At 41.7% G+C, this 288,358-nt stretch overlaps 2 protein-coding genes across 4 annotated transcripts; one reads left to right on the forward strand and one right to left on the reverse strand.

Moving 5' to 3' along the window:
- Positions 1-21,550: 21,550 nt before the first annotated feature.
- On the forward strand, positions 21,551-23,354 carry Kcns2 (potassium voltage-gated channel modifier subfamily S member 2). The gene has a single exon (XM_051202618.1). It carries the CDS (start codon positions 21,551-21,553, stop codon positions 22,982-22,984), a length of 1,434 nt encoding a protein of 477 aa, XP_051058575.1. The 3' UTR covers positions 22,985-23,354.
- An 18,684-nt stretch (positions 23,355-42,038) lies between these two features.
- On the reverse strand, positions 42,039-223,533 carry Stk3 (serine/threonine kinase 3). Of its 3 annotated transcripts, XM_051202616.1 has the most exons (13): positions 223,267-223,533; positions 203,665-203,745; positions 200,329-200,349; positions 199,926-200,054; positions 193,551-193,665; positions 188,464-188,512; positions 174,584-174,748; positions 173,941-174,108; positions 121,711-121,848; positions 120,593-120,718; positions 103,083-103,275; positions 93,549-93,724; positions 42,039-42,606 (listed from the first exon to the last, which is right to left on the reverse strand). In XM_051202616.1, the coding sequence occupies exons 5-13, from the start codon at positions 193,643-193,645 to the stop codon at positions 42,448-42,450; spliced, it is 1,269 nt and encodes a 422-aa protein (XP_051058573.1). In that variant the 5' UTR covers positions 193,646-193,665; positions 199,926-200,054; positions 200,329-200,349; positions 203,665-203,745; positions 223,267-223,533; the 3' UTR covers positions 42,039-42,447. The 3 variants fall into 3 exon arrangements, with proteins under 3 accessions (XP_051058573.1, XP_051058574.1, XP_051058572.1); XM_051202617.1 differs by lacking the exon at positions 188,464-188,512 and having other exon boundaries at positions 223,267-223,532; XM_051202615.1 differs by lacking the exons at positions 188,464-188,512; positions 200,329-200,349.
- Positions 223,534-288,358: the final 64,825 nt, after the last annotated feature.

Consider the following 288,358-nt stretch of genomic DNA (forward strand, 5'->3'; position numbering starts at 1 on the left):
TGGCAAGCTATTTTAAGTAAGATTAATACCATTCAGATCCAAAATAATACAAGCGCTGAACCTTGGCACAGTGCCCTGAGGCGTGTCAGAAAGAAGACGTCAAGCGTCTGTAGATGTTCCATGTGGTGACTGGAAAGTGGGGGTGAAAGTCGGGGAGTTGCATCCTGATGGAATCTAAGATGGTGATCTTGGAACCTGTCCCCCCCTGGGGAAGGCAAGCTCTCTTGCAGCACATCGAGCTAACCAACCAGGAGAGGCTCCGGAACACACATTTACCTCTGATAGCCTTCCATTTCTGTGTCTGGAAGCCTGTGGCCACTGGTTTTTTTTTCCGACCCTTTGTCAACCCACATCTTCAGCAAAAAGCATCAATCTCCATGGTCCATACGTAAGTCCAAATTCACAGCAGCTTGCCCAGAGAATTCTGGAAGCCAGTGACTGACTCCATGGAGGGACAGAATGAAAGCGAGGTGTGGAAAGAAAAGCTAGCAGAGATGACAGCAGCCATGCCATGGAGGGAAGCAGTTGCAGAAGCCAGCCAGACCTGTAGCAGGCACTTACACAAAAGTGCAATCAGACCTATTGTACCAACCCCTGAGATCTGGGTACTGCCCGTCATTGTAACGTGCCTTAGCTCACCTACTTCCACGGCAGAACTTCCCTCTGCTGTGCGGCTCTGATGGCAACAGGGTAGCTTTGCACACTGCTACACAAAATAATTTAGCAGGCTTAACCCTGCCATCTCTCTTGGATGTATTGTGTACCTAGTGTTATTCTGAGTTCTTTGTGATTAACTAACTCAATTCTGCATCTAACCTTGCCATTGTTCCCCATCTTACACATTAGGAAACTAAGGTCCAAAGAGGCTACACTAATTGTCAAGGTCAAATTAAGTGTCAGATTCCAGGCTCCAGAGCCCCAACTTTAAATTAAAATAAAGTAGAATCTGGGTACTATCCTTAGTCCCTAAGGGCTTACTGTAGTGAGTTCTAAATTTTATTATTTAAACAAAAAACATACACATGCACACATGGAGAGAGGGAGAGAGAGAGAGAGAGAAAATGCTCCCCTCTCCAGAGACTGAGCATAGACAGAGCCTGCCAATGCTCACACTGGCAGGAAAGGCAGCTGTCCCCCTTAGCAGAGGTCTAAGGGCGTGTGCCAGAGAGAATGATGGGTAAATCGGCACTGGAGGGAGAGAGGAGCAGGTTTATGTCTTAGTCCATTTTCTTTTATAACAGAATACCACAGATTAGGAAAATTAGAAATTGGATTAATTTCTTTAGTTGATGAGGCTTGGAAACCAAGCTCATGGCACAATTCCTGCGCTGTGTCTTTGCCTGATGGAGGCTGAAGGGCAAGCAGGTGCCTAGAAAAGGGAATCTGAGAGACAGGACTTACTTATGAGGGGCTGTCACAGTAACTAGCCTCCACTGGTAGACTATTGATACCTTAATCCATTCATGACCCCCTCTTAAAGGCCCCATATCTTAATGCTGTTACAATGTCAATTACATCTTAACATGAGTTTTAGAGCAGTCAGAGATGGAAACTGAAGCAGTTAACTTTCTTCCCAGAAAGAGGCCAGGCAGTGGCTGTTCGTGGAGACAGTGGCCTTCCCATTCCCAACCCAAAGCTCTGGCTAAATCTAAAGGCTGCCAAAATCAAGGGACATTAAAGTTAGAGTAACCAACTTGTCCTGTTTTGCCCAGAACTTTCTACATTTTGGCTCTGAAAGTCCTACACCCTTGGGAAACTTGTGAACTCCAGGAAAACTGGGACAGCCAGCACCATGATCAAAGGAGAAGTCATGGAAAACTCCCTCACCCCTGTCCCAAACCCACAGGCCACATTTCTCTCATTCCTGTAACAGCAGAAGGTCCCCAAGCCCTCACTGTTAAGCATAGACTAGTCCTCCCTATTCTTAGCCCAAGAACAGCGAGGCCTATGTCAAGTCCCTAGATTCCATCTGCACAGTCCCATCATCTCCCTAGGGGACAAACTTGGTGGCTGGAGTCACTCTCAGCCTTGGGCAAAATGTCCAGGCCTTTTTCATCTTCTGTGAGATGGCAATATTTTCTGTTCATTCCAGACCTACTGGCTATGGGCTTAGAGATGCAGGGGGTCAAAAAGGCCTTTGCTGTAAAAAATGACACAGAGTTAAGTCTTCCAGTTAACAGACATGCAAAGCATTGTACATGATTCAGTTTGGGAGGAAAAGAAGCTGTAACACCTCTCAGGTATCCCCTGTCCCTGGATGGCTCTTCAGAGGAGTCCTAGGTCTTAGTGTGGCTGCAGACTTTTCACTATATGTGGTCCAGACCCATTTAATGATATGAGAAAATAAACTCTGAGCATTCAGAGGAAACATATCACCACTCCATCAGGATACTTGAGATAAATTAGTTCAGCAAACTGGACCAGAGACGTACCCCATGACTCACCCTCACCCAGAGTAAATAAGGGAAGATTAAGTACAACTTGATTGAATCACATTGAAGCTTGGCATAGTGCAACAAACACATCAGCTTGAAATCTCACATTAGGAACACATAATCTCATAAAATTTATGACTGTTATTGCTCACCACATATGTTTCTGAGTTACTGTGTGCTAGGCTTTGGGCAAACCACATTGCTGGGGTCTTGAGGGGGCCTGTCTGTTGATCCAGAATGTATTTCAAGAAGGAAGATGGGTGTGTTCCTGTCTGACATCGCTTGGCATGATCTCTAGTGTGGCCTGCCCATTGCAAGGAAGAGCGCTGCAGAGCAATCAGGCGTGTGCCACACCCCAGGCGAGCCTCTCTGCAAGTCCTAGTAAAGGCGCTGATCGAGAGACCGGCAGGCACATCTTCTCCCCTTCTCTGGGCCTTCGTTTCCCAACCTGTGAATCTCATTGGCAAAATGAGAGGCATCTTGGAGACTTAGGTCTTTGCAGGCCTTGCATTCTAGCAGTCTGTGAGAGCATCACGGACTGTGTATTTAAACAGAAATCGGGGAGCACGAACCCACTGCCCTCCAAACCCAAAGAATCCAGAATAGGAAGTGGCCAAATCATCGCCTGTGAGATGAGTAGTCAACTGGGGTGTGGGAGACGGTGGCGTGGAAGGGCAGGCGAGTCCCAGAGGCCACAGAGTGTCAACCATGAGGATCAGGGAGGACAGGGGACATAGCTGGGTGCTGGGACAAGTGTTCTCCCAGTCTTCCTGCTCAGGCAGCTAACACGGAACCAGGATAGGTTTACAAAGGGACACAGCCCGGGCCTCCACTCCCTTTAACCAAAGTTTTCTTCCTCTCTGAGCCCAAATGCAATCTCATGATTTCTCTCGACGGGAAGGCCACGCCCCTGCTCCAACCCTGAGACTGTGGATGGTATGGTGATGTAGGGCGCGTTCTCCAGATCCCTCGTCAGGGACTACTGGTCTGATGGCAGGGACTCATTGGAAAGCCAGAGCACAGAGGACAGGAGTGAAGGCCTGGTGTGGGGGACCCTTCCTTTGTAGGAGATGGTCTCTGGGGCCAGAGGCCAAGGCAGAGGCCAGGGTCTGTAAGCCCTCGTCTTGCTGAAGCACCAAATGGAATAGGAGATTCCCAAGCTCTCAAGTCCATGCCCCAAGATGTCACTATTGAGAGAACACACATGTAGAAGCATGTGATGTGTAGAAGAATGTGCAGCAAGCAGCTTGTCCTTTCCACTCTAGCCCAGATCTGCCCTGACCACCTCCTCTCAACAGGTCTCACCCATGCAGTCCGCACCAACAGCCAAGGCCTGACCTTCTGACGTCGTCAGGGCCCTCTGCCAGCACTGCTGGCCTCATCCAGGGAACTTTGAACAAGAGATAAACATTTTTCATACGGCTTGTTCATTTTCATCATGATTTTCACAGCCAAATTCTGGGAAATCTGCTATAATAAAGTCTCTATTCGTTATCCGTGTTCTTTCAAATGATCTTGGTTGATTTGAAGTCTAGTTCTGTTAATATTTTTGTCTTAAAAAATAGTAGTGCTTTTTTTTTTTTAACTGATTGCAACTCAGATATCAGCCGAGGACCATCCTGCCCCTCAGCATCTGCGAAATGTCTGATGGCAGATTGTATTTTCCAAAAATGTCCACAAACAGTATTTTCAACCCCACATGCTCATTCTAGAGCACTGTGACTCTTCCATCAGGAGATGAGGGCTGGCTCTTCTCCCCTTGCGCCTGGGTGGGCCTTTTGACTGCTTTAACAAACAAGGTGCACTAGAAATGACTGTGCAGGGTTTCTAAGAAGCTGGATCAAGAAGGCAGGGCAGTATCCACTTGATGGCCTCTCACGATGCGTGCCTCCGGAGCCATGCACAGCTGCACAAGCAGCCAGTCCCTCCGAAGGTTCTCTGTTGGATATATCCCAAGGAGAGGCCCTGTAGAGATAGGAAGGGCTTTTCTCAGGAGCTCCAGCTATTCCAGCTTAGACATGTGGGTGGAAAGGACTGTGGCTGGGCCCAACTGTAGATGACAGCTGTCTGTGTTGCCTCAAAAGTCTCCCCGTCATATTTGCTTATTCCCAGAGGAGGATGGATGCTTCTCTCGCATATTGTGTTCTCACATGGTGCCTTTGTCCTACCTCACATCAATTCTTCCATGACATTGGATCCTGGTTTTAGGTCTCCACAAACATCTGGAAACAAGCATTTGGGTGAGTAGTGCAAAACTTAAGGTCATGCTGCTAAACACAAGGGGTCTTGTCACTGTGCTCTCTTTTCCCGCCTCTGCTGACTCTCCTGTTCTTCTCAGGTTGCTCAGGGAACCCACACTCTTTACTTTCTATGATGAAGAGAACTTATCTCGCTCTAGATGCCTAGTCTGAAACTTCCATACTCAACCGCACCAAGAGTCCAGCCTTTGCTGGAATGGCTTGAGTTCATAGGCAAGCAGCGTCCCTTATTTTACAAGTTGTAAAAGGAATTCAAAAAAGGAACGAGAGAAGGGGGTCAGAATTGCCCCAAGCTTAACTGCTATGAACGTTTGATCATTGTCCTACTGGTACACCACAGTTTTGCATAGAATGACATCACACTATCCTTGCTGTTCAAGCCTTTCCCAAGGCACCATCAGCATGAATGCAGCTTTGTATTTGCGTAACAGTTGCATCATCTAATCCTACTGCACCCATGAGGTGTCCATGGTTTGTTATAACTTTCTTTTATATAGGGATGTTGATGAGAAGAAAAACATGGATGTGAACCTAGACGCCCCCAACTCTCTGAAGCATTGGGTATAACCGAATCCTTTGTCCAAACTGACATCTCTCTGCGAAGAGGCTCTCTGGGACCTGCATGCTTGTGCCAACCCAGTGACTGACAGACTGATCACTCATCTTCTTTAGCTTTCTGGTGATTAGTTTGTTTGCCTGGTGGGCATGGGTTCTGTGAGGAAGGCAAAGTTCTCTGTCCCCAGAGGGTAGAGAAAAGCCATAAAGGGGGGGGGGCTCTACCAGTCTGTAGATCAAGAGAACTTTGCTTTCCAGCCACCCTGGGGATAGCCAGCTTCTGGTGAGTTCAGCATGAGTCATCTGCTTCCCCTGGAGTATTTATCCCAAGTCATGATTGCTATATTTTCTGGGGCCATCTGGGGAAGGAGGATGTACTTGGGAGCTGCCTGTCTGTCCTATGAACCTGGAGGGACTTCATCAGGTGGAAAGTCACTCTCTTCCTAGGAGGGAACATGAAGGTAGTTCTCATCTGTAGTGTTCACTGATGAGCAATTCTCCAAGCATCTGCTCTGGCTGCTTCCCAAGCTGAGGTGGAAGACCCCACACTGGGTAGATGACACCAGGGAGGCATTGACCTTTCTTTTGATGACATCCTTGGGCCTTGAGCTAATTGTGAAGGAGAATTCACAACTGAGTTATCAATCTGTCACTCAGCTGCTCCCACAGCTGCTCGTTCCTGAGAGAGGCCAAGAGCAGCCAAATCCTCCCTTCCCATACAACCATACTAACATCCACCCACCCCTGTCTTCGTGACTGCCCTTGACTCCAAGGGCTCAGGAAAAGTCCAGGATAGGAGGGGGAAGACTGAGCTTTGAATGCATCAGCCCAGAGTCCAGTCCAGTTACCTGGCAACCCTAGACATCATGCTTTCTTTATTATCTGAGCCTAGCGCACCTCAGCATCTTAGGGAAAGCATCCCTTGAGATTAGAGGCAAGCAGTTTCAAGGTGGCCTTAGGAGATGCTATCGGGGGAGCATGTGTGGCAGAAGAGAGAGAAACTGGTGAAAGGCAGACGCCAAAAGAAGCTGATCCTACTGGGAAGCTTCACCAAGAACCAGCTGCCTCTCCTTCCCTCCTTTGGAATGATGAGACTATTCACAGTTGTTATTGGCTGGGGACCCCTACTCCTAGTGATATGTGTCGTGGAGGGGGGGGATCACAGTAGTGTCCCTCTGGCCTGCTTCATGCACAAACAGAACAGGTTTCTGTAGGCAGAGCTGCTGTACACACTACAGCATATGAGCAAATAGAAGAACCAGAGGACATATCCTGGCACCCAGGGTCTCAGCCATAAATGCCCACAAAGTGATGGGAATGGCCCTTTTCATCCAGAGTGGCTGTGGGGATATACGCGGATTTTCTTTTTTTTTTATTAGTATTATTATTATTATTTTTCTCAGCAGGCAGTGAACTTGGTTGAGCAGAGACCTTACGGCCAGCTGCTTGGGTGGCAGCTCAGATATCTGAATGTGCACTGTTGAGGGGTCAGATGAATTCTTGGGCAAGGGTTAGAGACTGAACTTGGTGGTGGTGGGGCTCCTTTCAGATGTATCCCCTCTGTTTACAGTGACCACAACTGCCAAAAGCTCCTCCGTCATCCTCTTGCTAGAACCACCTTGGGTTTTCTCTCTGAGGCCTTGCTGCTCTGCTACACACCAAAGCCACCCAAGCTATCCTCCTGCGGCCTCTTTGAAACTTGACTGTAGGTTCTCATGCACTCAGATGACAGGCTGGATACAAGAGCCACACACAATAGAATTTAGCAAGCAGGCCACATAAAAGCTACGGTCAAGTCAAGGACAAGTTCTGAATTCAGGCAGGCTGACCCTTTGCCCAGCCACTCTTCAATCACCTCCATGTCCTGCTGTGGCCTTTCATTGTGTGTGGTAGTGCAGCCTTTCAGTTTAACCCAGGTATGATAGTCATCCGATGTCCCTGTTCTTGGCCTTCTGTCCTTGAAAAATCTGAGAATCTTCATAATTTTATTCCACCTTCTACTTGGCCAAGACATCCAAAGAACCCACCGCTGATGTTCCTTAGGAGGACAGTAATATTTCCGATCGGGAAGATGCCATTCAAGGGTTGAGATTTTTTTTTTCCATCTAGTCTCAATCTCACCAGACAGGTTTCTCTCCACCCAATTGGCTCCCTGCAGCCACTATGAATTAACCACTCTGAGACTTAATCTCTATTTATAATTGTTTGTTCTTTGGCTTAGGCTTCTTACTGGCCAGCTCTTTCTTAATTATTAACCCATTTCTATTATAGTCTTGGCTTACTGCTGATGCCCAGATCTCAGCAGCTACATGGTACCTCCTTGACTCTGCCTTCTACCTTTCTCTACTTCTGTTTGGATTTCCTACCTGGCTAAGCCCTGCCTTTCCATTGGCTGAAACAGTTTTATTCATCAACCAGTAACAGAAACATATATTTACAGCATACAGAAAGGACATCCCTCATCATTCAAGAGTGTCCAGTTAGAGTCCTTAGAACTCAATGGGGTATGGTGAGCCTGTGCTAAGCGGTGCTGATGTAGTGACAACTCTACCACTGTGTGGAATTTATTTCCATTTGAAAGATGTCATTGGGTGTAACTTAAAAGACAAATACCCCATAGCCTAGAAACCATGGCTGGGAATTACTGCTTATGTGATGTACAAGAGGGTGACTCGGCTCAGTGTCACCGCCTCAAGGAAAGCTTCCTTTTTGGCATCTTCCTATTGCTTGCTCCTGATCCAGGATAACCTCTGCACAGCCATGGACAGGGGGCGCTCATTCTCTAACCACGGCACCTGACAAGTGTCTGCTGAATGGATATTTATTTCTATATCTGTCCATGCATGTTAATGTTTCCTGTGGTAGGTACCTGGCCTTTGGGAGAGACTCAAGGCCTTAGGTGTATGAAGGACACAGAGTTCCTGTATCTGATTAAGTCAACCCTCAATTCTTGTCCCCCTCTCTTTTATTGTCAACTGTAGGGACTTGGAAAGATTAGAGAATGCTCTCCCTCATCCCAACAACTACTGCCGTTAGAAGTAGGCATACGACACAGTATTAACCAGTTCCCTTCCTCAGACATAGCATAGAGGTAGGAGAACACGAGGTAGTGGTTTGAAGAAAGGACTGAGATCCAGCAGCCGGCTTCACTCTTCCTCAACTTGAACCAGACATTTGTCTCCGGCTAATGGTTACAGGCTCCAAGTAAGTCTTCAGATTTTTTGTTTGTTTGTTTTTGTGGTGCCATGCCTCCAGAGAGCTGGTGGGATACTTCTGATTCTTTTCAGAGTTGTCTGTCATCAATATTCCAGGCATGTTTGGTCAAGTCACCCTACCACACACAAACAGAAACATCCCCTCTGTGGCAGGAAGTCAGACCAGGCATCAGCAGAGGTGAGTCTCGGCAGTACAGTGTGGCAGAAGAGGCCATGCCACTGATATCTGGCAGTCCTATGCTACCACTCATGCTGAGCTTGCTAAGGCAGCATGAGAGCCAAATAGAAACAGTCCTAGGGCATTGTTAATATCTTCTGGGCAAAAAGATCAGTCAAGTGGGAAGAGGTGAGGACATGGCAAGCAGAGGCTCAGGGGCTGAAGGAGACCAAATGCTGTGGACAAAGCAACCAGCGAGGGCAAACTGCCTGGGAATGAAAGTCCAGGGCTCGGGCACTGCAAGGTTTAGATGGGCTTGTGGCACTGGCTGATTTTAGAGCCCAGAATAGCCACTGATGGCAAAGAGGCATTTTCCTCTTAGCCTGCTACTGATTCAGAATTTAAAGGAGCTAGCATCTGCCAGCACATATGAATGTGTTCACGTATGTGCATTTGTCTGTATGCATTTGTACATGTGGTGTGACTTGAGGCCCGGAGCTCCAGGCTGGTTGAAGGAAAAGCTTGTTCAGTCAGAGTCTAGCCCTACTGGGACTTCAAGATCCCAAATAGAATCTATATCACCTAGGGGTGAGAGGAGAGGAGGGCCACATAGGTACCACCTCTCTGCCTGGCATTGTGCCTGCATACATTATTCTCAGAGGAAGCTGTAGGATGGAGATGACTGAACCCAGCTTGAAGACCCTGAAAGGGGGCTAGATAAGGCCAGACCTTGGGATGGGTAGAGCAACTTCCCATGACTAACTTGGCTAGAGAATGTCACTTAAGCTTTGAGAGTCTTAATTGACTATCTGGTTTTGGGATCGGAGGCTGGGGTGATAACCGGATTCTGCTTAGTCCTCGGTGTTAGAGTAAAGAAGGAACTAAGGAAGACTGTTAAGGCTGCTGATTTTTTTTTTTTTCATTTTCAAATACCGTGACAATTAAAGGGTTATAATTATTTTCCACGACAATAATAATAAGCTAAATTTGATCCTGGCATAAAGATGCAAATAGCTGAAACTCGGTGATGTAGAACAGATCAATTTGGGGAAATTACACTTCATCTGCATCTTGCAAAGCTCACAGCAGTGCATGTTGCCATGATTCTGAGAAGGACCAGAAGAAAAGAAAAGTTCATTAATTCAGCGAGTCCACCCAATTTCTGTCGAATCAAAGGCACAACAATTTATTCATGAGTATGATGCTGAGCTTGGGGGAAGACTCAATGATTAAAATATATCCTCAAAGCCTTTAAGACACTTTAAGCAATCATTTGCATCCTAAACAGACCTCTGTGACCCAGCCTCCTCAAAACCTTAGATCACAGTATAATGCAAAGCCAGCAGCTGGCTGGCAAGGCTCCTGCTGCTATTATAAAGCTGTCTGTGGGTTCCTGTTTTGCTTAGACAATAGGCTGGAAAAACAAGTGTGCATAGCCAGGGATCTCACCAAGCGAGACATTCAATCAGGCTCTGCTTTGGCAATTCTTTCTAGGTCAGTCCTGAATTTAGATACACTATCCTATTATCCAACCATGTCACCTACCATATGACCCAATTTTAAGTCTGAAAGAAAATGTCTCTGTTGCTATGCAGATGCCTATTTTTTTTCTCTTTAACTTGGTTTCCCTTGTTGAGACTACAAAAGCACCAGTAACCTACAATTCCTCTGATTGTCCTTCCCCCACAGGGCCCATTGTCCTTAGACTGTTGACCAAGTCCCATGGCCTGGGGACACTCAGACAATGCTCTGGAAACCCACTGCCAACTATGTCCCTTGCAGAAAGTCAATTATTTTTGGTGAAGAGGAAGTGTCCAGGGGCACCAATTTGTGATATGCAAGAGCTGTGTTGGGCTCCATGCAGAGAGAGGAGGTTAGGGTATCCCACGATTTTCCATTAGCTCCAAGGCAGCCTTCACGTACCCAGAGTGTCATCAACTTTTTGGCTTTCTGTATAAGCTCTCTGCCTGTGTGGTAGGCCAAGAGAAACTGGCTCTCTATTATTCCCTAACCTTATAGCCTTCTATACTCCTCTTTGCCAAGACAACTCTACCACCAATTCCTTTCATGGCCCAGTAAAGCAGTATACCCACACTACATACAAACAGGTGCTCAGAGCTCCACAGACCAGGATGACCAATAGCCAACTTCCAAATTCCACTTGGAACTCAGCTACAGCATTCTGCAAATTGAATCTTTAACCCCAGATTCTCTGTCCTATGGCTACCCATGTGCCAAACCACGTGTTTCAAATTTGAGGCTTAAAAAAACATGACCTTTGGTTCTTTGTCATTCCCAGCTGTCCTTGAGCTCAGAGAAATCTCCTACACCTCTTCTGCCAAATGCTTTCTGGGCCAAGCTGGGTGACAGAGAAAGTTCTCGTGTCCCTCAAACACAGCAGTCCCCTCCTCAGCTCTAGAGTACCACTTACCCACCCACGCCAGAGGCCCATGTAGATGGAAGTTTCTGACCCACCCAGTCCCACAGCCAATTAGTCTCAAATAAGCACGAAGAAGCTTATATTAATTATGAACTGTTTGGCCAATGGCTCGGGATTCTTACTGGTAGGTCTCTCTAAATTATCAACCCATTTCTATTACTCCACATGGTTTTGGCTTACCCGTGATGCCTGGACCTCTTCCCTTCTCAGCAGATAGATGGTGTCTCTCTGACAATTCATTCCCTGAGTTCCTTTTCCAAGAATTCTCCTAGTCTAGTCACCCCGCCCATACTTCCTGCCTGGCTACATCCCGCATGCTCATTGCCTGAAACAGCTTTATTCATCAAACAATAAGAGAAACATATGTCCACAGCATACAGAAGGACATCCCCCATCAGGCCCAGGGGTCAGATTTCACTTATGTTTAAGCCCTTGAATCAGTCTAGTTTATTTTCTCTGCATTTGTGTTTCTGAAGTTTTCCCCACATTGTTTCTTATTTGTGATGTCAGAAAGAAGAGAAATTAAAAAAAAAAAAAAAAAAAAAAAAAAAAAAAACCAAAAAACCCTGATCTAGAGATAATGGAATATCATGGTGGTTGTTACACTAAAAACCGTTGAGAAGGGTTTGGAAAATCTTAGAAGGCCATTGGAGTCAGCTTTGTACAGTCCAAAACTGGGAAAAGTTCAGAGCCAAGAAGCCCCAAGACACTGAGAGTGAGTTCAGCTCTCCTCCCTGTGAAAACACATGAGGCTGTGTGCACACTGGCCCTTCAGACTGGGGGTCTCCAGACACTCCACTCCCTATGAGTGCTCAGAGTTATAGCTATTCCTCAATATTTGCAGGGCAGCTTGATCTGTGCTATCTAACCTTGCTCACAGGGATGCCTAACAGAAGAGTGGAAATCTCTTCCGATGTAGTCAGGTAAGATTCATCAAGCGGGATCCTCCTCCCTTGGCATTCCCACCCTCCTCATTAATTAGAAGTGGTCATGTGACTGAGTTCTGGTCAGTGAAATGCCAGTGGATGTGTTTTGCATCACTCTGTAGACGTGAACTATGAGAGCATCCCACATTATTTCTTCCTCGTCTGGCTTGATGTTAAGGAATTCTGAGCTGGTGGAGGGTGTGTTAATGAAATAGCAGCTCACTGTGGAAGAGCTGCTCACCACGCAGAACAAATATTCAGTGCCCTCTGTAAACTCCAATGCCTTCTATCACGTTGTGTCTGTTTGTTATATCAGTTGGAATTATTGTAACCTCAACGTCGTCGCAATGAGGACATTCTTGATGTGGAACGTCACACAGGAAAAACTTCTGCTTTGTTTGGTGTGGAGTCAGGGACTCAGTCCTGGGCTCCCAGTATGCTAGTCCGCACTCATGCTGGAATCACATCCTAACCCCAGAGAAACTAATGTTTCTTTTTCAGACACATTTTCACTTCCTTCTTCCCATCCACAGTAACCCTCCCTCCCGGGGAGTCTGTGCTTCCCAGCCCTGAATCTGTCTGTGATTCTCTTAGAAGCATGGCCTGCTCCCCTCGCCTTTCAGGGGATGCTGTTCTTTCTGCCCTGATATTTTGGTAAGTTTCAAAGTCTGGTTGCTGGCATGCAAGTTATGACTTAATAGGCTATATACACACTCCCCGCCAGTTTTACTTGGCCCCCAAATGAAAGCAAGCTTCCCCCTGTTCTAGTCTAAACTGGACAGATACATTTTTGAAATTCAAAAGACAATCATATGTAACATGATTAAAATAAGGCAGTCACATTGTACAACATTCAAGCAAACAGCATCACACATTGTATTGTCAAGAGAAGAGAGCCTGGTGAATGGAATCACCAACCAGCTCTCAGTCTCAGTGATAGAACCCACCCCTAGCTTTTCTTTCGAGCCTGCTACTTATCTCCTTCCAGGCTGCTGGGCTCTGCGGGCAGCCCAGGGATCCAGCTGCTCTATTGTAGGGGAATTCCACTGCAGATCAAGGAACTATCTCTGACAGTGAAATGTGCCAGCCCATACGTGAAACGACATATCACTTCCCGTCACAAGTCATTTTCCATAGTGAGTCACACAGTCCCTACAAATTTAGAGGAAAAAAAGAGAAGGCAACCTTGCCACTGGTCCTGGAGAGAGAGGAAGCCTGGATGTGGCCAAGTCCTCAGTGCTGGGACATGAGATCCCTTCTGACCATTCTGGGGTTATTTTCTTAATGCTTATGCTATGAACTTCCGGTAAGTTCTTTATTTTTTTTTTCTTAAAATGCAAACCTTTTTATTTCCGGCAAGTCATTTTGGCTTTCTTTTTCTGGCCTCAACTACTTAGAAAGAGCACAGTGTCCTTTAAGACTCAGCAGAGCTAAGACAATAAGATTGACCTTCTCTTGGGAGTTGACCTGGGAGGCCCATTCGAGTTGAGGTGTGTGTTTTTAGCATCATGTTCCCTACCTCTCTCTATCCCAAATCAGACAACTTCCCACTACGATAAAAATATCCAAGCCTCTGTCATTTTAGCAAAATTTAATTAAAACTGTCCTAAATTAAGAAAATCCAGTCATTGTTTGCATTCCTAGATGCCTATGTTTAGTAGAGTCGCACGTAAGCAGAGAAAGGAAAAATTAGCTTAATCTTTTGGCTGCAGGGAAGAGTGTGAATTGGTTTTCTGTCACTCCTCGTAGGAACATCTTGTGTCTTCCCTCAGCTGGGTATCTGATGGGATTCTTCCCACCCCCCTGAAGGCCTCCGAGGACAAGTTGCTGTTTGTCTCTGCCCTGGAGAAACCTCGAGAGTCCAGACAGACCCGCTCGGGGTCCCAGGGGCAAGATGCTCCTCCCCAGAACAGCTGCAGCCCACCCAAGCTTTCGAGCTGCTGACAGCTGTTCCCAAGGGGCTTAGATTAGAAAAGGGTACTCTTAACATACGGTACTTGTCACCCTCAGAGCAGAGCAGTGTTCCGGGGAGGTCAGTGTTCAGGAACCTCCTGTCTTGGAAGAGAGAGAGAGAGAAAAAAAAAAAAAAGACTCGGGGAAACTTCCAGAATCCCTGTGTGGGAGGAATGGCAATAGGAAGGCTGTGAGCATGGTGTTTAAGACATGGTGTCCAGGAGTGAGTCTGCTTGATTCTCAACCCCAGCAGCAGCACAGGATAGCTCTGTATTCTTAACCATGGCCCTCAAACGTCCTGTGTCTCTCTCCCCTTCAGATAATCAGCACGCTCCCCACAGGTCTGCCATATGAATTAACCTCAATCCTAGATGTTAATCCTTAGGACAACGTCTGTCTTGCAGTATCCAATACACACTAGCTTTCATAATTATTGCAAGGGGTCCTCCCTTTCAAGTTTCCCTCTACCTCTGAGAACCCCACTTGGCTCCCAATGGCTGTCTCTCAGACAGGCTCACTGGCAAACACTGACGAACTTTGGGGTTTATTTTTAGCCCAAGAAACTGTTCACCTTGAGAGATGTGTGAGCAATGTTGATGGGGGTGAGGGTCTCCAAGCAGGGTGGGACCTTAGCGGTGAGCTAGAGTTTGGGTCCGGCAGGAAAACTGTCATGAGGGACAGCTTGGAGCTAGGGAATCATTTAGCAAATCCAGAGCAGACTCAGGCCCTGAAAGTAACCATGGAAACAGGAGCCCACAGAGGCATCCAGGGTGTGGGATGGGTAGGTGGGCGGATGGATCGATGGGCGATGGATGGGTAGAAGGGTGGGTGGAAGTTGCTTTCACAGCAGAAGGGTAAGGGCTTGGGGCAGCAGCTGTAAGCACCTTGGAGCTGAGGTTTGGGGAGCTGGGAGGGTGTCCTAGGCAGAAAACTGGGCATGGTGAAGGACAAATGGGTCGGAGTGGAAAGTGAATCCTTCCTGAAATTTATTCCAAGTTCCTAGTGGGGATGGGGTCCAGATCAAGGCTAGAGGAAGGGAGAAATCTTAGATTGGGCTCTTGTGTTTTCTCCCCTGACACAGATTCCTGCATGTGAGCCTCACTCTGCATGGACATTGTTGGGGTCTCCCCAGACTTTTCAGGACTCCCCTCAGCTGTTACTTAAAGACACAGAAATGCAGCCAGTGCAGTAAGAACTAGTCCAATCAAGCACCTTCCCCCACCATTGATGTTATCCTTGCAGTCAGCCTGGGTCGTGGTGAACCTGGGCATCTTGTACCGTGTGTGTGTGAGTGTGTGTGTGTGTGTGTGTGTGTGTGTGTGTGTGTGTGTGTGTGTGTGTGTCCTGGTTTTGTAGCTTCCAAGTCTGGCTGCCAGACTGTGATATCTTCCATTGTGCTCCTTCTGTCTGATTTCCTACTGCTTGTTTAGCCCAGAATCCATACCAGTCCCTTCACATGCACACCATGGAAAAGGTCAGGGTGGGAAAAGAAAGTTCTAGCCCAAGACTGAGACCATTCCTCTGAGCTAGCTCAGGGATGGGGGGGGGAGCACCCTGGCCATGACGCCCTTCCAGGTAAGGCTGGTGAACAGGGGCTCTGTGATTCCCCCTTCCCATCTGGGAAGAAAAGGGTACAGGATGTCTATTCATCTGTAGCATGCTGTTGCCCCCAATTTCTTTGTCTCTCATATCATTACCACCCACCTATGGTCACATGTGGCAAGTGATTGAAGTCTGGCCAAGAGATATGGACAGAATAGAACCTTCCACTTCTAGACCTGGCCTCAAAAACAACTAAACATCTTGCACCACATGTATATATTATTTCTCAGCTTAATGCAGATGGTCCTCGGAAAGGACTTACAGGCATTGGGAGCTGGGCCCAGGGAGCACTTATGGAAGGCTATGCCCCAACACCTATAAAGGAGCGAGAAACAACCTATTCATTCTGTTAAACCTCTGGGACAAGGGGCCCTTGCTATAGTAGTCAGCCCACCATCCTTTGGACAGTTAAGAGGCAGATTTTGGAACCAGATAGGCATGTTTGGGTCTAAACAGCCCTTATTCAGTGGACACCAATAAAAGAAAGCAATAACAGTATCCAGGCTAATATGGGAAGCAAGCTGTGCCCCACTGGGGCAGAACACACCAGAAAAGCTCACAATCAACATTAGCTATGGTTGGTGTTCTCAGTGCTGTAACACACCAGCCTTGGTTTCTTTAATGTTCACAATAATCACAAATTAGAGGCTGGCATAGGTTTAAAGATGAAAGACCTAAACCATAGAAGAACTGGGAGTTCAGGCACCCTCGCTGGAAAAGTTGGAGAGGACTAGAGTAGGCATTTGAGCCAGTTGCCTAGATTTTCTCTACTGCTATGTTCACCATGACCACCACAACCACCATGACTACCACAGCCACCATGACCATCACAACCACCATGACCTCCACAACCACCATGGCCATCATAACCACCATGACCACCACAACCACCATGACTATCATAACCACCATGACCACGACAACCACCATGACCACCACAACCACCATGAACATCATAACCACCATGACCACCACAACCACCATGACCATCATAACCACCATGACTAGCATGACCAGCTTGACCACCATGATCACCATGACCATCATGACCACCATGATTACCATCACCACTAACACCATGTACAGCTAGCTCATCTCCACTCTCTTATTCTTCACCAGTTACCCACCACAGGAGATTGTATGGACCTGCCACCTGTGTTTGCATTTACAAGAGAGCCTAATGGTAGGTTGTCCTGATCTAGGCTTCTCTCGGCTGGCTGAGAGAGTGGGGCCAATAGAGGCTTCAGTTATTTGTTAATTACCTGTGGGAGAACAGAGGGAAAAGAGGGAAGCAGACAGAGAGGAACCATACTGAGTGTCTATTGTGGCCTCTGAGGAGGACCAGGAAAGAAGAGAGAGGTAAGGGAGGGCAAGGCCAGCAGCCATATTATTCTCATGTTAATTTGTCCTTGTGGTAACCTTAAGTCTGAGCTTAACTCAAGCTCCACTTAATTATTCTATCCCAAGGGTGTTCTGGAAAATTCATTGAAGTGCACAAGGAAGCCAAGCAATGGGGGCTGATAGAGAGAGCTCCAGGAAGAAGGGGCTTGGAATAGGAGGCAAAAGACAAGACCCTGGCCCTCAAGGTTCAGTGTGGAGGGGCCTCCCCTTTTTGTTAAGAGCTCTTTGATGACAGCCTCTGCCTATCAGCCTGGAGGGAATGCCGCTGGGGAGAAGGCAGACTGCAGGGGCTGTTGGGAGAGGGGGTTCCCTTGGGGGATAATTTCAAATGGCTAGGCAAGGACTCTCATAAGAAAGTTTTGTGCTTCTGGAGAAGCAACCCAAAAGCCACAGAAGTATTTGCTGCTATCTCCTGAGAAAACACTTAATGAGCAATTGCATTCATAACATGCAGCAAAATTTCACAGAATCCATTTCCCCCAACTTTTCTCCTCATCACACCCATCTCCTACACACTTGCTTGTGTTCCTTCCCTCCCTAGCATTGGCCTTCTTAAGGCCTGAGGCCAGGGAGTTTTCCAGCTCTGTGGTCTCTACTGCCTGTTCCCTCCATCTCTCCCAGACCAGACCTGCCTCCAGCCCAGGAGCTCCCATGGTAAATCCACCTGAAAGGCTGCCTGCCTTCTCCTTAGTCCTTTTTTTGAAAGTTTTTAAAAATTTTATTTTATATGCCTGAGTGTTTTATCCATGTGCATGTATGTGTACCATGTACATGAATGGTGCCTGCAGAGGCCAGAAGAGGTCAGATCTCCTGGGACTGGAGTTTGCTAACTGAATCTGGATCCTCTGCAAGAACAATAGTGCTCTTAACTGCTGAGTCATGTCTCCAGCCCCCTAGTCCTTCTTTTTATTTTATTTTTATATGTGCACACGTGTCTACACATGTTCATAAGGGGAGGCGTGTGAGTCTCCATGTGAACATACATACACATGTATGCAAAGAGCAGATGTCAGCCTTGGGTGTTGTTCCTCAGGTTTTTGAGACCAGGTCTTTTATTGGCTTGAAGTCACTGATTAGCCTAAACTGGCTGGCCAGCAAGCCCGGGAAACCCCCTCTCTTTCTACCTCCCCAGGGATGGGATTATAATTCGGGGCACCCATGCCTGGATTGTCACATGGGTTCTGGGGATGGGACTGAATGCAGGTCTTCATGTTTACCCAGCAAGCACATTACCCAAGTTACCTCCTCAGTCCTCTTGATCACTCTTAGCATTACAAGGGCCTAAGGAGCTGGCCCTTGTCTATGGAGAAAAGGAAAGTGTAATTACTTCTAATTGCAAATGAATTTTCTCCAAGGTAAAGGATTCCTACATCAGCAGGAGCCCTTCAGCAAAGACAGAAAAAAAGAAAAAAAGGCATAGGGCTTCCTGCACAGGCAGGCACAGCTAGGTGCTGGCCTCAGGGTGCAGGCTCATGGTACAGTTCTGTGGATGTCTTCACTAATGCTGGCAATCTTGCTCCACTTAAGGATCAAAAGGGGGACTTCTGGAAAAAGCTAGGGATTCTGGGTCAATTGGTGTGGTCCAAGGCTCAAGGCATCATGGGAGCGTCGACTAGCTATGGGATCTACTGAATTGCTAGATCCAATCAGTTGTATCTTCAGTCACAGCATCTCTCCTTTTCCTTCAAGAGGAGTTGAAGTGAAGATTTTTGTCATGGAACAATCTCATCTAGCAACTGGAGCCCTGGTCACTCACCCTTAATTGTTACTCAACAGATGTTTAGTATATGCATGGTGAAGGTACACACAGAAGAACCTCTTGGAGGGGGGTCATGCCTTGGAGGAGCTGACATTTAAACAGGTCCTGAATGACAAGAAAAAAAAAATCTGTTGTGTGATGCTGTCATGATAATAGATATAAAGGTCACAGGGGCAAAGGGGACATATGGTCAGGGCACAACAGACAGCAAAGAGATGAAATTTGAGAGGTGGCCAGAGATATATCATTGAGAGTCTTCGAGCAGTGACAGCCAAGTGACTTTCCGTTTCCTGTATTATGAAGCCCCTGGAAGGTTTTAGGGGTAAGGCATGGCCCTCTTGTGTTTGTATGGGACACTTGGCCTGCAGTGGGAGGCAAGGTAGTGGGCAGCAGGGTAGGTGTGGGTGATAGCAGTCCACTCCGCCAGGGTCAAGGGTCAGAGCCCAAGGGAAGGGTGGGGCCTGGCTCTTCTGCAGAGTGGGGAATGTAGGTCAGGCAGCCCAGCTCACTCAACAGGGCCTCTGAAGCATCCCCCTCGCCTGTCAGGGGAAAGCTGAGTCTGGGCTGTGTGGGCTCAGCTGAGATCTGCACTGGCAAGGGAAGCAGAGAGACAGTCACCCAGGTGCAAGGATCTGGGTCACCACCCAGGATCCCCTCATCCCCCTTCCCAGGATGCCTTTCCCACTTCTCCACTCCCTCACTATCTCCCCCCAGGCAAGCTAGACATACTCCACCAGTGAAGCAGGCAGCTATATTTTAAAATCAGGGCTCAGACCTCTAAATAAACCATAAACAAAACCAGTTCCTCCGCTACAGAAGCGGGAGATGACTCCATTTCTCTTCAGTGCATTGACTGTCACATACATTTAACCCTCTGCAGAGGCATCCATCCACCAGGTCCAGGAGTTTCTGCTTGGCCTGTCCAAGAAATAGCTGATATGCCCCAATCTCAGCCTCTCCCTGCAGGCTCCAAATTCACTTTGATACTCAGGGAAAGGTGGGTGTGGGTTTTGTCCCTCACAAGAAAAGCTAGCTAATCAAAGGCTCCAATGCAGCCTGGGCTATGGAAGAGGATAAGGGTCAATAGGAGGACCCGAAGCCTTGCAAATAGGCACACCGGTGCTGAGGTCACACTGTTTAGATAGAACACAGACCCGCGTCATATACGCATACTACACTGATGCATGTCCAATTCCCCCGCCCCCATATGGCAGCACACTGCATGCCATCCATCAGAAGCCTTATTTGTCAGTGTTGTTCACAGACGTTGGGAAGTCTCAGGCCACACACTTGTACTGAACTTCTAGCACCCACCTTGCAGCCCACACACCACACTGGCCCGAACATACACAGTACCCACCCATGACTCCTTCCCAAGCCAATAGGACTTGTGCACACCTCCCCAAACCCCTGCTCCACCCACATCCCTGCCACAGCTCAGCATGTTTTCTCCGACAGCTCCTGTTTTCCAATAACCTGGAAACGTCCAGGTGTGGGAAAGTTTTCCTCAGGTTTCTAAAAGAGGAAGCCCCATAGATCCTATCTGCCCTACACACCGAAGTCATTCCGCATTCCCTACCCTGTCTCTTATAGACCCAGAGAGGGAGAAAGTCATCGTAGGCAACCGTCTGCCTGAGCCCTGGGGGTGCTGGCAATAACAGCTGTCCCCGGAGGATGCGGAGGGAGGGGGAAAAGGTGTCAGCTCCGTGCAGAGCTGGGGGGCGCCCGGGGAACAGAATGACGCCCCAGAACATTTTCGGAGTCTGGGGCGGCGGCTGAGCCCCAGGCTGAAGCGCGCGGAGCTGTCCGTTCAGCACCATCGTACGGCTCCTGGCTCTGGGCCCTCCGCAGGGCGCACAGACTCGGTTCCCACCCCCGCGGGCGCCTGCGGCGTGGGCTCCTGCCTTTCTTGGCGGGTGAGGGGCGCATGGATCGGAAGAGGGGGGCTTCATGAGCATCGGGGCCACGCAGCCACCTGTGAGCCTCTGGCGGCTGCAGGCGGCGGCGTGTGGGGCCCGAGACTGAAGGAGGCGCACGGCGGACCCCGCCTGCCCGGTGGCGGGGCACACACACAGGCGCACACATCCACATCCTCGCACCCGCGCGCACTCGCGCAGCCAGCCGGCGGCCACCGAGGTAATGCTCGCCAGCAGGTCCGGGAAGTTTCCCGCCGGCCTCGGCCGCGGGCGCCGGTGCACCCAGGTAAGCGCTTCCAGAACGCGCAAGGCGAGCCTGGGGAAGGCGCAGCGCACGCGGCTGGGGGACACAGCGCCAGAAGGGCGGGGATGGGGGTGGGGAGGGGCCTGGGAAGGGGGTCAGTCCTTGGAGGCTGGAGACCTGGGACTCCGAGTTGACCCTCTTCCTCCTGGGCCCAGATTTACGGACTGGAGCGGTGAATTTCCCCGCCCCCCCAAATCTCCGCGCCCCCTTGGCCCAGCCCTGCCGGTGCGCATCTCAGCTTGGGTCCCGCCTGTCTGCGGCGAGAGGGCGGGGGCGTCTCCTTGGTTTGCTCACAGGCAAGGTCAGCATGCAGCACCCCCCTCACCCCCCCATCCCCTGGGCTCTCAGAGCCATTGGGTGCTACTCCGGGGAGGAGGTGGAGGCCCGGCTGTACTCATTGAAACATACACCCTTGCCTTGGGAAGGGTAACCCCATAGAACCATTCGTGCACCCCAGTGCCTGAAGGCACACAGAGACCCCGCTGGAGAGGACTGAGCCCGCCAGAGGAGGGTGGGGAGAAAGAAAAAGAGAAGCTGGGGTGGGGAGTGCTGGAGCTCACACAGATGCTGTTCCTTCTGCTTTCAGGTGTAGCGCCCCCGCGCGGCGCGGGCGCCTGGGCATTTCCAGCATGACCCGCCAGAGCCTGTGGGAAGTGTCCGAGGCCGACATCGAGGATGGGGAGATTCGCATCAATGTGGGCGGCTTCAAGAGACGGCTGCGTTCCCACACGCTGCTGCGCTTCCCCGAGACGCGCCTGGGCCGTCTACTCCTCTGCCACTCGCGAGAGGCCATTCTGGAACTCTGCGACGACTACGACGACGTCCAGCACGAGTTCTACTTCGACCGCAACCCGGAGCTCTTCCCCTACGTCTTGCATTTCTACCACACCGGCAAGCTTCACGTCATGGCTGAGCTGTGCGTCTTCTCCTTCAGCCAGGAGATCGAGTATTGGGGTATCAATGAGTTCTTCATCGACTCCTGCTGCAGTTACAGCTATCATGGCCGCAAAGTGGAACCTGAGCAGGAGAAGTGGGACGAACAGAGTGACCAGGAGAGCACCACGTCCTCCTTTGACGAGATCTTGGCCTTCTATAATGATGCTTCCAAGTTCGACGGGCAACCCCTGGGCAACTTCCGCAGGCAGCTCTGGCTGGCATTGGACAACCCGGGCTACTCAGTCCTAAGCAGGGTCTTCAGTGTCCTGTCCATCCTGGTGGTGTTGGGATCTATCATCACCATGTGCCTCAATAGCCTGCCCGATTTCCAAATCCCTGATAGCCAGGGCAACCCCGGTGAAGACCCCAGGTTCGAAATCGTGGAACATTTCGGCATCGCCTGGTTCACATTTGAGTTGGTGGCCAGGTTTGCTGTGGCCCCTGACTTCCTCAAGTTCTTCAAGAACGCTCTCAACCTTATTGATCTCATGTCCATCGTCCCCTTTTACATAACTCTAGTGGTGAACCTGGTGGTGGAGAGCTCCCCTACCTTGGCTAACTTGGGCAGGGTGGCTCAGGTCCTCAGGCTGATGAGGATCTTCCGAATTCTCAAGCTGGCCAGACACTCCACGGGCCTCCGCTCCTTGGGAGCCACCCTGAAATACAGCTACAAGGAAGTGGGGCTGCTCTTGCTCTACCTCTCAGTGGGGATTTCCATCTTCTCGGTGGTGGCCTATACCATCGAAAAGGAGGAGAACGAGAGCCTGGCTACCATCCCTGCCTGCTGGTGGTGGGCTACTGTCAGTATGACCACTGTTGGCTATGGAGATGTGGTCCCAGGGACCACAGCCGGGAAGCTGACTGCCTCAGCCTGCATCTTGGCAGGCATCCTGGTGGTGGTCTTGCCGATCACCTTGATCTTCAATAAGTTCTCCCACTTTTACCGGCGCCAAAAGCAACTTGAGAGTGCTATGCGCAGCTGTGACTTTGGAGATGGGATGAAGGAGGTCCCTTCAGTCAATTTAAGGGACTATTATGCCCATAAAGTTAAATCTCTCATGGCAAGCCTGACTAACATGAGCAGGAGTTCACCCAGTGAACTGAGCTTGGATGATTCTCTACATTAGCTGGGAGGGGTTGTTATCCCCTGGCGTGCATTGCTGACCTGCCTCTTGTGCCGTTGGCACAATCCAGGCACCGTGGGGTTCTGGCATAAGAAGCCAACCCTACCCTAGAGGGAGAGCTGCATGGGATATGAGCCCTAGGTTGTTTTTGCGATGTTTAGAGTCGTTTTTTTAAAAAGAGGATGGTGTATCTAACGCCATGCCTTTGCAGCCTCCAATGAAATGGCCCTCGCTGGTCTTTGCATCATGGGCGCAAAATGTTCATCTTTCTGTCAGATAAGTGTCTAGAATGCCAGTTTCTCTGTCCACTGTGTACACTATTCTAGTGTTTATGCCCCAGTACTAACTGTGAGTAGAGCTGTCTGTGCTTCTATTTCTGAGGTTGTTGTGTGACCTCTGTACAAAAAGCCCCCGTAAGTCTGTTCCATGGAAACACATCTGTCTGTGAGGTCAGCAAGGATATCATGAGATTTGGATCACAACCTTGTGAAAACAGAATCTCAGTTTAATTTTAACACCAAAATGGGAAGATTGCAAAGCTAAGCACACTTAACCAATGCAAGTTTTTGGTCCTGTCCTAGCGAAGTGCATGGGTAAGCCCGTCAGTTTTTAGAAAGATGTGTGTTGATTTGTATCTCCTAAGTGTCAGTGTAAGAGAATGTTATTTAGTCAACACGTAGTAGAGACTGAATGTTTTTACTTAAACCAATAGATTAGGGACAGGGGCTTTAGCTAAACATGAACCAAACCCCATGATGCTATAAACAGAGTTCATGTAGGCTAATCCCTTTCATTGACAGTCAGGCCTCTATTTTTCCTGGAGGAATCATAGAGACATTTATTTCTGGCTGAGATTCCTAATCCAGGCCATTTTGACCAAAGTTTGCTGTGTCTTGGTATTAGCATGTTTTTCAAGTATTTTTTTTTTAAAGATGTTTAGGAATAAGGTTGTGTGTCTTTCTCAACTAGAAGAGGTTAGTGTTGCATTGTCATTGTGAGGTGAGCGTTGTTAGGTTGCTAGCAAGGGCAGTAACTTAAATATTCTCTTGCCTGCTCTGAAAGCCCATAAAATGACAGCCCTTTTTATTTCTAAGCAGAATTCTCTTTAGGTAATCTTGCTTCTAGGATACAGAATAGTATGTACAATGTTTTGATTGCCTTGAGTTCCTGCGGTGACATGGAAACCTGGTAGGATAGAAGTGTATTCGAAATATAGATGTGCATGAAGGCAGTGTGGCTTACCTAAGGTGGAAACCTTGTAGTTCTTATTTCCATTACAATTGCAGGGGTTTTCTTTGGGGAGGGGATGCGAGCAAGGATAGAGGCCAGAAAAAAAGAGTTATAAAGCCAAAAACTATTTCATAAAACAAAAATAACTGTGAGTTTCTTTGAAAGCTTAAAGCTAGTCAAGAAACCCTTTCGATCATTAAGCTTTGTTGAAGGGTCACCACTAATTCCTTTCCCCACACACCCTTATCCTTCCCTGCAGTTAGTCAGCATAATACAGTATGAAGGGGAAGCTGGGCCCCTTTTAAGATAATTCTTTCCCATCATCCTCTACATAATCTAATGGTTTTCCAGTGGCTTTCATTATTGTTAAGTCTTTGGCAAGGCTATAGGATTTAGGGATGCAAATATGGTGATAAACAGGCTTTTTATCCAAAGTTTGGACCTACTCTTAATTGGTCCATTTTGTGTTTTAGTTGGGTAGGGATAATCCACACCTCACAGGAGTACAAAGTGGATCTTCTCAGAGGGCTTTGTGTACTAGTAGTTGTCATGGCTACTACAGTGTGGGCGATTTGTTGGGTGAATGCACTGGCCACTTAATGTCCTTGAGCCTCCAGTTCAAATTTTTCTTCAGACTGGAGTCTCAAGAAGGGCAGAGGGTGGCAATCTCCTAGTGCCTCCATGCGGACACACCTATGTGTGTTATTCCAAAGCAGCAGGGGTGTGAAGTAACTTAGAGGAACCTGCCGAGGAGTCAGAAGAACAGGCCTGTTTTCTGGAGTTTGCACATGGGACTCTTGCTGTTGGCTAGTGCCTTCAGCCCTGGAAGACAGAACGATCACAAAACTGTCCCCAGATGCACTGCAGGCAGGTGACAGCATCCACCTGTGAGGACTGCTCTGTCTGCTGGGGCTGATGGTGCAAGGTAACAGCATGACATCCATGGTCAGTGACCTGAAGCTGATGCAAAGGAGGACGGAGGCAGGAGACAGACTAACTTAGCCACTCCCATAAGGCTTTTATAATGAGTGAGCGGGCTTACCACCAAACAAGTGATACCCGTAGTGGGTACCTACAAGCGGATGTAAGGAAGCTGGAAAACTTGACTTTCCTTTTTTGGTAATGACTTGCTTTTACCTGGTGCCTTTCTTTGGGGGAACCCCAAAGTGCTTTAGAGACTGTCTTTTTAACATTTCTTGTACATATATGTATAATTGTAAAAGAATATTTCTTTGCCCACCAAGACCTTTAGTCACTTCCAAACAAGGAAAGGTCCCAGTAGCATGGAGTTCTCCAAGCAGTGGTTTCAGAGACCTCGAGGGAGAGCATTGCAGATGGCTGGGATGCTGCCGTGACTTCCCATAGAAGGTGAAGAAGGTTGTGTGTGACTCTGGGAACACTCCCCTCACCACCAAAGCCACACCAAGGTAGGACGTTCACAAGTGCTGGCTCAGAAGCAAAGCCTCTGACTGGCCACATTAGATAATGCACCACTACAGCAGTTTTTCCTGGTAACCAGAAAAGGGTAGCTTAGCTTTCTGTCATGCTCTCGGGAGTAAAAGCTACAAAGATTAAGTGACCCCCATCAGACTGTCAATGTGACCCATAACCAATCCTTCCTTGGTGGGACACACACACACACACACACACACACACACACACACACACACACACACACACGACACAGGTTCACTTGCGTCCTGCTGGTGGCTGAAGAGCAACTTTACTCCTGGTGTTCGATCTGTTCAATGTCACTGGGACAAATAGATGGGCAGAGCTTTCCTCACAGCAAGTGCGATGGACATTTTGGAAGTGACACGTGTTCGTTGAACAGATGCACAGGTCTTAGGCTGTGTTCCCCACAAGACACCCTCATTTGCCAGGTTTTGCTGCTGAGGAGGGGCATGTTGAGTGCCAAGCTTATGCCTCGCTCATCAGGTAGTAATTGGTGTTTAATATTTGAATTTGTTATTTCTACTTATCGTAGCACTCAACTCACTGAGCTACCTGTTAATTATCGCTTCATTTCAATGAAAATGATTCGTTCTGCACTTTGGGACATAGCTGCGATCTGTATGGGATGTGTGGTCTCTACTTGAAGACTTAACTGGTATTTCTTGTATGTTTTAACAGCATGACTTGTGCCAGGGTTGTAATTTTAAACATCAAGAACGCTGTATTTGCAATGTCAATTTTAACACTCATTAACACACTACTGTGCAAGCATTCTGGCGGCTCCACTATGCTGTGATGTCTGAGTCCTGTCCTCGAATCTCCTGTGCCTCCACTCTGGAATGAGGCGCATGACGGGCATACTCAAATGTGCAGATTAAACAGAAAACAATCATTTAACTCCCTTAAGGCCCCTCAACTGCACGTGGAATGGCAGAGGCAAGGACACCAGGAAGCAGGGGACGGAACTGACTGAGAAAAGGGTTAATTGCTTCTCACTGGTTTCTGTTTTTCCCCCTCATGTTTATGAGTGTGTGCATGTGTGCATTCATGTTCACATGCATGTGGAAGCTAGAGGTTAAAGTGGGCTATTTTCCTCAATTACTATGCACCTCATACATTGTGGCAGGGTCTCTCACGTGAACCCAGAGAGCACCAGTTTTGCTGGTCTCACTAGTTAGCCTGCTTTGGGAATATTTGTCTCTGCTTCTCATGTGTTAGTATTATAGGTAGAAGACCATCCTGCCTCCCCACATTTCCATGTTTTTTTTTGTTTGTTTGTTTTTTGTTTTGTTTTTAGATCTAAATTATGGTCTCCCCAGACCCAAGGCTGACATCTCTTCTTGTCAAGCAGCAGGGGGAAGGAGCTTTTGCTAAGATCTGGAGCTGCTGGATGCTTGGTAGGAGGCTTATTACATTTTCTTGGGTCCCCAGTGGGCCAGAGGCTCCTGAAGGATTTCCTTCCAACTTGGTGGCCTACTTAGAGCCTCCACAGCCTGCTCTGACAGGCCTACCTGTCCCAGAATGCCAATCTTTTTTGCAACTCAAGTGGTTACTGACAGTACCAGGTAGGGAGTAACTCAGCATGCCCAGGGTGGTTGGGTGGGAATGTTGTTGGAGGATTCTTGAAGCTGGCTCTAGCTCTCTCTACCTGAAACCGAGAGTCTAAGGCTACCTGAGTGTCTAAGTGTTCAGGATTCTCTTCTGCTCCCATCACTTTGGGGAACTGCCCTTTCCTAACTCCTAATGGGAGGGCTCTTCTCCCGTTGATTATTTGACCCCATAGAAAAACCTCCAACTTCTTTGCACTCCTCTTATCCAATTCTTGGATGCTGCATGTTGTTGGCTGGGCAAGTTCTGCAGCCTCCCTTTCCCCTTCTCCAAAGGGAGGAACTCTTGCAGCCTCAACCAGCATGCGTGGCTCCCATGTCTCTAGCCTCACTCCAGCTTAGTTTCAAGCCCCAGTTCACATTATGCAACCACATTGAGAAGTCATCCTCTCTAATGTGGATTTACCCCTTCGTTTCAATGTCCTCCTGTCTTCCTCATTTCTGTTCCTAGAATCTCGGAGCTTCTGGTCCATTGGGGGGGACCGTCAATCATCTTGACTCCTCCCCACTTATTTATCTATTTAAGCTCCATAGCAATCATTTATCAGCAGCTGAGTCATTGTCAAGAACCATACTCAATTCAGGAGTGATAAATAGAAAGGATGTCACAGGACTGGAGAGATGGCTCAGTGGTTAAGAGTACTGCCTTCTCTTCCAGAGGACCCAGGTTCAACTCCCAGCATCCACATGGTAGCTCACAACTGTCTGTAACTTCAGATTCAGGGGATCAGACACACAGACACACATGTAGGCAAAACACCAATGCACATAAAATAAAAATAAATCTTAAAAAAAGAGAACGTTATTGTAGTAAGCAGTACAAACTGCAGAGCTACTTCACATTAGGTTCATCTGGGGAGAGTTTAGCCAAGAAGCAGGAGAGACCTCTGTGAGTCATTCATTTACAAAACCAGACTTGTGAGATAGGACCAGGCATCTGCAGATACAACTGGCCAGAGAGAAAAACAGGAAGAGAGAGAGAGAGAGAGAGAGAGAGAGAGAGAGAGAGAGAGAGAGAGAAAGAGAGAAAGAGAGAGAGAGATCCAGGACCTTGCATATTTTAGGCAAGTGCTCTAGTACTGAGCTCTAGTACCAGCCCTCCAGGTGGTTTTGACATGGGTAGGTTTTAGTCTGCTGGTGAAGATGCAATATCCAGGGACATCCCTAACACTCAGTCTCATTCCTGCACTCAACTGCACACCAGGCTTCACTAATGTTTGTTTCACAGCACAGCTGTGTTAAAGGCTCTCAGCCCCTCTTCAGACCTCACAAACTCTCATGTTGATAATTACCAGTCAACCCCCAATCAAGGCTGGCCAGCTGACCTCTTCTTTCCTGCAGGCCCTTCAAGGCTCACCTTTGACCTTCTGATATCTTAGTGTCTGAGACCCACTAGTGACTTCCCTGGCCACTGCTGGAGCTGTGTTAAGTCCAAGGGCACATAGGAGGGGTCACGGCACAAGAGGGAGAAAATTTTGCATGGGCCCTTTAAGCTCTAAGAGGGAAAACAGGTCCTTTCAAAAAGTGTTGCCCGTCAGTGGGGCAAGGTCAGGCAACAGGGACGGGGGGGGGGGGGGGGGGGGGGGGGACTTGTAGCAAGGGACACACAGAGTTGATAGCACAAAGGGCCCTGTGAGCTGCATGTTGGATCAGCATTCTCATTCCAAGGCCCAGAAAAATGGTCCTCCAAAGAGCTGTGGGGTGCCTAACTGTGCCTGGCTTCCAGGCAGCCTGTGGGGGAATATAACAAGGACAGAATTGGGGTTCTTGGGAGGTGTGGGTTTTTTCCCCCCACTAAACTCTTCATCGCCCACATCGCCAGACATTTAAAGAACTCTGAGCTATTTTCAGACCTACTATGAAAAGAACTGAGGTGTCTGCAGTCAGGCACCAGGCTAACTGTTTCCCAAGAGGAGCGCTGGCAAGACTCATGGCTTGATCTGTCAGCATTCTATGGACTTTTCTGGCAAACCTTTTGTGTCCCCCATGGCTGACTCTGTGGGGAGCATCTGAACGGCAGCCCACTGTGCCCTGCTCAGGCTTGCTCATGACAAAGGCTACCCTCACTGGGTTGTATTCTGCATTTCTTTTTGTGGAAAGTGTGGGAGGAGAGGAGGGAACCACAATGCACAGAGCCCTGGGCTTCCCCACCGACTGCTGGAGAGAAGCCAGACAGCTTGCTTCATGCTTTTCCTGGATTCCATGTTTGAAAACTGCTTTTGGAAAGAGGAGCCGGTGGGAGCTCAGAGAGCCTCAGTGTAAACTGATTATTCAGTAGTTTGCCCATTTTTTTTTTTTTTTGTTTTAAAAAGAGCCTCCGTGTGTGTGTGTGTGTGTGTGTGTGTGTGTGTGTGTGTGTGTGTGTGTTCTACTTTACCAGAGGTCCTCACCTTGAAAAGAATTGTGCAACTGTGTATCAGATCGCAGAGCACTTAAGACCCTATGGAGTGGAAGGGAATCATTTGTCTTGATGTGCTAGGGAAAGTTGCTGACTGGAGACCAGAACATACAGATGTCACCAGTTTGGTGCCACTAAAATGCTTACCTCACATAATGCCAGAAGGGTGCCAGAGGCAGATACACAGCAGGCAGGGTTTAGCGGGGCTGCAGAGCCCTAGCCAATTTCTGGAAGCCAGGAAAAGCCTTGTCCTCAGCTCTGGGGCCTCAGGGAATCCAAACCCTTTGGGAAAGAAGGCAGAAAACATGGCGCTTCACAGACTGGCTCTCTGCACAGCTTCTAACGGAAATCTCGTTCCCTACACCTGACGTCTCTGCCTTGTGCCATCTCACAACACCCGGCCGTTTCCCCTCCAAGCTGTTATATTGTCATCTGGCTGACATTGCCTCAGGATGATCAGGAAACTCTGAGGGCCGACATGTTTATCTCTAGTGTCCAGTACAGAGCATGACAACAATTAAACGCTGACAGGTCATAAGCAAACAAGAGAGGGGGTCCCTCAAACTCCCTGCTGCTGGCATCCATCGTAAGTTTCTGGGAAGGCGGTTTGGCTGAATGGAGGACTTGGGCCTCAATGTTGGGCTCACTGCCTGCACTGACCTCTTTAATACCCTTCGAGGTCAGACACTTGAGGTGAGCTTTTCAGGCAAAGCCACCAAAATGGAGATTTCAAGAGAGGATCCCTGCTACAGTTCATGTCAGAAGGGGGGCTTGGAGGGTGCTCCCACTGGGTGACGGCTGACAAGCAGGCCCGCAGAGAGGTGAACAACAAACCCCTAACTCCTCAGGGCAAGGCAGAGCCCACAGCACCCTACTGCGGGGCTGTCAGACAGAGGCCATTAACACAGCCACAGCTGGAATGGCAAGTGTCACTTTGTGCTAGCGACAGAGACTGTTCTGACACCAGCATTTCATTGCTCGTCCACTGGCAAAACACAATAGACAGAACTCAAACCCAGGCCCTCACTTCCACATGTCTGTCCCCTTTGCAGTGCGCTGAGCAGGTGACCTCCACACTGAATCCGTCCTGCAGCTCCCTGGCTGGAAACGTGACTTCAGCGTGCTTCAGTCCTCTGTCACACTTTGGCTGGGAGCTGCTGGGCCAGGTAGGATGTGAGAAGAGGCAACACCCAGTTAGGACTCAAAGAGGAATACCAGAGGGGCCAGGGCCAGTTGCCCGCTTCAAATCTGATCCACCAGGACAGGCTAGACCTAGACCAAGAAGGCTGAGGATGAAGACAGGAGACTGCTCAGCGGCACAAAGCAGCCAGGACCCTGACAGTGAGTGCCCAGCCAGGGCCAGAAGCCACAGCCTGGACACAGGTGTGGGCCACACATTCCCTTCCAGCTCCCAGACTGGCAGCCTTAAGGCAAATTCACTCCACATCAGTCATGTTATTTGCTTTCTTTGTTCCTTTCTATCACTGTTTCTTTTTGGTGTGTGTCCATGTGTGTGGCATACATGCATATTTGTAGGGGGTACACAGGCATGTTGCTTGGAGGATGGAGGATGATGTCAAGCGTCTTCGTGATGGCTTTCTGTCTTGTGTTTCAAGGCAGAGTCTCTTTCTGGCTCTGGAGCTGGCTGGCTGAAGAGCGTCAGTGACATACCTCTCTTGCTCACCTCACCCAGCCTCGGTGCTGGAATCACAGGTGTGCACGGCCTCCCCCAGCCTTTTTCCCACATTAATCTTCTCAGCTCAAGTGCGTGCACCATGAGAATGACCACAGTTAACATTCACCACACACGGCTCTAATTGCTTTACCTGTCTCCTCCATTTGATTTTCTCAGTAGCCCTACGAGCCAGCGTCTGTGATTTCCCCTTGGTTGGTGAGAGGCGTGGAGCTGGGGCTTGGCTCCAGGGCTCTCATAGTCCTTCTTGGGAGCCTTTGCTAGGTACAGTGTTTGGAGTTCACTGACCACTCTTCATGCTGAGTGACGGAATTGTTTTATTCTCCCTTTGTCACATCGTTAGGAAATAGGAACATTCAGTTTTCTTCTTCAGGTGTGCACGTGGGTGCCCATGCTTGTGAGGGATGATGAGAGAAGTTTTCTGTGGTTCTTTTTGTGGTCTGGTCTCTCAGTGAAACTCTGAGCTCACCACTCTGCCTAGTCTCCCAGCCAGCTTGTATTGCGGTTTAATAAGGATCAGGATAAACAAATGGGCCGAATAGATGTTTACTCAGGGAGAAATAACTTACAACCTAGACAGATGAACACCAGCAAGTTCCACCGGATGCTCTCCTCTCCTCTCCGAGACCGCCAGCAAGAGAACGTTCCCCAGCTCCTCCTCAGCCCTCCTTCCACAGGTCACTTCCGCCCTTGGCTCCACCCCCAATGGGCGTGGTCAGTGCCTCAGAAGGAGACAAAGTGAATATCCCACTGTAAGCTTGCTCTTGGAGTCCTGAAGCTAGGATTGCAGGCAGGCCTCCGGGCCAACTTAGCATGTACATGGGTTCTGGGGATCTGAACTCTGGTCCTCATGCCTGTATACAGATTGAATGCTTTAATGGGTTCATCCTCCCAGATAGTTTTAAGGTGTATTAAATTGTAATCACACTAGTAATAGTTGAATAGATTTGTGACAAACAAAACAAAACAAATCTCTGCCGGCGAGAAGACTCCATTTAAAGACACGTGTGGCTAAGCTTGACATCTGAGTTCAGTCCCCAGAGCCCACACGGCAGCGGGGAGAACCAGTTCCTGCACGTGGCTGTCTGAGCTCCACACGTCCGGTGGCATGCACGGGGTGACACAACATGTGCAAAATGAAGGTACTGAATTCAAGCAAACAAATAAAGCCTAAGGCTAAGAGAAACAAACAAACCCCAAACCCCACATTTCCCTTCCCCCGAGTGCTGAACTGGTGAGTTTCCATTTCTCAGCAATTCCTGTATAAAAATTTATTCCTGGAGAGAGAAAAAGTAGTTTTATAGATGGTTCCAGTCTGCAAACTCCTAAATGTCACTTGGGCATTTTTTTTCCCTGTGACTGTTTATAACGATCAACATTAAAAATAAATGTGTATGAGTGTTTGTCTGCATGTATGTCTGTACAGCATGTGCGTGCCTGGTGCCCACGGAAGCCAGAAGAAGGTAGGGGATGCCCTGGGTCTGGAGTTACACACAGTTGTAAGCCATCACATGGCTGGTGGGTCTCAGAGCCAACCTGGATGCTCTGGAAGAGCAGAAAGCACTCTTAACCATCCCTCCAGCCCAATTTCATTCAAATAACCCAAGTCCATCCATCACTCTCCTGTGAAGGTCAGTTAGTAAGGTAGATGATAGCGTCATTTGGAGCCTGGGCACCTTGTTTCTAGAGCCACCCCACAGAGAATGGCAAATGTGGGGTCTACTTCTCACTGGCTGCAACACTCATCGTCGTTGTGCTACAGATTAACCGAGCTCCGAGGAGAGCCTTTCCAGGCAGGTAGAGACCCATTGGTCACCCTAGACTGCTTTGCTTTGTTTGACCCACACTCTTGAGCATCTCCCAGGTGTACCCAGCGTGTGTGTAGTGGTGGCTCCTGTGTCTGCCTCAGACCTCCTGATCTGTTGTCATATTTGTCAGCCAAACCTCTTGCTATTCTTAGGCCCCTGTGTTTTATCCTTGGTGTTTTCTTCCCGACATAACACAGTTCCCATGGCCCTTTTCGGCTATCCCGTTACGGAGCACCAGGAGGAGTGGAGCGTCTGAGATTCCAAGGTCATCTGAAGCTCAGCGCATCCAGCTCAGAGCTTAGTAACCTGTGCTTACACACACCTCCACCCCTTCAACTCAGTCCTCTCCTTCCTTCCTTCCTTCCTTCCTTCCTTCCTTCCTTCCTTCCTTCCTTCCTTTCTTTCTTTCTTTCTTTCTTTTTCTTTCTTATTTCCATGTATCAAGATGGTTCAGCTCCCATTTGGAAGCCTGCATTTGGTGATAGGCTATGGGATTAAAAGGCAATGAAGGCTTAAGGAGGAACGCTGTGTTCAAGTCCAGGTCAGTGGGTGGAACATGGTGGCCGGGGAAGAGGGATTGGATATACGGAAGTTGAGGCACATCTAGGGAATGAGAAGAGCTTGGCTAAGCAATTTTAAGGAGCAGTCTAAGTTGACAGAGGAATTGGGGAGCCATTCGTGGATGCAGGTGTTCACTGAATCAAGTGTTACACTGTTGGTAAATATAGCAGAGACATCACAAGAGACAAAAGTCCTGCGTTTACTCTGAATATTGATTAAATGTTGACATTGCATTGAATCTTGTGTCATAACCAAGGGGTTTCCTTCAGGAGACACTTCATGTCTCAGTGTTTACAGTTGTATGCTTTTTTCCATTTCCTGAAGTTTGGAAGCGTTAGCTTTATGTTATAACATATCTGCAAATGTTTTATGTTTATAATTTAGTGCCCTTTCATCCATTTGTAGTTGTATCGTATTCAACGTAATCAGTTTTAGACGTTCCCACCACCACCCCACATTCCTATACCTGTTATCTTACTGTTGAGTCACATTCTCTGGTGTCGCCAATCTATTCATCAGCTGATAAAGATTATCTGAAAGACTGTCGCTGTCCAACAGAAATATAATCTGTAGGACCAATGTGTGCTCCACATGGATTCCAAATTTGATAGTAGCCACATTTTAAATAGTAAAAGAAGATCAAAATAATTATTTTAAACTAGCACATCTACAATATTCAAAAAGGAATGTTTCACAATTGGTTGTTTCTGCACAAAGTGTTTGGAATGCAATGTGTGTTTTGTGTGGGACAGTACATTTGAGTTTGGAGTATCCAAAGATCAAATGCCAGTGGCTGCCATGCTGGCACTGTCGAGTCATGCCAGCTTCCTTTACTTTGGTGTCTGGGAAGCTTTATTTACACCAAATTCCCGGCAAACCATTTTACATTACTATGTGACCCAGATGACATTTCTACTTTTGTTTTTATTTATCTTCATCCTGGTTGTTTGGCTGTACTTCACTCATCTTTTGTGAATGGCCTGAATTAAAGGGACTGGAGCAGGGCTGTAGCTCAGTGGCAGAGCGCTTGCCTGGTGTGCTCAAGGCCCTGGTGTGATCTCCAAGCGGGACCACGCTGAACGGGCTGCTGAAGAGAGGAGAGCTGTTCCCACAGTGCAGTGAGCAGAGGGCTGGGGAAGCTGGGCACAGCTGTCCCTCAGGGCCTCCCCTACTCTGCCAACCTCTTGGCCCCATTCCTGAGTGTCCAGCCTCAGCAAGCCCCACAAGACAGCCCTGGGTCTAGATATCTAACAAAAGAGAGAGCAGACATGAGTGAGCAAGTGTGGCTGGCGGATCTTGGCACCACAAAGCAAGCCAGATATTATTTGGATTTATCTTATCTAGAAAACATTTAATGAAACAGAAACAGAAGCCGACTACAGGGTCCCATGGCTTCTCCTAAATCACAGAACTGAGACAGACAGATTAGCTACACGATACATTATTGTATCAGGAACTTAGCTTCTGAGGTCTGCTAGTCTTTCTTATTTCTGTATTTTGTGTGTTTCATCTTCCCTAAATTCTCTTTTTCTTGCCTTCCCGAGCACTGAGGCCAGTGTGCTGACATCATTACCGAAGCTGTCTCCACCTCTCTTTCCTTCCTTTTCCTCTTGTATTTTATTTATTGAAAGTATGTTCTTCCCTCATATAATATATCCCAACCAGTTTGCCTCCCTCCACTTCCCCCCACCTCCCCTCTCCCTCAGAACCACTCTCCCTTCTGAAAAGCTAACTCCGCATTATCTTAAGGCCACACTCCAGACTGTAAGCACCATGGCGGCCTTGTTTCCTTAGCCAGTTAGTAGAGAAGCTGGTACCTAGCTGATACTTACTAATGTTTGTTCACCGTTAATGGAGGGGACAATGGATGCCAGGTGATACCCTGTGGTCTCCTTAACTTTTCATAACCCAATGAGGTCATTTTCTGCTCTTGATGAAGATGATGACTCTTACAGGGTGTGTGTGTGTGTGGGGGCACTGAGTAAAATGTCCTGTGATGATATCTTGCTTGTTCAAATAAAGCTTGTCTCAAGATCAGAGGATGGGGCTTGCCACTAGCTAATCATAGGGGCCTGGAGGTCTAGACAGACAGACAGGAAGTGAGATGGCTGGGCGGAGAGAAGATATAAGCAGGAAGAAGTAGGAACACTCTTTTCTGTTGGGAAGCTAATGAGGTTAAAGGTGGCTTTGGCTTGCTCCTTCTCTCTGATCACTCTGATCATACCTCTGGGTTTTTATTATGTAGACCAATTAGGAACTCCATTTACATTTCCCACTAATGGTTTGCTTCAAAGTTACTTCCCAATCTGTAACAGAGACACTTTCTTGTGTGTTAAATACAACCCTGAGACTTAAGAAATGAATTTGCTTCCAGATGGACAGGTGAGGGTGGACCTTTCCTGCCTGGAGAAACCGTTGTTTCTTCTCAACAATGCTAGAACTATGCACTGTGGACAAGCGGTGCTCACTGCTGTACACGGAGCGGAGTGCACACGGCACACGATACTTTGCTTTGACTTAGTGCCAAGGGCCTGGGTGACACAGTCAGGGTTCACTTGCTGTAAAGAGACATCATGACCAAGGCCACTTATAGACGAGAGCGGTCAACTGGAGGCTGGCTTACGGCTTCAGAGGGTTAGTCCATGGCCATCATGGCAGGGAATGTGGCAGCACACAGGTGGGCCAGGTGCTGGATCGGTAGTTGACAGCTGTACACCCCGATCTCCAGGCAGCAGGATGAAAGAGAGAAACACTGGGCCTGCTGTGGGCTTGTGAAACCTAAAAGGCTACCCCAAGAGACGCATCTCCTCCAACGAGGCCACCCCCCCCTCGAGCAGTTCACCAGCTGGGGACTAAGCATTCAAACATATGACCCTATGGGGTCTCTCATTCAAACTAGCACACAGGGCAAAGCATCAAGATCTACCAGACAAGAATAAAAAACCCCACAAACCTAGGGACTAAGTGGTTAAGAATGCAGGCTGCTCTTGCTGAGGACCTGGGTTCACTTCCCAGAACCTATATCCTATAGCTCACAATCACCTATAACTTCAGTTCCAGGGGCTCTGACATACTCTTCTGGCTTCCATCGGCACTTGCATGTACACAGGTCGCGCGTGCACGTGCGCGCGCGCGCGCACACACACACATACACAGATATTAAAAAAACCTAGCAACCTTTTATATTTGTGTGGAATTGAAATAGTTTTAGAGTACGACCTTTTTTTTTTCCTTTAACAATCCAAATCACCATTTGCTTTAGCAATTAATTGCCCTCAAAATTGAAAAGCCTTACAACAACATTTAATGGCAGAAGCTCAGCAGCCCATTAATGTCGAGCTCACTACCGAAGATCACGTCCTAGGCATGTGAAGTGGTTATGGCCATCAGCTAATGTTTTAAAAATAAACCCTGAAGTACTTTCTAAAAGGTCAACAGGGAATGCACCCATGGGTTTGCTCTTTGATTCATTAATAATAAACCCTTCTGTGCATCCAAGTCTTCTGTTACAAGCCCCGTGATGTCTTCTCATTTGAACATTCTTGCAAGGTATATCTTCTTTTTCAACAGGAAAGAAAGCTGTTATGGAATCAGTGGAAAGGCTAAAACCGAGAAGCCGCAGGATTCCCCCTCTGGAATGTTCTCTGCACATTGGAACATCTCAAATATCAGAGCCTATTGAAAGCCCGAGAGTGCTAGCCTGAGGTTTTGTCTGGCATCTTAGTTATTGTTCTATTGCTGTGAAGAGACACCATGGCCAAGGCAACTTTTATAAAGGAAAGTGTTTAATTGGGGGCTGGCCTACAGTTTCTATGTGTTAATCCATTATCATAGTGGCGGGGAGTATGGTGGCATGCAGGCTAGCTTGGTACTGGAGCTAAGAGCTTTACATTCTGATCTGAAGATGGCGGGCAGAGAGAGAGAGAGAGAGAGAGAGACACAGAGAGAGAGGGAGGGAGGGAGGGGAGGGAGAGAGACAGAGAGACAGAGAGTCAGAGACAGAAGAGACAGACACACAGAGTCTAGGCCTGGTATAGGCTTCTGAAACCTCAAAGCCCACCCCCAGTGGCACACCTACCCCAAAAAGGCCACACACACCTCTTTATCCTTCCTAAATAGTTCACCAACTGGGGACTAAACATGCAAATGCATGAGCTTTTGGGGCCATTCTCATTGAAACCACCACCCTTGGTAAAGTCTACCAAAATGTAAGAAACCAGTTGGTAGATTTAAACGTGGGAAGGCACTAGGGCATTTTACAACTTGTTGGCTTTGGAGCTTTCTAGTAGAAAGGTGATGTGGGGTATGTTTGACTGACTGTCATTTGTACCAGCCTGGAAAGAGCATTTCCTTTCAGCTTCCTCTTTTTTATTCCTTATATCCCTCTATTTCCATTAAGAATATGAAATGGATTAGGAGCAGGTGTGTGAAGGGGAAACAGGGGCTTGTAATATAGAGATGGGTTAAGAGTGTTTGCCTCGAGTATGTGAAGCCCTAGGTCCTATCCTTAGTACTAAAAATACTGTCTGTCTGACTGCCTGTCATCTATCACATATTATCTATTTACTATCTCTCATCTAATATCTATCTCCTATTATTTACTATATATCATCCATCTCTTACCTACCTACCTACCTACCTACCTACCTACCTACCTACCTACCTACCATCTATCTATCTACCTATCTAAACAAGCTTTAAGAGAGTCTGACCTCTTAGCTGGACTGGGCTCAAGGTGCCTGTCTGCCTTAGCAGCCTGAGTGAGTTCTTGTGTAATTGTGATGTGAGTAGGTCACAAGGACAAGGTACGAGGCCAAGTGCACTATGGCATTCCTTCCAGAAGGGGAAGCCCAAGAGTTACCTACCTGTCTCTGGTATCTTACACGCTAGCATTCTCCTTCCCCAGATGTCACGCCCAAACATAGAGAACAGGTAGTGTTTTAGGTCCAGGACCTGAACACACCACCTAATACCAAATTTGATATCCTCAAGAATCCTATAAAAATATGGAGATCACACACAACGTAGAGCCAAATCCTTCTAAGTATAAAACGTAACAAATACTTCCAGATATTTCCTCTAAAAAGTATTTTTCATTTCCATAAATATAATCAGGGAAATGTAGCTATGCAGATCATAGGCCCTCAAGATACAAACTTGATTTTCAGCTTCCTAGAACTGGAGTAAACTGAGAGCAAATCAATTACATGTGTCGTATCTGTAAGAACCTAAGGAAGCCAAGACTTGCCAAGAAAAAACTTTTAGGGACACAAATGAGAAATTTCCAGATGGGTCTATGCAAATCAGGCTACAGAAGCTGCCTTAACAATAATCCCTACAATAGAAAGCTAGTCCTAGAGTATATGAGCTTTAAGCTTAGCTGAAGACAATCCTTCATGTGTAAAGAAAATGCTTTTAATAAAAGAATGATAGTTTTTCCTCACACAAATTCCTACTCAAGAGTACAGCCAGCTCTTAAGAGAAGGCCTACCTGGGTTCTAGGAGAGTCTAATTCATTTTGGAAGACAACACATTTGATTTTCAGTGAACAGACTTCTCTTTTATTTCTGCAAAACAATGCATGAAAATGAAACTGAAAAGGGCTGGAAGTTGATTCTAAACTAATATCCATTTATATTATGCCAGGGATTTTGCTAAACGTTTTATAGGTATTGGAACATTTGCTCATTGAAACTGCTGAGTTATTACAAACTGATTTCTTTTTGAGATTTTTATTTTATGTGTTCTTCAGGTGTTTGGCCTGCATGTGTGTCTGTGCACCACACGTGTTCAGTGCTCATGGAGGCCAGAAGAGGGTTTTGGATCCCTCATAATTGGAGTTACACCGTTGTTAGCTAGGATGTGGGTGCTGGGAATTGAACCTGGGTCCCCTGGAAGAGCAGCACATACTCTTAACCACCAAGCTGCCTCTCCAGCTACAAATGCATTTAAGCACTGTGGTTGGATGGTTATTTTTGCCTAGGACAACAAAAGAATACCTGGGATTTGAACCCAGATCATTCAACATCTGATACCATGCTCCTTTTACTATCTTAATGCCTCTCCAAAGTGCTGTCAAAGGGAAGCTGGTAAGTGAGAGATTAGGACACATTACCACTTACAAAATGGCATGGCGACCAAGGCAAACAGCAGCTACCTGCATCCTAGTAACTGAAAGATGTCTTCTTTGTGACACAGCTTGGTCCCCACAATCCCACTCCCCATACAGAAAGGATGCCATTTCGGAAAATGAAGGTTTCCTTTCAATAGGAAAGGCAAAAAAAGTAGTAACCAGTTCACACTGATCCTAATTTTAAGGCTTGGTGACACCATTAGCACTCTAGAGCCAGGAAGTCTGTGTGGCCCAGTGAGAAGGCAGCTGGGGGATGACCCATCGAAATTAAGAGCCCACACTGGTATTAATCAGCCATGACTTCGCTTAATCTCTCCACACTTCTTCCAGTCTTCCTTTGCTTTTCCAATAGGAAGAATATACATCTTGCTGTGAAGTGCCAAACTAACACATGGAAAGGACAGGTCTTAATAGAGCTTGAACATGGCTGACATTTGGTTCCTGGAGAATCAACCTATAAATGATGAGTACCGCATACAACAAAACCCTTATATCTAATGTCCAGTGCTTCCTATCCAGTCCACCAAGAAACACCACAGGGAGGCAGGGCCAACAAATGCCTGTGCTTCAAAAAACTTTACAACCCAACCTGAAGGTAAAGGAGATAATTATGATTAACAAATAAAGCAATAATGAAAGATGAAGTCACAGATGTCAGCTGAGCCATGCCATAGGCCTAGATGCCAGGAAGCCAAGTTCACTCAACTTGGTAGTCAATATTCTGTGGCAGAGTCGTGGGGAGTTTAATCAAGTGGCAAGAACAGTGATGTGGAGAAGGTTGTGATGTGGTCCACTGTGATGGAAGGAATGAGTTGGTACTGTGGCTTCTCTTTAGAGTCTCTGGGGGAGGGATGCTGAAGTCAAGTGTTACTGTGGATGTGGAAGGGGGAAGTGGACTCACTCCTCAGGGCCCAAGACACCCCGACACACACCAGAGTTCCTGACTAAGACATGTAAGTTTTCCTTGGGCCTGGATTTCATCATACCAAAGAGCAAAGAAACGTGATACTCATTAGACTTGATTCCTAGTCTCCTGTGCCAAATGAAAGAATACCTGATGCTTCAAAATAGCATTCTGATGAACTGTCTAATGAAGCGCCTATGCCTCATAGTAACTGTTCAGTAATTGCAAGTAGTTAAAGAAGTCTATTTAGGATAGCAGTATTTTTTGGAATTTAATCATCAATCTTTAACATTAAAATAGGAAAGACACAAAAATAGCATTTCTACTGAACATAAATGTGTCAGCGATTTGGGAAGATTTCCTGTGACTCAGTAGAAAACACCCCATTAATGTATTACGTAACGTTTGTTGAGAATGGACATGGCTGGCAGCGGGTAGAGCACGGCTTCAAACCCCGGGATGTGGTTCAGTGAATGTGCAGGGGACACAGGAAAGCACACAGGCGACACTGTCCAACACAGCATCAAACAAAGATGCAAAGTGGTGGTGGCACAGTGGAATTTATTTGTCTTCATGATGTACACATAGTAATTAACACATAAAAGAGCACACACTCAAAATGGCCATGTGTAGTGCAGGAAAGGACTGGTCCCAGTTCAATTACACAAATGGTAATTCTGCCCAGAAATGAATTTCTTTCTAGCTTAAATCTGTTTTGTTTTTTTCAGGCCCCAAGGATGCACAGTTTAGTACAAATGTTTTTACTGTTTTGTTATTGTCAGATACATGATGCTTATCAATTCCTAGGACATAAATGAAATCGACAAAAAGTCCTGTGACTATTTCTGCAGAATAAATTTGATGAGATTACTGCGGACCAACACAGGAAATGTTAACAATTACATTGTCTTCTCAAGTTTTCTTTCTTTAAAAATATTTCCCACACTTTTTTTGTGCAAGGATTCATTGATTTCTTTGGTTTTACATGGTATAAATCTGTTTGACCTATGTATATATAGCCTTACTTGTACCAATATTAAACCGAGAATTAACACTTCAAAAGGTAGACATGGAATTAAGTCTTCAGTATAAAGATGCCTGGTCCATCTGGACGTTATTGCTCTTGCTGCTCTGTTTCCATTGGAGATGAAGGAATGCACCCATAGCTCCCTGCTCAATGTACAATTTAGTTGTGTGTTATCATCTGTCAATGTGTCTGAACATTTACCCAAACTATCCTGATCTTGTTTTTTTAAAAAAAAGAAAGAAAAAAGTGAAACTGCATAAATAAATAAGTCTACCTAGGGGTTCAATAAATAGGCTTCTCCACAGGAATAAAGGATATTGTAACACAAAGCCCCTCTGGTACTGTGCAATTAAGCGACAGCTTTGGATTTCCAAAGTCTCCAAATAGAGCTTTAATTTAGATTGGTTTGGTTGCTGGCGTAGCAGCTGTCAGAAAGAGCACATTTCTACTGTTCTTATCCTTTCTAACCGAAGCCAGAGTGGACACAACTCAAAGTCTGACTTTGGGAATTTACCTGGCTGTGTACCATCATTAGTTTTTGACTTTTGCAAAATTGTAGAACGTACATTTCAGGGATTAAAAAAGCAGCACAGTGCCTTCAGTTCTTGTGGTTGCCTGGTCTCCGGTCACGCTGAGGCAGAGGGTGTCGGTCAGAAATTCTGCTGTCTCCTCTTCTTCGCATCCATGGCATCCAGGATGGGCTGCCTCTTCGCACTGTACCTCTGGTGCAGTTCCTCTATCTCCCGCTCCATCATGGGGTCCAGTGCCTTTAAACGCATCTGTAGCTCTTCTAAACTTAGATTTTTTAACTAGATGCAGAAAAAGAAAATTAATACTGTAAAATCATCCAAAATGTACTTAAATCTAAAGAATAAATATTTCAGAAAGTTCTTTATACCCCTTAGAAGTACGGTCAACGATTACAGCAGGAATTCTTTCCCTGAAGAAGCCACAAGCTACAGGAACCTCGAGTTAATCCACAGCAAAGCAATCAAGGCCTCACTGTTAGGGATGACCGAATGATAAAAAAGTAAGATGAAGAAACATGCTTGAAAAAGGCCCAGAGACAAATGTGCCATGTCACAAGCAGCTGTACTGGAGGTGCTCTGGGGACCACTACAGGGTGCTGTAGAACCCAGGACCAACAGACCAAGAACAGGGCCAGACTGTTCAGTCAACAGGTCTCTCCTTTATTTTACCAAATGCTGACAATTTCAGCTCATAAATAGAAAATTACATTATCCAGAATACTTTTTCTCTGAGTGTTTTGACAAAAGGGTATCGTGATACAAACAAACAAACCAACCAACCAGCAAACCCCAAGCTGATTCAAGCTGCACTGTATGAGCTCTGCTGAATGTGGCCAAGCTGAGAAGGAAATGGCAGTGAGATGTGACGGGCTACACGACAGTATGATTATGTTGGCTTCAGCGACAGCAGCACATTCCTAACCGCTCTTCACTGTAACATCAGGACAGGACACCTGCCGTACCATACACTGTATCAACCTCTTTGTCAAAGCAGGGAGCTACGTGTCATCTCCTGAGAAGCACCGTCAGGAATGTCACCAGGGGCTACAGAATGCTGATGGGGGATGTCCTTCGGTATGCTGTGAGTATGTTTCTCTTACTGGTTGATGAATAAAGCTGTTTTGGACAATGGACAGGCAGGATGCAGCCAGGCAGGAAGTACAGGTGGAGCTACCAGAGTAGAAGGCTGGGAAGAGGAAGGCAGGGAATGAGTCGTGAGGGAGAGATGCCATGTAGCTGCAGAGCAAGAGAGAGAACTGGGCATCACTAGTAAGCCAAGACCATGTGGAGATACACAGATTAATAGAAAAGGGGTTAAGCTAGCTAGTAAGAAGCCTGAGTCAGTGGCCATACAGTTTATAATTAGTACTGGCCTCTGTGTTTATTTGGTAATAAACGGCCACAGGAGTGGGCAAGACAGAAACTCCAGTCAACAGGATGCTCTATACTAGACATCCACATGGTCAGCTTTTACCCTGTCATCATTCAAAACAAACTTGTAAGTGGGTAAAGGCACTTGATGCCAAGCCTGATGGTGTGAGTTTGATTCCTGGAACCCATGTGGTGGAAGGAGAAAACGAAATCTTCTGTAGCTCTCTGATTCCCACATAAGTGCTGTGGCATGCATATGCTTCCCAACTCCCAAACAATGTAAAAACCCCTAGAACTATGTCCTTCCTTATTATACTAATAGTGGAGGGTAGGTAGTTTTTAACAAAGAAGAAAAACCCATGTTAAACACAATCAGATTGCTATCATCATGTCCTCCACACCGTGGTGGGAAAGTAAGGAAGAACTGTTTCACTACCCTAGAGATGAGGAGGAAGGGCGAGCGCCGAAGGGCTGATGGGATCCGGCCAGCACAGTGTCACTGCATGACAAAGATTACAGTGAGGTGCCTACGCAGTCCCCATGGGATTTTTATGTGTGTCTCGTGGGAAGCATCTATTGCTTTCAGAACAGATCTGCCCCAGAAAGGAAGGAGTCCCACCATGAACTCCAGGCAGGCAGGGAACAGACTCTCACAGGAGTAAGGGCCACACTGGTCCTTGATCGGGAACGAATCTCAGTAATGCTGAGCCCTAGGGAAGAGGAGGCCTTGCCTCACTGAACTGAGGAAATGCCATACTCCAGGGGCTCTGCATAAGAGGGCTGTGTGGTGGGTGCAGGGGAGGGCTGTGTGGTGGGTGCAGGGGTTGCGGAAGGGCAGGTGTGGGTGGCCCAAGAACCAGGCAAAGCAGGTTTGAAATTGAGGAGGCTAATATTCTGGAGCAGAAACCTTATATGAGAGCTTGAAGACTTAGTTTGAAAATGATAAAACCCGAAGCTCATTTTCTTTTTAAAGATGACAACTCTCTAGTTGTTTTATGAGTCAAAGCTAGAAAACACTCCTGTTACTGACTCACCCAAAATAGTAGGCTGAGAGCATTTCTCACCAATCCTCCACTTTACCCATCGTACCTGGCCCTGAGTGACTTCTGCTTCCCCAAGTCTAATTCACTCTCAGCCAAAAAAAGGTTCTGAGGATACCGGGAATGAGTCACAAGAGAAAGTTCCAAAAATACACTGGGGAAGAGCAATGTTGAAGGAGCATGCTCAGCTCAAGCTGATCACCTTGCCCTGTGGTGTGAGCAGCACTAGCCAGTGTGAAACCAGCCCTGCTCTGCTGCTCTGGACAGCACAAAATAACCTTCCTGGTTTTATTACTTTTTATTCTTTAACAGGAAGAGTCTTTCTGTACCAGGCTGGCCTTGTATACCTTAGACTAGCCTCAAGCTGAAGATGCTCCTGCCTATCTCCTGAGCACCTCGCTTTTAAACTATGTTACAACTTAATTTGCATACCATTCACAGTAGTATATAGATCATTAAGTACACATTTGTTCCATGATTAGTTCTATTAAATCACCGTGGGCATAAGATGTTAAGGAAGCTGAGAACTCTCTGAACTATCGAAACACGTGACGTTCTGAAGAGCCAGCATGGACAAGGAGTCACATTTCTCAACACAGATGTACCCAGGAACATCTGTGGAGTCCAATTCTACTTCAGTCTTCTCTACTGAGATCCACAGACTATTAAGTAACCTTACAAAGCATTATACCATGATGCTGATGAAAGCCTGATGTAGGGTTAGGAAGAAGGGCGTGGGTAGTGGCAAGGTACAGCCTGCTCATTTTTATTCTTTGTTTTTTTTTCAAATCTGAGTTTTGGGTTGGAGCTGTTTACGGCTGGGGTTCTAGAAAATGACTTCTGCATAATTTACAGTTTGCTATGTCCTGAGGTAAGGCTGCCAGGCAACTTTAGAGAAGTCCTTTATTAAAATATTTAGATTTCCTATATACTAAGCATAACCAGTCATGACCATTTAATTTTGGAGAGAGGATTACTCTCTACAGTCTCAGGTATATATTTTGGACTCCCCAGATCTCAAACATTTCAAGTAACATTTTGTACTTTTCATTAAAACCTAACAGATTTTCTTGGGTGGTTTTACAGTGGGAGACACATGAGGAGAAGGCAGAATAGAGTAGAAACACGCTGGTGGCTTCCATTAAAGGTCAAACACCTTCATCCTACAGGTGTAAATTAAGTATCTGATACATACTTTCATTGGATATTTGGTTGTTTCCAAGTAGCAAAAGTTTTCCAAACAGGCCCATCAGGTAGTTAAAGCCAGGACAACATTGCTACTGGGAAATTCTCAGGGCCTTCAAGCCAAGCTGAACTGTCCGGGGATTTCTACCGAGGAGAACCTTGTACAGAACATCTGAAATGGGTAAACAGTGGCAGAACTGTCCTTTTCTTCAGCTTTTGGTTGGTTGGCTAATTTGCTTCTGTTTTAAACAAGACTTTCAGGAAAAGCCCAAGACTTTTGACAACAGAAAGGAATATAGACACTTCTCATAAATGAAATAAAAATGTCAAAAGTACTTTCCAATAGAAGGGTCATTCTGTTTGAAAATTGGTGGTTTGATGTACGACTTCTAGGTCCCATGATGTGACCTAGGTTCTCACATCTCATGCAGGAGATGATCTGCACATGGAAATCCAAAGGGCTCCATTTCCCAGTATCTTAAAGAGAAAACCTAAGTATGCTATGCAGGCTAATGGCTTTGGTTGTTGACACTTCATAAATTAGCAGCACAAACAACTCAGTGATGTCAAAGCTGAGATGAAAACTCAGGCTAAGTCAACCTACTGATAATTCTGACAGTTTAAAATTTTAGCCATCAGGGTTAGTCCTGAATGAGAAACCCTGAACGATTACTGGCTGCGGTTACACAGTTATTTTACTATTCAGTCGAAAACATCACATTTAAGTAGCAAGACTGAATTACTTTTTAAAATAGTTTTAACCCTCTCAGACAGGAAAGTCCTTGGGTTTTTACATTGTGTTTTGTCAAATATACTTCTTTTCTTTTTCTTTCTTTCTTTCTTTTCTTTTTTTTTTTTTTTTTTGGTTTTTCAAGACAGTGTTTCTTTGTGTAGTTTTGGAGCCTGTCCTAGAACTCACTCTGTAGACCAGACTGGTCTCGAACTCACAGAGATCCGCCTGCCTCTGCTTCTCAATTGCTGGGACTAAAGGTGCACTCTACCACTTGGGGCTGTGAAACACATTTCTAATTACTGGAGATATTCTTAAAAGTCTTAATCAAAAACAAGCAACAGAGGGAGGGAGAGGCAACTGGAATCGACATGTAAAATAAAAAACAAAACAAAACCAAGCAACAGATACAGAAGTATAAGGATTTCAAAAACATATTCACTTATTTATTGGCATTATGTATGAGTGTGTGGCAGTCAGAGGACACCTTGCTAGAGTCAGTCTCTCCTTCTACCGTTCTGGTACTGCAACCTAAACTCAGGCAGTGAGGCTTGGTGGCACGGGCCACTGAGCCTCCACCTTGCTAGCTCAATTATAAAGCTTTTACATGTATAAGTGTGGTAACATTTCAAGCTTAATGGGTTTACGAGTTGTTGGCATAATCATTATGTCAGAATAAATGAGACACTACTACAATGAAGCAAACAGTTTTGCATGTAAATAAATGTTAACACGTTTAGTCAAACAGTCCATCAAGAAAATCCTGTATGAGGTTTATTGTGTTTACTAGGAAACAAACCCTTCCTAGCAACTGTTTAAATGAATCTCACAGATGCTGCAGACATTATTAGTGGCCTGTGATTAAAAAAACATGGATTGCTAATACTGTATCCTGACTCATCTATTTTCCCATCTGCTAGCAATTCTACGGATATGAACGACCAACAGAATGGCAGACAACAATAATTTCCTATGGCAATTTCAATGCAGAATTGCCTATAGCGCTTTGTAAGATTTACCCACGCATGCCTCAGACTGTTCCGAGTTGTTTGTGGCCTGGAGCATTATGCTCTTTTTCACCTTACTGTTCCACTTTAGCTGAAATTCTTCTTTCACTGCAGGGAAACTGGTTTGGTTTTACAAATACTGTACACACAGTCTGCCACATGTATTTTCTCAAAGGAAACACAGGTGAGCCCACCCATCAGCTTAGGCACGTAAGGGGAGAGAACAAATCTGCAAGGACACTGGGGAGTGTAGCAAGTGGTACTAAAGGTCAGGAATTTGAAGCATCAGTATACTTTTTGGTTTTTTTTTTTTAATAGCTTATTTTCTAGCATTGAGAACAAAGGGAATTCCACATCAATGTGACTTGACAGCCAGGTATATAGTGGGGTACACCTTTAATTCCAGTACTCTGGAAGCAGAGGCTGTTGGATCTCTGTGTTTAAGGCCAGTCTGGTCTACAGTGCAAGTTTCAGGACAGCTGAGCTTACGCAGTGAAGGAAACCATTGAAAACGGGAAGCTGGTGAAGATGTAATTGAACAAGGGGCCATGTTCCAGCCACAGCAGGACTTGGCAGTTTCAGCCACATGGTTCTGGCTTTAGAGTCAAGGATAGAAGAAAGGGGTTATGGAATCTCCTTCCGCAGTTAAGAAAAGCCACTGAGGCCAGACATGTGTCAGGGGTGTCCCTGAAAGGAGGCCTAGAGAGGCTGCAAAGGAGAAGGCTGAATTGCCTTGGAGACCCCAAGATGTTAGATATGCCAGAGCCGTGGGACTCCTGCTGAGGAGGGCTACTAACAGGGAATGGGACCAGCCCAATAGAAAGAAGTCTATAGCAGTCAGCAAAGCTGAAAAGAGCTGAGATCTGCAGAGCACTTTGACATCAGGCTCAGTGATGCAGTGTTTAGAGCTTGCCTAGCTGGTTTCTGGTCTTGCTCTGGTCCAGTATTACCTCACTTATTTTTTTTTTCCTCCCTTTTAGAATGGTAATGTATATCCTCTGTCATTGTATGTTGGAGGTATGTGATCTGCTTTCTGATTTTGATTTTATAGGGGATTGCAGTTAAGAGACTGCATGAATCTGAGAAGACACTTTGAACTTTTAGACATTGCTGAAACTGTGACAGACTATGGGGACTTTTAAAGTTGGATTAAGTGCATTTCTGCATTATGATATGGCTACAAGTCTATGGGGCCCAGGGACTGGAATGTGGTGATTTGAAAGAAAAATGGCCCCCAAAGGGAGATGCACTACTAGCAGGTGTGGCCTTGTTGGAGTAGGCGTGGCACTGCTGGAGGAAGTGTGTCACTGGGGGTGGGCTTTGAGCCTCAGGTGCTCAAGCCAGGCCCAGTGTCATCTCACTCTCTTCCTGATGCCTGCTGATCTGGATATAGAACTCCCAGCTCCTCTCCAGCACCATGTCTGCCTGCACACCACCATGATGACAATGAACTAAACCTGTGAACTGTAAGCCAGCCCCCAGTTACATGTTATTTTCTTTATAGGAGTTGCCATAGTCCTTCACAGCAATAGAAACCCTAAGACATAGGATGACATTTCTTTAAAAACAAAACAAACAACAAAACCCTCCCCTTTCTTCCCAGGTTATACCTAGAGAAATATTTTTCTTAATTAATGTATTCTAGTCACAAGTGGTCTAATAAATAGCTATGTATGCTTTCCACCTGACAAATACTTCTCTACATAGCCCTGTGAGACAGGTTCCATATTTTACCAATAGAAATATGATCAGAGAACATTTGTAATAGGAAATGTCTCCTTCACATAGCAGGGCTTTGTTCGGATGCCCATGGATTGGTCTGGTGCTATGTGGAGCCTGGACAAAACAGATGAATTACAGACTGGTGAGTAGTGTTATACTGCCTTGTTCTGGAATGATCTTGGCCACACATTTAAGAAAGGGACGACGGAATTGTAGCCACATTCTTTAGTTGCAGTTGACACCATTTCCTGTTCTGCTTTTCAGTTTCTGGTGAGTAGTTCTATCTGCTAAGAATAATCGAGAACATGATTCAAGTACAATTGTGCTCTTACAATATGCAGTAAAAACCTTCAACGCTCCAGGTAGAGGAGAATAAAGGCTGATTAATTAAAAACCAAATGGTAAATAAAATTTCCTGGACATATATGGGCAGATGGAAAAAAAATATTATCTTTGATTGATGTCATATCTCAGTAATTTTGATTCTCACTTTCAAAAGTTTACAACACAAAGGTATAATAAATAGGTGATTACCAAGTAAGTGATCCGATCATATATTCCAATTAAACATTTACCAATATTAAGGTTACTTGTTATGAAAGACTACAACTAACATCAGAAAAGCAGCATGCAGGTGGGTGAGATGGCCCTTAAAGTAATTAAGCTTTTACATATTTTGTTGTAATTTCACTTTGTTTTTTGAGATAGAGTTCTTCTGTGTAGCTATCCTGGAACAGTCCTGGAACTCTCTTTGTAGACCAAACCAATCTCAAACTCAGAGATCCACCAGCATCTGCCTCCCAAGTGTTGAAACTAAAGGTGTGTGCCACCATGCCTGATAGTTTTTAAATTTTAACTGTTTTGTTTAAGCTTTTAATATCCCTAACTGATTCTGTGGTCACATGACACAGTTCCTGCCCACTGAGAAAGGCAATTCCCGAGGGAAATGACTCAAATAGGGCTATTGGTCCTGGAAAAGGCAAGGGTCCGGCCATCCTGTACCAAGTAGTGTTTTGATTGGTATAATTAGAGGTATTGGGATATCTTCATCAGTAAAAACCCAAAAATCATCTTATTATTTGCCTCCCTCCAGCACCCAGTCCTCCTTCCTCCTTTATTCCCAAAACATCAATTAGCAAAGGGACATTTACTACAGGCTAGCTCTAGAAAACCCACCCTGTAGCCATGAGTGTGTAGCATTGGGACTGCAGCCTAGAACACTGTCTTTCTTTAGTAGGTCTTTTGAACACACAAAAGTGTTGTGTTCTTACACACAAAGTCTACTAAGAGGAGGTGTTTGACCACAATAGGAGGCAGCTTTCTTTAAAAGTTGGGGACCCCTGCTGTAGATACTAGTGACAATTCCACAGCAACAGAAAGTCCTCTGTGGCATTGTGTTATACATGAATTAGTTAAAAAAGGTTTGTGTTATACATGAATTAGTTAAAAAAAGGTACATGTGTGGCATCAGGAAGGTGAATTTGGGCACAGCTGGCAGTTTACCAACTGAGCCATCTTCCCAGACCTGACGGGTGGGGATGGGGTTGAAGGAAAACAGAAAGATTATCTTGGGGAAATCAGGGCATTTTGAGCACACTTCATGACTTTCATCTTGGACAGCTCACACACTTACTATACATTTTATTCTGTCCATCTGACAGGACATTCATGTTGCTAATAAAGAACATCATTGTTTTACACGCATGGCTGCTGCCAAGTGTACTACACAACGCTAACAGTACCATCACTTAACAGCCCTCAGCAAGCAGACGTGGAAGGAAGCACAGTGGGCATGGCTCTTACTCAGATGGCCAAGTGGGGCCATTAGTGGAGTTCCCTGCTGCAGTGACACCACAGTATGGATTACCATTATTTAAGCATCTCCATAGCATAAATACAGAAAAGTTCACTTTACAATTAAAAAGACAGAAATCAGGAAACTGAGATTGTAATGGATAATTTTTTTTGGATACTGTTTTAACCATGAAGCAACACGTAGAGATAAATAGGACCCTAATATACTAGTTATGGAGTACCAAAACATACAGCTCTTTTAAATCACAATTTATATGATTAAAAACATGAAACAAATAAAAACAATCAAAGATCAGCATTATTATTTGCCACATAAGTTTAGAAAATAAAATTTCCCAGGAAGGAATTATTTTAGCATTCTTCATCTTAGAATGTCATAGTACTTTAGATTCCCAGCTATTAGCAGACAATGTGGATTCTATTAAAACTTCAAGAAGATACCCAGGCATGGATAGGAGGGCTCTTATGAAAGTGTTCAATACATGAAATCCATGCCTAGTCAGTATAACAAGTCTTAGGAGACCTAGCCCTGACTGACCAGCACTGCAGGCAACAGCACCCTCCCTTGCTCCTTTACCAACATTTAACTAAGCACAGGGTCAGGACTGGAAGATGGCTCAGTGGGAAGATGCCACGCCAGCATGAGGGCGAGTTCAGAACCTCATCATCTGTGTTCAAGCTGGGTGCTGAAATCGCAGCACTGGGGGCAGACGTGGAACTTACAAATGGGCTAATCTGTGGAGCTGAGTGGCCGCTTTCACTACACATGCAGAGCTTGGAGTATGCATTCATGGCACATTTCCTGCTTAGCTCACCATGGTAAGTGAGCAGGCTGCAAAGACTTTACTGGTTTTCAATGTAAAAAGTATGGTGAGAAGGCCAGACTGAAACATTGTAATTTAAAATGTCAATCCCCTCAGTAGAGCACACAGCACTGAAGAATTCACCTCCAGGGTTACCCTGTAAAACGAGGGCCTCCCTCCCTCCCTCCCCCATGTTCCCAGGAGCTGCTGCACTTTCCAAGGAAGCCAGGCTCTGGCCAGATCTGCCCTTGAGCCAGGCACCTGCTTTCTGAGTGCCCTCACTAAGGTGACAGATGGCACAGGCAGGGCCTAGCTGGGGGCTTCACACGGAATATCTAATCTCACTCTGCATCTACACACCGGACAGACGCCAGGAGGCTATGGTTGTGCGTGGAAACTCAGGGGATCAGAATCTAAGGTCTGGCTTGAATAATGCACATTAATATGAAGTAGTCTTGCTAGTAAATCTCTACATTTTATTTTACAGGATAAAATTTCAGCTCACTCTTTAAAAAGCCCATTCAAATAAGGATTAGAGGGGAAAATGCATCTTTAATTACTAAGCAAATGAAAGCCATGCTGTTGGTTTACCTCCGGTGGAAAAAATAATAAAATAGCTATGCAACTGTTAAATTCAATGTATTCTTGAGGAACTTTCCATATATTGTTGCAAGTGGCTGATATATGCTGTTGCTACGGATAATTATTCTGAAACCATTTGGTATTCTCTGACAATATCATGCTATTACCAATCCCTAGGCCTAGTGGTAAGCACCTGGCACCTGGCTAGATTAACAACAGAAACACGTTCAGCAAGGATACCATGAAGAACGTGTTCCATGCCTTTCTAGTTCAGAAGAGGCACAAAACCAAAACAGATACATCAAGTCTGCAGAGAACTGATCGCTAGACAGAATCATATTCCTCAAGCTGGTCCACACACACTGCCCTTGCAGATGCCAGCATTTTACCGTTTCCTATCAGGGACACTCACATGACCAACTGTTTGAGCTACTGCTCTTCTTGGCAGGACACATGATCTATGGAAGCCCCTTCACACCAGCCCACCATGGCCAGCCACAGCACTCCCAGCTGCAGGAAGCAAACATGACCTTGGCTGTTGCTTTCATCCGTCTCACAGATGTGTTAACTATCCCACCTCCCAGTGCTCACTGCAAGGCCTGTTGGTAGGCTGCCCTCACCCACTCCCACAGTCCACAGTCACTGTGTTGCCCAGCAGCTGCACTAGGCTGGGAAAAAAAGGAAGGGCTCGTAAACATGGGGACATCGATGGGTTCTGTTGGCTGCCTTCTGATTCCTCAGTCACCCACAATAGATTTTCAATGGTCTTAGTGTCATTCTGCATTATAACAGGTAATACTGAAGAGGGTGTGTAACACTGCTGGGGTGATGGCAGTGTGTTTCCCTTGCCCTGGCAAATCTCGGCTCTGAGCATGGCTCCTAAGAAGGTAGTTGGCTTCTTACCCACCTCAGAGAATGGGTAAATGGTGGCAGCTGGCAACTATTTTGTAAAAGGTTGTAAATCCCATTAAGAAAGTAGCCATTAGGAACCAGTCAAAAGGGGTAAAATTAAACACCGCAACATCAGCTCATTGTCCTGACAGGGCAGCGGTCAGGTAGACAGGTTAGCTCAGGTTAGTTCAGGAGGTACAGGCATTTGTGAAGGATGCAATACTTCCAGCTGATCAGTAGCCCTTGAGAAGCCAGGAAGATGGGCACCTTTAGATCAATAGTTTGTGCAGCTGAGACCATGGAGACCCATGGACAGGAACAGTGTCAGTTACTGAAGCCCCTCTCACAAGGACAAGATTTCATTCTGCCTCCATGAGAGCATTAGGTCTTTGGCTACCCAGCACCCTCTGGTGGCCATATTTGGTGCTGCACATTTTTCTACTTTTTAGAGAAGTCTGCTTTTCTCTCCTTCCTTCCTTCCTTCCTTCCTTCCTTCCTTCCTTCCTTTCTCTCTTTCCTTCCTTTCTTCCTCTTTAAAATGTCACCCTTAACTTTTTATTTGGCATTGAGTGTTTTAAAAATCTTTTGTAGACAAGGAAGTAAACTATGGATGGGTCAACTTGGCAACTAGAGAAGGGAAAGCAGCTTCAACACTTCACAGGGAAAGTGTTCCTTAGAATGTGTTAAACATCCCACTAGGAAACAAGTGAATGAAAAGACCTGGTCAGCATGCAGCCACTTAACATGCCAGGCTAACTCTACAGAAAGTATTCCCTCATATGGGTTCACACTATTATGCGTATGTGCATGTAACACAGTAGCTCCATGTATCAACTGCTTCCCTCCAGCAGACACCGTGTGTCATCTCATGTGCGAGGCCACACTTCTGTGAGGAGGTAAAAGACCATCAGTGTCTCAGAGTTTAACTTTCAGGGTCCCGGAGGTGGCTCAGCAGTCAAGAACACTGGCTGCTCTTCCAGGGACCCAGGTTCCATTCCCAGCACCCATAGGACAGCTTACAGCCTGTAAAACTTCAGTCCCAGAGGATCCCAGACCCCCTTCTGGCCTAGATAGGCACTGCACACAAGGGATGCACAGACAGACATGCAGGCCAATCAAGTTTGTGCATAAAATAGTCTTTAGAAATGTAAATTACCCAAGAACTTTAGTTATTAAAAGGTAAAGCCAGCATCTGAACGTAAGGTAAGCTTAAAAACTTGGATACATTGTTTACTGACAATAAGTTTTTCCAGAAATAGAGGGTTTCATAAAGACCATAAGTTAGATTGACCTTATTCAGAATGTCAATGACTCCTAAAAATGACACGAAATGAAGCCACCTGTGGATAGCTCACATCCCACCCACCCATAGATCGCTCACATCCCAGCATTTATTTCCACAAACCCACAGGAAGGAGAGGAGCTTAACTGGCCATAAATGTCTTAGGTCTCATGCTTCTTGGACTGTGATATCTTCATAATTCTTTACAACATTACTAGCATGTTCATATACATCCTATCAGATGACAATCTACAGATAATGTTAATGAAGATTAGAATGGTTAAGTAGCTTCCAGAGTAATAACTCAATATGCTCAAATGCTCAACTAGCTTGGGTCTACGGTCTTTCCGAGGTGGGGACAGGGTCTCACTAGATAGCCCAGCCTGACCTTGAACTTGCAGCAATCCTCCTGTCTCGACCTCTGACTGCTAGAATTAAGGCAGAAGACACCATGCCTAGTTAGGACTACAGTCATTATGCTCTGTTCTACAAAGAATGGCTTTTTTTTTTTTTTAAATAAACCCAAAGAATTTTACTTATGCTAGAAAATTCAGTTTTACTTTATTTTTGCTTTAACTACAATAAATAATTTTAAATTAATCACTATTGCTGAACTAGCAAAAACACACATAAGGAGGCAATAAAGTTCAGAAAGTGAAAACTCACAGAAAACAGAGTAAGAACAAGTATGTATTATAAAATCCACATTGAGTTGGCAAAATGGTCTAAACATTATAAGATTAAATCAATGACCACATAAAGCACTTAACATTTTTATAATTCTTTAATTTTGTAAAGTGCTTTCAAAACTTTATTATTCTTTTATAATTCCTAAGAGACTACAGGGTGATACAGCCTTTTGCATGACTGAGAACATTCCAAAACGACGATGAAAATAACCTACTGCCCGGCACAAAGGGAGACATCGCGTGCCTCTCATCATAACACAAAGCTCCAATTCCTTCTAAGTATGAAGTGATGTCACTTGCATGTGGGCCCCATCCACGTGCTACGCTGGCTCCAGGTGAGACCTCCAGCCTTCCTGGTTTTCCTGAGCACTGCCTTACGGTGGAACCCTTCTCTAGAGCAGAAACCTAACTGTGGTCTTTTCTGTGCACCATCCAGCTCTCTATTTCATCTTTTACATCAACAAAATACACCTTTTAATATTCCACTTTAAATAAACATGTCAAGAAAACAGGGGCTGGAGAGAAGGCTTGGAGGTTGAGAGCACTGGGTGAACTTCCAGAGGACTTGGGTTCCATCCCAGCACCCACATGGTGGCTCACAAATGTCAGTAAGTCATGTTCCAGGGAATCCCATGCCCTTTTTGGGCTTCCGTAGGCACTGAACATAATGGTGTGCAGGTATACACACAAGCAAAAACATTTGTACATTTAAAATAATAAAATAATTTTAAAAATTTAAAAAGAAAACTGGGTGTGGCTAGTACACACCTATAACTCTGGCACACAAGAGACTTGAGACACAAGTGCACATTAAAAGTAGTCTGAGCCGGGCCTTAGTGTCAGGAGCCTTTAATCCCAGCACTCGGGAGGCAGAGGCAGGTGGATCTCTGTGAGTTTGAGGCCAGCCTGGTCTACAGAGCTACACAGAGAAACCCGGTCTCGAAAAACCTTTAAAAAAGAAAGAAAGAAAGTCAGTCTGTGCTACTTTCTGAGACCCTGTACCGCAGTCAGTCAGTCAGTCAGCCAGTCAAGTAACTCTGCCTTGGCTCCCACCTACTACTCTGATTGCCATAATGCTGTCTTTTTGAAAGTCAAGTTTCTCAGTTTGGGCGAAACTGTCTCTACCTCTAAACCAGTAATTGCCTTTTTTTTTTTTTTTTTTTTTTTTTTTTGTTTCCCTGCTGGTTCCTGTCCCTCCTTGCTTGAGATCCTTCTGGGTTTTCATCTTACTTGACCTGAAAGCTGAACTTAGACTTGTCTGCTCATCCTTTTTAAAAAAAACTCCTGACTCCCACAATCCTTGCTTGGCCTTTGGCCAGTCCACAGTCTCATTTCCTGGCTACTGCTTCTCAACTGCTTAGTGCTGGAACTAGTTAAAGTGCTCTGAGCATTTACTGACCCTCACTTCCTAGGTATACTCATGCACACCCTTAGCTAAGTACTATTTCTCTGACAACTCACATCTGAGTTCTGGAGCTTAGCAATTCTGTTCAGATGTTTCTCAGGCTACAGCACTCAGCAGGCCCCAGACCTTCCAACCACTCATCTCTGAGGCTTTCCTATTTTCTAAGTGGTTCCTTGACCATCATTTTAAAAAAGATTTATTTTTACTATTTAAAATTGTGAGAGTGTATGTACACATGCTCGCACATGTGTATGTGTGTAGCACAGATGGTCACCAGGCCACAGAGATAAGAGCCCCATAGAACTAAACTCTCGGAAGAGCAGTGAGAGCTTAAACTGTCCAGACCCCCCCCCCCCTTCCTCAGACTCTTGAGCACTCATCTCTTTGCCAAGAACCTACCCTATTAAAAACTGCAATGCTTACCCGTGTTACCCGTGTTACCCGTGTTACTGATGGATCCCAGTGTGCGCGCCTCTTTTTATCTCCTTTGCCACTTCCCTGGTCCGGGCACTCTTGGCTTAAGCAGCCTATTTCCGTAGCTTGCTAGCTTCCTTCCCTCCAGTTCATTCTCTAAACAGTAGCTAGCCAGAATTATTACTTTAAAAAAAACCATGCTGAATCCCCTACCGTGCCCCTTCAGTAGCCCTGCACTGCCTGTAAAACCCTAACATGGCCTTGCACGCATGCCTACCTGCTTAGGTCTGCAGCTTTGGCTCATGCTCTCACACCAACATGCCATATTTTATTATTTGGTTACTTCTTAGATATCTTTTTAAAACATTTATGTGTATGGGTTTGTGCTTTTGTGTGCAGGAGTCTCCAGAGGCCAGAAGAGGGCATCAACCGCCCCCAGAGCTGGAGTCACAGGTGGCTGTGAGCTGTACAATGAGCACTCAGAACCAAAGTAGAGTCTTCTGCAGAACCAGTCATTCTATTAACTGCTGAACTATACCTCTAGCCTCCATCTTATTTATTTTAAAGAGTTAACTATAAATGGAAAAACAGAAGTTATTGGTGTAGTAATAATAGTGGATGCTACCTGGTACAACACCATCCAACTGTGACATCAATAATCCCTTCATTTATTAGTTCTATTACCTTACAAACATGCTTCTTTTGATCAACTTATTAGCACTGATCACCATTACCATGCATTTAAAGACATTAAGAAGCAATCCCATATTAATCATTAAAGGTCTTACTTGGGAGTTTTCTAAAAGTCTAGGTGTACTTATAGAAATGCCTCACTCAATGTCAGCACAATTTTAAAGCTTTACTAAGAACCACTATTTATGTGGTTGATGTCAATGCTGGGTAGACACCAGAAACTTCACAGGCTCTCAGGTTCATGTGCCTGGAAGGTTTGTGCCTAAATGATGTAGGACCTTGGCCAGAGGCATCAAGAACAGAAGACAGAACACAGCATCCGCAAGGAAATGGGCAGAAGCAACAGTGGCAGCAGACGTGCCTTATTCTCAACCCTACCCCCAGCTTAGGTCTTCAGCACAATTCCAGAAGTTAGGAGCAAACACAAAAGATACTCACCAGACTGTTGTAAAGGCTACTGTGGACTCTGTTACAGAATTTTGTTCTTTAAGGACAGTCTCACAGAGGCCAGGATGGATTTTGTACCCAAGTATGACCTTGAGTTCTTGATCTCCCTGCCCCCACTCACTGTGTGCCGAGAGTACAAGCGTGAGCCACTATGCCTTGTCTTACTGTGATACAAATGTTTCAGGGGACAGTATTTTTCTATGTGTCTTAGTCAGTTTTCTATTGCTGTGAAAGACACCATGATATGGCAACTCTGATAAAAGAAGACATTCAATCAGTGCTCGCTTATACTTTCAGATGTTTAGTCCACTTTTTCCCAGTGGGGAACATGGCAGCTCAGAGTTCTACAGCCGGATAAGCAGGCAACAGGAGGAGAAAGTCGCTGCAGCTGGCTAAACCCAAAGCCCACGCTGCAGTGAGGCACTTCCTCCAGCGAGGCCACACTTTCAATCCCTTCAAATAGAGCCACTCCCTGTGACTAAGCATTCAAGTATTTGAGCCCATGGGGCCACTCATATTCAAACTATACACCCCAGGCTGGCCTTGAACTCAGTCTCCCATGTTCTGGGCTCCCTCCCAGGTGTGCACCACTATGTCCTACTAGAAATACAAGTCTACAATAAGATTGGGTACCACTTGTTACAGAACTGACTTCACGCAGTAACACAAAAATAAGTCAGAGCTGAAGCACCGTGAATCTGAAGTTTGAAAATCTTTTTATTCTTAGGTGTATGCGTGTTTGTTTACATGGATGTAGAGGGTGTCAGATCCCCTGGGTCTGGAGTTACGAACAGTTGTGGGAAGCCATGTGGATGCTTGGAATTGAACCCTGGCCCTCTAGAAGAACAGCCAGTGCTCTTAACTTTTGAGCTGGCTCTTCAGCCCAAAATCTGGTAATTTTAGAAGTGAAAATAGAAAATCTTCTTAAGGATGTCTTGTAAAGCAATGTCTGGCATCAACACTACGATAAACTTAGCGTCAAGTTTAAAGAGAAGTAAACACTTTTCCTATGTGGTATAAAGGGCAAGAATGTCCTGAGCAGTAGATCTGGTGACAGCTAATGTGCTCTGCATGACTCCGCCCCCACAAATTTGAGAAATTTGAGGCCCCCACAAATTTGAGGCCCTTCTCTGCTGACTCCCAAGTGGTACCACATAAACAGCTCCTACTTAACTGTGATTTCATCAGGTAACTTCATTATGATTAAATACAGTAAACAGAGCTGCTCTAGTTCACTTTAACATGAATCATTTAGTACTATAAGGCTTATTTAACTTTAAATATACTTCAGGACAAAGGTAGATATACGCGGCAGAAAAAACAGCAGGACTTGACTTCTAATACAACATATATTAGTACTGAAGTATAAATTAAAAGTTTTTATTCAAGCCAATGGGGAAAAAGCCTAATGTCCTACACATATTCAACACAATAATGCCCTCTGTTTTACCCAGATCATGTGTTTAAAGCAGGGTGTGGAGGGAAGGTGAGAATCGTGTAGTGATTTTCTCACAGGAATGGAAACCTGGGAGCGCCTCAGTCTAGCACAGGGGGCTTTATTGGCCTGCAGACCCTAATATTGGGCAGGCTTGGGTCTGAGTGTAAACGAAGCAGTAGGGTAGGCGATGAAAGGTCCAAGGTAATTAGTAGGTGCTATCAGAACTGTAAAGGGCACTGACATGAGGTCATTGCAACAGAGTTATACTTTATACTTATCAGCAGTTTTAAAGGACTATGGGTTAATGTTCTGGTTGTGTGGCCCTGTTGTAACTAGGACTCTCATTCAAATAGAAAAGGGAAAATCGATTCCAGGTGGAAGCAATGTTGCCTGACCCCCCACCCCAAGCTGAGAACTGACAATCACGTTACCAGCAAACAAGAGGCAAACACATGAGCAGATTTTAATGTTGCAATAAAACAAATGTACCACAAAACTGAGGCATTTTTAATGACATGAATAATAGATACCAGACAAGTGATAATTATTTATAATTAACTTTATCTTAAAAATAATCATAGGCAAAATTATTTTTATAGTCAACCCAAAATGTTTTCATATTCTCATTTACAAATTAAATCACCCTCAATGATTTTCTCTACAACTCCCATACCACAAACTTTAGAGCTTACCGTTCCCACATTTACCACTCTGGCACACTGCTTTGAGCTAAGGACACGTGACAACAGGAAGTACAAGATCAATCTGGCCTTCCTTCTTAGGAAGGAAGGACAACTTCCTGAGTGAAAAGTAACCCCCTTCCCCTTACCAGAAGGAGAGCATCATTCTTGGGATAGAAGAAAGTCTACATAAAGCAACTACACTGACCTACTTCAGCACAGTAGTTCTCTTCATTCTTGAGCTAGAGGGATGTCTACATAAAGGGACTCTGGTGCCTACTTCAGCAGGTAGTTTTCTGCCCATCCCCCTCGCTACTCAGATGCCAACAGTGCCTTAAATCCATTTGCCTTGTGCTGTTTCCATACTCCTTTCCCAATTCCATCTGTATTTTGGGGACTTCTGCTCTTCATGAAGGCTCATGTGTCATGCAGAACCTATGTTAAATCAACTGCATGCTCTCTCCTTGATCTATCTATGGCAATGCAATTCTTAGCTGAAAAGTCCCAATGGGGCCAAGTTTTGTCTCTTGTACAACACAAACCAATCCTTTAACAGATAAGCATCTTAACCCCACTCTCTAGAAATCAGTGCTCTTCCCAAGGCTGCGCTGAGGACAAGTTTTCGGAGACCTCTTTTCCATCAACCTCGTCCCGGGTTCCTCACCACCAGCAGTCCCTTCAGCTACTTCTATGTCTGCTACCTCTGTAAGAAACTAACCGTGGTGTAAAGCTTAACACAACCACACCAGAGTGACCCTAATGAAAGCAAGGAATGGGGTTGGGGTGGACGGATGGACGGATGGATGGATGGATGGCCGGACTCAAAGAAAAGGCTCCAGAAGTCTGTGTCAGGGTTTTGTAATCTTGGCTGTGGTGACATTTGGGACTGGGTAACCCTTTGCCAAGGGTTGCAATGCTATGGGAAATACAGGTTATGCTCAGTGTCCAGGCTTATACTCACAAGATGCCAGTAGCAGCCCCCAAGTTGAGATAATCAAAAATGTGTTGAGACATTTTACCAAATGGACTTGGGAAAACAAAATTATTCCCAGTTGAAGGACATATGGTGTTCTTTAGGGTCTTGTGTATAAAAAGGGGAAAAAGAAATTAAAGGGAGCCAAAATCTTGAATTTGGTCATGCGGAGAAGCAGTTGGGGCTCTGGGCTACTACAGTTTTCAATCAAACATCAGTCAATAAATGGAGTTTCAGAGTGAGCATGGGCACAAGATCACTGGAGTCAGGGATGAGAGAGAAACCCACAAAGGCCTCTTGCTGAAGAGCACTAGTCTTCCGGACACACACCCAAGGTTCCACCTTTACATCTCCGTGAGCAGCTCTGAACTGAGACAAGGGTAGAAACGCTTCCCACTGAAGAACACTTCTCAGGGCTACAGTCAGCCTCTCCTCTCAAGAAGCAGACTAGAGCTGGGGTTAGGGTAGCGCCAGGGAAAGACCACGGTTAAGATCTGACCAAGTGCAAGGGACCTGAATCCATGCAAGTGTTGCAGTGTGGCCTTTACCCACCTTTTCCCATGCCAGATGGCTAGGGTTTTCATGGGTGGGGGCTGTAGCAGAGCCCAGGAAGACACTTAACACTCACCAGAGTCCCCAGTGTCCCCAGAGCTTCTTGAAGAGGGCATTTCCCCTGGCCTAGTCACTTACAAAGCTGTGTGTGTGGTGGTGATACATGGGTGTTCTTTCAGTTTCTGAGACACAAACACACTGGAAATGCAATTCATTTCAGAGCTGTTCCGCACTTACAGACCACAGAGGTTAATGGTCTGGTACAAGGTGAGCAGAGCCAGCTCCCTGGCCTCCTGGGTCTCCCACCTGTGTGCACATGCTGTGGAGGCCAGAGGTCAGTCTCGATGTTAGTTCTCAGGTACCATCCACTTTGTCTTTTGAGACAAGATCTCTCCCTGGCTTGAAACCAACCAAGGAGAGGCAGGCTGGCCACCAAGTGCCATATCACCATGCTTGTTTTTACATGGTTACCAGGGGTTAAACCCCCATGCTTGTCACAGCCTTCCTACACATACTATAGTATGTATATAACACATACCATAGTTATTTACCAGCATCTGCCCTCATCTTGTTCTGAGGCTTTCCTCTTCCCTTCCTAATGAGGTGGCAGGGGCACTTGTCACCACATTTACCTAAACTGCTGATAAAAGAATGTGTGTCACAAACAGCAGTGGGGACATGCAGGGAGAAAGACACGAACAGGATAAACTTCATCCTTTCACTCTGCGACAGCACAGGGAGCTCAGAAGCATAGGGGATAAAGGAGCCACACTTCTGCTGGTTCAGAGAACACTGTTAGCAGAATGACTCATCGACATAATCTTGAGCTGTGGACTAAACTGGAGGCCCAGAAACAACGGAAACACACCCCCTTTACAGGAAGCATTTACAATTTCTGGGAGGGAATCCAGAGTTATTTCCTATAAGAAGAATCAGGAAATGTGATCTACTCCTGAAGACATCCAGTGCCCAGTCTTGATATGACCCAGATATAAGAGTAGAAATCAGCTACAAGACATTCAGCAAGGGGAGAAAAACATGCTCACAATAAATGAAAATATGGGAAACCTCAGCATGGAAACTAAGTTTAGAACTGAAAAATTGACCATCATAATTAAAAACTTACTAAATAACCTTAATAGCAGAAAAGAATAGATAAAAATAATCTATTAGAAAAAGATAAACAGAATTGTGCAATCTGAAGATGAGAAAATCCTGAAGAAGAAGAAAAAGAAAGAGTTTCTGAGACTTGTACAACACAGGGTCCCAGAGGGCAAGGAAGGAATGTGACAAGAAAACAATATCTGAACAAATGAGAACAGAAAGAAAAGTCTAGATCAGCAGAAGGTACACATCTACAAAAGCAAGATGTGTCGACTGTAAAATAGTATCAATTACAAAAATAGATGGCTACATTTGATTAAAAACCAAAGGGTAAAGAAAAAAATGTAAATACGTCAGAGAAGAAGAAGAAAAAGATACCACAGATGGGGACAATAATACAAATCAGCAGATTTTTATCTAAAAATAGTTAAGTCCAGAAGACTAAATGGGACAAAACACTTCATACACTTGGGGTGGGGTGGAGTGGGGCAGAGCCCGCACTTTGCTCTAGACACAAAGGCAGAGAAAATGAAAGCAAACGAATGTACAAAGACAGCGTGCCAGAGTAAGCAGGCTGCAGCCACTGCAAGGGAGGATACATATTTCTTCTACCCATTTGCCACAATATCATTTTTTTTTTAAAACACAAAACTTAATACTCATCACTGACAAAAGCCCCTTTTAAAAAGAAACATGGTACGGAATTCAAACTGTATCATCTAGTGATAGACAACAGCTTGTTTCTGGAACAGCTTGACCAGCAGATACCCCAATCACTAGAGTCTACCTACCAAGATGAATCTGACCATGGACTACCTCACTATGTCTTCTACCCCTTCCAGGATAAACTCAGGACATGTTCTTTCTATCAAAAACTGCCCGGGGGAAAGAACACACACAGACATACAACAGATATGAAAAATACTAATATTTGTTGAGTCTAGGTGGTAAAATTTCAGTCTTCATTATACTGTTTTTTGTTTGTTTGTTTGTTTTTTTCCTGAGACAGTGTTTTTCTGTGTAACCCTGGCTGTCTTGGAACTCTTTCTGTAGACAAGGGTAGCCTCAAAACTCAGAACTCAAGAGATACAGCTGCCTCTGCCTCCAGAGTGCTGGGATTAAACGTGTACACCACCACGTGTACTGGCTATTTTTCAAGTTTTTAAATTATATAAGTTTTCATAATGAAAATAAGTTGAAGAAAAATTAGCTGGGATGCTTTATTCAGAATATCCTTCTACTTCTCCCAAATTTTGGTATAGTCTTGTTTGGGAAGGTTGTCACGGTATTAGCTGTGTATTTTGAAAAGAATGTCACATGATTCTGACATGTATAAACACTGGAATGAGAACAGGCTTCCGTAGTTTGCTAAGTATGGTATCTGACGCATAGCTGTCCTCCCAGGAGGATTTTTTGAATGGATGGATGCAGAAATGAAGTGAAAACCAGCAGCCGGCGTGTGTGTGTGTGTGTGTGTGTGTGTGTGTGTGTGTGTGTGTGTGTGTGTGCTGGACAAATTGCTGGTGTGAATACTTGTGGCAGTTTTTCAATGGCATAATAGAATTTGGATACTTAAGTTTCTCTTATATCCACTTAGTAATTTTATATCCTAAAGGAAATTTCACATTACCAGAGAGGATACTGACCAAACGAAACCAGCTCCAATCCTTGCACCGAAGATTAACTTAAAATGTCCAAGGGTTCAAACCTCAGGTCTTCCCTGTTTATGCTACCACAACATTCCGAAATACATGCAAGCACACGTTAATGTTACATCAGCTGCAGCAGCTTCAACATTCTGAAGTACACGAAGTAGACGCTGATGTTATGTCATCCGCATCAGCACTCGACTGTCCAAAGAGTCAGAGGAAGATAGCCTGCACAGTTTCAGCATGTGACTCCTGTAGCTATGCAACATTCTTCTAGATGAATCACACATTTTAAAAAAATACCCTCTCAGGCTGGAGGGGATAGCTCAGCCATTAAAGGCTAGACTCACAACCAAAAAAAAAAAGCTTTCTTGCTTCATAAAAATAAACCCAAAGGTTTGAATTCTAACAGCAATTTAGTTCAAGTTCCAATGCTGTCAAGTGATTTTATACAGCTTTTTCCCTAAGTTTTAAAATGAAAATCCAGACAAACAAAATAATAAAATGTTTTTATAAAGACACATATATACACACAGAGTATAACATAATTTGTAAATGACGGCAGAGATTAATAATTTGTAAATGACGGCAGAGATTAGCAATGTCTACAAAGTGTGAGGACTCATTTTCCAGCACTCAGGTCACATTGTCCTCTCCAAGATGGCCCTCAAGAGTTAAGTCTCAATATTTATCCAACAACTATTAGATTCAATAACCGATATCCAAACAGTATTTCCCCCGGGGATGCTGCACATGACCTCTTAACTGCTTGGTGCCTAACTCTACACATATGTCAAACAGAAAGAAGAATAATTGCTAGCTACCTCCCAGCAATTCTAGAAGATTTAATGAGACAGGGAGCCAGACCTCCATGGTGAGTCAATCATTCCCTGGGCAGAAGTTATGTTATTTGTGAGGTGCTACATACTAAGGGTAATAAAGTATTGTATAGGCATTACAAATAGCTTGGCTTTTATTTCCTAAAGTATTTACATTTAATCCTTCAGATAAACAATGCCAACCTTGTAACAAAGGGCCAACTATCTTAAAGAGAGAAAAAGAGAAAGGGGGGGGGATTTGACAGGGTGAAATTATCATGAAGTTTTAAAAACTACTGCTTCTTTCTTGATGGGAGCAAGTCTTTTAGGACAAATTGGTTTAAAGGATTAAGAAGGAAGCTCATCGGAACCTAGATATATCAGAATGGCCTGGTACCATAAAACTATTTCATGGATCCAAGTCCAGAGTCCACTAGTTTCAGCTTGCCAGAGCAAGTTTAGGATGTTGTTCTGCTAAGAAAAGATATGGACCTGTGAATACAATTCCACTTAAAAAAAACATGTGGCCCAACTTCAATTTATATCATTAACACAACATACACAAATAAGACATTTAATTTTGGATCGGTGAAGTCACAGGCTATTTAAATAGTTCACACAGGATGGTCATGCTCTTATGAGTAAAAATGGATAAAATTGATTTTTTATGCTAGATTAGCCACACTATATTAATCATATAAAATATTTCCTTGAAAGTCTTGGCACAAAAAAAAAAAAAAAATAGGCCAATGTGTTCTGTTTTGGCTCTTTTTTTTTTTTCCAGTGTAAATTTAGATGGGGAAGAAAACTTTAGAAAGGAATCACAAATTTCAAAATCAATAAATTCAAATTGTTTTCAAGGCAGTAAATACTCAGGCCTGCCAAGTGCTGCAGGAAATTGATGTACAATCTGTCTGGCAGCTGGACCATGTGAAAAAAAAAAAATCGGGGAAGACCTTAAAGTAACAGAGACTCTGAAGGGTCAACAGATCTTGTTTCAGGGGACCATTTGTTTAGTGCATAGAAGGACAAAGAATCGAGCGAGGGCCGGCAGCCAACTGGAGTAAGGTGTGGCCAGTTATCTTAAAGGGCGCTTCACTGCACTGAGGGTTAGAAGTGATTGTGATTAAAACCAGCTAGTAGGTGGCAGGAGTATACCTATGGAGGAAAACTTAGGGGTGTTTAAGGACAGGGAGTCTGAAAGACTCAAGAGGGTTAATTAAGACTTAGCTCCAGTTCAGGAAAACCCACCAGTTCTACCACTTCTAAAGACCCGCCTCTTATGATTTGGCTTTTGATGTTAACGACAAAGCGAGATTTTACTTTCTAACATATGTGCTACCATGGCCTAAAAGGCAACCCAATTCACTTTATCCCAAGTGCTGCACAACTTTTTAAGAATAAGAAGCCATTTGCACAAGAGAATGATTTCTGTCCTGTGAATAGAGAAAATGCCAAGCTCTGCCATTAACAATAGTAGCGATTTAATACCAAAGAATCATTATTAGTACTTTGACAAAAAATACTATTTTATCATTAACTCAAAAATGACAGAAAAAGTAGCTCAGTTGTTAATAGTGCCTGCTGCCCAATGATGCAAGCCCGATGACTTGAGTTAAATTTCTAGAATCCAAGTGAGAGTGGATGGAGAGGAGCTACATTACAAAGTTGTCCTCTGACCTCTACATGTAAGCATGGCACACATGCGGACGAATGCAGATATGGACACACATACTAATAATAGTACATTTAAGAATTATAAAAGTAGTACACACAATGAATCAACAATGGACCAAATCCCCAGAACACCATTGGGATCTAATGTGCAATTTCACATTTTTTTTTTAAAACAAAGATGCAAGCTTTTCTTTTGTCCTGAAGTGCTATTTTATTTCAGTAGATAGTATATCATGGGTGAATTGAAAATGTTGAATGGAAGAGATATTTTTAAGCAGCTGGATATCAGGCGGCACCATAAAAACATCAAGCACTCTAAAACCGCATTCATACATAAGTAGGTAGAGTTGCGAAGGCCTGGAAGCTGAGTGCCACGTAGAGGATGGTGTAGTTCCAGGGAGAGACTGAGCTCAGGGTACCAGAGCAGGAAGGAATGCCAATGCAAGGCTGAGTGTCAGGACAGCAGCCACCGGCATGGGAGGACTTGAGGAAGAGGTACTGTGGAGGCAAAATCACACAAGACAAAGAACCTGGATCCCAGGAAGCCCTGAATTTGAATTCTAACCCTCCAACTGTTTGTTTTCTGACTTTGGGCAGTTTCACTCCTTTAAACTGTAGGGGCCTTATCTATAAACAGGAGCAGTACACCTGTGTGTGGGGAAAAGCCATGAGAAAAACACGAGAAGTGGTCTAAGTAAATCATGTCTACACGCTTATTTATTCAACACCATAAAATGATAAAAGATAAAATATGGTCCCTACCTGGCTAGGGAAACAAATATAAACAAACGACTCAAGTGACAATGACATTATATAATCAGACTCACCCTAGGTCAAACACAGAAACCCAGAGGAGAGTGTGTGTGTGAAGGTCCTGAGACTATGAAGGTGACAAAGGTCAATGAAGCCTTCACAGAGTGGCATGGAGCCAGGCTGCTCCCAATGGGGAGGCATTTCCTTCCACCTTGAGTCACCAGGCTCCCCATTTACCAGACAGACCCAAGCACACAAACCTTAGGACGGTGTGTTGTTGGAACTGAAGGCATGGGGAAGTCCAGAGGAAACGGGAAAAGTGGCATAAAGGGGGAGGGGGAAAGAGCTGAGAAATAAGAGTGAATTATAGGAAAATACATCCTCCGCTAGGTAATATTTATACAAGACAGCAAAACTCAAATATGAGAATCTAACAAGTTCCAGGAGCTGCTACATTACTAAGATACTGATGTGCGATAGCTACCTTCATGAGTGCGTTCGTCAGTACCCTGTCTGACAAGTTTAAAGTTAACTTCACTTCAAGCATCAAAGGTCCAGGGTCTTGCTTAGACTGCTTGCATGCAGTTGTCTACTGTTGGGCCAAATAACCTCTTTCTTAGAAAAATGAGTGAAAAAATTAATGCAAAATGTCCATTTTTCAATCCTTTCATGCATCACATAACTTTAACTTACCAACAAATATTTATTAAAATGTTTACTCCGTAGCACAAGAGAGAATTACTTAGAGCTGGGAAGATCGGGGGGGGGGGGGACGGGGGGGGCGAGGGATTAGGTTGTACTATTCACTTGACAAAACTTTACTGAAGAAATGACAGAGAGAGAGACAGACAGACAGATAGAGAGAGAGACAGAGAGAGGAAATGCTCAAGCCATTTACCTGATTGCAGTAAGTCTGTGAGGTGACAGTCCTGTTCTTTAGACTCACTAGAAGTCAATATTCAGAGACTTAATAGCCGGTTCAGGTGAAATAACACTTCACAGGCAGAGATGAAATCTGAACAGTTATCTTTAGATGGTAACCCAGGATGTCTTAGTACTTCGGCTTCCAATCTCAGGTTGCTGTCTAAGGCACAGTGCTTAAGTCAAGAGGTGTCCCATTCCACTCCATTTTTTTTCTCCAAAAGAATTAACTGAACTTACATAGTCTGTTTCCAGTTAGAGACTGGGGCTGTTCTGGACCTCCATGCCTTCAACTCAGTGCCACGGCTAAGCACTGTGCCTGAGTACTAGAAGACCTTTTGGTGTAACGACCAGGGCACCAAAGTCTCTCTATGCCATAAGCTGCCACTGGATCTAACAGACTAAAGTTGCAAATCTGAAAAAGCCAGCAGTGGCTGTCTGCCTCTCTCCGGACTCTTCTCCCTCTCTGGCACAGATCAGCCAACAAGTGACAGTTGTGAAACAGGGACACTAACTAAAGTTGTATGGTTTTATTAGACAGTCTATGCATGGCAGGGAAGCAGTTTTACCAAATGACCTATGCTGGCAAAGCCACAATCATTTTATTGAGATACAATACTGAAAATAATTTTCTATATATAAGGCACAAATCTGTTTTTCTTTAACTAGAAGGAAATATACTGGAAGGTGCGACTCAGATAGTTTTATAACTTGTAGAATGTCTTAAATGTATTAAATGACAGAAATCCCCTCCATACTCCCACATTACCCCAAACAGTATAGCACAAAATGATGATTTCTTAGTTACTGGGGTAGGGGTGGGAAGGAAGACTAGAAGACTGAGGGCTAGATTTTTTGCTACTTCCAAATGCTACGAGCCAGCTGGTAATGCTTTGTCACAATAACCTCATCTGCTAGGCACTGCAACTAATTCTCCATATTTGGGTAGGAAAAATACATCATGTGTCAAAGAATGGCATATTGACAGGGAGTGCAGTGGCTGGCACTAACAACAGATATGTGGCTTCAGAGGCAGGGAGAGCAGTCAATGATTTACCTAGAGGATGACTGGTAGAAACAAAGACAGAACTGAGAATTGGGAAATGAATGCAAAATCAGTATGACACATGGCGCTAGCTACACCACCCTGTGCCTTCACCCACAGAAACACTGCAGCTGGGTATGTAGTTGTTGAGAATAAGGACAATTTGATGTGGTTGTTCTTGCAGCAAGATGTATCTAAGAGACCAGCATCTGGCCAACATATATGGCAGCTTCTTGTTTTAAAATATGCTGATGCATGCCTCCATCTATCCCTCCCTTCAACCTGCTGCCTGGAAGTGGGTGCTACCACCCTTGACCATGGAAATGAGAGCGGTATCCTGGGTAATGGAAGTAGCAAGCTGGAAGGAATTGGTCTCTAGAGCAGTTTACCTTTTTAATTTCTGTTACAGAATGCTGTTAAAAATGTCCTTAAATGATTTTTGTAAATATCTATTTTTTTTTAAAGATTACATTCTTAGGAGTAAAAAGACAAGAAAACATTCTCAAACCTAGGATAATACATCCAAACTATTGAGAAAGTTTACATGGATACATGTGCTCTCTTATCTTTCTACCCAATATTAGAAACAACTTTATCACTAATTGGTATAACTCTTATAATATTAAGGGGGTAGATACCATGTTATAAATATATTAAGGATATGAACATCTCCACAATCTGTCTTTCAATTGACTTTGTCAGGTTGAAAACATACAATCTTTACACAGCCTGATCAGATTCTTTCAAAAGGCAATTGCTGCTTTTAATACTATATAGTAAAATGCTTTCTTCATAGCAAGACTACATACAAATGCACACATATTTTATATAGTTTTTAAATGTCATTAAGTTTTCATGTACATGGACATCTACTTCCCTACACATTTAGCTCATTATACCCACGCCAGGCCAACACACATCCATGGAGAGACGTTACTGAGTATCTTTTTTCTAACACTTAAAAGTTTTCACTTCCAACTCTTCTGCTTCATGACCTAGTTTTGATGACTGCAACCTTAAAAAATGTTCTCTAATACCCGTGTATTCAAATAACTCACATTACTTCTTTGTTTTCCATATTGTTTGGCCTATTGCCCTCAAATAAACATCAGAAATACGGTGTCAGAATAGGAGAGGAAAAAAAAAAAAAAAAAAAAAAAAAAAAAAAAGAAACAGAGGCAAACTTTATTTTAGTTGTATTAAATGATGGGATGCAAGGAGTGGGGTAGGATGCATAACATCTAAAATATTCAGGCCAGCTCACTAATCACCCAAATATGGGATGTTCCTGTATTTGCTGCTCATGTCGCTTAGCTGAGTCCTACAGTCGGTCCTCTGCTACAGTTAGTTGTAGAGCTTAGGGTGGTTATGGTGCTATGGTGGATCTTTACCCACGCCTGTGCCATGGTAAGGTCTGTGCTGTTACTTGGACAAATGTTTTATTATTTTTATAACGGACCCTTTTATTGTTATACTTGTCACAACACCCATAAATATCAGTGGATATTACTTCAGTTTTTGTAACTAGACAATATTTTCAATTTCAAATAATGTTAGTATTTCTCCTCTCCTCTGCAATGTTTATACTTCATTTTCTTATTTTGCTAAATGATATTAAGTAACAGAAATACCGATACACCCTGCTTTAGTTGGGGGAGGCACTTTCCTCTTTAACACATTACACAACTGCGATGTATCTGGTCATCTTTAAGACAACTGGTGCCATCCTTGGCCCCAAATAACTGTCAGCTCCTGAAAGCAGAGTCATCGCTACTCAGTTCTCAAGCCTGTGGAGTCACTGCGCCCTTTCACACACCACAGACTTCCTGTTCCGGGTGGGACTCTGGAGGTGTTCCAGGTGAGCCCGTTAGGTGAGCCTGCCCACCCAAGAGGTTAAGACCCACCTGCTTTTCACCTTTATCGCTGCTGTGGACGGTGTCGGATGGTGTCAAAGCAAGGCCTGCACGGCACTGTCCTCTTACAGCAAGCACACAGGCAGGTCTGGAAACTACTCACTCAGAGAGTAAATCAAATAGGGAGCAAAATCTCATTTATTTACTTCTCTTTTGTTTATATTTTTCAGGTATAAAAGAGAATACTAGCAATCTATATCAAATAAAAGTTGTACACCCCTACCAGTCTACATGAGGAAGCATCATCGATAACTGTCAAGCTGTCCCTCCGCACCTCTCCTTACCCGTGCAAAAACAACAGCATGCACACAATGCTCTCTTCATTTTTACCAAAATAAAATAAAAAAAATATTTTGTAACTTGTACTATGTTGGACCCTTTAGCATGCTCATTAATAAATGAAAACAAATCTGTTTTTTTCCATCAGAGTTAGAGTTATCATTAATAATAGTAAGTATAAAATGGTTTTTTTAATTTCTAATTCTTTAGCATTTACAAGAGCAATTTTAGGGAACTCAACTAGGAAATACAGCTAATATAGCAGAGCATATAAGTTATAGGTCAAACACCTACTGGCCAAGAGGCCAATGCTATCTGAATGGGAAAATGGCAACACAATGGATAAAGCAATGAAAAGCTACAAATGAAATCCTGCTACAAATCCTTTGCTCTTACTCATCTTTCAGATGAAACCATCAACTCACTGCTATTTAGACACTTGAACAAAACAAAAGGTAGCATTCAAATGCATGCCTTCAGAAGAAAAAAATTCAAAGTGAAACTGCTTATGGGAGAAATATAAATTATGGGCCTGTGATGGTGGCACACACCTTTAATCCCAGCACTTGGGAGGTATAGGAAGACGAATCTCTGTGAGTTCGAGGCCAGCCTGGTCTACAAAGCAAGTTCCAGGACAGCCTCCAAAGCAATACAGAGAAACCCTGTCTTGAAAAACCAAACCAAACAAAACAAAAAACTCAGCAAGTCCTAAATTTGGTGAAATCACAACATTATTCATTTGTTACTAGTCAATTTTCGTAAAGCTTCTCCAGAAAGTTCAATGCAACACATCATTGTCAAACAGTGAAAATGGGTGTTCCTAAGATCCCCAATACTGGGAACCCAGAAGACTGTGTGAGTGTGGCAGAAAAGAGTGAACAAAACACACCAAAAGGCAACGAGTGAGGAGAGACACCGAGTGAGTCGCAGCAGCCACTTTGGAAGACTCTTTCTGAACAAAGTGGATTTGAGGGTTTAAAAAAGCGATTTCTTCTTGACTGAGAAGATGGAACAGCAGTTAAAAGGACACCTGCCATCAAGCTTGACAGAGTCCGATGGCCAGTACTGGGTATGTGGGACAGTCGTGTAAGAAGAGAAATGACTCCTGCAAGTTGTCCTCTGACCTCCACACATGCAATGGGGCAAGTGCCTATGTGCAGACACATCCATAAAATAAGCTAAACACAATAAAAACTTCATTTGAGAAAACTTTAAAGTGATACTTTCTTACCCTATTAGAAATTTGTCAGAGGAGTATTTGATTCTATGAAGTTGAAGACCAAAGAAAATCTACATGAGGTGTCGAACAGAAACCCAAAAATGAAATCTGAATATGCAAGTGATCCTAAAAATAGCATTTTACTTTTTTGGGAGGAGGAGGAATGAACTTAGAGAGACCCACAATATCAGCTCTGATGTGAATTTGCTAAAAGAGTTATAGCAGCATCCAAACACCCATGGCTGCATCCATCAGTATCTCTAAGTCCTCTGGCCAACAGTGGCCATTTTCATAGACAACTTTCTACCCATGTTCTCTGTCCCATCTCCTCCATTCACAGATTCTACTTCCCAAAAGTCAGACAATGCCCATTTCATGGTCTCATGTGATTGAATCTTGCTAAAACTTTTTTATACATCTGCTTCCTCTTTCTTGAATATTCTCCCCCTCAACATTTAAACCACCACATATCTTCCTCTGTTGTTGCCTTCCAGGGACCTGTCTCCATTTTTCTACCCCTCCTCTACATTCATGACTTGATTCCCGATCTCTAGCTCAGATGGGTAGCTCCGTAGAGGTCAACTCAGGGTAGTCTAGGGAGTAGCTCTCTGAATATCTGACAGGATTTGTATAGCTAGAGCTGATTCATTGTGTTCCACTTGAAGAAGTCACCATTCCTTTACAGGGATGACTCAGAACTCCTCCTTTCCTGCTCCCCAAGTTATTCAATAAAAACACCTGGGGATCACATGAGACTCTTTCCTGGTCCTTAATTCTCAGATATGATCATGGGAATGGCACATTCTCTCTGAACTGCCCCTCCTACCAGTTCCACGGCCTTCATTCACATCTACATGAACTGTGTAATACTGCAACAGACTCTCCCAAGACTTCTCTATTTCTACTCCCAACTCCTTGTCACCAAGCTTGTTGAGATGAGCATCTCACTGTAAGTCTACAATCAAGTGTCTACATCTAAACTCCCGATTTCTTCATATGGCAGTAATGTACCTACCTATTCTCCACCCTGCTTTCCACCATGTCCAATTCAAGTCCATGCTTTCCAAGCTTAGCTCTGTGCATACTCAGCACCATCTCCCCACGTGCCCATCTGTGTATTAGTACTCATTCTTAGGACTCTGTCTAAATGCCAACTTCTCTAACAAGATCACATCACCAGGTAAGTGTTTGTCATTGCTTACAGAGTTCTGATGACTCTTCATTGCATTGTAATTGGCTGTATCAGCACCTATAACTGGCTCAAACTGGAAAGTTAAATGCTGTATCCTAGATTGGCAGCCATCAAATATTTTCCATATTCAAAAAGTCTATGAAACATATGCCCAGAAAAAATGGTCTCCTAAATAAGTTTAAGATGAGATTACAGAATAAGACATCACTTATTATTGTTTTACTATTGCCTACTACAATACACAGTATTTGTTTTACCATATTGCATTGCTTTTGACTTAAATGCTATATAAATGAAAAGATGTGTTATATTTAACCAACAAGTTCTTGATGGAGCAAATGCTGTTTGGTCAACTATCAGCTGTCAGAAACCATCTTGGTGCTAGGCAAGAGTGCTGAATGAAGCATCATGCTTTCTATTCTGGAGGTGTTTTAAGTGTGGGGACAGTTAGAAAAGACTCCTGAAGTGTACAGTGAAAGCCTGAAAAGAGAACAAGCAATTACTGGGAGATCTACCTCTTCCTAGGGACAGGGGACACCGGGAAAACTAACCTCAAATGGTGTCTAGAAGGCTGGCAAACGCCAGGCAGACAGCAGTAGGGCAGTGATGCTAAACACACAGCAAGCATAACTCAGAAGCAGGCAGGAAAAAATGGGTGCATCAGCAGCCAAATTGTGATGGGGTTTCTAAGGGAAGTTCCAGCCTGGTCTCCCAGGTACAGATTTTAAATCAAGCAACTTAGACGCGGTTTTTTTTTTTTTTTCATTTTTTTGTTTTGTTTTTAAAGTTTTCTATACATTAGAATGTAAGAATAAACAGTGCTTCAAATAAAATACTCCTCAGAAGAGACATCTATCTCATAGCACCCACTGTGACTAAGCACGGAAGAGCACAGTACACCAGGGGGCTGTGGCTGCACAGCTCTGGCTCTAGGAAATGAAGACAGCAGAGAGTCTGAATTCTCCAGACCACTGAGTGAGCTCTTCACTGCGGAACCACAATGCCAAGGAACACGTTAAGCATCCAGTTTGAAGCAGGAGGGAAACGTTTTACCTTTTTTTTTTTGCGATAGAAGATTAGATTCTAATCTTTTGCTTTTCCTTCAGATGAGCACTACAGGTATATATATATATATATATATTTTTTTTTTTGCAAGTCTGTGAATACTTGAATTTAAAAGCCATGGACAGGAACCTCAAGGAACCCTGACCATGCAAAATGTTTTATAAATAGTTCCATGTGCACTGTTCATCTGGAACCCCACTAGAGATGGATAATGACCTTGTATTTTGTACTCATTTATTCAGAATTAGCCAGACCTTCTGTTTTTAATTACATACTTAATTCACCTAGCATGGTCTAATTACAGAAAACAAAACATCATTTAAACAAAAGGTGGCCTTGAACTTAATCTATCAAAACACCAGTTAGTTTTAAAAGTTTTCAGTTCTTAACAAACTGCCAAGACATGCAACAGCAATTTTCCAAATGTGATCATACGCTTTTATAGCAACAGATTTACTACATAATCAAACATCTGCATATACTTTAAAAATTCAACATGTTGTTTCACTATTAATACAAATCTCCTTAAATTTTGATAGACTTTAAAAATCTTAAAGATGAAGTTCATACTACAGGATAATTTTTAAATACCCAAGGTCAGTTTGACCTTGAAATGTCAAATTATCCTAACCATGGCTACTTAGTTGACAAAATGGTCTAGGTCTGTATGTAAGCTCCTATGTGGGACTTCCCTTAGCATCCCATCTCTGTGGTAATGTAGCATCACATGTATCTCTCAAACAGTTTCCAATGCTGAGCTGTTAGTACTGGCTGAAGAATCTGTCTTTGACTGCACATCCCAACATGGAGCAAAGGCCTCAATGCACACATGCTGAGTTACTGTATGCAAATATAATGCTATAAGAAACTATCTCCAGAAGCAGGTTACAGGATCTTACATATAGAGAATCCTAAGAAAGTGACCAGCAGCATTGAAACCAACAAATGAGTTCTAAGAGTTTCAGAGTTTGAGATACAAAACTATGTTTCTACACAGTGGCAATGAGCAAAACTGAGAAAAATAACTATTAATAGTATCAAAAGCAATACAACATTTAGGAATAAGTTTAAACTTCTACTCTTTAAACTAGAAATTAGAAAACATTACTGAAAAAAAAAACAAAGAAAAACAAAACGCATAGGAAAACAACACAAATTCAAGATTGAAAGATGTCAATATTCCCCAAACTAATCTACAAAATCAACAGGACAGACACGGAAAGGAAAATCCTGCACGTTCACACATACACGAGGTATCTAAGGGAAACTCAGAGACACTGGGGCAGAATGGCAGCTACCAGTGCTGGATCGAGGGAGGGGGGCTGTTCAATGGGCATAAGGTTTCAGATTTGTAAGAGGAAAGAATTCTAGAGATATGAATACATATAAATGTAATACTACTGAACTATACATGTGATGTGCAAATTGTTAAAATGGCAAATACTATGGTAACCAAAAAAGTTTAAAAAGATTTAAAGAAAACCTGGCAAAACAATATTTTTAAAGAACAAAATTAGAACACACACACACATGCACATATATATATATACTTATATATATATATATTAAAATATATACATATTTTAAAACTTTCTATTCTATAGTTACAATAACCAAGATAGTACAGGCCATTGGGACAAATCTGAAAAAACCTGGGCATGATCAGTTGATTTCAGTGGAGAAGGACTAGTCTTTTCAATAAATAGTTCAGTATGCAAAAGAATGAAGTTGGATACTGACTTTGTATCATGTACAAAACAGGTCAGACACCTAAATAAAGTAACAGCAGACAGAGAGCATGACTATAAAAGTCTGTGATCTTGTAGAAGGCAACAGTCTCTTACCTTTGGCACCAAAAGCACAAACCAAAAGAAAAAGGAAAATTTAACTCCAATGAAAATTTAAACCCAATTTAAAAATGGGCAAAGGATGAGGCGGGAGAGATGGCTCAGCAGTTAAGAGCACCCATTGCTCTTCTGGAGGACCTGGGTTCCATTCCAAGCACCCACGACAGGTGCCTTCACTGTTACGCCATGCCTGTTCTACCACTGTATTGGGAGTAGGGGGGGGGGGATGAACTATAAGACAGTCAGCTTCTCATGTTTCAATACACTAACCGTGTGGTAATTTGTTATAGCAGCTGTTGGAAACTGATATAGACCTTCACCTACTTTACAAATACTCATTACTTCAGAGAATCCTTCGAAGATTCATTTGGTCTCCTAAATATCAACCTACTAATGATAAAATTATAGCCTAGACTCCTCTCCTGAATTCTCTCTCCCACACACCTGCTTTGCTTTGTTTTGACTTTTGAGACAGGGTCTTGTTATATAAGTCAGGTTGGCCTGAAATCTGCTGTGTGGTGCAGAGTGGGTGGAACTTATGGCCCTCCCACCTCTGCTTCCCAAGTGCTGGGATGAAAGAGGTCTGTCATCAGGACTGACCCAAATGGACTTCGTGCTCACACTTAAAACCTGAACTGATCTTTTCCCATCCAACAAGTTCCATTCACCACTCTGGAGCTGTCTTGAGTCTCCTAGTATTTTAATTTTCACATTAAATGATCACACAATCTAATTGCCTTGTATCTTTGAAATCAGGAGAAAGCAGGCTGATTCTTACCACCTGCACTGCTGTTGCCTGAACAACTGCTTTCCCTGCACTTCACCAGACACACTCTCAAATGTGGCCAGCGTAAACTTACTGTCTGTTACAGACCAGGTCATTTCTCTGTGCCAGCAGCTTCTTTTCAAGAGTCTACTTCTTGTCCAGACAAACATTTCTCCACCCTGTGGTCTGAGTTTTGCCCTCTTACGATTTGGCTTTCATCCATTCAGCAACCACAAAGAAATGCATTGCTTAGCTGTTCTCTGAACACATCATAGAAGCTTCCAACTCAGTCTTTGCAATGGGTGTCCTCCCTCTTCCCATGTGCCCCTAAGGTCACTCTGCTTGATTCTGTACCTCCTACAAGTCCTGTAGTCAAGTGTCACTTTCTCGGAGAAGCTGCTCTCCATTCTATCGCTCTGCAATCCCTTCTCCCTAAACACTGGCTGTTTTCTTTCTTGGGTTTTTTTTTCTTCAACAGTATTTAACATCTCATCACATGCTCTCACTTATTAGTTTATCATCTTTATTATTTCCTTAGACTGTATATGTCACAGTTAAAATCTGAACTCTTGATCCTTTCCCATCCAGTGAGCACCACCCACTGCCTTCCTCAGCCCAGTTGAGACTTTAGTCTGGTTTGTTTACTGATTTGTCACAGATTTTCTGTTCCTTGGGGTTCTTGTCTTGTGACCATGATAAATGAGGTTTATTGACAGCCAACAGGGAACAAAGGAAGGGATATTTTATTAAGTGAAAGGTGAAGTTCTCAGAGGCTGAGGGGGAGCCCAAAATGTACTGCTGACAAAGAAGCCATGTCTAGGGATTTTTTAATGCATTAAATGAAAAAGTAACTCTGACTGGATCACTGTATATGCAAATTAGACCAAAGATGGGGGCTAATCAAAGAGGATTCTGCCAAAGACTGCCTTGGCCTCTGCTCCTCTGAGCAGGACAGAACAGCACATTCCCTGGGGTTTTATCAGGAATCAGCATGTACAATGTACCTGGCTGCATGCCTATGCCGTAGGGGAGTTACAGTCATGGCCAGACAGGGGCCTCCAGTCCCAATTGGCCTCATTTTACCTCCTGCTTCTAACAGTACCTAAAACAGGGTCTGGTCTATATTAGCCATTTTTTGGCTATTCTCGAATCCCTGCAATCACATATATAATTTACAATGAATATATCAAGTTCTACAAGTCATTAAGCTACCATTAAATGAACTTAATAACTTAATCACCCTGACCCCCCCATATCAAGGTAGCTACCTATATTACAAGTGTGGTTGTTTTCAGAAGCCTCTTCAAGCATGAAATTACAGAAGGACACATAAGATACAATTCATTCTATATACAATCTAAACCAGCAAGGCCGGAAAAAAAATGCTTATGCACAAGAGTATGACCTGACTCTAAATCTGTGGCATCCACATCCAAGGCTATGTGTGTGTATATGTGTGTATGTGTGTGTGTGAGAGAGAGAGTGTATATGTCAGAGAGAGAGTGTGTGTGTGTGAGTGAGAGAGAGTGTGTATATGTCAGAGAGAGAGAGAGTGTGTGTGTGTGTGAGTGTGTGTGTGTGTGAGTGTGTGTGTGTGTGTGTGTGTGACTCCTGTGTTATGGGGTGCAGAAACAGAAGGACTACTGAAGCTTGCTGGCTGCCAGCCCATTTCTGAGTTCAGTAATAGACTCTGCCTGTTATACAGAGAGAGTTACACAGCAGGGTACTTAGCATCCTTCTCAGGTCTCCAAGGTACATGTTTGGGCAATTGCATATGTGCGCACACTCCACACATACCCATCACATACAGAGAAGCAGCAAGATTAACAGTGTATGGTTCAGAAATGTATTCCAGGGAGCTGATGAGATGGCCCAGTAGACACAGTGCTGTCTGCCAAGCCTGACCAGCAGAGTCCAATCCCTGGAACCCACGTGATAATAGAGGCAAATTGATTCTCACAAGTTGTTCTCTGACCTCAGCATGTACACCATTTTGTGGGCATCCCCACACATAACACACCACTACAAAAGGACAAGTAAATACATGGTGTTTTAAATTTAAAAAGAATGTATACCTAGAACAGGCAAGATGGTTGATATACAAACCAGGTTCCCCAGGACCCAAAGTAGAAGGAGATAAAGTTGTTTTTTAAAAGAAACACGAAGTTACTGTTCAATGGATGCAGAGTTTCTTTTGGGGATAAGAATAAAATATTCTAAAACCGAGAGCTAGGAAAATAGCTTAATTGGAAAGTGCTGCCCATGTAAACATTTAATTCTCTAAACCACACAGAAAGCCTGGCATGGTGGCGTGGATTTGTGACACCAGCGGTATGGAAGCAGAGACAGAGGGGATCCCTGTGACTGGCTGGGCAGCTGCATAGCAGAACCCGTGAGCCTGGTCCCAGGGTGGGCGGTACCCAAGAGTCCACACCTCATGCGGATCTCTGGGTTCCAGATGCATATGGATTCATGTGCAAACACAAGAACACAGCACAACCCTGCATATAATCCCACCCAAATACTCTAATTGTGGGGTTAGCTGTACAACTGTGCACGTATGAAACCCAGGCTTGATTGTATAGTATAAGTGGCTGCACTAGAGAAGGCAGAACACTGATCAATAAAGCTGTTAAAAATGTTTACAAACAGCTGTGGTTGGTTTTATGACAGATTCATTTATCAAAAAAAAAAAAAAAAAAAAAAAAAAAAAAAAAGGAAAAAAATAACTATGGGAAAGTAGTCTAAAATAAGTTTTTGACAATTTGACAGAAAAGAAGTAAACAAAATGATTGGCATATACATATTCTAAAATACGTTCAAATAAATATTTTAACCGTGTGGTCTTGATTGCTTCTAACACACAGAACAAAGGCAGGAAATTCCAATGCAAAGACTCGTAGGCACTTCTCACACACATGAGTACAGAACAGCAGGAAAGCTGGCGTATGGGAATGAAAAGGCTTTCCAAAATGGTGGCCAAGTTTGTCCAATCAGTGCCCATCTTTTCCCTGCTTGTCTCCTACAGACTTCTAAATCTGAAAATTATTTTAGCTCTTACCTGCTAGAGATTTAATAGATGCTGAAAGGGAATTTGCAGAATTACAGGACTAAATGACTTTCACTTCTTGGAACGATGCATATATAAAAGTTAATTGGCAACTTTCTAGTCAGTTAAGATTTTTCTAAGTTCATCAATTTTATTTTACTTTTCAATACTGTGACAATTACAAACAGGGTTCAGGATCAGACCTTTTAATAAATGCTAACAGGATAAACTGAGAAGAAAAGTTAGAAAGAATTTACTTCAAAGCAGTGCTTTGAAATGAATTCTGTTGATACTGGTGTCCAGGTTACTCACAAACAGGAATCACAATAAAACCTGACAAAACAAAACAAAAAAAAAAAAAAGGCTTTTCCTACTTATTATTCCAGTATGTAACTACTTGTAATAAAGAAAGTATTATTACTAGGGAGGGCATGGATCCACTTTAAGTCACTACTAAGCACCATTTAACAGCCAAGTGCAATTACTGCCCATGTCCTATTTTTGTCTACGTCACAAGATGTAGACAAGACACAAGCTATCCACGCAGTTTTTCTTCCTCTAGCTTCTTAATCAGTTTTGCAAACAGTTACATTTCACCAGGTCCAACAGTCCCATTCTCCTACTCCAGCCACAGGCATCTCTTCTTTCTTTAGCCTCTGTAACATCAGAGCATTTTAAGACTAAATAGATCTTAACTATATATTTAGCTATATCTTATTCACAGCTATTCTCAATGAATACAAAGTAATATTATTTTGAACTATTAATACATTAAAAAAAACCCCAACAACTTAGGTTTATTACAACTGAAAAACAAGAAAATGCTCAAGAACAGAAGGTAAATGTAACAAATCAAAAATCCTTCTGAGTAACTCTGTTTAATGAAGTGGCCAGCAGCAATGGGTGGAGGAAATACTATTTGTTTCTATTTTGATTGGGTAGCAAACTAGATGTGTTAAACATCAGAAACCAACAGCTACATTAACTAGATAAAATGGTATGTTAGGAAGGACAAGAGAAAAGGTAAGGCTAGTTTCCAAGCAAATTCTTTTGGAAAAAGGAAACAAACAAACAAAAACCCTCAAAATGTTGTTTGTATGTTATTCTAGAAAAATACTTCTAAAAGTAGAATGTGAAATACTATTTTACACTTACATCATGTAATTTCAAGAAAATATGAAAAATGTAACTTATTCTAACTCAGTGTTGACCATATTAACAGTTCCTATTGTTCTGGGAAATAAATTAATTAAGAAAAATAGTTTCTGTTATATGAATAACATCTAGTAAGACAACAGTCTGTTCACACGAGGGTTTTAGCTATTTTGAATGCAATGCCTAAAAATTCAATGTGTATGCAACTTTTTATGTATGCAATCTTCTTAGTGCATATATTGTATATTTGTGATCCTTCTTAGTAAATATGTAAAAAAAGTAAATAAAATGTATTTGTATTCTAAGACAAATATAGTCTCACTGAGCTATCTGAGAATGCCCTCCTCCACAGGGATGCTATGGTGTGGCCTACACCCCAGGCCCTAAGTGCATTGCTAAGAGCATCCACAGAGAACCCAGAGAAGGGAGGAACTGATGCCTCTTGAGAGCTCGCTCCTCTGCCTTTGTGAAATTTCTGCTGTTTTAGTATAAATTCTTAAAACTGACTTTCAGAAATACACCAGCACGTGGATCCCACCTATTTTCCCCTGAAATATGCTGTCTGTCCATCTGCACAAAACATGAAATCTGGACAGAAGTCCTCAGGGACAGAGCCCTTCTACTCAAAGGAGCCAGTTTCATTATTTCATGTTTCCTTAAGATACTAACACAGGCCAAGATCTTCCCAAATTATAAAGCCAACTAACGAAATAGTCAGTTGGCTTAGAGAATATGTGTTTACTTGTCAATAGCTAAATTGATATGCATGATCCAGTTATACTATTTTAGTTATAAAGCAGAGATGGAAATGAACAAATCCCATATGCACCCTATTTTAAAAGTTGTAGTTCGTTATAAGCAATGTGGTCATTTTTGAAATCCCAGAGTAATAAACTACAAATGGAGAGAAGAGCATGTAACTAGCCGAATATTTTCTGAGCTTCTCATTATGGATTCACCTTCAGTCCAGAGTTACACTTTCACAGTCAACGTTTTTAAGGCAAATAGACATGTTAAGAAATATTCCTTGGTAATACAAAGTAAGTTCTACTTTTTAAGAAGCCTCATTATAGAATTCTTGATGCCACAAATTAAAAACTGAATAAATGTATAAATAATAGGTGTCACATTCAGTATTTTCACAGCATAACACTAGACCCGGAGAACAGTTAATTTATCCTGTCCATTATAAATCTGGATAAATGCTAAAACTTTTTGGGTGTTTTGGTTAAGTAAAAATCCAACTACTTAAAGATGTTAAATCTCAAATCTGACTCAAACCTCCCCTGGTTCAATTCTCTGGTTTAAACTCAGGTTTAAATCCCTGGTTTAAATCTCAGGACAAAATACCAAGGCCTAAGTCAGTTAATGTGCTGGCTCCCGTCCTAGTTCTGGCTCATAAGGGGGCGAGGGAGCACTGGAGCAAACAGAGGTCATTGCCAAGCCTGGCGGTCTCAAGACAGCAGGTCCTACTGTGGCACAGCCTGGTTCTGCTGAGAACTTCTCACAATGCCGTGGCATGGGGAAGCATGGTTTTGTTGGTTTTACTGGGTTCCCTTTATAAGCAAAGCCTTCTTCAGGAAGGGTCAGCTCTTTCCCTCTGGTGGCATCAGTTCAAATCCCCAGCCCTCCACAGGCAAGGCACGGGTGCTAAGCAGAAACCTTTATCTTTTCCTTCATCTGTATTGCTTCACGTAAGCTATGGGAAGCAGTGATATTCTATTCTAGGGGCTCAAATAGACTGGGTACGAGGGAAATGTGAATTAGTCCCTATTCTCTCTGAGGGTCTGCTGTTTCTACGGCTCTTCCAGCTTCTTCCAGTAAGCCTTTATCTTCAGAACATAGGAACTGAAATGTTATCACACTGGTGATTCCAGGACAGGTTTGCAGGCTCCACCTAGGAGGCAGGATGCCAGTCGTCCTTCCTAGTAAGGGTATTATCTATGATGTATCTTGGTGCTTCCAGCTTGACTTGAATGAGGAAGCTGTTAGGAGAAACACTGGACCTCAAGAGTCCCAACTCACCTTACCCTCTTACACAGGTTTGGGACTGCTGGAAATTATTCCGAAACCTCATGGTAAACTCGGGGTCAGCAGTACTGCCCTATTTGATTGGTGGCTTTCTCTCAGGTAGGGGAGGAGGGGCTTTTGCATAACTTTGGCCTTGGTTGTGAGCCTTAGTCTTCAATCTAGAACCAGCCAGAAGTATCCACTCAGCATTAGAAATGAAAACTGATGACTGAAAAATACATTTTTAAGCATTTCATGTGTTTTATATTTTATTCCTTCATCATATGTCTAGTGTGTGTGTGTGTGTGTGTGTGTGTGTGTGTGTGTGTGTGTGTGTATAACTACACACAGTTAACTGAAATAAGCTCCTGTCCTTAAAAAAGCACTGATGGGCTCAGGCTCAGACATGTACTTACTCCATTCACAATTGGATGGATCAGACACTGCCAGACAGAAAAGTCAGACTGTGATGGAATAATATAGTTAAAAATAATAACATGTCAGTGAGACCGCTGGATTCTGAGGTCAGTGTTGTCGACTCTGCAGTAGTGTGGCCTATGTCAGTCATCCCAACAAGGGCAGTTAGCAACAATTTAGTCTTAAGCTTCTTCCACAGTCAGAATGTAAGATAAGTCAGTATCTACTTCTGGAAACTGTTTTCTGTGACTGTTTACCTTCATGCTAATAAAAATACTAATACAGGCCACATATGGCACTTATAATTCACATTCATTCAACTTTTCTTTGTGCCATAAAGAATTCCACAATGAGACATTTTTTAAAAAAGTACATACTTTGTATCTCCAAAGAAGTGTTTCTTAACTTGTCTATTTCCCTTATAAAAATTGATTCTAAAATTGTAACCCTGAATTGAAAGTGACTTGGAAAGTTTCATGCTAATTCATGTTTTGAAATATATGTGCATCAGGGGTTGATTTAAGTATATACCTAGTTAGTTACAACTGTCTAAAAGGTGCTTTTATAGCAACTGCAGCCTGGGACTGTTAAAGAACTGTTAAGAAAAGACCCAATAGCTGGAAAATTTTATCGAGGCAAATAATCTCCCCATCCAAACCCAAAGAGCACCACTTCAACCCTGAGAAACATTCAGAGGCAGCTCTGTTTACTATTTAATTCATAAAGAGAATGAAGGACTCTTTCTGTGACCTCTGAAGTAAATCAGTGTCATCAATATATCACCTCAATATGCTCATCTCAACAGTACAGACTATCCCTCTGTCACCCCTCAGAAACTGCCATAAATCTATCTGTCTATGGTTATGCTGCGAAAATGTCTCTCACAGTTGTGAAGTCAGGGACTTTGGGTTTGAGCCAAGACACTTGGACTTCAGACTTATGTTGTTAAAAGAAATGAGACTCCCTACATAGCTCAGGCTGGCCTTGAACTCACAGTTCTCCAGAGTGGGAGAGAGAACATGGGGAAGTCAGCTAATCTAATATCAGAATGTGAAGGAAGAACAAGCCAGTACCAGTTCAACCAGGCCAGTAAGCAGACAGGCTCCAGAGAACCAAAAGCTACACAGCAGTAAGCCAGTTAGAGAAAGGCCTTGGATACTCAACTCTGTGTACTCTCCAGATCTGCAGTAATTGTGAAGGCATAATGCTAAGTTTTCATTTAAATGATTTTTTGTTTATTCCAATTCAAGTAAAAACTACCCCATTCCCATACACATTCAAGTAATTTTATATGGCCTGGACAGGTTGTATTTCTACATTTAGTAATATATGTGTATATATGTAACAACAATTAAAAAAAAAAAAAAAGAGGCCATGAATTTGAGAAACAGCAAGGTGGGGGGTATGTAGGAGAAGTGGAGGGAAGAAAGGAAGCTAGCAAATGATGTAATTATAACCTCAAAAAGTTAAAAAAAAAAAAAAAAACAATTCCATCTCAAGACACAAATTGATATACTCCTGGTGTCCTCAATCAATTCTAAAACTTAGTTTAAATCTCATGGTTTATTTCAAGAGGTAAATGTTAGCGGACACCAGTTTTAAATTAAAAGATGATGAATTAGATCGTCTAGCCCTTTGATCCTAAAATTCGATGTTGATTAACATCTTTCGATGCACTCACTCTAGCAGTCCTTATGCTTACTGACTAAATATTCAAAATACGTTTCTGAACAGAAAGCCCTCAGAGGCAAGATGACTGCTCCAGACATAAACACTAACCCAAACATATGTTTGGAGAACAATGCATTTGTTGTTAATGTGAAGTAGCCAATTTCTCCAACGCAATCTTCTAAGTAAATTACACTCAAGAAGGACAGGCTACTGTGAGGAAAGGCTTTGTTTCCTAGAACTTTTTTTGGTGGGACATTTTTCTTTTTACCATATGCTTTAAACATCTTAATAAATTCCAATATGGTGACAAGAAACCACAGACTGCACCTGTGCCTTCTATCTTAATTAATCCAATAAGCACAGGCCTGCTCACTTTAATTTGTAAAGGAAATGATGCCATATTGACTTCTAACTTAAGGATTAATTACCTAAATATGCAGAATTAGCTTAATGTTTCAGTTGATTTTGCCTAGACACAACTATCAAATAAAAATTTCAGAAACTGTGCTTTAAATACCACATGTAGAACTAAGAAAGCAGAAACTTTCCCTTAGGTGGCTAAATGGTTTAAATTATACCCCAGAAACCAAGCATCTCACCTTTAACTCCTCTAGCTCTGCTGCCTACTATTCTCATTATTTTCTGTGCTACATGAACACTTATCTTTGAGTGGACTCTGATTCCCTTAAATGTCTTGTAGGTGTCCAGTCAAAACTTTACTCAGATCCTACAGAGCTAGACAATCACATGACACAGTTCTGCACATACCACTCCATCTGTTGGACATGATTGCCAACACAGTTTCGTGAGCTGGCAAAGAATAGGCAAGAATTCTGCAAGGATTTTGAAGTGCAGGCTTCTCATTAATTTTAATTTCCTGTTGGCTCTCCAAGGAACGAGTGGGGAGTGAAAGCACGATGTACCACGTCCACTGAGCTCATGCCACACGTACACCTGTAATCATAAACTCACCCAGGCCATCCGCCCAACCTTGGAGATTTTATGAGTTTATTTCTTCTGTACCCCATAAAAAATAAAATAAATAAATCTAAAGCACCCACAGCTATCTTTTCATATTCTGTTAATACTCTTGCACACATCTGGAAATAGTTGGCAATGATTATTTAATTAATGCAAAGCTAATTGATGACAATGTGCTTAAATACCCAATTAAGATGACTTCCTCAGTCCACAGAAGAACTGAAAAGAACAGCCCTTCCAGTGTAAGAACAGCTTTTAGCCACAATCTCTTTAAAACGTGAAGAAGCATCTACACTTCAACAGAGAAAGCACTAAAAGCCTGCCCAAGGCTGGCTCTGGTTTTCTCCTCACGCTTTCTATGAGGCGGGCTCTGCTACTGGCTTCTCTTGGGCTTTTAATGTCCACCAATGTCTCTTAACCACCCTTTCACACACTGAAAAAGGGGAAGGACCCTGCAAAAACACAGGAAGACGCCTCAAAGGCCCAGGGTGGCTGCAGGGCTCATTCTTTTTCTGGGTTTGCCATTTTCTGAGTTTTTTCAGAAATGACTTAATTTGTTTGGTTTTCCTTCAGCCCAGTGGTTCTCAATCTTCCTAATGCTGTGATCTTTAACATAGTTCCTCGTTGTGGTGACCCCGACCATAAAATTATCTTTGTTGCTACTTCATAACTGTAATTTTGCTACTGTTATGAATCTCAATGTAAACATTTTTTAGAGACAGAGGTTTGGCAAAGGGGTTGTGACCCACAGGTTGAGAACCACTGCTGTAACCAAACTGACTTGTAAACCCGAGAATCAGAGGTAGGACTGCAGAAGGCCTAGGCCAGTTCACAGTCGGAGGAGAGGGTTTGCTTGTTTTCTACCATAATTACTGCAGATTTTAGTTCTGCAGTGCTGCCCTGGAGGGGTTCTTAGAGGCCTTAGCTCAAAAGAACCACACAGACCAAGTAAATAAGAATCACAGTAATCAGGAAATGCTAACTTACAATCAGTTTGTGCTAAAACAAAAAACTAGTTGACTAACTAATTCCTCTTACACTAGTAAATAATTTTCAACCCATTTTCTTCCTTTAAAAATACTGGAACTAACAGATGGCTTCTAAATATTTGCTGGTATTCCAAAGTCTTTACATTATCAAAAGCATGTCTATATAAATATGATACTGTAACTTTTGAAAAACAAGATCTACATGCACTCTATTCAAACAATCTGGATGCTAAGGATGTTTTGGAAATAATTTGAACAAACCCCAAACATCAGACTGGTGCTAGAATAAGCAGACCTGCCTTTTGTATATGTTTTGGGCATCTTCATGAACACACTCCAAACAGAACCCCTGCCCCCTTTTAACCGAGGAACAGTAATGAGCTAACTAGTACAAATACATTTTATCTCCTATCTTTATATAACTTTCCAATTGGTCATGCCATAAATTCTGTTGCTATCTTATTACATCTAAGAACATAATGAAATAGATCACAAAAAAATCCAAAAGACAAATACTAAAAACTTAAAAGAATATACACAAATCACATTGCAAATAGACTTTAAGATTTAAAAAAAGCATCCTAGTCCTAGAACATCTGGGCAGCAGGTGCCTCTGAGAACAAGCTCCACCCTTCAGGGATTCACTCTGAAAATCAAGATGGTTAAGTGTTCTCTCATTTCTTGAAAAGGCAGAAAGACAACTTCCATATCTTGAAAAACTGGACAAAACAACCTTGGCTTGCTTAAAGCAACTTCTATTAAGCAGACAAAGGAACCTACATAATTCAGTTCTCTTTTGGAAAGCAGCCTTGAAATACACCATATAGAGAGGACACACTTCACACTGCAAATGAGTCACACACTTGAGCATTCTGTATGAGACAGACAGAGAACAAGTATGACCAGATTTCCCTTGTGGTACACAGCAGGTATCAGGTGGAAACCTATCTCACCTTCTGTTTACTCCCTTACCCTGTGAGCAAATTACTGTACCCAATCACACACAATGTGCACCTATGCTTTTGCCACGCTTTGCCATCTTCCAAACTCACTGTGGTTCTTAGTTCTTTACTCATCTCTAGGCAGCCCTTCTTTTTTTTTTTTTTAGCCCCGCTTATGTACTCTTCTGCGGCTGCTACAGATATTTTCTATTCCTCAAAGTGTTGAGAGGGTGGAGTGGTTCCAGGTGACAGGTGCGGTGAAGGCTGCTGTGGGCAGACTGTTCTGGTCACTCACTCCTCTTCAAGGCTACCAAGTCTGTGCAAGTGAGTGAAGAAATTATTCTGCAAAAATGGGGTCTAGTTTTATAATCCTTAAAGTCTCTGTATGGCTGAAGACACATCTCCCCTCTTGAATCTTTTCATTTTCTACTCTCACCAAAATACCATTCATCAATCTAGCAGGCCAATCATTTCTGCTGAATCATCTTTCCTAATGTCTCCTACACTGATGCACGTCGCTTTATTTGTTACCTTTAATTACTATTTTACTCCAAGTCCACACCTTATAACTTACTTTCTTGTCTTTTCCTATCAATCAATCCTACACATAATCATAAGAAAGTTCTATTACTATGACTCAAAATAATACAATGTGTATAAACCAGATGAACATCAGGGCAGATGTAAGATCAGAGATCTATAAGAGTTAGAAAAGGTAAATGTCCATGGTTTGAATTTTAATAAAGCAGCTGGAAAAAATATGAACAGAAAATAAATTTACCAGTATCTCTCACTGATTTACTTTATAATATCCTAACTGAAAACTCATCAAAACTTGGTTGTTTTCTGCACTCGGTCTGAGCCAGAAGGCTGAGAATACACACACACTCTCACACCCCCCCACTCACTCACACACACACACACACACAAAAGCACGTGCACTCACACATAACCACACATACACAGGCCCACACACCTATCAATTTCTGTGTCCAGAGTTTTGCTGTTGTTAAAGGGGTTCTAAAGTTCACTATTTCTTTATGTTTAGTTCTTTAATGACTAGTGACACTGAGCACCTTTTGGTGTATTTATAAGTACATTACCTTCATTGGAGAAATTGCTATACAGCTCCTCTGTTCATTTTTAGATAATTATGTCCTTTAGCTGTTTAGCTGTTCATTAAACACTTCAGATATCAACTCATCAGCAAATATGTAATATGAATTTCCCTAGTGTTGTGGGTCACTCTTGACTGCAGAGCTAACATCCTTTAGTGTACATGTCGTTAGGGATGATGTAGTCTGGTCTACCTATTTATTGTTCTATTGCTTGTTCTTTTGCTGTCACATCCAAAAGAAAAAAGAAGGAACCCAGCATCAGAAATCTTCCTGCTTCTCCAGTTTCTAGATTTATACCTTTCATGGACTTGGGTTAACATAAGTGTCAGGCTTTATTCCCTTCTTGGGCATATCCAGCTTTTCTGGAACCATCTGTCAAGGCCAGCCTGGTCTACAGAGCGAGTGCCAGGATATGCTCCAAAGCTACACAGAGAAACCTTGTCCTAAAAAAAAAAAAAAAAAAAACCTAAAACCACTTCCACTGCTGTCCAAACCATCAAAGGGTATTAAACAGAGAACCTGCCTCCTGACTGCCTAAGGGTATTGGATGGAATCATGAATTGCAGCCATGTCTAACATATCTGCCAGAAATCTAAACAGATAAATTCAGAGGCCATTTGGCTGCTTTGGTCACAATGATAAATTCCTGAAGCCACTTGAGAAACCCTAGGTGAGACCCACAGATAAACCACTTAATGAATCCAGCCACACTGCTATTCCACAAAATGACTAGCAAATAAAATATTTATCTAAAGCCAGGCCTGGTGAAATGTTCAATCCGTGGGACTTATATTGTAGAAAGAGCGAACTGACTATTATAGATTGTCCTCTGATATCCAAATGTGTGCTGTGGCACATGCATGCCCATACAAACACTCAAACATAAAAAATAAATAAATGTGATCTTAAAGCATTTAAAGCCATTAAGTCGGAGGATGGTTCCAAAGACTACTGAAGCACAGTTAATCCATCTCACTCACTACTTCTTATCTGTAGTGTTTTATCCACCACTCATTGTATGCTCATTTTAAACCACCCAAGAGGTTAAGATTTACTCTGAAACAAGACAGAAATCTTTGATGCTAAATATTCTACATTATTCATCAAGTTCATGAATGATTTACAGTTAGAATGTCAGCATTCTAAATAATTTATGTATTTCTTAAGTAGATGGATTAAAATGAAATCTTACCAGAATAAAAGAAATACAGATTTTGTTTTTCTAATTTCTTCAATATTGAAAAAAATGGTAAACAGATACTGCAATTGCTTTCATGCTCACCCATGGAACACAATGCTAACATCTACTAGTGACTATTACTAAATTTACTGAGGACAGATTTTAATTCTTAATGCTACATTATGAAAAAAACTCAAGTAATGAAGACATTTAGGAGAAAAGCATTGAAACATAAAAATATTTATAATCTCAGGCCAGCAAAATGGCTCAGTGGGTAAAGACACATGACCCCCCCCCACACACACACCCAGCTGCCCAAGTACCTGGGAATCACATGGTGGAAGTGAGAACCAACTTCTGGCTTCTAGTTTCTAAACGCACACACACACAGCCCATATACACACATATGTAGCACAAGAAAGATAAAAGACCCAGAGACAGATACTGGGGTTCAAGCTGCAAGCTGAAGATCAGAGAAGTAAAATAGCCAGCCACTAGCTCTTACCTCTACCTCAGCTCAGATTAAAGGGGGCGATCCTCAGGCTGCTCCCGACTTCACTGCTCCTGAGATTCACTCAGACTGTTATGCTCTACTCAACATGGCTAGAGACTCTATGCCTTCCTATCTTCAGTGTGGCTGGAGAATGAATGTCAGTTCTGACACCCTGTTCTTGAATTAAATACCTCTCATGAGTCCTGAGACTAAAGGTATGTGAACCCTCGTGCTGAGATCATCTTTGTGTGAGCTTTTTCTCGTGTCTGTCAGTGTGACCTTGAATTAACAGAGATCTGTCTACCTCTACCTCCCAAGTGGTGGGATTAAAGATGTCTACCACCACCTGATCTCTATAGCTTGAGGCTGGCTTTGCTTTCTTAATCTTCAGATAAGCTTTATAAATCATAAATAATATATCACCACACATATACATAAGATACAGACAAATACACACATACACAAAAATAAAGGTGATTTTAAAAGTCACTACTTTAAATTAATTATAATCCCAAATTATTTATCATGACATCTAAAAAATGGGTTAATACTACTTAAAAATTTAAGATGTGTTTCTATTACATTTTATTTGCTTATAAATACCATGTCTGCTAATAAATATAATTATAAATGATTATAACTTTATTTGGAAAATTGCTATTCCTTAATACTTTGCAAAAGTAAAAAAGTATTTAAAGGTTGCTGAAAAAAATTTTACTGCATTTTTTCCATCAAAGAATTCATCGTGAGAACTTAAAAGTTTTCAAGTTCTCTAAACAAATGCATTATGATTTATATGTATTCTTTGCATTCTTTAAAGAAACAAATAATAATGAACCAAGTAGAAAAAATAAAGGAAATGAAACAAAACACACACTATGGTACAGTTTTATACTGAAGCTCCATGTTACTTAGACAGAAGCTCCATGTTACCTAGACACAGTTTTAATGAGGAAACCACTCAGAGTTAACACTCCCATTAGTCATTTAGCGTGCCGTGTCACAGTATATCTGACTCTGCATGTTTTTTGTTTTGTTTTGCTTTGATATCTGAAATGGTTACCATGTATAGTATTTTGGAGGGTCTACAAATTTTGCTGTTAGTATAGTTCCGTAAGTAAGCTACAATTATAGCCCCTGTCATAGTCGTACTTAATATAGTCTATAACTTACAGACACATCGTTCATATTTATGAATTATGTCCCTCAATGTGATGAAAGTCTAGAAAAAAGAAGGAAAATGTACTTACAAAGTCAAAGTCTCCATCTTGAGGGACTCTCCAGTCATCAGGAAAAACCCTTTGTGACACAGGGCAGGACTCTCGCACACTCTGATTACAGTTTTCATGACTCTTGTTCTTGAAGCCCTGCTTATCAAAGTAGTCCATGAAAGACGGTCTTTGTCCTTGCGGTGACGTGGCATTTCCTTAAGCAAACAGATACAGTGTAAGCCTGACACTTAAAGATGGCAATATTAAAGGGGGAATTACTTTTAGTGAGCCATATAGTAAAACACAGTCAGTTCATAGAAGTGAAATGGATAAGTACCCAGGCCAAATAAACATGAGACAAATACATAAAGAGCTCAAATACTTTTGACTATAAAAAAACACTTCATTACTTTAATGGAATCTTTATCATAATTCTATTAAGAATAGTACCAGTGTCAAGGATAGTATATTTTAAACATTTCTGTTCTTTTATGTTTATGTCTGTTCTGATTATAATGGCAGACTTTAGGCTGTTGAGAAATTGGAGGGACTGATGACATTTTCCCTTCATCTGACTTGTAAGTCTTCTAGCTGGTTCCCCTGCTCCTTGGGCTCTTATGGCTTTGCCTGTCTTATTTATATTTTGGTCTCCTGAAGCCATTTCTTCGGCTCAAACTGTCTTAAGCTCCATTCCCAAGTTTACAGCTGCTTGTTATTATACCACTTAGTGGAGATGTATCTGAATTAGCAGTTAAGTTCTGAGGTGAAATGCAAGGTTGTTCCCAGCAAACCTGTGGCTCTTCCCCTCACTCCATCTCCGCCAAGGCCAATGTTATCCACTCAATCCTCACAGCAATAAGGTTGAGAATGAATTCAGACTCTCCTTTCCCCAAAACAGACCCAAAAGTGGATTAAACAGAAGTGTTTCAATGTCTAAGCAATTTTGGTTTTGGTTTTGCCTATGCCCTAAGAAAGGGGACCGATGGTACTGTGGCCTCCAAAGACTTGGTTTTGAGGAACCCGATGTTGCCTGTACTGTCAACACAATGACTTTCAAAATACAATCAAACCATGCCACTCTGCTACTCAGAATCTTTTGATGGCTTATTTTTTCTATTGAATGATTATAGTAAAAAATAAACATTTAAAATATTTTTTTTTTAAGTCTTGTGGTTAAGGTCTTGATCAGTAGTTTCCAAATTGGATTCCTTAAAGCCCCAGGGCTTTAAAAACTGTCCCAGAGACCACCAAGAAGGCATTCTCATTTAACTCTGCAGCTAGAAAGTGAGCTCCTTCCTTTTAAAGAAGTGTTTCCTGGAGGGGGTGGTGGGCAATGACAAGAGACTCAACTTGTCCTGTCACTTGTGCTCAGGCTCCAAGTAAGCTCCTTTCACATACTTGTCACTCAGATATAAGACAAAGGTGACTACTCCGTCTTTGCTGTATTCTCAGATGAAATAGTCCCAGTACTGTTCATGTTCCTCAGACTCTCACCGTCCTGTTTACTTCCCTATGGGGACACAGCAGACTTGCAATGCTGTGAGCTAAGACAATGGTCGTAACAGTGACCTGGCCAGCTTAGAATGCACTTGCAATAGTACATGCAGCTTTACAATGGCAGCTAAGGAACACCACTGGCCGAAGATGAGATATGGAACAAAAATGAGATTTTCAACAAAAGAATGCAATGCTAAAAGGTCCACTGTCAGTCTCCAACGGAGGATGAATCAGAGGCTACTTTCTGTCATAAATTCAAGAGTCAGGAATTTTTAACTTTAAAAAAAAAAGAGTAACAATGTCCAACTCCAATGTGATAGTTTTTGTTTTATCTTACTGTATTTTATTAGGTTTTATTATTATCCCTTAGAAGCCTGTTTGTTTTCTAAAGAGAGATAGAAAAGGAATGGATTTGAATGGGAGGGGAGGAGGGGAGGAAGCAGGAGGAGTAGAGGGAGGGAAACCATAATTAGGAAAAAAAATCCAATTTCAATAAAAGGGGAGAGAGTAGGTTAGAGAGCGGGAGCCATGACACAGGCATCCATCTTCTCCTTCCTGTCCCTACCCCATCAGTCCCTCTGTGTATTTATTTGGCACATTTGGACTGTAGATAAGTTTGCTCAGGTAAGAATATGAAACAGGAGTTACACTGCATGGATTTGTCTAAAATGTCTCATTACTTTTAAATGATATGATTTTCTCCTAACACTATACATTGTTTACTGGTTTCATACTGGGTAAGTAGATTATTTTAAATGGTAAACCACACATAGCATACTATTTACACCTCATTTCTAGTATACATCTAAAAAGCTAAAAGCAGGGTCATGTAGACATATTTGTATATGTTCATCCATGTTCACGGCCAAAAGTTGCATTTTAGACATGTGTTGACTCTGTAAGAGTTACTGGAAAACATTAATCTTTTGTGAAAAGAAAAAAGTCTTCAAAACTAAAAGTGGGATACTTCAGGAGGGTTTCCTTCCTCAGAAGAGTGGAGGAAGGGCCAAGTGAGAGCCAGCACTTTCTTCTGTACTGAGTCGGAGAACTACAAGTACACTCAAATATAAGCAGTGGAAAGAGAAAGGGTAAGGGCAGATGGGTCCCCAGGGCCCAATAACAAGAGGGGAGGGACTCCTCAGAACTGTCTGCAGCCACAGAACCACCATCCCTGTCAGGGGCTCTCCCGCCCCGCCCCGACAGCTTCTCTCTAGTCTGCAGCCCTTCCTTCCTGTCAGGATGGGACCTCTTCTGGCAGAGTGGCCAGGTGACATAATTCTGACATGAAATTATGAGTTTCCAAAACCTAGAGAGGTCACGCTGATGCCTGCATGGTGCCTTCACCCCTACGGTTTAGTCTCTTTGATGTGGCAAGGTACTCTACAGGCTATGGAAAGAGAAACCAACCCAGCCACAAAATCCTCAACCTGCCCTGCCTACAAGATGTGCTGGGGCAAAGGTGAACAGAACTGTGAGAGTGGTCAATTAATGTCTGGTTTACCTCGAGGCCCACGCCGCAAGAGGGAGCCCATGCTCTGGATAGCCAGGGACAGGACATTGGCTAGCCCAGAGACCCAGGGTAGCATGGAACATGATGGGAGGAGGAGGAGGAAGAAGAGGAGGAGGAAGAGAAAGAGGGAGAAGAGGAAGAGGAAGAAGAAGAGGAAGAAGAAGAAAAAAAAATCAACGATTCCTAATGATATTCTACTATATTCAAAGATGTGTGCCTTGTCTAGTTGTCTATCATCAGAGACGTGTCCTCTGGCAGCAGATGGCAGCGGGTGCAGAGACCCACGGTCAGGCATTATGAAAACAGAGTCTAAAATGGAGGTCTTCATTTGTGTCCCTCCCATCTGAGCTTGGGGAACCCTAAAGAAGAGCAGAGAAGAGTGTGAGAGTCAGAGGGGACAGAGGATGCCAGTAGAACACAACCCACAGAATCAACTAAGCAGGACTCACTCTTAGGGGCTCACAGAGACAGAGGCAGCAGTCATGATGGAGCCTGCATGAATCTGCCCTAGGTCTTCTGCATATGTGATGTGGTTGTGTATCTTGGGACTGTTGTGGGACTCCTAACAATGGGAGTGGGGACCTGCTCTTGGGACCCTTTTCCTCTTACTGGGTTGCCTAGTACATCTTGATGTGAATGTTTGTGCCTAGTCTTATTACATCTTGTAATGCGATGTTTGGTTGATATCCCTGGAGGAGGAGTGGATCTGAGGGAGAAGGGAGGTATGTGGGAGGGGCAGTGGGGGAGGAAGGAGTGGATGGAGGAGAGGCTATGATTAGGATGTATTGTATAGAAGAATAAATAAAAAATGAGACCAGTGGTGGTGGTGCGTGCCTTTAATCCCAGCACTTGGGATTAACAACAAACAACAAAACAAAACAAAAAAAACAAAAAAACAAAAACAACAACAACAAAAAAAAAAAAAAAAGGAAGGGAAAGAAACGAAAAAAAAAATGGCTGAACACTATTGTCCCTTAAAATTTCTATTTAGCTGAGGCCATAGAATTTCTGCAAGCTGAAATGCCATAACCAGTAGGGGACATGGGGCTAGAGAGATGGCTCAGTGATTAAGAGCATTTGCTGATACTGCATAGGAACATAGTCCCAGCACTTATATGGTGCCTCAACCATCAAACTCTAGTTCTGGAGTCTCCAGAGTCATCTACTGACCTCCTCACATAGTAGGCACAGACGGTACACATACAGACATGTGAGTAAAGTCAAACACAGACAAGAATAATTCTTAAAGAATAGAAATGATGCAGACAAAAACTTAAAAGACATTAAATGCACATATTAAATAAATGCTATCACCTATTCCTATTTAAAAAGGAGTGTGGACAATAATCCACTAAGTCAGAAATTTAGCATTCATATGGAGAGTTAGAAAATCTAAAAATCAAAAACAAAAGAAGGCAGCATGCTCCATTAGATTTTTCTTTTTGGATGACTTCATAACCAGATTTCTATTCAAATGCATGTGCTTGCATATCTAAATATTTTCTAGTCTTACTTTATAACTCACTATTGACATTTAGACTGTGCCTTGTGATACACATGCATACACACAAACATTATTTTTTTTAACTTTCTAAAGAGTAAAGTAAACTAAGTTTGTTTTGAAGTTAACGGGAGAGGCAGCTGCAACTGTCTAGTTACTATTTTACTGTACAATACGAAACACATGCCACAGTGTACAGCTGAGTCTCCAGGGGGCAAAGAGGATGATGTTTCTCACTTGCAACTGAGGGAGGAGTGGACATGAGAACTCTGGGACCTTCCAATGAGGATGAAGGAGGCAGTCATATGTGATTGTGGTTGCTATGGCAAGCGCAGTTTTACAACACTGTGAGAATAACAACAGAAACTGACATCAGGTTCTCCAGCTGCAGTTAAATTTCAACTCTAGCTTATTAAAATTCACTTTATTGTAATAATAAACTTAATATTTGAAATTACTTAGTTCCTCAACTTTGGCTCAATTCTTTCAACGCTCTTGCTTATATAACCAAAAACCCATTAGCAACAAAGGAAAAAATAACCGCCACTCATTTCCCTCTGTGCCTGTGAAACTTTAAACAGAAAGCTGTTTTCTATCTTAATCATTCCTTTAAACATTTACAAGGATACTAAATTATGTGGAAAATAATTTTGTAAAATATGTCAATCTACCATAATTATTCATTAATGGTCCTAGTTTGCATATGTCTTCTAAGAAAGCACATCTTCATGAAAAGATATATGAAATTTAAAAATAATTTAACAAAATGCAGTTTACTTGATTTTGTCATTTCTTAGAATGGTGTGACAAAGATACTCAAGTATAAAGAATGAAATAACAACTCATAGATGCAGCACAGTATATGTCAGCATCAAAGGTATTCATGGATATTAATTACCTCACTGTGTTTTTCCAAGTACTTTAAAATGTGGGTGCTTTATCTGATTAATAATTGCCAAGAATATAGTCAACACATACAGAATCAGGATGGCATAGAAACTACTAACACCATTTCCCCATAACTTTACCACAGTGTTTTTTAAAATAAAAGAGGACCCACCCAATGCAGGGAAGGTTCAGGGCCTAGTTATGAGGAAGGTGAGAAGTTCAGACAGAACAGCTGCTCAGAGGCCAGCAGGACCCAACTGTCCAGCAGAGGGTCTGGGAACAGTCAAGACGGACCCGGGTGTGCATGAGGCACTTGTGCAGAGAACCCTGGCCAGCTGTTTTCCATCTCCAATGAAGGCACAATAGGAGGAAACAAACTGAAGCCCAAGCTTTTGGTTAGATAAAAAGAATAGAGTAATAAACATGGCAATTGTGTGTCCATGGAAATCTTTCTTTGGAGGCTTTCAGCAGATACTCACTGCCCAGGGAAGACCAGCATTTCTGTGTTTAGCTTGTGCTTTGCAGCAGTAAAACAGATTCCATACAACCAAGATATACTGTCTAATAGTCTTGAGCTAGTTCATACTACATCAAAACACCCCCAGGCCCAGGGCACACAGTCAAGTAGAGCATGTTCAGTGCCCACAGGAAGCTTCAGACTACTGTAACCACACCATACACAGCTGGATACCTACCACCTTTAGAGTAAAATGAAGGGTTCCTAATAGCCCAGTAATATTCTGGGTATTTGCAATAAATTGCACAAGAGGGAGGGTTTATGTTGTCATATTTACTGCCATTTCTTGGCAAAATTGACCTTATAAGTTAAAGACACATATATTGTTTTGTTTGTTTGTTTTTCAAAGTTATTTTCTCCCTCCTCCTTGTCCTCCCTCCCTTCCCAGTCCTTCCTGAGTATCTGTGTATGCCACAATTGTACTTCTGGAGTCAAAGGTGGATGCCTTCTTTAAATCACTTTCCACCTTAATTTTGAAACTTGGGTTCTTTTATTATTTTTTTTTGTATTTATTTATTTTTGTTTTGTTTTGATATGTCAACCACAGTTTCCCTTCCCTCCTCTCCTCCCAGTCAATGGCCACTGTATATCAAGTTTCAGTGAGACTAGGCCCCTCCTCTCCTATTAAGGCTGGATGAGAAAACCTAGTAGGAGGAAAGAGTCCCAGAAACAGGCAGCAGAGTCAGAGACAGCTTCTGCTCCCACTGTTAGGAGTCCCACAAGAAGATCAAGCTACACAACTGTCACATATATACGCAGGGCATAAATTAGTCCCACTCAAGCTCCCTGGTTGTCAATTCAGTCTCTGTGAGCCCCTATGAGCCTGGGTTAGTTGATTAGAACTAGAGAGATGGCTCAGCCATTAAAGGGTAGGCTCACAACCAAAACAGAAGAGATAGGGTTTTTTTGAGTCTAAAGGTCAATAACAGGATAGAATGACTGATCAGCAATAGGATGCTCCTGTCTCCACCTCCCTCAAGCTAGGATTTTGGGTACACCATGGCCAGCTTTCAAAGTAGGTGTTAGGAATCAAAGTCAGGTCCTCAGGCTTGCAGAGCATGCTCTTTACTAAGCCACCTCCCCAGTCCTAGTTAATCACTTCTTAGTGATTCATTCCTTTGGCTCAAGACTTTGTAATTATGGGGGAAATCACTTCACAAGCATTAAATAGTGCTAGGTATTTATACCTTTGTATCTGATCCTTCTGTAAGACAGATATTTAAGAACTGGGGCAGAAGAGAAAGTGGATGCTCAGGCAGGCCACCTTTCACAGTGCTCCTGACGACAACAGAGTGTGCTGGGGTAGAGTCGGCTAATGCTCAGGCTTCCCTTCTTGGTCTTTCTTATAAACCTTTCTGAATCAATGTTATCTTTTCACAGGATGACCTTCCCCAAATGTAAAGCATAACTGCATATGCTTTCTTTCATTAATTAGATAAAACTGTGCATGAATGGATGTGGGTGTGGGAGAGTATATAAAATACATCTTTAAATATATATCACTTAAAATTATTTAACTCAGAATTTAGTAACTGATAAACAGTCATGAAATCTTAATGTAAATAAGTGCTATGAAATCTAAACTGATCAGATATTTCTCCACCTGTTCCTAATGCACAATCTAGTGCCTCTACTCGGTGAGTGCTGCGAGCTCTCGTTCTTGTCAAATATTCCAGCTATATGCTAAGCATAACAGTCCAGATGAGTCCCACCACCTGAGATACAGAGAAGCTATTATTTCCTCCTTCTAAAAAGGATTATGAGTCCTGACTGCATCTCAGGCATGCTTATAATAAGCATTGGTGGTTTTTGTTGTTTTCCTTTCTTTCTCTCCTTCCTTTATTTTTATTTTTTCCTTTTTTGTGTTAAACAGAAATGCCCAGGCCTTGCTTCATCCCATAGAAACAGCAGCATCTCTGAAGGGCAATTGCTATGGTGCACATTTGTGAGGTTGGGGGTTTGGACAAAGAGAAAAGGTTACCTTGAAAATCAACTTAACTGCTCCAATCCATGGATTCTATTTTGGGATTGTGTGTGTGTGTATTTGTGTGGCATTTGCAATTTTCATAAACTTCCATCTTAAAATTAAAAGCTACAGCTAACTAAAGATGTTGAGCAGGCCAAGGCTGAGGCCCAGGCTCTATAACACACAATAAGGAACCCCTGGATAAGAGGGAATTTATTCTTTAGCTCTGTGGTTGAGTGAAACTAAAAACCATTGCCATCAGCCTCTGGGGCTGTCAGACAAACACTGTATTTCCTAGGATTCCTTGCAACTAGAATTCTGTGAAACTGTATCATTTCACAAAAGGGCAAGTAAAAGAATAATCAGAGGCTCTATCCTTCAGCTAATTTTTTTCTAGCAAGCATGGTCCAGGGGCTCTCAGGGTCTTTACAGCCACATCCTGGCATCAAGTCACCAGCTTCACAGGTAATTAAAATGAATGCAATAGTGCACTAGTAAGCGTCCGTCTGTGTTAGTGGCAGCAGCAGCACGAGTCTGGAACATCAGTAGCACAGTTCCTACACAGGGGCACTCCCGGGTCTAGTCTTCTCTTCCAACCTGACCCTGGTTTTGGTAGCATCCACACTTTTTAAAGTGTCTAGACTTGGGGCTGGAGAGGAGGCCCAGCAGTTAGGAGCATGTGCTGCTTTTGCAGAAGGCATGGGTTCAGTTCCCAGCACCCACATGGAGGAGGCTCAGAACCAGCCATGACTTCAGTTCCAGGGATCAGACATCTTCTGACTTCTACAGGCATCTGCAGACACACAGTACACAAACACCCTCATAAATGATAAAATAAATCTTAAAATGTCTAGAGACACCTTCTATTTCTTCCAATACAGTGCAGTTGATTTAAACACATTGCGATATAATTCTCACCTTAAATTAACTCAACATAGCCCCAGCCAGGAGACACAACATCACCTGGGTACTCTCCTACCATTTCATCATCTCAACAGAAGTCTGTCAGTCTCTGGCTCTCTGTCACTTACAAACAGTGGTACGCAGTGGAATGTAACCCACATAGAAGGGAGAAATGCGGAAGAATAAGCAATAGCCACAGAGATGCCCTGTACTGCTTGCTGATTGTAGGTCTGACTGGGGCAGGCAGTCCACGAAAGGATTTACAACTTCTGTGTTCCTCACTGCAGAAGCAGCTGTAAGCACAAGGAACTGAGCCTTCTCTGTGAGCATCTCCTCCGAGTAAGCCTTCCTTCCTAGGGTTTCATCTCCAGCTTGCACTTCCGTCTCTTTGTTTAACTGATAATTTAGACAGTGCGCAATAATATTATGTTATATTTATTGGAACAAATTTTTAAGTTTTCTTTTTTAATTGGAAAAGTAAATGTTAGAAACACTATCCTCTCCTTAAAATATTTCACAAATTAAATTATGGGTTTGTAGCTTGTAACAGGAAAAAAAAGTTCCATAACTCTTAAGTTAAAGATATGTGTGTGTATACGTGTGTGTGTGTACATGTGTACACTTTAATATATACAATATATACATTAAAGCTTTTTTCAAGGCTGACTTTTGCAAGCTCAAAACCAAAATTTCCCATAACTTTCTAAAATGAAAACAGAACTTATCCTGATTTCACTGTGGGTACCCTTTCAAAAGAGACTAGCATCATTCGGTGAGAAGCAGTCACATACTTTTCATAGTTCCATCTTCCTCGTCCTCGTCCTCACTGTTTATGACCATGGTCCCCAGGTCCGACTCTAACACCGTGCTGCTATGTTCAATCATCGTCTGGGCCCCTTCGCTCATCGTACTGGTGGCCCGCATTGTACCCACACTCTCTGAACTAGTCTTCACCATAGTGTGGGAATCCAGCTCATCTTCATCCTGTAGGCAAAATACCATAGTGAACAAATGCCTCTCAAGATAGATGGGTCTCTTCACTCTGAGTAAGAACACACATATGCTATTTCTAATGACAAAGTGCCACTGCTATTATAATATGCAACAGTGCTAAAGGCAGGGATTCAATAGATACCGGCATACCAGTGTCCACAGCAGCATTATTTACAGCAGTTAAAAAGTAGGAAAAAAACCTAAGTATTTACCTTCAAATGAACGCAATGAGGAAGACGTGTTATATACATATAACAAGTATCATTCAGCCTTAAAAGGGACTGAAATTTCAACACACACTGTGCTGCAATATGGATAATCTTGTGTGTGAGAGAGAGAAAGAGAGAGAAGGCAAGCTGACTCGACTCTGTTTAGCTGATGAACCACTAAACTGGTCTCTACAGTAGCTATATCATTTTATATTACCAACAGCAGTGCCATGGGCTCTAATTTCTCTATTTCTTCATCAATATTTATTATTTTCAATTTTTAAAAATGGTTATATTAATGGATAGCAGTGATATTAAGCAATCATTCACATATTAACTAGCTCATTTGTAGATCTTCTTTGGAAAAGTGTTTACTGAAGCCCTTTGCCTCTTTCTTCTATGGATTTTGAGGCACAGTGTCACTGTGTAACCAGGCTAGACTTGAACTGGTAGTTCCTGGCCCCTCCCTACCTCCTAAGTGCTGGGATTACAGCTTTGTGCTGCCATGTCTAGCCTCCTTTGCACAGTTTGAATCAGACTGCTTGCTGTTGCAGAGCTGTCAACATTCTAGACTTATATGATTTACAAATATCATTTCTTTTCCTGCGAGTTGCCCTTTCACTCTCTAGATGGTACCTTTTGACATGCAATGTTTCCATCTTAAAGAAATCCAATTTAGCTTTATTCCTTTTCTGCTTTTGTTGTCCTATTCTAGCCAATAGCTTTCAGAGTTTCTCAGGAGAAGTAAGGCAGGCATGTAAGTGTGAAGGCACACACTTCATGCACAGATGCACATGCAGGCAAAATGCCCACCATCACAAAATATTTAAAACAGAAAACTTAAAAGTTAAAATACAGCTCTTGCACAGGTTTAAAAAATGCAGATGTGGAGAACAGAAACCCCAATATCGCATTCTCAACAAGTTGGGTGACCTGAAGTGACAGTAGACTCACAGCTGTTTAATACCCTCCTCTGCCCGAGCCTTACGGCTAAGTCTGGCCATTGTGTCTCAAGCCTGAGCTCTTCCTCACAGCCCCAGTACTCACTCTCATGCTTTCGCTGGCTGACACATCATTATTTACTACTCAGATGTCTAAAGACGTCTAAAACTTGGGATTTCCAAATCAGACATATTTGCATTTGTCTCGCTAGTGTTTCTACTGTCTCTTGTTTGTCCGAGACCCCAGCAACCCACACCACATAGCTCTCGATCTTCTCCAGGTACCCAGGAACAGCACTTGGATGCCGAATGTATTCATTCTTTCACTCTCTATAAGCAACCAGCAGTGCTTTAGGGAAAACCAAATTTCTCCCCATTGAAGCCTTTTTCCTGTGGCTACTGATCCTGCTGCCCATTTGCTACCTTGGTTAGCTCGTGCAACAACATCTCCTGATTGAAAGCTCTGACTTCCCAAAATGACACAGATGTTAGTTCAATTCCTGTCTCAAATGGCTTAGCAGGCAAAGATTCCCACAGACATTTAAACCCTGAACTCTAGTTTTTGTCACTGTAGCACTGGTGTTATGTTGACAAAATGAAGAAGTTGTGAAAGCTGCCTGCCTGCTACATGAAACAAGGGGATTTCTCTCTGTACTAGTCATGCTTGAATATTATTTGTACCATAATACTCTACCGATGGAACTTCAATGGGCCCTGGTTCTTGCCTGCATTTTAATCTGCCCTCTGCTCTTACCTTGCCATGACTATTTTGTCACTGTTCATATATCCTCCAACACAGGCAAGCCAATCTTACCTGAACGTTCACCATAATCCCCAGTGCTGCTTTGCTATTAACACTCCTACTCTGTTCGTGCCTTCCCTACACTCAACACCCTCCCTCCCCGGTGGTTTTGACAGGATCCGGATTCACCCTAGGAAACACACCTGTGAGAGATTATATTAGCTGAGTCTTTGGCCAGGCCTATGAGGGATGACTTTGATTAGATTAATTGGAGTGGGCCGCACCACTCTCTGGATGTGGAGCCTGGACTGCATATAAAGTTGGGAGCTGGCTGAGCACCAGCATCATTCTGTATGACCAGCTGCCTCAAGTTCCTGCTGCCTTGACCCCCAGTCTGGTGGACTATCCCTTGAATTCTAAGCTAAAATAACCCTGTCATTCCTTAAAGTACCTTTGCCAAAAATGGGAAAAGGAACTAATATATACATTCTCTATACATTTAACTAAGTTCAAGTTAATTTAACTACGTCCATAGTTAATCAGCTTTTCCTGTTTTATTTTCCAAACCAGTAATATTTATAACAGTCAGCACACATCTTTGCATGTAAACTAATGATGTCTTAATTTAAGCCCTTATCCCATAAAAGTTTGTACAAATAAAGGTGACTTATGGATAAGAATAGACAAGAAGGCTGTGTGCTGCTGAATTCATTTGTTTCACTTTGCATAAAAATGCAGGAGGAATTTAATATTTTCTGTTTCACAAAATTATAAAAATCAATGGATTTTACAATAAGAAAGAAAATATTTTAATCCCTAATTTTATATCTGAAAAAACAAAATCAAACCAAAAACAACTAGTTCCATTGAAAGGAAGATTTCCCCAAGTTTACACACCCATTTAATGCAGAACTAGAACTACGGAATGCATTCTACTTGAATGCTTAGGTCAGAGACACGGGCTTGCAATCATTAACAGTTTATTCATACAATTCCTTTGACAAATTACGTTTGTTTTGTCTGTATATGTGATTGCATGTGCACACGTCTATGTGTGCACACTCCCCTGTGTGTGTGTAAGTCAGAGGGCCACTTGCAGGATTTGGTTCCCTCCCTCTACTATATGGGTCCTGCTGAGGATCAAACTGAGGTCATCAGGCAAGTGCTCCCCTCACTGAGCTATCTCATCAACCTTATTTCCCAACCCTTACTCTCAGGATTCAACAAATTATCCCATTTACATTGGTCTGAACGGCATCTCCTCCTGAAACTACAGGTGTGGCCTCGTGTGTGCTGTTTCATTCTTGCCCTTTTCAGTCTCTCAAACAACTGGGAGACTGAGTCTTTCAAAAGATCCCATCTCACTATTACACTGCTGTAAACTGTCCATCTGACTTTTCTTATGAAATCTTTATCATGGTGAAATGCGATCTGGCCTTGTAACATGTGTCAGCTCCATCTTCTGTCACATTCCTTCTCGCTCACCACACTCCAGCCATGCTGGCTTCCTTTGCTGTTTCTCAAGAACTCTACAGATGTTGCTCTGTACGTCTTTAAGCTGGCTGAGCGTCCAGACTGGAATGCTCTTCTATAAGACAGTGCGATCATTTATTTCGCTGACGACTCCACTCAGATGTAACTTCTCAGAGAGGCTTTCTATGACACCAACTGAACTGACACTTCACCACTGTATAAGCTGACCCTCTGTTCTCCACAGGTGGTAACTGCTCTGCTACCACAATGCAAGTTTGAGGACAACAAGTCACGTTTTTTTCAACTTCCAAATCTTCGCTGTTATAATTATCTAACACTTAGTTGGAGCATGAGATTATTCACAAACAAAACCATTTATATTTCACTTACTAATTCATCCACGAGCACTTACTATACATCTGTAATGTTATCAAGTAGTTCAGCAGTATTGGAGATACAGAGATGAGTAAGACAGTTTTGTTTCATTTGCTTTTCTAAGGAAATGGGGAGAAATCTTCTGACACGTGAGCAATAAATTATGAGACAATCTCTTAAATGCTGTAAGAGAGTGCTGACAGTAAATGAGAACACAAGGGCAGGGCCTCTAAGTTTGCTTTAATAAGTGAAGAATATGCCTCGCAGAAGAAGCCATCCTGACATCAGATCTTTTCCCCCTAAAATATTAAACTTTTAACAACATACAGTAATTATACAGACTTACAGGACACAGCAGAATATTTTAATGCATATATGTAAAACACGTGATACCATCAGGGGTTTATTGCTTCCATTACTTAAGTGTTTGGGACTGCTGAGATTCTGTCTTCAATAAGTCTTAGAGGAGCAGAAGGTTATGAACAAACACAAATGTAAACGTGGGTGGAATGTTCTGTATTACACCTTTTCCCATGTGAGCTGCTCTTGGACATATCCTTTCTTGGCACACAAACTTCAGGACTGAATTTGGTACAACTTTTCCCAAGACACCTTGTTGCTATGCTGACTATACGCTTCCTATAACATGCTTTCACTGTCTGTATGCATGACTCACCTGAGTCCCCCATTACACTCTGAAATCTGAGAGCAGTGCTACAATGCAACAGTTACATTCTTGATGTCCAGTATAAAGCATTGTTCTTTAAATGTCACCAAATGAAATGCTAACACCCTCATTTGGAGACAATGACAAAGCATATAATTAGGGGACAATGCAACATAAAGTTATAGAGATACAAAATTTTATTTAAAATATCTTTGTGTGAATGGGTGAGTCTGCTCCAATGTTGTGAGCATGGGAAAGCTGTCCTCACTACTGAGTTAACAGATGAGGAAGATGGCAATAAGCAGACTGACTCATGCTTGAGTCTTTTATTATTTTTAGAAATCAGGGTTTATGCTTTGGTATGTCTCACTGAGAATATAGGAAGTTCCTTTCCATCAGCTTCATTTTAATGATAACATCTTGTCATCGTTGTCATTGTTACAACCAGATTATTCCCCAAACATTAAAACTATTCTAATGTGTTGAACCATTTGTCTCTTTTCTTCATGTCCAGCAATGTCGTGACCATTATGGTCAATGAGAACCGTAACTTCCTGTTGGTACAAAACAGGTTCCTACCCTCTGTATCATCTGTGCTGGTGCTGAGTCCGCAAAAGGACAGGGACAGTCTGCACCTTCAAATTCACAAATTAGATATAAAATTACAAACTACTAAGTTTAGAAAGAAAGGCTCTGTGACATTTTATATGTAGTCACTTTGCTAAAAGTAATTTGCAAATACAAAGCAAAAAAAGGGGGGAGTAATTAAAAGTAACACAAATGTTCAATTCACAGACATTAAGTGGGACATAAATGGTGATCAATGAAATGCAGATGGGAAGGTAGTTATTTTATGTGAAATTAGAAAACCAAAACTCTAATAAATTGGGTGATGGTATTGAAAACTTTACACCAACACTTTCTGTTTTTAACTTAAACCTTGTTCACTCTGAATGTAATCTTTTGTATTTTAGATTACTGTTAATTTGGGATGGCACTTAGCACTTTTAGAATACAGCAGCTACGAATGCTCCTTTGTGTCATACTTTCTTTACTTGTAGACAAAGGTCTGCAGAGCAGATGTTCCCAGCTCCATCCAGTAAGGGACACAACAGCACTTTCAATCGGAGACCATCATGTGCCAGGAATGCAAAACAGAGCACGGACCATAATCCAGCCTGTGAATCGTAAGGCCCACGTGGAATACAAATATTTGAAAACATTATTAGGAAATCCTACTCCACTGCTGGGGCAGGCATGTGCTATAACAGCCTAAGGCGAGGGGCGGGGGAGAGATAGATTCTTTGTATGAGGTATCTCTATATCTGTGGTATTTACTACTTTAACATTTTCTAAATATCCTATCATAATTCACTAATGTCGAAGGTATTCACACAAAGACCTCATGAAGAATTTGCAACACTAATGAGAAAATTACTCCTTTAGTAGATAATCTGTTTAAAATATTCTAACCTTTTCAATTTCTCATAAGTGCCAGGAAACTCCTTCCAAGAAGCCTCCCTTTTCAACTGGCATCCACTTGTTTTGCCTCCTGTCTGACACAGCATCCTACTTGTTCTAGAGTCATCTGAGACAAATCTAGCTAAAGGCGCACTGTCACAAAGATAACACCTGAATGCATATACTACTGGGGACAGTGAGAAATAAAGGTGTCTGCTGCTCAGGGTTAAACATCAAGAATAGTTAGTAGCCTTTTAGTCTGAGGAGGTGTGAAGGCAGAAACATTCTGCCTAGAATGGAAATTAAAGTGAATATGATACCATTAGGAAATAGGTCATAGCAATTTGGAGTTGGTATGAACTGCGTGACCAAAGAGTGATAGGAACCTTGGAAATGAAGGATAAGTTCAAGAACAAGACTGAAGAGGAGCCTGGAATAGGTCATAATTGAGATCCAGCTGTCATGGCAATTACAGACCATGCTAAAGGGTGGTGAGTACTGGCAGAAATTTTATAAGCCAAGTTTGAAAGAAATTGTGAAGGGAAATCAGTATTCTAAAAGCCTTTTATGCAAATATAATGGTTCAAAAATAACCTCAATATGCTGGACCTAAAGAGAGCAAACCGACTCTAAAAGTGTGTGTGTGTGTGTGTGTGTGTCAGAAAAAATAGTATATAACACTAGTTATTTATAAGCAAAAGTGATGTAATGGAGTTTGCCACTTTAGCACCAGTGAAAGAATCAAAAATGGACTCTTTGTGGTGAAAGAGCAGAGAAGTCAACTAGACATGGACGGCTTAAGGTCACTGAGATGGAGTAGACAAGGGATGGGGATCTCCTTCCTCTCTCTGCACTAACTCTAAGTCCTGGAGGCTGGCGGCTGTGATGGTTAGAGTGAGAAATGGCCCCCATTGTTCACACTCAGTTCCCAGCTGGAAGCACTGTTTGGGAAGAATATGGATCTCTAAACACAGAGCCTTGCTTAAATGAGAATGTCACTTGGGGTGGGCTCTGAGAGTTTTATAGCCTCACTCCACTACCAGTATTGTCTCGGCTTCCTGAGTGATGAAATGTGAGCAACCACCTTACTGTGCTGGCTGCCACTGCCATGCATCTCTTCATTTCATTCCGCACTCTCCTTCTGCAGCCATAAGCACAGTAAACTTCCCGTCTACAGTCCCTTTTTAGGTCATGGTATTTTATTCTAACAGAGAAGTAACTAACTCAGTGAATCATTGATGTTAATATACTAACCCTCGGTCAAAAAATATATAAAATTAGTTCATCCAGAAAAGTCGAAAATCAAATGGTAACACTGTAGATTTGTTTAAATGTCCCCAGTTACGAAAGGAAACCCCCTAATTACTCCTAGAGCAAGGGGAGGCTGCTGAAGTGACCCTATGGAACAAACCAGTGAACCCCACTTACTCATGTAGGAAGGACAGCCCTGCCATTTGCTCCTGTTACACAGAGCCCCGGCTGCTGAGTCTGTGCACAATATGGCCATTAAAAGCTGCTTAAGTCTGGCCTCACTAGTACCAAATTCAACCAACCTGTGATAAATACCACTGAAAAAACACCAGAAAATTCTCCTTAACGAGCAGTCCTTAAGCACTAGCTTTGTTTTTGTTTTTTTCCCGAGTCAGGGTTTCTCTGTGTAGCCCTGGCTGTCCTGGAACTAAAGAGAGCAAACCGACTCTAAAAGTAAGTGTGTGTGTGTGTGTGTGTGTGTGTGTGTGTGTGTGTGTGTGTGTGTCTGGCCACAAACTCAGAGATCCGTCTGCCTCTGCCTCCCCAGTGCTGGGATTAAAGGCGTGTGCCACCACCCACCTTAAGCACTTTTTCTATATCAACTTGCAAAACAGTACAACTTGGTATTCAGTTACTATATTATAGAGACTTGTGGTTCCGAGAATCTACACAAAGAATGAACTCTCTTCCCATTGCTATTAGTAGGTGGTCCTTCTACTTCAGTGCAAAACCAGCCCAGCAGCACAGACAGCTGCAGTCTTTAACAAACAGAAACTTGATAGAACTTTTGCACATTCACAGGCGTGTCTTAAATGACACCCAAGCTTTCAGAAACTCCAGGAGTCATGAAAGACTTGTTCATCAGTGAGACAGAGAGCGAGTGGGCAGGACGGAAGAGGTTCACGGTGCAAGACTGCACAAGCTCTTGGCACTGTATGAAAAGTTTCCAAATGAGAGATTATTTCCCACCCCCTGTGTATAATGCTGATGCACAGCACAATACATTAAGTGGTAAAAGTAAGTAGAACTTTTACTTTTTTCTACCAGAGCCAAAAATCTGTCAAAAGATCCTCAAAATATAAAAGGAACTTATAAGATCAGATGTTTCATAACAATTTGAAGATTACTGTACTGCTATAAGCAATTAATAAAATGTCCACAAGAGGGCACCACAGACAAAAGACTAAAATTTCATTAAGAAGAGGTTCAATCAAAGGGTTATTATTACATTAACTCAGTATCTTTATCAGAAATAGATTGGTAGCCATTGATAGTTTTTAACCAAGATATCTGAGACTACTATAATGACTATGATGTCATTGTAAAAACACTGTTTGGGGATGGGAGGGGAAGGTGGTGGAGGGGCATGAGAGGGTGTGAGGGAGGGAGGGAGGGACGGGGAACTGGGACCGATATGTAAAATAAATAAATAAAAACACTGTTTACAGATGTTCCCAGAGTAACTTACAAGTTATAGATGAAGGTCAAAGAATATGTACTAACTCCTAAAAACCAATAAAATCCAACAATGGTGAATATTCATATTACTGTACTCTAAATTGATCTTATATGAAGATTAAGATATATCTTATGTTCCTAGAACACACATTAAAGGCTAATTTGTCATGAAAAAATATTTTCTCTTACATTTGTTTGTGAAATTTTAACACATACTTCACAGAAGAAATATTACTTAAGTACATTTAAAGTTGCAGCTACTAAATAATTTTAACTAATCAACTTCAGAAATATATAATGCAAAAGAAGGCAGCTTGAAATTCTAGGACAAAGGTTAGTCAGGGTAGCAAAAAGTAACCTTCTTCCAACCCAAATAGTCACATTTCACTTAAGCCCTGACAAAGAAAGATTTAAGTATTAGTGTGTGACTTATGGGTCTGTAAATGAAGACTCGGGTTGAGAATCCTTATACCAGATGTTCCAGATCTCACTAGAGTTTGTAATATTTATCTAGATATTTTATATTTTAGGAGGCCCAAATCTAACATGAAATTCATCTATATGCAACCTATGTACAAGACTAAGGATAATTTCACACAAGATTCAGACTTGTATTTTCTATTGTGGTGTATGCCAATACTCAAACTTTCAAATTCTGGAACACTTTATAGAGTTCAGAATCTTTTTCCTTAGGAATGTTGTGGTGATGGTCATTTTGTAGAACTATCCTAAACAAGGAGTGAAATGCAGGTAAAATTATTATAAAGTACTCATAGACAGTGATTAAAAAATATTTACACAGTTAACTCTGTGTGTCAGTCAGTGTGCTAAGACACATCTTTATCATTGAGAAAGTTAGAAATTAGACAGTTGTGGTCAGAGAAATACTCCCATGGAAAGAAAGGCAATGTGGTATGGGGCATGCAACAGCACGTGACCAGTTGAATGAAGCCAGAGGAGAAAACAGTTTTTAGAGGGAACAATGGCTAAGGCGTAGGCTAAAGCAGCAAGTCAGGCCTGGCTTTCTTTAAACACGTGGAACAATCCCCGGGGTCACTACCAACTGCAGAAAACACTCAGGCTTAAGGGCTTTCTTGATACATAAATGTGTAGATGCGTAATCATCTGTCTATTATATAATGACCTGGATACTTGATACTTGAAATTAACTACACATTAAGGCAGTGAATTACCCAGAAAGGCATCTAGAGTGCACTTCAATTACAGGGTCAAAATACAGTCACAGTGAAAGAATAAAGGTTCCAGCTATTCTTTAAAAAACAAAAAAACTGATTGTGATATATAAAAGAGTCCAAAGATAACTAGTCTTACTCTGAGGAGGAAAGTCCCAGAAGGCGGCGTGGGCAAAGGGACTAACTGAGGAGGCAAACAGAAAAGGAGTGTTTTGAGGGAAGTGCTTTTTCTGACTAAGCAACAGAGGCAACCTGTATTCCTTATGTACATGCCTAACCTGTGGGCTCCTGTCTAACTCCATCATGGCTGTGTCTGCATCATGACATTGTCTCCATTATGGCTATTATCAGCATCATGGCCGCTGTCCCCATCATGGCTGCTATCAGCAATATGGCTGCTATCTGCATCAAGACTGCTTTCAATTTATTTATCCTACTCACCAGCTATCAGCAGCCTGCAGGCTAACAGTCTTACCTTTCTTCTATACCAGTATTTACAAGTGGAGAAAAGAGATAACTCTAAAACTGGAAAAAGATAGCTCTAAAACTGGAAAAGTAAATGATATAGACATAGAATTAGAGGAAAATGAGGCCTGGCTAATGCAACAAGAAAAAAATTAAAGTTATACAGATTGCTGGGAAGAAATAAAACTATTCACAGATGACATAATTACCTGTTTAAATTTTCTATAAATCTTACATAACCACCTTCTGAAGTAAATGGGTATGGAAAAGGTACAGAACACAAAGGCACCATGCAAAACTTAGTTACTTTGCTGTGGGCCAGTAGTAAGTAACTGAAACTTGGGATTAAAATTATTTTCAGTAATGTGAGAAATGATGAAATACTTGGTATAATATATAAAAGTTACATATATTTTATGTGTTGCACTGGGTGCAATGAATAAAGGAAGAGCTAAGAAAATTGGGAGTCATTCTGTGTTGATGGAGTAGAAAAGTAAATATTTTCACATTTATTTCTAGTTTTCTGTGCTTTGCTTATTTTGTTTTGAGACAGGGTTTTGCTAGAGTTTTCTAAATAGGCTGGTCTTCAAGTCATGATCCACTTCTGTGTCAGTTAAGAGTTTTGTTTTGTTTGCTTTTGCCATGAAGAGATACCATTTTCATGTTGGAGCATGGCACTGGCAGGCAAACACAGTACTAAAGGAGCTGAGAATTCTGTATCTGGGTCAGCAGGCAGCAGAAGAGAGTGTGAGCCACTGGGCCTGGCCCGAGCTCCTGAAACCTCAGAGCCCACGCCCTGTAACACACCAATTTTTTTTTGTTTTGTTTTTGTTTTTTTTTGTTGTTGTTGTGTTTTGCTATACAGGGTTTCTCTGTATAACTTTAGAGCCTGTCCTGGAAGTCACTCTGTAGATCAGGCTGGCCTTGAACTCACAGAGATCTGCCTGACTCTGCCTCCTGAGTGCTGAGATGAAAGGCATGTACCACCACAACCCAGCTAACATACCAAATTGTTAACCCTGCTAGGAAATAAATAAATAAATAAATAAATAAATAAATAAATAAATAAATTGTATTTGTCATTAAGTATTAATGATGTTCTAACACACACAGAGGTGATGATGGGATAAGTATACATTGCAGACAGTTATGTTTATAATCTGATTAATTTAAAAAAAAATCTGTGCAATCACTCCAGTACCTCTCAAGACAAGCTGTTTCCAGAACACATGTGAGTCATGTTCACTACATGCTCTCCTTTACATGATCCTAGTCAAGAAGTTTAGAGCACTGTGCTCCACATTGTGAGCTGGTAAAAGCCAGAATGACCGTTTGGCTGTTAGGAGGAGCAGGGGATAGTAGAACATGGAAAGTAGAGGGGGAGGGGCACCAGGGATGGAAAGATCTGAACAGGGAAGGGGTGTGTGAAAAAGAGAGGACAAGCAAAACGAAGGATACACAAAAAAGCCACATGGAAACTTACTGTGCCCTGATGAGCTTATTAAAAATATGACCCTAAAAAAGAATTTGAATGGTGGTACTCTCCGAGAACAAATGGATAATGCTCCTCCTGGAAGCCATGGGATCTTGAACAAACTCCCAGTGCAGATGTGGGATGTCTCACTATGGCTACTGGCCAGGGAGGCCCCAAAGTTCCCCAAACAAAACAGGCTATTGCTATTGCTCTGCTGAAGAAAGCACACACTACGGTCACAGGTCCAACAGGAACCAAGCTGTGGCTGAGCTGGGAGTTTTCTCTGCACTGACTCGTCTTTGTGGTCTAGAAAGGTGCTATGCAGGCTGCTTGGGAAAAGCCATCCACAGGCTCACTCAGATGCAAAGCCTATGGGCTGCAATGGTGACCTACCAAGTAAGGTGTGCCCTACAGTGAAAACAGCAGGGTTTGTTAGAGTAACCAAGGACTCCATGGGAAAGAGAGAGCATGACAGCTCTCCAGAGGCTCCGCAGGTACCCTCGACTAAGGAGGTCACAGGCCCCAGGGACTAACTTGTGTTTTGATAAATAGTCATGCTGTCAGTGTCTTCTAAATACTCATGCTTATACCCATAGATTACTTATCTGTCCAGTTTTCATCAGAGAAGCTTCTTACTGACGCTCAAAACTAGCCAAAGTGATGCTGGAGAGAGTGCTGAACCCCAAAGGAGTGATGCACAGCCTTGGAGGCTCAGGGAACACGACACAAGGAGGCGAAAATAATGTAAGAGCCAAGGAGAGGAAATACACAACACAAAGATGTGTGCTGAGCATCGCACGGTCACTGCACTCAGGGACTCACTGTAGCCGTGGCTATTTACGGAAGATCTGCCAATTACCATCTCATCAGAGATGAGGACAGGGCCCATGAGATCTTCCTCTTCCAGGAAGACTATCAGCAGTTTGTGCTTTTGAGGGAGGGTACTACACTCTTCAGTTGTGTAGCCACAGATGAGTCATCCCTGCTCCAGTGAGAAATTTCCTGCCCAAGACTCAGGCAAGTGATTCTAATGGAACTCGGAGGGGCACACAAAGTCATGGCAGCAGGAGAAGGGTCTCAAGAAGGAGGTGTTACTGGGGGAAGTCGATAGGAGAGGTGATTGGAGGTATGTGAAAAGTGACTAAAACCCACTACACAAATGTATGAAACTTTCACTAAAAAGGGGGGGATGAACCATATCCATGAGGCACAATTTCGCATATTCTGTAATTATCAGGAATAAAAAAAATAAAGGGTAAGTAGACAGTCACAGGTATACATAGCTCTGAATTTTTAATAACATATTTGAAGTGATTATCAAATATTATATTGTCCAAAAGTCATATTAAAAATTGATGGAAAAATAAAGTTAATTTTAGGTTACTATAGTGGTAGAATACTACTTTAAGGTGTGTGACTTTTCTGCATTTATTTAACTTGGTGATTCTTTGCCTGTCCAAAACGCCCCCCAAAAAAGCCAAAAGAATAAAAAACATTTAACACAACACATTATTTTCTACATCTACAGTAAGCTGAACTATATAAGAAAATTAAATTTGAAAAAAAAATAATTTGCTATTATTTCTATAACTCATAAATTCTCTGAAAATTGTATTCACTCATAGTAGAAAAGCAAGAGATACATTTGGCCTAAGTATGAACAGTGAATATAAAATATAAATATCTCTTAAAGCAACTCAATATAATAAATTTCAAAGTTCCAGAAATTTGAAACCAGCAAAATTTTGATTTTTTTAAAAAATTTATCTTTACAAAAAGTTTCAGTGATCAAATGTCAAACTTGTAGTATGTCCTAATAGCTAATGAAGAGATAAGGACTGAGCCAGCATCCAGACTAGAAACAGCAAGGTCAGCAAGTACAGGTCCTCTAATATAAAGCAAAACCTGGCAACACAGATCTGTCCCCATGTTGAAAAAACTTTTAATCTTTGAAATAATAAAAGGAGGCGTCATGAGGAAAGATATCACTGAAAATCCATGGGTCACCAAAACATCTAATCAAAACTTGCTACCACATCCTAAAAGTCAATCCTCGGTGCCTTGCCTCAGTAATTTCATCCAAAGAACCCCCCAAAGCATAACAAATCCAAAATAATCCACAACTGTCATGAGGCAAAGGAAACAAGGTAAGCTGTGACTCACAGTAAGAGGTTGCAAACAACCTTGACTCTACAAATACAGACTTTAAGGTAAGCACAGTCCTGATTAGCATGGCCGTTATCCTATAGCTGTCCTGCTCTGAGAGAACAGGGCAAGCTAAGACAATGCTACTCTATAACCTAGAGCAAGTAGTTTTGTAACAGAATTGCCGCTCATTCAAAGACAGTACCATTTTTTTTTCTCCTGTAGCACTAAAATCTTGGTATAAATGCCTTTCTTGCTTCCCACCCTGTTTGTTTGTTTTACTCTCATTTCTTGGATAACTAAAGTTATTCACAACTTGGCAGAAAAAAAGGAGTGTTACTAACTCACAGGTACTCAAAAATGTCTTCACCACTGAATACATAAAGTTTTCTTCAGATTTATTTACAAAGATACATTAAGTATCAAGTTCAACAAAAAATAAATGGCATTCCAGAGAGGAAGATAGAGAAGAGGAATGAATTACCAAGAAACAACAAAATAGTAAATAATTACACAGAGGTGAGGGCATTTCCACAATGAAAAAGCCAGAGGGCATGACATGATGAAGTTTGGAAAAGTCATACCATGGCATTATCATAAAAGGTTTTAAGTAGCAGGATTAAGGAGTCAGACATTCTCAGGATGAAGTGTCCAGAATGGCACCTGCTGTAGCCTCAGCATCAGCACCAGCCACAGGCACAGTCACTGAAACTCACCAGGCCAGGAGCAACACTGTTTCTATACAGAACTCCACACTCAGTGTGCAAAATGGATAAAAACATGGCCACATGCACAAGGTCTGAAAAGATATAGTGTTGGGAGAATCCTGAGATGTGGTGCATAAGAGCAAGGAAGTAACAGAGAAAGCCTCTACCAAAAGCAGGAAACAATGTCAGCTCTCCGTCACTGTCTCCCTTGGGACAGTGCTGCAGGAAGTCTGAGGAGGACAGACCAGGAGTGGTGGACAAAGACAACGCGGCATAAAAAGCTACCCATGCTTCAGACCTACAGTGGCACTCGCTGCTCCTGTACCTAGAAACCAGCAGAACACTAAGAAACACCCAGACAGTTATCATGAATAGTATGTGGATCAAAACTTTTACACTTGCAAATGCTGCCACAGCTGTGTGTACCACAGGGGGATGATCTCAAAGTACGAGCTACAGAAGTAACAAGCGATGAGTTCTTTTAAGGGATTGTAATTTACAGTTGATAATTTCTTCTCAAATATAAATATACCCTACTAATTCACTAAGTCACCTTTCAAAAAAAAATATATTTTTAAAGCTTAAGTTAACATTTATAACAATCTCCACTACTGCATATGCACTCGGCCACCTAAGATAGGGAGTTTGCTGAGGGTCACCACTGTTGTTTAGGGTCGTGGGCAGCAAAACAAGCAGCAGCAGCAACCACCACCAAGGAAACCACAAGCCTGGCCACAGTGGAGGAGTAAGGACACTATTGATGACACTCACAGAAATGATGGCTGCACTCTGAGAACACTGTGTGCATGCCCAAACACACATGCCGAAAAGCTTGGAGTTCAGAAATAAAGAAGTTAGCAGAACACTCCCACTGCCTTTCCAATGTCCTTTCTAAGTTAATATAAAGCAATACAACATTTCTATTTAGCTGAAAGTAGTAGGCAATCTGATACATGCATTAAAACAGAAAGATTTGTGCAACACTGACATAAAGTATTTGTTCACCATGTCACTTAATATAAAATTCTATATCCTTTCATTTCCTTATGTTTTAGTTAAGTTAGCATTATGACAAAGAAAATATTTTAACTTCAGTGATAAATTACTTAGCAAAATTTTAACCTACTTCTAAGGACTACAAATTCTCAGCGGTGCAATCTATGCTTTACCTTATAAATTCAGTTTATTACCACCATTCTTTTCACTTTTAAATAATCACAAAGAACCATGTGTAGGATGGCTGCCCGGTTACTGTGCCAAAACACTGAGTTCTTCTAATACTTATGAACACACAAAGACACACACACACACACACACACACACACACACACACTCAACTCCCTGTATATTTCAATAAACCATACCAACGTGGGTAAAGACACATGCTGCCAAGCCTGATGACCCAAACTCCATTCCCAGGACCCCCACAGGGGAAGGAGAGGACAGACCACTGCAAAATTGTCTCCTGTCTTCCTTGCCCTTGCCATGGCAAGTATTCTTGAATGTGCACATACACAAGCTCACTTGCATGCAAAAGCACACACACACACAAGCTCACTTGCATGCAAAAGCACACACACACACACACACAAGCACAAGTGCATACACAAATAATTTTTTTAAAAAATCAATTGTTTAAATACTATGTGGTAATTAATACTACCTCTGCCGTAATTAGTAACTACAAATTTCATCTGCTACATTTTGAAAACTACAGAAAAATTACCATATTCTAAATGAGAACAAAACAGTCTTGTATGTCTACAATTTTATTCATGAACTATATCAAATTTTGTGTTGGTCTATTTTAAAACGAGTGTACGTTTCATGAAATATCTGCCTTTGATAAAACAACAAAAGCACCACTTTAATGACAAACTGATTCCAGTGACATCAGGAGCTATGCAGCTCTGTGAGAAACTGCAGGAAAAGGCTGAATTTGGTTCTAGCCAGGGGAGGAAACTCGTCTCCCATGTAGAGATCTCTCTGACAACCTGTCAGGATGGACTGACAGCATAGACTCTGATGGGTCGGACCACATCTTGTCCAATATTGCTTAGATATGGCATCTCATGCCCTCTATTCAAACTGAAGACTGATGTCGGGAGGCTGGAGATGGACTTGGGGGAGGGGAGGTACTTCTGGGAGCTGTTTTCCTTCTTCCCAGTGTGGTCACTTTGAATCAAATCTCCTTTCTCTGTTTCTCACTATCACTTACCTGTTTAGTTGCCCTATAGAAATGAAAGTCCCAGGACATCTTGCTAGGCTGCCAGGGCTCAGGTCTGGCTGGCCCTAGCAGCTCTGCTTGTAATAGCTAGGCACTGGTCATGTGTATGCATGTAGGAATAGAGCTGGATCGTCTAATTCTATGTGTAACCTTTTAGGAAACTACCTAAACAGGGTGAACCATTTTATATTCAATGAATAAAGGATCGATTTCGCCATATATTTACTAGCATTTACTGTTTTCACAGCATAGGGGGCCAGTTAAAAGAAAGTTCCAGATAGTGAGATGCAAATTGTCCAAATTCAAGATAAAAAGTTCCTGTAAAGTCTTGCTGTATCCACTTTATATTCTATTAACCACTGATCCTTAAAATACCAGAAAAGGACATCAAAGGAAACAAACTTTAAGGGTTTAATAAATGCCTCACTTGTGTGATGAAATAGATTTTTAAAAAACAAAAAACTACTTTAAAATGACACAGATGATCTAAAATAGCAACTTTCTGAACCTAATTACTAACCGAATTTTCTTCCTCCTCTTCCAGTTCCCGCTGCTGCTCCTCCTGCCTTTTGGCTTTGATCTCCATGGCTTCTGTGATCAGGTCTCTCAATATTGACACGGGTTTCGCATTCTTGATAAAAGGATGCTACAAAGGCAAAGTTAAATGGTATAAATTCATATTTTTTTCCTCAATTATACCCAACAAATATTAAAACACCAATAACTGGTAGCCAGTATCACAGGCTTCAATAATTATTTTATGTATAGTTGTGAAAACAGTATTTTGTTTGCTTTAGAATAAATGACCAGGTGGTGGTACCGCACACCTTTAATCCCAGCACTTGGGAGGCAAAGGCAGGTGGATCTTTGTGAGTTTCTAGTCTACAGAGCTAGTTCCAGGACTGCCAAGAAAACAACAAAAATGGAAGGCAGGCAGGCAAGCAGGCTGGCAGGCAGGCAAGGCAGGCTGGCAGGCTGGCTTGCTTTTGAATTCACTTGATTAAAAAAGACACATAAAAAATACTCCTATTAAATAAAGTCAGATGACCTTAAAGACATATTTGTTGTAAGAAAGTGAACATTGGGTGGTAAAAGTTTTAAAATATTTAAAGCATATTAATGATTACAGGTAAAAATAAAAATAAATTTATTTTAGCACTATTAAAGGATTTAATTAATCTTTAATTTATTGCAAGTATTAAGTAATTTCTTTTTGCTTTAAATTTCACAGATTTTTTTAAAAGCCTCTTGGTGTTCTGGATACAAAGTTTATTTATAGTAGGGACACTAAAACTTCATTTAGGTAATCTTGTTAACCAGTATTTATAACATGTAATCCTTTCACGGAGTTCAGAGATCTTGGATTCAAATATACCACACACATCAGAGTGGAGCGAAAGTCAAGGGAGAAATGCTGAGTCAAGGAAAAGCCTGGGAAATGAAACTATAGAGACGAGAACTCAAAAGAGGAGAAAATGGAAAAAGTAGGAAAATGAACTGTGAACAGATGTTAAGACAAAGGAAAATGCAGAAGAGCTGAAGGCATGCATCCCAACCCACATTTCATATCTTTAGAGGGCAGTCATGTGACCCAGCAGCATCGGGAAGCTGCAAGAAATCCTTCCAAGTAGCACTGACCTGTAACAGCTGGGTTGCCGTGGCTCTCTGTTCAGGACTCTTCACTAAGCACTTTTTAACAAAATCTGTGAAGTCATCAGACCAGAGTTCAGGCTTCCTGAATGTTGGTGGCGGGTTTGTGGGAATCATGAAAATAGCCTAAATGAAACATCCAAAAGACACAGTAAGAACCACAAGAGAACAACCAAAGAAGTAAGTTTCCATCTTCTTGTCAGATTCTAAATCTCAAAAATAAGTTTAAGTGCAGGAATACTCGTGCAGGAATACTTGTGCAGGAATACTCCTGAGACTGCAATTCAGTAACCAAGTCCATCTGCTACTAATGTAACCATTTTCCATTAGATCCCTCAACTTGAACTGTAGCTCAGGGAGCACATCATTTATGAGTTTTGTATCTATCTCCAAAGGAGACACATTTATAGCCCTTTTACCAAAGACATTCCCTATCAAAGATACGTTTCCAAATCTTGCTACTGGGTATGCCAGACTTACTTCCTATTTCGGTTTTAAAAGGCCAGCAGTAATCTAATCTGCATCTGTTAGCAAATTACTTTAGCATAAACAAAATTACTATGATTTGAACACTAGATTGTCAAGATTCTAAATGAAAAGTTTTTAAAATATACCACTTGAATTTATCAGAAATAGGTTAAGTGCTAAATGTTTAATTGATGTAGTAATACGTTCAGACACTTCAAACTGAATAGCTGAGAAAGTCTCTCACAGCCTGTTAACCACTGCTTCCAAGCTCCACATCAGAAAATAAAACCAACTGAAACAAGCAGATAATATGCTCAGCAAATAATAACACTTTTATTCCTACATGCTATAAAAAGGCAAGAGGCAAACAGCAGTAATAAAATTTTATGAAATAAAATGAATGAGAACAGGTAACAACTGCTCGTATTTAATACGCAAATTTATATAAAAATACCATGGGTGAGATGATAAAACAAAAGGCCTTTAACAACAATAAATATGCACATTCAGCAAACAACCATGGGCCTCTTTAACAGAGGAAACTCTCAGGTAGCACCCTAAAATTCTCCCTTCCTAAGTTTAAGAATTCTTTCGATTTTGAGAAGGCATCACTGACTTTAGATGGCTTCTTCTTTTATATGCAAATTTAATGCATATTAATTTATGCCCATCCTCCTTTATTCATAAAAAAGACAGAAGTAGTAATACTATAAATTACAACATTCAGAAACTAAGGGTTTTTAATCATTAAAAGAGAATTAAAAATATTTATGGCAAAACTTCTGTTCATGTATGGAGAAAGGATCACAACTACAGAGTTACACAGATAATATATTCTACTATATCAATTTTAATGTTATTCCCTGATAAGAGAGAGCTTCTACTGTCCACTGAATTTTTACTAATTGACAAAAAGGCATATGTAAATGAATTGAGACCACTCACAGTAAAAGATATACAACAAGATATTTAGTTTAACCCTTACATTTTACAGAAAAATAACCTAAAGTCCAGAGAGGTTAAGAGTTAAAAATGAAATTTCAGATTTACAAACAGGGCTGTCATTTAAAATATCAGAAAAGCACACAATGCTTCTAAGTTTCAACAGGCAAAGATGATTATTAAAAACAAACAAACAAAAAAGAAAGAAAAAAGAAAAAAACACCTAACAAGATAGAAGACGTGGCAAATGGTGATGGTACTGTCAGGAAACAGAGCTGCCAAGCCTTCCTCCCTTTTCTCAGTGGGGAAGCATACTCAAGTTTTAGGACTTTATAAGGCCATGAGTGGCAGGAAAGATTACTGTAGTCACAACGGTGACAGTTAATAAAACTGAAGTTTATTTAACCAAATATGAGAGAAAGAATATTGACACCAAAGTTTCCTCAGCAGACAGCATCAGGGAGACTGGTTGTGCATGTGTGAAAGAAATGAGTTCATGCTAAAAGGGAATTCAAACTTATCAAGGACTTAGCCCTGGGAGCTAAAACCATAAGTAAAACTGTAAGAAGGAAACATAAGGGAAATGGCATGACAATTAATTTAGCAATGACTTCTTGTACGGAACAAAAGTTCAGGCACTAAAAGAAAAAAAGTAAGTAAGGTGGACTTCACAGAAACTTGAGGCTTTGTGCATCAAAGGACATCATCCCAAGAGCAAAGAGGCAACCAGAGCACAGAACTGCATAGAAACCAATGAAAGCTAGAAGGCAGAAAAGAACCCCACAACTCAATTATCAAAATACATACAACTCGATTTTAAAACAGGTCAAGAACTTAAACATTTCTACAAAGAAGAAAGAGAAATGCTAATAAGCACATGGAAGACTGACATCACTTGTCTCTGGGAAAAGGCTACTCCAACTTAGATGCAGCACTTCTAACACTTCCAATTCAGCAAGATAGCGGGGAGCGGGGGGCAGCAACAGAACTGCTCCCTTGGAAATGGTAGAGCTGGGACTACAGACTTGGCTCAGAAGTTAATTCCTGCAGGGGACCCGTGTAAAATTCCCAGCACCGACCTGGTGGCTCACAAACTGACTATACCACTAGTCCTGGGAGTCAGGGGTTCTTTTCTGACACCCATGGGCACGAGACATGCACATGGTGCACATACATACCGGCAGGCAAAATGCCCACACACATAAAACAAATCAATTTAAAATAAAAAGGCTTATCTTTTAACAGGTGTGAACATTCTTACACATCTTATATCACATTACACCTGCAATCACTTCTCAAAAGCAGTGTAGCCAGTATCACAAAGTCAAAGAAACACATACAGTAAAATATTTGTAAGGTCATCTCTGTTCATTCAGCTGGCAGTGTGATTCCAAAGCCATGAACTGACAGGCCACTGGTCAAGCAACAACAGGGGCTTATTTTCTTATTTGTTTAGACACTGTCAAGCTTACCTGCAAGGTAAGGATCTCTTGTAATATAGGCTAATTTACACCTAGACGTAGGTCTTCCTCTTAGTAAGGGCTTTTTACTTGCTGACTCAATCGCCTACTTTACCTACTGGTCCCTTTAAGTATGTGACTTTGTAAGATTTGATATTTCAAATTTTAAAATACTTCCTGAAACCCACAGAACTCACAGTCAACTTATAGAGAAAATTTAATGAGCACTCAAAACAAATACCATGAAATTCTGTCTCCAAATAGCCAGATTCATCTCTGAAGACTCCAATAATATTAGAACCTACTGAGGCTTTGAGATTGGAAAAAATAAACAGCAGCTTCAGAAAAGAGAGGAAATCACCTGTTGTGTCAGAGGGAAAATAATAAATCTGAACCTCTTCTTTGCAGAATGGTTCAAAGGCCTAAGCCCACAAAGCTGACCTCCACCTCGAACTGCAGGTAGATACTAGATTGTCTAGATAAACGTTGTTCCCTGCTGCTCTGTTACAAATTAGCAGATAACAACCAGTGATTTATGTCCTTGAAGCTAATGCTCTCCTTTGAACTTTGAGACAATAAGGTGCAGCCTTATCATCAGATAATCTTAACATATAAGGCTCACCTGGCAGTAGCTATTAGAAACCCAAGGATAAAAAGCTTAACTCTAACTCTTATTTACCCAGTACTACCATAAAGTGAATATAAATGTCACATCATACTTACAAACAAGCACTAAGCAAGCATGAACACTGAGCACACAGTTCAAATAAGTAAGTCTATCAAAATGTCTCCAGGAAAACCACTATATCTTCCATTTCTGTCTTTATTTAGAAAAACAGTAACAGACTAGTAGGTTTTCTCAGTCTTTACTGGGTACAACCAACCAACCATGAGGATCCTAAGAAGCTCTGGGTTTTGTGTAAGTAGATTAAGTCATAAGCCCTTATTGTAGTAAGTGCTGATCACCAGTGGCTAGCCTTAGACATCCCTGCCACCAACCAAATAGCACAGGCACACATTAGAGCCATATATTTTATCTTATCTCTAACACCATTTGATTGAAGAATGTTAGTACAATAAATTATATGATTATCCTGTGCTTGTTTCTACACAATATATTGCTTAACTACATACTGAACCTATCATTAAGGGTTTTCTTTTTTCTTTCTTTCTTTCTTTTTTTTTTATTTTTTATTTTAAATTTCCCTGATCACAAATGCTCTGAAGAAGTCAAAAAATAAATGTGCTTCAAAACATCTATGTTTGAACCTGAGATCTCATGCATTAGATTCCAGGAGGGCTCAGACTTGTAGGAAATGCTTCATGAAGAAGTCATAGCACATGAATTTACAATCTCAGTGTAAGAAGTCCACACCTGTGTCTGCACTAAGGCAGCTGATCTGTAAATGTACAGGATCGAGGAACAAGGCAGGCTGACAGTCATGGATAGGATGAGCAAGAGGCTGGCTTCCTAGCAAAGGGAAGGGGAGGTGGTACCTTAGAGAACTAAACAGCAGAGTTATGAGAGTGAACATATCATATGGGTAGCAAGCTAAGTCAAACAGAAATGGTATTTTTTTTTAAAAAAAGTAAATACAGTAATAACTTCTTTTCAAAAATAGTATGAACGAACAAACAATAAATGAAGTTAAAACTGGACCTCAGTGGGAAACACAGGCTGCCTGACTGCAGTAGCTTGTTTTCACACAAGCGAGATGGCTGAATGAAGTTCTTTGTATACATTAGATGTTAACAGTCCAGGTGTAAAATTCTAGCCATGCAAAGATTAATGCTAGTTTGAAAGAAAATGCCAATGTGAAAAAGGTAAGAAGCAAACCTCATCCCCACTCTGCAGTTTCTACAGAGCACACTGAGTACAGCACCGGGACCAGAAACTCACTATTTGCTCCACCTCTAATTAGAGGGACTTCCAAAATCATTCGTCAGGCCAGTTAACACCATTCTGCCTCCTGCAGAGTGATCTAAAGGAAAGAGGTGCTGTTCCATCATTAGAGAACACTGCACTGGACAGCCCAGCCCCACGGTTCCCATAGAAAGAAAGGCAGATCTCTTCCGTGGATTCTGAATCTCAAAAGGAATCTTAGGAAGAACTTTATTATTGTTTAAGAGAAAACCTTCATGGCAAACAAGCTGAGAACTCAGCCTTCCAGGACAGAGAAATGGAAAGAAAGTCATGCCTTTAGGTTGGGCACGGAGGTCAGAGAAACAAGAAGGAAGCCAAGAATGTGGAGGAAAGCATGGTCACCCTTTTTTGCTGGCAGAAGAGAAAGAGAAGGAAGAGGAAAGGGAAAGGGCATCCTTGGTGCCTGGCCAGGGATGAGGCTTCAGAGGACACCTGATTTTAGGTCCTTGTGTGCCAAGACAGGAACGTACGCGGGTAGTGACAGAAACAGAAGTAGTTTGTTTTAAAAAAGGGAAAGAACCATGAGGAATAGGAGTGGACTAGTGAGCTGAGGGATAATAATGCTCCAAGCACCAGGCCATGAGGCATATAAGGTCCTTTATAAGGCATCTACAGTGACTTAACACTCCTTCTCCCAATTGTGTGGCTTTGGGCTTTTCCTCAGATGAAGTTCAAGTGAGGAAGGGCTTCTACTCTTTTTCCACCAACTAACCACTTTCATATGTTAATGGTAATCCTGTATCCTCTAGTCTCTACTCTGAAGTAACATGACTTTAGGTCCAATTTCTTTAAAAAAAAAAAAAAATATTTATTTATTATGTAGTGTTTTGTCTTCATATATTACTACAGACCAGAAGAGGGCGCCAGATATCATTATAGGTGGTTGCGAACTATCATATAGTTGCTAGGAATTGAACTCAGGACCTTTGGACAAGCATTCAGTGCTCTTAACCTCTGAGCCATCTCTCCAGCCCTTTACGTCCAATTTCTAAATTACAGAAAACACAGGAAATGCAGGAAAACTTGAAATCAAATGCCTTTACTTTAAGGCAAAGTCAAATTCTGTGCTGAAGAGGTAAGTAGAAAGATCATGAACCATCACAATATTTTAACCAGAGAAACAAATGGATCTTAGTCACTAGCCACTTTTGTATCACCTGGCAAGTTTCTAGGACAAGTTCAAAACTATAAAGTACTATTAACAGGTCACAAAACATATGGAGTCATAGTGTCTGCTTTTGTTTTACCAAAATACAATGAAGTCAGTCCTCTGTGAAGCCAAATCCATACCTACTATCACTTTACAATCCATGGGTCATGGGTAAGAAAATGAGATCCATGATCTAGGACTCAAATACCTACTCCCTCTTCACCTCCCTCCTAGACTGTGCTGATACACACTAATGCTCCCATCGCCGAATGCTCCCACCTCATTCTCCCATGGCTGCATGCGCCCATCACTGCATGCTCCCACCCCATGCTCCCATTGCTGCATGCTCCCATAGCCACATGCTTCCATGGACGAATGTTCCCATCGCATGCCAACCTTCCAAGCAAGAGCTAGCCTAATGCAGTCTGCCAACGGGCAGCCCTGGGGAGATGAGCAGATTCAAGGATATTCAGACTGAGACTTATGAGTTCTGAATATGAAGAGCATGATCCATAAGGAAAAGCTACAGGCTCTAGTGGAAGGAACTACCAGAGCAAAGTGACTGAATAGGCCTTCTAAAGTCCAGCACCCGGGCAAAGAATCTAGGAACAGAACCTCCACTCTCAAAATTATTATTTGGCATAAAATCATGCTGTCAAATTAAAAAAAAAAAAAAAACTATCCCAACTTAACACCATAGTACAGAGACTGAGTATTATAGAAGCTATGATAGTTACCCAAGTCATCAAAATAGCAAAAAAAGAAAACACAGGACCAACTGTACACAAGCCATCACTCAACCTCTGCTGTATTTGAGAGAAGCTGTAGGATTTAAGAGGGTGCTTTGCCAAGTCCAATGACCCCAAACTGATCAATGAACTGCAAGGAAACTGAGCATGCAAGGGTCAGAACAGCTTCTGGTACTGAATTAAAATAAAACAGCAATGAGCCCTACGATAACAAGTTTCATACAATAAATGGTACCCTACTCCAGGTGCAGTATAATGCATGTGCCAAATTTACCAAAAACACGTTTAACAGGTCAATGTAAGTTAGTATTCAAAAAACTAGTTACCTAATGATGGAAATTATGTGAAGAACAAAAACAGAACCTCTTGAAAAAGACAATGTGTACAAGTCAAGAAATAGCAGGCTACAGGAGTTCAGGGCTAAAGCGGAAGAGAAAACAACCTGTCCTTGTAATTCCCTAGTCTCACTTTGGCAACCCGTTAGTCTATATCTCAGTAAAAACAGAGTGAAACTGTTATTTTTCTTCTTAAACCATGTAGTAATATTCTCCATATTCTTTAGAACACCTCATGAACCACAAGCAACTATGCAATTCCAAATCCTGAGCCATGAGCTCTTGACACTGGCTATGAATCAACATCACCAGAGAGACTTTTTTTCACAGTAGGAATATCAAGCCAAACAAAGCACTCACTTCAGACCCCATTGCACAAAGCACAAACTCAGAATTCCTAAGCAGAGGAAAATGAGAACTACAAATGCTCACTAACTCAGGAGCAGTCTTCCATCCACAGCGTCCAGTCTGTTGTTACCTGTATAGAAACAGACACTTGCATATCTGTTATACATGCATTTGTGTTTCACTGTATTTTACAATTTTACTTATGAATTGCTAGACAATTGTAATGCATGGATGGCAAGAACCCACAGTTCCATCCCATGCATTCCATGAGGACTGAGGGAACAGCCTACATTCCCACCTTTACAAAACTGAAAAGGGTAGCACAGGACTTCTTTCTGCCACATGAGCAGAGAAGGCCATGTGGGGACTCCAGCCTTCTGTGGACATCTCCACTCTAGTGCTGTCAGTGCACCATGGGAGTTTGGACTTCCACCCTAGCCTGCTACTAGTAATCAGCGCCCTTTGCTCTACCTACTAAGGAGGTCAACAGAAAGTAACACTTTCACCACCACCCAACAGTCAACAGTCGCCACGCAGTGGATTCAGAGTGAGGAAACGGAACTGACTCCACCCAGCCAACAATGAAGACCTGCTCCTGGCACTGGAATCTGGAGTTCAAACTCTACTGGTCCCCAGCTGGAGTAATGTCACAAAAGCGTATCTAGCACAGAGTTTGTTTATAAGATTCAGAGATTAAAACCATCTTTATGTCTGGTTTTCAACTATCAGTTACCTACCCTCTCAAGAACCAGGAAGACAGCACCGTAACTGATGAGAAGACGGCAGGTGAAAAAGTCTTCAGTTAACCATGATAAAAAAGGGTTGAGGAGCCCATGAGACGGCTTAGCAGATAAGGACACTCACTGTTAAGCTTGATATTAAAAAAGCTAAATGGAAATTTAGAAGGAAAAAGTTCACCAGCCAAAACTAAAGGCTCAGTATCTGGCTTCAACATCAGACTGGAGAGAGCTAGTGAAAAAGGACCAGTGAGCTAGAAGACAGAACAATACAATAACATGAATTCCATATCAACAACTGAGGACAAGCTGACTTGGATGCATGTGGGTAAGGGGTGTGGAGCTGTAGGGAGGGGTGACACAGAGTAGTCCCATGGGCTTCTCTGGGACCAAGTCAAAACATCCACCATTCATGTTTTTGGAGCTGTAGAAAAGAAACTCTGGAATGCATTTTTAAGAACAATAGCTAGCTTGGCGGTGGTGGCACACGCCTTTAATCCCAGTATATGGGAGGCAGAGGCAGGCAGACCTATATGAGTTCAAGGCCAGCCTGCTCTACAAAGTGAGTTCTAGGACAGCCAAGGCTACATAGAGAAACCCTGTCTTAAAAAAAAACAAAAACAAAGAAAAAATTAAAAAGGAAGGAAGGAGGGGAAAAGAGAGAAATAAAGAAAACCTCACAATAGCTAGCATTGCAATTAATCTTACAACAGACCCAGCTGCCTACAATATACCTGTACAAGTCTAGACCATCCAGCAGAGGTCAGCGGTCAGAGGGGATTGTAGCATCCCATGTCTCCCCTTTAACTACTGGTACTGATGGAGTCCAGGGAAAGGGCAGTCCTTGTCTACAGTTCTGTACCTACTAGTGACCTCTTCGGACTATAAATGTTAACTCCAGACCTATGGCAGCCCAGATGGTCAAACTCAGCATCCACAAAGCAAAACAAAAGACAAGAAGGTGGGAAAGGAGTTTTAGGAAAATGGATCAGGCTGACAGGAATGGGAGTGGGCAAAATGTGGGGTGCAAACAGTCAGAATGCATTATACCCTGAGTAAAACTGTCAAAGAACAAACCTAATTTTAAAAATTGGCTAGACACTTCCAATATTTGGCAGAATATGCCTTTTAGAGTCAAGAGACGGTACAAACCACAAAACAGAACAAAAGACATTCACATAAAAACATTAATTAAATTTCAGAAAACCAAACATAGAGGGTCAAAAAAATCTTGAATTCACACACACACACACACACACACACACACACACACACACACACACACACACGACACTTTATCTGTAAAGAAAAGTAAAATGATGGTGGATTCTTATCAGAAAATGTAAGCATTAACGTGATGAAAAGAGATAAGGAACTGCTGAGACAGATTACAACAGCAGCAAAATTATCCTCACCTGAACACAGGGAATCAAAACATTCTAAGGTGAAAGAATACTTCAGAGAATCATCATAACTCTACCCTAAAAGATGTTTGAAACAAGTTTTCTGAATAAAGGAAAATATGAAATTAGAAAATGTAGGATACCAGGATGGAAAGTAGAATACAGATTTAAAAACAAGCTAAGCACAATAGATTTTTCTTCTACCTGAGTTTTGAAATTATTTTTCATAGTTTCATCAACAATTTAATGCATGTAGAAGTAATAATTAATGCATGGAGAGAGTAAGAGAACAAAAAATAAATTAGGGTTCTGTACTTCCTGCCAAGTTAGCCAATATTACCCATCTATCAATGCCTACTCCCCAATGTCACCACAGTTACAGAATGGATCTTTAAAGAGATAATTAAGGTTACATGAGGTCATAAGAATGGAGCTCTACTTCAATATGAGTTGTTTCCCTTTTTAAAAAATAGAGACAAAGAGGCAGACACTAGGGAGGTAAGTGCATAAAAACATCTACCTACAAGGCAAGGAGAGAGGCCTCAAAAGTAACCAGATCTGAACCTGAGGAGTGCAGCCCCCAGAGCAAGAGAGAATGGACTTCGGGACAGCCAGCACTTCTCAGAGGCAGCAGATTAAGAAGCTGGCCTAGATGAAGAAGCAGAAACAACAAAGAGCTAGTAGTCTGCAGGATTTGCTCTGAGTAGGAAGGCAAGACCTCACAAGACTAAGGACAGACTAGGTAGAAATTCAGAGACTTCACAAGACTCAGAAGTAAAAGGAGGAGGGAGGAGTGTGTGAAAGGATTGCCAACAGTCTGCTGTAGAACAAAGATCAAGGTCTAGGTGGAATCCATCTTCATAGCTATTTAATTGTACCTTAGCAGCCTGATTTGGAGGCAGCTGGTACAGTGAGAAAGGCAAAACCTTGCAGAGTATGTGATGCTATGTGAGGAAGTGGCTGTCAGTGGGGTTGCATCTGGGTGGGCATTAGAGATAAAGCAAGAATAGCAGCAACTACACGGAGGGCCAGCAATATCTCTTTAAGAGTTGGGAGACTGTATTACATAAAGTTGTCTGTTTCAAGGACTGCCACATGGCAGATGCTTAACAAATCATGGGTCCTTTACCAATATGAAGTCACTGATCTAGAGATAGTATATTGCTAGAATACCCCTCAAGAGAGAGAGATGGGAAGCTCAAAGAAAGTGTTTCAAGAAACACAGTTTAGTCTGAGCACACCAGGAAGGAAATGTGTTCCTGACGACCTCACAGGATGGAATACAAGGGAAAATTAAGGAGCCTGAGATGACAATCAGTTCAATTCTAAGCCCAAGAAAGTGGCTGCATGGGAGTAGCTTAGGGAGATGAAAAGACTGGAAATTAGAAACAAACCTCCTAAGAAGACTTGTTAAGACTCTGAGTAACATGAGATACAAGAAAACAAGACAACAGTCTGGGCTTTACCACTGGCAAATGATATATCTACAGTCAAGACACTTGTGCTGGGTGGGCCTTACTGTTAGTAGTTGCTTACGAAGTATTTCTCCTTTCTCCTCTCCTTCATCGCCCTCGGACCCCTCTCTTTCCCCAGCACATCCATGTCTACTTCATGATCAGTAAAAATCAAGAAAGACAGCAAAGAAAGGCAAATCTGGAGGGAAGAGCGGGCAGGCAGAATTTCTATTTGACATTTGTCACACCCACCCCTCAACCTCCCTTTTCTCTCTCAGAATCCCAGCTCTACACGGCTCCAAACATGGCTTTCAGTACTGGCTGCCCTTCCAAAAAGGTCTCAAGCTCCACTTTTCTCTCCTTTGTAACGTTTCATCCTTCCTATGCCACATCAAACTTTCCATTGTCGAGGTCATCACAGTTCAGTAATGGAAAGGCAAACCAATCGAGCCATTCCACAAAAGAAGGATGGATAACAAGTCTCCTACTCATGCATAAACTTCAAACAGCTGCTTTGATTATAGCTCCAAATGCAGCTATTCACAAAAATTTCAGGCAAGATGGAAGGGGACAATGTGAGGCAAATTTTATAGCTGTGAGAGGAAAAAAAGAGTGTACCTGTGGTATCTGCAGGCAACAAACCTCAGAAACTCATGGAGGATCAGAACACAAACCAATCTAAGAGTGTTATGCCAGTGTATGCCTGCACAGCTTATTAACGTAGAGGAACTAACAAAGAAATGGGATAGCCTGAGGTAGATGTCTCCTATAAACCTAAAAACCCCAGCTCAGATCCATTAGCCAGGCACAGGTACTTCTAATAAATCTTAGTACTTCCTACTAGAAGTTGAGAAAGATCAGGGTGGTGGCACACGCCTTTAATCCCAGCACTAGGGAGGCAGAGGGATCTAGAGGGTTCAAGGCCAGCCTGATCTCCAGGACAGTCAGGACTACACAGAGAAACCCTGTCTCAAAAATAAGGATGGATGGATGGATGGATGGATGGATGGATGGATGGATGGATGGATGGATGGATGGATGGATGTGCAGAGAAAGATGACCTGTGCCTAAAACATTTTCAGGTCAGGCGTCTTTCTTATGAAATGAACTTGGCAGGGGAAACACTTCACAACTATTCTTAACCGCATTTTTGTTTCCAGACTTTAGGCATCCTAGTTAAAATTTCAAGCAAAAACCTATGTCTGTCTTTCTATCACATCTCACACTTGGACAATCAGAAAAGTGTGTTTGTGTGTGTGTACGTGAGTGTACATGTGTATGTGCGTGTGCATGTGTATGCATGTATGTGCTCACGAGTGCATCTATCATCACACATTCAGAATCTGACTTTTTAAGATGGTTACTATCATCGCCAAGCCCCCAGCATCTCTTGTCTTTACTACTGAAGAAGTAACATCTTCATTGTTTATTTCCCCTGCTTGTACCCATGTACAGCTACTAACCCTGCTCAATTAAAAACAGCTTTTAAGTCCAGCACCAAAATACAGCAGTCTTCTGTTTAAGGCTTTCCAATGGCTTCAAGTCTCAGAGTAAAAGCTAAACCTCAAATCACGGCTTATGAAGCCTCAGTGGTCCAGTCCTCCTATCCTGCTTCCCCATCTTCTACTCCCCTTGCATCTTACCCAGATCCAGCCATTTAAGCCTCCTTGCTGTTCCTTATACCAAATACTCCATTTAGTTTTCTTGTAAAGGAAATTCATTCAAAGATTTGCATGGCTCACTTATTTTCCTCCTTCATCTGTACTAACCCTAATAGCCAACTCATCAAATTACCTTTCTCAGTCCTCCTGTATGGACATATCAGAAATACATTTGTCATTCTGTATCCCCCTTATAGTTATCCATACCCAATATCAATTTTAAATTTATGCATATACAACGTATCACCTCTCTTCTATCATATTAAAAGGTTGGACTCACTGATATATCTCAGTGCCTCAAACACTGAAGATAGCACTCACAAACTAGGTAGGGCTGGGAGCATACCTCAATAGTAAACTGTTTGCTGAGCAGGCACAATACTCTGAGTTTGATACCCAGCACTGAAAAGACAAATGAATAAATATGTGATAAATTACCATACCTACATCTTAGCCTATATAAAGGGTGTCTATAATGAGGGGTAATCTGTAAAATCACCCAAAGAGATAAAATGTGTATGATACACACACACACTACACACACAATTTTAGCTGGTCTTGGGAAGACAGGAGACTTGCCAGTAAATAGTTAACTTCAGGACGAATAAAGTATATACGAGACACTGGCAAACAAGTAAATTCACCTTGAAAGACTAGTAAGGACCAACAAATATGTGAAAAACGTTATAATAAAACCACATAATTAAGCACAGGGAACAAGACTATCTTGCCAGTATTTGCTGTCATTGGCAAACATCCATATTAACTCAGCTTTCCCAATTCCAAATACAAATGGAATAGTAAGTTTGGCAATTCACTGGAGAGAAAGACTGTATTACAATCTGGGTTCATATTAAAGTTACCTCATTCTTCTCAACTTAGATCTGACCTACAGGAAAATTTTTAACAGATTCTATTGGACAAGTGCCACAGTAAAGTTCAAAATTAGCATTTCAGATGCTAACCTATAGAATTTCCATTTTGTTTCTCAAAAGTGAACTACACTAAAAATAAAATATGATGAACTATGAGTATAAAATGGATAAAAGAACCATTTTGTCAGAAAAAAAGAAAATTGTAATACTAGTCCCATTCCTTTGATTTCATTCATTCAGTACTCACTGGGGGCTGAACACATGGTAGCACTCAAGCTGTTAACTGATGAAGCAGATAGTGCGCCTCTTTCCTTCACATTTCATTATGTATAACTGTGTGTATGTGCATGCGCACGCACACACGCGCGCGCGCACACGCACACACACACACACACACACACACACAACAGGGTTTCATGCAGCCCACGTTGGCTTCAAACTACACTATGCAGCTAAAGCAGCCTTGACCTCTGACTATGCAGCTAAACCAGTCTTGACCTCTAGTCCTCCCAGCTCCAGGTGTGCACTGCCACATTTATTGACCTACTGCCCTGCTGCAAGAACTCTTCCCCTGCAGAGATGTGAATAACCCAGCACCCTCTTCTATTGGTCTTCCACCATAAACCTAAGTGGGATGCACCAAAGTCCAACTTGGGAAGCCAATGAGATTACCAGGGCTGACTTACGGGTCAGGGAGGGGCTATGCATAGAAGCATGACTATCAAAAATTCTCACTGCCCAATGGTGTCCACACCCCCCATAGCTGAACAGATGGAAACCTGGCCCCTTCTGTTAACCGTCCATAGTCTCTCCAGCATTTCCCAACACCCTGAGATCATGTGCACCTGGGGCTGAAGAACAGAGAAGTGCAGAAGGGAGTGGAGAGAATCAGGTGAGGGTTCATCCTCCTCCTCCTCCTAAGGAGGAATGCCAGCCAGTAGCCAGCAGGCTAGGTCTCAGGGATCTCTTACAAGAAGTCACAGCTGCTCTGATGAAAAACGATGGTCACTGTGCTCAGGTGGCACCCAGGAAAGGAACAAAAACATGTCTGCCTTCCAAGTTATTAAAAGTACAAAGGATCAGACTCTCCTCGGTGAGAAGAGGAGGCGCTACAGATAGAGGCACCTGCACCTGTAAGGCCCCATGAGAAAGGAAAGAAGGTCAGATAGAGGTAGAGGGAAGGAGGTGCACAAGAGAAAGGAAAAGGGCAATGAAGGTAGGGCCCAAATAAGCACTGCCCTGAAAGGTTTTTGTTTTGTTTTTAACCCTTTATGAGGGGTGTGTGTGTGTGTGTGTGTGTGTGTGTGTGTGTGTGTGTGTGTGTTTGCTTCTTTGTTGTCGTTGTTATTTCTTTATTATGTATACAGTGTTCTGCTTGCACACCAGAAGAGGACTCCAGATCTCACTATAGCTGGCTATGAGCCACCATGTGGCTGCTGGGAATTGAACTCAGAACATCTGGAAGAGTAGTCAGTGCTCTTAAACTCTGAGCCATCTGTCTATCCCTCTGAACTGATCATTTTAAAGATGAACACTGTGTCTTTAGGGTATTTCTACATTGCTTCTGGTTTTTTTTTTTTTTTTTTTTTTACTATATACATTTAAACACATACATTTAACATGGCAATGATTACTGTATACACTAGATAGCATGATTTACAAGGTAATGTACTAAATAACTTAAAAAGAATCATCCCATTTCATTTTCACCAAAATCCTATGAGGAATTATTTCTCTATTTTTGCATTCCACAAGAAAACTAAAGTATAAGACATTTGTCTCTTACACACTCTGCAAATACTGGACAGAGTTAGAAACTGAACCCAGATAGCCTAGCTCCAAAACCATCAAGTTACTCTGCTTTCTATACATGTATACAGAAAATAGCTGCAGAATAATATTGGGATTTTCATATATTAAACTATGCTTAATACATTTTTAAATGGGAAATTAACAGTAATACTATTAAAGCATTATTAGGTATGGTTTTCTTACCAGTGTATAGACATTCACATAAGAACAGTTCTTAAATTTTTAACACGCAACAGAATTTTCTTGTTATACTGAAGACTGCTAAATTTACCCTGAGGAATTTCAGATTCAAAAAACCAGAGATGAGGTCCATGAACTCACATTTCTGGCAGGTTCTCAGAGGCTGCTGGAAAGCATGCCTTTAGAATAACAGCCACAGAACTGAGACTAATATAAAAACGCCTGATATGTGGTAGGTATACAGTCAGAAAGAATTGTTCACAGTCACTACTAACAATGAAATAACAGCTATCTATTACCTTCATCAAGATTTATATACATTATTAAATGTTGTGTCAATTTTTACTCAGAGACAACACAAAACTGACATGACGCCTGCTGACACAGTGGCCTGCAGGTCAGCTCACAGACTCCATCCCCCTGCTCACTTAGCAGCTCTCGAAGGGTGTGAATCTGCACGCCAGTATTTCTCCATCATTTCTGATGCACAAATGTCTTCACCGCTCATAAAGCCTTTGCCTGGGCCATTATCTAATTACTCATCTCTCAATATGCTCTTAGAATATTACCTATTTATCTCAATATAAAACCACATACTTCTAATAAATCCATACATTTCCTATGATTCCAATGAACTTCTAAACTAATAAAGAAAAATTAATATGTGTAGGGCATTCTCCTGAAGAACTTTACAACTTAGTAACTCTTCATGATAAAGACTACATTTATTCTCATTTTGTCATTATAAGAAAAAATGACATATATATAGAGAGAGATTACCTTTGTCTAAGTGATAACAACTAGTAAATCAAATAGTTAGGCAGCTGGGCAGTTTAAATCTAGATTTAAAGTGAGATGGGGTACTACAGAGATGACTCAGTTGACACAGAACTTACACCACAAGCATGAAACATAAGTTCAGAATCTACTTAAAAAGCCTGGCATTCCAGTAATGATGAGATGGCTGGTGTAGACAGGCAGACAGCTGGGAATAATGCACCAGAGAGCTAGCCTAGCCTATTAGACAGCTGGGAATGCACCAGAGAGCTAGCCTAGCCTACTTAGCAAAAGTCAGGCCAATGAGGGACCCTGTCTAAAACAAAAAGTGGAAGGAACCTTAAGGCTGGCATTCAAGGTTGCCCTTTGACCACCACATATATGCTCATTCTCCCTCCCTCCCCTCAACACACACAACAAATGAGAGAAACATTTCAACAGATATTGAAAGCAAAAAAATACAAGCTAATCAATAAAATCAATGAAAAATTTAACTGGCTAATAGTTATAGTACTTTACCCTACAGTGTTAAAAAGTTAAGAGTATAAATTACAGAGAAAATGGCTTAGAATGTCAACTCCATTATAACATGATTCCTTCAAAGTAAAACTTAACTATCAGATCAAGGTCATACAATTATGTTTTTAAAACATAAACTAAACTCTGATTTCCCTCATATCATATAAATCTTTTTATTATTATTTCTTTTACTTTTGAGATTATAATATAGTTACATCATTTCCCCTTCCCTCTCTTCCCTCCAAACACCCCCACATACTCCTCCATACTCCTTTTCAAATTCATGGCCCTTTTTTTGTTGTCAAATGTTATTACATGAATATCTGTATATACATACATATTCCTAAAACTAACCTGCTTGATCTATAAAACATTAATTGTATGTATGTTTTCAGGGTTACCCAATTAGGTAAATCTTTTGTTTAAAAAAAAAAAAAAAAAAGACAGTATTTAAAATGGTATTTGAATTCTTTAGCTCTATTTACTTTTGGCAAATGGATTTATTTTCTCTGTGAAACACAGTATAACATAGAGTACCAAAAATTAATAAAAGGGCCTTTGAAAACATGCTTCAATTTTATTCAGGGTTAAAAACAATGATATGTTAAATTTCTAATAGTACTTTTCTGTTTTAGACAATATTAACTATAAGTAAACAATTAGATTCATAATTTAATACACTGCATTTGAAGGATTAAAAGAAAAAAACTTTCATAGGAATTTTAAAAGGAAAAACAATCTTTCTTATAAGGGTACCCAAATGTCCAAATACTGATCTAACAAAAAACCATGAAGGTAAAACCAAGTCCCCACCAGGTCTGGACCTGCAGCTTCAGTTTCTATTTATCAAACAGGGAGATCTCTCCAACTTTCTCCTTTCCTGTGTAAGACCAAAACTATGCGATCTTCTGTTTGTGTTACAATTACACTAATTCAGTGCAGGTCACTTGCTTTTTCCTGAGTCCAGATGACGTTCAGTAAACTAAACATGAGCCAATTAGAGGGAGAGAGAGAGAGAAAGAGAGAGAGAGTGAGAGAAGGAGGAGGAGGAGAAGGAGGAGAAGGAGAAGGAGAAGGAGAAGGAGAAGGAGAAGGAGAAGGAGAAGGAGAAGGAGAAGGAGAAGGAGAAGAAGAAGAAGAAGAAGAAGAAGAAGAAGAAGAAGAAGAAAGGAAAGGGAGGGAAGGGAAGGGAAGGTGTTTTTGATGGCCATTGGGAGGGTCACAGGGAGGCTAAAGGCATGGCCCCCTGACACTTTGCCTAACACCAACATTAAGGACTAAGATTTGTTTTTCTTTCAGACTTAGCACATGGTTTTTGTTTTTGTTTGTTGACCTACTGAGACAGATCATGCACATTCTTCAAGAAAGGGTGATGAGTTTTCTAAGTCAGTAGCTTTTTAACTTAAGAGAAGTATACATAAGCAAATGACACCAAAGATCTGGCTGACACAAACACTACACATACATAAAGATGATACAGGGTTATAAAGTTTCAACATTAGAGTCTCCAATCAACAGGAATTTCCATGTAACCAGGCCAGGCACATGATAAACTGGGCAGTAGGAAAAGGAAAAAAAAAAAAAAAAAAAGCAACAACAAAAGAAAATTCACAAATAGAAGATTCTTTTTAATACTTTATCAGGAATGGTCACTTAAAAGTCTTTATAATTTACCATGTAGAAAATTGGCTAATTACTATTTTTAAATTCTGCTCATTAATATACTTGTTGAATAAAATATTAAACTTACAGTATATATTAAAATGAGCTTAAATCAGTGCATTTGTATAAAAATCTATATTAATTCCCAATTAATTAATTGTGCAATTTTTGGTATTTTAAATTGAAAACTATTTGCTCACCAGTGAGTACACGTGCCAAACACTCTAAAGGTTTGAATTAGCTTGATATGTTAACTGAGTGCTTTTAAGCTTCTCTAAATCCATCAGAAGAGTATCGTGTTCCTGCATTGCACTCACAAATGCAAGGCTACAGTAATGGAAATGGAAATTATTTACTCTGAAAATCCTGCCTGCATGACTGCTAAATCACTTACATACCAATACTCTATTTGGAAGCAGGGAGGTCCAGAAATCGTGCTCTGGCATCCACTGTCATCTACTGCACAGGAGACACAGCCAATCACACACTACTAAAGCACAATGACAACACTGCAGATCACCTTCTACTCTAAGGTATTCAGTAGTGTTAGTCTAACTGTGGAAATCACTTATCTTAAAAGTGTAAAATAAAATGAGAAAGCAAGCCCTTGAAAAACAACTTGAACAGAGCAGATCTCTGCAGGAGTCGGCTAATGTCCATGAAGGAATCAGCAGCACCCCTGGAGCTACAGAGAAAGAGGGAACAGGCTGCTGTAGGGTCCCCAAAACCAGTCCTTCCCCACGAAAGCCCAAAGAAGAAGTGCCCAGCACTGACAAGGAGTTTACATTTTGAACATATCTCGAAGCACTCTCCCCTTTCCCACTCTTGACAACAAGGAACTAGGCACTGTTTAAAATTACAACTTCAAGTGCACTGGGATATAAATACTAATACAAAATACACCAATACTGTCTACTGAATTCAGGCTTAAGGTGAGAAGATAATTCAATTTTGTATTGTGCATTAAAAATATGGTAACCCAAGATCACACAACTTTTTCTTTATACAGTATTTACTGTCAAGCCAGGCCAGATGGCTCACACTTATAACCCCAGCTCTCAGAAGGAAGAAGCAGGTAGAGTTCTGTGAGTTGGAGCCAGCCCAAGATACACAGTGAGTTCCAGCTACACTGTAAAATCCTATCTCAACAAAGAAGAAAGTATGTCAAAATTCCAAATATTCCTAAATGCTTTTTGTATGACTGCTGAGAACTGATGTATCCAGCCAGGTGGAAATGCCCTAACTATCATCCTCTTCCACTACGAAAGCAAGAGTGGGCACATATTCAAACTGAATACATGTCTAATTTGAATCCAAGCTATACTGTCCTTCAAAGCCCTTCTAGGTTTTGAATTATTTTTCCATTTAACAACAGATAATGTCTCTCCTTTCTTCTTTATATTTGCAAGCATTTAAAAAACAAACATGTTTTTATTATGGTCACTGTGGTAGTTTGAAAGAAAATGGTCCTCAAAGGGAAGGGCACTATTAGGAGGTGTGGCCTTGCTGGAAGTGTGTCAGTGTGGGGACAGCTTTGAGTTTTTAAAGGTCAAGCTTCCCTCAGTGTGACAGTCAGTTACTTCCTGTTGCCTGAAAGATGTAGGACTCTCAGCTCCAGCACCACATCTGACAGCATGCCACCACGCTCCCTGTCATGATAATGGACTGAAGCTCTGAAACTGTAAATGAGCCACTGCAATTAAATGTTTTCATTATAAGGGTTGCCATGGTTATGGTGTCTCTTTACAGCAATAAAAACCTATGTTGTTTCCCCAAGATGTTTAACTTTTGAGGTAAACAATTAGAAACCCATTAGCAGTGTACATGTGTCTACCTCTAACAGCAGAGGAAAGGTTCCCACAGAGCAGCAGATCACAGGCCACACAGGGCAGCCTGGTACTCCTGGACCACTATGCTGCTAACTGGACTACTCTCTAAACACTAAGATTCCACCGACTGGAACGCATCTCAACTTTTATCACTGAAACTTCTTTTTTCAGCAGATGGTGCTTAATTCAGAGTGAATGAATAGGTGAAACTACAGAGACTAAGAAACAGGAGAGCCCTTGGCTCCAAATGGTACATCTCTATCACATCCCTTTCCCACGGGCTCAGGGACCATACTGGGGAGGTGGAAAGACTGGAAGAGCTAGAGGTGAGAAAACTGTGTTTTCCAGGCACGAAGGCAGGCCTGTTACACACATGAACTCACAGCAGCTAGTGGCTGTGTGCACAAGACCTGTATAAGATCAAGCCAGCTAGAACACTACTGTGGTTGAGTCAGAGCCCCATAAAACTCCACCCCTACTGATGACTGCTAGAGAAAGAGCATTAGTTTTTGTCGGGGATTCGGCCCTTCCTCATTCCCAGGGGATGGCTCTACACTTACATACATATGGCAGAACCAACTGAACTAACCAAAAATTTAATTTTCAAACAGAAGCAGGATGTAAGAATAAGTTGAAGAAACCAACATGCTGGCACTGAAATATGAGGCCAGTAGTTGCAACAGAGACCTCCTATTGCCATTAATATTAAAAGGAAACTGAGGTGACCAGGGGCCACCCTGGGTGACAGCACCAGCAGCAGAGGGAAACAGCAGTGACTATAGGGTTGAGCGCAACACTGATGACTAGACAACAAGAAGGGGTACAGTAGACAAGGTAAGTCTGTGTTGTGCATTCATTAAAGTGTTCAAGTTAAACATCTTAAATATTATAAATGAGCCCTGAAATTCTTACCTTAAACCTTAGCCCTCAATGTGATAGGACTGGGGGGCTGGGGTGAGCTCACTCTCTCTATGTACATCACAAGAAGATGATGGATGTCTACTTATCAGGAAGCAGTACCCTGATCTTAAATTCCTAAGCAGTCTCCTCAGACACACACACACACACACACACACACACACACACACACACACACGCGGGGGGGGGGGAGGAAGTTCACAGTATGGGTATCTATGATATTCTAACTCTATCTCCCTTTTCAAACAATGTCTACAATAATACTTAATTTAAGTACTTAAAAAATAAATTTGTAACTAAAATATACAGATAAAGTTCAAAGAAATGCTTGATACTTTGGAGTGGGATTGTGGAGAGAAGCCATTGTATGGGCCAAAATTCTAGTAATCGTGGCAGTGGTAACAGATAACAATTTGCACAGCTTTTAAAGTTAATGGCTAGCTGCATGTGATGGCACACACCGCACACACCTTCAATCCAGCACCCGGGAGGCAGAAACAGGTATGGTCTCTATTATTTAGTCTTGCTGGCATAGACAACAAGACTCCAAACAAGGCTACAACAGTGAGACTCTATCTTAAAAAAAAGAAAAGAAAAAAACCAGCTACAAGTTACAAGTCAATAGTTAGCAGGTTTGAGGGACTGAAAGTATCAGGCCGCTGCATATATGGAACAAACACCTATAAACCATAAGAAGCAAAATCAAAATTTTCTCCCAAATAAAACCACCGGTGCCTGGAGAGATGGCTCATCAGTCAAGAGCACAGACAGCTCTTACAGAGGACCATGGCCACAAAACCATTTGTAACTACAGTTCCACCAGATCCAACACCCTTTTCTGGCCTCCTTGGGCACTGCACATGTGGTACACTTACATACATGCAGGCAAAACACTCATATACATAAAATCAAAATAAATCCATAAATAAAAAACGCAAAGCCACTTTTAAAGCAACTTGAAGAATTTGATCTGCACAAAACAAAATATTCAACTGATGTCAAATATTTTCTCTGCCTCTCAACATTAATGTATATGCTGCATTATTTAATTTAAATAGAAAAAATAATTATAAAAACAAAAATTAGTTCCTTGCATTGTGATCAAACATTTTAACAAAAAATATTCATATGACTACAGAGTCTTAAATGCAACAGAAAACAAAATGCTACATTACACTTTAAAATATCTGTGTCTTCTACATCCTTTACATTTTTTATCAGAATTAAATTTTCAAAGTTCATGAAAGCATATCACATCTTCATGATTATGAAATCCTTATAACTTCCATCACATAACTAAATGATACAGGCATCTTTTAATACCATCCCATAACATTCATAAATAACCTAGAAATCAAAACACATGGTAAAACAAAATGCACAGCAGTATTCCATTGCCAGCGCTCTCCACATAAACACGGAATGCAATTCTGTGGAGACATGGCTCCACATACTAAGATGGGGTGCAAGTCTGTTTATTGTGTCTTTCCTGCTCTGTGTCCCTGAAACCTGTGGGTGCCTCTAAGATTAAGATGTACTGCACATTCACATTAAAGTTCTAGCTCCAACATTTAAAGATGCAGCCACAAAGACCAATTACAACAATTATTCACACAGCACTTGTACCAAAGTGTGGGAGCTCATAAAGCTAGTTGTTTACAGACAATTACAGGTACTCAAATGATTTACATCACTTCACTCTTTGTTTTGCTCTGCTGAACCAGATTCATTTAAACAACAGAACCAGATGTTGAAATTTAAATATCAAGTTCCAATCAGAGTTCACCAGTAATGTCTCTGCAGGGTGGCCACCCTCCTGTTCCAAAGTCCTTTAAAGGTACCCTAAAAACACCATCGCAATAGCTCCATAGTCCTTTTAGAATGAAGGCTGAGCAAACTATGTTAAACCTAAATTCTGACCTAAAACAGCCCTCACAGTATGAGAGGTGATTGACATCTCAGATACTGGAGAATAAATGTTAAGTACACAGAACAGTTAGAAGCTGAATGATAAAAATATACATGTACTTTTTTCCTGAACACTCATCATATATTAGACAGCAGCCAAAGTGAATAAAACTATGAGAAAAAAATTCATATGAGTATCTGCAAGTGCTCACACACTATCATAGCTATCAACTGCAAACTACCATGTAACACAATGCTCTGACTGACTCACCGCTGAGCTCAGCGCTTAAACACAGAGTTGATACTCAATCAGTACTGACCAAGTGGTAAATAGAACATAAAAGTGATCATTGTGTCATGATCTCTCTAAAAACAAATTCAGTTTCAGCACCTTCTGATGGGAGATGTCCTTCTGTAAATATGTTTCTCTTATTGGTTAATGAATAAAGCACTGTTGGCCAATAGGAAAGCAAGATAGGTGGGACTAGGAGAGGTGGAAGATTCTGGGGAACTTAGTAGGGTCTCAATCTGATCTCAGGAGGAGAGGACAAGAGTAGAAATACATACGTTAGTAATTGTGGGTTAATAATTTATACAGAGCTAGCCAATAAGAAGCTCTAGCCATTGGTCAAAAGCATTATATTAATACAGCATCTCTGTGTGTTATCTGGGGCTGACGAAGGCTGTGGGACCAGGCTGGTGGGAAAGTGCATGTAACAACTTTCCATGTCAGCTTAAAGAAAAAGACAAGCCTCACTCCTAAGCATTAGCACTGAAGTTAGTTGGGTGCCAGTCTACTCTCGACCCAGCATGCCACTCACTCTCCACACACAATGGCGGTGCTGAAATCCCCACTCCGGCTAATGCCTTTCCTTATCCATTGTCATCGTTCATAAGCAAAGAAAAGCCAACTGTTTCAGCCCACCTCTGGGCCGCCCACCTCTGGGCCCTCTCAAAGCCAAACAGACATGTACGTAGCTCACTGTTCAGAACCACCTCTCTCTGTAGCTCATAGCATCTGCGTCCTGGCAGCATCAGCTCTATCAACCTTGCCTCTGGTCTGCTTCACATCTTCAAGAGTGAACTACAACCTACCAGCTACATGACAGCATGTCCACTCCAGGACGACAGCAGCAGTCCCTGTCTTCATCTCAGAACACTGGCAGACTTACTGTAATAGGAACCATACAATCAAAGAAAAATGGAGGCCTGTGGACACCATAGGATTATAAAAAAGAACAGAATTCCTGGCAAATTAAAGAGGTGCAAAAATAATGCTTACGGAGATTCTTCATACACTTAATGACAAACAGCAATGTATGTATGCATTAAATACTTGAATTATATCCATGGATAGAAAACCTGCCATCTCAGCTGGGGATATAGGTTAACTCGTAGACTGTTTCCCTAGCATGAAGGAAGCACTAGTGCTGATCCCAGTACAAATCAGATGTGGAGGCACGTGCCTGCAATCCCACTGTGTGGTATGCAGGTGGGGTAGGAGGCTCAGAAACTCAAGCTCATCACAGTCTACATAAGGAGTCTGAGGCCATCCTGGGACGTATGAGACCATTTCTAACAGAGGAGGAAAGGAGAGGGAAGATGAATCTCACCTTGGAGAAAGGGTTTATCATCCTATTCATCAGGAGCAGACCTAAGGGAGCTGGTGGTGGTTTGAATGAGAATGTACTCCACCTCCCCCCCCCCCCCCGCCCACCCTACCCACCCTGCCCTTAAGTTTGAACGCTTGGTCCCTGGTGGGTGGAACTCCTTGGAAAGAATTAGCAGGTATGGCCTTGTTGAAGGTGGTGTCAATGGGAGCTGGCGGTTTCATGAAGATGTGAGTGCCCAGCTCTCCAGCGCCATCCTGCCTGCTGCGCTGCCATGCTCCCCGTCATGATGGCCATGGGTGCTCACCCTCGGAAATGGTACGGCCAAAATAAAATGTTTTCTTTTTCAGGCTGCCTTGGTCATGGAACTTTACCACAGCTAAAGAAAAGTAACTAAGACATGAATATATATATATATATATATATATATATATATATATATATGAATAAAACCAGGGTGAGAATTTTTAGAATATTTCTAAAACTTAAAAAATTATGTAACTAATGAAACAGTCAAATTCTCAATGAAGACAGAAATAATACTAGCATATCTACCCAAACCCTGGTGGATGCTGTCCACTACCATTGCACTGGATTAATCTTTACAATAAGCTAATGTTTCAATAAATTTGATGCCTGCTTTATATGTCAAAAAGTTTAAGAGATCATATATCTTGCTCTAAAGTCACATAATAGAAGAACAAGGAATAAGTGAAATAATTAATTTACAAAATATCAAAAAGTATCCTTAAGTATATACAAATTTTAGATGCTAATATCTGAAATAGCATAGATTATTACATCCAAGAACATCAACTTACTATGTGGACTTACTACATGAAATAAAAGTTAAATAAGTTATAGGATACATTGCAAATACAAAAAGATGATTTTATGAGAAATTGAACTGTGTAGTACCAAGAAAACTAGCTCTGAAGCTAAATATTCTTGATTCAACTCTGGCAGAATAGCCTACCAGACTAACTGGAGGAGCTGTTCTAGACTGGGACCTGCAGGGTCACTCTGATAATCCTAAGGTGCACCAGTACCATGGTTGCTGAAAAACAAGAGAAAACTAAATCTCAGAATACATTATCAAACACCTCAAGTCCTCATTCTGAGACATAAGGATAATTATTCCACGCTGTGTATGGGTTAAGAACTCCCCAGGCCTCCACCCCTTTCTCTTGTTCTCAAATTCTATCGTATTTGCATTGCCCACTCCATTCTTTTCTTCCTTTTTAATCTGATCTTTTTAATTTCTGATTTTTCTCTATCCCTTCTCCTTCCCCCCCCCATTAGCTTAGGCAAGCACCCATTTTAAACCATTTCCTGTCTTCTCACTACCCACTTTGTATTCATGAGCATTTGCATATACTTTCACTAACTCCATTTTTATCTCAATAGTCATAGCTCTAATTTCAATATTAATAATTTAAAGAAGACAGTTTTCCTGTAACTAAGTACAAAACAAAATACACTGGCTTGTTATGTTAAAATAATGTGTGGCTTTAGGAAAAATATTCTCTAAATACAAATGTATATGCTGACATTTCTGATTTAAAAAAAAAATCATTATCTTTGCAAAATTCAAGGAGGAAGATAAAAGTTACTCAAAAGGTAATCTACGTGGATTAGTGTCAGAATAAAATAAGTTACTGAAACAGTCCTCAGCAATACAATTTACATCCATTTGGACTCGATAACACCTCACACATGCAAACCTCACAAAGGAAAGACAAGTCACCCACATGTGTTACCAAGGGAATCACAAACAATCATACAACACGTTTTTAATTTTGATCATATTGCCACGATTGTATCAGAAGCAGATGTCAGCAGATGTCAACAGCAAGGTTTTGGTGGAATTACGTGCTTTTCTTTCCTCTCACAACAAAGGAAAGCTTGCTCAACTGAAGTTATAACATCACCAACCCCGGGGCAGCATGAGGCACCCGGCCCCAGGTTAGGCTGGGGAGCACAGAGGTTAGAAGCTCTTGGGAAAGAATGCTAGCTTCATAATTGATAATAATTCAATTGACAGGGTCCTTGGCCCTTTTAAAACTTGCAATTACTAGATTTCCAAATGAATAACAAAGCAAGGTACAAATAAGCAGTATACCTACACAACAGGCAAAGCACATCTACACAACAAAGTGCACCTATATAACAGACAAAAGACACAACCACTCAGTATACCTACACAACAGGCAAAGCACATCTACACAACAAAGTGCACCTATATAACAGACAAAAGACACAACCACTCAGTATACCTACACAACAGGCAAAGCACATCTACACAACAAAGTGCACCTATATAACAGACAAAAGACACAACCACTCAGTATACCTACACAACAGGCAAAGCATATCTACACAATAGGCAAAAGTACACCTATACAACAGACAAAAGTATACCTACACAACGAAGTACACCCACACCCAGAAAACTAAGGTGGAGGATCACAGATTGCAATGTCTGCCATGGCTACAGAACAGATTCAAGGCCAACACAAGCAACTTTACAAGATTGTCTCAAAATGGAAAATAAGGATTTCTTTTTAAATGCTAATTTTTTAGAGGGAATCCTGGGGCTCTCTGCCCAGCTGAATTCTCTGCACAATCTTCTCCATGGGCAACACTCCCACCCCCCTGCCGCTATCCTGTCCATCCACATATCTTCCCCAAGTCCCTGGATACAGCCCAGAACCTACATGCAGGGCCCAGGCCTCGTCTGACTCCTCCTATGTACATGGCTCCCCATAACTAGGCTTCCCACCCCGATCCTGGACATGCTTTACAGGCCTGGCTATGTAAACCCACCTGATTCTGTGCTTCATGTGTCCTCATCAACCCCCAAACTCAGGCTTAGACCCAGATGCATGTTCTGCACTCGGCCCACCCGAGTCCAGCTTAACCATATCCAACTTTTAGGTCCACTCTGACCCATACTTCCTATGTTCTGCCCCAATCATTCCTGACTATCATCAAACACAGAATTAACAAAGGAAGTCGACATGCCACATAAGCATATCTCAGCAGAAAAATACAAACAATATGAAAAATTAAAGCAGTATTAATCTCACTCCACCACCCACAAAAAAAAAAAAAAAAAAAAAAAATCAGTCTATGGAAATGTACATAACATGCTGACTGCAATCAACCCAGGTCAATGGCACAGAAAAAATTACAGAAGAAAACTTCCACCAAACTAAGAAAAACATACCCAATCAGATAAAAGAAGCACACGGAATCCAATAGACAAGACCAAAAGAGAAACACCCAATGGCCTATAATAATTAAAACACTAAGTATACTACACAGCAAAGAAAAATATTAAACTTTTCTGGGAACTAAATGAAAATGAAAACACAACAAAACCTGTGAGGCACATAAGATCAGTCCTCCAAAATGACTATATAGCTCTAAGTGCCTACATTTAAAAAACCAGAAGGAACACAAGGAAATGATTCAATGAAGTAACTCAAAGATTTGGAAAAGCAAAAAACGAGCCCAAGCCCACTAGACAGAAAGAAATTATAAATATCAGAGCTCAACTGAATGAAATAAAAACAAAGGAAATAGCACAAAGAAATCATGAATCTACTGGGTATGGTGGCACATCTTTAATCCCAATACTTGGGAGACAGAGGCAGAGGCAGGTGGACCTCTGTGAGTTAAAGGCCAACCTGGTCTACATAGTGAGTTCCAGAACAGCCAGAGCTACATAATACTTTTAAACCCTGTACTTCATTAAGCTGGAAAACCTAAAAGAAACAAATGGATTTCTAGATTTGACCAAACCACCAAAATTAAAGAAAGAAGATATAAACAACCTAAGCAGACCCATAACAAATGAGAAGATTGAAACAGCAATAAAAAGCCTTCCAACCAGAGAGACAGTGTGTTCAGGCCTAGATGGATCCATAGCAGAATTCTACCAGACTTTCAAGAAGCCAGGACAGCCAGTCTTAAACTATTCAATAAAAGAAAGAACTACAATAACCAGCATGGCACCAAAGCCCTGAGGATACAGCAGTGGCATGCATTCCTTGGCAGTAACCAACTGGTCTCTAAATTGGATTTAAGGCCCACTCAACAAGAAAAAAAAACTATGCTTTGTACTGAAAACCTAGCATACTTATCCAGGGCTAATGAAATCACAGATCATGGGGAAGAACCTACAATTCCCACTTTACTAAACCAGCATAATTCCTAACTACACTTTAGTCGAAACCATATATAGGAACCCATTTCATCTTATCAAAGAGCTCAAATCACTCCTAAAATCCTTAAGCCATTAGCTTAAGGCTACAGGATGCCTGGGCCTCTACAGTGAATGGTTCCTATCTTTAAAAAAAAATTTTTTTTTTTTGGTTTGGGCCCAGACAGGTTTACACTCACCCTAAAGGCAGAGAGTACATGCAGTTACAGGGTGCCTTTAGGATGAAGGGAAATAATTGCTAATTGCCCTTTATACATAATAACAGAAGTCCTCTGCCACTGACCCCACCTTTGGTTGACTAAGTATGAATAAAATGGTGCATTCAGTATGGACTAAATCTGCCTTGCTGGCATCATAGTATGTCTGTCTTCCTTTCATCATCAATATCTAGTCTTCCCCTTGTCCACACTCCCTGACTCAGGAAGAAACCCTGGGCTGACTGCTGGTTCCATTGCAGCCATACAAACTCCAGTCCTAGCCACACTTTAAATATTTATTCCTAGACCCACAGATAAGTGTAGTTTTCACCCCTCATCAAAGAAACATCTCTTTGTGACAGAAAATGACCATTGCAGAAACCATAGCTGATCTTAATGCAGAGAACAAGGAACCATGTGGTGCCTAATCCCATCTGATGCATCTATAATGCAGTTCCTGAACCTAAGGCTCAGGGATCACTGAGAAGGAAGTATTCTAAGACTTGGAGGAACAGGAAGTTTGCTATGATATTGTGTCTACTGGAAAGATCTCTAACCCATGAAGTCTCATCAGCACGGCGACCTAAACAAGTAACAACCCCAGCAGACATGTTAAGATAGAGGAGGGGAAACTCACGGAGACTCACCCATAGGCAAAGAACTACTCTCAGCAAATGGGGAATGCTGAGAGTGAGAACAATATTCTTCCCCAGGGATGTTAAGTGGTCAGCACTGAGATCATGTCCATACAGTTAACATTATATAGATTGTGCAGGTTATATTTATGTATTTAGTAGAGAATGTATGCATAACAACAATTAAAGAAAGGCCATGGATTTAAGAAATAACAAGGGGAGGTGCATGACAGAGGGCAGAGAGAAGAAAGAGAAGGGTGAAATGTGTAGCATAAATAATAAATGACCCAGAGACTGAAACTGGGGTCCAAGCTTCAAGATGAAGATCAGAAAAGCAAAGCAGTTGGCCACTAGCTCTTACCTCTACCTCAGACTCTAGGTGTTGATCCTCTATCCACAAGCTCTCCTCCAAGCTGCTGCCTCTCCTCAACATGACTGGAGAAGACTACTCTCAGAATGCAGCCTAAGGCACTGGCCTCCTGTCTTTTATGTATCTTCGTAGGGCTAGGATTAAAGCGTGAGCTCTAATTCTCTTTTAGACTGATTTACTCTTGCGTACGCCAAGGTGGCCTTGGACTCACAGAGATCCATCTGCCTCTGTCTCCTGAGTCCTGGGATTAAACATGTGTACAACCACTGCCCAGCTTCTATGGCTGCTGGGATTAAAGGCGTGACTGACCTTTGTAGCTTGTGGCTGGTGGTATATCCTGAACCCTCAAGCAAGCTTTATGAAATGGTAAATAATATATCACCATAGAAATGATGTACTGTAATTTTAAAAGGTACAAAAAATATGTAAAAGCTAATAGAGAATCAAAAATGGTAGAGGGGGCCTAAAGATATGCTAGAGCACTCGCTTAGTAATGCTCCAGGTTCTATTCCCTAGTACTTATGGTTAAACTTTTTCTCTCTCACTTCTGGGATAGAAAAAAATTAAAAACTTAAATACAGAAGCATTTGAAAGTAAGGAAATGCTTCAGAAGAAAGGTGTGAGTAAAGAACTGTCCTTCCAGGCATCAGTGAAGCCGAAAGTTTAAAGACTAAACTTATTTGTCTTAAGCCCTTTTTATCTCTTGAAGTTTCCTTCTTCTCTCCATTACCACAGCTAATATTTTAATGTGAGTGTTCATCGCTTGCCGCCTGAACTATTAGTATTTCCCTGTTGGGTCTTTGATACTCGTGCCCTGCTTCACCCTAACCACCATTCTGTGGAAAATGTTCCAGTGGCTGCCCATAACCAGCTCTCGAGTTCAAACACTAAGAAAAAATTATTTGTCTTTAAAATGAAATCTTACAGTAAAAAGAACAACAAAATATCACATTTGATGGGGTGGAACATTTAGTGTTCATGTCAATGATGGGGGATGTCCTTTGGCATTCTTTCACACCGGCCTGTCATTCCAGCTATCAAATCACTATGATGGTAGAACCTCTGGTATATTTAACAATGGCCTTGCCTGAAGCAGCTGTCTATTTGGAGGAATCTTGAGTTTTTTGGCTTGGATCCCACTACCAGGCCAGGAGGAGAAGGCTGGGGAGAGGAAGGCAGAGGGAGGCTGCAAAGAGACCCATGCAGCTGAAGGAGTAACATGCAGGTTACAGGTGAGCCACAGGCTCCTGACAATACACAGATGAACAGAAATGGGCTAATAATTAAGTCAGAGCTAGTCAGTAAGAAGCCCTAGCCACTGGCCAACAGTGGATAAATTATTACAATTCTCTGCGTTTACTTGGGGCAAAGCAGCAGTGGGACCAAGCAGGACAGAAACCTCCATCTTCACGTCAGTTCTGTATATTCGGTTTCCTTATCTAGTCTGATTTATCACCTGCCTCCTATAGATATTTCCACAGCAGGAGATAATCCACACTTTTTTTTTTTAAAGGAGAAATTTTAAAATAAAGACCTGCAGATGTTTTTATCCATCCAATTCTGTAAGTAGGAACTAAAATATCTCATACAAATCATATATCACATTTGATCAAGAAAGTTTGTCAAAGAATACATGTGAGCTTAAGGTATTTGCCTATTATAAGAATCAATTTTGACCTCAGGTCATGGAAAATTAGTAATTTCCATCTACTTGTTTTAATGATTCTAAGTCTCAACTGCCCACAGTTAAAACAGTTAATGTACATTTCATGGTATCCAAAGACATGAAGAGACAACAGACTGAAAACGGCATGGCCTATTAGAAAACGTTACATTTCTATTAGCTTCAGCATCTCATCTTTATCCTACAGGAGACTTGCAGAGCAGTGGTTCTCACCTGTGTGTGCACGTACCTTGTGCATCAAATACTTACATTAGGATTCGTAACAGCAGCAAAATTCCAGTCATGAAGTAACAACAAAATTATCTTACGGTTGGGGGTCACCACAAATGTGGGACTGCATTAGGAAGGTTGAAAACCACTGCTCTAGGTTCCTTTGCTAGGAACCATGACTTCTAGGAACATTCTAGAGAAAAACTCTTTTCATTTTTAATCCAGCTTCTCAGTAAATGTATTAAACAAAGGAAGCATGGCTTTTCACAAAACTTTCCGAGTCGGGCCATTTTTTTCCCCTTTTACTTCACTTTTGTAGTTTCTATTTCTCATTATACTAAGATTTTTACCATAAGAAAGTCAAACTAAAATTACTCAGATATTTTTATTCAAAACTTCCAGTTATGTGTCCTAAACTCTTTTACTCCAAAGTAAGTTCACAAACTCTGACAGATGTTTTATAACTCTGTTTAAATATTTAGTCAGTAAAAGGATGAAGGGTTTTTTCTAAAGAAAAAGACAGAATGATTTCATTCTCTTCCAAAACCAGGGTGGTCTATGGGCAATTTGGGTACCAGTGGTGTTGCCGAGGGAACAAAATGAAAACAGGTGCCATCAAATTCAAATTAAAGATTTAGTTCTATTTTAAACCTCCTTAAACAACGTTTCCATAAACTTTCCAACTGATACTACTAAAATTTTGACAATATTTTATAACAAGAAAAGGATTATAAATTGTCTGTAGACCATCAAATTTTAACTGTAACAAATTTAGACTGATTGGCAACACTTCCTTAAAAAAAAAAGTTCTCCCATTAAATATGCAGCATCCTTCTAAAAATGAATGAATATATAAAGCAATTCAAAAATAAAAAAAAGTAAAAATCTTTGAGAAGAATTTTAAAACTTAAGAACACAAAAGTAATTTAAATCCACAACCTGTAAGAAAAATGTGATGTAATTAGCAACATTATACTAAGTTTAACTTTTCCTCATGAGAATAATTATTGTATAATCTGTTGTTTAAATCTGATGAAACTTCCTCTACCAAAAAAAGTAAATAAAACTTGTTTTTCCTACTTTGGTATTGAAAAGAATCTAAGTAATCAGTTTTTACCTTTAAAACCAGTACTTTTCATTCCTCTTGAAAGAAACTAACCATGACACTCACACACATGCATACACATATAAATATTAAAGAAGATTAACCATATACATAAATTTGTTTAAAATTACATTAGATACTTTCTATTTTTGTTATATTTCCCTACATTAGAACTTTAATTAGCATACATGAATACATAGGATTTCATTGATATTTTCATATGTGAGTAAGTTATTTTGATTATTTCATCTCCTCTATTAGTCTTGGTTGCTTACTATATATTAATGACAAACTTGTTTATTTTGTTTTAGCCTATGAAATGAGCAAATGAGAAATTTACAAATGGATGACACTACATGTAAGCTAATATTCTTGCTAAGACTGACAAGAATCTTCCAGTCAAGTAGTTGTTCCCAATGAATATTCCATTTGTAGGGAGATGAAGCATGCATTGTTCAGTTACTTGTTCAATTAGAAATTTATCTTCTATCAATTGTAATATAAAAATGTTTAAACTGCTAAGTACATTCAATCTTGCACTGATGAGAGTTCCATTGTTCAGATCACAAATAATCATGCTTGATTGTCATTTTGAATATTTCAAATTATTCAAAGTTTTATTTTTAGCAGGGCCCTGGAGAGACACAAATCGGTTCATTAGTGTGAAATCAGAACTTCCCTGCACTGGATTCTTTCCAATACTTAACCACAAGGAAAGCCCCATCAGCTAGTTTAAATAAATAAATAAATATCTTAATGTTTCTAGTAATAACAGATAAAATGAAACCACTATACTCTATTAAACTACATTTGTCAAAAGTAATAAAAGCAGACTCTTTCAGATCTGCACTTGTGTGTTTGAGTCATAAAGGAGAACATGCATGGTGCTGTGAAAGGTGAAGGGTAAGGCCCTCTGGAGTCAGCCTCACTGTCACTATTGTGTGTAATCACAAAGTCACTCTGCTGGTCCACCACCTACTTTGAAAGTAATTAATCAAAGTCAGAGAAAGCCAACCATCAACTGAAGTAGGTTTCAAATTTCTTTTGCAAAGAAATGTCAAAATAAAAAAAGATGAGACATTTTTATTTTAATTAAAACCTCATTTAGAAATACGAAGTGTTTTCTATTTACTTCCAATCAAATGCCAATTGTGCCCAGCTTTCCAACTGTTTCTGCTACTTCATTACATATACCAAACTAGTATTTTCTTATTGTCTAACAAATAAATTTAAAAGTTTTGTTATTCTAGTAGGTACACAATACTTGACATCTTATTTTAAACTAAAGAGTTTGATGACTCTGATTAACTACAAATTAGTTTCAATTCATTAATAACTTATTTACCTTTAAGCAATGACTATAGTATTTGCCTAGAATAGATGCCCGCATTTAATCCTTCAGATTTTAGGAATCACGAAATTTTATTTTATTGCTCTTGTCAACAGACGTACCACCATACCACTCTGATTGTGCCTGATCTTCTTATTGATTCTGACATTAGCTATCTCATAAAACAATACACATACATATGTGTGTGCCTATGAGAGGGATTTATAACTATAAATTCCTTTGCCAGTAGTGTTCTAAGAGCCAGAAAAGAGTCTTCTCACACTACATGAACATAATACCGAGTCTACAAAACACCAAGATGATTTTCAGGTAGGTAAGCGTGCGTGCATAGGTGCTATTTCTTTGCCGTAAACACTTTCCATAATGTCACATTATCTGATAAAACATCCCATTGACAAGTCATCAAGGTAACTCTTCTTCAAGTACTAACAGGCTTAGAAAGAAAAGCTTAGAGTTTCATCACCCTGGACTCAAAGTTCAGAGGGAAGTAAGGACCTATAACATAAACTTTAAACATTTTGCACATACATGTTTCTCATGCGTGTGCATGTGCACACATATGTGTCATGGTGCGATGTGGAGGTCAGAGAAGAAGTTGTAGGACTTGAGTCTGATTCCTTATGGGTCCTAGGGAAGGAACTTACTGCCAGACTGGAGTGCAAGAACTTTTGTCTGAGAAGCCATCTCACCAAATCTCAAATAAATTTTTAGTGATTTTCCTCAAAAGTCCCCCCCACCAACATGGTAGGCTGTGGTGGCACACACTTAATCCAACTATTCAGGAGGAGAGGTAGGCAGATCTCAGTGAGTTTAAGACCAGCCTGGTGTACAAAGTGAGTTCCAGGACAGCCAGGACTGTTGCACAAGGAAACCCTGTCTCAAAAAAAAAAATTTTTCCTCAACAAATTAAAAGTAGTCTTTTTTATTATCCAAACCATATAACTTTTCATTTATTTTTGAAATATATTTTAATTACCTGATTTCTCCCTTCTCTCCAAATCCTACCATGTACACCTCTCTATCTTGTTCAAATTCATTGTCTATTTTCTTTTCTTTTTTAAATTTTCTTCCTTTCTTTGGTTTTTCAAGGCAGGGTTTCTCTGTGTAGCTCTGTAGACCATATTGGCCTCGAACTCACAGAGATCCACCTGCCTTTGCCTCTTGAGTGCTGGGATTAAAGGTGTATGCCACCACCACCTGGCTTTCATTGTCTATTTTCATCAATTGTTATTGAATACATGTATGTGCATGTAATGCTACTTCTGTATGTATGTTTTCTGGGCTGTTGGCACTGGACAGGAAACTGGTGTGCTCTGCCTTGGAGAGGACTACCTCCCTCTCTCTCTCTCTCTCTCTCTCTCTCTCTCTCTCTCTCTCTCTCTCACCTTTATTTACACACCAAATACTTTAAGAACAATGGGTTATTTAAATTATGTTACAATATGGTAATTCAGTGAGAATTCTTAGGATTTCTCTGTGTAGCTATGGCTGTCCTAGAACTTGCTTTGTAGACCAAGTTAGCCTTTAACTCACAGAGATCCACTTGGTTCTGCCTCCTGAGTGCTAGGGTTAAAGGTGTTAATTAAGAGAATGAAACTGTAATATACAGAACAATATGGACAAGCCTATAAAACACTAGTCTATCCAAAAAAGAACCCAGAACATCCCATTCAATGAAAAATAGGCTTATATTGTATGGCTTTACTTATATAAGGTACCAAGAATAATCAAATCTATAGAGAAGGGTGGCTGTTTCATGTCAAATGGACAAAGTAACAGGAAGTTATTTAAACTAAGTTACAAAGTTGAGGTAGAGATGATAAGTTCAGGTAAACAGTAGTGATGAATTCTGAATAATAAAAAAAAAATGGGGGCTGGGAAGATAGCTTATGAGTAAAGTCCTTTGCTATTCAAGCATGAGGACACGAGTTTAGATTCCTGGCACCCACATAAGAAAGCCAGGCATGCTGGTGTACAGCAGCTCAGCAGCCAGCCCAAAATCTTCAGGTTCACAAGAGTCCTCGTCTCAAAATCTAGAGTAGAGAAGGTGGTGCCGGCTTCAACATTTGGCTGCTATACCCACACATACTAGCATGCATAGCTGTACACACATGTAGACAGGAACACCTACACATGCTAGCATGCACGCCTGTAATATACATGCATACAGGAATACCCACACACATTGGCTTGCCTACTTGTACACACATGCATACAGGAACACCCATGCATACTAGCATGGTATACCTGTACATACACGCATACAGCAACACAACCACACACACAGTAGTTCTTAAAAGATGAAATTTTGTGTGTATTTCACAACTCTTAAAAATTGGTTAAAGCCCTCCTAGCTGACACCCACGTTCAGGGGATCTGGTTTGGTCCTATATTGGTTCTCCAACTCTCAGATTGGGGTCCATGAGTTCTCACTTGCTCAGGTCAGCTGTTGTTGTGGGTTTTCCCAGCGAGGTCCTGACCCCTTTGTTCATCACTCTTCCCTCTCTGAAACTGGATTCCAGGAGTTTGGCTCAGTGTGTAGCTGTGGATCTCTGCTTCTGCTTTCATCAGCTAATGGATGAAGGCTGTAGGATGGCATTTAAGATAGTCATCATTCTCACTATAGTGGAAGGACATTTAAGGTAGCCTCTCTACTATTGCTTAGATTCCTAGTTGGAATAATCCTTGTGGATCTCGGTACAATTCCCTAGTGCCAGATTTCTCTTTAAACCTATAATGGTTCCCTCTATTGATGTGTCTCTTTTCTTGCTCTCCTCAATTCATCTCCCTACTCAATCTTCCTAACCCTCCATGTTCTCCTCCCCCTCCTCTTTCTCCTACTGGACTGGGCAGTCTATGGGACCTCTAGCAGTGGAACCAGGATGTAGCCCTAGCACAAACAGACTTCAGGAGCCCATTCCCCATGGAGGGATACTCCCTTAGCCTAGGGACACGGGGGAGGGCCTAGGCCCTACCCCAAATGACTTGACAGACTTTGATGATCTCTCATGGAAGGCCTCACCCCTCCCTGGGGAGTGGAGGGGGGCAGGGGGCTGTGAGGGGCATGGGAGGATGGGAAGGAGAGGGAACTGGAATTGATAGTAAAATAAGAAAAAAAGTATTAAAAAAAAGAGAAAGAAAACAAAGTCAATTAGAAAAAAAAAACTTGTTAAAGCTATTAAATAATGAGTTTCTGTCTGCCCTGTTTTAGATCGGGTCATAGTATGGTTGCTAATAGTCCCCTGAATAATTTGAAAGCAACTACACCAGCACTAATGCTAACCAGGATTCATAAACCAGTTGGCCTAAGACTGGTAGCCATTCAGAATGTTTTGTACTGTTCTGGAGAGGGAAGCAATGGATTTTTAAAATACACACTTGGTAATCAGGCATGAGCACTTTATAACATCTATTTTCCTATGCTTGATGACTGGACTTACACCTCCATAACATTCCACCTTCCCTAACCATGGCCTAGCTTAATTAGTGATTTACTCCTATCTCAAGTTCTCTGCCCAAGATTGGATGAAGTCTCCTCATCCTATTGAAACCTTCCAATTTTTCTCCCAACTTCCCTCTTCTCTCTGGTTGCCAAACATGTCAGATAAAGTCCATTCCTGATGCTCCCCTCCCCACCCATTACTCTTTTCCTGATTTCTCAAGAAATTTTACTAAATTGTACCTTAATCCAACCACGTCTTCAAACTGGTGAACTATTCATACCACCCAAAATGAATGCAAAGAAGAAGTCACACACATCTAAAGGGCCATCAGTTTCATCTCAAGTCTTTCCCCTTGTCTAAAGCATCATGTTCTCCTAAATCCTCCTACTTTGGCTTCCACTCCATATATCTCCTTCAATTCTCGAAGTGTGCACAACTGTCCCGTTACTCTTCTTCATGCATCATTCCTTCCTGGGAACTGTCCAGACTCTTTGAGACATTGCAGGATGTTTTAGAAACCCAGGATGTCAGCAGCAAGAGAGGTAGCAAACAGCAAAAACATCCAGGCAGTGAGGAACAACTGCACTTCCCCAGTGGCCAAGAGGTTGGCAACAGTGGACAGCTTCCCAAATGCACACATATATACCAGGGTTCAAGGTTAAGAAAACCACATTTGTGGTTTTTGGCAGGTTAAATACATTTTAAATGAAAAAAAAAAAAAACTATTCAGAATGTTTTCTTTCTAAAATGTCTGGACTGCTAGAAGGAAGTATCTCACAATCTGTTCGTTATTAATTGCATGTTTCTGATATGGCTGATTGCTTGGACTTGATGGAATCATTCAGCTGGTTAAGACTGCTTACTGATACAGAGTTAAAGATACAATGTATAAATTATAGTAAAAATAAGATTCTTAAGGCTAAGAGGTAACTCCCTCAATAGAGTTCTTAAAATTGTATGTAGAAATAATACTATGAAAAGAAACGAAAACTAAATGCATACAGAACTGATGTACCTTAACCTAAAAGTTGCATCAGAATACTTTTTTAAAAGTATAACTTATTGCTGGGCATGGTACTGCATACCCAGCACTTAGGAGGCAGAGGCAGGTGGATCTGAGTTCTGGGCCAGCCTAGTCTGCTGAGTGAGTTCAAAGACAGCCAGGACTACACAAAGAAACCCTGTCTACAAAAACAAAACAAACAAAAAATGTATAATTTATAATTAATGAATAAATGAATCTGAAAAGTCGAAACAATGTTTTATAAACATTGGAACCATGATTAGTGGCACTTCCTCCATCTAGGTTGTTCTCTTTTGCTGTAAAGCAACTTTTCTTTAAAAGCTTTGCCTTAAATGCAGATTGTATATGAAAGCACTTCATTTAAAACATTTATTTAAAATGTACTTGCTTTCTGGTTTTTCCTTGCTATGTACCTAGGGTGGCCCTGAACTTGCCCTCTTCCTACTTCAGCCTTCCAAGAGCTGGGATGATGAGCATGCATCAGGACCACACTGTATGTGAGTCAAACGCATATGGAGAAGCAGTCAGGATCCAGTGTTAATGAAAAGATGATTTACGAGATGATACCATCTCATTATTTCAACTTTGCCTAAAAAACGTTTTTAAAAACCTAGTGTGCTCCTGTGGCAGATAGATGCACAAAGCAAACAGGAAGATCATCTATCAATCAAATGCCAATTATAAATCTCTTAGTAGTATAAGGACTGGCAATTTTTATTTTCATTATGCTTTGCTTTCTTCCTTTACACCTTTCTTTCCTCTATATAACATATATTAAAGTTGTAATTGAGTGTCCTATAAAAACAAACAACATTCCACTGACTTTTGGCCCTCCCACTTGAAATGACACAGTAGAAATGATCATTGTCCAAAGCAAATCAGACTGACTTTTAAGATCATCAGAGTTTAATGTACATGGTTTATCTATAAATTCAGCTAACCCACTTTAAATATACATATTTATGTCACATATACGTCATATGTGACACATACATATGTCACAATCCAACTACTAGCTATTTCATTGCTGTTGCTGTTCTTATCAACCAGCCACCATCCCTTTCTTACTTGAGGGAAAACCTCCTGAGGAGTCTATCCTTACCACCTTCCAGGCTACCATTATGTCCCTCCTCTTCTCAGATGGCAACTCATTCTAAAGAAAAGTCTGAGGACTGACTTTAACCCTCAAGGCTTCAAGACATCCACGAGGAGTCAGCAGGCACACCCATACTTCAGCACAACTAAATTCAAATTGTCAACTCTGCCTGAAGTATTCTATACTTAGCCTAAATTTCCTCAGGTTCTTAATCAAGTACCACTTTCTAGATGAAGTCTTGACTGTGAACACAATCCGACAAAACACAATGTGAATCTTACCATTTCCTGTTTTTTTTTTTTTTTTGTTCCCTTGCTTTTTTTCCTATTTGTTACCACATAATATAAATGCTGTATTTCTTTTCCATGTTCTCTTTCCCCTTCAGAATGCAAAACCCTACAGAGAAACGTTTATGTTTGCTTCTGTTTCTGTATCCCCAGGATGTGAACAGTTCCCAGTGGGCAGTGGGTACTCTGTTAATATTGGTAAATGAATAAAAAGGGAATGCATGCCAGTTGACCCACAAGCTCACAGCTTAAGGCTACAGCTGCTCACTGAATGGCACAAGAGTATCTGAAAAGCAGGAATTAGAGACGCCTTTGTGCAAGGCTAGAGAGAAAAAGCACTACAATAAAGGACATCACAGCCACATTTCCTCATAGATTTCACCTTCAAATTGCAGGAATAAAATGGTGACTTGACTTGATATACCAAAAGGACTCTCATATCATAATACTGTCACTATGGATACTAAAAAGTAAGCAAAACTGCCATAACCATAAGTCACTCTTCTAACTTTCTTCACCAGAATATGCAATTCCAGCCTAGGAGAATGGATATAAAAGTTTCCTTGTGTGTAAACAAGAAACAAACTTAATGTCATACTACTATGCACCTGAGAATCTGTTATCTAAAAGATCTTGGGCTCGTTTATAAACATCAATCAATGCTATGAAAAGGGAGTTACGGGGAAAAGGCAATTACATACTGTGAAAAACTAGAGGCAATCAGACGAAACACAGTCCATGGTAGCAGCGACACAAGCTAAGCAGGAGGTATGGATAATCTGGGTAAGTGCCATGGAAAAATAAATACCATGATTGGACTTGAGGCAAATGGAAACAGTTCAAATTGGCTTCGTAGAGTATTCCACGGAACATATGATGTCCATATGTCCATTACCAACAAACTGAAACATGGAAAAAAACAAAATCCCGTGCAATGATGGCTATAAGAACACACCCAATGCCAGTCTCTACCATGCCGCAAGCAGTGTAACGCACTGCAGCTGCCAGGTAGTTGGCAGAGAAGTCAGAAGCAATAAGAAAAGAAAAGGAGTAAAGAACAAACCATCCCTCATCCCTACGAAAGAAAAGTGAGACCTGCACTAGAAAAAGGCCATGGCCACAGGATATCACAGTGAAGCAGCTTCTTCTCTGGAAGCAAATTTGACCTTTCAAGTTTCAAAATGAGTAACAGAGACCCAAGACAGACTGACCAAAAGATGGGACAGAAACTCTATCAGGTTTGACGTCAATGTGAACAAGTCTCCCAAATTTCCTTGCTTGTGCTCCCAAGCTCCCAAGGCCACTCATCAAGACTAAATCACAGTTTATTAAAAATAAATAAATTAATTTAAAAAATAAAGGGTAATGCTTAGCCAAAGTAATGAAGGACAAGTCACATGGCAAGGCCAAGATATATGAAAGAAAACTTTTCAAAGCAGTGTTACCATCTAGGATCTATCTGCAGTCCTGGCCTTTTGAACCAATGAAAACCCAGTTATCCCTAAATTGCATTAAAATTATCTGAGCTGCGATGCAGAAATATATTAGTTGTCACTGACTGAAACTAAACAGTAATAAAATCCAGCAGTAAAAATACATGACTATTTTATAGTAAATATCAATGTCATTCCTGTTTCAACCTGACTCCCCATTCTACCCCTAAACCCCCAAACTTGAAACCAACTACAATTTCTTGAGTAGCTGTAGTGTGGTTAAGAAAAGGAAGCTATGCTTGTTTGTATGGAATCTGCCATTTCCTCCCTGCCAAAACACTTGTTTAAAAAGTCATGTAATATTTCTATTAAATTGTAAATGCAGCCGACAAGGAAATGGCCTACTGGCAGAGCATTACCTTTGTGGCAGTGCCAACCGGCCTACAGCAAAACAGTGCACATGGTAATTTCAACATGCATTCCCAAGTAACAAAATTGTTCTTTACATAAATACCACAGAACCTGAGCAAGATCCAGAAAAAGCAAGGAAAATTTGCCCAAGCTTTCATGCTTGCCTATATCAATTGTATGTCATAGCTAAAGCAAAATAGAAAAGCATCTACATATGTTCAAGATGCTTGTGAAGTTGGATCATATAACCCTGGGAAAACTATTGCAACTTAAATCTGTGTATTTCTTGTTAACCACTGTAACAACTTGCTAATAAAAATTAAGAAAAACTCAGGGTATCAAATGAATCAAAATGTACTAACTAAATACAATTCCTGAAGGATCATAATGCAACTTATTAACAAGAACATATGTTCAGTAGAAGCCACAATTGTTATGTTAAATTACTTCTTTCTTTAATATCATTTATTTGATTACAGAATTTGAGTGATTCACAAGCCTTCCAGTGAAAATGGTGACTTATAGTTTACAAGTCACTGTGATGCTTACAAAGTCACTTTTACCATGTCTTCCTTGCCTTTCACTACATAACTCAACTTCTTATAATCATACAATTGCATGAGCCTGTCTGTAATGAAGATAGTTCTATTCATGCAAAAGTTACATTAAAAACCAAGCATCAATGCACACTATCTGAACTGATATAATCAATACAGACAGTTCTCTAAGACGGTGAACAGTTCTTTCTGAGGACTTTTAGTTGCAAGATGCATTTATTTTAAGTACATCTTGTCTGTTGTCATTTTTGTGTGTCTGTATAAGTACAATTTCAAAAGTCAAACTTGATAGAAAGCCTATTTTTTTACCAAAAATATTAGATTTCAAAGTGATGTATACTAGAAATTACAGTCAACATCTGTCAACATACCAATCTCCAAGCCATAAATTCACTGCCTTGTATGCTTTCTGCAATAACTGTTACCTTCACTCATCACCCTCAACAGTCACTATTACCAAATTGAGAATGAAAGAATATCTGTAATGATCAACACAGTAATCCAACACAATGGCTTTTAAAACAAGCAGAAATGACATTGTCTAGCAATTCTACTCTCTTGCAAACCAATGCTGCTATGTCCAGAAATAGAGACTGGCAATACTTTTCTTTCTGCTCTTCTTCAGTAAGTTGACAGGGCCTAAAATACTCAAAAAGACATCAATTATATCAATTTAAAATTTAAACAAATTGTGTTAATGAAAGGCTGGAAGGCAGGATACAAGGAAAGATGGGCATTTCAAGTTCTATTTTATTAGCATTTATAGCCAAGTTTAGTTTATTTCCCAGGCCTTAGGTTGTAAGTCAAACAACTGTTATGGTAAGAAAGTTCACCAGGTTTCGATACTAACATCACAGAAGCATCCTCCAGATAGAAAAGGGAACTTGCTCACATTCACGTAATAAAAATATTTACTGAATACGTTCATGCATAGGTCATTCTGCCAGGTTCAAGTCAAAATAAAAAAGTGAAGATGGATCCTTTAAAACTAAGACCTAACAGGAAATAGAAGACAAAGGCCCCATTAAAATGTGGTGTTGGATACATTATTGATAATATGATAGAAGAATTCAGAGAAAGGGTTGTTTTGTTTTGTTTTTTGAAGCAGATCTCAAAATATAGAACAGGCTGGGCTGGAACTCTACCTTCCTCTGTTCAGGGTGCTGGGATTAAAGGTGTATGCCACCACACCCAGAAAAACAAGGACGTAGTTTTTAAACAGCTGAGTGAAGACCTCTGATAGGAATTAGACTTCTTAATCTAGCTTTTCTGGAAGTGCAAAAATAATAATACAAGAAGAGGAGGAAAGATAATGGATGCCATGTTTATACAATATAAAATGTGTGTATGTGGAGACCTGCCTATTCATGTGGGACCACCCATAATTTCCACCTTCCTGATTTCTGACTCCCACCGCCCGTCCTCTACTGGAGTTCCAGGGCCCCTCCCAGAGATCCGCCTATCACTGCAGGACCACTCTGAGATCCTACCAGCAGGATCCTTGACCCCCATCTCAGGGTCTCTGCTAAAGAGGCCTTAGCTAGAGAGTGTCAGGCCCAGGCTAGATCTGCCTATATAGGCACCAAGAACATCCTGAGTCCCAGCCCTCTGGATCTTTGCTCCCTATCACCAGTCTTCTGGAGCCTGATCACTGACCCCCATCGCTGGGCTCCTGCCTGTGGAGAGACCTCCTAGAGAGCTTGGACCGCTCAGAACTACAGCCATCAAACCTCTGACCCACCTAAGGCTACCGGGGAAGTACCATAGAGAGAGGGAGAGACCCCACCAACACCTACTGGAAGAAGCTATGGGAAGACGACAATACAAGAAAACACCTAACAGAAAGACAAGCATGACACCAACAGAATCTAGGGAATCTACACCAACTAGACCAGAACACAAAAAAGCAGATGAAGCAGAAGGGAATGACTTAAAAAATTATTGTCATAAAAATGATAGAGGCCCTCAAAGAAGATGTGAGAAAATCCCTTAAAGAAATGGAAGAAAAAACAAACAAAAAATTGGAAGAAATGAACAAATTTCTTAAAGAAAGTACAGAAAGCCAAAAAAAGGCAATTAAGCAGGTGAAGGAAACGGTTCAAGACTTGAAAACTGAAATAGAGAAAATAAAGACAACACAAACCGAAGGAATGCTGGAAATAGAAAAACTGAGCAAATGATCAGGAACTACAGATGCAAGCATAACCAACAGAATTCAAGAGATAGAAGAGAGAATCTCAGGCGCAGAAGATAAACTAGAGGAAATAGATTCATCGACCAAAGAAAATCGTAAATCCAACAAATCCTTAACACAAAACATCCAGGAAATGTGGGACACTGTGAAAAGGCCAAACCTAAGAATATCAGGTGAGGAAGCCTAGCACAAAGGTGCTGAAAACATTCAACAAAATCATCGAGAAAACTTTCCCATTCTGAAGAAGGACATACCCATGAAAGTACAAGAAGCATACCGAACCCCAAATAGGCTGGACCAAAGAAAAAAGACCCCCTCGACATATAATAATCAAAACACCTAGCATACAGAATAAAGAAAGAATATTAAGAGCAGTGAAGGAAAAAGGACAGGTAACATATAAAGGCAGATCTATAAAAATTACACCTGACTTCTCCATGGAAACCCTCAAGGCCAGAAGGTCCTGGATAGATTTTCTACAAGTACTAAGAGTCCACGGATGCCAGCCCAGGCTACTATACCCAGCAAAACTCTCAATCACTATAGATGGAGAAAACAAGATATTTAATTACAAAGCCAGATTTTCACAATACATATCTACAAATCCAGCCCTACACAAAGTTTTGGAAGGCAAACTCCAACCCAAGGAAGTTAACTACGTCCACAAAGACTTAGGCAACAGATAATCCCACTACACCAGAAACCAAGGGTAAAGCAGGACAAATATATTCACAATACCACTGCCCTCTCTCTCCATATCTCTTCAATATTGTATTTGAAGTTATAGCTAAAGCTATAAGACAACAAAAGGAGATCAAGGGGATCCAAATTGGAAAGGAAGAAGTCAAACTGTCTCTATTTGCAGAAGATATGATAGTTTACATAAGCAACCCAATAAACTCTACCAGTGAACTCCTACAGCTGATAAACACCTTCAGCAAACTAGCAGGATACAAGATAAACTCAAAAAAATCATTAGCTCTACTTTATTCAGACAACAAAGAGAAACATCACCCTTTACAATAGCCACAACTACATAAAGTATCTTGGGGTAACGCTTACCAAACAAGTGAAAGACCTATATAATAAGAACTCTGTGGCTTTAAAGAAAGAAACTAAAGAAGGTAACAGAAAATGGAAAGATCTCCCATGTTCTTGGATAGGTAGGATAAATATAGTAAAAATGGCAATCTTGCCAAAAGCAATCTACAGATTCAATGCAATCCCCATTAAAATCCCACCACAATTCTTCACTGACCTTGAAAGGATAATAATCAACTTTACATGGAAAAACAAAAGACCCAGGATAGCCAAAACAACCCTGTACAATAAAAGAACATCAGGAGGCATCACCATCCCTGACTTTAAGCTCTACTACAGAGCTATAGTTCTGAAAACAGCCTGGTATTGGCACAAAAATAGACAGGTAGACCAATGGAATCGAATCGAAAATCCTGATATAAACCCACACACCTATGAACACCTGATTTTCACCAAAACAGTTAAAAGAATACAATTGGGGGAGGAAAGCATCTTCAACAAATGGTGCTGGCACAACTGGATGATGGTGTGTAGAAGACTGCAGATAGTCCCATGTCTGTCGCCATGCACAAAACTCAAGTCCAAATGGATCAAAGACCTCAACATCAATCCAGCCACACTGAACCTCTTAGAAGAGAAAGTAGGAGTACCCTTTTACAAATTGGTATAGGAGACCGCTTCCTGAACATAACTCCAGGAACACAGACACTGAGATCAACAATTAATAAATGGGACCTCCTCAAACTTAGAAGCTTTTGTAAGGCAAAGGACACAGTGGACAAGACCAAAGGGCAGCGCACAGACTGGGAAAAGATTTTCACCAATCCTACATCTGACAAAGGGCTGATCTCCAAAATATACAAAGAACTCAAGAAACTAGTCAACAAAACACCAAATAACCCTATTTAAAAATGGGGTACAGAACTGAAGAAAGAATTCTCAATAGAGGAAATCAAAAAGGCTGAAAGGCACTTAAAGTGCTCAACTAGCTTATCAGGGAAATACAAATCAAAACAACTTTGAGATACCATCTTACTCCTGCCAAATTAGAAACACCAATGACAACTTATGTTGGAGAGGATGTGGAGAAAGGGGAACACTCCTCCACTGCTGGTGGGAGTGAAAACTTGTACAGCCACTTTGAAGATCAGTATGGTGGTTCCTCAGGAAAATGGGAATTAGTTTACCACAGGACCCGGCAATTCCCCTCTTAGGCATATACCCAAATGATCCACATCCATGCAACAAAGACATGTGCTCGTAATAGCAAAAACCTGGAAGCAACCTAAATGCCCCTCAACTGAAGAATGGATAAAGACGATGTGGCACATCTACACAATGGAATACTACTCTGCAGAAAAAAAAAAAAATGGAATCTTGAAAGTCGCAGGCAAGTGGATGGCACTTGAAGAAACCATCCTGAATGAGTAACCCAGTCACAAAAAGAAGAACATGGTATGTACTCGCTCATATATGGATTTTAGACCTAGAGCAAAGGATCACCAGCCTATAATTCATACCACCAGAGGAGCTAGGATACAAGGTGTATTCTAAGAGATTCATATAAAGTCCCTCACAGAAGGGGAAAGGGACAAGTCCCCCAGAGCACAGGGGAAGTGGGGGGGGGCAGCGAATGGAGAGAAGTAGGAGAAAACGAGGGGGAGGAAAGGAAAACATGTGCGACTAGGAAGATTGATTCAGGGTAGGAATAGAAGAAAGAGAGAGACAGAGAACATAAAAGAGGGAGCCATTATTGGTTTGAAGAGAAAACTGAACCCAAAGAAAGGTCTAAAGACCTACAAGACTGTAGCCAACTAACAATTTGAGCAACTGTGGAAAGGCTACCATAAATGCCCTTCCCAGATAGTGAAATCAACAACTAACTAACTTATCCACCATCATGGAGCCCTCACCCAGTACCTGTCGGAAACAGAAACAAACACCCATAACTAAACACTGAGTCAGACTAGAACCCAGATGCAGATGGAGAGGACAAGACCAGGCTGCAGAAACACATAAGACAGCTGACCGTAACAAGGAGGCACTAACGGGTCCCCAGACTGATAACTGGGAATCCCGCATGGGACTGACTCAGGCCCCCCTGAATATGGGTCTCAGCTAGAAGGTCTGAGCAATCTAACGGACCTCAGACAGTAGAAACAGGATGTATTCCTGGTGCGCAAAAGGACCTTGCAGACATATCCCCCGTGGAGGGATGATGCCTTAACCTAGAGACAGGAGAGAAGTCCTAGTCCCTACTTCAAATGACTTAACATATTTACATGAACCCACCTGGATGGCATTGCCCTACATGTGGAACTGGTGTGGGGGGATGGGAGGGGAGAGTGTCAGGGTGCATGTGAGGGGGCAGAGAGGGTAAAAGGGTGGGAGGGAGGGAGAGGGAGGGAACTGGGATTGACATGTAAAATAAAAAATAAATAAATAAATTTTAAAAAATGTGTGTATTTCAGACTAAAATGCAGAATTATTACACACTGTGATGAAGCAAATAGTAAAAGAAATCATAAATGTCCTTGAGGGTCATGATATTCTTATTGTGAAACACACGATTCTCAATCACTTCAGATAAAGGATCCCATGTTTCCAGGGTCAGTTTATATTTTTGATCAACTCCACTTATCACCATTAGAAAGGGAGAAAATGGCTCATTATTTCCATGTGGCTTCCAGTAGCAGATGCAGAAGTCATCTGAATAAAGAAGAATGCCTGAGTACTATGCAGGGTCCTGATCCCTTCACTATCCTAATGGAGAAATACCACCAACTCAGGTATTGATAAACAGGTGCTTGTATCAAAAGGTTCTCTAAGAAAGATGATAACTAGTGTTAAATAAGAATCTTTAAGAAATTGAATCATTTATAAAAACTGAAATGTAACTCCAAAATGCTACCTAACAATTCTATTTTCTTTAATGTTTAAGTGCATTTCCCAGCTATCTCATTTGAACTTAACAAACAATTCTATGAAGTACAAAGAAGAAGGGCCATTACAACTAATTCACAGACAAAACTGACTCAAGTCTCAAATTTCTCAAGTAGCAGTCACATACATCACTCCTATAAGGCATGGTAAAACCATGGTATGTATATCTAAGCAAATGACTAAAAAAACCTATTCCCACATCAGCCTGGGAAGTTATTAGCACACTATTAAGTAGTGTTCTTAATACATGTGGTTGGTAGGGCCAGAAGCCTATTAAGAATGGCTAAGGGGGCCAACAAGAGGGCTAATCAATTAAGGACACTTGCAGCCTAGCCTAATGACCTAAGTTTGAACTCTGAGTTCAAATGCTGGTTATGCTACTGACATTACATCATATTAACAAATAATATAACTCTTTACTTAAAGGTTTCATCTAAACTACCTGGTGATTTAACACTGTCAAATACATTTTTTCACTGTCCAATCCTAGTTAGGGCCTTTTTTTCACTCTTGGAAGGCTCTTTCAATCTTACCCCTCCCCACCTAATACAACACAAACAAACACACGCACACACACGCACACACACACACATACACACACACACACACACACACACACTAAAGCACTGATAATTGTATGAGACTGTACAGGGTACTAATTTTGTTATTTTGTTATTAGCTTTATTGATGACCTACCTTGAACAACACAGTTTCACATTCTGTGTGACAAATTGCAATACACATAAAGCACGCTTCTGTGCTTCATGCTGTGACTGGCCCAAGGAAAAGCAGACTTATAAGCAAACCAAAAGACAACTCTGTTCTCTAAGGGGCTGGTGGAAAACCAAGAACCAAGTGAATACGATCACATCAAGGAAACAAGGGTCCTTTCAAGCAAGCCTTCAGGTTCTAAAGTATGTCTTCTGCGTAACTTGTCTGTTTCTCAACACTTGCACTTTAGTTCTCGGGCTGTGAAATACCTCACAACACAAGAAAGACTCAAATACTACTTACAAAGCAGCCTATAACCATATTACATTTGGAAAAGCCTAAGATAGCCATCCAAAAAACCATAGAGTCAAGTGTGTCTGTATGCAAATTATGAGGAGAAAAACAGAAATCTATATAGACTATTGTTGTCAAGGAAGCCTCCATACATGTAAATAAAATCTGAGGAGATGGAGAGATGGGTCAGTACTACTGCTCTTCCAGAGGATCCAGGTTTAGTTCCTAGCACCCACATGGCAGCCCACAACCATCCACACCTCCAGTCTCAGAGGACCTGATGCCCTCTTCTGGCCTCTGTGAGCACGTGAGCATCAGGTATACACCACACACACACACATACATACACACACACACACACAGAGAGAGAGAGAGAGAGAGAGAGAGAGAGAGAGGGGGGGGCACACACCAGACATACACACACACAGGCATACACCAGACACTGACACACACACACACACACACACACACACACACACAGGCAAAATGGAATACATGTTTATCAAACAAGTAAATAAATAAAACCTGAACTGGAACTTCAAAATCTGGCAGGATTTAAAATGATAGAAAAAAGGACCAAAGCATCCTAGGAAGATGTTTGCAATATATACAGTGTAACTAGATATTTTTAAAAGAGAAATGCTGCATTCCAACACAGTTTTACTATTTTGTAAGTATGAATTCAAACTCAAATGAGTTTTAAGATCATTAAAGCAGGAGCCACATACTACAATCTTTTCAATCTGGCAGAAAGGTTTTAATGTGGCCAGATTTAATGTGCTGAACCACTTGTTTGGAAAAGATTTACAAAGGGTACAGAGTAATTCTAATGTAGACTCACTTCTAGAACTCAGCGCAATGCCATGATGGACTGTAATCTTTTCTTGAGTCTCAACTAGATCCCACTAGAAAACCACCCCACCACGAACATCTAACAAGGTACCAGAGGCAACTGATACTCAAAGAACAATGAGAGTTTGAGTTCTTGTTCTTGTGCTGACTTTGCTATTTTTCACACTGTTTTCAAATACATAATTTATGGTATTTTTCCTTTTTAATATGGCCAGAAGAGTTTATACATACAAAGAAAATATGAATGGAAAACAACTGTACCACTAAAATAACTCTCTGGTAATGTGCCTCAATAAGGCATGTAGATATTTAAGTATTTTCAATACTGTAGTTATCTGTATCGTTGTAATACTAAACAAAATTCCAATTTATTCCTCATTAGATATTCAAAAGTATTGCCTTTTTTATCTCTCCATCTATTTACTTCACTCACCTCTCCAAGGCACCCTATCTGTCTTTTCTATAAATACATATATACACACTCTCCCCCTTCACTCCTATAGAATTCCTTGGGAAACTACAGCCACTAGATGGCAATAAATATATACAAAGATAAATGTACACATCTATGCCAGAGAGTCACATATTCCCATAATCTAAAAACAGTGTCAGTAAAAATCCTAAAGCATGACAAGTTAGACTTGAATATGTAAGGAATACACTGTAAAGATTAACATGGAAATGAGTTCACAGAGACAGATAACAGTGAGAAAAAAAAGGTGTTTTTTTAAAATAAATAATTTAGTTCTCTTACAGATACATAGAAACATTGAATATGAAGACTTAAAAAATATTTTACATGTATGGATGTTTTGCCTGCATGTCTGCCTATGTAATCACATGTATACCTGGTAGACACAGGGGTCAGAAGATGATCTAGGAACCCACAGAGTTGCAGACAGCTGTGGGCCTCCACATGGGCGCTGAGAATCGAACCTGGGTCCTCAGGAGCAGCAGTGCCATTAACTGCAGAACCATCCCCCCCACAGCCTCACTGGAACTTGCTTGGTAACATCATCTTAAAGAACATAGAAGCAAGAAAAGGCACAAAAAGGTAGGAACTAAGGACTTTGCTACACAGCAAAGTGGAGACTCAGTTCTTAAACCGTTCCCAGTGGCTTTGGAAAGCTATGAGCTACAGAACAAAGAAACAACAAATTTCTTCTACTGAAAGTCAGGACCTTGTGGGTAGTATCTGGGGTGGGAGGAAGAGTATTTGTTGGAGATAAATGGCCCTCAGTTCTTTTCTCACAACTAATCATACAGTGAAATGAAGAAAAGAAATAGCAGCTACTCATTCATCGAAGACAGTCTATTCCCTCTGCAGACTCTAAACTTGCAAGGATGCATTTGCTTTGTGTTTGTTTTTGCTACCATTACAAAATTGCAAGACTCAAAACCAATACTTCTTGCAAAGTATAACTTCCTTACCCGCATTGGATGTATGTCAGCATAAGGGGGTTTCCCTTCTGCCATCTCTATGGCAGTGATGCCCAGGGACCAGATGTCAGCCACACAGTTGTAACCAATTTCTTGAATTACCTCAGGAGCCATCCAAAATGGGGTTCCTATTACAGTATTGCGTTTTGCCATTGTATCCTGCAATGATATTACATAAACGTAAGTACTAAACAGGTATACCAATATATTCATTAAAATGTGATACACTAATAACACAAATTCTATTAAAAGCTGACTATTTCCCTAATGCTTCAAACTAGTTATAACATGACATATTTTAGGAATCTTAACTTGTAAAATAAACAAGAGCTTTCAACTCTTCATTATTTTATTAAAGATAGCCATTAAAAGTAGTATATTAACAATAAAAGCAGTGAAAAATTAATGTTCCAAGAGACTCAATGTTGTTTTCCTTTCATAAATTGGAGCATTTTGGTGATAAACTGTCTTTTATTATCTACTGACCCTAGCATTGTAAATAGACTTATGGAGAGGCTTCCTCTCCATAACAATAACAAGTTCTCCTTCCATACTTCCCTAAATTATCAGCTTAGTCAAAAATCAAGCCTGAAAAATAGTCAAAAATATATCCAAATTATTAAAGGCAACTTACTGTTAACTGGCCAGCCACTCCAAAATCTGCAAGCTTTGCATGTCCTTCTGTGTTGAGGAGAATATTCCCAGCTTTTATATCCCTGTGTATTTTCCTCATAAAATGCAAATACTCTAATCCTTTCAATGTGGATTTTAGAATAGTTGCAATTTCATCTTCTGTTAACTGGAAAGGAATATGTTTAAAACTGTTGAAATACCATATCAGATAAAGTCACAGAAGACACCAGTACTAAGTTCACTCTTCTTCTTCTTCTTTTTTTTTTTTTTTTTTTTTTTTTTTTGGTTGCTGTTGTTAAATTGTTGTTTTTCAAAACAAGGTTTCTCTGTGTAGCCCTGGCTGTCCTATATCTGACTCTGTAGACCAGCTAGACTCGAACTCAGATATCCGCCTGCTTCTGCCTCTGCCTTCTGAGTGCTGGGATTAAAGGCTTCTTTCTAACAGCCATTAAACCTCTACAAAAAGATCAAGACTGATAAATCACAAAATTCCTATCCTCCACGTAATACTGTCATTCTATTATTACATACTTTATTGAATGGAAGATTAAGTTTCTTTAAAATTATGATGTTCCTAATGTAAAAATGCATATTCCAAGAATCATCTTGATTAGAAGTCAACATTTCCCTTTGAGGTACCATAATCTAATTTTAATGAGTATTTCATTTACCTTTTTAAAAAATTTCTATAGTGTAGCATGATATTATGAAATAACAATAAATAAATATTTGATCTTCTTTCTAGGTTCTCATTATTAGAAAAGAATTTCTAAATCCCTTTTAATTTGCTGAACAAAAGAAATGAAAGACACACACACACGTGTGTATATATAATTTTTTCTTATTTTACATATCAATCTCCATTCCCTCTCATGCCCCCCAACTCCCCCATCCCATCCCCCCCACACTCCACAGGGAGGGTGATGCCTTCCAGAAGGGATCATCAAAATCTGTGAAGTCATTTGGAGTAGGGACTAGGCCCTGCCTCTAGGCTAAGGGAGTATTACTCCATGGGAAATGTGCTCTCAAAGTCCTTTCATGTACTAGGGATACATCCTGGTTTCACTATCAGAAACCCCTTAGACTACCAAGCTGGCTCCTCTTTTTAATTCATAATAAACTCTTTCGTATTAATGAAGTGACTCTTGGTGGGACCCTGAATAATTAACAGTAGGAAATGATCACTAGAGGAAACTGTCATGTTCAACAGAGAGTTAGAGTCTCAGCCCAACTCATAACATGTGACTTAATCACCAGCATCCTTTGACTCACCTGTGCCTATATAACTGAATCAAAGATAAATGATCGAGCTTCCGTTCAATATACAGAGGGAGGCAGGAAATGGGCAGCTGCCATGAAGAAAATACAGCAGAGAGCCAGAGGAGTGTTGAGTCAATCTTTGGACATCCAGGGCTATCCGGGAGAAGGGTTTGCACCCTTATTTTAAATCTTACTATTTACTGGTGTAAAGACATACTGATGAATGAAACAGAATGGCAATCCCAGAAATAGCCTATTTTTATCTAGTCATATGACTTTCAACAAGCATATCAAAGTCATTTAATAGAGGGAGAAGAATCCTTACAATATGTAGCACCATATCCAAATATTAACTCAAAATGGATCAAGGATTTAAATGTAAGACTAAATCCAAAGCACTCAGAAAAGATAGACAGCAAAAGTGGCACAGTATGGGACAACCACAGGGTTACAAGCACAAGAGAAACATGAATTCTTTTTAAAATTTGTGTAATAACAGTTAAAACTCAACCCTAAAATAGCAAAAATACAAATTATTTTGTGATCAAACAATGATTTCCAAAATATACAGAAAACTCTTAGAAGTCAACCACAAAAGAAAAACATTTTAAAACAGACAGAGAAGCAGAGTAGATACTCCCTTAGAGACACGCCAAAGCGGGTGAAGGTGACTCATCAGGTGAAGATGCAGACAAGACTCACTCCCAAGTCTGACCCCAGAACTCACAGAAAAAGCCAATTGCATCCATTTTTCATCTCAGTTTTCAGATCAGCAGCCTGAAGTACATGATGCAACCAAAACAAGAGAAACAGCCTCAGCAAGGTAGCAAGACTTAACAGACTTACACAAACTCCTCTGAACTCCAGGCACCAAAGCAGACAGAATCCCATCAGAGTACAGGCATGCACATAAAATAATAAATATTTTAAAGGATATTAAAGTAATAACTTAAAACCACATCTTTTAGGGTTAGTGTTATTAACCAAACAAAATAAGAAGTGTTAAAAATCTGAAGAAATTTAAACCTCTAAACTATTAGAGGGATGTAGAATGGTATAGTTACTCTGGGAAACGACATGGCAATTCCTAAAAAATTAAACAGAGCTACCTTTTTTATCTAGGGATTCCATTCCTCAGAAAATATAAAAAGAACAAAAAACAAAATCTCAAAGAAGTATCTGCACCTATATTCACAACATCATTCACATAACTAAAAGAAGAAGCAAGCTTTGATGCCTAGTGACAGATGAATGGGCGAGCAAAGGGATGTTCCTGTGTATGTGTGAGCTTCCTTTCCCTGTAACAAATAACTGAGGGAATTAACTTGAGAAAGGTATATATTCTGGCTCAGTATGGAAAGCAAGCCATAAGCAAAGAGACTGCACTGGGACAAAAATGACTATACCACAAACCAGGTATAAAAGAAGAGTGAGGTCCATTCAGGTCTCAAAAGTCTTCTTGGAAGAACAGCCCTGCTGACCTAAGGACCTCAGGGCCCCACATCTAAAGGTCTCACCACCTCCCAATATCATCACCCTGAGGCCCAAGTCTTTATTTAACTCATGGCCTTGAGAAGGACATTCATCCAAACCATGGCAACATATGATTGCTTGCAATATGACCACTGATATATGCCCATGGCTCTTCCCCCTTTCTAAGTGAATGGTTTTGGGTCACATTCAAAAAGTTTCATTTATGCCCCAGCTCTTTATAAACTCTAGGTCATGACCCCAGAAGGAGCAGCGTAACTCAAAGTGGTGTGTGGGGGGGAAATAATGACAATGTGAAGGGTTTCTAGTCAGCCATCTCCATTCCTTTCAGTCTGGCCACCAACCCCAGCACTGCCTTCTACCAAGGACCCCACAGCCTCCACACATGGCACAGACCCAGACAAAAAAAAAAACCTTCCTATTTTCCCACAGCAGCAAGAGACCATCACAGAAAGCCACAACTAATCAAAATGCAGATAACAACTACCATAGGATCCCCAGCCAAAACTGACACACCTACAACACAACCTCTGCACCTAAGACTCAACCAGCATTGTGGAAGATGGCGCGCATGTGCACGCACACTTGTGCGGCACACACATACCCCTGAAAGGTCCTTTTAAAAGAGAACTGCTAATGGCCTGCCTGCATTTGGTTACAACCTATTGGCGATGGAAATAAAGGTGGAGCAGGTGGATCTGGAACTCAGCCTCACTGTGCTCTTCTCCTGTCATAAGAAATCCCTCTCATTACCAAGGATCAGTCTGTGCATCTTCATTTCATATCATCCTCTAGTCAGAGCCAGTGTGATTTCTAGTCCCTCAGAGGCCAGACATAGCAAGGCTTGATTTTACACTGTGTTGGTACAGTATTATTTTAACAACCCATTTGAGTGTTGAAATGAAGAAATCCAGATGTGAAAGCGCAAACCTCTATGAATCCACATGAAGCATAAAGAAAGGAAAACCTGTCTGCATGGGCAGCAGCGCTGAGCCCCTCCTGCTGTTTAAAGGGTGTGGTGCACTAACCTGATGCTGGCCATTTCTTTCTAATTTTGGATCCCAAATATCTATCTCAATGTCTTATGAGCTATGAACCCCTTTACTACACTTTAGTAAGAGAGGCTGCTGGTTGGTTTGTTTTTTAACACAGATCACTTTGGTTACTCGTGTTCTCTCAATGTTTTGCTAAATTTGTGAGAATATACAAATGGAAATAAATGGTAACTTTGCACAATTCTAGACAGGAAGTATTCTTCTTAATTATTAGCTTTAGTATCGACTTCTCAGCCTTCCCACATCGTGCTCTTAAAGCTCACCACCTAGGACCACAGTAGTCAAAACTGTTGAGTTCAATTATTACAGGGAGGTAGGACGACAGAGGGGAGGTAGGTACTTTTAACTTAACCAAGAAGGGTCTCAGTCTAGAATAGTGGTTCTCAACCTGTGAGTTTTGATCCCTATGGGAGTCACATATCAGATATCCTGCATAACAAATATTTACACAATTCATACCAGTAGCAAAATTACAGTTATAAAGAGCAACAAAAAAACTCTATGGCTGGGGTCAGCGCAGCAGGAGCAAGTTTATTAAAGGGTTGCAGCATTATGAAGGCTGAGAACCACTGCTCTAGAAGGTATTCAATAGACATAGTAACTGCTTAAGTGTTTTTAGAAGCATTTTCAAAGTGAAATGGAACCACACGACTGGACACATAGGGAAGAAAAGAGGAAGTGATGCTACAGTTGGTCTTTAGTTAGACAAAAGACACAGGGCACCATCCAAAGAAAAGGCAAGTGCAGAGACCCACATCCCAAGCTCAGTGATGGACGGGTCCATAATAACTCTAAAGCACTCTTAAAAACCAAGTAAAACCACTTTCCTTCTACTCAGACTTGAGGACAGTGGTAAGCTCAATTTTAGCTCTAGTACCAAAACACACAATTTTAGCTAATTTGAAGCAACCCATCTGTGCCTGTTCTGTTTTAAATATAAATGAAGTCAAACGAACTTTGGACAAAAGTAGTGTGTATGAAGAATTAAAACTGCCCCCAGAAACTGCCCCTGGTTTTCATTAATGGAGAAGAGCTGAGAGCAAACAGACACTGTCTATTCTTAGTGGTGAACACTAACAACATAGTAGGCCAACCTAGACACCCATCTATCATACTTACCTGGTGTCTTTTAGATACACGCTCATCATCTGTTATCAAAACAAAAAGCAGACCTTTACCTTCCTAAGACATGGACTTCCATTTTGAAAAAATCTCTGTTTTTAATTTGTATTTATATGTAAATTATACCTTATCCAAAGTGGACAGATTTCATGTGAAATTTATTCCCATCTAATAAAATTTAAGGTATCATGGTGTTTCATCTCTATAAAAATTTTATCAGTTCAAATAGACACAAACTATTTCAAATGGTCTGTGTGCTGGTGGTTCTGTGTCTATGTGACACAGGTTACAGTCATCTGGAGAGAAGGGACCTCGCTGAGAAAGTGCTCCCACCAGACTGGCCTGTGGGAACCCCTGCGGACATTTTCTTGATTGATGAATGATGTGGAAGGGTCTATCCCACTGTGGATGGTAACACCCTTGGGTTTGTGGTCCTGGGTAAAAAAAAAAAAAAAAAAACAGACTGAGCAAGCCATTAGGAGCAGGCCAGTCAGTAAGTGGGGTTCCTGTCTTGCCCTTGCCTCCAGGTTCCAGCCCTAGCTGCCCTTGGTGACGGACTTCTAAGTCCTTTCCCTCTCCATGTTGATTTTGGGAATGATATTCTATCAAACAGAAACCGTAACAAAGACAATCCAATTGTGCTGAAAACACAATCTACTTCCTCCCAACAGAAAGGCACAAGGGAATGGTGAAGATTTCAGCTCTAGGATGGAAAAGTCACAGATCCATGTACAACCACGCCTAATGCTTCTTCCCAGGCATGTGCTAAGAAGACCTTCAAGAGGAAATTATCAGCAAGGATATTTCTGTATGGGTTTAGTTGGGTGATCCTCAACACACTGGGGTTTAATTCCATTTTGTCACTACATGAATGGGCAATGTCGTGTTTAAATCATTGCAGTGACATTTTACAGTCTATTATGAGAGAGAGAGAGAGAGAGAGAGAGAGAGAGAGAGAGAGATTATAAGCCACAAATGAAGCACTCAGCAATCAGGGATGGAAATAAGACTTCTGTAGCTGAGCTATGACATTACAAGACGGAAGTCTACATCTGGTTTCAATATTACTATGAATTCCCTGGCAAATTTAAAAAGAATTTCATTGTACAAAAACAAAAAGATGGTTTTGATAGGCTTTAGTCCTCTGGTTACTTTTGTTTCTGGAGTCATATGATTAGTATAATAATATGATACATTTAATATGTCACTGTGTATATGGTTTTGATAAAAAATGCACCCACCAACTTGTCTCAAGGGCAAATGCATAAATGATTTTAAAATAAACAGAAATCCTTAATGTTTTTAGTCAGTAAAAGCCAATGCAAGTCAAGTTTCTTAAGTTTATACAAAATTAGGAATTTACATTTCTAAAAATGAGTCAAACTTACCTCATCTTTTTCATTTAATCATCTATGCACATGAAACAATATATCCATTCTATGTTTAATACTGTTAGCTCACAGGGATACTAAAAAATCATTGTGAGAGTAAAACTTAAAATTTTATATAATAAACTATCCTACTATTTTAAGTTTCACTTACACAATGATTTTACAGAGGATCTTACTTAAAATACATTTGTATTTGTGTGTGTGTGTGTGTGTGTGTGTGTGTACATGCACGTATGTGTTACACATGTGCATACTAGTTTACAGAGGTCAGGGCATCAGAGTCCCTCGAACTGAAATGACAGGCATTTATGAACAACATGTTGAGGACTGAACCCTGGCCCTCTGCAAGAACAAGTGCTCTTATATGCTTCAGCCAACTTTCCAATCCACTTGCATAAGATCTTAAAAATTGACCAAGGGCTAGCAAGGTGGCCCAATAGGTAAAAATCCTCGCCGCATAAGCCAGATGGCCTGAGTTTGGTGCCCAGAGCCTATGGCAGAAGGCAAGAACTGACTGGCAGTTATCTGAGCCCCACATACTCATGGGATCACTGTGACTCACAGGCACATCACACACTTACACAGGTGACAGACAAACAAACTGACCAGAACTCTATAATGTAAGTCTTATTGTCTTTAAGCCTGTATCAAATACTATCTCTTTCAAAACATATCATTATACATTAGTTACTCCAGTCAAATTTATATACCCACTGATAATAACTTATGTTAACTGAGTTCTTACCATCTATTACTCTATAGCTATTGTTTTACTTAATACCCAAACAAACACAAGCACAGAAGGTAGGTGATGAGTGAATTAAAACACTACTCCACTGTACCCTTATTCATAACACCTAGGACAGTTAGTGGACAAATAGCTACAATACTATGAGACGGTGCAGAAGCACTCCACGACAGCCATCCTTAAAACTGACTATGTAGCAAAACTATTACTCTGAAAACCCAAGCCACTTAATACATCCTTCAAGGCATTGAATGCCACACAGTCCCTGCCAACCTCAACCGTTTCCCTTCAGCATCTCCCCACTGAGGGAGGGAGTGTCACACCTGAGACAACGTACCTGATCGTGAAGAGCAGTGACCAAGGAGAGAAGAAAATCCTGTTGACTACAAGTCTAATGCTAGACGGCTACAATTTCAACATATATAAAATTCTTAACTCACTATTAATTTTAACAAGAAAATGTAAATACCATTGTAAAAAGATTTTTCCTTAACAGTAATAAAGTTACTTTCAGGTGGAGCTTCATGGATACAGGATGCTGGTGTCACTCACCATCATCTTTGCCCCTCACTGGGAAGCACTGATGTAGGTAAGTAGGTAATATCATATTTGATATTATTAGGAGGCTTAAGTTGAGTGGTTACACAATACACCCAGGTAAGCAACATCCCAGGCACTGAAGTTTGGTCTTTTGGCTCCATATCCAGAACTCCCACTAAGGGATATCACTCCAAATAACCACTGTTGCAGGATGCTATGAGTCAGGGTTATGACCGACAGAGAGCTCCCTGAATCTCTGGCTTGACAAATCATCTGCCTACAGAGGAATGTACAGTAAGAAAATAGTGTATGAAGGTGGGCCTGACTCACAAAAGGGAAATATAACTGTGAAGAATGCCAAGAAGAATAGCAACAAAGGAAGAAAACTGGGCAAGTTACCAAGAAAAGACAAGAAAATACCACTAAGCCTAATGTGCTTAGTCAAGGCAAAAGGATCATGTTTGGGGGACTGTGTTGTAACGAGGGAAGATCATGAAGAAAAGTGTTGATAATCCCATCAAAAATTGAGAAAAGATGTAATGAAGCATGAAGTGCACAGTGTAATGGGCTGGAGACTAAGACATGGTGGCACATGATTGCTATTAAAAACTCTGAGGTCCCATCATACAGTGCATACTGCCATTTTTTTTCCATTCGCTTTAAAGCTATGACTTGCAACATGCAAAACTCCATCTTGACTCCAGCAGAGGTACCAGAAGTGTCACCTTCCACACAAAGCACTCACTCTGCTATGAAACATGGCCTACTTAAAAAAAACAACAACAACAACAAAACAACTCCTGAAGTAAAGGCAGGTGCACAGCTGCTGGTACCAGAGAGGGACTAATCTACTGTGAACGCTGAACACTAGGAGGAAGGGCCTTGCTGGAAAAGCAGACGATTGTGGGCCATGACCTTGAGGAACAGATCTTGCCCTCCCTCACTCCTTCCCTCTGATCCCAGCCCTGCGGTGAGCAGCTTCACCCCTTACAGCTTACAGCTTCTGCCTAAGAGCAGTAGAGCCAGGTGAGCCAACACTAACCTTCTTTTCTTTACTCCCTTGCATTTTATAACCATGATGAAAGCCAATACTCTCCTCCAACTCTAGTGCAGAAATGAACACACAGCAGTGCCTACGACTAAGATTGAGCAGAGGGGCTAGGGATCCCAAATACAACACTGGTCTTTAAGGCCCGTGTGTAGACTTCCCTGAAAAATTCACCTCTCACTGAAATATGGGCAACAGGCTCTTTAAGAAACATCAACCTTCCCATCGCCACTATAAGGGTAGAAGTTAGGGGGGGACCAATAGCTTGGACAATCAGTGTCACCAGACACCGCTAACAAAATTTAACTTTCATTATAAAAGATATTTTTGAGGGGCTGTTTTTGTTTTGTTGTTGTTTTGTTTTTTTTTTAATTCTTGGTGTATTTTAGGGAGCTTTTTGTTTATCAATACACAAAAAGGGGGGGGGGAGGTGCTGGCCAGTCTAGTCCTCAATCTTCCTGCTCCTACTAATATATCCTGATTCCCTTATAGGCAGTCACTGCTTCTCCATATTCTAACCATGTCTTAGTCAACCTCATTACGGCCACAAGTGGAAGCCAATTACCATAGAACACAGTGATTGCTCAGAGAAAGGCACAGCCCATTCTGGAGCACTGAGGTGCAGGCCCATCACTCTTTACTCCCGATTTCTAACTAATCCAGGACACTGTTGGCAGTCATCCTGTAGCTACGAAGGAAAACCTGGCGTTGATATGGTGGCAACACAGCAAACCCTACTCATTTCTTTGACCCGGAATCAAGGCACACACAACACTAATTTTACAAAGAATATTCATTACATTAGCAAACAGATCTCCTTTGTGATTTAAAACAGAAGGTGTAAGGCTGGGCATGGTGGCACACACCAGGACCAGAGGCAGGCAGATCTCTGTGAGCTCAAAGCCAATCTAGTTGACATGGTGAATTCTATGCCAGCCAAGTCTCTGTAATGAGACCCTGCCTCAAAACAAATAAGCAGTTTAATGTGCTTTTCTATAACTTGTAACTAACAGTTACCTAAAAGTTAACATGAAGTCAGGCAGTGGTGGCGCACACCTTTAATCCCAGCACTCAGGAGGCAGACGCAGAGGGATCTCTGTGAGTTCGAGGCCAGCCTGGTCTACAGATCAAGTTCCAGGGCAGCAAGGACTACACAGAGAAGCCCTGCCTTGAAAACCTAAGGAAAGAAAAAGTTAACATGAAAGTGGAGAATTTCCTAGGATAGAGACACTAACTCCAGAAATGCTAACCATTATTCTGAATACATAGAAGTGTGAGATCTCTAAACTGACTCCTATTTCCTGCCCCTAGACAAAAGGAATGCAGTATTTGAGGCCAGTGAAAGTATAATAAAACTGTCTTTAAGAAACACAGAGACTTTTTAAAGGTCTCCATTTTGCCTTTTTGCCTACTCTGGCCAAATTACATGTTTACTTCTAATTGAACTGATACTGTGCTCAGATTTCATTTAGGAAATCCCCAAATGCTTCAAATTCCATTATTTTTTATGATACATAATACAGTCGAACAGAATAGTGACCAAGACCCATCAAAAGCAATATGAAAACTCACATGCAACACTTTATCTGAGTATCAATCAAGCTTCATATTCCAACTTCTTTATGACCCAAATCTCTCTCCCTCTCCCTTGGTTAACACACACACACACACACACACACACACACACACACCCCTGAGCATGGGCTCTTGGGTACCAGGATGAAAAAAGACTGGAAAAGTACAGAGCAGGTCATCTTTCCATGTCATTATCCTACCCAGGGCAGAGATCTAAGAGTATGGAGTATCCAAAGTTATGAGCAATAAAAAAGTTACGGGGCTCTTCTAGAAAAGTGCAAACCTTCCTCTCAGCACAGAGTACATACATTAGGACACATAACTAGAATATTTTAACTATTATTACATATGAAAGGGCAAAAAGAGTTTGTCTTTCATGAAATCTGGGCTGCACATGTCTGGCAAAGAAAAAAGAGATTAATCTATCGCAAAGTCCCACAACTAGTGATCTAAAAAAAATGAAAGCTCTCACTACTTACACCACATGTAAAAACAAGTATACATGTTTCGTATAATCCCTTGATCTGCAGAGAAAGAGAAGTGATAGTGTACTGTGAAAATGGTCACTGGGCAGACATTTAAAATCCTTTCCCACATGAAAAGATTCCTGAAAAAGAGATCACAAAACAAGAAGAAGCACTCAAAATATAAGAAGTCGTGAATCCAGTATGAACTGTATCTATTACACAAAGAAAAAGCATGCAACAAAGTCACTGGGAAAGACAAACAAGAATTAGACCAGTAACACACAGGCAGATATAAACCCCCAGAAAAGCACATTATGGAACACAAGCCCAAATATATCAAAAGACACCTATTATCAGCAATAACAGCAAGACGAATTAAATCATGATAAGAATTCGGTATGCTTTAAAAAAATGTTTGAAGAAGCCCATAATTACTATCAATATAGTAAATAGATTTTAAATGCTATAAATCAAATGTTCAAATCGAAGCTGCTAGAAACAAGGCAAAATCCTAAGACTAGTGTAATCCATTTGAATAGCCAGTGCCTGATTTTACTGAAGAAACTCTCCCTACTGTAACTTGTTTACTTCTTTAATTAACAGTGATTCAAAGGGCTAATAGTGAGTGCTACAACTCTGTCCTCCGGCCTGCAGTCCTCTGCACATCTCTACCAAAATCCATCTGATCTAGAAGAGATGACATGATGCACACAAGCAGGCTGTGGTGGGAAGGGGCTGCTCTCACCAGTCACTTAAGCAGTCTTAAGTCACTGGTGTAGACACAGAAACAAAGTCACAAAGACATGAAAACACTTCCCCATGTTCACGGTAATTACCTAGGGGTTCACAGATCAGGCTAAAAGCTTGGTACTTTCTGTCCCCAAAACCTACTTTTACTTCTTTTTTGACTCCACTTTCCTTTTGGAAAAAGGATTAACAACAGTTCTTCTAGTTGTTGAGTCTTCTTATGACAATTAAATCCTAGTATTTCACATAATATAAAATATTCAGAAGAGTACCCGGCACATTACAAGTACAATGTACTCTGTTTCTACAGTATCTCCCAAAAGTCTGACAGTGAGCTTCCAACAGACAACTATAAACATTTTAAACCCACAGAATTTACCACGCAGGATGGCCTTGATGTATCCTTCGAAATTTTAAAGATACAGTGATCGAAGAAACCTGGACTTTCTAATTGTTTCCTTTACAAAATAACAAATCCACCACAAGCCCCCAGGGAAAACATACATATCCAGAGCCCCATTCTCCTAAACCAGACTAGTATCACAGAAACAGTTCATCCCAGTAAAGAAGGATTCTAAAATGTCCTTTAATAGAACAAACTAAATGTTACCTGTGTTTTAAGACACAAAATTTACCTGGTAATTATCATCTGTACAGCTGGATACTGGGCACTTTCACAGATTTCTTTTTTTTGTTTGTTTGTTTTGTTTTGATTTTTGAACAGGGTTTCTCTGTAGCTTTGGAGTCTGTCCTGGAACTTGATCTATAGACCAGGCTGGCCTTGAACCCACAGAGAGCCTCTGGTTATCAAGTGCTGGGATTAAAGGAATGCACCACCACCTACCTACATGTGACAAATTTCAACTAGAGGACAACTAAGTTATGGAGACGGAAAACCCCAAAGGGATCACTGGTCCAAGAACCAGTAGTCTCCACCATGTAACTTCTGATTCTCATTTTCTGCCTCAACTTTTGTGCAGACCCTTCTATTGAAATTTCTCAAAGGCTGAGAACTGCTAGAAAGATCTAAAATGCATACATATTCAACTGTAATAGATTAACAAATTACTCTGCAAAATACTTCTTTTTGGGCTGGAGACTCGGTTGCTGCTCTTCCAGAGGACCTGGATTCAGTTCCTGGCAACCACTTGATAGCTAACAACTAATTGTAACTCTAGTTCCAAGAAAACAAGCTTCCTCTTCTGGTCTACATGGGTACTCACACGGTATACTACATACATAATACGTGCAAGCAAAACACCCATATACATTTAAAAAAATAATAAACAGGTCTTTTTAAATGATATTCGTTTAATGTTTCCTGAGTTTAAAAGTATAAAAGTAGATAGAATATGCATATAGCAACTAAAGTAGGATAGATTAACTAACACTGACTCTAATACAAAAACAATTCTGAATTTATTTAGCTGCTTGTCTCCCCTCTGAAACTCCATAAAGTGAGCATGGGAGAAATAGACAGAGGCGATGAGAATCAAGAGGAGGGGAAAGGGAGAGGAGAACAAGGAAGGAGGGGAGAGGGCAATGGGGGTAGGGGGAAGAGAAAGAAAGTGAGAGGAAAGGAGGGAGAGGAAGTGGGGGACAGAGGAAGGTATGAAGGGAGGAAACGGGATGATTCAGAAAGCAAAACACAGCTTGAAAAAAGAAAATGATTCTCAAAGCAATTTGAAAACCATTTGCACTCATGTATCAGCATCACTGTGTTATGGGAGTGGAGTAATAAAAATAAATCCTTGCAAATGAAAATCTAAGTGCTGACAATCACAAGTCTCAGATAATAAAGTACAACAAACCACCACTCTCGTGTCCTTCTAACAAAGGTAAGTGACAGCTACAGACACCTACATGTGTGTGCGTGGTGTGTGTGTGTGTGTGTATGTGTGTGTGTGCGTGTGTGTGCGTGTGTGTGTGAGAAGATACATATCTATTCTATACATGTACACATCATCTAATGAACAAAACAGGAAAATTACCAAGGATACATTTCCAAAGGTGAAGAAACAGTGTTCACGCTGAATTTACTGTACCCTAAGCATAACTAATAAAAAGGATTTAAATTAAGCCCAGCCTTCTACTCTTATATACTTTGTTCCTTGTGAAATACCAGAAACATAAGGATAATAAGAAAAGCCCCAAAATTCCCAGGGGCAGTGAGACGCACAATAAGTGAGACACTGACAGACACTATATCATACCAACAATGTCAGATGCTAGAAGATAACAGATTGAAGTCTCACAATTTAAGAGAAAAATACCTTTTATGTAAAATCCTGCATAGGCTAATGACCAAACAAATTAAAGATAGTTCCAGATATACAAGAACTCAAATAATGAACCTCTTATCTCACAGAGAAGATATTGTGATTAGAATAAAAAGCAAGGGGAAACAGGAAATAGGTAAGAAAATGGTGGCACTGACCCAGGAATCCAGTGGAAAGAAAGCCCAAGGTTGCAGCTGTACAGCAGACCTAAAAGGCAACGAGTCTACATTAGAACAGGAAATCGAGAGGCTCCAAGAAAGACTCCTCAGGAAAGTACACATACATTTTGAGAAACAGATACAGTGAGGAGCAAACAGGAAGACATTAGAAAACCACTGCTCTCTGGTCACCATGGGAAGACAAGCAGGAAAATCTCCAGCAAAAACATAACAATACCATGGACTCATCAAATATGGCAATCATCCTAAGGAACTGATTAAGAGACAGAAAATCCATCTAAACCAGATGCCGAGACCATTCTCCTTTGGTGAGCTAGGGGTTACACTGGCCTGTAGGGACAGGAATGGAATTTTAATGCCCTCATTTCCTCTCCTAAGCTACTTTCTTCTACCCCTCTAGTCTGATCCATTCATTCTTTAAGTCTCTGATGCTTTAAGTATTTACTGAGCATCCTACTTGCTAGGCACTATTCAGAAGCTAGAGATAAAACAATGAACAAAATAAGCCACAAAGTGTGCCCCGTGGAAAAGATTCCATGATTATTATTCTTGAGAATCAGCTAAGCAACTATTCCTTTCTGAACTGGATCAGGCTAAACATTTTTCCTGCTCTTTAAGAACACTTAGTTCTTTACAAAACTCTTTTATCGTTTTACATTACCACTTAAGATGTAAAGAATATAAAAACTGGGCAGTCTATGGGGCCTATGGTTGTGGATCAATATTTATCCCCAGTATACGAATGGACTTTGGGAGCCCATCCCACATAGAGTGATATTCTCTCATCCTAGACACACAGGGGAGGGCCTAGACCCTGCCACAAATGATATGACAGACTTTGAAGACTCCCCATGGAAGGTCACACCCTCCCTGGAGAGCAGAAAAGGGATTGAATAGGGGTTGGGGGAGGGACAGGGGACAAGGGGAGGGAGAGGGGTCTGGGACTGACATGTAAAACAAGCTTATTTCAAATTTAAATTTAAAAAAGAAAAAGAAAAAAATAGCTGTGCTAACTAAAGAGAAGGGTCACCAAACTTAAAAGATGATAGCATAAAAGTACTGAGGAGAATTTTAAAAATCCATTAGCTGGGCTACATAAACAGAAGGGTCACCAAATTTAAAGATAGCATGAAAATACTGAGGAAAATATTAAAACAAAACCAAAAAAAAAAAAAAAAAAAAAAAAAGCCTTTTGCTGTTCTAACTAGAGAGAAGGATCACCAAACTTAATAGGTATGATACCAAAATTCTGTGACATGTTTGTGAATACAACCTAAAAATTCTGGAATTTAAGCCATATGTACAGAAACACACACACACACACACACACACACACACACACACCCTGAATAGCTACAAACTAAAGGATTCAAGACTGCTGACCAGTGACTTCAACAATGCTACAAGAATCAAACAAAATGCATCACCCACTAGAATACAGGGCCGTCATTTTCATCCAAGTTCTAGCTGTCACTACTATTAACCTTCACAGCCACCATTCACTATCATCTGACTGATGACTCTGGTCTGCCTTGTGACAGGTATCAACACTTAAACTGGTAATTCCCACCCTTTACAACTCACCCCCAGTTGTAATCACTGGGATGTACCCAATTAACACTAAGCTTCATCCTATGCTTTAATCTTTCTTGTATGTTTCCTAAAGAAAAAGTACAACGAGTTTTGAAGATTCTTGTTAATATCTGTGTTCACAATCAGATAACTCATAACTTCCTAAAAAAGAGGTTTGATACAAACTATCAGACATGGCATGCAAATTGATCAAAATGGCCGAGAAAAACAACGAAGGTAAAGGATGGCACAAAGAAATGTAAGTTAGATACACCTGGCTTGCCTACTAATCAAAATAGTCAAAATAACAGTTAAAACTGTGGGGCTGGAGCAATGGCTCAGATGTTAAGAGCACTGGCTGTTCTTCTGAGGTCCTGTGTTCAATTCCCAGAAACCACATGGTGGCTCACAACCATCTGTAATGTGTTCCGGTGCCACCTCCTAGTATGTAGTGCAGGCACACATGCAGGGAGAACACTTTATACAGAATAAATAAATAAATCTTAAAAAAAAAAAAAACCAAAAACCAGTTAAAACTGTAATAGCAGTTGTCATTCACTGGGCTCCTTCCAGAGCAACAGCAGTTCTCAACCTGTGGGTACAACTCCTTTGGGGGTCATATATCAGATATCCAGTATACCAGATAGTTATATTACAATTCAGAACAGCAGCAAAGCTACAGTTATGGCGTAGTAATGAAAACAATTTTATGATTGGGGGTCACCACAACATGAGGAATGCATTAAAGAGTCACACCATTAGGAAGGTTGAGAATCACTGCTAGAAGATTTAATCCAATTAATCAATGGATTACTATATAGACACAAATTGCTTAGGGAATAAAGATTTCAAATAAGACATAATGTTTTGTTGATTGGTTATTGACGGTTCTGCTATGCAGCTCAGCCTGACCTCAAACTCAGTACTCTCCTGCCTCAGCTTCCCATGCATGGTAGAACTATCAGAACAGGAAAAGAGAAATTACTCAAATCACCAAGTCAGGAAACTGAGAAGACAGGGTAACAGGAGACACCAAATGGCTAAAGGTGAGTTTGTTCTCAGCCCGACCAACCTGCTCTTACTTACACGGCAGTAGGCCGCAGCCTGAGACAGAGTAGTAAGTAGCAAGTTGTATAACAGGAAGGGAGCAAGATACAAACCCTGCTTATGGTACAGGCCAGAGGAACATGAACTTAAAAGGTTTCCTAGAAGGCATGTAACTTAAGTCAGTTTGCTTTTCTCTGTGCTTTTATTTTTAAATTTTCAAAGATATACTTGATCAAAATTTTAAAACAATAATTTCAATTCCAAAAACAAGCACAATGCCAGGAAACACATTAGACCTCAAAAGTCACTGCTATGCACATAAGCAACAACAAAAGCACAAGCTCTATTGTCAACTTGCTGAACAATCATTCAGTTCTATTTTCTTCTGTTCTGAGACCCTCATACATGAATACTGTATTTGTATCATTTCCTCCACACCCACCCCCCTCTCCAACTCCCGTGTCCCTCCCCTGCTCCCTCTCAAGTTCGTGACCTCTTCCTCTGTTAATTATTACTTCACATATTCACGTTTCTTCTCTATAGCAGACTTGACATACATGAAGTCAGTCAAAGTGAAGAAACTTCTAATAGAGGAACTTACCTACCTACTCCTCTGAGGAAGATTACTACTGAAATGGCTGTAATCTATAGTACATAAATAAGTCACATGGATGCCAGTTTAAACCAGAACACTCCAAAGCTGTGTGTGAGTGCTTGTTCATCTGTAACTCATGTGAGCACCATCATGACCTGCTTCTCCACACGGATTCCACTGATTTTAGTCACACTTCTAAGCCACAGAAACAGGAAATTCAGTGATCATGAACTGAATTTAGCTTTCATATTTATAAATGTTAAAGCTGTAATAAAGTTTTATATCCACATGCATACACGGATTCATTCTCATGAATATAAACATAGGAAAAGTCATTTCAAGGGCATTAAGCCAAACATACATGACAAAGTCAACTGAATAAACCAGTATCAATGAAATCTACACTAACACCAGACACAAAATACAAGGTATGGACTTTTTGGGTCAAGATTAAAATTGCTAAATCTGTCAGGCAGTGGTGGCACATGCCTTGAATCCTAGCACTCAAGAGGCAGAGGCGAGTAGATCTCTGTGACTTCAAGACCAGCCTGGTCTACAAAGTGAGTTCCAGGATAGCCAGGGCTGCTGCACAGAGAAATCTTGTCTCAAAAAAACTAAAAAGGAAGGAAAGAAAGAAGGCAGGGAGGGAAGGAGGGAGGAAAGGTGGGAGGGAAAGAGGAAAGGAGGGAAGAAGGGAGAGAAGGAGGAAGGAAGGAAGGATGAACTGTACTTTTAATTGTACTTATTGGTACAAGAAAGAAATTCTTGAATCAACTGCCTACTCTGTTAATATTTTAAAATCATGAAAATAGATGTTTAAAAGTTTGTCACATGTTTCTACTCCAGGTCTTATTTGATCATTTTAAATACCACATGGAGTGATGCTAGCCCTGGAATGATTGTATGACACTCCTGTAACTGGGGTATGGTTATTTTCAACTGTTCTGCCATTCAAGAACCATCTGATTTACATAAACACTACTTAAGAACAATAGACACTCGAAGATACTTAATTAAAATGTCACAGATGATTTAACCCTCTGTCAAAACAGGGATTATTTAAACTTCTGTTCAACTTCCTTTTAAAGAAATCCTATTTTCTTTATTTTCTCCACAGAAAAAAAAAAAATTAGAATAAACGTCCAAGCATTTCACCAATCAAAACTTTAAAATGACTCTGGTTAACCACAAATTGATTCAAGTAGTTATGCACTTTTTCTGAATTTATTTTACCAAGACATGTTTGACAGCATATAGTAATGTCACTTAAAAACTGAATTACTGTTCTACAGAATTACAAATCATTTCACTGATAATTCTTCGACACCCACATTAAGAGGTCACTAGCCTTAGATGTTAGTTTACAACACAGTCATAAAAGCTTCATTAAGTAGTACACTTCACTAAACTCACTTCGTGTGTGTGTGTGTGTGTGTGTGTGTGTGTGTGTGTGTGTGTGACCTAACACTTCAATGTTCACATATCTATTGGACATCTGAGAAACAAAAAAAAAAAAATCAATTATTTTCAAAAATTGAGAAAAGTAACTTCAACTATTTACCAGCTATAAAGGTAATACAGAAAAATTAAAATGAGGAAATATAATCAATGTCGTGAAGTTTAAATAGAATTCCAGCCATCATGTACTGAACTTAGGTGACTAAGTGTACACTGACTCTCAGAAGATAGTTTCTCAGCACCTGAAAAGCCATCACACTCAAGCTGCCTTAGAAAGATGCATGGCTATTCTAACCTCTGTTTTCATACTCAAGGTTTCTTTGTAACAAAATACTAGTCAGATTCTAAAGTGGAACTTTAAAATGGGATTAAGGAATCAATTTTGAATACTTACTGTCTTGTTTCGTAACCTAATGATGTCTGACACGGAGCCAGCACCACAGTATTCCATGACAATCCAGAGGTCTGTGTTCTTGAAGTAACTGCCATAGTACTTTACCACATAAGGGCTGAAGAAAGAAGACACTTGTGTTTAGTTCATTTGCAAAGAAAAATTTTTCTTAACCCTAATATAAAGTATTCTCAACATTTCATGTTTCAATAAATAAATTTAATGAGTTAACTTCTATTTACATTGAATTGTCTGCAGCTATAGTTCAGCAACTGTGTATAATTAAGTTTCACTTCATGGATGAACATTTAACAGGATTACAAGCCAGAGGAGGCCCAAGTGTTTTGAGTGATTCCCAACAAAAATAATGCTTCATTTTGGCTAGGCATTTACTACTTAATATTAGAAATGAATGGAGGTATTTTTCTTTAACAAAAACATTTTAAATGGAACTGCTCTAAAGAATTTTTCATTCAATATTAATGTTCAACTTTAAAATGATGCATATTTCAATGAAGCCAAATGAGATTTTTTTCTTTCATACCATTCTTGAGAAAAAAAAATATTTACACAAACAGTATCAGTCAATATCATTAACAATTCACTGTATTTCTGAACTGACAGTTCAAATCTTCCAGAGATCGATAAGCTGTGTATATACCAATTGTTTACAGAAAACTTAGAGTGAAACAATATTACAATTGTTGATTATTAAAGATATACTATATACAGTGGTATATACAATATCTCATCTGCAAAATATTCCTTTCCACTGTATGAATATGTGATGCTGTGATTGATTGATTTAATAAAGAAGCTGACTGGCCAATAGCTGGACAGGATAAGCTTAGGGGGAGAGCCAGAGAATATTGGGAAGAAGAGCGGAGTCAGCAGAGGAGTATTGAGCAGATGCAGGGAGAAGCAAGATCAACATGCTGTCCATCCTGAAAAGGTACGAAGCCTGTGGAAAAGTATCATGCCACATGGCAAAGTGTAGATAAAAATATGGGTTAACTGAAAATGTAAGAGTTAGCTAGGAACAAGCCTGAGCTATTGGCCATGCATTTATAATTAATATTAAGCCTCTGTGGGAGTGGCTTACAGGGCAGAAACTTCCACCTACACTTTTATCTAAATCAAAAAAGACAGAGTATTCAAAATCACAGAAAACACAAAAGGATTAAAACCACAAAACAGCATAAACTATGTTGCAAATAACTGTTATGTAAATCAAGCTACAAGGCAGACTTGATCACAGTGGGATAATCAGAGAGAATGTAAAAAAAAAAAAAAAAAAAAAAAAAAGATTTAATTTAAGCAAAACTGTTTTGTAAATTATTCCAGAGGCTGGAGCCCTGGCTCAGTGGTTAAGAGAACTGGCTGCTCTTCCAGAGAACCCAGGTTCAATCCCCAACACCCACATGAGGGCTTTAAATCATTTGTGTCTTCAGTTCTATGGGATCTGACAACAACTTCTGGCCTCCACAGGCACCAGGCATAAATACAGTGCAAAGACATTCATGCAAGCAAAGCACCCATATATATGAAATAAAATAAATCTAAAAAGAAGACATATTCTATCCCATGGGTAGCAAAGAAAGAGAAGATGCTTTAAAAAATAAACAAGTATGGGTACAACAACTAGAAAAAAATGCAGTTTGATTAGAGGATGCATCTAGTCATGGCTAGATCAAAGGGTTTGATGTCAGATAAACAAAATATAAGAGAAGTATTATAGGGCCAGAGAGATTAATCAGCAGGTGGAGGCTTTTCTCTCCAAGACTGATGGCCTGCACTCAATCCCCAGGACCCATACAATGGAGACCCAATTCTTGCAAGTTCTCCTCTGACCTCTACATGTGCACATGGAAAACACACTCACAGCCATAGCACACACAAATAAATGCAAATTTTATAACAGGACACAAGAAAGATATCATTAGGGAGGGGCTAGAGAGACAGTTCAGTGGTTAAGAGCACTGAGACCTGAGATCAATTCCCAGCACCCATATGGTGGCTCACAACTGTCTGTAACTCCAGTTCCAGGGGGATCTGACACCCTCACACCAATGCACCTCAAATTAAGTTAAATAAAAATTTTTTAAAGATATCATTGGGGCAGGAGACACAACTTGGTGGTTGGGAGCATTCACAGCTCTTACAGAGGATCCGAACGCAGCTCCAAGGATGTAACCTGTAAACAAAATTTTCTAGCCTCTGAAGGTGCCAGCACTTACATTCACATAACAGAGACTGTTAGGTCTCAAGCCCAGAACAAGTTTTCCTGGATGCTGGGAAGAGAAAGCACTATTGGCTCATGGATGTTTACTTGCTCCATCTAACAAAAGTATTTGTTTCAGAACACATGGAAGCATCAGCACGGAGACTCAGACCTTCAGAACATGGGAAACATGAAAACTGCTTCCATTACCCACTCCTTGATGAATGCCTGTGTGGGCACCTTCAAATCTGGCTGTCTCAAAACCACCTGTGCCCAGGTCCTATGCCTTACAGAACCACCCCTATGCCAGGCCCTACACCTTACACATCTGACAGATTATGATCCCACAAGCTGTCCCAAAGCTCTAGGGTGGGTGATTCTGACGTAGACCCAGACTTGACCACCTATGCTGGCCAGATTTTTGTCACCTTTACACAAGCTAGTCATCTGAAAGGAGGGAACCTTAATTGTGAAAATACCTCCATATGATCAGACTACAGCACATTTTCTTGATTAGTAATCAGTGGAGGAGGGTCCAGCCCATGTGGGTGGTGCCATCCCTGGGCTGGTGGCTGGGTTCTTGAGCAACCCATGAGGAGTAAGTCAGTAAGCAGCACCCTCCACTGCCTCTACATCAGCTCCTGCCTCCAGGTTCCTGCCCTGTTTCACTTCTTGTCCTGAATTCCCTAAGTGATGAACAGTGACACAGAAGTGAAAGCCAAAAAACCCCTTCCTCCCCAAGCTGCTCTGGACATGGTGTTTCATCACAGCAATAGAAACCCTAACTTCAGAAAATAAACTGCATACCCTTTAGAAAGCTCTTTGAATACTACTATTCTCATTCATAATTTAGAATAGTGTTAGCTACAGGATAACCAAGAGCATTTTCACTGGCCGGGAGTGGTGGTGCATGCCCGTAATCCCTGCACTAGGAAGCTGAAGTAGGAAGCTTGGGAGTTCCAGATCAGTCTGGCTTCCATGTTGAGTTTGAGGCCAGCACAATACTGAGACAAAAGACTATGTCCCGTGTAAAGCATATACACGCTGTGTGGCATTATCTTGTCACATATAGTACATGTCAACGATGCCAAGGGTAGGACTGACACCTCTTATGACAATTAGAGGGCCTAAGACATCCACCTGAAAAAGCAGTCAATCCATTTCCCAGGCCTCTCATAAAAGTGAGTCAAAAGAACACTCTGGGAATAAAACTATTTTTAAAATAACAATTCATGGCCCATACTAACACAAAATCAAATAAACCAGGTTTCAACAGCTCTGTATCATAAAACACACTCAAGAAAATTAACCCAAGAAAGTGTCTCAGCAACCAAAGTAGTCACATCAAAGATACACACTCAAGTATATTCTCTATCATTTCTTCAGCACTCACTCGTTTAATCTCAGTCCAGACATCCAGTCTGAGAAGACAATGCTACACAGTACTAAACCAGACAGGATTCTGACTCCTGCAGAGCACATCAACATGAAATGAACAGGTACTAGCAAAGTCTAATTCTCAACAACAGTAAGAACAGTGGGATATTGTTAAATGAACTGAATATTGTTTTATACTTACCATTTCTACAAATAAAATTATTCCTAGCTCAACCCCTACCCCATGCTCACACAGCAATTCTAATGAAACTAAGTAGGTCATATAAAAAGGTGTCAAAGTAGGAAAGGGACATGGCTTGTTGGGGAGAGGTAAGAAGAAGACAATGAGGCTGAAAAATCACCAAAAGTCATTAAAATACATATAATTGTCAAGAAATAAAAAATATCTTTTAAAAGTATTAAGCTACGTGAAGAAGCAGTTCCTATGAAAGAACAAAATACACTCAAATTCCAAGGTAGCCCCCTAAGTAGAGAAACACTAAAGTATTTGTGGGATGAGAATCTGGGAGCTGAGGACCTAAGTTGAAGCCTTCAGAACCACTTGCACAGAGGAATGTTGTTCCAGACAATCTAAATGGGGGTTCCTAGGCCACAGTAACTCAAATAAATTCTCTTCTTCCCTGTGGCCCACCAAAAAATTGTAGACATATGCACATGAGCTGATGCAAACTGCAAACATGCATCACCAACCCTTTAAGCAGGGTTTCCACTGTTTATCCCTCCCTGCTCCAGAAACAGGGTTCAAATGGAATCGATCTGGAAAACAAAGCATGTGAGAAACTGCTATGGGACACTGCACAGAGCAGCTGAAAATGACCTCTCTGCACGCCTCTCCTTTGTCATCAAACCTCACTCATCCTTTAGCATGGGTGTGGTCTCCCTGGGGAAGCCTTGTGGTAATTTCCTTTACTAGCACACTAGAGCTCTTAGCAGACTATACTGAAACAGCCTGGCTATTCACTTGCCTCCTCTGTCTGACCAAAGTCCCTGTAAATCCCTGGGGGTCCCCATTATATCTCATGAACAGCACCTGAGAGGCATACTCACAAACAGGCACTAAAAATATATTAGGTAAATGGTTAAGTAAGTGAATTGTGTTGTTCCTGCTTCATAACATTTTTCTTTGTTTACATGCAGAGCAAAAGTCTGTCAACTGTAGAACCTTACACTCACATTATCTAGACACAGAATTCACCAGGATTGCTGTCCAGCTCTTGTCTCTACTCCTAGGAAAATCCTGTCACCCTCAACTGCTCAGAAATTTCTATAGGCATTGTTTTCTTCAATGCTGGGCCTGGAGTCAGTAAATATGGGTTCTCATCCTGGTTCTGAGGTAACTGTGTGACCTAAGACAATTCATGTAAAATCTCCAGGTCTCTTGTACACATGAAGTTGTCATTATGCATGGTTTAGTACCAGACGCTAATATAAAATTTAACATTAAGACCTAGTATAATAAAAGAGAAAAATCAGTGATAATGTTTTTAATTCTGAGACTTTTTTCAGTATTTGAAAACTAGACTGGCTCCTAAAAGCACCTTTTTAGAACCTATAAGAAGAAAAACACTAAAGAGAGTCTACATTCTGTAGGTTATAAATTCAACAGACATGTGTTATTATGCAAGTCACTGGAATAGAAAGGGATGATTCCACAATCAATGAAGCAGGCTCCCTGAACACATTCTCAGGACATGTCTAACACTCACTAGAAGTTCAAAACATTCCATATGACTCTTACAAGTTCAGAAAGCAAGATAATTTGCCAACTGCACAGTTCTTGAATAAACTAAGAAAATATTTAGATTCCAGAAAAGTACTCATCTCATTTTGTCAGATGCATACAGAACCTTCTTCATCAACTACACTTACCTCTCCAGTCCCATTTCCCACCAATCCCTGGCTCATGCTTTCCACTACAGTAGTTCTAAACACTGTCGGACGAGCCCAAGCCAGGGAACTGTTTTTTCACCTCCCTATATAATACTTAACTCTTTTATCCCTCCATTTCTCTACCAAGTTAACTCTTCCTCAGCATCCCGGACTTCGATCACTGCAGCTGAGAAAGGAATTCTGCCTCCTTGTTCTCATTATCACTCCAGGGGCCTGAGACCAGTCCACACTCTAACTACACTCAGGCAGAGCTCTTCCTTCATGTTTGTGTCCTCCCAACTAGACCTTAGCCCCTTGGAAGGAAAACAAATCTTAGTTTTCTTAGTATTTCTAGGTCCTGACACAGTACTTGTCCAGTAGAAAACGGTTCATAAGTGCTTGTTGGATGAGTCAGATTCACAAAAACAATTAATTATATGCCAGACATGGCAGAACATGTCTATCATTCCCTAACTCAGAAGCCTGAAGCAGAAGGATCCCAAATTTGAGGCCAGTCTAGGCTACAGGGGAGTTCAAGGCCAGCCTTAGGCTATATAGGATACCCTGCACTGAAAAACAAGAACAAAAAATGTAATACAGAATTAAAATGAGCCATTTAACATCAAAAATGTAATATCCATCCATAAATTTTCCTGAAGAAAGGCTGGTTATTTTATTTCCTACATTCATTCCTTTTTGTCATCTCTGTCTCTTAGCAAACAGCTTTAAGGCCAAAAGACAACTGGACACAGCTGTTCTCAAGTTCTGTAGGATTGGTCTTGCTTCCAATGTGAAGTCATAAAAAAAAACAACTTACAAAGGTAACAAAACATATTTTATAACTAATGAAAGTCATCAAAATGACACAAAGAAATAAAATGGTTTCATACCTGTCACATTGCTGCATTATGGAAATTTCTTTAATTATTTCCTGAAGATCTGATTCAACAGGTACTTGCTTAATTGCAACAACTTGTCCAGATTCCTTATGTATTGCCTTAAAAACGCTTCCATAAGACCTTAAAAAAGAGAGCCAAGACATTATTTTTTTCATATCAAGCACTATGTTAAGGACTACTTTCACTTTTACATATATTTGCATATTGTATTTTCTAGCTTGAATCATCATGTACATGATCAAAAACAAAAGTAAAGGAATAATAAGTTAATGAAGCAGCTTTAGTGCTCAAATTACAAACTTAAAAGTATCATGTAAAAATAATGAATTGCTATTTTCTTATGGGAGGGAGCAAGAAATGTAGGAGAGGGAAGGAGGAAAGTAGACTAACTTACGGTTTGTCAACTCAAATGCAGCTTAAGGAGATAGAAAAGGAAATCACAAGTGTGAAAATCAGGTTAAAAACATCCAAGTCCAAGTCCCAGGTTAAGAGAAAAGGCTGAATCAAGCATAAGTTCCAGAATGTCTTTCCCTGTGAACCTTCTTTCTCTCCTTTTTAGATTCTTTTGACACAGGGTCTCATGTAGCCCAGGTTGGCCTTTGACATACTACATAGCCAAGAGTGGGATTACAGATATGCACTACAACACCCAAATACTGTGGACCATTCAACGTGAACATAAGAAAGGAGAGAACCCTCAGTCAAAGTCCCCTCAAAAGCCTCTTTGAGTAGGTCTCTTCAAGAGAAAGACCACATAGCACAGTTATTCACAAAAGGAGACAAAGGACTTAATGTCTACTCCAGCTCAACTAAACATTCATGTACTTTACAGAGCAGACACAATGAAGAAGTCATCTGTGATTTAATGTGAACTCCAAACCAAGGTTTAAAACTACTGAGTTCAAACAATGCACCAGGCACTATGGCAGAGTTTTACAACCATCATCAAACTTCTTCCTCTCAATTATAAGAAAAATGTAACTCTCATCACTGAAAGATGAGGATACAGGCTCAGTAACTGACAAGTCCAGGCTTCTTCTGATTCCAAAGACCATGCATGGTCTTCTCACTGCACTGCTTCCACAGAGACACAAGACATAAAATATTCCCTGTGTTTCCTAATATTATAAACTATACAAAAGTCACTCCCAAGTTTACAATTTTCAAAATAAGTAGCAGTATCACAAGCAGACAAGAAGATGCTTAACCCAGCGAATCCATACATCCTGCTGCGTGGGCTCTTGGAAGCAATTTTCTTCAGCATGACAACCTTTCTTTGGGGAAAGGCTGTCATACCTTTCCTCAAAAGCTAGGGTAGGATTCAGTGCTATGTTATCTAAGACGAATTATGCAACACCATCCCTCCTCTCCATGGATATCTCTGGCACATAACAGAAATTTAGAGCTCTATTTCCCAGAATCCCTTCCTGAGTAGTTTCCAGTTAGCTTTGCCAAAACAGCCACAAAATCTGAATGCAAGAAGATTCATAGAGACTATACTCCAGGGTCTTAGAGAGCAGCTGAGGCTAGGTAATGTGTGGCAGGGTACGAGTCCACACAAGGAAACACTTGGAATACTGGAGATGTGCTAACTATGTGACATCTATCAAGCCAAGCTGTGTGTATGCACGTATGACATGGAGCTGTCTAGAGAGGGCTGTGCCAAGGGCTGTACCCTCTGACTATGAGCAAAGTAACCCTTTCTTTCGTAAAAGAATTTATCACAACCACTAGAAAAGCAACTAAGAAAGCCTTCTATTATATTTAATCAATATTTAATTACCTTCCTGTCTTCTCTGTGTTAACAGAACTAAATTTTAACTTCTTTTTTTTAATTTTATATAACCAAGTCCATTTAAATGAAAACAAACATTAATAGACAATATTTGGGAATTTGGGCGTTGTAAGTCTTTCCAAACTACTTCCTGCTGGTAAGGGGCACTGTCATGGGGGATTCGAAGAAGATTTTAACTTCTTTGAGAAGTTAATTTAGGAGATAATTTGTATCTCCTAAAACATCCTTAGTGGCAATCATGGTGCCTGCATGGGTCTGCCAAATATACTATGGTTGTTGGCTAGATGTTTTGGAAAGACTCCTAACAGTATGAGTGGGGTTGTCGCTGACTCTTTTACCTGCTCTTAGGACCCTTTTTCTTCCTACTGGATTACCTCATCCAGCCTTGGCATAAGGGTTTGTGCCTAGTTTTCTATCTTGTTATGTGGTGTTTGGTTGATATCCCTGCTCTTCCTTGAACGGAAACAGAGGAAGAGTAGATAGGGGTGGGAATAAGGTAATACTGGGAGGAGTGGAGGGAGTAGAAACAGTGGTTGGGAAATATTGAAAAAAAAAATGTTTTTAATCTATCTTAGAATTTGTCAATGTTCTTTCTGCCTTTGAACATAAACCAAAAAGGAAGACTGCAAGGTATACATGTATGTGCCTAAGCAGACATAAATACAAATAGATGCTTTATATGACTATTGTAAGACTATTATATACATAGTCAAGTCTACTAAAACATGTAATTCCTGTCTATGTTTTATATCTGTTCAATTCTAAATGGCAAATAAAAACACATATCCATTTTTATTAGAATCCACTGACTCTGCAAATAATTTTCCATCATAGTTTTGTTACCATACTTAGTGACAAAAAATGTTCTGACATAATTTTTGTTTCCGATCCTTATCTAATGTACTTCTTTTCCAGTTGGGATCATTTAACTTTAATTCACCTGATATAAAAACTGTCTGTTCTGTTTTCTTTTTAGTTTGACTCCTATGTTTAACTCTCTGATAATGATTTTTCAAGAGGAAACATCCCTACACCCAATGTTTTGTTTCATATGGGTCTTATAAGCAGCACAGCTAATTTACTTTTAATTTTCTCTGAAGAATTCATCTTTTAATGTGACAACTGACATACAGTGAGGAATATAGTTCATTTTACTCCTCCCAACTTATGTTTGCAATGTTATGCAATATAACTTACAAATTTAATTATTTTATACTTATCTGCCTTTTTCTATGATCAAATGATATACATTCCTCTAGTATTATTTTAATGCTGTTAACAATTCTTCTGCCTATACATACTGATTTCCTCCAGCTTCTACTGGCCTTTTCCCAAATGAAATAAGGTGCCAAAACAGCCACTAGCCTATTAAAGCCAAAATTGTGATGTTTATTAATGAGAACACAGCATAAGATGAACAAACTTCTTACCCATCACTTTACACCACATTTCTTGTTTCACACACACACACACACAAATGCACATACATACACATATACACACACACATATACACCACACATACACAAACACACACATACATTCATACACATACATTCATATACATACACACATACACACCACACATACACACACAAACACACACACATACATTCATACACACATACACCACATATACACACACACATAAATACATACACACACACATACATACACACATATACACACATACATACCACACATACACATATGCATCAACACACACCAACACACATACATACACACATACAGATTATTCAGAAGTTACTTCTCTAAAGACATACTATGTCATTCATAATCTGATCTTTAGAACTTGACATGAATTGCCAAATTTAATTGGTATTAGTAGTATTCAACTCCAGTTAACATATTCCAGTTGAAAGACTAGACAATGCTGTCATTATTTAAAAGGTACTTTCATACTTTTTGTACTCACCCTTCTCCAAGCTTCTCCAATACATCAAAAACTTCTTCAGGCTGCTTAGTCAAACTGTCTTCACTCAGCTTTTTTAGCTTACTGGTAAAATTTAAAAAAGAAATGAAAGAAAATACTTTCCTTAAAAACTTTTACAAAAAAAGTGAAATAAGCAATAAAATCAGATGTTTCAAACTCAAACTATGAAAGGTATAGAGCAAACAGTCTCCTTCCAAATAATGTGTGTGCCTAGGCAACACACCCTAATACAAACCTCTCCTATTAGTTTTCGAAAGACTATTATTATTCAAATATGAATATATATTCATTTTCCCTCATTCAAGCATTACAAGGTACCATTTCATACATACTCTACTTCATGAATGCTCTTGGGTCCTTTATAGCTTTCACTCAACAATATATAGTCATGAATCACTTAATAAAGGAGATAGATTCCAAGACATATTTTAGGTAATTCCATCATAATAAGAACATTGTGGCATGTACTTCAACAAACCAAGATAGCATAGCCTATTACATGGGTAGTATATACCAACTTATACTACTACGTCCATGATGGATACAACACAGGAAAATTAGGAAATTGGAAAACACGGTAGAAGACAAACATGGCTGACATTTTTTATAGTAAACATTTTTACAAGTAGAAATGTACTCATAAATAATTATTAAAACTACAGTACAGTTTATACATAAATGAACAGCACAGTCACTTATCATGGTCAAGTAGTATATACTTTTATAGGTTTGGAGCACACTGGCTTGTTACCAGTACCACCATAACATGTGTTGTACTCAAAGAACACAGTGGCTATCCTATCAATATAAATGAAAGAAAATTTTCAGCACCATTATAATCTTATGGGGCCACTGTCATGCATAATTCATCATTGACCAAAATATTATTTATGCACTGTACTCCCCTTATAAGCATATCTATCACTGTAAATATAAATATAATCAATTCTAATATGACTAGCATAAGATCACTATGACTAAAATTGTTGTTCCACTATGATATACTTTGTTACCCAGATATATGTATATATGTATATACATGTGTATATATGTACACATAGAAAGAGACAAACAATAATCTCATCACTTTACTTACAAAGAAACAAAAGTATAGAATTCTGCCTACTACCATTTTGCTACATGAACATGGCATCAAATTGTCTTCTAAATATCTTTAAACCCATAGATTGCTGCAGTTCTTAGCCTTCATCAGAGAACTTCTCTTTGCAATGGACAGTGGTTAATATAGAGAAAATAGTTGTTTTAGTTTGGGTTCTATTGCTGCAACAAAACACCATAACCAAAGAGCAAATTGGGGAGAGAGGGGTTCATTAGGCTTAAACTTCAACATTGCTGTTCAGCACGGAAGGAAGAGACAGGAACTCAAACAGGGCAGGAACCTGGAGACAGGAGCTGATGGAAGGGAGCTGCTTACTGGCTTGCTTTCTTATAGAACCTAGGACTACCATCTCAGAGATGGCACCCTCTCCCATTGATCACTAAATGAGAAAATGCCTTACAACTGGATATCAATGAGTTATTTCCTCAACTGAGGCTCCTTCCTCTCTAATGATGTTAGCTGGTGACAAGTTCACACACACACACACACACACACACACACACACACACACCAAGGCTCAGAGAATCTCCCAAATCTCTCAGAAGACAGTCATGGGGGGGGTGGAGAATGAGCCAAAGTATGAGGAAGAGTCAGTGTTGTGAAACAGTACAGGACCTTGTGAGCTGATACGGCTGATGCACTGATGAACTCATGGTACCTATGGTTACCTGTACAAGATCATGCTATCAACATTTCATCATGAAAGGGGAAAGGGTTCATGAGCTCCCCCGCTCCCCGCCACTTCCCTGATACTTGACAGTGTCTGGGGGAAGGAGTATCCTTTCTTCCATGAGGTAGCCACATCATGATAAGCTGTCTATGCTCCAGGACTCAACCCTCTATCCACGTTCATGAAGACAACCCTATTTAGTGAGATGGACAGGCAGACAGACAGACAGATACATAGTAGAAGGAATACTTGTTGGTAAAAAGGGTTTCAGTAGGAGGAAGGGGGTGCGGCAGTTAATAGGGGTAAAAAGAACTAAAATTCATTATATACACGTGTGAAACTGTCAAAGAATGAAAGTAAAGTTTTAAAAAATAAAAACAAAGATGAGGAGGAGCTACCTCCAAAGTAACACAAAGAAGGAGAACATTGGAAATAACAAAAGACAGACTCTAGGACCCTGAAAACACAGAGGTGAGGAGACAGCTACAAAGAACACAGAAAAAGAAGGGCTGTGTCCTCGTGCAAGTAAAGAGCTTCTGAATGTAAATATCATATGTTTAGTGCTACGTTCCCTCTTTCTTACCAGTGCCAGCAACTCTACTATATCTTGCTGTATCATAAGTTTTGTTTTTCTCTCTCCTTATCTTACCCTACTCAAGCCCCAGCAGCTCCAGCCCCAGGTCCCCTGCAGGGTAAGGAAAATAGAAACTGTCTACAATGCAGGCCATGACATTCTGTGCAGAGACTGGCAAATTTTCACAAGCTTTAGCTGAGTTGGAAGCTATGGAACAACAGGAACTCGAACAACTGCTCACCACAGAAAAACTCCATTTCTTTATCCCTATACTTCAAGGGGCCATCAGGCAGATTTCATTTTGAGAGGGGTCTACTGTTTGGGACTCAGCTATTCTGAGGGCCTGAAACCAAGAACAAAAATAAGGGAGCCTGAGGACATACTACACAATCTCTGACTGTCCATCATGGAGAGAATGGCTGGTCATGGACACACTAAGTACCTCACACAGAAAGAAGCCAAGGCAATGAATGGTACAGTGGGCGGTGTTTCCACTCTGTACCAGAAGTGAACTCCATCTGAGGATACGTGCAGAGACTCTCTCATAGGATGAAATGTTAGTTTATAGACATATATATGATATATTGATTATACTTGCACATATGTATGAGAATAGAAGTATTAGAGCCAGTATTCTATGTTCTAATTTTCAGGTGATTTTAAAAGAACAAACGTAAGATTGAATGTAAGCACCTCATCAGACACTAAGCATGCCAAAGTACTACAGCAACCTTAAAGCATCAAGGAAACAAAAACAAGCTAAAGCTCTAAGCCAAGTAAAACCAGTCCTCAAAACAGCAAAGACAAACACCTCTCCTACCACAGGAGACTGGTGTGGCCAGGGTCTCCAGTTTGGTTCGAGACTGGTGGCAGAAGTTAAGGAGGGTCTCAGATACTGGTTTCAATTTGCTTTATGAAGTCAAAAAGTGAGTCATCTGCTGTAACTCTAGAAGTTAAATTTGGCACTCATGCAACCCTAAGTTTTCTTAATCTGACATCTAAAGGTGCGTGACACTTTGAAGCAAGCAGAATTGAGAATGGTTTAAAGAATAAACAGGATAGCAACCCCACTACTGAGTATATACACAAGAGAGACAAAAGTCAGTACTCTGCATTTCATTCCCTACAACACTATGCTCAATTATCAATAATCAGTATCTGTTAACTGACAAACAGATAAAGGAAAGTTACGTGCACACTTAAGACAATGCCAGTCTGTGAGAAACATGAAATCCTGTCATTTGCAGGAACAAGGATAAAACTGGACACCACTAATAACTGAAAAGCCCAAACGTGAAAAGCATAAAAAAGTTCATCTCAAATACAAACCTAGAAAATATTATAATCCCAGGTCAATGTGCTTTGGGAAACTCTCATACTTTATCAACAACATATTCCCATTGGCAGTGTGCCAAGTGTAACCGTGTTAGAAAGACTTTCAGGCACTCTGTTTCTGAGTTTGGTCTTGGGTCTTGGTTTTGGTTTGTTTTTTGCCCTTTCTTGGGTTTTTTGTTTACTTTGGGTTTTATTTGGTTTGTCTTAGTTAGGGTTTTTATGCTGTTAAGAGACACCATGACCACAGCAACTATTATAAACAAACATTCAATTGGGGGTGGCTTACTTGGGAAACACAGCACATGCAGGCAGACATGGTGTTGGAAAGGTACTTGAGAGTTCTACATCTCGATCCTCAGGTAGCAGAAAGAGACTGTATGCCACATGGGGAAAACTTAAGCATAAGAGAACACCCCCACAATGGCATGCTTCCTCCAACAAAGCCACACCTACTCTGACAAGGCCACACTTCCTATGGGCCAAGCATTCAAACATATGAGTCTATGGAGCTATATCTATTCAAACCACCACAATTTGTTTGTTTGTTTACTTTAGGTATGAGTGTTTCACAGGTGTTATGTATGGGTACTACATGTAAGCTCAATGCCCTCAGAGGCCAAAAGAGGGTGTTAGATCCCTGGAACTCAAGTTATAGGTTGTCATCTGGGTCCTAAAATAAACAAAGAGTAGCAACCCCCCAATGGCAGGCAGGCAACAAACCTGCTTCCCCTTTACCATCTGCAGCAGTCGGGAGAGCAGGCCCTGTACCTCCTCTGGGCAGCACAGTAGAGGTAGCCCTAATGGTCTAGGTGTGAATGTGCTGACCCTGAGGACATGAAATCAGAAGAACTGGTCCTGCCCTGTGCGCCTCACTGCTTAGAGTGAACCAGCCCAGGGAATGCTGGAGAGCTCACTCAGGCGGTAAGGATGGGAAAGAGCTGGTAGGCTGACCAACCCTGCAACTAACTACCCAGGCCCAGAACCAGGGTTATAAGTGGGCCCACCCACACATCCACCCCATCTGTGATCTGCTGCAACATGATGAGAAAGGGCCGGTCCTGCATACCCAAAGCTGCAGAATCTCCACAACACAGGGCAACAACAGGATATCCAAGAGGAGCTCCAGTGAGGACTCAGCATCGATAGTGTAACAGAAACCAGAGGCCTCGAACCAGACCAATGACTCTTCGCAATGAATACTTGCAAATAAAGCTATACCGACAAAAGAAAAGGAAAAATAGTAGCAGGTGCTCATAACCACTGAGCCATCTCTCAAGCCTCGGGTCTTTAAAAGCAGCCAACCTATAAAGGTTTCACAGTCTTTAGTGGTTCTGCTTCCCATTTCCTGGATGGTTCCTAGTGCTGGACATCTTCTCATGGAGGACTTGGCCATGTGTGTACCTTCTTTTGAGAAGCATCTCTTCAAGTCCTTTGTTCTTGGTTCTTTTTGTTCAACTTCAGGGAACGTGACAATGGCTCTCTGCTTAGTAGAACACGGCAGAGTAGCTGTGAGGTCTGGATTTCTTGTCACCGGGATCTTTTCATTCTCGTCACCTGCTGTCAGTTCAGGCTTCCCATTTCTTGGCAATGAAATTGACTGAGTATCGTTTTCATAACCTCCAAAGACCTTCTGGCACTTTTGTCTGTCAGTGGAAATGTCTCCATCTTTCTGACCTTATTTTATTTTTCTCTCAATTTGTTGTCAATTTCGTCTTTTTGAAGAATCAGCTGTTCAATGATCTTCGGTCTTAGTTTCATTTCTCTTCCATTCACTTCCTCTCTGTACTTTGTGATCTGTTTCTGGAAGTCTGCTAGGTTGGGATTTGTTTGTTCTTGTTTGTCTAGTGCTCTAAGCTGAAATCTTAAGTTGTTTATTTGAGATTTTTCTGCTTGTTTTTATATGTGGGCTATTTGTCTTAGTTACAGCTTTTGAAGACACATCTCCAGCCAATTCTAGCTCTCTAGTCAAGGATCATTTTCCTTCAGTTCTACAGCATAACCCTGGTGAACAACAGCCAAATGCACATCTCAAAGCTTGAGGCTGCAGTTACATGTTCTTCAGGCATTACATACAGCACAGCACTTATGAGGACCTGGGTTTGTTCTCTACCACTGCTTTAAACTCAAAATATTCTCAAATTAGAGCTTAACAATAAACATTCTCTAGGCTATGCATGGTGATAAATATGACTTTGAATCTACAACATCAAACATCTTTTTTATGTCAACTACAGGAAGTACATTTTTCCTCAAACTAATAAAATTCAGGGGTCATCATTTCCTGCTCATTTCTGCCTTTCAGAAGCTAAACAATTTATAAATGTTCAGTAAATGTTTATCTCTAGACTTCTCTGTGCCCAAGTGAAAGCTGTCCTTGTAAGCCCTTGGAGAGTTATGAATATCCCTAAAGATGCTGGCAATACCAGACCCATATTTTCTCAACATTTTGGAAATTATTTTCACAGATATACACTTTATAACTTATACTTTATTTAACTGCCCTGTAGCTCCCCAAAAGGAACTATTACAGCAACCATTTTACAAATACACTAAGACAGAAGAAAGGTAAAGTAACTGGCCTGTCAGTGCAGTGAGCTGTGGCCACCAGAACTAAGACCCACCTGACTCTGATACTCTTCACCAGCTTGTATCACTGTCCTAATAATGAAACAGATGCAATCTCATGGTATCATAGTGCATCTACCTTTAGAAGATGTTATTAAACTCAGGACCAAGTTAATTATTGCCACTACAATGTACCTAAACCACCTAAGGAAACACATATGATAGAAGAAATATTTAATTAAATACAAGTGTTGTTGTCAGCTCTATTTCCTCTCAGAATGGGCTCTTTGCCCAAAAATTCTATAAAATTATAATTTCTTGACAAGGAGCTAAAAAGGAAAATATTTGATTCTTCTCTATCCTCTCCTCCCTAAGCTCTAGTTTTTGTTTCCTGAGAAAGATTTTTTACTAATGATCAACTGGAAAGTGATATTATTCCTTCTTACTTTCTTGTAAGAAACTTACATGAAGCTAAATAGTCCCTGTCCCTGAAGCATTTTACTGAAGTCACTTTCTTAATTACTAATTTTTCAAAATCTGTGAGCCCAGAAAATATAAATAAAACAGATCTGGAAATGTACCCAGTAAATCCAGTATAGAAGGTCATCCTCATTACACAGCGAGTTCAAGGCCAGCCTTGACTACAGAAATATTAATTCAAAGAGGGGGAGGGGGATGCTTCTATATGAAACCCATAGATCTACCATCGGAAGAATAACAACACAATCTGTACCAAGACATTATTTCTTTACACTTCCAACAGGGAACATCTTCACCAAAACACTCTACACTTCCAACCTGAGTCTATTCATACATCTTCACCAAGATACTCTTTACACATCCAACAGGGGTCTACTCATTCATACTGTTTTTCACTGACTCCCCCAAGAGTCAGTGAAGGTTCTAACAGAACCTTCACATCAAGCCCAGTTCACACCCAGACAACAGTAAGCATCCACATCATTCAGCGGATCAGACTCAGTTCTGTACAGGCATCATGAATAGGTAGGGGCTGTTTTCTGGGTAGCACAAACAGTTGCTGCTCTGCTTGACCCCTCAGTGCTACCCAGCTGCACAGCAATGGCACACACAGTCACTTCTCTATGTTCCACAGGGATTCCATTCCTTGACATCTTTTAATTTCTTGGAAAACACATGAATTACAAATTTTGCTCAAAGCAATAATGTATCTTCATTCTCTATAATCCAAACTTTATGAGCTGTTGAAAATGTGGGTACTCTAAAGTCTTTTATAATTAATTTGTACATAGATACACTTCTATATGCAGAAGAGAAGGCAAACTAAAATTCTATTCAAAACTTAGGGAGGGCTGGAAATCTGACCTTACCAATAGCAGTATTGATTTGTAGCCTTTTATTTTTCTAGACCCTTTTCACTTACAAGAGTTATCTAAAGCATCTAAAGGTTGTAAAACTGAGAAACTGGGAGTTCAGATCAGAGTAAACAGAGAACAGGAAGTAGAAGTCTATAGCCGCTAAGGTACCATGAGTCCATACAAGCCCAACTTCTGACTCAAAGTTAGAAAATACATGTAATTTAGATGTTATCCGAAGAAAAGAGCTCTGTCTTAATTAATGTTTTACTGTTGTGAAAAGACACTGTAACCACAGCAACTTTTATAAGGAAAAACATTTGGTTGGGGCTGTTGTATAGTTTGGAGGTTTAGTTCACTGTCATCATAGTGGGATGCACGGTGACAGGCAGGAGACATGGTGCTGGAGAAGGAGCTGAGAGTTTTACATCTGGATCCTCAGGTAACACAAAGAGACACTGGGCCTGGCTTGGGCTTTTGAAACCCCAAAGCCCATCCCCAATGACAATTTCCTCCAACAAGACCATACCTACTCCAACAAGGACAGGGCTCCTAATAGTACCACTCCCTAAAGACCAAGCGTTCAAACATGTGAGCCTATGAGGGCCAGTCCTATTCAAATCACCACAAGCTCAAAATGGACAGTGCCATCACATTTTCACAGAATGTACCAGAGGCTGAGAGACTTAATGGGCTCATCTACCTACAATTAGCACCAGGACTAGGGGTTTTAATATACCATTTCTCACAAAAAAAAAAAAAAAAAAAAAAAAAAAAAAAAGAGCTTCTTTAAAGAAATGGTTAACTCCAAATATGGAAGAGGAAATGTACTAAATGTGCTGTGTTTTGTCACAGCTGACAAGAAAATAAACAAAGGCCCAGGCCCTCGGGACTATATTGTCTCCTAAAAAGACTGACAATGGATAGGACTATTTCAGCTCAAGTATAGTAACTGCAGTAACTAAAAATCCTTCTCCCCTTAATGGCACTTAAAACAAAGAAAGGATTTGTCCTTTGTGAAGGAAGAAAGGAACTGAGTCATTACCTTAAACAGGGCAAGTAACAGGAAAGAAGCAGGCACTTGTCCTGTGTTCTCATATAAATGACACTACTGGGAACCAAACAGAAAGTGAGAGGAAGTGGCTTATAAATACAATCCAAGTAACAAAAGAAATCAAAATGGTCCAGACAAGATTTTCACCATTCTGCATCACCCAATAAATTAAAAGAAATAAACATTAACCATTAGCAGCTGCTTCACCCCCCCCCCCAAAAAAAATGGGAGATAATTAGATATTAAGAGACTGCTGAGGTCTTGCCAGAGCCCATCTATAACAATGTCTAGGCAATCCAACTTGAGCCTGATCCATCTCTAGATCCAGCTGCCCATCTGCTGGAAACACAGAGCTCAAAGAAGCCGGCTGGACTGAATCCTGAGTAAGCAATCAGGAAAGTAGGGATTGTGAGACTCTACAGTTCAAACAACCTCCGTTCTTCAGTGAGAAAACAAAAGGGATAGAGGGCCTAACGATTACATGGGCAGCTCCTGTCATAACTGCAGGTTATTCTGTGAATGTCAAGATAATGGTTACTTTGCCAAGAAAGTGCTTCTGCCTGGTTATTACAAATGTGTCTGTCTTAGAACAGTTCACTGAGCAATATGTCTGTGTTGTGCTGGTGTTTGATACTGCAATGAAAAGACTTTTTTTTAATGGCAGGTCACTGTCATATCTGAACATACCTAAAACAAGTTAGGTATGCTACTATTCTTCAATCTGGTTACAACAAGAAGCAAAAACACAAAGCTAGTGCCCATTTTCCCCTACTTACTTGCTTCCTTTTTGGATGGAATCCCCTAAGATCACACTTCAGACCGAAAGGAATCATTTTTCTAGCAGTGTGGATTCCTAGAGAGAGGATATAGCCAGCCCTGTTCTTTCTGTTCCCCCAACCCTAACCCCAGCTTCCAAGTTGTTCAAGCACAAGCAAGGAATCAGAATTGATTCTGCCTTCTTCATTCACTACATTGGCTATCAGTGAGTACTTTATTCTAAATCCAAAACAACTTAAATCTGTCCACTTCTCTTCTTTCCACTGACTACTCCAATTGTATGAATTACTGTATAGTCTGTTTCTCTGTGTGCATCCATTCATACTTTATGGTTTTATGAGCATTTTGCTTGCATATATGTGTGCACATTGTATGCATCCTGGTGCCTATAGCGGTCAGACCATCTAGAGCTAGAGTTTCAGAAGGTTGTGAGCTGTTTTGCAAGTGCTAGGAACCAAATTCAGGTCCTCTGCAAGAGCAGTAAATGTTCTTAACTGCTGAGGCAGCTCTCCAGCCCTCTGTTTTTATTATAAACCTTCCATGATCTTCCCAGAGTTAACATAATGGTCTTTTTAAATTGTAAGTTGCTTAAAAGACTCCTTTAAACCCTTTAATGACAGCCCTCAACATCCTGGCTTAGATCCACATTCCTTCCATCTCTGGCATCACTGACTCTCTGCCCATCTCTGACATCATCCCCAACCACTTTCTCCCATCCAACAACCCAGTCATAATGGCCTCATTTCGATCCCCCTTCAGCTATTCCCACAGCTTTCCCACTGGCTGAATGACATTCTGTACCACCACCATCACCATCACCACCACCGACACCCTCCAATTGAATCTTTCAATGTCCTGTTGGAACCTATATATCACTCCATCAGAAAAGCCTCCTTCCACTTCCCTAGGAAGGTTCTAGCACTTTCGTGTGTATGTGTACTACTTCCAGCTCCCAGAGCTCAAGCTCCAATTAAGAGTGTATGTTATATGAGGGCAAACTCCCCATCTGTTTCCAAGCTGGCACTTGGAAAGCAATCCATAAATGATTACTGGATCTATGAATAACAAGTCTTTGAGTGAAGCCACGTCTAAAAGCCGTAAGCAGTGATCACAAGAAATGGGAGAAGGAACAACCAACATACTATATGGCTCAAGAGAGACAGAAATGTTCTGTTATCTTCAGTTTGTCCTCCCCAAATATATAATTACTTCACAAAGTTTAACAAGGGCAACTTGCGTTCCTTTCCAATTATAGTACATTGGTCTGAAGATTTCAGAGAACCAAAGTGACCTGGACAGAGGGTAATATTCTGTTTTAAATACAGAAATTTTCCATCCTTGGAATACAAATACTACAGCTTCCTCAATATACATGTGTGTATCAACATTCTGATAACTAAAAATTTTATTCAATTCACCTCCTTTTCTCAAAATCATCACATGAACCCATAGGCTTTTCAGAACCCAAAGCAATGCTAACTATATCAATTATCAGTTATTGTCCAGGCAGCCCTCATTTTCCTCTGAAGTTGATTTGTAATATATAATCTTTGGTGTACTTCCAAAACCTCAAACGTAATCCGAACTTTAATATTCACAGCACATAACAAACATAGTTTCAGACATGTCTGTTTCCATATCTGCTACTTCCATTCATTCAACTTAAAACTTTAATATTACTATAAGAAAATGTTTTACACCCTCCCTGTGGATTAGGGAGTAGGGCGGGGGGGGGGGGGGGTGAGGGTCATGAGAGGGAGGGAGGGAAAGGGAACTGGGATCTGTATGTAAAATAAGAAAAAATAATAAATATATATTAAAAAAGAAAGTGTTTTAAATATAGATTCTCTGTTCTAAGAGCTATAGGCTTCTTGAAATTAGAACAATCCTAACACACAGGAGACACTTGAAAACCACAGCAGAGTGGAAGCTTGGAACTAAAGAACAATCTAGCAGAGAGCAAACACTTCATAGTTTCAGACAGTGGAGCTGGTAGAGTCAGAAATGGAGGCCATCGTCTCTACGGCTGGATGAAATCATCTTCTCTTTGGCTGCATGTTTCTCAGCACACACCAGGAGACAAACAAGCCTTGGCCTCACAGCAAACATCACACATCAGACATTGCTTTGTAAACTGTCAGACATCACAGATCATCATTTCACATTTCCCATACTTTTACTGGGCATGCCACATTATTCTCCAAACAGTAACTTTCAATATTAGTATCCTCGGTCTCCATCAACTTTTCCCTTCCTAACATCTTAAAAGACAGTTTCCACAGCATCTACATGTCATCGAAGTACCTCCAGCCCAGGCACCTTTGGCAATGTCATCCATCGCCTCTACTGAGTACAATGGAGATGGTGATGTCAGTCCCTGACCATCACTAAGATACACTCAAACCATAAGTCATCACTCACTAGTGAATCATGAAAATAATGTAGTTTAAGACCATCTTTTTGTAATGAAGCAAACAAGAAAATAGAAATCAGAAAACAGTACATTTCACAAAACTTCTATTTGAGATATGGACACGCACATGCTGAGGAATCTCTGTACTTATGTTTTTAAATGTATTTTGAAAGTCATTGATGTATGGTCACCTGATGCGACATCTCTAGTTCAACAAACACTTTTTTCAAACTACATTTTCTTAATTCTCCAAATTATAACTATTCACTTTTCCCTTTCAATCCAAGTAAGAGATATTCAATTTAAACTTTTTTATTTTAGTTCACGAATTCCATACATAAGTGCATTGTACTTCTACCTCTCCCTTCCCAACCCCAAATTACCTCTTTCAAACTGATGGCCTCTTCTTCTGTACTTATTATTGATTATATATATTATACATAGATATAATATTAAACACAAATAACTCACAAGAACCAAATGGATCCAATTAATTGTTGTCCATATGTGTTTAGGGCTGATTACTCAGGGTTGGGCAAACTAACACAGAGGTTTTTTCTGAGGAAAACCTTCCCTCAATGGCTCTTGACAACCTACAACTTTTCCTCTAAGGATGGGACCTTGTGAACTTTCCCTCTACCCATGCTGGCATGTCTGCCGGACTGGTCTCACACAAGCCTTATGCAGGCAATCATACGGCTGAAAGTGCTTAACGCAATATCCTGCTGTGTTCAGAAGAGACTCCCTCAGCCATCCTGTGTCACCTGGTTCTCTCCACCCTTCGTTCATGACAGGGCAGGAGGCTGAGCAGTCCATAGTCGCCTGTCCTCTGCACTCTGAATGACTGCTGTGACCAGCTGTGAGTCTCTACAGTCGCCTCCATCTGCTCGCTGCAAACACTCCAATTCTTTGGTGAGGGGTGAGAATGGCACTTATCTATAAGGATAAGTATTTAGAAAGGACTTGGTAATTATATTAACATGGAAAAATGATAGTAACAGGGTCTCCTCTGAGTGTATAGCCTCTCCAGCCATGGGTTCTTAGCTAGGTTTACAGCACTAGGCATGACTTCTCTCCTATCAAGAAGTCCAACTAGACATCTGTTGGTACCCCCAAGATATAAGTGCCACTACTGCCCTATTGGGGATATCTTGTCCATAGGTCATTGCTATGGTTCTTAGGCTTTATAGCTATGTGGGACTGCTGATAACTTTTCCTGTGGCAGTTTGCACAGCACCTTCTATCACTATGAAAACCAGCCCTCCAGGAGGAGGCTTCCAAGTCAATACTAATATGATTTCTCCAAGTCCTATAGCCAAGGGGTATGGTGTGTTCCTCAATAAAGTCTTACATTCAAAGTCTGGCAAGAAAGCAAGAGCAATGGCAATCCCTATGCTGTTTGGGAGGTGTCTTAGTTTGGGTTTCTATTGCTGTGAAGAGACAACATGACCACAGCAACCCTTATAAAGGACAACGTTTAATTGGGGTGGCTCGCTTACAATTCAAAGATTCAGTCCATTATCATCATGGTGGGGGGCTTGGCAGCATGCAGACAGACATGGCGCTGGGGAAGTAGCTGAGAGTCCTACATCCCCAAGACAACAGGATATAGTCTCAGACACTGGGTGACAATCTTGAGCACAACCCCCTCAAAGCCCAACCCACAACACTTCCTCCAACAAGGTCATACCTACTCCAACAAAGCTACATGTCCTAATAGTGCCATTCCCTATGATATTATGGAGGGCAATTACATTAAAATTACCACAGGGGCTCTCTTGGACCTTTGCCCAACAACTCAAAAGAAGTATCCCTTGCCTGGCACTGGTGTTTTTGTTAGACAGACTATATATAGTTCCTGGGGGAACATTATCCTTCAAGTGGGGTAACTCCATGTAAAGTGTGTGTGTGTGTGTGTGTGTGTGTGTGTGTGTGTGTGTGTGTCATATGCAGGTGTCATCAACTGATAAATAGTGAAAACGTGGTGTATATACAAAATGGAATTCTATACAGATGTAAAGAAAAAAATGATTCTTCAGGTAAATGGGCAGAAATGAAAAATATTACACTGAGTGTAATAGCCCAGAACCAAAAAGATAAGCACCACATGTTCCCTCTTATTTATTACTCTTAGCTACAAATATTTAGGTTTTAATGTATAAACTGGAATGATCACAGAAGCTAGGAAAGTGGACAAGGGAGGAGCTCTGGGGACGGGAGAGTGGGGCACAAGTGCCATGGAGGAGAAAAAAGGGAGATGGGGCAAGGAATTCAACATGGGAGGAAGAAGGAAGGGAGGCCTGTTATTTTATAAGCTTACTTTAAAGCACATATACCATTTATTAAAGCTTTTTGGAATGAGCATTTAGATTAGCTCCAAAAAAAAAAAAAAAAAAAAAAAAAAATAGGGAAAAAAAAAAACCAGAAAAATGGTTCAGCAGGTAAAGGAGGCACTTGCCACCAAGCCTGACAGCCTGACTTCAATTCCCAGGACCTACATTGTATGAGGAGAGAATTGGCTCCTACATGTGCAAGTACATGTGTGTGTGTACTTGCCTACACACCTACAAATAAACACATGTGACAAGATTACATCAGAAAAGCTAATTTCAACCTAGCTTGGTTCATAGATATAGAGAAATACATACAGATGGTAGATAAATAGATGATTTAGAAATAGATATAGACATTGATATCTCTTCCTCTACATTTCTAAGAAATGCTTCAGTACTTAGAAATCCTATGCCTCATTCCTAAAGAACAACAGATAAACTATTTATTACTCAAAGTCACCTAGAGTCGCAGTTTACCTCTTGTCTCAATGTGCAACTGAAGTCTGCTCCCCTGAAGTGTTCCATACTCCACTGTCACACTCATCTCCACTTGTCTGGTTCTAGAATCGCAAATTTCTGGTCTGTGAGTACAGACCCACAGAGGTGCATGCCAGCATGTATGAGACTCTGGGGTCTGATTCCCCAGTGCCACAAAAATCAGAATTGAACAGACTGAATTAAATGAAGTTGGAAACTTGCCTAACTCCTTCTTCCTAGATCAGCTGTCTACTTTACTTTTTTAAGAGTTCTCAGAGTTCATCAAAGACAACTCTAGTTCTTCCCTCCGTGAATCTGCAAGAATTTAGCTGCCATCATTCTGAGGACCTATGTATTATAAATACGGACAAGTCCACTCTCTCAGTACAACACCTACACAGTCTTGACAATTGTAATAGCATCTTCTGCTCTGCTGCCTTATCCCACCCACTCCAACTCCCACATGCTCAGACTCCTCTGACATGAGTTTGCATTTCCAACTCCCAGCCTAGGATCATGCATAGGGATGTCACAAGCTAGTTCATGTTTTCATGCTAAGGAAAACATGAATGTTATCTACTTAGTCCTCTATGTTTGCTTTTGATTCCTCATAACAATTTCCAACTTCAGCCATTATTAAAAATATCTGACTAAAGATTATCTTCATTTTTCAATTATGTAAATATACTCTGAACCCCCAATTCTTTTACTTAAACCTTCAACTTCCCACAAACTACCTATTCATACCATTTCTTTAATGTCTTCAGCTTAACTAACTGCAGCTTAAATCAAAAAGGAGTTAACCATCTTGAAAGTATCCTTCAACAGCTAGCTCACTCAACCTTTCCATTGTCTTTTTTCTACTAAACCCGAACTACATATACTTCCAACAACCAGCATTCTCGTGTTTCTGACGTGCAGTATGACAAAACTCAAAAATGTGGGCATCTAGAAACCATTGTGGTACCTGGAATATATGACAGGCACCTACATGTATTAACTATGTTCTATACTAGCCTTGTTAAGAACACTGAATGCATGAACTGGAGGATGAGAGGTGCCATACGAGACCGCCTAGGAATCCACAGCTCTGACTCTAAAACAGGGCTGAACACTACAGACTCTCCAGCCCCCAGATAAGAATGATAGCAAAAGAAGGAAAATCTAAAGTCGGTGACAAAGCTACATAATATGCTCACATGTTTTATAAAGGTACTATGTAAAGGTCAAACACCCATTTCAGTATGGATGACATCCTTTGGGTGTGAGAAGGAGATGCAACTGGGAAGGCATACACACAGAGGGCATCAATCGAACTCAGAATATTTTATTTCTTAAGCTGGGTGATGATACATACATCAGTTAAATTAGTTTTCATTAAGTTTTGGATGCCTAAAATTTTGTAATTAAAAAAGAAAGAACAAAAGGGCACAGCACATAATCAAATGAGTATCACATTAGGAAGCCTGAGAAATATCTCAGGGTAGAAAGAAAGCACCCAGGGAAGACACTTTATGAAACAGGCCTTGACGGAAGAATAAAACAGACTACAGGAAAATGACAACAATAATAACAACAAACTTTCCTTCTCTCTATTTTATTTTTTTTAGACAGTGCTTTACTCTATAGTCCAGGCTGGCCAGGTACTCACTATGTAGCCCAGGCTGGCCTCAAATCTCTAGTGATCTTCCCTTCTCCGCCTGTGTGCTAGGATTGCAGGCATGCACCATCATAGCCAGCTAACACAAACTTGTCTAAAGCAGCAGCATGAACAAAAACAAAACTGGGAGCACCCATGGCCTGCAGCCAGACAGAGATCACCAGGAAAGCTTTCTGAGGCCAGGCTCACTTTGTCACATAGGCTGGGGAGGAGGCCACAGACTTAGACTACAGAACAGAACCCAGCCCCCTGCCCAATACTATATCAAACTGGGATTGTAGCAAAGTAAACTGGAAGCTACATGTAGGAGAAAATAAAGCAAACTCTTCTATGGAAAGCTGGTTCTGCCCCACCACCATCCCAAACACAGCCTTCACCTGTAAAAATGTCTCCATGGTTAAACATTTTTTGAGAAGTACAGCGAAAACACATCTGAATGTTAATGTAGTGTTACTCCGAGCAGAAAGGATGGGTGGCACTTTTGCTGAGATTAAGAGGAAGTGAACTGAGGGTCCAGACATTGCAGAGAAGATGAGCACCACATTATATTATAAGTATATATATTATAAATATATATATATATATTATATATATGTTATAAATAAATATGTGTATATATATATGTATATATATAAAAGGCAACACTCTGTGTAATAGGAGCACACACCATTGATGTGGGATAATGCTTGTGTTCACTGTAAACATATGTCACTCGTATTGATTTAAAAAATGCTGATCTGACAGTAGCCAGGCAGGTAGTATAGAGGAGCTACCAGACTAGGAGAATTCTGGGAAGAGGAAAGGCTGAGACACAGTTGCCAGCCAGACACAGAGGATGCAAGATGAGATTGCCTTACTGAGAAAAGGTACCAAGCCACATGGCTAAACATAGGTAAGAACTATGGGTTAATTTAAGTTGTAAGAGCTAGTTAGTAATAAACCTGAACAATAGCCCAAACAGTTTATAATTAATATAAGCCTCTGTGTGTTTACTTGGGACTGAACAGCCAAGGAACAGGGACAGAAACTTCCATTCACACACTGCTTTTGGAGCCCATCAGATTCTGGCACTCTTGCTTAACCAAGTTACTTAACTTCTATGTGCTTCATTTATTAGTAGAATACGCAACTAACAATAGAATTGTACTAAACATACTTCATACTATGAAGCACATTACTAAGTGCTCTACACATGAGCGCATTTCATTCCCATGACATATTTTACAGGTGAAGATACTTAAGTTTAGAACTAGCAGAGTAGGTGGTAAGGCCAGGATTACTTCTCAAGATGACTAACCAAAGGACAGTATGCACCAATCACATCACATAATAATGCTTCAGTCAATGGCAGACCATGAAGATGAGGGTGCTTAAGACTTCTATATCTCCTTTCATTGTACAAGCACACAGATACTTGCACACATAAGAAAAACCTCCTAGTGAGCCTCAGGAGAAAAAAAAATCCAATGTTAAGTCACAATGAATAAATTTCCTGGCAAACAATACAATTTCAACAATGGCATCTATACTTTATTACTAGACAGCAAAGACCAAAATAGTAACACAGAAATTCAGTCAGTAACTCCTAAGCTTCTTTGTGGCAAATCTGTTGTATCTTCATCTATAAAATAAGACTGCTTTCTGTAATCCAACCTGTCCCACAGAGTTGGTGTGAGGATGAATATTATGAGTTGGAAATGCTATGAAAAACAATGCGATAATAAGATATAAAAAAAATGTTTCCCATATCTTTTGCTTTTTAGAAATGCCATTCTGGTGGGACACAAAAACACCCAGCAGGTAAAGGCACTTGCACCAAGCCAGATCACCTGAGTTTAAACCCCAGGATTCACATGGTGAAAGAGAAACAACTCCTGCTAGTCGTCCTAGCTTCCACACAAGACATGGGCTTACATGCACAAGAGTGTGTGCAAATATGCGATTGCAAGCATGCATGCATGCACTCTTGTCATATTTGCAACCACTGCTTTGCAAAGCATAAATCACTGTGGAATTATCACCCACAAGTTCCAATTGTCCAGGTTCACTGATGTCTGGTCAGGCACATGCATTTTCTTACAACACTAATGAAAGTGATAATTTAGAGTAGAGCTAATCAATAATGACTGGGATTCAGTCATTCAAATCAACCTAAGCCATGGGCTCAGAGATCCTCTTTGCTACCCTTCTAAAGCAGAAAGAAAAAAACAAAAAAAAAGAAAAAAAAAAGTTTCAGGTTTTCTTCCATGTTACTGAGGGGCAGGGGGTATCCATTGCACACTAGAAGACAGACACCAATAACATGCTAGAAAATCTATCAAGTGACTTGCTTCCAGAGCCTTCTGGAACCTGTCCACAACCTCCCTGTTTTACACATGAACAGATGGGTTTCCAGGCCCCAAGGCTCACATATCTAATCATACAATTCACAACCACTTGCTCTCAAAGTCCCTACCTTTTTAATTATTCTACGCTCATGAGTCTGATACTTTCCATCTAAAGATGTCTATCAAAGCACATGAAGCCTTTAATCTTCACCACAGCACTCTCACGGAGAGAGCCGTGTAAATTAAAAATGAAAGAGTGAGGTTAAATGTTTTCTATCCAGCATCAAACAATTAATTGATTCACTCTTGGAGCAGAGGGAGTGCATACTATGAACTTTTATCGATGAGCATTTACTTAGCTTCCTAAGATCACTGAAATTACCACTTCAAACATGCTGTACACATATGCCTCTAAAAGGTCCAACATTAAACATAAACAATACGTAACACACCAAAGTGCCACTATTTTTACATGCAAAACTATACGAGGGAGGAGTTCTGACTTAACATTCCTCGGGTCTCGTATCCATAAATTCTCCAGAACTTGAGGCGCAGAGAAACACCTGTCATTGCAGCATATCCATGTTTTGCATTCTGCACGACTATTAATATACTTAATTTACTTAAACTGGAAATAACCAGTCTTTCGTCTCAAGGTGAAGGGATATTATATTATGAAGAACACTTGAGAGAGAAAAAAAAAAAAAAGGAGAAAGAAGCGTTCACTGATGTCCTCGTCCTCTAACCCTCCTAGCCCCACGATTGGCGGAGAGCCCGGCGCCAGGCCCGGGCGAGCCGTCGGCAGTGGAGACCCGACGTTCCCTCAGGGCCCCCCGGCCTCGCGGAAGGACGCGGCCGGGCCGTGGGCGCCTGGGTCGCAGCAGGCCTGGCCTAGCCGCCCCCGCCCCACGGCTTCCGTCCTCATCCCGCTCCCGCCGTCGTTACCTCTTGGGCGCCGGCGGCTGCTCCATGGCGGCCGGTGGCAAGCAGGCAGAAAAGAGGGGCCGAGTGGACCGTGAGGGCGCTAGGGAGGAAAGGAGCCTGCGGGCAGCCGGCCGAACGCGGGCGAGCACACCGGGAAACTCCCGGGAACTCGGAACAACTTTCCCGTAACTCCTCGGCGGATCTCCCTCCCGCTCGGGAACGCGGTTCCTCCAGGCCGCCCCGCCCCGCCCCTCGGCCGCGGCCTGCGCTGGGAGCGTGGAAAGAGCGGAGCCTGCGGAGGGTGGGCGGGGCCTGGGGTGATGGGCGGGGCCTGGAGACGGTGGGCGGAGCCGAATGCGACTGGGAGACCCTGGGAAGAGCAGAGCGCTGCCGAGAGCGGTGGGCGGAGCCGGGAGAGGGTGGGCGGAGCGCGGCCAGGAGAGACTGGGTGGAGCCGAATGCGGCTGGGAGAGAGTGGGTAGAGCCGGGCGCGGGTCTGAGAGGGTGAGCGGGGCCGAACGCGGCCCGCAGGGGTGGGCGGAGCCGGAAGAGGGTGGGAGGAGCCGGGAGAGTGTAGGCGGAGCCGGGTGAGGCCGGGAGACAGTGGGTAAAACTGAGCTCGGCCCGGAGCGGTGGGCGGTGCCGGGAGAGCGTGGGCGGAGCCGATCGCGGCCGGGAGGGGCGGGTGGGGCCAAACGTGGCTGGGAGAGGTTGGGCGGGGCCGAGTGCTGACGGGAGAGAGTAAGCAGACCTAGCGCCGCAGACGGAGTGGGCGGGGTCAGGCGCTGAGCGGACTCTGGAGAGCCGAGTTAGAGGCTTTGCTACCTACATCAGCTGGAGGACAGACCTTACCCGCTCAAGACCTGCTCTGCTGGAGGAGGGGCGCTCGCTGGCCCACCTTGAGATTTGACTCATGTCTCTAGATTCCTCGAGGATACATGCCAATCATCTTGAAAATCTGTTTGAAGTCTAAGTAACTGCCCACACTACCCTCGCTAGTCTGCTTCTAATTACTAGTTATTAGTATTAGTTATGTTCCCCTAGCCCCCAAGCCTTAATTTGACATTTGTAACTACAAGTAGTTGGGATACCTCTGGAAATTCTGGTTGATTTTGATTGTGAACAAGCCCAATAATTAATCTAATGACAGAAAATGTTTACTGCAGTGATCGCTCAGTATGTCATTTTTAGAGCACCAGATCCCTCTGCTGTCTTTTGGGTAACCTTGGAAACCGACCACTAATACGGGTGCTGGAGAAAAGATACTAAAGGTTTCTTCCCTCTTTCCTTCCCTTTCCTCCATTCCCTTCCTTCCTTTTCTTTACTTCCTTCCCTTCCCTCCTTTCTTCCGTTCCTTCCTTCCCTTCCTTCCTTTTGTTTCTTCCTTCTTCCTGATCCCAACAGCCCTAAACCCATTTTAATTTGATCCCTTACTCATTCATTTGTTTGTATACTATTTAACCTTGAAATGCATACACACACATACACACACACACTTTCTCACAACTATACAAGTGAATTTGCTTTTTTTGTTTTTAAAGATGCATTTATTTGTTTAATTTATTATTTACACAATGTTCTGTCTGCCTGCAGAGGACACCAGGAGAGGACTCCAGATCTCATTACAGATGGCTGTGTACCAATATGTGGTTGCTGGGAATTGAACTCAGGACCTCTGGAAGAGCAGCCAGTACTCTTAACCTCTGAGCCATCTCTCCAACCTCCTAGTTTGCTTATTTTTATTAGAATATTCTTAAATGAAGAACTGTGCAAGGTTTTCTTAGAGGCTGGAACCATGTGTGCGAAGTGAATGTTGGTCAAAATAAGCATCAACCCATATTCTGTGAACAAGAGAAAGTAGTACACAGCTGTACACCTGTTTCGTCTATTCAAATTCTACCTGCGGCAGTTCAGAATTAGCAGGACAATAGCAAAATTAATAAAAACTAAGTCATTAAAATGTCAGTACAGGGCCATGGGATGGTTCCATAAGTAAAGGACTTGACACACGATCCTGGTGACTTCAAAGATGTAAAGAGAACAAATTAAAAGGTCGTCCTGGTCCTCCACACACACTTGCTGTGGCCAGCTTCTCCCCACCACCCCTCCCTCCTGCGCGCGCGCGCACACACACACACACACACACACACACACACACACACACACCAATGCCATTTTGTTTAAACATCAGTACTGACAAGGACTTTTTAAACTATCCCATCCACCTTCCATTCTCCTCACTTCCACACCGAACTCTCTTTCTCCATGGTTCAGTTGAGAAGTTCACGTCTAAATTCTGTCCAATGAGGTCAGAACAGATGTATTTGAGTTAACTCCTGGGAACTTCCATATCGCCTTCTAAAAAAGGGAACAGCTGGTACCTTTTATTGACTGAGTCTCAATAGGTCCAAACAGCAATGGTCTGTTCTCTTAGATCTACATGGCAGCTGAGGCAGCTGGGCTCCATGTATCCCCCCCAGGCCCAGGCTGAAGGGTGACTGTCCTTTCTCCTGACAGCAGAGAGACGGAAGGAGGTGCCAAACTGTTCAAGCTTCTGAGGGCCCCGGGCTTGTAACCATGACTTCTGCCTAGTGGTGCTCACCACACCAGTTCACCGGGTCAGATCCAACAACATGAGGCAGAGACAGGTACCCCAACCATGATGGCTCCAGGTCAAGGATAGACAGAGAGCAGTGAGGAGGAGACTGGAATGACTGGGGTATATATTACAGATTTTATTTACAGACACTAACACTGACAGTCTAAGGTGTCAGGGCTTGGAGTTGAAACCAATTTTTGTTTGTTTTTTGGTTTTGATTTTTTGGTTTGGTTTTGCTTGTTTGTTGTTGTTTGTTTGTTTGTTTTGAGACATGGCTTCTTTGTGTAGCTTTGCTGTCCTGGAACTTACTCTGTAATCCAGGCTGGCCTCAAACTCACAGAGATCCTTCTGCCTCTGCCTCCTGGGTGCTGGAATTAAAGGCATGCGCCACCACAGCCTGGCTTGAAATCAAAATCTACTGGATTCAAGGCCCGTATTGTTTTAATCTTACCAACATGCATTTTTATGTTTTGATTCTGGCACATACCTTAAATTATATACATTACTTCACTTTAAAAAAAAAAAAAAAAGCTTTTCTTGGCTACTATAGTCTTTTTTACTGTTAAAAATGAACTTCAGAACCATGTTGTAAAATTCCAAGAAATACACAAGAAAACTAGTAACAAATAAAAAAACAAACAGGCAAGAAACCTATGAATTTGTTTAGGAAGGTGCTGACACCTTTAAACCCTTAGGTTTTTCCGAAAACGGTGTGATGTGGCTATCCCTGTCTCTGTGATTTATGGAGGCCCATTTTACTAATGTTATTCACAGTCCTTCAAGTCTCCAGGTATTCAATCATTCTATCTATAAATATTAATGACATCACCTTCTAACACTTACAATTCTTGTTTTGGTTTTATGCCTAATTTCTGCCCAAATGCTGGCTTAAATTTGGGGGATAAAGTTACTGGAAATTCTCTCACCAAAAAGTATTATGGTGACACTTTAAAATACTTTTAAATACAGTTGACATATGCGAAATATTTTATTATATATGCATACTATGTATATGTATTTAATGTTGTGAGTGTGTGTTGTTAGGGAATTAAATCTAGAGCTTCATATATGCTAAATAAACCTACTACTGACAAAAAAAAACCAATTTCTTTCTTTTAAACTTAATGTAATTACATTTCTATTCACTTACTTCCCATGAGTGGGGATAGGGCACCCTAAATAGCATGTGCCTGGAGGACAGAGTCATTTCTTCACATCTACCATGTAGCTCCTGGAGGTTGAACTGAGGTCCCAGGCTTGGCTACAGGGACCTTTACTCCCTGAGACATCCCACTAGCTCCTTTATTCTTTTAAAAGATAATTTTTTTCTTAAGTCATTTATCTTCAGATGTCATTGAATACTCATTAGGAAGCTATTAAGTAAATTTTTTCTAGTATCCTTAGGAAATCCTCATATCTTTCCTGATGTTAAAACACAGTTGGATTATTGGGGCCAATATTTCTTGATTGATGTGAATTATTATTGAGTGTGTAATTAGAATTAACATCTCATTATGGTTTTCAGATATGTCAATTGCTATATTCCAAAGCTGTGGGAGCTGGAAAAGGTTGTTTTGAATGCTGATTACATGTTTGTGGAAGGACAGTCCTGCTTTTCTTTGATTGCCAGCAAAAATACACTCATGTATGGCATGTGTGTGGTATGCTTATTTTAAATAGAAGCAATGTAAAATTCTGAGTGTGGTGCACCTAGTCGACAGGTCAATGCACACTTTTTTTTTTAATATTTCTGCTTCCTTGCTTAGACTTCTGATTTCTGTATTTTATTTCCCATTGTTTTATACACATCAGTTTTACTCTTTAAAATCCATGTTCCTAAACTGGATTTCACTGTCACTTCAAATGCCTAAGCAAACCCATCAAGGTCTTCAATGTGACAATGTCACTTCATGTACCTTGGCCAGATTTACTGCAGTAACAGATGACTCAAGACTCTTCAGCTTTGAAAAGCAAGCTCTGATTTCTGACTTGACATGTCTGGCTGCATAACCAAAGGCTGCAGGGTCCCATCTCAGTAAGTACAAACCTGAGCAAGCCTAGCAGAAATGCAAAAGAGCAAAGGGATTCAGAACCTGACCAGCTAAGGAAAATACAGTGTTATTTTCAAAGGGATTTTATCTGGGTGTGTGTGTGTGTGTGTGTGTGTGTGTGTGTGTGTGTGTGTGTGTGTGATATATATACATATATACACACACACTTTAGGGTGGATGTGTTCCTGAGCATGCTCAGTTAAGAAGCACATTTCTGAGCATGCTTCATTTAAGGTCATAACTTCAGGAGAGACTTAACTTTGAAGACTATTTAGGTCAAGGTCACAGAACATAGGTTCATAAGTTTACAGTGGTGATCAGGAATGCCTCTGGGTGTGGACATCTTACATTGTACAAAGTGTTAGATGAAAATAATGGAAAGGACATTCTACAGGTGATTAATACAGGAGCCCCCCCCCCCCCGAAGATGCTTGGCTCTCACAGGGCTGACTCATGCATCTCTGTTCTGTTTCTTCTCATTCTGCGCCCAGCCATGAAGGACTGTGCTGTTCGCATGGCAGAGGGAACAACAGAAACTGGCGGTGCTGGGAACTTGACACTACCTCTGATCCAGCAACTCACACAAAGAACAGGGTAGCCAGAAAGATGAACATTATTTGATATGAGGAAAGAAAAGTCACCCTTAGAATGGATTCCGAACAGCAACTTTCTCTCCTCCCTAGGTGGACAGTTATGGTGAATGGCAGGTGTGTAGCAGGGATCCTACAGGAAGGAGAGGTGAATGGGGGAGGTTGCCTATGGGAAAACCACGAGAGCATTTCTAACGTGATAACCCCTTACCCTTGACTTCCAATGCGGCTCTGATCCAAGCTGGGAGCAAGTGTGCAGATTTTACAAAAGATACTCGAGCTCCTGTGGGTCTTCCCACCCTCTGCTCTTTAGAGAAACATCAGGAAGTTGTTACCGGGGGAATGTCCTTCAGTTTTGCCTACTCCATTCCTGGCACTTGGTCCCCTGAGTCACTATGCTACTGAGAACGCATGAAGGACAGAGCAGGTGATGACAGCTTCCTCAGATATTTGGCCAGGACTGTCCTTTGAAAGGTGTTCGGTTCGGATTTTGGTTTTGACCACTGCTAAGGTGCACACATTTGCTACTTTAAACAAACAAACTACTAGTATAATTTTCATGGGAATATATTTCGGAAGCACTCAGGCATGAAGAAACGTAATTGTAGATGAAGCTGAATTTGTTGAAATGGATGTGCTGGCTCAGGCATCAGGGTCTAACTGGGTTGGATAAAGCCAAACTGTCTTTAGCATTCCCTTATTAAGGACAGCAGAGATGCCAAAAGCCACTAGTGTACATACCGAGAAAAAAATGAAGGACCGCTTGCCATAAGAATGTGAGGTTAGAAGTAGGTGCTATGCCAGCACACTGGTAAGCGACACCCCATGAGGGATGGAATGGCATCCCTTCCTTGGGGCCTGTTGAGGGAGGTTCCAGTGTCTGTAACAACAAAATACCAGGATTTACTAGTTCCTGAATATTGGACATTTCTGGTAGAAAATACTGTAGCTGAAACTGGGAATAGTAGCTCAATCACTTAACCACTTGGAAGGCAGAGGCAGGTGTATCTCTGTGAGTTCAAGACTCACCCCGTCTGCACAGGGAATTCTGGGCCCAGTGTCAGTCTGATATGTCTTCATTGAAAATACCCATTTTTTTCTACATCTTTTTTGTTACTATTTTTGCTTTCTTTGATTTTTGTTGTTGTTGGCATTTAGAAGTTATCCAATTTCTGTAGTTGCTATTGACAGAAAACTCAACTTAAATTTATTATATTGGCCAGAGTTCAATTGTAGAAAAAAATAACTCATTCAAGGGCTGATGAAATGGCTCAGTGGGTATGGGTACTTGCTGCCAAGGCTGTGACCTGAGTTCAATCCCCAGTATCTACATGGTGGAAGTAAAACAGTGACTCCTACAAATTTTTGTCTGCCACCAACATGTGCACTGTGGTATATTCACACACACGTAAACACACACACACACACACACACACACACACACAGACACTCCAAATAAATAAATGCAATTTAAATTCTTTTAAAAGAAACCTGCTAGACCAGGAGGTGGCTGCTGTCACTGTAGGTCACACAGAACTAAACTCTTAGCATGGCAGCTGTTGACACAGCCATTGTAAAATAGGACCAGAGTGTTTCTGCTACAATGATGCCAGGATGGTCCCACCATGCTGTTCAGAAATCTCTCACAAATGTCACTCAGATGCATTTGGTGGATGCTACATCACAGGCAACTATCCTCACTGCAGAGCATATAAGTAATTAGCCCTTTCCAGACGATGTATAAACAGAGCCATGTTACTGTGGGGCTGTGGTGGCACTGAAGGAACCAATTTTGTAATATCTGTCAAACTAGCTGAAAACAATGAAGGGGATTTGTTAACTCACAACCCTGACTGGCCCCAGGGATAGAAACAGCTCTGGACACAAACAACTGGAGGTTAGAACACGTTGCCGGCGTTGTTTTTTCATCCTGTTTCTCGGTTCTGATTTCCCTTCGTCTAACATTTCCTGAGCACCTCCTACTTGCCAGACACTTCTGTGAGCGCTGAGATGCCACAGTGAACAACACACAGGAATATCTGCTCTTCGGGCACTTACCTTCCTATTAGCTTTGTCCTTCTTCCCCACTCCCTGACAGTTCCTCTATAAATGGTAGCAAGAATCACTCCCGAGAGCTGCGAGCTCATAGACTACCTACCCACTGTTTGAGATATCACATGAAGAATGGGCTTCCCTTTCCCAGAATCCATATAAAGTCCATGCAATAAATGACTAATTGTTTTTATTATGTGATGCATCAAAGACCCAATCAGTCCTGAGCAGCATGTGCCATATGTCATCCAGATGTCGAGGAGGCTGCTCCCAAAAGGAAGAGGTGCTGAAAAGACAAAACAGAGTTGATGTCTATTACATTCCATTCCTAAGCTACCCAGGCTCGTCCTCCCTCCCTCCCTCTCCCTCCCTCCCTTCCTCTCTTTCTCTCTCTCTCTCTCTCTCTCTCACACACACACACACACACATACACACACACACACACACACACAATTGTTGTATGACTTTCTTTTTACTAAAGTTGAAATTTCTCTTTTCTCCCAAAGAGAATGCATAGACATGTCTTTCCTTCCACTCAAAAGAAACTGTCATGCAGTCACAGCAGGAGAACACTAATGCAGTTTTATGCATCCTAAACTAATAATGATGGGCACCATGAAATCACTCTTGCCACCCTCCTGTGCAAAAAGCATGTAAATCAGCTTTGCCTTCATATGCATGACATCGGAACCAAGAGGCTTCTTTGACACCTTGAATAGATTCGTAATAGTTCCTTCCCGTTCTTCTTACAAAATGGCAAATGTTTCACATCGTGAATCAGAATCAATGCCACCTCACAGAAGCCCCAGCTCTGCATGAGATGGAGAGTAATTTGAATGCTTGAAATGTGGGTCTAAGATCGTGAGGTTGTTTTCAGTGTGTGTGTGTGTGTGTGTGTGTGTGTGTGTGTGTGTGTGTGTGTGTATGTAAGTATTTAAAGATGTGGGAGATTGTGTGAGGGTGTGAGGGTTATAAATGTACACGAGTTTGTGAATGCATAACAGTGTGCATGTAAATGCATGCAAACTATGTGTAAAGAAATTATGTGTGAGTGGATAAGCATGTGTTAATGTGTGAGGGTAGATGTACATGAGTTTGCTAGGATATGAGTGCATGAGTTTGATTACCTGATATTGTATGAGAGTGTGAAAGTGATTGTGTGCATGTATGCATATGAGCATGTGTGAAAGTGTTGTGTTGGCATGTGTGAAATTATGTAAGTGAATGTATTTTGTGTGTGTACATGTGAACATGTTCCTGTGGATATGTATGTGGTTATATATTGTTCATGATTTATTAAAGCCACTGAAGATCAGAGAAGCAAAGCAGCCAAGCCAGTAGATCTTACCTCTACCCAGATGAAATGGCAATCCTGTCCCTATGAATCCTCAGAGGCAAAAGGCTCTGAATTCCAGTCTCCTCTTCCTCTTATTCCTTTCTCTGCCCAGCCATATCCTGTCTCCACCTCCCTAGTGCTGTGATTAAAGGCGTGTGATCCCAGGTGCTGAGATCACCTTTAAGCTGTTTCCTTTAGGACTGGATCAGTTTCACATGGTCAGTGTGGCCTTGAACTAACAGAGATCTTTCTACCTCTTAATCCTGAGTCCTGGGATTAAAGGTGTGGACCACCACCACCTAGCTCTGTTTCTTTGCTGTTTTGATCTCCTGTGGCTTTAATAAATCATAAACAATATGTCACCACATATATGTTTGTGTGAGAAGGTATATATAAGAGAGTGTACACAAATGCACATATGTGAGTGTGTTCATGTGGGAATGTGGGGGGGGGGGAGGTTGCATGTGTGAAGCTGAACTGGAATGTGAATGTGTGTGTGGGTGAACATGTATCAGTGTGCAAGTATGAATATGTTTGAGAAAGTGTATTAATGTTTAGATGTACAAGAGTACATAGGAGCCTGTATGGTTTGTGAGAGTGTCTGAACACATGTGACAGTGTATTTCTTAGTGTCTAAGCATGAAAGTAATGGCACTGATATGTGGGACTACGTGTCTAGGTAGGTGTACATGCTTGTGCACATGTGAGTATAGCTATGTGATCCAGTGTGTGAGAGAGGAAGAGTGTGCATGAGTCTGTGGAAGTGTGTGGGTGTCTGGCCATGTGACCATTTCTTAGTGTAAGTATGAAACTGAGCATGTGCAAGGATAGGCGGGACTTTGGAAAGAGATAGGAACTCAGGGAGGAATTTGAGGTGAAGAATTCGCAATCGGGACACAGGGAAATTGGACATATGGTATGGAGGAGTGGTAACAAGCCATGTGGCAGAACGTAAATGAATATAAACGGGTTGGTTTAAGTTAAAAGAGCTAGTTAAGAACAAGCCTAAGCTGAGGCCAAGCTTTCATTAATAAGAATTTTTCCGTGCCATTATTTGGGAGCTGTGGTCCAAAGAATGACCTCCTACAAGAGTTGGTGGGCAAATGTGAGCTCCAATGAGTGTGTGTGAAACTAAACGTGTGTGTGTGTTTGTGTGTTAGTACACTAGAGTATATATGGATATTTGAGTGCATGAGTTGCCAGGTACATGCTTGTGCTTACATTTTTGTGTGTATGAGTGTGAGTTTGAGTGTGTACATGTGAGTGTGTAAGTACATGTGTCATTATGTGTGTGTATATGACAGAATGTGTGTGAGTACATGAATGCATCAGTCAATGTTTGAACATGTATGAATGTGAGTGCATGTGTGTGAGCATGCATGTTTGAACACGTATGAGAATATATGTGTGTGTATGATGGTGAGTGTAGGGATATGCATGAGTATATATGAGTGAAAGTCTGAGAGAGCACGTGACTATGAATGTGGGTGAACATGTGTGAGTGTGAACACATGAGTATGGGCAAGTCTTGTGTATGTGAGTATAGAGGGTCTTTGCATGCTCGGCCTCTTTTGATGGAGGCCGGAGCTCCACGGGCACCTCCTCAGGGATCATCTCTGTCCATGTACAGTGTTCATATAGCTAAAGACTATCTTTGAGGCAATGGCTCAGATGCCATATTCTCCAAGGGACCAGCCAGGCTCTCACGTGCCTCTGCACGCCAGTACCAGGAAGGAACTTAACGTCTCAAGTGGATGACTGTTGGATGCCAAAGCCATTCTACTTTTTAGGTAACATGCAGCAGCCTCTCAGGTTCAGGTCATTGCTGAAACGTTGAGTAGAAGGATATTTATTCAAAGACACCCTTTCTCTGGGCTCCCTCTTGTGCCCTTCATGTTACCACAGCTGGACTCTCCTGAGGCATGCTTATCAGGCCTCTAGTTTAGCCCACAGTTAACTATAAAGAATATAAAATCTTGTTTACTGAGAAAGTATTTTTCCAAGACACACGAAGGAATCCATTTGTGGAATAAAAGAAGATGAGGAAGGAGAAGAGAAAGTCTTAATGCAGTCCATAAAAGATCAGATAATTTGTATCTAAATATGTCTTACTATGCTCTTAAGGACCTAGCTCATTTTTATGAACTTTTTTTTTTAAATGACATCAGTTTCTGTGATTGCCTCTCACCCTTATAATAGTTCTTATCCTTTTCCTTGAGATTTTAAACAAGTCAGGGGAAGGAAAATCTCTGTAGGGGTGATCCTCACAGTTTATTTTTGTTGTGTTTCTCTCAAATCTCTTTACATGCTTATGTTAGATACTGCTGTGAGTTTAGTGTTATCCACAAAATCTTAAAAGAGATTATTAGCATAGCTGTGGCTTTCTCCCTTTAAAATAAATCCAGCTTAGCTGGAACTTGTATTTCTCAGGGGACATCTTTTTCCAGATACACATAATGCTAAATATTTTAATCAAGTATGTGATCAAAAATATTTTCCATTTTACTTCTTTTATTTATTCAATGGATTCATGTTACTCATTCTTTTTTAGGCAAAAATTAACTGTTATATTCCAAAATATGGGAAAATAATTGTATTGTTTCTGGGACATATAAAATATCAGTATAATTGTGCATTTTTGTCAGTGATCATGTATGGTTCAAGATTAGGTTATGGATTACATATATTAATATTAAGTTAAATTAATTGTTCTTGGATGTCTGTGTCACCACTAAGGAGTTTAGGATATGTCTTGAGCAGGTTATGGAACTCCTCCTGGAACTCTTATGCTATTTCAACTTTCTATCTTGTAGCCTGTGGTAGTCTGGAGATAGTTGGCCTCCACAATCTCACAGGGAGTGGCACAATGAGGAGGTTTGCTCTTGTTGGAGTGGGTATGGCCTCGTTGAAGGAAGAGTGTCATTGTAGCCGTGGGTTTTGAGGTTTCCTGTGCTCAGGATACTGCCCAGTGTCTCAGCCGACTTCCATTGCCTGCAAAATGTAGGAATATCATCTTGTATAGCTCAGTGTTTGCCTGCATGCTACCATGCTCTGCTCCCAGCATGATGATAATGGACTGAACCTCTCTCTGAACTGTAAGCCAGTCCCAATTAAGTTTTTTCCTTAATAAGAGTTGCCACAATCATGGTATCTTTTCACCACTTTTCCACACCCTTTAACACCAAGCCCAATGAGTTGTTCCTTGCTTCACCACAAGCTCAGAAAAAGCCTGAATTAAGTCAGGAGTGTGTTTAGAAACAGGCAGTACACCCTGATATTATTACCATCCTCACTCTCTCTGCGTAAGCCTCGGACTACTTTTTCTGCTTTTTTTTTTTTTCCTTCCCTTAATTGCACCCCTGGTTCCCACTTCTCTTGCAGCCTGGTCATCAACTGACACTATTTCATGGTTGTTCTGACTTCTCTGCTAATTCACATGTTGGCTTCTGTTGCTTCACAAGTTGATGACCCCTTGTTGCTATTTATTCCTGCTTACTCTTGCACTCGGCCTCACCAGTTGGTATTCTACTGTTGGTACTGATGTATCACATCTGTCAACGCTTAAAAACAATCAAAAGAGAAGGCTCAGAGAATCAGAAACCAAGAGACAGGCACAGACTTCCAAAACTGACTCAAGAGGAAATAAAAAATATGTACAAGAGTGTAACAAATGAAGAGATTGGATCAGGGTGTTTTGTTTTGTTTTCAGTGCCCAGAATACAAGCCGAGGCCAAGACTTCCATGTAGAACTTACAAACTATTCAATGAAGAATTAGTATTGATTCTTCATATACACATCCAAAAAGAAGACCAACAACATTTCCCAAATCACAATTCTGATTAAGTAGCATGTAAGAAAATGGAATAATACATCCATATTAGAAAAGATGACATGATGACAAGATGACATGAACTTGTCCATATAAAATCCTTTGGAATTTACCAGAATTTTATTAGAATTAGTAAAGGAATCAAGCAATGTTGCAGCAGGCAAGGACAATACTCAAACATTAAATTTGCTATATTTCTACATATACAATTATCAACCTGAAAACTATTTTTAATAGCATCAAGGAGAACAACATGTATAAGAATAAAATTTAATAAGAGACATATAAGACTTGAGCTCCGAAAAACTAAAATTACGTCTGTAAAGAAAGTTTTAAGAATGCCAAGTAAATGGGGAAACATTCCATGTCCTTGGATAAAAGACAGCATGGGCATGAATAAACAACAGTATTTTTGTTCCTGGGTATGATTAGAAGCTGGCAAGTGAGTTGGGGCTACACAGGGTAGACTCCATTCCAAAGGAAGGAAGGATTGGAAGAGTATCACAGATCACAAAGACTGTCGGGGACTGCTGGCATATCTAGCAACTGAATGAGCAGTATAGGGCTCCATCCTAAGGTAGGCACATGGCCAACAAATATACAATAAAATATCCAACATCTTTAGCCATTAGAGAATCAAAACTACATTGAGATTCCATCTCCTTTCCCTGGACAGTGCAGTCAGAATGGCCATTGCAAGAAAACAGCAAAGGAAAAGTGCAGTATTGGAGTCATACATGGCTGATGGGAATGTAAATTTCTATAGCCAGCCTGGAAATCAGTGTGGCAATTCCTTATGAAAAATAAATAAAAGAGAACTAGCCTATAATCCAGCTATATCAATCCTGGAAAAATAACTGAACTGGGTATGTAAAGGTACACCAGGGACATTTGCATATTCATGTTTATTCTCCCCAACCCTCCAAAAAAAAAAAAGACAATATAAGGAATCAACTGGATGGATGTCCATAAAGAGATGAGTGGATAAAGAGAATGAGATATATACCAAATAGAGTTTTATTCCATTATAAAGGATAACAAACAAAATTATATCATTTGCAAGAATATGGATTATGTTTAATGAAATGAGCCAGACCCAGAAGATGCAAATTGAAGCCATAATGAGACACCACTTCACAACTGCTAGGACAACTAGAACCAAAAATCAGATAGCCATCATACTGATGAGAAGATAGAAAAATTAGAATTCTCGTGCTCTCTTATTTGAGCGTTAAGTAATGTAAGCAGTTTTGAGTCCCCAAACTATGATACCTAACATTATTATTTGACCTCTAAAAGTGTATGATCAAGAGAAATAAAAGCATATGACCAGACAGATACTTGTTCTCAAATGTTTACAGCAGTATTATTTATACAAGCCAAAAGGCTACAAAATAATCCAAATACTTATCAATTAATGAGTGAGTTAAAATGTGGGCTAGTTACAGAATAAAGTATACTGGGCCATGGAAGAAAAGAAAGTATTTACAGTTCTTTATAGGGGCTGCTGACATGCCAGGAGAGTATTTAGACACCCATCCTTTTCCTGCTCATACACATACCACTACTTGATCACTCCTAATAATTCTGCTTGTGTGTCCTTTGCTTTACAAGGTCCACAAAATCAGACTAAGACCATGACAAATGCTACCATCCCATTGGTGAACAACTTAAAAATGGATCTCTGGATGTTCCTAGCAAAGTGAGTTAAATCTATTCCAGTCTTAAATAATGATGCGGTTAATCTACTCAAATTTAGAGTGGATCCACCCTCAAATAGATTGGTACAATCTGACTCCATCTATCTGGCTCCCCTTGCTGCCCTCTAATCCTGACAAGAGTAGAGACACTAAATCCTTCTACACCCACAGTGTCAGTTGGAGACATTCAGACTGATTCCATGTCCCTTTCCTTGGTGACTTGGGGGTCTCAGCTCTCCAGAGGCAAGTGTTAGATAGCTACAGAGAAATTAGCAGGCTTGGAGGCCACTGAGGGAGAGCCCCCTCTTACAGCATCTTTCTGGTGTGAAATTTCCAATACCAGACCCTGCTCCAAGAACCCCTGATGAGAAGAAAACCAACCTTAACCTGCAGGAAGAGCTATATGGATGATAATCCCATCCTCTGCCTGCCTATTGAAACAGAAGTCAGGAAAATTAGCCACGACTACACCATTTTGAAAACATTTTCCATTTGGGTTAAAAAGTGACAACTTTCTGAAAACATAGTAATAGCATTCCAGAAATAAAACCTAGATTCCTGCAAAAGTCTGATGCGGGCTGCCCGTTCCTCACCTGACAATTTTATTCCTCACTCACTATCCTGTGTTTGCTCCTAGAAACAGACCATCTCAGCTAAGAAGAAAAGCATTTCAAACCTCTTCCCTACATCCATCCCCCTTCTGCCCTGTAACTACTTTGCCTTGTATGTGAAAAGCCGTCGTTGATTCTTACAAGACAGGTGTTTCCCCACCCAATACCATCCTTTCAAAGGGAAGCAAAGTACTGATGTGTTGCTGCAGCATCGTAGATGAATCTTGAAAACACGGTGTTAAGCGAAAGAAACCCTGCTAGATGATGTGATTCAATCAGTATGTTGTTCAGAATAGAGAACTCCATATACAGAGATTTCCTTAGAAGTTATTGCTTAGGGCAAGGGGAAACACTGTGAAGGGGACAGGAAGGGATAGCTTAAGAAACAGGTTTTTGCTATAGTCGTGAAAATGTTCTACCACTGACCATATTAATGGCTATGCATGCTTGTGAAAGCACTAAAACACATTTTATATATTTTTATAAGGTGAGTTATATGGTATATGAATTATATTTCAATAAACTGCTGAGAACAAACAATAATCAAATCCTCTCAAGAGCCAATTTGGTCTCAGTTTTATTAAAAATATTTTCACTTCATGGATCTGTTTATTTTGCAATTAATGAAGGTCAAAAGGGGCAAGCAAAACTCGGAATTTCTCATTATGATCCCAAATACAAGTACAGAACCTGTCACAGTATTCAAAAGAAGATTTATTTGCTTTATTAGCAAATCAAGAGTGTTACGTTTCCACCAAGGAGGGTAAAATATTTGCTGATTGTTTTAGAGAGGTGTGCTAGAAGGCTTAAGCCTCTTTAAGAGTTTCTAGCATTTGAAGTTCTTAGAGAAGTAATGCATTAAAGTGCATTTTAAAACTTCTAAGACTGACATCAAGGGCCATCATATGAGCTGACCAGGTATTTCAAGCTCAAGTTACTGGCTATCAGCAAAGAAAATAAATGCAAGAATTATTTAGTTATAGAGAGGAAAGAACTTGGACAGGAAGATGATAAAAAAATTAAAAAAACTCAAGAAGAGAAGAAAGCAAAGGGGTAGATATAGGGTCAGGGACCCAGTGGGAACCTTTTCCATATTATGGAAGAGTTTGCCAATGAGTTACATCCTGAACCCTGAAAATATGGTTTTAAAATAACACTCCTTCACATTTGGAAATATATGACAATATTTTATCATGTAATAAGAAAAACTTTTAAATACTGACATATATCTAGGGATTTTTGTTTGTTTGTTTGGTTTTTTTTTTTTTTTGTTTTTTGTTTTTTGAAATGTTGTCTTGCATGTGTTTCCTGTTTAATTAGGACAGGTTGAGTCAGGGTCTAGATTTGCTTAGTGTGAAGGAATAGTGAGAATAATTCCAGCCTCAGAAAAGGAACTATCTATACTTTAATTTAAATGCAAATGGAAAACAGGATCAGCGAATACTTGTCAACTATAGGAAAGCCAACTTGGTCTCTGTATGAAGAAACAATGCTTGACTAATCCACAAAAGTCCTTTCAGAAGGAAAAATAAACGTGTGGAGAAAGGAAAACCATGCGTTTATTTTCCTCTTGGAAAAGTCTGCACAAATTTTTCACACCAATGACTATTTCTTAATTGAGTTACCCTTGGACTGTGGGAGGGGGGTGCTTATTATGGATAAAGAATTAATGTCAAAGTAGCAGGGCAGGAATGTTATTAAAAGGAGAAGTGTAAATTGTGGTATTTCCCAACAAATCAATCCTAGGTCAATCTAATTTAATGGTTTATTATGTTTTGGAAAAGAGAGTATCCAGTCGAAAATCTCTGAATTTGAAAACGATACCTTTAAGGGAGTGATAGGCCCGAATGAAGAGGGTAAACTATACAGACATGCAATGGCAGAGTTTTGGCTTTAGTAACAAACATTGTGCACGCTCCAGTTATGTAAATGGATTTAACTGCTAAGTCCTCATGAGGCACAGAGATCTAGGCATCATCAAGGCTGGTCCTTAAAGATCTCTCAGGAGCTGTTGAAACCCAGAAGATTGGAACAAGGTGATTGGAACTCAGACAACTGGCAATGTTGACTTCTCTGTCCACACACACCGCTGTTGCCATGTCTGCTGGGCATATTTGGTCCTGAGCCAAAGTATAGCAGAAGGAGTTGGATATGCGCTGTATGCTCTCCGGCCACAGAATGTAGAACAATAGAAAGAGAAAGGGATTGGCTGTACCGAGTCATTAGCAGTGACTCAGATGACACTTCTTGATCTCAGGAAACAGAAGGGGGGACTCTACTGACTGGGAGAGAGTGAGGCACCAACAGTGAGTGGCATCTGTTACAGTTTGAACATGAAATGTCTCCCACAAGCTTGTATTTTAACCTTGGTCCCCAGCGAGTGGCACTTCCATTCTGGGAACTTGGGGAGATAGGGTGTGGCTGGAGGAAGCAGGCTGGTGACGTGGGCCCTTGTGTGCATATTATTGTGATGATTAATCTTGATTTTTAGCTTGATAAGATAGGATCACTGTGGGGGGGGGGGGGGAATCCCTGAGCTGAGAACCAGTGTTCATCTCTGTGTTTCCTGACTAAAGAAGGACACAATGCGATCAACTGCCTCAATTTCCTGCCCCCATGACCTCCCTGTAAGCCAAAATAAGCTTCCCTCCCTCACTTCCTCCTTCCCTTTTTCATTCATTCCCTCCTTTCTTCATCCCTTCCTTTTTCCCTTCCTTCTTTTCCTTCCTCCTTCCTTCCCTTCTTTCTTCTCTTCCTTCCCTCCTTCCACCCTCTTCCTTCTTTCCTTTCTTGCTTCCTCCTTCCTGCCTTCCTTCCCTCCATTCCCTCCTTCCTTCCTTTTTCCTCCCTCTCTTCCCTCTTCCCTCCCTTTCTTCCCTCCTTCCTTCCTTCTTTCCTTCCTTACTTCCTTCAATTGGTTTTGTCAGGTATTTGTCACAGTGATGACAAAAGTAATTAATACAATGTCCCTGGCTTTTCTTTCCCCATCACTTTCCCTGCTGTCTGCCTGCTGTGTACAAGCAGCGCCCTTGGCCACAGTCTCCCACTGCCATGGTACTGAGCAATTATGGACAGAGCCTCTGAAACTATCAGTCAAATAAACCCTTCCTGCTAAAAGAATTTCCTGGTCACAGCATTACTAATACAGCCTCTTGCTACTTATACCACAAGTCTACCCAGAGAAATAAGACCACTGCAATTTCCGGGAAACAACAGCTACAGTATACAAAAGATGCAAGGGAAGAGGAAACCAAATTCTGTCATTCATTCAGCACATATTGAGTTATAGTCTCCATTCACACAACACAACAGTCTGAATTTACTGCTCCCTGGGTGGTCTCTGTTTCAAGTGTCAGTAATGAGCAATGAATAAAACAGGATGTGAATTCTCAAGGAGTTAGATTTTTTTTAATGACCAAAATAAACCTAATATTGGATAGACCTGTGCTTTGAAGAAAACAAAACAAAACAACATTTGGTTCTGGAGTAGCTAGACTCTGAGATAAGTCTCTCTGAGAGGTAATAAATAGCCTCAGTGAGTGGCATTAACAAAGGCCACAGGTGAATGGTTAGAAGGTATAGGCCACAGGTGAATGGTTAGAAGGTATATGCCACAGGTGAATGGTTACAAGGAATATGCCACAGGTGAATGGTTAGAAGGTATATGCCACAGGTGAATGGTTACAAGGTATATGCCACAGGTGAATGGTTGCACAGTATATGCCACAGGTGAATGGTTGCACAGTATATGCCACAGGTAAGATATATTTAACTTCTTGACTTCATAAGATGCAAAGAGGTTGAACCAGGTTTAAGGATTTAATGCCTGCATTACCCCTTTCACTCAAAGAATGGATGGCTACTAACAGTGGAGTGTTCACAGACCAAGAGAAGTGGAGTAAAGAAGAGAGGTGTGCAGGAGAAGCAAATATTGCTTCCTAGACAATGAACACAGGAAAGTGATTTTTTTTTTAAAGCTAAAGAAGAGTCTGAGTAGAAACCGATTGCATTCCTAGGGTAATGCATTTTTTCCCTTAACGCAGGGAGCCAGCACGAGGACTGGATCCAAGGGTGTTAAAATATAATAGAGTTGGAGTCCTTTATTGCCAAGATCTTGATAACAAAATTCAGACACAGAAACCACCAACCCCACTTGCCAGAATTTAAATCAAGTTAAGTTCAATCAATCTTCAGCATATTCAATGAGGAAAAACACTTTTTATAGCACCCGGCTTCGACAGAGATTCTTCAGCCCTGGGAATTCGTAGACCGCTATAACGCCACGTTAGTCTACACTCACAGCAATTACTTCTCACTGTGGGATGGGGGTAGACTTTTTATTTGGAGATGGCACAAGGCCAGACTGAGCAGAGCCTTTAGGAGGCGTTGAAACCCTCAAAGTGTCACCAGTCACGGTCAACGCAATCTCAGCTCACGCAATTTGAGGTAGTGTAATCACTTAAAAAAACAAGATGACAGAAAGGGGGAAGCCTGGGACAAGAAGAACTAAAAATCCATCGAGACAGAGTTTGCTATAGGGGAAGTCAGGTGAGCTGTTCAAAGGCTCTTAGTCCCCAAATGGGGGACTTAATTAGATGAAATGACAGCTGGCTAATATTTCTTATTCTTGTGTACACAAAACAGGTTTGAACCAGCCTGGGAAAGATTCAGGCATTCATCCTGTGGATTGGCCAATTCAGTCTGAGGTGAGGAGGCACTCCCAGGCATACCGGACTCCTTGGAAATATGTCAAGTGGTAATGATGATGGCTAGGGATGCCAGAGATGTCAAATGTATTTAAAAGTGAGGAAAACCCACGCCTCCCACCCTCTGGGTGGAACACCATTGACTCAGGGAGATGTGACTCCTCTACTGCAGAGTGTGTCAGAGGACCAAGGATCTCACCTGACACAGAGCGGGACAAGATGACAGGAAGAATGTTTCTTCATGAAGACAATGAAAGTGAAGTTATCAGTGAGATCAGCTAAGAAGTGTTGGTAATAATAGAAACAACTGGGTTGGGGTTTCCCCCTTTTTATTGAAGAGTTTTTTTTTTTTCATCCACTACATTCTCATTACTTCTCTTCTTTATTCTCTTTGCTTAATATCTTGTGAGGAGAGGCATACACCATAACACGGACTCTCAGCTAGCTTCCCTGGGATTGAACACTGCCTTCCATATTTACTAAATGAGTGACACTCGGCCAGTCATTGACAACCCTATGCCTTGGTTTCTCTATCATATATATTTATATTTATCTCATGTGATTATACACTATGCATTATTTATATTTTATGTATAAGATTCAGTAGCACCTACTTTAAAGTTTTTCTATGAGGAATTCAGTGTGTGTGTGTGTGTGTGTGTGTGTGTGTGTGTGTGTGTGTGTGTGTGCTGTTTAAAGCAATTCTCGTATAGCAAGCTATTCTATTTCTCCATGGGTAATTGGAACCAAATATGTATTTAACACAAAAACAACCAGCCTACAAACATTTTAAAAATGGAAACAACATAGAACTATTCATAGTCCCACTATTTACACAAAATGGAAACATATGAAGTAGGAAGAATAAGCTGGTAATAATAGAAACAAACATTTATTTTCAGAATTTTCCTTTCTATTGAAAAAAAATTATTCATACAATGTATTTTGATCATGGCTTTTCCTTCCTCCCCCAACTGCCCGTAGATCCTCTTTACATCCCCACCCACCGCTTCATTCTCTCTCTTTAGAAAACAAACAGGCAAAACAACAAGAAAACCGGAATAAAAGAAAAGAAAAAAGCACAAGGAACATACACACAAAGCATAAAAACGCAAAATTGTAAACCACAAAAGCAGGAAACACACAAGCAAAAGGCCACTAGGACAAAAATAAAATACCCAAAGGAAGCAATATGAAACAAAAAATCTACAAGAACACATTGAGTTCATTTTGGGTTGACCATCTATGGCTGTGTTGCCTTTAAATGTTGTGTAAGTGGACTTTTCCTTACAAATGGTATTCCAATGTGGGGTACCTACATCCATATAAGTCCTGAGAAAAGGCTCTAAACACACAAAAATGGATCTAAACGCAGCTCCCTAGTCTCATGTCTCTCATGCTGGCCACAGTGCAGAGATGTGTCTCCCAACAGCTGCCTATAGGATGTAGCCAGCCACCATTCACTAAGATGAGCAGTATCGGCAGCTAACATAGCAATTTAATATTCATCTCATACAATCAAAAAACAATAGAGATGCTCAATAAAGATAGGTCCAGATGGGAGAAAGCTCTAAATGGGTTACAGTGTGTTTAAAAACATACATAGGCTTGGGAGAGAAAAGAGCAAGGGTAAAGATATATAGATATAGATATAGATATAGATATAGATATAGATATAGATATGGATATAGATATCCATGTAAAGATAGGAAATACATAGAGTCTGGACTCTGTGTGTTATTTTTGAAGTTTTTAATTGTTGATGAATGAGTGACAGCTGCTAAGACACTTTAAATTATAAAGGCTGCTAGCTTAAGCCAGCCTATATATTTTTTGAAAGTCTTGACTTCAAAGTGGAAGTCAAAAGATATGTTGCTTTGGGGGAAAGGTTATTCTTTTGTTCCCACAGAAAACAAAAGTATTTGGATTCATTTAAGGTCAAAGATGATGAGGCCTGATCAAGGAAGACTCTATGAAAATCCTGGCTACAGACATAAGGAAATTAACCTAAAAAAACAAGATATGTGATGTATATTTTACCTGTTCAAACATAAAACAAAAAAAATCTCTGGCTGACTTGTGTACAATGCAGTCTATACTTGTATTAATGCAGATATATATGTTACCTTTAAAAGCTTATGTACTTTCAGAGCAAGGGGACCAAACACCAATAACAGTGGATGGCCCAGGTGACACAGCTTCAAGGCTGCTGGCTGAGACGATCCAGCCTCACGAAATCCTCCTGCCAAGACTTAACAATTATCCTGATTCTTCTCAAGTTTCCTCAAAAGATGCCAGCATCCCCAGACAACAAGAAGCAGTCAAGAAAAGACAATGTCCACATGCCCAAAAGATGGGTTATGGATGTTTGTTATAATTTAAGGTGATTGGTTACAAGTTGTTATTGGTCATAGTCAGAAAAAAAAAGCTAGACAAAGGAGTTAAATTCAAAGATCTCTTTCTAACGGAAAAAAGGGTATATGTTATAGAAATGATGAAATGAAAGGGTTGATTATTGAATATACTTAATCCACAAAACAGCTATTAATCTCAAAATATTTCCACATTGATATAGATTTTGGTTTATTGATTCAAATTTAAAGTTGTTTTGCTATGCTATATGTATGTTCCTATTCTTGGTTGGGGTATTACATCTTTAATAGTCAAAGTTATATTCATGTTAGGTATGTTTTCAAGGTCATACAGATATATTTAGATAGGTAGATGGTCTTCAAACACTTTGAAGACCTACAAAATATGACATTTGATATGTTTAATAACCTAAGGCTGAATTCATTGGATCTTGCATCATTTGGCCACCAAATTTATTCTTCCTTGTTGTTAAAACATGGTAGCATTGGTTGAAATCTGACCTAGGTCCTCTATGTATTTGTTATGGCTGTGTAGCTTGGTGCTTCTAACACTGGGAGCTGAGACTGTCTCTGCCTCTCTAGTCTGCCTTTGGACCTTTCCTCCTACTGGGTTGCCTCATCCAGCCTTAATATGAGGGGAGGTGATTAGTCTTATTGCAACTTGATAAGTTGCCATGATTGGTTGATATTGCAATCCTATTCGATAGTGTCCCATATAACCCACAAATGTAACTGTATTATTCATCAAGATGTTTTTATTTGAATATATTCAAATTAAAATCATTAGAAGGCTTTCTGTCCATGGTGTACCAGCAAATAGTTCCTGGGTTCTATCCCATTGACAAGATATGAGCCAGACCATTCTTAGGAGCAGGCTATCTCTCTGAATGATGAAAAATAATGATTTTTTTTTCTCCTCAAAACACACATGCTAGGGGCAAGAGAGATGGCCTGGTAGTTAAAAGACTGGCTGCTCTTTCAGGGGACCTCAGTTCAACCCCCAGTACATGTGGCAGCTCACAGTCATCCTTAACTCCATTTTTAGGAGATCTGACCCATCTTCTGACATGCATGCAAGTGGTACACAGACATCTATGCAGGCAATGCAATCAGGCAAATTGTCTTAGTTAGGGTTACTATTGCTGCGATGAAACACCACGGCAAAAAGCAACTTGGGAAGGAATTTATTCTGCTTACACTTCCACATCACTGTTCATCAACAAAGGAAGTCAGGACAGGAACTCAAGCAGGGCAGGAACCTGAAACAGGAAGCTGGTGCAGAGATACAGAGAGGCGCTGCTTACTGGCTTGCTCCCCATGGCTTGCTCAGCCTGCTTTCCTATAGAACATAGAACTACCAGTCCAGGGACGGCACCACCCACAGTGGCCTGGTCCCTCCACCATGAATCACCAGTTAAGAAAATGTCTACAGGCTGGTCTACAACCTGATCCTATGGAGGCACTTTCTTAATTGATGTTCCCTCCTCTCAAATGACTCTAACCTGTGTCAAGTTGACATGAAACTATCTAGCACACTCATATATGTAAGAACAAAACAAAAACCTCAGTCTAGAGGTCAAAGCTGGCTTGTGCATAGCAGCCAGGCAGAACTCATCTTCCATGCAGTGGGGGGTCTCAGAAGACAGCCAGGTGAATGGGATCTCAGCACACCGGAAGGGAATTTGCCCTCAGGTTGGAGTTCCCAACCTGCCATGTCTATTATTTCTTACAGAAGTGAGGCTGAAAGTTGTAAAATCTTGGGACTTTTTTCAAGAAAGACTAGAAGTTTGGATTTTTATATGTAATTGCTTTTTTTAAATTTTATTTTATGTTTATTTTTTTTAACATGAGAATCTACTTAGTTTCAGGCCAAATAAAACACAGAAGCTCTAGCTTCTAACTTTCTTGTTGTGAGATAGAACTTTACAAATAAAGGCCATTTCATTCCATGTGGAGGTTAAAGAGACATAATCTAGGCTTCAGAACGCAGTGCCTGGAAGAGATATGGGGACATTCTGGTTATTCTTTGTTGATGAACCTTGGACATTAAGTACAGCTACTTTTGTTATCAAGTTGTCCTGCTATGTGGGATAGTTTTTTGTTTGTTTGTTTGTTTTTCCAAAACCATCCCGCTAAGCTCACAGTGTGCCAGGCTCAGTGAACAATGGCTGGTATCATAAAAATTGATCCGATATGGTGACTGCCATCATAGGCTCGAAGACTCCGGCTCTTCTCCTTAGGTTCCTCCCACAGTGTATGTGGGGATGTTATCAAAGTAGGAAAAAACTGAAGACCAAAAGGGTGGGGGAGAGGGTACAGAACATAGAATGAGGATCGGGGTTTAAATGACTTCACCAGACCTGAGATAAATGATCAATAGGTGTTTATTGGGGAAGCACCTAAACAGATAAGAGGAAATAACAACTGTGGTCTTTCCTCTCCAGAAGATGCAGTCTCTGCCCTCTGACCCAAGAGAGAACCAACCAGCCCCTCTACCTTATAATGGCTCATGTCTGAAACCACGCCCAAAGGGTGTGGCCACTATTATAAGTTCACTGGCAAGGCAAGATGCCACTACAGTAGAATACAATTAAATCATATTACTTGCATGGAAATGGCCTGCATAATTTTTAAAAAGTGAGAAGAAGCCTTTCTTCCTTGGATCTCTACTGTAACTGGTAGTTACTGGCCAGATTTTGGAGTCTGTCCAAAGGGGAAGAACCTCAATCTTTCCATTCCCTTTGGGGCTACCTACAGCCATAGAAGCTTCCACACACAGTGTTACCAGAGGCAAGCATTTTCGGTGTTCCGTCTGGTCTCCCTATCTAATTGCTCCCATCTCTGTCGAGTATCCAGTTGTGACAGGACAAGACAGTGCACAGGTTCCCTCCATCTTTTACTCTTGCTGAGGTCATTTTTTTGTGTAACTAGAATCTGATCTCCTTAATGGGAATCTCTGTGGAAAATTACCCAACTCTATTCTAGGAACCCGAGGTCAAGATGCCCCAGCTAACTTAGCTTAACTTTTGTTAAACTGCCTGCTTCTACAAAATTCCCACCCCCACACACAGCTGCTGAGTGAGACACTAGGATGTGAGTTTTAAAGGTTTTTGCCTTTAAAAACCTCTTACTCTAAATGCTCAGTGCTACACTTGGGTCCTGAATATCTGAGTGTAGTACCAGCTGGAATAAAGGCTTTCAGTTGGGTTTAGACTGTGTCTGAGTGGTTGTCTCTGGTGGGCTCTCTGTTTTGGGGGTCCACCTGAGATTCCCCAGGGGCTTCAGAAGCCCCAAGAGCAGGGAAGAGCAGACTGGCTAGAGACAACTCCTAAGGGGTGCATACCCCAAGATATTCAGGGGCCCCTAGAAAATCCTCTCTGATAGATTGCTGTCAAGCATTCTGAAGGCATGTGACAGGCCCCTCCTCCCCCCCAAAAGAAGGTAAACTGAACACCATCTGTTCTGAATACCTCTGGAGGTAAGTTTGGTCACTAGGAGGCACCACCTGACGGAAGGTTGGATGCGACCATAGATCTTGTCTAGGACTAGGCTCCCTCCCTAGTCTATTCAGGTGTATGAACGTGTAGTAGCCATCCCTGACTGTCTTTAATATGTATCTCTCAGTATGTTTCTGTTGGTTAGAGAAGCAGATCTAAAATGGAAGGGGGAATGAGCTGTCCCTAGACCAGTTACTGCTTCCGCCAGACTAGATGGTACAAAACTTCCCACACACTCAAGGGCTACACTGGGCCACCCACCCACGTTCTACAGCAGTTGTGGCCATGTTACCAGTTGCCAGTGGCTGCTGTTACTTTGGCAGGGCTGTTACCCTGAGCAGCAGGGACCAGATTCCCTGTAATAGCCAATGGCTTTCTCCTGTGTGAGACACACACCTCTGCGTGGTGAGATACTGTTTATGATTCATTAAAGCTTGCCTGAGGAGTCAGAAAGCAAAGTCAACCACAGGCCATAGAAACCAGGCACACACCTTTAATCCCAGCAGCCAGAAGCTAGGACATGGAGGCACAAACCTTTAATCCTGGGACTCAGGAGTAAGAGATAGATGGATCTCTGTGAGTTCAAGGCCACCCAGATCTACATAAGATTGAATCAGTCTAAAAGAGAATTATAGCTCACATTTTTAATCCCAACATTAGGGAAGTATATAAAACAGAAGCAAGGTCTCAGAGAGGCATTCATTCTCCAGACACACTAAAGAGAGGAAGCAGTTTGAGACTTGGTGAAGAGTGCATGTTTAGATCAGCCCTTTCAGCCTGAGTTAGAGGTGAGAGCTAGTGGCTGGCTACTTTGCTTTTCTGATATTCAGATTAAAGCTTGAACCCCAATATCAATCCCTGGGTCTTTTATTTATTAGTTTTACCCCTCCAACTTAAGACCTGCGCCCTGTTGTTGGGGACCCAAACCCTTTAGGCCTTGGCCAGATCACCCAGAGAAACCTAAAACCTCTGCGTGTTCTCTCAGCCCCTCCTGACTCCCACACTTGGGGTCCTGGCCTGTTCCTTGTGTGGAGGTTGGGGGGTGAAGCCTCTTTTGAGGGCTCTGGCATCTAAGCAGAGTGAGTAGGGGAAATTGTTCCCTGAGCTGTGTTCTCCCTCTCTCCACTCCCTCCCCGGTCCCCTCTAAGCAGATGGAGAAGGGAGTAGTGCTTCCAGTCACACCTGGAGAGGAGAGGAGTAGAAGGTCAACTCTCCTTTAAAAATCCTCCCATTCCAGAGAAGGTGCACATACTTACCAGCCTGTTGGAAACTGATTTCTATACACACCAACTTGGGGTCAGCCGCTCCTGGCCACCATGTTTACAGCGGAGGAGAGAGACTGAATCCCGCTGGGAAGTAGGAAGTTGACTCTGGGGCTAGGTAGTGGGACACTGGTTGTTGTAGAGGCTGGATAGAGTGAAACTTCTGGTCTACCCAAGATAGTTGAGATCCTAATACCAATGAAAGAGGGTGTTGGGTGCATTTTTTTTCCAAACATTATTAGGAGGATTAAAAACAGCAGTCAGAAAACCTACCAACTTATCCACAGTAAGTCATGGTTAAGGGCCCGATGAATCTCCCACTGGGTCCCTGGCAAAGCTCTGTGGGATATATCTGGTATTGACCCCCATAGACCCAGATAGCCATGAAAACCAGTGAGCCACTGATACTGTATGCAGTCAGTCCCAGACATAAGGAGAAAGCTCCAGAAATTAGAGGGCTTTGAAGGGATGAGTAATAAGTCTCATCTTTTGGAAAATGCTCAAAAAGTTTACAACAGCCAAGATTCAACAGAAGGCAGACAGGAAAGAAACTCTTCCTTGTGTTGATTGCTTCCCTTGGGAGAAACAGACAAGAAAGAAAACAGGAAAAATAGAGCAGGAGTAAGGGTTCAAAAAAACTAACTAGCATTGTTTGATGAAGTCCCAGGTGCAGGTGCAAATCTCAAAGCATGCTGCTCCAGCACGTAGATGGCCTCCTTATAGCTTTGACCACTAGGGAGGAATGTAGGCAGGCTATAAAAATTACTAAGCCATTCCACTTGTACGTGGATGAGGCCAAGGGGTCCTCATGCAACCACTGGGACCCTGAAAAAAACCAATGCTATATCTGTCCAAGAGACTTGACCCAGTCGCAGCTGCTTAGACAGCATATATAAGGGCCATAGCTGTTACCACCCTGCTGGTAAAAGAAGTTGGCAAATTAACTTTAGGAAGACTTGTTTCTGACAGCACTACACTCCGTTGAAGTCTGTTGAGGGGAGCACCCGAGAGATGGATGTCTAACCCCCAGATGACCCAGTGCTACATTCAATCCTATAAGATGTCACCTGCCAGATAATGACCCCAGTGGAACCCCTGCATGACCGCCTTGAGGTGACTGACCAGGCAATCAGGCCCTGATCTGACTGACATCCTGCTGCTGAGAACAGACGAGGTGCCATAGGTTCCAAAATGGAATTGGGTATATAGGAGCAGTGGGCCCAATCTTTAAGCAGATGACTGCCTGGAATACAGTGTTGTAGAATATTATTTTAACCAGGCATCGATGTGTTACTTTTGTTTGTGATGCATGTCTTTGATGATGTAAGGATGTGTGTTTGATTGTGTGAAGATGTGTTGCATCTGTTTCACCTTGGCTGCCTAAGGCACCAGGATGGTCTGATAAAAAGCTGAATGGCCAATACATAGCTAGGGAGGAGAGAGGATAGTGGGACTGAAATTATGTTTGGGGGACTGTTTCCCATCCTCTCCAACTCCGAGATATTCTCCCAGCAGAAATGTCTAACCACTCCCTTCCCAAGCCCTTACAGGCTTCTCAGAAAGCTCGCCTGGCCATTGACCATACTCTGAAGGGAATCCTCCTGCTTCTACCTCTTAATTTGCCCACCAGCTCCAGCCAGAAGACTTGGTTTGGATAAAGATGATCCAGACCTGCAAGGGACCCTACTCAGTTACCCTCATCACCCCAACTGTTGTGAAAGTGGCTGGTCTGTTCCCCTGGATTCATCACTCCCAGTTAAAGATCACTAAGGACAATGATAGATAGTTACACAGACTTCAGGCCTTTAAAGATAAGACTAATCTGGGATCATTAGCCTACGATGCTATATTCATCCTTTTCCTTTCTCTCTTCAAGGTGGCAGGAGCTGACAACCCTCACCATCCTCCTATCTGGAATGGGAATTAAGAATAACAGATACCAGGGAAGGGAAGGGATAGACCAGCAGCCCTATTTCCATATGGACCTTTGTTCTTTTGTGCCCACTTTTAAAGGTAGGTCTCTGAAGATGGAAGTTTCTGTCCTGCCTGGTCCCATAGCCACTTTGCCCCAAATAAACACACAAAGACATATTAATTTATAAACTGTTGGCTGATGGCTAGGGCTTCTTACTGGCTAGCTCTCTCTTGATTATTAACCCATAACTACTAGCCTATGTATTTCTACATGGCCTGGTACATACTATCTTCCCAGTCTCTACATGGCATCTCTTCCTGACAGCCTCTCTCTCCTTCCTCTTTCCAGCCTTCTCCTGGTCTGGTAGCCCTGCCTATCTTCCTGCCTGGCTATTGGCTAATCGGTGTTTTATTTATCAACCAATAAGAGAAACATATATACAGAAGGGCATCCCCCATCAGGTCTCTACAACTGTTCCTCTGCAATTTAACCAAACTTTTTGAGTGAAAACTATAAGCAGTCCCTGTTTTCCTGGTCCCCATAGCTGACCATCTTACTGTCAGCATTAACTGGACCATTAGTTCTTATTCTAATGGGGCTAATGGTGGGACACCGAATCTTCAACTGCAAGGTCAACTACATCAAACCGAGAGCAAACTCAGTTAAGCTACTGGCCCTTAGGGCCAACAATGTTCCTCTACAGAAGAACAAGTCAATGATTTGACCCATGCTAGTAGAACCAGTGGGAATGTGACAGGGCACGAAGGTGCAGAGGTTCTTCTGTCTTGTACTCTTGCTGAGGCCATTTTAAACTGAACTAGAATTTGATCTCCTTGATGGGAAGCCCCATGGAAAATTACTCAGCTCTATTCTAGGAACCTGAGGTCAAGATGCCCCAGCTAATTTAGCTTCCATTCAACTGCTTGCTTGTGCAAAACCTCCTCCTCCAGCTAACTGACTGCTTACCTTAGCTTCTGTTCAACTGTTTGCTTGTGCAAATCTCTCCCTGCAGCTGCCAAGTCCCACTTGGGTCCCAAATACTGGAAGATAGTCCCACTAGGCAGAAATGTTAATTGGCTATAGACTGTGCCTGCGTGGTCATCTCTGGTGGGCGCTCCAGAGGCACAACATGGTAAGATCTGGTGGCCCACTCAGCTGTCTTAAGCCTCTAAAGCCCTTCTTCTGTTTGCAAAATTGAGGACTTCTAGGAGCCTAGTCTAAGGAAAAGGCATTTAATTTCTCTAAGAAACAAATGTGGGACCATGACACAGGTTCTCTTAGATGCTTTAAAATTATGTCAAAGACCAAGAAGGTTCTAGAAACTCATCTTATTGTCCTCATGTTCTCTCACTGTGAGAAACAAGAGAAATTAGTCCCTCAAGGACTCTATCTATGACGGTATAATCTTCAAGAATACAGTGCCCTTAAAACCCAGACTAAAGTCTGCACAGGAGTGAGAAACCACTATCTCCAGCTGCTGCAAACTAATGGTGTAGGCAAGAGAAGATAGGCTCTGTGTTGGGAAGAACATCATGGGATCTTCCATCACACTGGGACTCCACAGGTCTGGGAGGCCAGGAGGTTGAGCCCTCAGGCTCAACAAAGAGCATTCCTTAGTCATCTCTAGAATTCGAGCAGTTTTCCACAACAGTGAAAATGACCAACACCACCCCAGCCGGGAACTACACAGATCCAAAGAGGAAAATGCATTTGAGAGCATGCAATGTGCTCTCAAATCCACATTTCAAAATTGAGAAATGTCCTCGAGCAAACTGCCAGATCCTTGCAGAAAAGATAAAGGCACTTTTTATTCTGCCCAGAACAAAAAGATCCTGGCTGTCCTAATGGAATGCCAACCTTGTACTGTTATCTAAGAACTTGTTACATATTTTGTAAATCTTTCTGGCTAGAGTGACTCTGATTAGATAGGGAATTATGATTTCAAATTATGGCATTTGCCCAGGAAGGGTTTTGAGACATATGCTGTTGTATATGCTAACCAGAAATCTACAAAAACAGATCCTCTTTAGGTTCACGTGGGCTGTGGACCAGCCATGCTATCTGTAGTTCAGTACTGAGGGCATCTTGATTAGCATCTTGACTACAAAGCAAAGTCCAGCTCTACCAGCTGTGGCTGTGGCACATACAGTATAACTGCTTGTCTCTGCTCTAGCTCAGAGCCCAGACTGTCCAATTTTCAAATCTCAGAAGTTAAGATGTCACAACCAACCCCCTTCACTGTTATTTTTTAAAGATTTCCATCACTTTTTAATATAATGTTTTATTAATTGAGACTTTGATGCACTGTATTTTGATGCTATCACTTCTCATCACTCCTACTAACTCCAATGAACTCCCTAATTCCAATTTTGCATTCCCCCTTTTAAATATAACCCACTGAGTCCATTCTGTGTTGGGTGTGGAACCATTCGCTAAAGCATGGTCAACCTGCCAGGGGCTATACCCTTAAAAAAAAGCCAACCCTCCCTTCTCCAGCAGCCATCAGCTGTTAATAGTTTCTCTGCTAGCTATGGAAGCTCACTCTGTAAAATTTAATCATGAAGTTATGTTGATAAATAACCATTCCAGATTTTTGAAAGAAAAACAAAACTAGAAAAGAAAAAACCACTGGAATTGTTAACAGGTAGTATTTTTCTTTTAATGTTTTCTACTTTTAAAACTGACAGTGAAAACAAGTACAGGATTTGAGGAAACTAAATGGAGTTATTTCACTCTCTAATTTTACAGATGAAGAAAGTGGGCTGTCAGTTAACTTTGGCTGACTGGCATACTCAAAGCGGTACTTCAGGGACTTCCTTTCAAAAGATGGGCATTATAGTCTGCTCCTCTTACTTCAGCTACGCTACCTGTCACAGGATCTGTTGAAGCTATAAAAGATGAACTTAAGGGTCTATTTTTGAGTATTGTTTCTACATATTATCTATGCATAATAATAATGTGTTTCATTATGACATTTCCATATGTGTTTTAATGCATTTCATCATAGTCACACCCCTCAAACTCATTATGTTCCTGAGACTGGCCTTGAACTCCTGAGATTGTTGCTTCCATTTCCTTAGTCTGGGATTATAAGCATGTACCATCATGCCGTGTACTTCCTTCTTATGTGCATAAAAGCATAAAAAGTCTAATTAGAGCGGCCAAAACACAATATTCCAGAAATGGGTGAAGCTAACCTGAGAGCCATCCTGAGTGTCCCATGATAGGGGATGTCCTTCTGGATATGTTTCTGTTATTGACTGATGAATGAAACACTGTTTAGCCGAAAGTGGCAGGAAGACGGGCGGGACTAGGAGATGAGGAGAATTCTGGGGAAGAAAGGCAGAGAGGCACTGCAGGGAGACGCCATGTAAACACTGGGAGGGTGGGACACCACAGGCGTTCTCTGGTAAGATAAGGCGTTCATGTAGAAATACATAGATCGGTAGTTATGGTTTGATAATTAAGACACAGCTAGCCAATATGAAGCCCTAGTCATCGACCAACAGTTAATAATTAATATAGCATCTCTGTGTGTTCATTTGGGACTGGAGGGTGGCAGGATCAGGCGGGACAAGAAAACCCGCCAGCATCAGTTCCATATTAGAATCACCTGAAGTAGCCACAGCCAGGGTTCTAAGATATCTGTACCCTAGACTTTTTGTCGTATGTGCACAGATAAATAGACATAAGTTCTGACATACTTTACTGCATGGATAGGCATTCTAAAATAAAAGGGTCCCGTCAAACGCAAATGTGTCTGAGTTTAAATACTACAGTGGTTGGCTATTATCTATCACCACTTAGAAATGGAAAACATAAAGCATCCTTTCTTTGACATTTGAAAATGTGTGTATTTCCTTTCATGTTTCATTGTTTAGTTTGCATGTTTGTACCATGTGGGTCTTGAGGATGGAAGTCAGGTGGTGAGCACTTTTACCAGCTGAGCCGTCTCTCCAGTCCCATGTTTCCGTTTCTTTCTGATGTTCCCACAGAATTGTATGCAATATCAGTATTTTCTTTTCATTTGGCAATGATTAGGGATTAAAACTAAGACCTCCTGTATGCTGGGCAAACTGGGCTACTATTACATGTTTACTCTCTCAGTGTGTCTGTCTCCTCTCTGTCTCTCTCTGTCTCTCTGTCTGTCTCTCTCTGTATCTCTGTCACTGTCTCTGTCTCTCTCTGTACCTCTGTCTCTGTCACTGTCTCTGTCTGTCTCTCTCTCTGTCTCTGTGTGTTTATGTAGAGGTGTGCATGCATATGTGCATGGCATGCATTTGTGTATAAGGAGGCCAGATGTATTCCTCCATAACTTTTCACCCTATTTTGTGAGCCATGGTCCTAGCACTAAACCCAGAACTTCATGCACCTTGGCTGGCAGGCCAGGGAGTGATGGATCTGCTGTGTCTCTACCCCTGGCTCCCAGCCTCAGTGTGCCCAGCTTTACCAGGTACTGGGATCCAAACTCGAGTCTTCAGGCTTGAAGACTGACTGATTCCTGTTCCCAGCCACACCCTCTTTTACTTATTAGCTGGGTCTCCCGTTAGCTGGGTATGGGAGCATGAGCCTATAATTCCAACACTTGGGAGACAGGAACTGGCGGGGTGGAGAGCTCATCCTTGGATGTAAAGCAGATTCCAGGTCATTGAATTACTGCTCATTATCCTTGAATCTCTTGCATCATATAAAAGTCACCGTATTTTATCCTTTGGGCTTAAACACATCAAGAAAATTGTATCAATCTTAATTTCATTACATTTCTGCCAATTTTCTTTTGAGTAAAATGTTCCTAATCAGCACATGCTATGAATATATTTTAGACAAAACTTGGAACAGAATACGTGGCCTCTTCAAGTTATGGGAAATACCTGCCAAATACCCCAGACAGCTGTTAGACCCAGAGTCTCTCTAAACTTCAACATTTAATCCATTTATAAAAAACCTTGTAGATGTCTATGTATATATGATGTGTGTGCATTTGTGTGCAAGTCTAAGTGTATGACTGTGGACACTCAAATAACACGGCACACACAAGGAAGTCAGGACAACCTTGAGTTTTGGCCCTTGCCTTTGACCTTATGTGACAAGGTCCCTTGTTCATTGCTGCGAATGCCAGGCTCTCTGACCTGGGAGTCCCAGGGAATCTCCTGGCTGCCCTCCTGTCTCACTATAGGAGCACTGGGCTTGCAAACACTTGGTACTATCTCCACTTTACATGGATTAGGAATCCAAACTAAAGGTCAGTCCTTGTGCTTATATGGCAATGTTTCCCAGAGTCCCCTTTAATTCATCCAAACAATTCAAATTCACGTTAGCTCACATGTAAACAGTCTTATTAAAAACCACACAAGTTACTCAAAATAACTAAATCGATAGTTTTTAAATTTATAGCCTTCTTTTCAAGGTAGCAAAAAAAATTGCTGGGTTTCCATCACTTATGGAAAGGGAACAAGATGTTAATTTTTTTTATTGTAAAGCAAGTATTGCCATAAAAGGCAAAGTATTCTTTTTGTGAATCTATTTGTTCCAAACCCTGGTGGTCTCTTTCAGAGGGGGGGGGGTGCATCAGAAATAAAAACAAAAATGGAACTCCATTAAGAGAAAATAAAACAAAAGTGGAAAAATTTATAAGAGGCATGTCTGATAACAGACCTGTATTCCAAAATATACAAAGAGCTCTAAAACTCAGTAATAAGAAAGCAAACAATCCTGCTTAGAAGTGGTCAAAGATCTGAGAAGATCTCACCCCACTATGGAAATTGGAGACGGGGCCAAGGAAGCATGTGCTTCGGGCAACTGCTTGGCCAGTGTGCATGAAGCCCAAGGTGGGAGCTCTAATACGTCACACCTTCATCTTCCACCCAGGTGGTGGAGACAGGAAGATCAGTAATTTAAGGTCATCCTTGGCTACATGGCAGGTTTGGGGCCAGCCTGGGATACTTGAGACCCTGACTTCAAAAAATTAGATTATAGATAGGTAGATAAATGATAGATTGAGAGATGATAGATAGATTGATAGAGATAGATAGATAGATGAAAGAGATAGATAGAGATATATAGATGATAGAGATAGATAGAGATATATGGAAAGATAGATGTGATAATGTAGACAGATGATAGATGGATGATAGATAGATGATGGATGGATGAAGATACTCAATATATGTCTTCAGAGAACCACCACAGGGAACCACACATCTCCTAGAACAACTAAAACATGAAATATTGACAACCCAAATGCTGTAGGAGCAGCAGAGAAGAAGAGACAGAAACTTCCACTGTCTAGGATTGGGCATAAGCCTGCAATCCCAGCACTCAGGAAGCTGAGGCAGGAAAACCCAAGTTGGAAGTCCTGTTTCTATAAACTTATCACAGCTGGTGGGAATGCAAAGCCAGCCTGGAATTCAACCTGGCTGTTACTCAGAAAACCTGACATACTCTGCTCCTGCAGCTTTGCTCCTCATATTGACACATAGCTGAGACGTGTATAATGTATGTCCACACAAAGTCCTGCTTGTAAGTTTCTATAGCGGGTTCCTTCAGTCACATCACTTGAAAGAAAGGGTCTTAGCATCCCAGTACCTAAAACAATTCTGTCTGGCACATACAATGTGCTCGATGTTGGTTGATTAAGCAAATGAATAAACAAGTCTTTTGAAATAATTTTGTGAGTCAGGCAAAGTGGCAAACACCTTTAATCTCAGCACCTTCGGGGCAGGGAAGGTAGATCTCTACAAATTCAAGGCCAACCTACTCTACACAGTGCATCCCAGGCCAGCCAGATCTACACAGAAAGACCTTGTTAAAAAAAAAAAGAAAGAAAGAAAGAAAGAAAGAAAAAGAAAAAAAAAGTATCTTGTACCTTGTGCATGGTTTTGTAAAAGATACTAAATCTCAAACAACTTAAGAATTTAAGTGCCCTGCTAACAATAGAGCATGTGATAGGCAAATCACCTATAATGCCAGTGTAGATGGATACACTTTGTGGAGAATAAATAGCCTTAGGCACTTTAAGAAGTGTCCTGTCACACACCAAAGCTTATTCTTACCAAGGCTGTGACATCACTAAGCAATTAGCGGAACCAAGACCAAACCAGCTGCCTCACTCCTGTACACATGTGCTCTGACTTCAGGTCATGGCTCGTGCTTAAAGGTGAGCAAAGGTGGCTGCAAACAAGACTTAACCAGGGACCAGTAGTGCTGAAGTCAACTTTTCCCTCTTTTGAAGAAAAAGGACAGTGTCTGGGAGAGTGGATGTTTAAGATGCCTGAGATAGGTTCAATTCCCCATGCACTTATGCACTCATACACACTCACATGCACACACACACAGACACACACACACACACACACACACACACCTATACACCTATACGCACATACACTGGTGTTATTCTCAACATTTGCAGGGTTTTTGATGATGTTGTTGCTGTTGTTTTGTTTTGTTTTGCATGTTCTGTTTAAGCTCTTTTTATCTGTCAGAAATTCAAAGCATTTACCTGTAACTCTCTCAAACTGAAAACCATTCAAGTGGAAAGGGTTAAACAAGCTCTAACAGGGTGATAAGGAAGATGGAATACCACTCTGCCACCAAGAAGAACAAACTACTTATTACAGATAACAACACAGGTGGACCGAGCCCTACATACACCTCTCACTCTCCTAAGAGGCTCTGCCCTTGTCCCTCCCATTCCCGTTTCCCTGCTCCATCACTTTTCTTGTGATAAGGTTTCATTTTAGAAACACAGAACCTGGAAGCAGTTGTGTGGAGAGGGGAATTATTTGCATATTATATGATTCCATTATTTGTAAAAGTCTCAAAAACCACAAAATTGTAGAGTCCAAGAGCATAAGACACAAGAAAGTGCTCATCAGGGAAAATGCAAATCAAAACCACTCTGGGACACCATCTTACACCCACCAGAATGGCTAAGATCAGAGACCCCAATGACAGTCTGTGCTGGAGAGGATGTGGGGAAAGGGGAACACTCCTCCATTGCCGGTGGGAGTGCAAACTTGTGCAGCCACTTTGGAAATCAGTATGGAGGTTTCTCGGGAAAATGGGAATCAGTCTACCTCAAGATCCAGCAATTCCACTCTTGGGCATATACCCAAAGGATGCACATTCTTACAACAAGGACATCTATTCAACTATGTTCATAGCATCATTGTTTATAATAGCCAGAACCTGGAAGCGACCTAGATGCCCCTCAACCAAAGAATGGATGGAAAAATGTGGTACATTTACACAATGGAGTATTACTCAGCGGAAAATATACATTAAAAAACAAAAAACAATGAAATCTTGAAATCAGCAGGCAAATGGATGGAACTGGAAGAAACCATCCTGAGTGAGGTAACCCAGTCACAGAAAGACAAGCATGGGCCTTTATCCAGTAGCTGATGGAAGCAGAAGAAGGCACCCACATCTAAGCAATGAGCCATACTCCTGGAATTCAGTTGTGGAGAGGGATGAGGGAAGAGCAAAGGGGTCAAGACCATGTTGGAGAAACCCACAGAAACAGCTGACCTGACTGGGTGAGAGCACATGGACCCCAGTCATAATGCTGGGGAACCAGCATTGAACCAAACCAAGCCCTATGAATGTGGGTGCCAGTTAGGAGACTTAGGTAGGCTATGGGACTTCTGACGTTGGAACCAGTATTTATCCTTAGTGCACAAATGGACCTTGGGAGCCCATTCCCTATGAAGGGATACTCTTTCAGTTCAGATATACCAGAGGAGGGCCTGGGCCCTCCTTCAAATGATGTGACAGACTTTAATGATCCCCCATGGAAGGCCTCACCGTCCTTGGGGAGTGGGAGGTGGTGGGATGGGGAGAGGATGGGAGGGAGAGGGGACTGGGATTGGTATGTAAAATAAGATTATTTCTAAATTAAATAAGAAATTAATAATAAAAAAGAGCACGTCCGTGAGTTCTAAAGGTTGCAAGCGAAGTGGGGGGGGGGCGGCACGACACACAGACACACAGTCACGATGATAAAAGAGAAGTACAAAGGACCTTTGTAGAGGAGCTCTGTGTTCTGACTGGTGGTTCCAAGAATCCACACTTACTCAGACTGAGCAGAGCTTTACCCACACCCCAGAAAGCCCTCTAAAACCTGACTGTGCTCGTGAGTTATACTGGCAACGGGTTCCTAAGCTGATATGTACTACACACAACAAACTAAGAATTTTTCCTTCAGGGGAGGTTGTTGTTGCTTGCTGCAGCTGCAGGCAATGAAACAGGAACCACAAAACTCAACAAAACCCACATGGAGTTTATTGGGGAAGGAGGCAGAGGGAACAGAGATGGAGTGAGCAGGTGGGAGGCGCTCGCTTAAAAGGGAAAGCTTGCACATGCGTACAGAGTCCTTACACGCAGTCACATGACTACATGACATAGCCACGCAACACAGGGAGTTTTGAGCTAAGTATCTTCCTGAATGCCAGTGTTTGTCCCTTGCCAGTTGTCAGGGGGCAGAGTCAGCCAGAGTATCAAGAGAGAGCGCCTGAGGATTCTGAGAAATCTACTTTTGCAACTTTTGACAGATACATGTAACTTTAAAATAAAATTCTTAAAAAAAAAAAAAGTATACTCAGTTCTTAGTTTAAAAAAAAAATTGATTCAGCACACACGTGTGCCTTCACTTTCTCCTGAAGAGCTTTTTAAAGGATCAAAGGAATAAAAAGGTATAAATTTAAAAAGAACATGTATATACCACTGTGCAATCACAGAAGTCAAGAAACTAGAGGCAGGGAATAGAGTTCAATGAAAGGGCATTTGCCTACACATGGGCCTTGTGTTAGATCTTTACACTGGGAAAAAGAAAAGAGACTGCATAACAGATGAATACAAGATACTATTTATAGCTGTTTCTCTGACTTCAGGGATGACTCCCTCTTGGACAAGGACACCAAGAAGCTCATGTCCACTTGGACAAATGCCCACAAGGCCACACAGCTGGAGAAATAGCAGGAGGGCTGCCACTGGCCTTCTGTCTTTTAGACAGGTGCTTAGCTGTCTGACTAGATGCCAGGCATTTGTAGCTGAGGAGAATCATAATCATGGGAAGCTTTTAAGAGGGCAGAAGCTAAGGGACAATTAGAGTAATGGTTGACCAGGGACTAAGGGGAGCATTTGATGTCTGATTACTGGGCTCATCCACATGGAAGCCTGGTTCTCAGCACCTTGGGGTTCCACTCTCTGTGGACTTGTTGAGCCCAAATTCTGAAACCCCCCAAATCACCAAGAGACCCATTCCGATGCGAAAGTAAAGAGTGTTTTATTGTTTAATTTGGGCCCTTCATCCATTCATGATGGTGGATAGAGGGAGAAGGACTCCAAGAAAGGGAGAGGCAGGAAACTTATTGGACAGTGTAAGGGGAATGTCTAGGGGTACTCAACAGTCTCAGAATTGGTGCACTTCCATGCTCAGGCTACCTGTCCTGTGTTGATTGGTCAACTGGTTGCTATGGCCCAAGGCCCTCCCAGAGTGGTTGCTATGCTGGATGTGTCACTGTTAAGCCTCTTTACTGTAATGCATGCCCAGAGGAGTAAAGCACACCCAGAATCCCTCCAGTTAACTTCTGATTGGTTCCTTGCCAAGAGGAGGGTATCTGACTTCCTAGTGACTAGGGCAGGCCCAGCAAGGTCAGACAGAGGCCTACATGTTTTTTCAGCAGCCTATCATGGCTGCTAAGGCAGGGGGCTGAGTGAGGGTCTGGTCCCATCGGACTGGCAGGAGAATTGATTTATAAGGTACTGGTGAGGCTGGCCAAACCACTGGTCTTCACACTTTACAGAGCATCAGTCTTCCCTCCAAAGAAATTTAAACAAGCCAAATTAAACTGAAGTGACAGAGAGAGCAGGAACCAGAATGCCAGTGGATCTATAGTCCTATAAACTGGCTCCCTGGCTCAGGTGTCCTGTTGATCACACACCCAACTGTTAATATTCATCTATGTGCGTGTTAACTGTCGCGTTGGATGAAATCTGAAAATGGAAACTTTTGCGTTAGAGCAGCAGTAATCGTTTTTCTGTTGGGTCCTGCTAGGCAGTCTCCTCTGCCTCTGGCCTCTGTAATTTAGCTGGTTAAAACTTTTCCTCAGGCCAGACAGCTGAGTTTGAGCCCATCGGGCTTAAACTTATTAACTAATTCTGAGTTTACTTTCCAAAGACAAAAGACAAGAGTGTGCTGACACCTTCCGCCCATCCCTCCAAAGTTCCCAAGAGCAGATTTCAGCTCTTACCCTCCCCGGTACACACGCCGGGAGGCCCTGCCCGATATAACTCGAAACAGCTACCCCGAAGCCCTTTCCAATAAATGACTTCAAAACAAACCAATGCAAAGGCAACTAACTGTCTTTACCAGTTTCATACAGAGATTGCCTGAGAACCAAGCCTTTTCAGACCTAATTATAAAGCCAGGTTTGAATTACAGAACAGGACGCTGTGAAAATCAGTGTTCAACGAGCAGAACGAACAAACATGCAAAAGATAAGATGCAGCAGACTCTTACCCGAAAGCTGTTGCTACCAACAGGACAAATGATTTGCCTTCAGCCAAGTCTGGGGCGCCCTGGAAAGCTTCCTATCTCTCCAGTGAGACAGTTCCCAGAACCCCAATCTCCTCCTCTCCTTGGCAATGTATTCCTATAATAAATAAACTACGTTTCCCAGAATTCTCTTTGCAGGACCCTGAGACTATACTTTAGAACAGTCTAAGTAATTCAAATGTGACAATCTTTTGACTTGCAGTGAAGAACCCAGCTCATTTCTAATCTCCTCTTATCACTAGTGCCCTTGGGCTCCTTTTCAAAGATAAAGACTCAGCTAGCAAACTGTTCCCGGATCAGCCCAACAAGGAGTTATTTGCACTCACTGTTATATATTGCCTTTCATCTAGATGAGTGGTCATTAAACATTAGTATGTGTCAAAATCGCCTGAGCTGCCTGTTGAAACACAGCCTGGGAACCCACCCCCACTGTCTCTGATTCAGCAGGTATGGAGATGGTCCAAGAATGTTCATTGCTTGCAAGTTTCCGCAGTGGTGCCCATGCTACTGGTCCGGAGATCACACTTTAAGAACTCCTGAGAGGTTGGGAGTGTAGCTCGGTGGCGGAGCATGTGCTTAGCATGTGTGAGGGCCTGGGCTGAAACTCCAACCCCCCCCAAAAAAAAAAAAAAAAAAAAAAAAAAAAAAAACACTGGGGCTGGAGAGATGGCTCAGTGGCTATTGTAGAGGACAGTTTCCAGATCCTGAAGTACGAAGCTCAAAACCTCCTGTAACTCCAGCTCTAGGGAATCCTCATCTGGCCTCCTCCGGAATTGTACACACATGTGCACACACGCACATGTGCATGCTTACACACACACACACACACACGCGCTTATGAATAATGCTCGAGGGGGCCCTTGGCGGATTCCATGGTAGGCAAGGCTGACCAAGGTGGGGGACAAACATGCCAGGCAGACAGAGCTTAAGTGAGAAGTTTTATGGGGTGGGGGGACAGAGGTAAAGAGACAAAAGACACAGAGATGACAGAAGATGGAGACAGAAAAAGTCCTATCTGCCCCAGGGGAACAGCAGGAAAGAGCGGGAACGAGAGCACAAAAAGAGAAGAATGGAAAAGAGAGGGAGAAAGGGAAAGAGATCGGGTAAGAGAATAAGTGGGCGGGGGGGGGGTCTGTCTTTTAAAGGGGTCCTTTGCACCTAGAGCGGGAACGAGAGCACAAAAAGAGAAGAATGGAAAAGAGAGGGAGAAAGGGAAAGAGATCGGGTAAGAGAATAAGTGGGCGGGGGGGGGGGTCTGTCTTTTAAAGGGGTCCTTTGCACCTGGACTGGCCAGGGTACTGCCTGAGTATATTCTGCCAGGTGATAGGGGCAGGCCAGCATACTGCCTGAATCCTTACACACACCATGGGTGTAATTCCTCTTCTCATATCCCCAGGAGTACATCCCTCCCAGTACTTTCATAGTGCAAGGCAGGCTGGAGTGCAAGCCCGGCATCCTGATAGTCACGCCAGGCTTGAGTTAAAATTTATCTGGTGATAAATTAATATCATGTGTCTAATTTTCTATCTACCTTGTCCATGCAACAGCAAGTAAAATAGACTCTTAAGAAACACCACCAAGACCCTGTGCCCAGTGTGCCAGCTATAAGGACACCAGGCTTCACAAATGAAGTTGGCATATGAGTAACTTCCAGCAGCCCCTGCGGGTCCTGTAGACTGCACTTTCCACAGCCCACCTCTTTCACAGCACCCAACGCAGCAACTGGAGGCCCCGAGGAATGAGAAAAAGAACCAACAACCAGGAAACAAATATGGCTTTGTTTGTTTGTTTGTGTTTTTCATTCCAGGGCCATGAAACTCTTCAGTCCACAACTCACAACTATCCATTAGCTGAAAACATACACAGATAAGCCACTATTTTGGTAGAGATACATCTTCTAAATACCATTAAGCCTGACATTGTGTTTGTCCTTGAGTTGAAGACGATTCCTTTTTATTGTCTTAGCCTTGAGTGTGGTTAGCACTGCTCGTAACTGAGGGACTCATTTGAAACAGAGGTGTGTGTCCTGACTCACCAGTGCCTTCTAGTCAAGGGGTCCATTGAAAGGACAGAGGTTTCGGATTGTACACTGTTATACAAGTGAGAATCCAACTGGCTGAGAGTTTGTTTTTATAGGTATTCTTGGCCATACTAAAAGTTTAAAAAAAAAAATCTAGACTCAATGTAGATTGTAGGACTATAGGGAAAGTCCCCACTCCATGGGAGTCCCAGCAGAAGACGTGGGAGACCCACATGGATCAGCAGCCCACTCCCAAGTGCTTTACCTGTGTATTCATGTTTAACTGTTTATTATTTATGGTGCTGGGGATTGAACCCAGGGCCTGGTATATTAGGCAATGTGCCAGTGAAGGGTCTGAGAATGCAAGTTCAGAACACCTGTGGCAGAGTGTATCCATACTGGGGCAGCAATCACAGCCCAATGTTTATTGTTCAGCCACACACAATATGAATTTTTTTTTAGCCTTTATGCAATTTCTGTTCCCTCCGATCCCATTTTTCACCTTTTTTTATAGTGCAAGAAGCTGACAGCTGAAAGTCTCTTAACAGCATGACATACTGAATTGAATTAATTGAATTAGCCTTTTATTAATGTTTTTATCTAAGCACTGTGTACACACACACACACACACACAAGATATTATGCATGGCTGAGGTTTGGACTCAAGTTATCATTAAGGTGAAGATAGCCAATAACTTGAATAATTCTAGGAACCCATCTGTGGTCCTTTGCCAGACTCTGAAAATATTCAGTTCACAAACCCTTCTGGTCCCTGCAGGACAAAAGACCTCCATGAACAAATAAGTGCAAGTGAATACCAGCGCCATGCTGAACAGTAAACACGGGGGTAGGCAGTTGTTGGTATAATGTGATTTTAGGTGTATGAACTCACCCTAAAAAATGTCTGCGCCACAGACCTGGGTCACAAAGTCATAAATCTCCCATTAGGGAGTTCTTCCATTCAGGTCAGAGTGGGCATCCTTCACTCCTCATCCTTGCTGTGACCCCATTCAGCCAAACATATATTCCTCCTACGTAATTCATCACTCTGTCCCTTTATCTTCACTCTGACAGTACGACAGTTCAGGTCACCACGGACAGCTGCTGGGATGACTGAAGTTGACTCCTGACTTGGGTCAAGGGTGCCAGTCTTTAGATCTCAAAAGTGACAAGTCCAGTCTTTCTAAAAATATGAATCTGATCATGATGATCCCCAGTTTAAAATTATTAGCCAAAGATGGGCACAGCGGTGCGTACATGCAATCCCAGCACAGGAAAGCAGAGGGTAGAAAGATAACTTTTACATGGGAACTCTGAGACCAGCCTAGGAAACCAGCTGAGGACTGTATCAGCTAGCTCTTCATAGCCCTCGGAATGAGCAGTTACTAGACCCTGATGGTCTGTAGCTGTTAACCACTCCAGGTCCCTCTCTAGCTACTGCTTCTCCTCAGCACACCCTCTCTTCTCGGCTTTGTGTCAGCTTCCTTACTGTAACATGTATTAGATGATTTGCCTTAAAGAAAAGAAAGACTTACTCATTGTTTACCCACAATTTTGTCAGCGTTGGGCCATGACTAATCAGCCTTCACCTGGGCCCCACAGTGATATGGAGTATGAAGGGGAATGTTAGGAGTAAGGAGTTTTTCTGCCGCAGATCTGGACCCACCGCGGCGCCAGCCCCAAATAACACACAGAGAGGCTGTATTTGATACAATTCTGTTGGCCAGGTACTTGTTTCTTATCGGCTAGCTCTGTCTTAAGTATTAACCCATTTCTATTAATCTAAATATTTCCACATGGTCTCATCTTACCGGAGAGTGGGGCAGAGACCTCTGTTCTCTTTGGTCTCTACATGCTGACCCCTCCTCACTACTTCCTATTTCCTCCTTGTCTCCTAGTCCCGCCTATCTTGCTTTCCTATTGGCCAACAATGCTTTATTCATTAACCAGTATGAGAAACATATTTACAGAATGACATCTCCCATCAGGGGAACATGCCTTATTTTACGCCTTGAAGATCTCCAAATACAACTTTTCCAAGCTGGGTACCAAAGCTCTGACGCACGGACATTTGGACTCTTGCAACAATTGTTCTTGCTCCCAAGCTGTTCTTGTTTGCTTTCTGCTGCTGCAGGAAACGCTATGACCAACAGCAACTCAAGGATGAAAGGGCTTATTGCACCTTACACATCCAGGCAACAGTCCATCAGTGAGGGGAGACAGGTAGGAAGCCGGAAGCAGGAACTGAAGCAGAGATCACACACTGCCCACTGGCTTGCTCCCAGCCTCGCCTTTCCAGCCCAGGCTCACATGCCTGAGGACGGTACCACCCACAGAGGCCTGAGGCATCAAACATCAATCACGAAAATACTCCACAGAGACACTCATAGACCAACTGATGAAGGCAATCCCTCAACTGAGTTTCCCTCTTCCCAAGTGTGTCAAGTGACAACCAAGACTAGTCACCACACAAGGTCTTTGCACACATTGCCCCTTCTAAGAACCTGTCCACTACACTTTTCCAACAACCCCCCAAAATATGTTATTCTTACTTAGCACTTTTTTTTTTTTATTTTTCTGAGACAGGGTTACCCTGTGTAGCTTTGGAGCCTGTCCTGGAACTAGCTCTCATAGATCAAGCTCATAGATCAACTCACAGAGATCCACTTGTCTCTGCCTCCCCAGTGCTGGGATTAAAGGCGTGCACCACCATCTGGCAGCACTTTCTTATTACGTAGACTTCACCTACATATTTCATGAATGCCAGAAATGTCACTTACTCACTACTGCATTTCTAAGACATAACACAATGTCTGTCCACGTAGTAGTCACTCAATAAATATTTGCTAAATAGATGAGCAAATGAATTCCAGGAAATATCTTCTATTATCCTAGTAGTGTTGGTAACTCATGTTTGTAATTTTCCTTACTACAATACCTTGGGGATATATTTGAGAGGGTTAAAGGCAGAAAGGCAGAATTGTCTCTGGAGAACCTAGGAATTACTCAAAGGAAGTGACTAGTCAAAATAAAAAAAGATTGGAAGGGAGGAAAAAACATATATTTATGGACAGAGGTGAGGAAGGGTTGACCAATCAAAGAAAATAGCAAGTACAACTTCATTTCATCCCTGAGACAGCCACGTGAAACCAGATCCACGGTATGGTTGGGCCAATGAGATACTATTACTTGGGCCAGTGTCTGCATCCTAAGCTGGCCCAATAGCAATGTTCTCAGGCCTATGCCAAGGACTATAAAGAAATGGCAGTAGATTGGACAGGCTCCACCTTGACCAATTTGAACTTGTCCCGACACTCATGCCTATGACTAATTTTTACTTATCATAGACTTTCATAGGTGTATTAAAATTTCTCCTGCCCATACTTCATACATTCATTTCTTCCCTGGTAGAAAATGTACTTCCCTTTTATCTATGATCAGTAGAGAGAAAAGATAATACATAAAATTATCTTGTTTGTTTCTTCTACTACTGACCTCAATCAATCACTCAGTAATGTTTCTGGGCAAGGCAAAGACATCTTCTTTCAACCCTGTAATTAGAGACATTCTCCAAGGCTTAGCCATGAACTCCTGGTGTTTTTCTCTGGATCCTTTCCTTGATAAACCAGCTCTATATCAAGGCTCTCACTTTTAGACTTGCATTCCATACCAAAGATGCCTAAGGGACACCCACTCTGACTTGATACGATTCCAGGCCCACATTTTGTATTGTCTCTAGAACATTTTGGCTATTTCACCAAAAGCCCCAGCTCTACAAATCCAACTAACCTGTAATCTTGCCTCCATTAAAAATATTTTTGAGAGGCTAGAGAGATGGTTCAGCAATTAAGAGTGAGTACTGCTTGTCCAGGGGACCTGAGTTTGGTTTCTAGCACCAGTGGCTCACAACTATCAACTGTAACTCCATTTCCAGGAGAGCTATTACTTGCTTTTGGTCTACAAAGCATTACGCTCATGCAAAAATATAAAAGTATGAGCACACACACACACACTCACACACACACACACTCACACACACACACACAAAAGTCTGAGACATCTCTGGAAGATTATTACTTTTGTCAGTAGAACCATCATTCTCCTGGATCCCACCAGAACACAACTAGAACTCATGCCTCAAATATTCAGAGGCAATTAGCCCAGTCCAAGCTCCAGGGAGAGAGTGGATTCGAGCTCAGAACCAATTTATACAAGGCATTCTTCACACTGATGAGAATGGAAATGGGAATTAAAACTATGTCTATTTGGGTGTAGTACAAATAATAAAAACCCAGAGTCAGATATTGGGGTTAAAGCTGAAGATCAGAAAAGCAAAGCAGCCAACAACTGGAGAACTCTCATTTCTACCAATGCTCAGACAGATCCTGTCCTCAATGTGGCTGCAGACAGCAATGCTCTCCACCAAAACTCAGACTGCATTGAGCTCCTGCCTTACGTTCCTCTCTAGTGCTGGAATTAAAGGTGTTTCACCCCAAGTGCTGGGACTAAAGGTGTGAGCTCTGTTTCTCTTTTAGACTGATTCACTCTCAAAGAGATCCTTCTGCATCTATCTCCTGAGTCTTGGGATTAAAGGTGTGTGCCACCACTGCCTGGCCTCTATGGCTGTGGATAGCTTTGCATTCTGATCTGCAGGCAAGCTTTATTAGATCATAAACAACATATCACCACATTTGGGAGTGAAGGTTTCTTCTTTCTGGTGTTTTTGACAAGGAAGCATGTGACTTGCCCACTTTATATGCCATCCTAGCACATAAGGAGCCTTGGTCTCAGTAAGAAGCCAGTGCTAAGGGCACCCAGCAAATCATGATGTCATGACTGATGATGTCACTCCAGCTGCTAACCATGCTGAGCCAAGAATCTAGGATACCTTTGATCTCCCAGGTGGGTGAAATAATGCATGTTCATTATTTATACAAAAGTGAGGCTGAGGCTTCTCTTATTAGCAACACAAATCTTTCTAACAGTTACATATGGCTGTGAGGTGAATGGCGTATAATGTCTGTGTTCCATGCACCATCCTAAGTAAACAAGATGGTCATAATTCTCTACCCTTATAAAATTTATAACTTAGGAAGATTAATTTTGTGAGTCCAAATTTCCAAAACAAATACAACTTTTATATTATTTATCACATATTTCCTTGGATGGAGACTATTTCCCCTCTAGACAGTAATTAGTCAACTCCAGCCCCGTGCAATTGATTAATCTTAATCAAATCCCCAAAGCACCAAACTCATGAAATAAAAATCTCCGTAGAGCCTTCTCTGATAATGTCATAGTTTTCAAGTTGTTTTTAATCAAGAAACTTCAAAGTCAAACCACTATTCTCAAAGACACAACACACAAAATTGACACACCAGCGCACCCCAGAGTGGTGAGGGACATTTCGTGTCACCTGACCTACACTACCCTGCACCAATCAGCTCCTACGCACCCCACCCCTGAGGGCCCACTCAGTTCTCTTGGTGTGTGTCTCTCATGCTTTCACAGGATTGCACATGGCCTTGTCAGGGTAAAATTAAATGCTTCCACTTGCCATCATTGTCAGCCACCGTTCCTGATTCAGTCCTGTCTCCCAACTATTTTCACACATGCCCGTTCTCAGTTCTTTGCCCGGGCTGTTTCTTGCGTCAGGCTTGTTGAGTATCAACCTCTGCCTTCACACACAAAAACACACCAGACTTTTTGCACTACAGCAGGCATTACCAATGGATCCCAGGCCAATGTGCTTTCCTTCCGTCGGCTGGTAGTTCCACAGTCCTTACCGATGTAGCTTTTCAGGCAGCCACTCCCACTCCAAGGACCCTTGGCTCATAAAGACGCATCTTTTGGTCTCTTTGTTACATACACCTCTCATTCTGTCTTTCTTTGATTCGTGTCACTACTTATGAAACACGTTCATGTATATGATTCCTCAAGCTACAAATAAGGACAAGGCCCATATTTCCTCATGAGTCTCTCAAGTCCTAGCTCACTTATATGAACATATTAAGATATTATTTTATCATCTAGGTATGCTTATGTGATCACGTTTCATATCAAAGAGTAAAACTACACTGTAGTTTGAGGAGCTTCAGTCTTGAGACAGACTAGAAGAAAGCCTGACATACCCAGTAGGTGCTTTGTATTTTTCTTTATTTCATCTTTGAATGCCACGGTTGTCCCAATCTCCTGGGCTCTTAGAAACCTTTGCTTTACTGGTGGGAGTGATGGCTCAAGTAAAGGTGCTTGCTCTCAAGACAAAGGACCTAAGTTCAGTCCCTGGGGACCATGTGGTAAAGGAGAGAACCAACTCCTACAGGCTGTCCTCTGACCACCACACAAACACGAAAATGAATCAACGTGGTTTGAAATGTTTTAATTAAAGGTACTTTTTAACAAAGGTACTTTCACTTTAGCTGTTCCAGATTCCATCCTGGGCCTGCCCCCAACTGCCTTTGCTCCTCAGGGGGCGATTCTGCCCTCTACAGTTTTTCTTATATCCTCACTCCACTCCAGAGGGGGGGCCTCTCCCCTAAGGACGCTTCTACACAAGTAGCCCTTACACTCCAGCATCAGTTCTATCAATGGTTTTACTTTGCCCACTGGAGATGACTATCTCTCGAGCAGGCCGAACAGCTGCCATGAAAACCTGCTGGCACTGGAACTGGCCGGCAGCTGGGGCTGGAGACACCGGGGACAGCCAACAGCCAGAGTCCATGACCGTGGGACAGCTGGTGGAGGCTGTAGCTGCAGCTACCCAGAAGTCCTGAAAGCTGCAGCTAGCTGTGGCTGTGGCTGGCATGAGTAACTGGGAGCTAACACTGGGAGCTTGCAGCTGCTGAAGGGGCTGCACTTTGCCCGCTCGTGATCGCTAGCCCACGTTCATGATCGCTAGCCCAGTCAAGTGAGAGAACCCCCAGGCCAGCTTATGGAAAGCCTAAGCTGCTCTCCCCCGGTACACTACAAGTTAACCATGAGGCAATTTGCCTTTGAGCTGCAGTTCCCTTCTTGTAAGAAGAGGCTTGACTGGTTATTTCCAGGGCTAATGTTTGGGTTTGCTGGTAAAGAAGCACTCTTTGCCAGTTGCCTGTGAGAATGAGGTTGACCCTCCATGTTCCCGGCCATAGTTTGGGTCCCTGAACTTCCAGGCCATGACCATAGACCAGCCTAGTAGTGAACTGGAACTGCACATTCTAACAGGACATGTCCTTCTTTGTGTGACACACCAACTCCATCAGAGGCTGGCACCCCCCTCTTCTCCATCCTCCATATGGTCATCTTGGTTTTGGACACCAGTCTCTGGCATAATCATCTTTAGGCAAGACATCAGTTTCTACCAGGAAATACTTAGGAAGTTACTGCTTGGCAAAGAATGGTGTGGGCTCCCTGCCTTGTGCTATGCATCGAATGTGGGCTCTCAGCCACTGCCCCAATGCCAGCCACGCTTGCCTGCTGCCATGCGCCCCACCATGATGATGAAGGCTTCTCCCTCTGAGCTGTAAGTGGCGTCCTCACCCCTCAGCGAGGAAACTTCTCTTTACACCAGGAGACCTTTTTGACCTCAGCCTATCTAAATGTGGGGTTGTGGAAGCCAATTCCCACAGACAGAGCTGCAGCATCACTTCATGTCCAGTCTCCACAGGTTCAGAGAACACAGAGGAAGAGGAGGCGGAAAGACTGTCAAAGCCAGAGGATCAAGGGGCTCGCTGTGAGATTGTTTTTTTCCAGTAATGTCGGAAGCTACACGCATAGTCTCACCACGGTGACTGCCCAATCATGAGTTAAATAAGGATGACACCAACAGACGTGTCAAAGTGGGTGGGGCTCTTCCTTCAAACATACACAAAGAACCACAGACAACTGAGGAAAGCCGAGAGGGGGAGATATAGTCTTCCCAGGGAAGAGCACCCCAATTGTTACCAGACGCTAACTGGTCAGCCCTGAAAACACACATACAAGTAACACTACATAGACGGAGCAGGTCACATTTAGGAATAGATATGTATATACATTTATGTACATGTAACATCTAATAATGAAAAAAGAGGCCATGAACTTGAAAAAGAGCAAGGAGATGTATATGAGAGGGCTCAAAGGGAGGAAAGAGAAAGGGGAAATGATGCAATGATATTATAATCTCAAAACATTTTTTTTTTTTTTTTTAATTAAGAGTGTTTGGAGCACCATCCTCAGAAAGGTGGCCTCCAGGTGTGGTACAAAGCTAGTGCTCCATACATTTCTTGATCCCTTCTGAGAAGTGTTACAGTTTAATTGCATACCTCAACACAAAAGACAATAAGAAATATGTGTTAAAATTGAAGTATTACATTTGCTCCTCAGTTAGCAAAACCTTACCTTTTTCTGCATGGTAGAAAATTGTGAAGGAAGGAGGCCTAGAGAAGGGGCAAACCACACAATTCATAAGATTGCCATCTTTAAAGGCTTTCTGGGAGCCAGAGACCTTGAGCACCATACAACATTCCTTTAGCATTAATTTTATTTCCAAGAAGATAAGGGAAGAGTGTTTTATAACCTGCTGACATACAGCTAAAGCAAACTCAGCCTAGTGTCTGCTTCTCCGCAGCCAGGGACAAAAATCTCCAACCTGCTGGCCTGTTCCACTCACCTGTCCTAGAAACACACACACACACACACACACACACACACACACACACACACACACACACACACACACACACACCCTGCAGATACCCATGCTTTACAGCTCCATGTTTTCAGATATGTATGCATTATACATAGTTGTTTCGCGTTTCTTCTGCTGCTTTCCTGAGTGTTTATTCTATGCTCTAATTTTATACTCTGCTTTTTCCACTTAACATTGTAATATTTTGAACATAAGCAATCATATGAACAGTATCTTCAGTACTATTTCTAATTATAAGTAGACTGGCCACTCTAGAACAGTTTTCTTTTGACAACAGTGATGAAAAGTTTAGACCCTGTGTGAGAAAAACTATTTCATTTCCATGTCACTTTAGGAAAGTTTCTTAAACTTTTCAACCTCTGTTTATTTATCTGTACAATGGAGACGACGATTCCTACGTCAAAGGATTGCTTGGGGATCAAGTGAGGTCATACACATGATGCCTCTATGATTTTATTACTGGTTATAACCTTTTATTAATAGCTACCCTTAACTACAAACTTTTCTCTGCCCATCCAAATAATGCTGCTCTACATTCCCAGTTAAGCCGTGGCTTTGCAGAGATTAAAGGAGAATTTGAAAGAGTGAGAGGAGATAATGGATGGCAGAGAGTTTGGGAGCAGGAAGGCCCCGGCTAGCTCTGTGATGGCTAGGCTTGCCTTGGCTCTGGTCTTGCTCGGCAGAAGCAGTAGGGGTCCCCAGGCTGAAATTCCATTCCCAGGTAGCTCACAGGGCAGAGCTGGTCCCCGCTGGGTGTGTGGGCTGTACCCACCTGCTCCCACATACAGCTTCATTCCACACTGACTCCCACAGGATGAAGGAAGCCACAGCGGGAGGGACATGGAGGCAGCTGGGAGGGCAGGGCAGGGTTCCTTGTTCCCCAGAAGCTCTCAGTTGTCTGAACTCCTCAACTTTTCACAGAAGGGCTGATCCCTACACGGAAATGTGAAACTGGTGTAAGTCAAATAAATCACAAACAGGCACTCTGGGAAAGAATGGGCAGTAAAGGTTCAGCCTAGCCTGCCTCAAGAACTGATGCCACACGGGCTCTCTCCTTCCTTACTCCATTCTCATGAACTCCCAAGAGGCCTTTCGCTGCCCTCTCAGACTCCTGGGGCATCTCACATAGTTGAGCACTGGTGGGGCTTGAAATCCTGTGAGTGCTTTTCTAGGACACTACCCTCTCCGGGGCCAGCTCTGAAATGTCTGCAGGTTCCAGCTCCACCTCCTGGACACCACTTCTCCTCTGTGCTCCTAAGAGCACGACCTCCGCACAACAGCCTTCCCTAGAAGGCTTCCTGAGTCCTATCCTCAGCTTGAACTCTCCCCTTTCCGCAATGGCCTGATTTCTTTCCATACGTTGAAATAGTATCTACGCCTACAGTGTGATCTTCAACTCAAGACTTTTCTCCTGAGACTCAGCCTAATTTATTGGATGCCACAGATACTAAAGGTCCGCATGGGCATTTCTTCTGCAGTTTAACATATCCAGAACTTGGGAAATTGACCCTCTCTATCTGACCCCCCAAAAGTGTTCCTTCATCAAGCATTTTTCTCAGTAACTCTCAGCTGCCCAAGAGTTCATGCACTGGACTCTCTCTCCCACATCTTCTCTATCTAATTTATAACAAATACCTCTTGATTTCTTCTCTGTCCAACTGCCTGTTGCTGGAGTTTCTGTCTGGACAGGTCCTGCTGCCCTTGAGATCCAAATATGCACACAGAGACATTAATTATTAAACTGTCAGCCAATGGCTAGGGCTTCTTACTGGCTAGCTCTCTCTTAATTATTAACCCGTAACTACTCATCCTGTCTTCCTGTTCTTGTCATGGCACCTTTCTGCCTACCTGTCCCAGAATTTCCCTTGTCTCCTAGCCCTACCTGTCTTCCTGCCTCTACTGGCCAAAAGGTGTTTTATTCATCAACCAATAAGAGAAACACATATACAGAAGGACGTCCCCCATCAGTTGCCCACATCTTCCCCCTGTCATCATTGTGACAGCCTCACATCACAGAAATCAGGAAGCATTTAGAACACAATACTTGGTGTCATATTTTAACTCTACACAAAATACACTTTCACAGATGACCACTGAATGGAGTAGCTAAGTTTGGGGGCAGCATACAATAAATGCTACATATATAATCACAATTAGATCTCACAACTCTGCAATTATCAACTTATTTTGCCTGTTGCTTGAGGAGATAGAGCGATTTGCCAAAACTGACAGAACTGTAGAGATAAGTTAGAATTTGAGTCAATTTAAGGCTGGAGAGATGGCTCAGTGGTTAGGGGTGCTTGCTACTCTTGAAAAAGACAGGTGTTTGGTTCCCAGAACCCAGCTCCAGGGGGTCAGAATCTGATGCCCTCTCCTGCCCTTTGTGGTCACCGACGCTCATGTGGGAATAAACATGCAGAGATACACGCATGTACACCTAAAAATAATTCTCTTTAAATCATTTGTTAAAGAATTTAAGTGACCCAGGAAGTGGTGGCACACACGCCTCACACGCCTTTAATCCCAGCACTCGGGAGGCAGAGGCAGGCGGGTCTCTGTGAGCTTGAGGCCAGCCTGGTCTACAGAGTGAGTTCCAGGACAGCCAGGGCTACACAGTGAAACCCAGTCTTGGGGAAAAAAAAAAAAAAAAAAAAAAAAAAAAAAAAAGAATTTGAGTGAATCTGACTGCAAAACCCAAGGCATTTCTAGCACCACTGCCCACATTTTCCTGCAGAGGAGACACCTACCAGTCCCCTCTGTCCCCTTCCCCAGGACGATTTCCTTCACCATCTCTGCTGTTCACTGTGTCCTGGATAGCCTTGTCTTCTCACAGGGCCTCTAACGCTCTCTACTCCTACCTTTCTGCCCCCGGGGCTTTAGATGTGATTTCCTCTGTTTGTTTGTTTGTTTATTCTTGGCCCTTGTCTGCAACACTTCTCCCTTACATCTTACATCTACGATGTTGCTTTTCTTATCCAAGAGAAAGTCCCCTAACTTCTGACTTAAATTATCTGTGACATTGTTGTGTTCTGCACTTCCCTTTCTAGCTCTTTCACAAAAGGAGTAAGTGTGTGTAGTTAGTTATTCAGTGTTTAGCTTTTCCAGAACTCTAAGCTCTGGGGAAGCACACACCATGATGACTTATTCCATCCCTTATCCTCCCAGCCTAGCACAGCAGTAGATGCCTAATTAACATGAGTTAAGCATGGCTAGGTTGCAGCTCAGTGCTTAGCATGCACTTAGCATGTGCTTAGCATGTAGTTAGCATGTGTGACACTTTGGGTTCAGTGCCCAGAACCAAAACCCAAGGGAACGAAAAGCCCACTGTTAAATAAATAAAAGTATCTACTTATTTGCCTTCATGGGAAAACGGATTTTTGCACATTGTTAGGAAAACAACTATGTTCTCCAGTAAATAACAGTTAACAACTCACGACATTGAAATAAACAAATAGTACAATGTTCTACTATATTAAGTAATCAAGTAAACTGGAAAAAAAGATATGAAATGGCCTGTTTTAGTATCCAAATTTTAAAAAGTAAGAGATATAGAACAATAGTGCCACTAGAAAAAAATTATAATGTTCCAGGGGTGAACAGATGTCTTCGGTAATCTCTTCTCCACTTTATTTTTTTAAAACTTTATTTAGCTTTATTTTATGTGCATTGGTGTAAGGATGCCAGATTCCCTGTAACTAGAGTTACAGACAGGTGTGAACTGTTGTGTGGGTGCTGGGAATTGAACCTGGGTCCTCAGGAAGAGCAGCCAGTGAGCCATCTCTCTGGCACCCTCTGCTTTATTTTTGTGGACAGGATCTCTCACAGGACTAGAGCTAAACAGACTTGGCTACACTGGCTGGCCATCACGCCCCAGGGATCTACTTGTCCCAGCCTCTCCAGCACTGGGATATATAGGCACACATAGCATGTGAGTGTGGGGATCCAAATACAGCACCTCACGCTTCAAGGCAAGCAGTGTAACCCACTGAACCATCTCTAACCCAGAGGAATTTCTTATATTCCAAAAAGCAAACAAGAGCTTTCTTTTTAAAAAATGTGTTGATGTAAGCCTCTTTTATATCCACGTGTTGAAAGTGCTTTGCAAATTACATCAAAATCAGAAAAGTGTGCCCAGTAGAATTCTCTCCTTCTTCTTAAACATTCCTTAGCCAGAAACAGGAGGAAAAAAAAAAATTAAAGTTCCCTACCCTACTCAGGAGAAGAGAAGCTGTTGTTTGTTTTCATGAAGTTAATCCAGTGTGTAAAGCTATGAGGCAAACCCTTCCTTTTCGATGGAGTTGCATACTCTTCAAAGAAAATTCCCTGCAGAGTCATAACCAGAATTGTTGACTCAATACCCACACTTGCTGTGCAAGACTCCTGGCGTTCTTCCAGCCTCTTTGGGACAAGGTATCCACATGCTCCTGACCATGGCTGAGAAGACGCCACGTAAGGAAGGGTGTTTTCACACGGGCATTTGGGTTCAAACCATTTACCCCACATTTTCTCATTCACTCAGGCATTAAACTAAACCCCTTTTCCACACCTCCGTGTGACCAAACCCAAGGGAAAGAATCCTCCACACCAGGGAAAAATGAATCTCTCTGCTTGGGAACAAAGAGTCCACCAGACAGTTCCAAGGCAATGGAAGGGTTTTATCACCCACAGGTTGAAGCTTGAGGGTCCCTCTCTCCAGACAGACCTTGGGGCTCTCCAGAAGCTCAGGGTTGGGAATAAAGCTTGGGTGGAAAAGCACTGATGGCATACTCAAGTTCCCCAGTACACTACCAAACAAAACTGGATTCATCAGGCTGAAACTGCCTTGAAATTCTGTTTCTTCATTTTCTAACTACCCACATGTCTTCATGACAAATCAATACATTAAGGTTAGAATCATTTACCTTGGCAAACACACACATGTACAGATAAATAAAATGTAAGTAAAGTTCAAAGTAAGACCCATGGGTTTGGCTGTGTGTAAGCACACCCGTATGCACACACACACACACACACACACACACACACACACACACACACACCTATTCACAAAGAAGATTCAAATTATCTTGCCTGTTTGTTCGCACAGGCCCAAGTTGCTCAATGTGAGGTTTCATGTTGCGGCTATTGACGTCTTAATTATGTCGGGTTGTATTTCATCCTTTCAAACTGTCCTCATGGCTCTTTAAGCAGAGTGAGTTTCTAACTGTGGGTCCTCCAAACAGGCTGGTGGAACCAGAACTATATGCCTGGGGGCATTGGAAAGCTAAAGGTGCCAACAGGCTGAGCAAGAGCCTTAAAGGCAGATAAGACAAGAAGGACAGTGAGGGGGGGAGGGGGAGAGGAGGGACGGGACAGGAGGATGGGGGGCACCGAGGGGGGAGCGGGAGACAGATAGAGTGAAGCATTCCTGAAGATTCAGTAGAGTGTCATTTGTGAGTTCTATGGAGCGAAATGCCAAATTCCTGACTTTGGACTGCAGTTTTAAAATATGCGTGACAACTCTCTCTGATCTTTGACTTCCCCCTCAGAAATGGAGAAGTGTCCACCTCCAAGGACAGGGTGATACAGGAAAGCGTGAACGAGAGACTGGGTGAAGGGACCGCTTTAGTACCTTGTATTCGTGAAAGCTGTCCAGATGTTAACTATTTTATCACCTGTGTGTCGTTTAAACATCTGAGTCTTGTAAAAATTGTCCTTGAGTGCGGCTTTTCCATCACTCTGTTATAGCAGACAGCCACTGAGAGAGAACACCCACCTGCCAATATCAATCTAGCTCTTTTCCACAGAGCAGCTACCCACACCCCTAACACGCCCATATAGCCATCCCACACACTTTTATCTGTCCCTTTGGACAGCTTTTACAGAGCCATGCAAAGTAACTGACCACTGTTCCCACTTTAGAAACCCTTAGCCGTGTGTTCATGTTTGTACCAGTGGCTGCCCAAGGCTTCCTCAGGCTTCCTCGGTGTTTGAAAAGCTGTGACATCAATAAGCTTGTAAAAAAAAGCTCAAGAGCGGAAGTTTCTTCAAAATACAGGGTGTGGGGCTGATGGGGGAATGTCCTTCTGTACATATATTTCTCTTATTGGTTGAGGGATAAAACACTGTTTGGCCAATGAGGCAGGAAGGTAGGCGGTTCTAGGAGACGAGGCGAATTCTAGGAAAGGTAGGCAGAGTGAGCCTGCCAGACACACCATGCCAGGCATAACCGGGTAAGCCACAGCCATTTGGCAATAGATTCATAGAAATCGGTTAATAATTAAGATAGAGCTAGCCAGTAAGAAGCCCTAGTCATTGGCCAACAGTTTCATAATTAATATAGCATCTGTGTGTTTATTTGAGGTTGAGAAGGGTGGCAGGACCTGTTTGGGGGGGGGTAAACAAAGTAAGTAAAACTTGTAACAAATAATTAAAGGAGTATAAAAACTTCAGATGCCAGCTTTGTTTTAAATATGCAGTGAAACACATAAACACATTAAAAAAAAAGAGAGAGAGTCAAGTTCTGTGTTTGGAATCAGTCTCTCCCCAAGGTGAACTTGATTTTTCTCCCTATTCCCTCTGATTATCATTCTCAATTATTATATGTCCAATAAATACTGAGGTCACTCCCGCAGGCTCTAAGAACTTTGTGCTAGACAACTGGACTAACGGCTCTGCCTGTGGTACTTCTGAAGTAATGGTTGGTAAGGTTTGGTACTAGGAAGAAATGAGAATGGCAATGTGATTTAAAGCACACATCCACATCGGCAGGGAGTAAAGCAACCCTTAGCTACTCAGGCTTCTCTGAGGATGGGGTAGATGATCTAAGACCTGAGTGACTGGAAAGCACCCACAGTGAGCAGACCTTCAGGGAGGGGGAGGGCTACGGGAGGCACCAGAGCTATCAAGCTGAGCATGAGCTTGATGTGACAGTGGGCCAGGAAGATGTCTGCTGCAGCTGGAACCCTGTGAGCAAATGGGATACGATACCAGGTGACATCAGGAAACACATGGAGGGCTGCAGAGATGGCTCAGCAATTGAGGACACTTGTCATTACAGAGGACCCAGGTTTGATTCCCAGAACCCATATGGTGGCTCACAACCATCCATAATTCCAGTTCTGGGGGTGGGGGAAGCAGCACCCTCTTCTGATCTCCATGGGCATCATACAAACACACACAGTGTGCATATACATATGAGCAAATCACATTAAGATAACGTAAAAATGATTTTTTGAAAAAAAAGAAAATAGATGGAAACCCAAGTATGATGTCACAGCAGGCATACTATCCCAGGCCCACTGAAACACACAGTGTCTCAGCTACAGCTCCTCTGAGCAACTGGCAGATGCATCGTAGTAGGATGGTTTGTTTGTTTGTTGTTGATGCAGAGTCTCACTGTGTAGCCCTGGCTGTCCTGGAACTCTCTCTGTAGCCCTGGCTGTCCTGAAACTCACTCTGTAGCCCTGGCTGTCCTGGAACTCACTACATAGCCCTGGCTGTCCTGGAACTCACTCTGTAGCCCTGGCTGTCCTGGAACTCACTACATAGCCCTGGCTGTCCTGGAACTCACTACATAGCCCTGGCTGTCCTGGAACTCACTACATAGCCCTGGTTGTCCTAGAACTCACTGATTTTTCCTGCCTCTGTCTCCTGAGTGCTGGGATTGAAGACTTGTGCCGCCACACCACTGGACTTGCTGTGATATTTTCAGAAAGGATGACAGTGTAGACGGCTTTCCATGAGCAGGGCTCACAGACAGGCTCCCCATCAGTAGTATACATAGAATGTCTGTGTCCCTACCTAATTTCTTGACATTCTTACCCATCGTGGGGTGGCCTTTAGGAGATGGTTCAGTCCTGAGAATAAAGCCTTTATGAATATGGTTAATCCCTTTTTGAAAGGGACCCTGCTGTGTGACAGAACTTCCTGGGGAGATGCAATGCTGTGTCTACTGGCCCCAGAGAGGGAGCCGGAGACAGACCAAAGTTCAGATATCACCAAAGTCAGACTTGGTAAACCAATAAATTCTATTGGGGTTACTTACAGGAGTGTGGGTGAGGGTTTCTTACAGGAGCAGAAATGACTCAAAGACAGCTACATCACCAAAGCCCACCCCAGCATGGGTGACAGCTCACAAAGCTGGGAACCTGGAGCACACTGCACATCTGCTGGCCTGGCCTCACAGGCTCTCTGAGAGGGACTCAGCTTTCTTACTCACTCTGGCACTCTAGTGAATCTGGTCAGTTTCAGGGACTTCCTGAAGCTGCTTGGAGTTGCGTGAAGGATGGACAGTTTTGGGCTCAGAAACGGTTACTCAACAGGACCCAACAAGTTCCTTTCCCTGTTCTAGCCATATCAGGAAGTGGTTCCTTAAAACGCACTGAATTTATTAATCTTTTAGTTTTGGACTTGTAGGCTTCTATAACCGAGAGACATATTTTTTTTTTCACATTAATTTATTTGTGGTTGTGCGTTTGCATTGGTTCTTGAGGAGGCTCCACCTTGTGAGTTCTGAGAATCAAAATCAGAACGTCGGGCTTGGTGGCAAGTATCTGCACCCATTGAGCCATCTTGCTGGCCTAAGAAAACGCCATTTTATTGTTTATATATGCCATCTGTCACGAAAATAACTATTGTGATGGTGTGGGAGTTACATGCATGATTGATATAGCCATTTGCCACACTTGTATGGTGAAGGGCTGTACATGTAAATTACCTTTAAAAGTATAAGACAGGGTGGGGAGTTGGCTGGGTATGTAAACTGCAAGCACAAGGACTTTGATTCAGTTCCCCGGCACCCACATAAAAGTGGGGTGCAGCAGCCTGTGTCTGTAACCACAGCACTGGAAGGCAGACTTAGGAGGGCCCTGAGAGTTCACTGGCTCACTAGTCTGGCCTAACTGGGAAGCTCCCAGTTCATCCAGGGCTTTGTTTCCAAAAGAATGGAATGGAGAGGAGTGGGGAGAGAGTCCCCTCCATGACCCTGTGACCTGTACACCTACCGGCACTGGTGAGTGCCCCTTCACATAAATGCACACAGACTTATAACACATACACAAAATACATTTAAATAAATGAAAGAATAAACCTTACCTTATTTAAAAAAAAAACCTACAAGATAAATAATAATGAAGTTGAGCAGGGAGGTAGGTGTATCTATGTTCTATTTGCTTTGAATACGTTTAGAGTTTTTCCACATAAATAAAAACAAGCAAAGTTTTTATTCAAAACAAAGGAAGGTGGTCTTGGAGGAACAAGGCACCATGAGGTTTGAGGCCCACATAGGGAACAGCCGTGTGGGAACAGACTAGAATGCCTGAGGGAAAGAACCCTTTCTTTCCTTCACATTGCTTGTCAAGTATGATCCTATATATACATTTTTACTTCTTTTACTTCTTCTCTCTCTCCTTTTCAATTGAATTGAATTTCCCCCATTGAATGTTCTAACTGTAACAGCAAGCTAACACTTCTATGTCTTTGCATAGATCACTATCTTAATAGTTACCATTCCAAGAGAAGGAGAATTAGAAGGTTAAAAAAAAAAAAAAAAAAAAACAACTATTTAAATATGTCCCAGGCCAGCTCTACTCATACCCAGCAAGCGACTTCAGAGAGGGACCCACAAACCCAAGCGAAAATTGCTCAAGAAATTTCCACAGGCAGATTGTTGTGTTCCCAGAAATGGCTCTCATCAAACAAACAAAAAAAAAAGGTGGGGGGGGGGGTTGGGAAGGTGAATAGCCTTCATGTGGAGATGGATTTCTCCACCAGGGCCTGGGTTGTCAGGAGAAAAAAAAAAAAAAAAAAAAAAGCCTGCAAACTCATGGAAATTAGCAGTAATGAGACATAAACAGTCAAACCTCAAAATAACATCTCTGGCCTTTAGAATCAACACAGCTCTCCTGTCAGCCTGCACCTGGCCTGTCCGGCTGGATCTGGAAGCCAGTGGGGTTTTAGGCCCCTTTTAACAGCTGCCAAGAGTACATTACTCATGGCTGGGATGCTGGCCTTTTATGTTGCCACAAGTGGCCCAGCCGTTGTTCGGGCCTGGTGGAGTTCATTGACGGCTTTTTCTCAGAGTTGAGACTTAGCTGTCTGATTTTTCCAGAAGCTCCAGTGTGTCCAAATGCTACCCATGTATGCCGGGCAATAGCTCCAGGCTCCTGTGCTGGCCCTCAGCCATACTCACTGCCTAGCCACGAACCCTAGTCCACGGAGAAACATAGCCAGAGGCCAAAGTTAGGCCGACAGAGGATTATGGCCTCAGCCTGGTAAATTGTGGTCTGCTTGTCAGTGCCTGGGTTCTCAGCACAGTGGAAGAGCTGGGTGGTACCAGTTAAAAATGAAAACCAGCTCCTAAAGCCAATCTCTAGAACTGCAAATAAACTTAACTGTAACACCGGTGTTTAAAATGTGACCTTGGAACATATCAGCAAGTTGGTTGAAACATATTGGCAAATCAGCTGGTTAGTTAGTTGTTTTGATACACGAATAAGGTATTTTTAAATCACTATGTCTAGTTGACAAGCTGCAGGTTAGCCTGCCATGATTGGATCATTAAAATTGGATATTTACAGCAAGTCACCCTGTCTTATTATAATTATTTTTTTATTGCCCTGTGTTTTCTTCCCTTTTGGAGCCTAAGTGTCTTAGAAGCAGGAGCTATGTCTGCCTTATTAACTAGTATGCCTTCAGGGCATAGCCCAAAGAAAGCCCTGGAGTAAATCTTTCCTGAATGAATGAATGAATGAATAGGTCTGGCCTTCAAGTTGCTACAGGCCGTGAGGACCTACTGGAATTTCATACTGCATGGGACTGTTAGCTGGGGGTCTGAGTCATTTCCACCTGCTTTCGCCTTTCTCCTTACGGCAGAAGTTAGAATGCAGCCCTATAAGGACTAGGCGTGGAGCCAGTGCAGAGCACCTGCCCAGCTTGCACGAAGGGGTTCCATTGCAGACAGGTGTGGTCACGTGGCACCGCAAGGCGGGCTGCTGAGGAACATCTGGAAAAGATATCTTGTTGCCTGACTTTAAAAAAAAAAAAAAGTATTTGTCTTTCCAGATAAAACAATAGACGCTCTAGAGTTTCCCCTTCCCATTTTTCGTTGCTGTGAACATAAACTCGAAGCCATACACTGTGACCCCCATCTTACAACCAAGAGTGGCAAGCACGGGGAAGGGAATGCCAGACCCAATGACTGGAGCATAGAGACATAAAAATAATCTGCCTCCTTGTGCTTCACTGAATCTATCTCTGGAACCAATTACCTCCAGCCTTCCGCTTCAGTAAGGTAGTATAAATATCTGTGAGGTTTGCGTCATAGTTGGTTTCACTTGATTCTCTGTTACTTGCCTTAAAATACTTCCTAACTGGTGTCTTTCCTGACTTCCCCAGTCCATAGATAGGACAGAGATTGTTTCCTTTTGTTGTGTTGTTTTGTTTTTTGTTTTGTTTTAAATGGGTTACTCCCAAGCACTTAGCTTAGAATACGGTAACTACCGAATTCATGAACAAATGAATCAAGAGATGACTAACAAGTGTTACACAGCAGGTCGCTTGTGGGCTGTTATTTTGTGTGAGCTCTGCTGGCTGCTGAGCGAGGGCTGCCGGGATTTATTCAGTTGAAGGTTCTCGAACCATCATATTTATGAGATGTTGGTTTCAAGTAATTGTAATTCTTGGTTCTTGCTCTTTGTTTTATATAAAGTATGGTTTATCAAAGTACATGCCGTTTGCTTGTCTTCTTAATATACACAATATACACATATTTGTTCTGGGAGCTTGACGAAAAGGAATTGTCCTTCTAAGTTCCTCTATTATGTTTATTAGCGGACCCTTTCTATGAAATATGGAAACTATTTCTCCTCTTTGAAATTAGGTGAAATTGGTTCCGCCGAGGATTGTCAAGCTCAACTGTTTGCTGACATCATTTCATTTAGAGGCTAGGATACATACCATCCATGGGGTTTCAAAATGTTTGATGTTTGGAACTCCTAAATTAAAAAAAAATGTGGAACCCTGATCAAATGGAAAGGTTTTAAATATATCTAATGCAAATTGTAATGAAGCAAAATGTATACTAGCTTGCAGTCAATGACCCATGTTAAAAGCGGGTCTGACATAACAAAGGGAATAGCAATAATGCAAATATTATGCTAATAAGTTTAGGGATTGCATTTGTGGGAATTATAATAGGATTTCTGTTTTCCTTTCATGCTGCTCTTCATCAGAGCTCAAGTGAAACAAGAGCAATGCCTTTTCCATCAACAGGTGGCCACCCTTGCCCTGCTTGCTTCTCACAGTGGGCCTTGATTGCAATAGAGAACCGAAGCCCTGATAGCTGGCAAAGATGAATGTGATATTCTTCAAAGCAAACCAAAATGACATCCTCACATAAGAACCATGATCAAAAAAAAAAAAAAAAAAATCTCAAAAACAAACCAGCCAACAAACCAAAACCCTAGTCATAGTCATAAAAGGGGGTTGGGGAGGGGGGATTGCCACACCATGTCCTTTAAGCAAAGATGGATGGGTTCTCCCTAAGATAGTACATCCTACCGGCCCACAGTGGGAACATGAATTATTATGGAGCCTGAGACCTATGGATAAGATGGATTATTCTATAGTCATTCAAAAAAGTTGAAGCTAGGCATGAGGCATGTGCTGATGAGTTCTAGGCCAACGTGGTTACATAGCAAGATCCTGTCTCAAATAAATAAAAAAAGTAAATAATCGAAACCTAGGGAATCAGCCAAGTCAAGACAAAGTGCACATGAATAAAGTTAAGTCAAAAAAAGCAGAATATAAAACTTGAAAAACGTGTGTGTGTGTGTGTGTGTGTGTGTGTGTGTGTGTGTGTGTGTGTTGACAGAGATGGGAGAGAATTTGGAAGCACATCAACTGTTTTATGTTAAGCCAGCCAGTTCTTTTTATTTTTTCCCCCTGTGGAAGTTGTTTAAATTCATGATATAAGAAAAAAAGAAATGTTCCCACACTGGAGGAGTTGTCAGGCCTTCCTAAGGTGGGGGTACTTGGAGAGGCTTGACACCAGTAACAAGAAAGCCAGGGTTTGAGAGACAACTCAATGAATAAAAAACGCTTATTACACAAGTATGAAGCCCTAAGTTTGGATCCCGGTACCCATGTGACATCCAGGGATGTGGAGGGAGTCTATATGCCTGTAACCCCAGCACTGGAGGGACAGGTGGGATGTGGGGACTAGAAGCCCACTGGCCAACCCGTTGAGCTGAAACATTTAGTTCCCAGTTCAGTGAGAGACTCTGTCTCAACAAAAATAAAGTGGGCTCCATAAATGAAAACACTCATTTGTGTCTGTGTGTGTTTTCTGGCCTCTGGCCACCACATGTATAGGCAGTGCCACCTCACCCCCATACACATGAGCACACGCACACACACGCACACACACGCACACACACACACACACTCACGGGGGGGGGGGGAGCAGCTTGAAGACAGGGACTTGGCCTCTGTAGATCTTGTGACCATCTTGCTTCCCTCTGTGACCTCCCCATCCTGTTCTTCAGATCGCGGCGTTGGCAGCAGAAAGAACCATTGCCTGTTTAATGCGTTTGTGAACAAAAGCTGGTCACTCCCCTTATCAATAAACAAACACTATCTGCTTCTGTTTCTCGGCTCGGTTGAGTTTCTGCTTACCCTGACTGCTCATATCAAGGCTTTGTGTACACTGGAAGAAGAAACGACAATACTGTCTTAGCAGGGCAGCCCCGCTTAGAGCACGGAGCCACAACAGTTTATCCCCAGATCCTTTCTTCTTCTTTTAAAGCGTATCTCTCCCTCGTTTAAAGGCCCAGATGGCTTGTGAAGCTGTTGCTTTCATCTTGCAGCAACCTATTAAGAAGTAATGGATCTATTTCTAGCAGTCTTTAAGTTTAAAAGAAAATGAAATAAAATAATTTGAAAAAAAGAAATGAGAAAGATCATAGGCTAAGGAATGATTGACTATTGACAGAAGTTTGAACATGGAGGTAGGGTTTGACATTAAGCCACACCACAGAGCCACTGGTCTTTGTTATAAAAAAAAAAAAAAAAAAAAATCCAGAACTGAGGAACAGAGAGTTAAATTTACTGGGCCAAGGTCAAAGAGCTGAAGAGTAGGATGGTGGAGATTAGACAGTACGGCGGCAGACAGCGCACTAGAGGGCTGTGAGTTCAAGGAACGTGTTCTTTCCAGCCCTGTCTGGGCAGCACGCACAGAAAATGTCACAGGATTGTAGCCAGAGTGTGACACAGGGCAGCACCAATCAGGAGGAGGAGGACAACATCTTCTGGCTTTAAAGGGACGAGGGACAAAGGAGAGAGGAGCAGGGACAGAACTATTCAC

This window comes from Phodopus roborovskii, unplaced genomic scaffold (genome assembly GCF_943737965.1).
Source record: "Phodopus roborovskii unplaced genomic scaffold, PHOROB, whole genome shotgun sequence".
NCBI classification, from domain to species: Eukaryota; Metazoa; Chordata; class Mammalia; order Rodentia; family Cricetidae; genus Phodopus; species Phodopus roborovskii.

Coding starts and splice junctions, on each gene's coding strand:
- Kcns2 (XM_051202618.1), top strand. CDS start 21,551: ATGACCCGCCAGAGCCTGTGGGAAGTGTCCGAGGCCGACATCGAGGAT.
- Stk3 (XM_051202615.1), bottom strand. CDS start 223,292: ATGGAGCAGCCGCCGGCGCCCAAGAG. Junction 203,746..223,266: donor CAGCCGCCGGCGCCCAAGAG/GTAACGACGGCG, acceptor AAATTTTACCAG/TAAGCTAAAAAAGCTGAGTG. Junction 103,276..120,592: donor AAGAGGAGGAAGAAAATTCG/GTTAGTAATTAG, acceptor TTTTGCCTACAG/GATGAAGATGAGCTGGATTC.